This window comes from Bufo bufo, chromosome 5 (genome assembly GCF_905171765.1).
Source record: "Bufo bufo chromosome 5, aBufBuf1.1, whole genome shotgun sequence".
NCBI lineage: Eukaryota > Metazoa > Chordata > Amphibia > Anura > Bufonidae > Bufo > Bufo bufo.
This window is the reverse complement of record NC_053393.1, coordinates 2,132,500-2,420,857: the sequence shown is the minus strand read 5'-3', so window position 1 is coordinate 2,420,857 and position 288,358 is coordinate 2,132,500. Positions and strand designations below refer to the sequence as shown.

The 288,358-nt window shown below is 51.4% G+C and overlaps 3 protein-coding genes across 6 annotated transcripts; 2 read left to right on the top strand and 1 right to left on the bottom strand.

Annotated features, from left to right (window-relative positions):
• Window positions 1-49,494: 49,494 nt before the first annotated feature.
• SLC52A2 (solute carrier family 52 member 2) lies at window positions 49,495-178,934 on the bottom strand. Of its 4 annotated transcripts, none has more exons than XM_040433728.1 (7): window positions 178,901-178,934; window positions 158,287-158,380; window positions 119,427-119,491; window positions 88,374-88,507; window positions 85,758-86,616; window positions 54,486-54,609; window positions 49,495-49,803 (listed from the first exon to the last, which is right to left on the bottom strand). In XM_040433728.1, exons 4-7 carry the CDS (start codon window positions 88,495-88,497, stop codon window positions 49,597-49,599), a joined length of 1,314 nt encoding a protein of 437 aa, XP_040289662.1. In that variant the 5' UTR covers window positions 88,498-88,507; window positions 119,427-119,491; window positions 158,287-158,380; window positions 178,901-178,934; the 3' UTR covers window positions 49,495-49,596. The 4 variants fall into 4 exon arrangements, with proteins under 4 accessions (XP_040289662.1, XP_040289659.1, XP_040289661.1 ...); XM_040433725.1 differs by lacking the exons at window positions 158,287-158,380; window positions 178,901-178,934 and adding exons at window positions 124,019-124,072; window positions 127,431-127,471; XM_040433727.1 differs by lacking the exons at window positions 158,287-158,380; window positions 178,901-178,934 and adding an exon at window positions 178,833-178,884 and having other exon boundaries at window positions 119,427-119,529.
• A 72-nt stretch (window positions 178,935-179,006) lies between these two features.
• On the top strand, window positions 179,007-219,945 carry FBXL6 (F-box and leucine rich repeat protein 6). Its single transcript, XM_040433724.1, has 10 exons — window positions 179,007-179,053; window positions 192,547-192,845; window positions 207,917-208,075; window positions 214,109-214,172; window positions 218,319-218,450; window positions 218,514-218,621; window positions 218,708-218,821; window positions 218,908-219,139; window positions 219,211-219,451; window positions 219,524-219,945. The coding sequence occupies exons 2-10, from the start codon at window positions 192,547-192,549 to the stop codon at window positions 219,675-219,677; spliced, it is 1,503 nt and encodes a 500-aa protein (XP_040289658.1). The 5' UTR covers window positions 179,007-179,053; the 3' UTR covers window positions 219,678-219,945.
• A 28,479-nt stretch (window positions 219,946-248,424) lies between these two features.
• SCRT1 (scratch family transcriptional repressor 1) lies at window positions 248,425-274,161 on the top strand. The gene is made up of 2 exons (XM_040433028.1): window positions 248,425-248,536; window positions 273,437-274,161. Exons 1-2 carry the CDS (start codon window positions 248,425-248,427, stop codon window positions 274,159-274,161), a joined length of 837 nt encoding a protein of 278 aa, XP_040288962.1.
• Window positions 274,162-288,358: the final 14,197 nt, after the last annotated feature.

Below are 288,358 nucleotides of genomic sequence, written 5' to 3'. Positions count from 1 at the left end.
AGTCCGCTACGTGTGTGGTGATGTACCCGCTCATGTAGTCCGCTACGTGTGTAGTGATGTACCCGCTCATGTAGTCCGGTATGTGTGTAGTGATGTGCTGCTCATGTAGTCCGGTATGTGTGTAGTGATGTGCTGCTCATGTAGTCCGGTATGTGTGTAGTGATGTACCCGCTCATGTAGTCCGGTATGTGTGTAGTGATGTACCCGCTCATGTAGTCCGGTATGTGTGTAGTGATGTACTGCTCATGTAGTCCGGTATGTGTGTAGTGATGTGCCCACTCATGTAGTCCGCTACGTGTGTAGTGATGTACCCGCTCATGTAGTCCGCTACGTGTGTAGTGATGTACCCCCTCATGTAGTCCGCTACGTGTGTAGTGATGTACCCGCTCATGTAGTCCGGTATGTGTGTAGTGATGTGCCCACTCATGTAGTCCGGTACGTGTGTAGTGATGTACCCGCTCATGTAGTCCGCTACGTGTGTAGTGATGTACCCCCTCATGTAGTCCGCTACGTGTGTAGTGATGTACCCGCTCATGTAGTCCGGTATGTGTGTAGTGATGTGCTGCTCATGTAGTCCGGTACGTGTGTAGTGATGTACCCGCTCATGTAGTCCGCTACGTGTGTAGTGATGTACCCCCTCATGTAGTCCGCTACGTGTGTAGTGATGTACCCGCTCATGTAGTCCGGTATGTGTGTAGTGATGTGCTGCTCATGTAGTCCGCTACGTGTGTAGTGATGTACCCGCTCATGTAGTCTGGTACGTGTGTAGTGATGTACCCGCTCATGTAGTCCGGTACGTGTGTAGTGATGTGCTGCTCATGTAGTCCAGTACGTGTGTAGTGATGTACCCGCTCATGTAGTCCGGTATGTGTGTAGTGATGTCCTGCTCATGTAGTCCGGTGCGTGTGTAGTGATGTGCTGCTCATGTAGTCCGGTACATGTGTAGTGATGTACCCGCTCATGTAGTCCGGTACGTGTGTAGTGATGTACCCGCTCATGTAGTCCGGTACGTGTGTAGTGATGTGCTGCTCATGTAGTCCAGTACGTGTGTAGTGATGTACCCGCTCATGTAGTCCGGTATGTGTGTAGTGATGTCCTGCTCATGTAGTCCGGTGCGTGTGTAGTGATGTGCTGCTCATGTAGTCCGGTACATGTGTAGTGATGTACCCGCTCATGTAGTCCGGTACGTGTGTAGTGATGTACCCGCTCATGTAGTCCGGTACGTGTGTAGTGATGTGCTGCTCATGTAGTCCGGAAAAATGTGTAGTGATGTACTGCTCATGTAGTCCGGTACGTGTGTAGTGATGTGCTGCTCATGTAGTCCGGTACATGTGTAGTGATGTACCCGCTCATGTAGTCCGGTACGTGTGTAGTGATGTACCCGCTCATGTAGTCCGGTACGTGTGTAGTGATGTGCTGCTCATGTAGTCCGGAAAAATGTGTAGTGATGTGCTGCTCATGTAGTCCGGTACGTGTGTAGTGATGTGCTGCTCATGTAGTCCGGTATGTGTGTAGTGATGTGCTGCTCATGTAGTCCGGTATGTGTGTAGTGATGTACCCGCTCATGTAGTCCGGTACGTGTGTAGTGATGTGCTGCTCATGTAGTCCGGTATGTGTGTAGTGATGTACCCGCTCATGTAGTCCGGTACGTGTGTAGTGATGTACTGCTCATGTAGTCCGGTATGTGTGTAGTGATGTACTACTCATGTAGTCCGGTACGTGTGTAGTGATGTACCTGCTCATGTAGTCCGGTACGTGTGTAGTGATGTGCTGCTCATGTAGTCCGGTACGTGTGTAGTGATGTGCTGCTCATGTAGTCCGGTATGTGTGTAGTGATGTGCCCGCTCATGTAGTCCGGTACGTGTGTAGTGATGTGCTGCTCATGTAGTCCGGTACGTGTGTAGTGATGTGCTGCTCATGTAGTCCGGTACGTGTGTAGTGATGTGCCCGCTCATGTAGTCCGGTACGTGTGTAGTGATGTGCTGCTCATGTAGTCCGGTATGTGTGTAGTGATGTACCCGCTCATGTAGTCCGGTACGTGTGTAGTGATGTACTGCTCATGTAGTCCGGTATGTGTGTAGTGATGTACCCGCTCATGTAGTCCGGTACGTGTGTAGTGATGTGCTGCTCATGTAGTCCGGTACGTGTGTAGTGATGTGCTGCTCATGTAGTCCGGTATGTGTGTAGTGATGTGCCCGCTCATGTAGTCCGGTACGTGTGTAGTGATGTGCTGCTCATGTAGTCCGGTACTTGTGTAGTGATGTGCCCGCTCATGTAGTCCGGTATGTGTGTAGTGATGTGCCCGCTCATGTAGTCCGGTACGTGTGTAGTGATGTGCCCGCTCATGTAGTCCGGTACGTGTGTAGTGATGTGCTGCTCATGTAGTCCGGTACTTGTGTAGTGATGTGCCCGCTCATGTAGTCCGGTATGTGTGTAGTGATGTGCCCGCTCATGTAGTCCGGTACGTGTGTAGTGATGTGCTGCTCATGTAGTCCGGTACGTGTGTAGTGATGTGCTGCTCATGTAGTCCGGTACGTGTGTAGTGATGTGCCTACTCATGTAGTCCGGTATGTGTGTAGTGATGTACTACTCATGTAGTCCGGTACGTGTGTAGTGATGTGCCCGCTCATGTAGTCCGGTACGTGTGTAGTGATGTACTACTCATGTAGTCCGGTATGTGTGTAGTGATGTGCTGCTCATGTAGTCCGGTATGTGTGTAGTGATGTGCCTGCTCATGTAGTCCGGTATGTGTGTAGTGATGTACTACTCATGTAGTCCGGTATGTGTGTAGTGATGTACTACTCATGTAGTCCGGTACGTGTGTAGTGATGTGCCCGCTCATGTAGTCCGGTACGTGTGTAGTGATGTACCCGCTCATGTAGTTTCTGTTTTTCTGGTTTCAACAAACTTTTGGGTTGCAATGTGACCCAATTAGTTTTCACTCACAGCAGCATAGCATTGTGTTGCTGTAAACCTTGGTTGCATAACACATCACGGACTGAAATCACTGTGTAGCCTTAAAGGGGTTATCCAATGTCTAAAACATGTCCCCAAATGCCCGGGCCCCTCATAAAGATTATACTTACCCCGCTTCCCGGCACCCGGGACGCTTCTAATACCCACAAGGCCACTGCATCTCCTCGCTGGTGACGTTAGGGAGCCTCGTACCTGTCGCGGCCTGCTATTGGCTGCTCCCCTCCCCCCCATCACCGGATGTTTTGATCCGCGTGACGGGGAGATGCAGCAGCTGCCATTCGGGGATCAGGAGCGACGCGGGTGACGGGAGCAGGGTAAGTATAGTCTATATGAGGGGCCCGGGCATTTGGGGACATGTTGTAGACATTGGATAACCTCTATTTTTTTCATGTTCATCCATTTAGAGTAACAACTTTGTGTGAGGCAGTGACAGGCCTCATATATGAAGGACGGTATGTATCTCCGAGAGTGGTGCAGGAAACCTATTAAGGAGATGTATGTTGTGGTTTGCTGTGGTGCACCTGAGACGTGCCACCAAGGTACCAGGCCATGGTGGAGTGAGAGCCGTTAGCTTGTGCGTCCACTAGGCTAGACAGTGGGCGCTCTTATTAACTAGCATAGCTGGTTTCAGCTAATCCGGGCCTGGCTTTTACTGGGAGTAAGCAAAGAGCTGGGTGGGTGCTTACTCCCCACGATCCACACCGGGTTTTACATGTGGCCCATGTCCACGATTGTATTTAAAAGTCAGCAGTATGAAGCAGGGTGTCAGTGAGAGACCACAGATCACAGTGTCATGAGGGTGTCAAGAGCCACGTCTGACTCCGTTATACCCGGGGTCAGGAAGTCGCAGCGGTTGGCTGCGCGCTCTATGTCTAAAGATAGTGCTGTTTCTTAATGATAGCTTTCTGGGTTTGCCTTGCAACCCTTTTTGTCTCACTCAGAGATCCGTAGCTCCTTCTCCTCAGCTGTTCCTTGTCCAGCACTCCCAACCTCCTTATATTCCCCTCTCACACTTCTCTGGTTGCCAGATATAGAGCTTCCTGCCTGGACATCTATTCTGACCCACTGGAGCTGTGTAGCTGCGTTCTCTGGTAGTTGGTCCAGAACGTTACCCTCCGGATCCCTGTTGGACCTTTGTGGTCTGCTGTGGTCGCCCACCTGGGTGTATGTGTTTGTCTGTTTTGTCTGTCCTCTCCCTGGTGTTTCCCTCTTAGTGTCAGTGGTGCGGACTAGTGATCCCACCGGCCCGTTCACTATCTAGGGCTCATCTTAGGGAAAGCCAGGGTTTAGGCACGTGATTGGCGCACGGGTGAGGAACCCGTCTAGGGACGTCAGGGCAATCAGGTGCCAGCCGCAAGGTGAGTCAGGGGTCACCACCTTTCCCTCTCCCTTGGACAGGGCCTTCCCATTTCCCTCCCTTTGCGTCACGTATGTGATCGGCACGCCGGTCATGACATTATATCTGGCCCTTATTTTGCGTAGGTAGAAAGAAAAAAAAAGAAAAAAATTCTTTCTGCCTACTTAGTATCCAGTATGGATCCAATTGCTGCTTTGACAAAGCAATTTCATGGCCTGTCTTTGGAGGTGGCAGGATTGAAGGCGTCGGTCCTCCAGCAACAGCAGCAATTACAACTGACTGCAAGCCCAGCGGTTCCTACTGGTAACCAGGTTGTTGCGGAACCCAAGGTTTTTCTTCCTGACAGATTTTCTGGGGAAAGGGACAAATTTGTGACGTTCCGTGAGGCCTGTAAATTATATTTTAAGCTGCGCCCTCACTCCTCTGGTAATGAAGATCAGCGGGTGGGGGTTGTTATTTCCCTGCTGCAGGGGGACCCGCAGTCCTGGGCGTTCTGTTTACCCACTGATTCCCAGGCTCTCCGGTCAGTGGATGAATTTTTCGGGGCCTTGGGTCTCATATATGATGACCCTGACCGAGTCGCCCTGGCTGAGTCGAAGTTACGGAGACTCCTACAGGGAGATCGGTCAGCAGAGGAATATTGCTCAGAGTTCCGTAGGTGGGCTACGGATACTCAGTGGAACGACCCGGCTCTCAGGAGTCAGTTCTGCTCTGGGTTATCCGAAAGGGTTAAGGATGCGCTTGCATTATATGAGACCCCCTTTTTCCTTGATGCTGTTATGTCCCTTTCTATCAGAATAGATAGACGCCTTAGGGACAGGTTGAAAAAACCGGAGCAATTGGTAACCCCTCCCAAGCAGCAGTTAGTCTGTACGGACTTAGACGAGCCTATGCAGCTAGGAGGAACTACTCGTCAGGTCCGTCCTCCTGAGGCTCGCCGTAGGGGGGGGGGCTTGTTTTTTTTGTGGGGAGAGGGGTCATTTCATTAATGTCTGTCCTTCTTTCCTCAGAAACAAAAGACCGTCGGAAAACTACTAACCCCGGGCTGTGTGGAGGATGTCAGCCGGGGGGTATACGTTTCCTCCATACGAACATCGCAATTTGTGTTGCCAGCGGTTGTTGTTTTTGGCGTTTAGACGGAGACTATTTCTTTTTTTCTAGACAGTGGAGCAGGGGTAAATTTGATAGATGCCCATTTTGCCCGCACTATGGGTTTGTCTCTCTGTACGCTGCAGAGACCTATTCCCGTATTCGCTATAGATTCGGCTCCTCTGTCTCAGAGAAACCTCACCCACATTGTTCATAATTTACCCCTTCGGGTAGGGGACCACCATAACGAGATGCTTTCATGTTATGTTCTGGAGGGGCTTGCCACTCCGGTGGTGTTGGGTCTTCCCTGGTTGGTCTACAATTTCTGTACTTCCCCTTTAAGAGCAGGGATATGGTGTGTTAATCAACATACACTACTACTAATGTCCATTTGGACTGAATACCACCAATTTTCCTGCACCTACCTACTTAACTAAGACTTAACTTTTATTTCATATTAATTAATATTACTGGTGTGAATAGCAATTTTAGATTAAAAATTTCAGTGATCACTGGCCTTTATATGTCTGGTAGACCACCTTGTCAGGACTGTCACCTGACTAGGTAGTGAGGGTTAATGCACACTTATGCCACCAGGTCGCGCACTGCCTGTGTATTCAATATGCACTGTGCAATTCATTTCTTTAATAATACTAGGTCTCAGTGATTAGCTGTCATAAAACTTAGAGCTTCACGCTGCCCCCCGACATGTTTCGCCGTAACACGGCGTCTTCAGGGGTTAGGGCAGAGTGTGAGCGTGTCCTCCTCGCGGCTAGCTTATATAAGCTTCGTTTGTGACGTAGTTGCTAGGGGCCTCACTAGGGGGCGTGATCGAGAACCATAATTTAGAAGCTGATTGGATATACTGTGAGGTTCGGTCTGCTTGCGTCATAGGCACCGCCCCCCGACGTCATCTAGCTCCTATCTTCTTCCTTCACATTGGTCCGTGTCGTCGGGAAGCGCCTACTTTCGTCATAGCTCCGCCCACCAGACGTCAGCTACCTCCTTCTAATTGGTCCTCATCGACAAATAATGCGGCGCATGTCCAGTAGGCTTGGATGTTTTCCGGTGCCTATGTCCGTGCGCATGCCCTCCGACTTAGTTCCCAGTCTCTTTCATACTCTAGATCCTATACTTAGGCTACGGCGCATGCTCACAGACTCAGGCTCCGGCTGTGGCGATATATCTGTCCATGTCCTTCCCACTGCAAGTTCTCTTCTGGTGATATTTCTTCATATCATTTGTTATTCTTTATTTTACTTTCTGCCTTGCCTTTGCCATAGTTTTTATTGATGATCATCCACTTAGTTGGGCATATTATTTCTTTGTATATTCCTCCTACTTTTACTCAGTCATAACTAGCTCTGGTATTAGTTTTTCGTCTTGAGATATCTCTCAACATCTCAATTTTTCCCTGCTAGTGACTGCCCCTAGATCTTACTTCTAGAATGATCCCCTATTCGGCCTAGTGTGTCTACCCTCTGTCTTCTCCATTACTCCTCATGTTTATTATTAGTGAATACTATTATACTTTTACAGTACCTCCCTCTATTTAACTTAAAATTGGGAGAGAAGAGTGGGGGGGGGGGTAAGGGGGAGACTCTCAATACTAGGGACAGCATAATTGATGAGACCTAGGGGAAGGGGGGGGCAGACACTCCATTTATCTAGTCCCATTTCTTAGGGTTGGCAGAATGTATATCTATGGGTACTCCTGTACTCCAGAGACGGAAGCTAAGATGACCTTCCGTTATCTACCCTTTATACACTTCTACCTTCTGGTCTCAAAATGCCCCAGGCCTGATTAGTCCCATTCTATTACTTTATTTTTCTATTTCTATGATATCTCTCACTTTTATCCCCTAGTATAGTGTAATTCGTATATATATGCCTTACCTTGTATATTCACTATACAAGTTGTAAATGAGGTTTCCTAAAGTGGCCATTTTTCTCCAATAGGGTGTCCTTTGCTTTATTTTCATTTTGTCTTTTTCCAATAGATCTTCCCATAAAGGGGGGTTGCTCTATTTTTTGTATACAAGATTATGTATTTTGCTATTTTAGTTATTAATAGTACTATTTTGTTTTTATTCTCTTTTTTCCTAGACGGGGATAATGATACCTACAGGAAGGACGAGTACGTGAACCCTTCGTTTAGTCCTCTCGGGGCTAGACTATTTAATAGGTAAATCCATTTGGTTTCTTCTTGTTGGAGTCTTTTGTCTATATCTCCTTTCCGCGGTCCTGATTTAATTTTCATCAGTCCCCAGAATTTAAAATCGGTGTCATGGTCCTTATGTTTTTCTCTCATATGTCTGGCCAGGCTGGTGTCCTCTCCTGTATTAATACTACTCAGATGTTTTGATATCCTTCTTTTCAACTCCTGGATAGTCTTCCCTACATATAATTTGGGGCATTCGCAACTGATGACATATACGACCCCCTTTGTCTTACAATTAATGTAATCCCTGACTTCATAGTTTTTCCCATCCACTGGATTTGTGAAGGTTTTGGTAATTTTCATCTTGCTACAAAAGGTACAGTCTCCACAGGGGTATGATCCATTGTGGGACAGCCATGTAGTTTTTTTAGCTGTTTGATGGGATTGATAATGGCTATGAACCAGCTCCCTGGTTGGTAGCGCACAATCCAGTGGTGGATTGGCAGGCCAGGGAGATATTGGAGTGGAGTGAGCAGTGCAGAGAAAATTGCTTAAATAGCAATTGCTTAATCGCCTCCATAGCTTCCCTACCTACATTTGTCTCTGACTTTGAGGACGTTTTTTCTGAAAAGGGTTGTCAGAAGTTACCACCTCACCGTCCTTATTATTGCCCGGTTAACCTGATTCCCGGGGCAAAATTACCCAAGACCAGGTTATATAATCTTTCGGGTCCGGAGAGACAAGCCATGAAAGATTATATCTCCGAGAGTCTGGCTAAGGGACACATCAGACCCTCTTCTTCACCCGTGGCTGCAGGGTTTTTCTTCGTTAAAAAGAAAGATGGGGGCCTGCGTCCTTGCCTAGATTTCTGCAAACTAAACCGGGTAACCATCCGAGACCCATACCCTCTTCCTCTCATTCCTGACCTGTTTAATCAGATTGCGGGTGCTAGGTGGTTCTCCAAACTTAATCTTAGGGGGGCCTACAATCTGATTCGTATAAAGGAGGGGGATGAGTGGAAGACAGCTTTTAACACCCCTGAGGGGCATTATGAAAATCTAGTTATGCCTTTCGGTCTGACCAATGCTCCTGCCGTCTTCCAACATTTCGTTAATGACATTTTTAGTCATCTTATCGGCAGGTTTGTGGTGATATACCTAGATGATATTTTAATTTATTCGTCTGATCTGAGATCATCTGAGATCATCTGAGGTGCATGTCAGACAAGTACTGCAGGTCCTACGGACGAATAAATTATATGCTAAAATTGAAAAATGTGTCTTCGCCGTTCAGGAGATACAATTCCTAGGTTATTTATTATCTGCTTCAGGTTTCCGTATGGATCCTAGGAAGGTCCAGGCAATTTTAGATTGGGATCTTCCTGAGAAACTCAAAGCACTGCAACGGTTCTTGGGTTTCGCAAATTTCTATAGAAAGTTCGTTAAAAATGATTCGGTGATTGTAAAACCCGTTACTGACATGACTAGGAAGGGGACTGATTTTTCTAAATGGTCTGACGCCGCTAAAGTTGTTATTTCCTCTCTAAAAGAGAGGTTTACCTCAGCACCTGTACTAATCCAACCTGATGTCTCTCAGCCTTTTATTGTTGAAGTCGATGCGTCAGAGGTGGGAGTGGGGGCTGTGCTGTCTCAGGGTCCGTCTCCTGGCAAATGGCGTCCTTGTGCTTTCTTTTCTAAAAAACTATCTGCAGCAGAGAAGAACTACGATATTGGCAATAGGGAACTATTAGCTATTAAACTAGCGTTTGAAGAATGGCGTCACTTTTTAGAGGGGGCAATCCACCCCGTCACGGTGATTACGGACCACAAAAACCTTCTGTACCTCGAATCAGCTAAGTGTCTCACCCCTAGACAAGCTAGGTGGTCGCTATTTTTTACCAGGTTTAACTTTTTCATCACCTATCGTCCTGGGGCAAAAAATACCAAGGCAGATGCACTATCTCGTAGTTTCCCTGGAGGGGGTAATGCTAGTGATCCGGTGCCCATTCTTCAAAGAGGAGTGGTTGTCTCTGCGGTACACTCTGTTCTGGAGGGGAAGGTGTTAGAGGCTCAGGGGGACGCCCCGGCCTCTTGCCCCTCAGAGAAATTGTTTGTACCATTAAACCTGCGTCTCGAATTATTAAAGGAACATCATAATTCGGCACTTGCTGGGCACCCGGGTAGTAAAGCAACCTTGGAGCTATTGTCTCGTCGTTTTTGGTGGCCAAGGTTGCGTCAGGATGTAATGGATTTTGTGTCTTCCTGCTCTACTTGTGCGCGTGAGCGAAAGTCTCTCATACACGTCCTGCAGGGTCTCTATTACCACTTGTCATTCCCAATAGGCCATGGACACATCTGTCAATGGATTTCATCACTGACTTACCGTTGTCGGCGGGTAAAACAGTTATCTTGGTAGTAGTAGACAGGTTTAGCAAAATGGTACACTTCATTGCGTTACCCGCACTTCCTAATGCTAAAACTCTTGCTCAGGTATTCATCAGTGAAATCGTGAAGCTTCACGGGGTCCCTTCCGATGTGGTTTCGGATCGGGGAACCCAGTTTATTTCTAAGTTTTGGAAAGCTTTTTGTTCCCGTTTGGGGGTACACTCGTCCTTTTCCTCAGCTTTCCATCCTCAGTCGAATGGACAGACTGAGCGTACCAACCAAAACCTGGAGACATATCTAAGATGTTTTGTGTCTGAAAACCAAGAGTTGTGGTCATCATATTTACCGTTAGCTGAGTTTGCCATAAATAATCGCCGTCAGGAGTCCACTGGCAAGTCACCATTTCTTGGTGCATATGGTTTTCATCCCCAATTCTGTACTTTCAAAGAGGGGGGGTCTTCTGGGGTTCCCGAAGAGGAACGGTTTTTGTCATCTCTTTCATCGGTATGGCAGAAGGTGCAAGCTAACTTGAAAAATATGGGAGGTAAATACAAATGCATGGCTGATAAGAGACGGTCGCCAGGTCCGGACCTAGGAGTGAATGACTATGTGTGGTTGTCTACTAGGAATATAAAATTAAAGGTTCCCTCTTGGAAACTGGGTCCTAGGTTTATTGGTCCTTACAAAATAGTAGCCATCATTAACCCCGTGGCTTTTCGCCTGGAGTTACCTCAGACTTTTAAAATCCATAACGTCTTCCATAAGTCGTTACTCAAGAAATATGTTCCACCTCTAGAACCGTCACCGCTGCCACCCCCTCCTGTTATTGTGAATGGTAATCTAGAGTTTCAAATATCCAAAATTGTTGATTCTCGCCGGGTCCGCCGCTCTCTTCAATATCTGGTGCATTGGAGGGGTTACGGTCCCGAGGAAAGAATGTGGGTTCCTGCGTCTGAGGTAAACGCCGACAGGTTAGTTCGGGCTTTTCATGCCTCTCATCCTGAGAGACCTGGTCCTGAGTGTCCGGAGGCCCCTCGTAGAGAGGGGGGTACTGTCACGAGGGTATCGAAAACCACGTCTGACTCCGTTATACCCGGGGTCAGGAAGTCGCAGCGGTTGGCTGCACGCTCTATGTAAGATAGGGCTGTTTCCTTATGGTAGCTTTCTGGGTTTGCCTTGCAATCCTTTTTGGCTCACTCAGGGATCCGTAGCTCCTTCCCCTCAGCTGTTTCTTGTCCAGCACTCCCAGACCTCCTTATATTCCTCTCTCACACTTCTCTGGTTGCCAGAGATAGAGCTTCCTGCCTGGACATCTATTCTGACCCTCTGGAGCTGTGTAGCTGTGTTCCCTGGTTGTTGTTCCAGAACGTTACCCTCCGGATCCCTGTTGGACCTTGGTGGTCTGCTGTGGTCGCCCACCAGGGTGTATGTGTTTGTCTGTGTTGTCTGTCCTCTCCCTGGTGTTTCCCTCTTACTGTCAGTGGTGCGGACTAGTGATCCCACCGGCCCGTTCACTACATAGGGCTCATCTTAGGGAAAGCCAGGGTTTAGGCACGTGATCGGCGTACGGGTGAGGAACCCGTCTAGGGACGTCAGGGCAGTCAGGTGCCAGCCGCAAGGTGAGTCAGGGGTCACCACCTTTCCCTCTCCCTTGGACAGGGCCTTCCCTTTTCCCTCCCTTTGCGTCACGTATGTGATCGGCACGCCGGTCATGACAGACAGAGTGCAAGGCGCCTGTGGACGGATCTAGAGGAGACCCGAGCCGGCACTACTTTATTCTGGATGTCATGGACCGTTTACCTGACCCGGCTGTTACTGAACTGTAAGTTTGCTGGAACCCACAATAAACCGTGTTGAAGTGACTTTGTTGTGTCCCTGCTTAACACTGGTCATAGGAGCCCACGGCATTACTATAGGCACTTATTAAATGTGGCTTACTGGGCCAGCGCGGCACCCCCTGTGCTTATCTGCTGCGTGCACTCCCTGGATCATGTCCGGTGCACTCCCTGGATCATGTCCGGTGCACTCCCTGGATCATGTCCGGTGCACTCCCTGGATCATGTCCGGTGCACTCCCTGGATCATGTCCGATGCACTCCCTGGATCATGTCCGGTGCACTCCCTGGATCATGTCCGGTGCACTCCCTGGATCATGTCCGGTGCACTCCCTGGATCATGTCCGGTGCACTCCCTGGATCATGTCCGGTGCACTCCCTGGATCATGTTCGGTGCACTCCCTGGATCATGTTCCGTGCACCCAACGCCTGACCCCAGCCGGGTCACCACCCACAGCGCATCAAGACTGAGGCGAGACATTCATTCTCATGCATGCGCTGTGGGTGGTGACCCGGCTGGGGTCCGGTGTATAGTGTACGGAACATGATCCAGGGAGTCCACGGAGCAGAAACGGACCTGCAATTCGGAATTCCAAAATCCACAGCAAGTAAAAAATGTCGTTCTGACTGCGGATTTCAACACTTTCAACAGTTCTGGTTCTGTATCTATACACAGAGCTCGGTTCTGGTACTGTCTCTATACACAGAGCTCGGTTCTGGTACTGTCTCTATACACAGAGCTCGGTTCTGGTACTGTATCTATACACAGAGCTCGGTTCTGGTACTGTCTCTATACACAGAGCTCGGTTCTGGTACTGTCTCTATACACAGAGCTCGGTTCTGGTACTGTCTCTATACGCAGAGCTCGGTTCTGTTACTGTATCTATACACAGAGCTCGGTTCTGGTACTGTCTCTAAACACAGAGCTCGGTTCTGGTTCTGTCTCTATACACAGGGCTCGGTTCTGGTACTGTCTCTATACACAGAGCTCGGTTCTGGTTCTGTCTCTATACGCAGAGCTCGGTTCTGGTTCTGTCTCTATACGCAGAGCTCGGTTCTGGTACTGTATCTATACGCAGAGCTCGGTTCTGGTTCTGTCTCTATACGCAGAGCTCGGTTCTGGTACTGTCTCTATACGCAGAGCTCGGTTCTGGTTCTGTCTCTATACACAGAGCTCGGTTCTGGTACTGTCTCTATAGACAGAGCTCGGTTCTGGTACTGTCTCTATACACAGAGCTCGGTTCTGGTACTGTATCTATACGCAGAGCTCGGTTCTGTTACTGTCTCTATACGCAGAGCTCGGTTCTGGTACTGTCTCTATTCACAGAGCTCGGTTCTGGTACTGTATCTATACACAGAGCTCGGTTCTGTTACTGTATCTATACACAGAGCTCGGTTCTGGTACTGTCTCTATAGACAGAGCTCGGTTCTGGTACTGTCTCTATTCACAGAGCTCGGTTCTGGTTCTGTCTCTATACACAGGGCTCGGTTCTGGTACTGTCTCTATACACAGAGCTCGGTTCTGGTACTGTATCTATACACAGAGCTCGGTTCTGGTACTGTCTCTATAGACAGAGCTCGGTTCTGGTACTGTCTCTATAGACAGAGCTCGGTTCTGGTACTGTCTCTATAGACAGAGCTCGGTTCTGGTACTGTCTCTATACACAGAGCTCGGTTCTGGTTCTGTCTCTATACGCAGAGCTCGGTTCTGGTACTGTCTCTATACGCAGAGCTCGGTTCTGGTACTGTCTCTATACACAGAGCTCGGTTCTGGTTCTGTCTCTATACACAGAGCTCGGTTCTGTTACTGTATCTATACACAGAGCTCGGTTCTGGTACTGTCTCTATAGACAGAGCTCGGTTCTGGTACTGTCTCTATTCACAGAGCTCGGTTTTGGTTCTGTCTCTATACACAGGGCTCGGTTCTGGTACTGTCTCTATACACAGGGCTCGGTTCTGGTACTGTCTCTATACACAGAGCTCGGTTCTGGTACTGTCTCTATACACAGAGCTCGGTTCTGGTACTGTCTCTATACGCAGAGCTCGGTTCTGGTTCTGTATCTATACGCAGGGCTCGGTTCTGGTACTGTCTCTATACGCAGAGCTCGGTTCTGGTACTGTCTCTATACGCAGAGCTCGGTTCTGGTACTGTCTCTATACACAGAGCTCGGTTCTGGTACTGTCTCTATACACAGAGCTCAGTTCTGTTACTGTATCTATACACAGAGCTCGGTTCTGGTACTGTCTCTATACACAGAGCTCGGTTCTGGTACTGTCTCTATAGACAGAGCTCGGTTCTGGTACTGTCTCTATAGACAGAGCTCGGTTCTGGTACTGTCTCTATACGCAGAGCTCGGTTCTGGTACTGTCTCTATAGACAGAGCTCGGTTCTGGTTCTGTCTCTATACACAGAGCTCGGTTCTGGTACTGTATCTATACACAGAGCTCGGTTCTGGTACTGTCTCTATAGACAGAGCTCGGTTCTGGTACTGTCTCTATAGACAGAGCTCGGTTCTGGTACTGTCTCTATACGCAGAGCTCGGTTCTGGTACTGTCTCTATACACAGAGCTCGGTTCTGGTACTGTCTCTATAGACAGAGCTCGGTTCTGGTACTGTCTCTATAGACAGAGCTCGGTTCTGGTTCTGTATCTATACGCAGGGCTCGGTTCTGGTACTGTCTCTATACACAGAGCTCGGTTCTGGTACTGTCTCTATAGACAGAGCTCGGTTCTGGTACTGTCTCTATAGACAGAGCTCGGTTCTGGTTCTGTATCTATACGCAGGGCTCGGTTCTGGTACTGTATCTATACACAGAGCTCGGTTCTGGTACTGTCTCTATACACAGAGCTCGGTTCTGGTACTGTCTCTATACACAGAGCTCGGTTCTGGTTCTGTCTCTATACACAGAGCTCGGTTCTGGTTCTGTCTCTATACACAGAGCTCGGTTCTGGTACTGTCTCTATAGACAGAGCTCAGTTCTGGTACTGTCTCTATTCACAGAGCTCGGTTCTGGTTCTGTCTCTATACACAGGGCTCGGTTCTGGTACTGTCTCTATACACAGGGCTCGGTTCTGGTACTGTCTCTATACACAGAGCTCGGTTCTGGTACTGTCTCTATACACAGAGCTCGGTTCTGGTACTGTCTCTATAGACAGAGCTCGGTTCTGGTACTGTCTCTATAGACAGAGCTCGGTTCTGGTACTGTCTCTATACACAGAGCTCGGTTCTGGTTCTGTCTCTATACGCAGAGCTCGGTTCTGGTACTGTCTCTATACGCAGAGCTCGGTTCTGGTACTGTCTCTATACACAGAGCTCGGTTCTGGTTCTGTCTCTATACACAGAGCTCGGTTCTGGTACTGTCTCTATAGACAGAGCTCGGTTCTGGTACTGTCTCTATTCACAGAGCTCGGTTCTGGTTCTGTCTCTATACACAGGGCTCGGTTCTGGTACTGTCTCTATACACAGGGCTCGGTTCTGGTACTGTCTCTATACACAGAGCTCGGTTCTGGTACTGTCTCTATACACAGAGCTCGGTTCTGGTACTGTCTCTATACGCAGAGCTCGGTTCTGGTTCTGTATCTATACGCAGGGCTCGGTTCTGGTACTGTCTCTATACGCAGAGCTCGGTTCTGGTACTGTCTCTATTCACAGAGCTCGGTTCTGGTACTGTATCTATACACAGAGCTCGGTTCTGGTACTGTCTCTATAGACAGAGCTCGGTTCTGGTTCTGTATCTATACGCAGAGCTCGGTTCTGGTTCTGTCTCTATACACAGAGCTCAGTTCTGGTACTGTCTCTATACACAGAGCTCGGTTCTGGTACTGTCTCTATACACAGAGCTCGGTTCTGGTACTGTCTCTATACGCAGAGCTCGGTTCTGTTACTGTCTCTATACACAGAGCTCGGTTCTGGTTCTGTCTCTATACGCAGAGCTCGGTTCTGGTACTGTCTCTATACGCAGAGCTCGGTTCTGGTACTGTCTCTATACACAGAGCTCGGTTCTGGTACTGTCTCTATACGCAGAGCTCGGTTCTGGTACTGTCTCTATACACAGAGCTCGGTTCTGGTACTGTCTCTATACGCAGAGCTCGGTTCTGGTACTGTCTCTATACACAGAGCTCGGTTCTGGTACTGTCTCTATACGCAGAGCTCGGTTCTGTTACTGTCTCTATACGCAGAGCTCGGTTCTGGTACTGTCTCTATACACAGAGCTCGGTTCTGGTACTGTCTCTATACACAGAGCTCGGTTCTGGTACTGTCTCTATACGCAGAGCTCGGTTCTGGTACTGTCTCTATACGCAGAGCTCGGTTCTGGTACTGTCTCTATACGCAGAGCTCGGTTCTGGTACTGTCTCTATACGCAGAGCTCGGTTCTGGTACTGTCTCTATACGCAGAGCTCGGTTCTGGTTCTGTCTCTATACGCAGAGCTCGGTTCTGGTTCTGTCTCTATACACAGGGCTCGGTTCTGGTACTGTCTCTATACACAGGGCTCGGTTCTGGTACTGTCTCTATACACAGAGCTCGGTTCTGTTACTGTATCTATACACAGGGCTCGGTTCTGGTACTGTATCTATACACAGAGCTCGGTTCTGGTACTGTCTCTATAGACAGAGCTCGGTTCTGGTACTGTCTCTATAGACAGAGCTCGGTTCTGGTTCTGTATCTATACGCAGGGCTCGGTTCTGGTACTGTATCTATACACAGAGCTCGGTTCTGGTACTGTCTCTATACACAGAGCTCGGTTCTGGTACTGTCTCTATACACAGAGCTCGGTTCTGGTTCTGTCTCTATACACAGAGCTCGGTTCTGGTTCTGTCTCTATACACAGAGCTCGGTTCTGGTACTGTCTCTATAGACAGAGCTCAGTTCTGGTACTGTCTCTATTCACAGAGCTCGGTTCTGGTTCTGTCTCTATACACAGGGCTCGGTTCTGGTACTGTCTCTATACACAGGGCTCGGTTCTGGTACTGTCTCTATACACAGAGCTCGGTTCTGGTACTGTCTCTATACACAGAGCTCGGTTCTGGTACTGTCTCTATAGACAGAGCTCGGTTCTGGTACTGTCTCTATAGACAGAGCTCGGTTCTGGTACTGTCTCTATACACAGAGCTCGGTTCTGGTTCTGTCTCTATACGCAGAGCTCGGTTCTGGTACTGTCTCTATACGCAGAGCTCGGTTCTGGTACTGTCTCTATACACAGAGCTCGGTTCTGGTTCTGTCTCTATACACAGAGCTCGGTTCTGGTACTGTCTCTATAGACAGAGCTCGGTTCTGGTACTGTCTCTATTCACAGAGCTCGGTTCTGGTTCTGTCTCTATACACAGGGCTCGGTTCTGGTACTGTCTCTATACACAGGGCTCGGTTCTGGTACTGTCTCTATACACAGAGCTCGGTTCTGGTACTGTCTCTATACACAGAGCTCGGTTCTGGTACTGTCTCTATACGCAGAGCTCGGTTCTGGTTCTGTATCTATACGCAGGGCTCGGTTCTGGTACTGTCTCTATACGCAGAGCTCGGTTCTGGTACTGTCTCTATTCACAGAGCTCGGTTCTGGTACTGTATCTATACACAGAGCTCGGTTCTGGTACTGTCTCTATAGACAGAGCTCGGTTCTGGTTCTGTATCTATACGCAGAGCTCGGTTCTGGTTCTGTCTCTATACACAGAGCTCAGTTCTGGTACTGTCTCTATACACAGAGCTCGGTTCTGGTACTGTCTCTATACACAGAGCTCGGTTCTGGTACTGTCTCTATACGCAGAGCTCGGTTCTGTTACTGTCTCTATACACAGAGCTCGGTTCTGGTTCTGTCTCTATACGCAGAGCTCGGTTCTGGTACTGTCTCTATACGCAGAGCTCGGTTCTGGTACTGTCTCTATACACAGAGCTCGGTTCTGGTACTGTCTCTATACGCAGAGCTCGATTCTGGTACTGTCTCTATACACAGAGCTCGGTTCTGGTACTGTCTCTATACGCAGAGCTCGGTTCTGGTACTGTCTCTATACACAGGGCTCGGTTCTGGTACTGTCTCTATACACAGAGCTCGGTTCTGGTACTGTCTCTATACGCAGAGCTCGGTTCTGTTACTGTCTCTATACGCAGAGCTCGGTTCTGGTACTGTCTCTATACACAGAGCTCGGTTCTGGTACTGTCTCTATACGCAGAGCTCGGTTCTGGTACTGTCTCTATACGCAGAGCTCGGTTCTGGTACTGTCTCTATACGCAGAGCTCGGTTCTGGTACTGTCTCTATACGCAGAGCTCGGTTCTGGTTCTGTCTCTATACGCAGAGCTCGGTTCTGGTTCTGTCTCTATACACAGGGCTCGGTTCTGGTACTGTCTCTATACACAGGGCTCGGTTCTGGTACTGTCTCTATACACAGAGCTCGGTTCTGTTACTGTATCTATACACAGGGCTCGGTTCTGGTACTGTATCTATACACAGAGCTCGGTTCTGGTACTGTCTCTATACACAGAGCTCGGTTCTGGTACTGTCTCTATACACAGGGCTCGGTTCTGGTACTGTCTCTATACGCAGGGCTCGGTTCTGGTTCTGTCTCTATACACAGGGCTCAGTTCTGGTACTGTCTCTATACGCAGGGCTCGGTTCTGGTACTGTCTCTATACGCAGGGCTCGGTTCTGGTTCTGTCTCTATACACAGGGCTCGGTTCTGGTACTGTCTCTATACGCAGGGCTCGGTTCTGGTACTGTCTCTATACGCAGGGCTCGGTTCTGGTACTGTCTCTATACACAGAGCTCGGTTCTGGTACTGTCTCTATACACAGAGCTCGGTTCTGGTACTGTATCTATACACAGAGCTCGGTTCTGGTACTGTCTCTATACGCAGAGCTCGGTTCTGGTACTGTCTCTATAGACAGAGCTCGGTTCTGGTACTGTCTCTATACGCAGAGCTCGGTTCTGGTACTGTCTCTATACACAGAGCTCGGTTCTGGTACTGTCTCTATACACTGAGCTCGGTTCTGGTTCTGTCTCTATACGCAGAGCTCGGTTCTGGTACTGTCTCTATACACAGAGCTCGGTTCTGGTACTGTCTCTATACACTGAGCTCGGTTCTGGTACTGTATCTATACACAGAGCTCGGTTCTGGTACTGTATCTATACACAGAGCTCGGTTCTGGTACTGTCTCTATAGACAGAGCTCGGTTCTGGTACTGTCTCTATACACAGAGCTCGGTTCTGGTACTGTCTCTATACACAGAGCTCAGTTCTGGTACTGTCTCTATACGCAGAGCTCGGTTCTGTTACTGTCTCTATACGCAGAGCTCGGTTCTGTTACTGTCTCTATACACAGGGCTCGGTTCTGGTACTGTCTCTATAGACAGAGCTCGGTTCTGGTACTGTCTCTATACACAGAGCTCGGTTCTGTTACTGTATCTATACACAGAGCTCGGTTCTGGTACTGTCTCTAAACACAGAGCTCGGTTCTGGTACTGTCTCTATACACAGAGCTCGGTTCTGGTACTGTCTCTATACGCAGAGCTCGGTTCTGTTACTGTCTCTATACGCAGAGCTCGGTTCTGGTACTGTCTCTATACACAGAGCTCGGTTCTGGTACTGTCTCTATACGCAGAGCTCGGTTCTGGTACTGTCTCTATACGCAGAGCTCGGTTCTGGTTCTGTCTCTATACACAGAGCTCGGTTCTGGTACTGTCTCTATACACAGAGCTCGGTTCTGGTACTGTCTCTATACACAGAGCTCGGTTCTGGTACTGTCTGTATACGCAGAGCTCGGTTCTGGTACTGTCTCTATACGCAGAGCTCGGTTCTGGTACTGTCTCTATACGCAGAGCTCGGTTCTGGTACTGTCTCTATACACAGAGCTCGGTTCTGGTACTGTCTCTATACACAGAGCTCGGTTCTGGTTCTGTCTCTATACACAGAGCTCGGTTCTGGTACTGTCTCTATACACAGAGCTCGGTTCTGGTACTGTCTCTATACGCAGAGCTCGGTTCTGGTACTGTCTCTATACACAGAGCTCGGTTCTGGTACTGTCTCTATACGCAGAGCTCGGTTCTGGTACTGTATCTATACACAGAGCTCGGTTCTGGTACTGTCTCTATACACAGAGCTCGGTTCTGTTACTGTATCTATACACAGAGCTCGGTTCTGGTACTGTCTCTAAACACAGAGCTCGGTTCTGGTACTGTCTCTATACACAGAGCTCGGTTCTGGTACTGTCTCTATACGCAGAGCTCGGTTCTGGTACTGTATCTATACGCAGAGCTCGGTTCTGGTACTGTCTCTATAGACAGAGCTCGGTTCTGGTACTGTCTCTAAACACAGAGCTCGGTTCTGGTACTGTCTCTATAGACAGAGCTCGGTTCTGGTACTGTCTCTATACACAGAGCTCGGTTCTGGTACTGTCTCTATACACAGAGCTCGGTTCTGGTACTGTCTCTATACGCAGAGCTCGGTTCTGGTACTGTATCTATACGCAGAGCTCGGTTCTGGTACTGTCTCTATAGACAGAGCTCGGTTCTGGTACTGTCTCTATACACAGAGCTCGGTTCTGGTACTGTCTCTATAGACAGAGCTCGGTTCTGGTACTGTCTCTATACGCAGAGCTCGGTTCTGGTACTGTCTCTATAGACAGAGCTCGGTTCTGGTACTGTCTCTATACACAGAGCTCGGTTCTGGTACTGTCTCTATACGCAGAGCTCGGTTCTGGTACTGTATCTATACACAGAGCTCGGTTCTGGTACTGTATCTATACACAGAGCTCGGTTCTGGTACTGTCTCTATAGACAGAGCTCGGTTCTGGTTCTGTATCTATACGCAGGGCTCGGTTCTGGTACTGTCTCTATACACAGGGCTCGGTTCTGGTACTGTATCTATACACAGAGCTCGGTTCTGGTACTGTCTCTATACACAGAGCTCGGTTCTGGTACTGTATCTATACACAGAGCTCGGTTCTGGTACTGTCTCTATACGCAGAGCTCGGTTCTGGTTCTGTCTCTATAGACAGAGCTCGGTTCTGGTACTGTCTCTATACACAGAGCTCGGTTCTGGTACTGTCTCTATACACAGAGCTCGGTTCTGGTACTGTCTCTATACACAGAGCTCGGTTCTGGTACTGTCTCTATAGACAGAGCTCGGTTCTGGTTCTGTCTCTATACACAGAGCTCAGTTCTGGTACTGTCTCTATACACAGAGCTCGGTTCTGGTACTGTCTCTATACACAGAGCTCGGTTCTGGTTCTGTCTCTATACACAGAGCTCGGTTCTGGTACTGTATCTATACACAGAGCTCGGTTCTGGTACTGTCTCTATACACAGAGCTCGGTTCTGGTACTGTATCTATACACAGAGCTCGGTTCTGGTACTGTCTCTATACGCAGAGCTCGGTTCTGTTACTGTCTCTATACACAGGGCTCGGTTCTGGTACTGTCTCTATACACAGAGCTCGGTTCTGGTTCTGTCTCTATAGACAGAGCTCGGTTCTGGTACTGTCTCTATACACAGAGCTCGGTTCTGGTTCTGTCTCTATACACAGAGCTCGGTTCTGGTACTGTCTCTATACACAGAGCTCGGTTCTGGTACTGTATCTATACACAGAGCTCGGTTCTGGTACTGTCTCTATAGACAGAGCTCGGTTCTGGTACTGTCTCTATACGCAGAGCTCGGTTCTGGTACTGTCTCTATACACAGAGCTCGGTTCTGGTACTGTATCTGTAGACAGAGCTCGGTTCTGGTACTGTCTCTATACGCAGAGCTCGGTTCTGGTACTGTCTCTATACGCAGAGCTCGGTTCTGGTACTGTATCTATACGCAGAGCTCGGTTCTAGTACTGTCTCTATACGCAGAGCTCGGTTCTGGTACTGTCTCTATACACAGAGCTCGGTTCTGGTACTGTCTCTATACACAGAGCTCGGTTCTGGTTCTGTCTCTATACACAGAGCTCGGTTCTGGTTCTGTCTCTATACACAGAGCTCGGTTCTGGTACTGTCTCTATAGACAGAGCTCAGTTCTGGTACTGTCTCTATTCACAGAGCTCGGTTCTGGTTCTGTCTCTATACACAGGGCTCGGTTCTGGTACTGTCTCTATACACAGGGCTCGGTTCTGGTACTGTCTCTATACACAGAGCTCGGTTCTGGTACTGTCTCTATACACAGAGCTCGGTTCTGGTACTGTCTCTATAGACAGAGCTCGGTTCTGGTACTGTCTCTATAGACAGAGCTCGGTTCTGGTACTGTCTCTATACACAGAGCTCGGTTCTGGTTCTGTCTCTATACGCAGAGCTCGGTTCTGGTACTGTCTCTATACGCAGAGCTCGGTTCTGGTACTGTCTCTATACACAGAGCTCGGTTCTGGTTCTGTCTCTATACACAGAGCTCGGTTCTGGTACTGTCTCTATAGACAGAGCTCGGTTCTGGTACTGTCTCTATTCACAGAGCTCGGTTCTGGTTCTGTCTCTATACACAGGGCTCGGTTCTGGTACTGTCTCTATACACAGGGCTCGGTTCTGGTACTGTCTCTATACACAGAGCTCGGTTCTGGTACTGTCTCTATACACAGAGCTCGGTTCTGGTACTGTCTCTATACGCAGAGCTCGGTTCTGGTTCTGTATCTATACGCAGGGCTCGGTTCTGGTACTGTCTCTATACGCAGAGCTCGGTTCTGGTACTGTCTCTATTCACAGAGCTCGGTTCTGGTACTGTATCTATACACAGAGCTCGGTTCTGGTACTGTCTCTATAGACAGAGCTCGGTTCTGGTTCTGTATCTATACGCAGAGCTCGGTTCTGGTTCTGTCTCTATACACAGAGCTCAGTTCTGGTTCTGTATCTATACACAGAGCTCGGTTCTGTTACTGTATCTATACACAGAGCTCGGTTCTGGTACTGTCTCTATACACAGAGCTCGGTTCTGGTACTGTCTCTATACACAGAGCTCGGTTCTGGTACTGTCTCTATACGCAGAGCTCGGTTCTGTTACTGTCTCTATACACAGAGCTCGGTTCTGGTTCTGTCTCTATACGCAGAGCTCGGTTCTGGTACTGTCTCTATACACAGAGCTCGGTTCTGGTACTGTCTCTATACGCAGAGCTCGGTTCTGGTACTGTATCTATACGCAGAGCTCGGTTCTGGTACTGTCTCTATAGACAGAGCTCGGTTCTGGTACTGTCTCTATACACAGAGCTCGGTTCTGGTACTGTCTCTATAGACAGAGCTCGGTTCTGGTACTGTCTCTATACGCAGAGCTCGGTTCTGGTACTGTCTCTATAGACAGAGCTCGGTTCTGGTACTGTCTCTATACACAGAGCTCGGTTCTGGTACTGTCTCTATACGCAGAGCTCGGTTCTGGTACTGTCTCTATACACAGAGCTCGGTTCTGGTACTGTCTCTATAGACAGAGCTCGGTTCTGGTTCTGTATCTATACGCAGGGCTCGGTTCTGGTACTGTCTCTATACACAGGGCTCGGTTCTGGTACTGTATCTATACACAGAGCTCGGTTCTGGTACTGTCTCTATACACAGAGCTCGGTTCTGGTACTGTCTCTATACGCAGAGCTCGGTTCTGGTTCTGTCTCTATAGACAGAGCTCGGTTCTGGTACTGTCTCTATACACAGAGCTCGGTTCTGGTACTGTCTCTATACACAGAGCTCGGTTCTGGTACTGTCTCTATACACAGAGCTCGGTTCTGGTACTGTCTCTATAGACAGAGCTCGGTTCTGGTTCTGTCTCTATACACAGAGCTCAGTTCTGGTACTGTCTCTATACACAGAGCTCGGTTCTGGTACTGTCTCTATACACAGAGCTCAGTTCTGGTTCTGTCTCTATACACAGAGCTCGGTTCTGGTACTGTATCTATACACAGAGCTCGGTTCTGGTACTGTCTCTATACACAGAGCTCGGTTCTGGTACTGTATCTATACACAGAGCTCGGTTCTGGTACTGTCTCTATACGCAGAGCTCGGTTCTGTTACTGTCTCTATACACAGGGCTCGGTTCTGGTACTGTCTCTATACACAGAGCTCGGTTCTGGTTCTGTCTCTATAGACAGAGCTCGGTTCTGGTACTGTCTCTATACACAGAGCTCGGTTCTGGTTCTGTCTCTATACACAGAGCTCGGTTCTGGTACTGTCTCTATACACAGAGCTCGGTTCTGGTACTGTATCTATACACAGAGCTCGGTTCTGGTACTGTCTCTATACGCAGAGCTCGGTTCTGGTACTGTCTCTATACACAGAGCTCGGTTCTGGTTCTGTCTCTATACACAGAGCTCGGTTCTGGTACTGTCTCTATAGACAGAGCTCGGTTCTGGTTCTGTATCTATACGCAGGGCTCGGTTCTGGTACTGTATCTATACACAGAGCTCGGTTCTGGTACTGTCTCTATACACAGAGCTCGGTTCTGGTACTGTCTCTATACACAGAGCTCGGTTCTGGTTCTGTCTCTATACACAGAGCTCGGTTCTGGTTCTGTCTCTATACACAGAGCTCGGTTCTGGTACTGTCTCTATTCACAGAGCTCGGTTCTAGTACTGTCTCTATACGCAGAGCTCGGTTCTGGTACTGTCTCTATACGCAGAGCTCGGTTCTGGTACTGTCTCTATAGACAGAGCTCGGTTCTGGTACTGTCTCTATACACAGAGCTCGGTTCTGGTACTGTATCTATACACAGAGCTCGGTTCTGGTACTGTCTCTATAGACAGAGCTCGGTTCTGGTTCTGTATCTATACGCAGGGCTCGGTTCTGGTACTGTCTCTATACACAGGGCTCGGTTCTGGTACTGTATCTATACACAGAGCTCGGTTCTGGTACTGTCTCTATACACAGAGCTCGGTTCTGGTACTGTCTCTATACGCAGAGCTCGGTTCTGGTACTGTATCTATACGCAGAGCTCGGTTCTGGTACTGTCTCTATACGCAGAGCTCGGTTCTGGTTCTGTCTCTATACACAGGGCTCGGTTCTGGTACTGTCTCTATACACAGAGCTCGGTTCTGGTTCTGTATCTATACACAGAGCTCGGTTCTGGTACTGTATCTATACACAGAGCTCGGTTCTGGTACTGTCTCTATACACAGAGCTCGGTTCTGGTACTGTCTCTATACGCAGAGCTCAGTTCTGGTACTGTCTCTATACGCAGGGCTCGGTTCTGGTACTGTCTCTATACGCAGAGCTCGGTTCTGGTTCTGTCTCTATACACAGAGCTCGGTTCTGGTACTGTCTCTATACGCAGAGCTCGGTTCTGGTACTGTCTCTATACGCAGAGCTCGGTTCTGGTACTGTCTCTATACGCAGAGCTCGGTTCTGGTACTGTCTCTATACGCAGAGCTCGGTTCTGTTACTGTCTCTATACACAGAGCTCGGTTCTGGTTCTGTCTCTATACACAGAGCTCGGTTCTGGTACTGTCTCTATACACAGAGCTCGGTTCTGGTACTGTCTCTATACACAGAGCTCGGTTCTGGTACTGTCTCTATACGCAGAGCTCGGTTCTGGTACTGTCTCTATAGACAGAGCTCGGTTCTGGTACTGTATCTATACACAGAGCTCGGTTCTGGTACTGTCTCTATACACAGAGCTCGGTTCTGGTACTGTCTCTATAGACAGAGCTCGGTTCTGGTACTGTCTCTATACGCAGGGCTCGGTTCTGGTACTGTCTCTATACACAGGGCTCGGTTCTGGTACTGTCTCTATACGCAGAGCTCGGTTCTATTACTGTCTCTATACGCAGAGCTCGGTTCTGGTACTGTCTCTATACACAGAGCTCGGTTCTGGTACTGTATCTATACGCAGAGCTCGGTTCTGGTACTGTCTCTATACGCAGGGCTCGGTTCTGGTACTGTCTCTATACGCAGAGCTCGGTTCTGTTACTGGCTCTATACGCAGAGCTCGGTTCTGGTACTGTCTCTATACACAGAGCTCGGTTCTGGTACTGTCTCTATACACAGAGCTCGGTTCTGGTACTGTCTCTATACACAGAGCTCGGTTCTGGTACTGTCTCTATAGACAGAGCTCGGTTCTGTTACTGTATCTATAGACAGAGCTCGGTTCTGGTACTGTCTCTATACACAGAGCTCGGTTCTGGTACTGTCTCTATACGCAGAGCTCGGTTCTGGTACTGTATCTATACACAGAGCTCGGTTCTGGTACTGTATCTATACACAGGGCTCGGTTCTGGTACTGTCTCTATACACAGGGCTCGGTTCTGGTACTGTCTCTATACGCAGAGCTCGGTTCTGGTACTGTCTCTATACGCAGAGCTCAGTTCTGGTACTGTCTCTATACACAGAGCTCGGTTCTGGTACTGTCTCTATACACAGAGCTCGGTTCTGGTTCTGTCTCTATACACAGAGCTCGGTTCTGGTACTGTCTCTATAGACAGAGCTCGGTTCTGGTACTGTCTCTATACACAGAGCTCGGTTCTGGTACTGTCTCTATAGACAGAGCTCGGTTCTGGTACTGTCTCTATAGACAGAGCTCGGTTCTGGTACTGTCTCTATACACAGAGCTCGGTTCTGTTACTGTCTCTATACGCAGAGCTCGGTTCTGGTACTGTCTCTATACACAGAGCTCGGTTCTGGTACTGTATCTATACACAGAGCTCGGTTCTGGTACTGTCTCTATACACAGAGCTCGGTTCTGGTACTGTCTCTATACGCAGAGCTCGGTTCTGGTACTGTCTCTATACACAGAGCTCGGTTCTGGTACTGTCTCTATACACAGAGCTCGGTTCTGGTACTGTCTCTATACACAGAGCTCGGTTCTGGTTCTGTCTCTATACACAGGGCTCGGTTCTGGTACTGTCTCTATACACAGAGCTCGGTTCTGGTTCTGTCTCTATACGCAGAGCTCGGTTCTGGTTCTGTCTCTATACACAGAGCTCGGTTCTGGTTCTGTCTCTATACGCAGAGCTCGGTTCTGGTACTGTCTCTATACGCAGAGCTCGGTTCTGGTACTGTCTCTATACGCAGAGCTCGGTTCTGGTACTGTCTCTATACGCAGAGCTCGGTTCTGGTACTGTCTCTATAGACAGAGCTCGGTTCTGGTACTGTCTCTATACACAGAGCTCGGTTCTGGTACTGTATCTATACACAGAGCTCGGTTCTGGTACTGTCTCTATAGACAGAGCTCGGTTCTGGTTCTGTATCTATACGCAGGGCTCGGTTCTGGTACTGTCTCTATACACAGGGCTCGGTTCTGGTACTGTATCTATACACAGAGCTCGGTTCTGGTACTGTCTCTATACACAGAGCTCGGTTCTGGTACTGTCTCTATACGCAGAGCTCGGTTCTGGTACTGTATCTATACGCAGAGCTCGGTTCTGGTACTGTCTCTATACGCAGAGCTCGGTTCTGGTTCTGTCTCTATACACAGGGCTCGGTTCTGGTACTGTCTCTATACACAGAGCTCGGTTCTGTTACTGTCTCTATACACAGGGCTTGGTTCTGGTACTGTATCTATACACAGAGCTCGGTTCTGGTTCTGTCTCTATAGACAGAGCTCGGTTCTGGTACTGTCTCTATACACAGAGCTCGGTTCTGGTTCTGTCTCTATACACAGAGCTCGGTTCTGGTACTGTCTCTATACACAGAGCTCGGTTCTGGTACTGTATCTATACACAGAGCTCGGTTCTGGTACTGTCTCTATAGACAGAGCTCGGTTCTGGTACTGTCTCTATACGCAGAGCTCGGTTCTGGTACTGTCTCTATACACAGAGCTCGGTTCTGGTACTGTATCTGTAGACAGAGCTCGGTTCTGGTACTGTCTCTATACGCAGAGCTCGGTTCTGGTACTGTCTCTATACGCAAAGCTCGGTTCTGGTACTGTATCTATACGCAGAGCTCGGTTCTGGTACTGTCTCTATACACAGAGCTCGGTTCTGGTACTGTCTCTATACACAGGGCTCGGTTCTGGTACTGTCTCTATAGACAGAGCTCGGTTCTGGTACTGTCTCTATAGACAGAGCTCGGTTCTGGTACTGTCTCTATACACAGAGCTCGGTTCTGGTTCTGTCTCTATACACAGAGCTCGGTTCTGGTACTGTCTCTATAGACAGAGCTCGGTTCTGGTTCTGTATCTATACGCAGAGCTCGGTTCTGGTTCTGTCTCTATACACAGAGCTCGGTTCTGGTACTGTCTCTATACACAGAGCTCGGTTCTGGTACTGTCTCTATACACAGAGCTCGGTTCTGGTACTGTCTCTATACACAGAGCTCGGTTCTGTTACTGTCTCTATACGCAGAGCTCGGTTCTGGTACTGTCTCTATTCACAGAGCTCGGTTCTGGTACTGTCTCTATAGACAGAGCTCGGTTCTGGTTCTGTATCTATACGCAGAGCTCGGTTCTGGTTCTGTCTCTATACACAGAGCTCGGTTCTGGTACTGTCTCTATACACAGAGCTCGGTTCTGGTACTGTCTCTATACACAGAGCTCGGTTCTGGTACTGTCTCTATACGCAGAGCTCGGTTCTGTTACTGTCTCTATACACAGAGCTCGGTTCTGGTACTGTCTCTATACGCAGAGCTCGGTTCTGTTACTGTCTCTATACGCAGAGCTCGGTTCTGGTACTGTCTCTATACACAGAGCTCGGTTCTGGTACTGTCTCTATACGCAGAGCTCGGTTCTGGTACTGTCTCTATACACAGAGCTCGGTTCTGGTACTGTCTCTATACGCAGAGCTCGGTTCTGGTACTGTCTCTATACACAGAGCTCGGTTCTGGTACTGTCTCTATACGCAGAGCTCGGTTCTGTTACTGTCTCTATACGCAGAGCTCGGTTCTGGTACTGTCTCTATACGCAGAGCTCGGTTCTGGTACTGTCTCTATACGCAGAGCTCGGTTCTGGTACTGTCTCTATACGCAGAGCTCGGTTCTGGTACTGTCTCTATACGCAGAGCTCGGTTCTGGTACTGTCTCTATACGCAGAGCTCGGTTCTGGTACTGTCTCTATACGCAGAGCTCGGTTCTGGTACTGTCTCTATACACAGAGCTCGGTTCTGGTTCTGTCTCTATACACAGAGCTCGGTTCTGGTACTGTCTCTATACGCAGAGCTCGGTTCTGGTTCTGTCTCTATACACAGGGCTCGGTTCTGGTACTGTCTCTATACACAGGGCTCGGTTCTGGTACTGTCTCTATACGCAGAGCTCGGTTCTGGTTCTGTCTCTATACACAGAGCTCGGTTCTGGTACTGTATCTATACACAGAGCTCGGTTCTGGTACTGTCTCTATACGCAGGGCTCGGTTCTGGTTCTGTCTCTATACACAGGGCTCGGTTCTGGTACTGTCTCTATACGCAGGGCTCGGTTCTGGTACTGTCTCTATACGCAGGGCTCGGTTCTGGTACTGTCTCTATACACAGAGCTCGGTTCTGGTACTGTCTCTATAGACAGAGATCGGTTCTGGTACTGTCTCTATACACAGAGCTCGGTTCTGGTACTGTCTCTATAGACAGAGCTCGGTTCTGGTTCTGTCTCTATACACAGACAGAGCTCGGTTCTGGTACTGTCTCTATACGCAGAGCTCGGTTCTGGTACTGTCTCTATACGCAGAGCTCGGTTCTGTTACTGTATCTATACGCAGAGCTCGGTTCTGGTACTGTCTCTATACACAGGGCTCGGTTCTGGTACTGTCTCTATACACAGGGCTCGGTTCTGGTACTGTCTCTATACGCAGAGCTCGGTTCTGGTTCTGTCTCTATACACAGAGCTCGGTTCTGTTACTGTATCTATACACAGAGCTCGGTTCTGGTACTGTCTCTATACGCAGGGCTCGGTTCTGGTTCTGTCTCTATACACAGGGCTCGGTTCTGGTACTGTCTCTATACGCAGGGCTCGGTTCTGGTACTGTCTCTATACGCAGGGCTCGGTTCTGGTACTGTCTCTATACACAGAGCTCGGTTCTGGTACTGTCTCTATAGACAGAGATCGGTTCTGGTACTGTCTCTATACACAGAGCTCGGTTCTGGTACTGTCTCTATAGACAGAGCTCGGTTCTGGTTCTGTCTCTATACACAGACAGAGCTCGGTTCTGGTACTGTCTCTATACGCAGAGCTCGGTTCTGGTACTGTCTCTATACGCAGAGCTCGGTTCTGTTACTGTATCTATACGCAGAGCTCGGTTCTGGTACTGTCTCTATACACAGGGCTCGGTTCTGGTACTGTCTCTATACGCAGAGCTCGGTTCTGGTACTGTCTCTATACACAGAGCTCGGTTCTGGTACTGTCTCTATACACAGAGCTCGGTTCTGGTTCTGTCTCTATACACAGAGCTCGGTTCTGGTACTGTCTCTATAGACAGAGCTCGGTTCTGGTACTGTCTCTATACACAGAGCTCGGTTCTGGTACTGTCTCTATACGCAGAGCTCGGTTCTGGTACTGTCTCTATACGCAGAGCTCGGTTCTGGTACTGTCTCTATACGCAGAGCTCGGTTCTGGTACTGTCTCTATACGCAGAGCTCGGTTCTGGTTCTGTCTCTATACGCAGAGCTCGGTTCTGGTACTGTCTCTATACACAGAGCTCGGTTCTGGTACTGTCTCTATACGCAGAGCTCGGTTCTGGTACTGTCTCTATACACAGAGCTCGGTTCTGGTACTGTCTCTATACGCAGAGCTCGGTTCTGGTACTGTCTCTATACACAGAGCTCGGTTCTGGTACTGTCTCTATACGCAGAGCTCGGTTCTGTTACTGTCTCTATACGCAGAGCTCGGTTCTGGTACTGTCTCTATACGCAGAGCTCGGTTCTGGTACTGTCTCTATACGCAGAGCTCGGTTCTGGTACTGTCTCTATACGCAGAGCTCGGTTCTGGTACTGTCTCTATACGCAGAGCTCGGTTCTGGTACTGTCTCTATACGCAGAGCTCGGTTCTGGTACTGTCTCTATACGCAGAGCTCGGTTCTGGTACTGTCTCTATACACAGAGCTCGGTTCTGGTTCTGTCTCTATACACAGAGCTCGGTTCTGGTACTGTCTCTATACGCAGAGCTCGGTTCTGGTTCTGTCTCTATACACAGGGCTCGGTTCTGGTACTGTCTCTATACACAGGGCTCGGTTCTGGTACTGTCTCTATACGCAGAGCTCGGTTCTGGTTCTGTCTCTATACACAGAGCTCGGTTCTGTTACTGTATCTATACACAGAGCTCGGTTCTGGTACTGTCTCTATACGCAGGGCTCGGTTCTGGTTCTGTCTCTATACACAGGGCTCGGTTCTGGTACTGTCTCTATACACAGGGCTCGGTTCTGGTACTGTCTCTATACGCAGGGCTCGGTTCTGGTACTGTCTCTATACACAGAGCTCGGTTCTGGTACTGTCTCTATAGACAGAGATCGGTTCTGGTACTGTCTCTATACACAGAGCTCGGTTCTGGTACTGTCTCTATAGACAGAGCTCGGTTCTGGTTCTGTCTCTATACACAGACAGAGCTCGGTTCTGGTACTGTCTCTATACGCAGAGCTCGGTTCTGGTACTGTCTCTATACGCAGAGCTCGGTTCTGTTACTGTATCTATACGCAGAGCTCGGTTCTGGTACTGTCTCTATACACAGGGCTCGGTTCTGGTACTGTCTCTATACGCAGAGCTCGGTTCTGGTACTGTCTCTATACACAGAGCTCGGTTCTGGTACTGTCTCTATACACAGAGCTCGGTTCTGGTTCTGTCTCTATACACAGAGCTCGGTTCTGGTACTGTCTCTATAGACAGAGCTCGGTTCTGGTACTGTCTCTATACACAGAGCTCGGTTCTGGTACTGTCTCTATACGCAGAGCTCGGTTCTGGTACTGTCTCTATACGCAGAGCTCGGTTCTGGTACTGTCTCTATACGCAGAGCTCGGTTCTGGTTCTGTCTCTATACACAGAGCTCGGTTCTGGTACTGTCTCTATACACAGAGCTCGGTTCTGGTACTGTCTCTATACACAGAGCTCGGTTCTGGTACTGTCTCTATACACAGGGCTCGGTTCTGGTACTGTCTCTATACACAGAGCTCGGTTCTGGTTCTGTCTCTATACGCAGAGCTCGGTTCTGGTTCTGTATCTATACACAGAGCTCGGTTCTGGTACTGTCTCTATACGCAGAGCTCGGTTCTGGTTCTGTCTCTATACGCAGAGCTCGGTTCTGGTACTGTCTCTATACGCAGAGCTCGGTTCTGGTTCTGTCTCTATACACAGAGCTCGGTTCTGGTACTGTCTCTATAGACAGAGCTCGGTTCTGGTACTGTCTCTATACACAGAGCTCGGTTCTGGTACTGTCTCTATACACAGAGCTCGGTTCTGGTACTGTCTTTATAGACAGAGCTCGGTTCTGGTACTGTATCTATACACAGAGCTCGGTTCTGGTACTGTCTCTATAGACAGAGCTCGGTTCTGGTTCTGTATCTATACGCAGAGCTCGGTTCTGGTTCTGTCTCTATACACAGAGCTCAGTTCTGGTACTGTCTCTATACACAGAGCTCGGTTCTGGTACTGTCTCTATACACAGAGCTCGGTTCTGGTACTGTCTCTATACGCAGAGCTCGGTTCTGTTACTGTCTCTATACGCAGAGCTCGGTTCTGGTACTGTCTCTATACACAGAGCTCGGTTCTGGTACTGTCTCTATACGCAGAGCTCGGTTCTGTTACTGTCTCTATACGCAGAGCTCGGTTCTGGTACTGTCTCTTTACACAGAGCTCGGTTCTGGTACTGTCTCTATACGCAGAGCTCGGTTCTGGTACTGTCTCTATACACAGAGCTCGGTTCTGGTACTGTCTCTATACGCAGAGCTCGGTTCTGGTTCTGTCTCTATACACAGAGCTCGGTTCTGGTACTGTCTCTATACGCAGAGCTCGGTTCTGGTTCTGTCTCTATACACAGGGCTCGGTTCTGGTACTGTCTCTATACACAGGGCTCGGTTCTGGTACTGTCTCTATACGCAGAGCTCGGTTCTGGTACTGTCTCTATACACAGAGCTCGGTTCTGTTACTGTATCTATACACAGGGCTCGGTTCTGGTACTGTCTCTATACGCAGAGCTCGGTTCTGGTACTGTCTCTATAGACAGAGCTCGGTTCTGGTACTGTCTCTATACGCAGGGCTCGGTTCTGGTTCTGTCTCTATACACAGGGCTCGGTTCTGGTACTGTCTCTATACACAGGGCTCGGTTCTGGTACTGTCTCTATACGCAGAGCTCGGTTCTGGTACTGTCTCTATACGCAGGGCTCGGTTCTGGTACTGTCTCTATACGCAGGGCTCGGTTCTGGTACTGTCTCTATACACAGAGCTCGGTTCTGGTACTGTCTCTATAGACAGAGCTCGGTTCTGGTACTGTCTCTATACGCAGAGCTCGGTTCTGGTACTGTCTCTATACACAGAGCTCGGTTCTGGTACTGTCTCTATACGCAGAGCTCGGTTCTGGTACTGTCTCTATACACAGAGCTCGGTTCTGGTACTGTCTCTATACACAGAGCTCGGTTCTGGTACTGTCTCTATACGCAGAGCTCGGTTCTGGTACTGTCTCTATACACAGAGCTCGGTTCTGGTACTGTCTCTATACACAGAGCTCGGTTCTGGTTCTGTCTCTATACACAGAGCTCGGTTCTGGTACTGTCTCTATAGACAGAGCTCGGTTCTGGTACTGTCTCTATACACAGAGCTCGGTTCTGGTACTGTCTCTATACACAGAGCTCGGTTCTGGTACTGTCTCTATACACAGAGCTCGGTTCTGGTTCTGTCTCTATACGCAGAGCTCGGTTCTGGTACTGTCTCTATACACAGAGCTCGGTTCTGGTACTGTCTCTATACACAGGGCTCGGTTCTGGTACTGTCTCTATACACAGAGCTCGGTTCTGGTTCTGTCTCTATACACAGAGCTCGGTTCTGGTACTGTATCTATACGCAGAGCTCGGTTCTGGTACTGTCTCTATACACAGAGCTCGGTTCTGGTTCTGTCTCTATAGACAGAGCTCGGTTCTGGTACTGTCTCTATACACAGAGCTCGGTTCTGGTACTGTCTCTATACACAGAGCTCGGTTCTGGTACTGTCTCTATACACAGAGCTCGGTTCTGGTTCTGTCTCTATACACAGGGCTCGGTTCTGGTACTGTCTCTATACACAGAGCTCGGTTCTGGTTCTGTCTCTATACGCAGAGCTCGGTTCTGGTTCTGTCTCTATACGCAGAGCTCGGTTCTGGTACTGTATCTATACGCAGAGCTCGGTTCTGGTTCTGTCTCTATACGCAGAGCTCGGTTCTGGTACTGTCTCTATACGCAGAGCTCGGTTCTGGTTCTGTCTCTATACACAGAGCTCGGTTCTGGTTCTGTCTCTATACACAGAGCTCGGTTCTGGTACTGTCTCTATACGCAGAGCTCGGTTCTGGTACTGTCTCTATACGCAGAGCTCGGTTCTGGTACTGTCTCTATACGCAGAGCTCGGTTCTGGTACTGTCTCTATACGCAGAGCTCGGTTCTGGTACTGTCTCTATACGCAGAGCTCGGTTCTGGTACTGTCTCTATACACAGAGCTCGGTTCTGGTTCTGTCTCTATACACAGAGCTCGGTTCTGGTACTGTCTCTATACGCAGAGCTCGGTTCTGGTTCTGTCTCTATACACAGGGCTCGGTTCTGGTACTGTCTCTATACACAGGGCTCGGTTCTGGTACTGTCTCTATACGCAGAGCTCGGTTCTGGTTCTGTCTCTATACACAGAGCTCGGTTCTGTTACTGTATCTATACACAGAGCTCGGTTCTGGTACTGTCTCTATACGCAGGGCTCGGTTCTGGTTCTGTCTCTATACACAGGGCTCGGTTCTGGTACTGTCTCTATACGCAGGGCTCGGTTCTGGTACTGTCTCTATACGCAGGGCTCGGTTCTGGTACTGTCTCTATACACAGAGCTCGGTTCTGGTACTGTCTCTATAGACAGAGATCGGTTCTGGTACTGTCTCTATACACAGAGCTCGGTTCTGGTACTGTCTCTATAGACAGAGCTCGGTTCTGGTTCTGTCTCTATACACAGACAGAGCTCGGTTCTGGTACTGTCTCTATACGCAGAGCTCGGTTCTGGTACTGTCTCTATACGCAGAGCTCGGTTCTGTTACTGTATCTATACGCAGAGCTCGGTTCTGGTACTGTCTCTATACACAGGGCTCGGTTCTGGTACTGTCTCTATACGCAGAGCTCGGTTCTGGTACTGTCTCTATACACAGAGCTCGGTTCTGGTACTGTCTCTATACACAGAGCTCGGTTCTGGTACTGTCTCTATACACAGAGCTCGGTTCTGGTACTGTCTCTATAGACAGAGCTCGGTTCTGGTACTGTCTCTATACACAGAGCTCGGTTCTGGTACTGTCTCTATACGCAGAGCTCGGTTCTGGTACTGTCTCTATACGCAGAGCTCGGTTCTGGTACTGTCTCTATACGCAGAGCTCGGTTCTGGTTCTGTCTCTATACACAGAGCTCGGTTCTGGTACTGTCTCTATACACAGAGCTCGGTTCTGGTACTGTCTCTATACACAGAGCTCGGTTCTGGTACTGTCTCTATACACAGGGCTCGGTTCTAGTACTGTCTCTATACACAGAGCTCGGTTCTGGTTCTGTCTCTATACGCAGAGCTCGGTTCTGGTTCTGTATCTATACACAGAGCTCGGTTCTGGTACTGTCTCTATACGCAGAGCTCGGTTCTGGTTCTGTCTCTATACGCAGAGCTCGGTTCTGGTACTGTCTCTATACGCAGAGCTCGGTTCTGGTTCTGTCTCTATACACAGAGCTCGGTTCTGGTACTGTCTCTATAGACAGAGCTCGGTTCTGGTACTGTCTCTATAGACAGAGCTCGGTTCTGGTACTGTCTCTATACGCAGAGCTCGGTTCTGGTACTGTCTCTATACACAGAGCTCGGTTCTGGTACTGTCTCTATACACAGAGCTCGGTTCTGGTACTGTCTTTATAGACAGAGCTCGGTTCTGGTACTGTATCTATACACAGAGCTCGGTTCTGGTACTGTCTCTATAGACAGAGCTCGGTTCTGGTTCTGTATCTATACGCAGAGCTCGGTTCTGGTTCTGTCTCTATACACAGAGCTCAGTTCTGGTACTGTCTCTATACACAGAGCTCGGTTCTGGTACTGTCTCTATACACAGAGCTCGGTTCTGGTACTGTCTCTATACGCAGAGCTCGGTTCTGTTACTGTCTCTATACGCAGAGCTCGGTTCTGGTACTGTCTCTATACACAGAGCTCGGTTCTGGTACTGTCTCTATACGCAGAGCTCGGTTCTGTTACTGTCTCTATACGCAGAGCTCGGTTCTGGTACTGTCTCTTTACACAGAGCTCGGTTCTGGTACTGTCTCTATACGCAGAGCTCGGTTCTGGTACTGTCTCTATACACAGAGCTCGGTTCTGGTACTGTCTCTATACGCAGAGCTCGGTTCTGGTTCTGTCTCTATACACAGAGCTCGGTTCTGGTACTGTCTCTATACGCAGAGCTCGGTTCTGGTTCTGTCTCTATACACAGGGCTCGGTTCTGGTACTGTCTCTATACACAGGGCTCGGTTCTGGTACTGTCTCTATACGCAGAGCTCGGTTCTGGTACTGTCTCTATACACAGAGCTCGGTTCTGTTACTGTATCTATACACAGGGCTCGGTTCTGGTACTGTCTCTATACGCAGAGCTCGGTTCTGGTACTGTCTCTATAGACAGAGCTCGGTTCTGGTACTGTCTCTATACGCAGGGCTCGGTTCTGGTTCTGTCTCTATACACAGGGCTCGGTTCTGGTACTGTCTCTATACACAGGGCTCGGTTCTGGTACTGTCTCTATACGCAGAGCTCGGTTCTGGTACTGTCTCTATACGCAGGGCTCGGTTCTGGTACTGTCTCTATACGCAGGGCTCGGTTCTGGTACTGTCTCTATACACAGAGCTCGGTTCTGGTACTGTCTCTATAGACAGAGCTCGGTTCTGGTACTGTCTCTATACGCAGAGCTCGGTTCTGGTACTGTCTCTATACGCAGAGCTCGGTTCTGGTACTGTCTCTATACGCAGAGCTCGGTTCTGGTACTGTCTCTATACACAGAGCTCGGTTCTGGTACTGTCTCTATACACAGAGCTCGGTTCTGGTACTGTCTCTATACGCAGAGCTCGGTTCTGGTACTGTCTCTATACACAGAGCTCGGTTCTGGTACTGTCTCTATACACAGAGCTCGGTTCTGGTTCTGTCTCTATACACAGAGCTCGGTTCTGGTACTGTCTCTATAGACAGAGCTCGGTTCTGGTACTGTCTCTATACACAGAGCTCGGTTCTGGTACTGTCTCTATACACAGAGCTCGGTTCTGGTACTGTCTCTATACACAGAGCTCGGTTCTGGTTCTGTCTCTATACGCAGAGCTCGGTTCTGGTACTGTCTCTATACACAGAGCTCGGTTCTGGTACTGTCTCTATACACAGGGCTCGGTTCTGGTACTGTCTCTATACACAGAGCTCGGTTCTGGTTCTGTCTCTATACACAGAGCTCGGTTCTGGTACTGTATCTATACGCAGAGCTCGGTTCTGGTACTGTCTCTATACACAGAGCTCGGTTCTGGTTCTGTCTCTATAGACAGAGCTCGGTTCTGGTACTGTCTCTATACACAGAGCTCGGTTCTGGTACTGTCTCTATACACAGAGCTCGGTTCTGGTACTGTCTCTATACACAGAGCTCGGTTCTGGTTCTGTCTCTATACACAGAGCTCGGTTCTGGTACTGTCTCTATACACAGAGCTCGGTTCTGGTTCTGTCTCTATACGCAGAGCTCGGTTCTGGTTCTGTCTCTATACGCAGAGCTCGGTTCTGGTACTGTATCTATACGCAGAGCTCGGTTCTGGTTCTGTCTCTATACGCAGAGCTCGGTTCTGGTACTGTCTCTATACGCAGAGCTCGGTTCTGGTTCTGTCTCTATACACAGAGCTCGGTTCTGGTACTGTCTCTATAGACAGAGCTCGGTTCTGGTACTGTCTCTATAGACAGAGCTCGGTTCTGGTACTGTCTCTATACACAGAGCTCGGTTCTGGTACTGTATCTATACGCAGAGCTCGGTTCTGTTACTGTCTCTATACGCAGAGCTCGGTTCTGGTACTGTCTCTATTCACAGAGCTCGGTTCTGGTACTGTATCTATACACAGAGCTCGGTTCTGGTACTGTATCTATACACAGAGCTCGGTTCTGGTACTGTCTCTATAGACAGAGCTCGGTTCTGGTACTGTCTCTATAGACAGAGCTCGGTTCTGGTTCTGTATCTATACGCAGAGCTCGGTTCTGGTTCTGTCTCTATACACAGAGCTCAGTTCTGGTACTGTCTCTATACACAGAGCTCGGTTCTGGTACTGTCTCTATACACAGAGCTCGGTTCTGGTACTGTCTCTATACGCAGAGCTCGGTTCTGTTACTGTCTCTATACGCAGAGCTCGGTTCTGGTACTGTCTCTATACACAGAGCTCGGTTCTGGTACTGTCTCTATACACAGAGCTCGGTTCTGGTACTGTCTCTATACGCAGAGCTCGGTTCTGGTACTGTCTCTATACACAGAGCTCGGTTCTGGTACTGTCTCTATACGCAGAGCTCGGTTCTGGTACTGTCTCTATACGCAGAGCTCGGTTCTGGTACTGTCTCTATACGCAGAGCTCGGTTCTGGTACTGTCTCTATAGACAGAGCTCGGTTCTGGTACTGTCTCTATACGCAGAGCTCGGTTCTGGTACTGTCTCTATAGACAGAGCTCGGTTCTGGTACTGTCTCTATACGCAGAGCTCGGTTCTGGTACTGTCTCTATACACAGAGCTCGGTTCTGGTACTGTCTCTATACACAGAGCTCGGTTCTGGTACTGTCTCTATACACAGAGCTCGGTTCTGGTTCTGTCTCTATACACAGAGCTCGGTTCTGGTACTGTCTCTATACGCAGAGCTCGGTTCTGGTTCTGTCTCTATACACAGAGCTCGGTTCTGGTACTGTCTCTATACGCAGAGCTCGGTTCTGGTTCTGTCTCTATACACAGGGCTCGGTTCTGGTACTGTCTCTATACACAGGGCTCGGTTCTGGTACTGTCTCTATACGCATAGCTCGGTTCTGGTACTGTCTCTATACACAGAGCTCGGTTCTGTTACTGTATCTATACGCAGAGCTCGGTTCTGGTACTGTCTCTATACGCAGGGCTCGGTTCTGGTTCTGTCTCTATACACAGGGCTCGGTTCTGGTACTGTCTCTATACGCAGGGCTCGGTTCTGGTACTGTCTCTATACGCAGAGCTCGGTTCTGGTACTGTCTCTATACGCAGAGCTCGGTTCTGTTACTGTATCTATACGCAGAGCTCGGTTCTGGTACTGTATCTATACACAGGGCTCGGTTCTGGTACTGTCTCTATACACAGGGCTCGGTTCTGGTACTGTCTCTATACGCAGAGCTCGGTTCTGGTACTGTCTCTATACACAGAGCTCGGTTCTGGTACTGTCTCTATACGCAGAGCTCGGTTTTGGTTCTGTCTCTATACACAGAGCTCGGTTCTGGTACTGTCTCTATAGACAGAGCTCGGTTCTGGTACTGTCTCTATACACAGAGCTCGGTTCTGGTACTGTCTCTATACACAGAGCTCGGTTCTGGTACTGTCTCTATACACAGAGCTCGGTTCTGTTACTGTCTCTATACGCAGAGCTCGGTTCTGGTACTGTCTCTATACACAGAGCTCGGTTCTGGTACTGTATCTATACGCAGAGCTCGGTTATGGTACTGTCTCTATACGCAGAGCTCGGTTCTGGTACTGTCTCTATACGCAGAGCTCGGTTCTGGTACTGTATCTATACGCAGAGCTCGGTTCTGGTACTGTCTCTATACGCAGAGCTCGGTTCTGGTTCTGTCTCTATAGACAGAGCTCGGTTCTGGTACTGTCTCTATACACAGAGCTCGGTTCTGGTACTGTCTCTATACACAGAGCTCGGTTCTGGTACTGTCTCTATACACAGAGCTCGGTTCTGGTACTGTCTCTATACACAGGGCTCGGTTCTGGTACTGTCTCTATACACAGAGCTCGGTTCTGGTTCTGTCTCTATACGCAGAGCTCGGTTCTGGTTCTGTATCTATACACAGAGCTCGGTTCTGGTACTGTCTCTATACGCAGAGCTCGGTTCTGGTACTGTCTCTATACGCAGAGCTCGGTTCTGGTACTGTATCTATACGCAGAGCTCGGTTCTGGTTCTGTCTCTATACGCAGAGCTCGGTTCTGGTACTGTCTCTATACGCAGAGCTCGGTTCTGGTTCTGTCTCTATACACAGAGCTCGGTTCTGGTACTGTCTCTATAGACAGAGCTCGGTTCTGGTACTGTCTCTATAGACAGAGCTCGGTTCTGGTACTGTCTCTATACGCAGAGCTCGGTTCTGGTACTGTCTCTATACACAGAGCTCGGTTCTGGTACTGTCTCTATACACAGAGCTCGGTTCTGGTACTGTATCTATACACAGAGCTCGGTTCTGGTACTGTCTCTATAGACAGAGCTCGGTTCTGGTTCTGTATCTATACGCAGAGCTCGGTTCTGGTTCTGTCTCTATACACAGAGCTCAGTTCTGGTACTGTCTCTATACACAGAGCTCGGTTCTGGTACTGTCTCTATACACAGAGCTCGGTTCTGGTACTGTCTCTATACGCAGAGCTCGGTTCTGTTACTGTCTCTATACACAGAGCTCGGTTCTGGTACTGTCTCTATACGCAGAGCTCGGTTCTGGTACTGTCTCTATACGCAGAGCTCGGTTCTGTTACTGTCTCTATACGCAGAGCTCGGTTCTGGTACTGTCTCTATACACAGAGCTCGGTTCTGGTACTGTCTCTATACGCAGAGCTCGGTTCTGGTACTGTCTCTATACACAGAGCTCGGTTCTGGTACTGTCTCTATACGCAGAGCTCGGTTCTGGTACTGTCTCTATACGCAGAGCTCGGTTCTGGTACTGTCTCTATACACAGAGCTCGGTTCTGGTTCTGTCTCTATACACAGAGCTCGGTTCTGGTACTGTCTCTATACGCAGAGCTCGGTTATGGTTCTGTCTCTATACACAGGGCTCGGTTCTGGTACTGTCTCTATACACAGGGCTCGGTTCTGGTACTGTCTCTATACGCAGAGCTCGGTTCTGGTACTGTCTCTATACACAGAGCTCGGTTCTGTTACTATATCTATACACAGAGCTCGGTTCTGGTACTGTCTCTATACGCAGGGCTCGGTTCTGGTTCTGTCTCTATACACAGGGCTCGGTTCTGGTACTGTCTCTATACGCAGGGCTCGGTTCTGGTACTGTCTCTATACGCAGGGCTCGGTTCTGGTACTGTCTCTATACACAGAGCTCGGTTCTGGTACTGTCTCTATAGACAGAGCTCGGTTCTGGTACTGTCTCTATACGCAGAGCTCGGTTCTGGTACTGTCTCTATACGCAGAGCTCGGTTCTGTTACTGTATCTATACACAGAGCTCGGTTCTGGTACTGTATCTATACACAGGGCTCGGTTCTGGTACTGTCTCTATACACAGGGCTCGGTTCTGGTACTGTCTCTATACGCAGAGCTCGGTTCTGGTACTGTCTCTATACACAGAGCTCGGTTCTGGTACTGTCTCTATACACAGAGCTCGGTTCTGGTTCTGTCTCTATACACAGAGCTCGGTTCTGGTACTGTCTCTATAGACAGAGCTCGGTTCTGGTACTGTCTCTATACACAGAGCTCGGTTCTGGTACTGTCTCTATACACAGAGCTCGGTTCTGGTACTGTCTCTATACACAGAGCTCGGTTCTGGTTCTGTCTCTATACGCAGAGCTCGGTTCTGGTACTGTCTCTATACACAGAGCTCGGTTCTGGTACTGTCTCTATACGCAGGGCTCGGTTCTGGTACTGTCTCTATACACAGAGCTCGGTTCTGGTTCTGTCTCTATACACAGAGCTCGGTTCTGGTACTGTATCTATACGCAGAGCTCGGTTCTGGTACTGTCTCTATACGCAGAGCTCGGTTCTGGTTCTGTCTCTATAGACAGAGCTCGGTTCTGGTACTGTCTCTATACACAGAGCTCGGTTCTGGTACTGTCTCTATACACAGAGCTCGGTTCTGGTACTGTCTCTATACACAGAGCTCGGTTCTGGTTCTGTCTCTATACACAGGGCTCGGTTCTGGTACTGTCTCTATACACAGAGCTCGGTTCTGGTTCTGTCTCTATACGCAGAGCTCGGTTCTGGTTCTGTCTCTATACGCAGAGCTCGGTTCTGGTACTGTATCTATACGCAGAGCTCGGTTCTGGTTCTGTCTCTATACGCAGAGCTCGGTTCTGGTACTGTCTCTATACGCAGAGCTCGGTTCTGGTTCTGTCTCTATACGCAGAGCTCGGTTCTGGTACTGTCTCTATAGACAGAGCTCGGTTCTGGTACTGTCTCTATAGGCAGAGCTCGGTTCTGGTACTGTCTCTATACACAGAGCTCGGTTCTGGTACTGTATCTATACGCAGAGCTCGGTTCTGTTACTGTCTCTATACGCAGAGCTCGGTTCTGGTACTGTCTCTATACACATAGCTCGGTTCTGGTACTGTCTCTATACGCAGAGCTCGGTTCTGGTACTGTCTCTATACGCAGAGCTCGGTTCTGGTACTGTCTCTATACACAGAGCTCGGTTCTGGTACTGTCTCTATACGCAGAGCTCGGTTCTGGTACTGTCTCTATACGCAGAGCTCGGTTCTGGTACTGTCTCTATAGCCAGAGCTCGGTTCTGGTACTGTCTCTATAGACAGAGCTCGGTTCTGGTACTGTCTCTATAGACAGAGCTCGGTTCTGGTACTGTCTCTATACGCAGAGCTCGGTTCTGGTACTGTCTCTATACGCAGAGCTCGGTTCTGGTACTGTCTCTATACACAGAGCTCGGTTCTGGTACTGTCTCTATAGACAGAGCTCGGTTCTGGTACTGTCTCTATACACAGAGCTCGGTTCTGGTACTGTCTCTATACACAGAGCTCGGTTCTGGTACTGTCTCTATACACAGAGCTCGGTTCTGGTTCTGTCTCTATACGCAGAGCTCGGTTCTGGTACTGTCTCTATACGCAGAGCTCGGTTCTGGTTCTGTCTCTATACACAGGGCTCGGTTCTGGTACTGTCTCTATACACAGGGCTCGGTTCTGGTACTGTCTCTATACGCAGAGCTCGGTTCTGGTACTGTCTCTATACACAGAGCTCGGTTCTGTTACTGTATCTATACACAGAGCTCGGTTCTGGTACTGTCTCTATACGCAGGGCTCGGTTCTGGTTCTGTCTCTATACACAGGGCTCGGTTCTGGTACTGTCTCTATACGCAGGGCTCGGTTCTGGTACTGTCTCTATACGCAGGGCTCGGTTCTGGTACTGTCTCTATACGCAGAGCTCGGTTCTGGTACTGTCTCTATAGACAGAGCTCGGTTCTGGTACTGTCTCTATACGCAGAGCTCGGTTCTGGTACTGTCTCTATACGCAGAGCTCGGTTCTGTTACTGTATCTATACACAGAGCTCGGTTCTGGTACTGTCTCTATACACAGAGCTCGGTTCTGGTACTGTCTCTATACACAGAGCTCGGTTCTGGTACTGTCTCTATACACAGAGCTCGGTTCTGGTACTGTCTCTATACACAGAGCTCGGTTCTGGTACTGTCTCTATACACAGAGCTCGGTTCTGGTTCTGTCTCTATACACAGGGCTCGGTTCTGGTACTGTCTCTATACACAGAGCTCGGTTCTGGTTCTGTCTCTATACGCAGAGCTCGGTTCTGGTTCTGTCTCTATACGCAGAGCTCGGTTCTGGTACTGTATCTATACGCAGAGCTCGGTTCTGGTTCTGTCTCTATACGCAGAGCTCGGTTCTGGTACTGTCTCTATACGCAGAGCTCGGTTCTGGTTCTGTCTCTATACACAGAGCTCGGTTCTGGTACTGTCTCTATAGACAGAGCTCGGTTCTGGTACTGTCTCTATAGACAGAGCTCGGTTCTGGTACTGTCTCTATACACAGAGCTCGGTTCTGGTACTGTCTCTATACACAGAGCTCGGTTCTGGTACTGTCTCTATACACAGAGCTCGGTTCTGGTACTGTCTCTATAGACAGAGCTCGGTTCTGGTACTGTCTCTATACACAGAGCTCGGTTCTGGTACTGTCTCTATACACAGAGCTCGGTTCTGGTACTGTCTCTATACACAGAGCTCGGTTCTGGTACTGTCTCTATACACAGAGCTCGGTTCTGGTACTGTCTCTATACACAGGGCTCGGTTCTGGTACTGTCTCTATACGCAGAGCTCGGTTCTGTTACTGTCTCTATACACAGGGCTCGGTTCTGGTACTGTCTCTATACACAGAGCTCGGTTCTGGTTCTGTCTCTATAGACAGAGCTCGGTTCTGGTACTGTATCTATACACAGAGCTCGGTTCTGGTACTGTCTCTATAGACAGAGCTCGGTTCTGGTACTGTCTCTATACACAGAGCTCGGTTCTGGTTCTGTCTCTATACACAGAGCTCGGTTCTGGTACTGTATCTATACACAGAGCTCGGTTCTGGTACTGTCTCTATAGACAGAGCTCGGTTCTGGTACTGTCTCTATAGACAGAGCTCGGTTCTGGTACTGTCTCTATACGCAGAGCTCGGTTCTGGTACTGTCTCTATACACAGAGCTCGGTTCTGGTACTGTCTCTATACGCAGAGCTCGGTTCTGGTTCTGTCTCTATACGCAGAGCTCGGTTCTGGTACTGTCTCTATACGCAGAGCTCGGTTCTGGTACTGTCTCTATACACAGAGCTCGGTTCTGGTACTGTCTCTATACGCAGAGCTCGGTTCTGGTACTGTCTCTATACACAGAGCTCGGTTCTGGTTCTGTCTCTATACACAGAGCTCGGTTCTGGTACTGTCTCTATACGCAGGGCTCGGTTCTGGTTCTGTCTCTATACGCAGAGCTCGGTTCTGGTACTGTATCTATACGCAGAGCTCGGTTCTGGTACTGTATCTATACACAGAGCTCGGTTCTGGTACTGTATCTATACACAGAGCTCGGTTCTGGTACTGTCTCTATACACAGAGCTCGGTTCTGGTACTGTCTCTATACGCAGAGCTCGGTTCTGGTACTGTCTCTATACACAGAGCTCGGTTCTGGTTCTGTCTCTATACACAGGGCTCGGTTCTGGTACTGTCTCTATACACAGAGCTCGGTTCTGGTTCTGTCTCTATACACAGGGCTCGGTTCTGGTACTGTCTCTATACACAGAGCTCGGTTCTGGTACTGTATCTATACACAGTATTCCGACTGATAAGTAAAGCTTTGCTGATCTTCTTGTATCCTTCTTTTCTTTCTTAGGTCTGGTGACATTTCTCTTCCATGTGGGGTCCTGTCTGCTGGACACCAGCTCAATGAAGACTTGGACTCACCTGGGGTTGAATTTTTGTGAATTAGAATTATGTACTCTAAACTTTAACATCGCTCCCAAGACTTTCATTGGGGTGTACTCTTTCTGCAACATGGTCTTGATTTAATTTGTTAGAAAAATTACTTTTTTTGTGTGTGCAAATTAACAAATCTTGTTTGCAATCAATGGCTGACATTTGTGGGAGTATTAAGTAGTATAGTGTCCCACAGAAAATGCAACTAAGGCCCCTTTCAAACGAGCAAGTCTCACGCATCGGACTCACAGCGTGAGTCCTGCCCTCCCAGCACAACAGGTGTTTGATCCATGAATCACCCAATAAATGTAATATTAAACAGTGCTCCTCATCATGCTGCTCACATTTTAACATCATGAGGCCAAGACGACACCTAACAATTGATGAACGGTACCTCGCCATTGCAAGGCTTCAAGCAGGATGTTCTCAGACAGAAGTGGCCCCTGAGCTTAGAGTGTTACTGAGTGTCATCAGCAGGTTGTATCAGAGATACAGAGACTGGAAGAGCCACAGAAAGGCAGAGAAGTGGACATCTTTTGGCCACATCCCTCACTGATGACCGCTACATTGAGAACAATGCCCTGCGGAACCGGATGATGAATGCCACACAATTCCAGGCACATTTAAGGGAGGTGAGAGGCATCCAAGTGTCACGTCAGACCATTGGAAACCATTTACATCAGTGTGGTCTGCGTGCTAGACGACCTGCAAGGTACCTGGTCGTAGGTTTCATCATCTTGTCATCGGCTGGATGAGGGACCAGTGGCTCTCAGTGCTGTTCACTGATGAAAGTATATTGACGCTGAGCAGAGATGATGGCCACCGACGATGTTGGAGACGTCAAGGATAGCGCTCTGCATCAGCCACTGTGGTCACCAGACGAGCCTGTGGTGGTGGTGTCACAGTGTGGTCCGGTGTCTAGTCCATACAGAACTTCCCTACACTGTGTGACTGGTCCAGTGACAGCCCAGACTACCTGAAGAACATCATTACTCCAGTCATTGTACCTCTGCAGGAACAACACCGGCCTAATGTCATCTTCATGGACGACAATTCTCCAGCTCATTGAGGTCACATCATTAGGGAACGGCTGCTAGAGAATGAGGGACCTCAGATGTAGTGGCCTGCACTTTCTCCAGACTTGAATCCCATAGAAAACCCCTGGGATCAGCCAAGTCGCCATGTAGAGGCTCGTAACTCTGTACCCCAGATCCTCGAAGACCTGAGAGCCACCCTTCAATAAGAGTGGGATGCCATGCCTCAGCAGACGATAAGGCGACTTGTGAACAGCAGGAGACGTCGTTGTCAAGCTGGAATTGATGCTGAAGGCCACAGGACAAGTTCCTGAGACACGGACATTTTGTGGCAGTATACCCAGCACTGGGGTCGGCTATTGAGATGAGGAAATCACCATCGCTGCTTCTACTTAATGCCTGACTTTCATGATATAATATCGCTGGAACGGGAACTTCTTATGTTTTCACCCGAAAGCCAAATATCCCTAACCACACCACAGCACCAAAACTGCTACACACATCACCACCAGTAATTAACCATAATATTCCAAAACAAAACTACAATCACGCCAGCGACAACCATAGTACACCAACAGCATCACCACTACACAACCACACACAACCTCAAGAGTACACAGCGGTAATATATCACAGCATCACCACTACGTCACAGTAATACACTACAACACTAACGCTACAGACCATCACCCCAGCAGAGCATCAACACACCAAAACAGCTACACCCAACATCCACCAGTACAGTTATTATACATTACCAGTACCCAACCACAATACACAACACCAAAAACTACACGCAACCCTAGCTACAACCAGCTCAAACAGTACACAACCTTACAACACCACAGCATCCCCGGTACACGACAGTAATGCGCCACAGCATCCCCGGTACACGACAGTAATGCACCACAGCATCCTCGGTACACGACCATATTGCACCACAGCATCCCCGGTACACGACAGTAATGCACCACAGCATCCCCGGTACACGACAGTAATGCGCCACGACAGTAATGCGCCACAGCATCCCCGGTACACGACAGTAATGCACCACAGCATCCCCGGTACACGACAGTAATGCACCACAGCATCCCCGGTACACCACAGTAATGCGCCACAGCATCCCCGGTACACCACAGTAATGCGCCACAGCATCCCCGGTACACCACAGTAATGCACCACAGCATCCCCGGTACACCACAGTAATGCGCCACAGCATCTCCGATACACGACCGTAATGCGCCACAGCATCCCCGGTACACGACAGTAATGCGCCACAGCATCCCCGGTACACGACAGTAATGCACCACAGCATCCCCGGTACACGACAGTAATGCACCACAGCATCCCCGGTACACGACAGTAATGCACCACAGCATCCCCGGTACACCACAGTAATGCACCACAGCATCCCCGGTACACCACAGTAATGCACCACAGCATCCCCGGTACACCACAGTAATGCACCACAGCATCCCCGGTACACCACAGTAATGCGCCACAGCATCCCCGGTACACTACAGTAATGCGCCACAGCATCCCCGGTACACGACAGTAATGCGCCACAGCATCCCCGGTACACGACAGTAATGCACCACAGCATCACCGGTACAACACAGTAATGCACCACAGCATCACCGGTACACCACAGTAATGCACCACAGCATCCCCGGTACACGACAGTAATGCGCCACAGCATCCCCGGTACACCACAGTAATGCACCACAGCATCCCCGGTACACAGCAGTAATGCACCACAGCATCACCGGTACACCACAGTAATGCACCACAGCATCCCCGGTACACCACAGTAATGCACCACAGTATCCCCAGTACATGACAGTAATGCGCCACAGCATCCCCGGTACACGACAGTAATGCACCACAGCATCCCCGGTACACGACAGTAATGCACCACAGCATCCCCGGTACACCACAGTAATGCGCCACAGCATCTCCGATACACGACAGTAATGCACCACAGCATCCCCGGTACACGACAGTAATGCACCACAGCATCCCCGGTACACCACAGTAATGCGCCACAGCATCTCCGATACACGACAGTAATGCGCCACAGCATCCCCGGTACACCACAGTAATGCACCACAGCATCCCCGGTACACCACAGTAATGCGCCACAGCATCCCCGGTACACGACAGTAATGCGCCACAGCATCCCCGGTACACGACAGTAATGCACCACAGCATCCCCAGTACACAGCAGTAATGCACCACAGCATCACCGGTACACCACAGTAATGCACCACAGCATCCCCGGTACACCACAGTAATGCGCCACAGCATCCCCGGTACACCACAGTAATGCGCCACAGCATCCCCGGTACACCACAGTAATGCGCCACAGCATCCCCGGTACACGACAGTAATGCGCCACAGCATCCCCGGTACACGACAGTAATGCACCACAGCATCCCCAGTACACAGCAGTAATGCACCACAGCATCACCGGTACACAGCAGTAATGCACCACAGTATCCCCAGTACATGACAGTAATGCGCCACAGCATCCCCGGTACACGACAGTAATGCGCCACAGCATCCCCGGTACACGACAGTAATGCCCCACAGCATCCCCGGTACACCACAGTAATGCGCCACAGCATCCCCGGTACACCACAGTAATGCACCACAGCATCCCCGGTACACGACCGTAATGCACCACAGCATCCCCGGTACACCACAGTAATGCGCCACAGCATCCCCGGTACACAACAGTAATGCACCACTGCATCCCCGGTACACCACAGTAATGCACCACAGCATCCCCGGTACACCACAGTAATGCACCACAGCATCCCCGGTACACGACAGTAATGCACCACTGCATCCCCGGTACACAACAGTAATGCACCACTGCATCCCCGGTACACGACAGTAATGCGCCACAGCATCCCCGGTACACGACAGTAATGCACCACAGCATCCCCGGTACACGACCGTAATGCACCACAGCATCCCCGGTACACGACAGTAATGCGCCACAGCATCCTCGGTACACCACAGTAATGCGCCACAGCATCCCCGGTACACCACAGCATCCCCGGTACACCACAGTAATGCACCACAGCATCCCCGGTACACCACAGTAATGCGCCACAGCATCACACAATGATTTGTGCTGCATAAACTATGTGTGCCTGCGGTCAGAACTGGATGGACAGCTTGCTGAAGAGTCAGAACGTTTATCTACTGATATTCTGAGTTCCCAGTTACAGGAACACGCAGAGATCAGACGTGAGGGGCTCATCCACACAATGACTTACACAGACAGCACTTTGTGGAAAAACATTTAATTTCTATAAAAAGATCCTGAGATGAAAGGCATGACATGGTGCAACCAGACATGGTGCAACCTCCTCACAGGGCAGGCACGGCACAACCTCCTCAGCAGCTGTCTTCACAATCTCTGCCACTCTGGAACAGGTGATAGACGCTGACCATGGGAAACATCACCAGTGCACCCACCAAGGAGCCGGCCTGGATGACTGCACCACACCACAGGAGGGCGCTGTGCCCAGCTTCATGGAGCAGGCTGCCAATCACAACCTTCAGGTACGACAAGAGACCCAAGAAGAGGGACCAAGACATGACCTGTGTAAACACATCGGAAAAAGGATGATGAGAGTAATGTACTGTGGGAAATAGGGAGATTAGATTGTAAGTTCCTGGGGATAGAGATGATCAGGGTTATACATTGTGTGAGATATGAAGATTGGATTGTGATCTCCTAGGGACATCGAATAGAAGAACTCAGCTGTGCTGAGCCCTGATCTCACCCGACTTCTCTCCCAGTATTACTGACCTGTTTCTGAATGGTCCTGAGCCCTGATCTCACCCGACTTCTCTCCCAGTATTACTGACCTGTTTCTGAATGGCCCCGGAGCCCTGATCTCACCCTGACTTCTCTCCCAGTACTACTGACCCGTTTATGAATGGTCCCCGAGCCCTGATCTCACCCTGACTTCTCTCCCAGTATTACTGACCTGTTTCTGAATGGTCCCCGAGCCCTGATCTCACCCCGACTTCTCTCCCAGTATTACTGACCTGTTTATGAATGGTCCTGAGCCCTGATCTCACCCTGACTTCTCTCCCAGTATTACTGACCTGTTTCTGAATGGTCCCCGAGCCCTGATCTCACCCCGACTTCTCTCCCAGTATTACTGACCTGTTTATGAATGGTCCTGAGCCCTGATCTCACCCTGACTTCTCTCCCAGTATTACTGACCTGTTTCTGAATGGTCCCCGAGCCCTGATCTCACCCTGACTTCTCTCCCAGTATTACTGACCCGTTTATGAATGGCCCCCGAGCCCTGATCTCACCCTGACTTCTCTCCCAGTATTACTGACCTGTTTCTGAATGGTCCCCGAGCCCTGATCTCACCCTGACTTCTCTCCCAGTATTACTGACCTGTTTCTGAATGGTCCCCGAGCCCTGATCTCACCCTGACTTCTCTCCCAGTATTACTGACCTGTTTCTGAATGGTCCCCGAGCCCTGATCTCACCCCGACTTCTCTCCCAGTATTACTGACCTGTTTCTGAATGGTCCCCGAGCCCTGATCTCACCCCGACTTCTCTCCCAGTATTACTGACCTGTTTCTGAATGGTCCCCGAGCCCTGATCTCACCCTGACTTCTCTCCCAGTATTACTGACCTGTTTCTGAATGGCCCCCGAGCCCTGATCTCACCCTGACTTCTCTCCCAGTATTACTGACCCGTTTATGAATGGCCCCCGAGCCCTGATCTCACCCTGACTTCTCTCCCAGTATTACTGACCTGTTTCTGAATGGTCCCCGAGCCCTCATCTCACCCTGACTTCTCTCCCAGTATTACTGACCTGTTTCTGAATGGCCCCCGAGCCCTGATCTCACCGACTTCTCTCCCAGTATTACTGACCCGTTTATGAATGGCCCCCGAGCCCTGATCTCACCCTGACTTCTCTCCCAGTATTACTGACCTGTTTCTGAATGGTCCTGAGCCCTGATCTCACCCCGACTTCTCTCCCAGTATTACTGACCTGTTTCTGAATGGTCCCCGAGCCCTGATCTCACCCTGACTTCTCTCCCAGTATTACTGACCTGTTTCTGAATGGCCCCGGAGCCCTGATCTCACCCTGACTTCTCTCCCAGTATTACTGACCTGTTTCTGAATGGCCCCCGAGCCCTGATCTCACCCTGACTTCTCTCCCAGTATTACTGACCTGTTTCTGAATGGCCCCTGAGCCCTGATCTCACCCCGACTTCTCTCCTAGTATTACTGACCTGTTTCTGAATGGCCCCCGAGCCCTGATCTCACCCCGACTTCTCTCCCAGTATTACTGACCTGTTTCTGAATGGCCCCCGAGCCCTGATCTCACCCTGACTTCTCTCCCAGTATTACTGACCTGTTTCTGAATGGCCCCCGAGCCCTGATCTCACCCTGACTTCTCTCCCAGTATTACTGACCTGTTTCTGAATGGCCCCCGAGCCCTGATCTCACCCCGACTTCTCTCCCAGTATTACTGACCTGTTTCTGAATGGCCCCCGAGCCCTGATCTCACCCTGACTTCTCTCCCAGTATTACTGACCTGTTTCTGAATGGCCCCCGAGCCCTGATCTCACCCTGACTTCTCTCCCAGTATTACTGACCTGTTTCTGAATGGTCCTGAGCCCTGATCTCACCCCGACTTCTCTCCCAGTATTACTGACCTGTTTCTGAATGGTCCTGAGCCCTGATCTCACCCCGACTTCTCTCCCAGTATTACTGACCTGTTTCTGAATGGTCCCCGAGCCCTGATCTCACCCTGACTTCTCTCCCAGTACTACTGACCCGTTTATGAATGGTCCTGAGCCCTGATCTCACCCTGACTTCTCTCCCAGTATTACTGACCTGTTTCTGAATGGCCCCCGAGCCCTGATCTCACCCTGACTTCTCTCCCAGTATTACTGACCTGTTTCTGAATGGTCCCCGAGCCCTGATCTCACCCGACTTCTCTCCCAGTATTACTGACCTGTTTCTGAATGGCCCCCGAGCCTTGATCTCGTCCTGACTTCTCTCCCAGTATTACTGACCTGTTTCTGAATGGCCCCCGAGCCCTGATCTCACCCCGACTTCTCTCCCAGTATTACTGACCCGTTTCTGAATGGTCCCCGAGCCCTGATCTCACCCTGACTTCTCTCCCAGTATTACTGACCTGTTTCTGAATGGTCCTGAGTCCTGATCTCACCCTGACTTCTCTCCCAGTATTACTGACCTGTTTCTGAATGGTCCCCGAGCCCTCATCTCACCCCGACTTCTCTCCCAGTATTACTGACCTGTTTCTGAATGGCCCCCGAGCCCTGATCTCACCCCGACTTCTCTCCCAGTATTACTGACCCGTTTCTGAATGGTCCCGAGCCCTGATCTCACCCCGACTTCTCTCCCAGTATTACTGACCCGTTTCTGAATGGTCCTGAGCCCTGATCTCACCCTGACTTCTCTCCCAGTATTACTGACCTGTTTCTGAATGGTCCCCGAGCCCTGATCTCACCCTGACTTCTCTCCCAGTATTACTGACCTGTTTCTGAATGGCCCCCGAGCCCTGATCTCACCCTGACTTCTCTCCCAGTATTACTGACCTGTTTCTGAATGGCCCCCGAGCCCTGATCTCACCCTGACTTCTCTCCCAGTATTACTGACCTGTTTCTGAATGGTCCCCGAGCCCTCATCTCACCCCGACTTCTCTCCCAGTATTACTGACCTGTTTCTGAATGGTCCTGAGCCCTGATCTCACCCTGACTTCTCTCCCAGTATTACTGACCTGTTTCTGAATGGTCCCCGAGCCCTGATCTCACCCTGACTTCTCTCCCAGTATTACTGACCAGTTTCTGAATGGTCCCCGAGCCCTGATCTCACCCTGACTTCTCTCCCAGTATTACTGACCCGTTTCTGAATGGTCCCCGAGCCCTGATCTCACCCTGACTTCTCTCCCAGTATTACTGACCCGTTTCTGAATGGTCCTGAGCCTTGATCTCACCCTGACTTCTCTCCCAGTATTACTGACCTGTTTCTGAATGGCCCCCGAGCCCTGATCTCACCCCGACTTCTCTCCCAGTATTACTGACCTGTTTCTGAATGGCCCCCGAGCCCTGATCTCACCCTCACTTCTCTCCCAGTACTACTGACCTGTTTCTGAATGGCCCCCGAGCCCTGATCTCATCCTGACTTCTCTCCCAATATTACTGACCTGTTTCTGAATGGTCCCCGAGCCCTGATCTCATCCTGACTTCTCTCCCAGTATTACTGACCTGTTTCTGAATGGCCCCCGAGCCCTGATCTCACCCTGACTTCTCTCCCAGTATTACTGACCTGTTTCTGAATGGTCCCCGAGCCCTGATCTCACCGACTTCTCTCCCAGTATTACTGACCCGTTTATGAATGGCCCCCGAGCCCTGATCTCACCCTGACTTCTCTCCCAGTACTACTGACCTGTTTCTGAATGGTCCCCGAGCCCTGATCTCACCGACTTCTCTCCCAGTATTACTGACCCGTTTATGAATGGCCCCCGAGCCCTGATCTCACCCCGACTTCTCTCCCAGTATTACTGACCTGTTTCTGAATGGCCCCCGAGCCCTGATCTCACCCTGACTTCTCTCCCAGTATTACTGACCTGTTTCTGAATGGTCCCTGAGCCCTGATCTCACCCCGACTTCTCTCCCAGTATTACTGACCTGTTTCTGAATGGTCCCTGATCTCACCCCGACTTCTCTCCCAGTATTACTGACCTGTTTCTGAATGGTCCCTGATCTCATCCTGACTTCTCGCCCAGTATTACTGACCTGTTTCTGAATGGCTCCGAGTCCTGCAGTAACACTGATGTGGTGCCATTAATGGGACCCTCACCATTGTATCATGTGATGGCTAGATGATCACCTAGGGTCTGTATACCAGCCTCATGGGGGTATTCAACACTGACTGCAGCTTTTAATCACCCAGGTCCAAATGGAAGACATTTAATTGGAGCCTCCAGCATCTTACAGGAAGACCTGTAGCCAAACAAGTCTGCAGTCTCTCCATCCCCTGCTGGAAGCCGTGGATGAAATGTCCACAGCTATGGAGAAATCAGGAGGCTCCATCTCCCCATTACCCCCTGTGCATCTTCTGTCTGCAGATCCCTCCAGGTTCCTGTTCCCTGCCCCCACCTCACTGACTACATTTACCTGTGGCTGGTGGAGCAAGGAACATGGTGGAGCTAGTACTATTACTGGGGAGCTCATGGAGGGTAGATACTGCACTGCTGATATGGGGCAATACTTACCACCAAGACTACGCCTGCTGTGCTGCCCAACAAGGGAGGGCAAGGACTGAGGGCAGCCAGGGCCATCAGGTACCCCCCAAATATGACTCCTAACACCATGATCACACCGAGGCCCAGAGAAGACCTGAAAGGAAAGAAAAGCCATTAACCACTGATGGCTCACTGCAGATCATCTCTACCTAACCTATCGCACCAAGCGGCTTGGCACGCATGTGACGGTCACAAGGTTTACTCACTGCCAAATATCTCTGGAATGTACAAAAACAGTCACCCACGGAGCTGGTGCGGGATCGGCAGAGGCGTCATCACTGCCCGCTGTTAATAAAGTACCCTTTATTCTGTGCATCAGCAACTCATGTGCCAATCATAGGGAGGGCGGAAAAACAAGGAGCCTGCTGGTATACAACACACACGGAGAAGAGCTCTCCTTACATCCTCTGTGCTGCTGGGAGGACCCTGCTCCTTCCACTATGTATTTCTCACCCTGTGACCTCCTACCAGATCAGCACACTGCTCTCCTTAAATCCTCTGTGCTGCTGGGAGCCTGCTCCTTCCACTATGTAACTCTCATCCTGTGACCTCCACAAGATCAGCACACTGCTTTCCTTAAATCCTCTGTGCTGCTGGGAGGACCCTGCTCCTTCCACTATGTAACTCTCATCCTGTGACCTCCACAAGATCAGCACACTGCTCTCCTTAAATCCTCTGTGCTGCTGGGACCCTGCTCCTTCCACTATGTAACTCTCAGCCTGTGACCTCCACAAGATCAGCACACGCCTCTCCTTAAATCCTCTGTGCTGCTGGGAGGACCCTGCTCCTTCCACTATGTAACTCTCATCCTGTGACCTCCACAAGATCAGCACACTGCTCTCCTTAAATCCTCTGTGCTGCTGGGACCCTGCTCCTTCCACTATGTAACTCTCAGCCTGTGACCTCCACAAGATCAGCACAAACCTCTCCTTAAATCCTCTGTGCTGCTGGGAGGACCCTGCTGCTTCCACTATGTAACTCTCATCCTGTGACCTCCACAAGATTAGCACACTCCTCTCCTGACATCCTCTGTGCTGCTGGGACCCTGCTCCTTCCACTATGTAACTCTCATCCTGTGACCTCCACAAGATCAGCACACTGCTCTCCTTAAATCCTCTGTGCTGCTGGGAGGACCCTGCTCCTTCCACTATGTAACTCTCATCCTGTGACCTCCACAAGATCAGCACACTGCTCTCCTTAAATCCTCTGTGCTGCTGGGAGGACCCTGCTCCTTCCACTATGTAACTCTCATCCTGTGACCTCCACAAGATCAGCACACTCCTCTCCTTAAATCCTCTGTGCTGCTGGGAGGACCCTGCTCCTTCCACTATGTAACGCTCATCCTGTGACCTCCACAAGATCAGCACACTCCTTTCCTGAATTCCTCTGTGCTGCTGGGAACCCTACTCCTTTCACTATGTAACTCTCATCCTGTGACCTCCACAAGATCAGCAAACTGCTCTCCTTAAATCCTCTGTGCTGCTGTGAGGACCCTGCTGCTTCCACTATGTAACTCTCATCCTGTGACCTCCACAAGATCAGCACACTCCTCTCCTGAAATCCTCTGTGCTGCTGGGAACCCTGCTCCTTCCACTATGTAACTCTCATCCTGTGACCTCCACAAGATCAGCACACTGCTCTCCTTAAATCCTCTGTGCTGCTGTGAGGACCCTGCTACTTCCACTATGTAACTCTCATCCTGTGACCTCCACAAGATCAGCACACTCCTCTCCTGAAATCCTCTGTGCTGCTGGGAACCCTGCTGCTTCCACTATGTAACTCTCATCCTGTGACCTCCACAAGATCAGCACACTGCTCTCCTTAAATCCTCTGTGCTGCTGTGAGGACCCTGCTGCTTCCACTATGTAACTCTCATCCTGTGACCTCCACAAGATCAGCACACTCCCCTCCTGAAATCCTCTGTGCTGCTGGGACCCTGTTCCTTCCACTATGTAACTCCCAGCCTGTGACCTCCACAAGATCAGCACACTTCCCTCCTGAAATCCTCTGTGCTGCTGGGACCCTGCTCCTCCACTATGTAACCCCCAGCCTGTAACCTCCATAAGATCAGCACACTCCTCTCCTTAAATCCTCTGTGCTGCTGGGAGGACCCTGCTCCTTCCACTATGTAACTTTCATCCTGTGACCTCCACAAGATCAGCACACTCCTTTCCTGAAATCCTCTGTGCTGCTGGGAACCCTACTCCTTTCACTATGTAACTCTTATCCTGTGACCTCCACAAGATCAGCACACTGCTCTCCTTAAATCCTCTGTGCTGCTGTGAGGACCCTGCTGCTTCCACTATGTAACTCTCATCCTGTGACTTCCACAAGATCAGCACACTCCCCTCCTGAAATCCTCTGTGCTGCTGGGACCCTGCTCCTTCCACTATGTAACTCCCAGCCTGTGACCTCCACAAGATCAGCACACTTCCCTCCTGAAATCCTCTGTGCTGCTGGGACCCTGCTCCTCCACTATGTAACCCCCAGCCTGTAACCTCCATAAGATCAGCACACTCCTCTCCTTAAATCCTCTGTGCTGCTGGGACCCTGCTCCTTCCACTATATAACCCTCAGCCTGTGAATTCAGAAGACCAGCATACTGCTCTCCTGAAATCCTCTGTGCTGCTGGGAGGACCCTGCTCCTTCCACTATGTAACTCTCATCCTGTGACCTCCACAAGATCAGCACATTCCTCTCCTGAAATCCTCTGTGCTGCTGGGACCCTGCTCCTTCCACTATGTAACTCTCATCCTGTGACCTCCACAAGATCAGCACACTCTTCTCCTGAAATCCTCTGTGCTGCTGGGAGGACCCTGCTCCTTCCACTATGTAACTCTCATCCTGTGACCTCCACAAGAGCATCACACTCCTCTCCTGACATCCTCTGTGCTGCTGGGACCCTGCTCCTTCCACTATGTAACTCTCATCCTGTGACCTCCACAAGATCAGCAAACTCCTCTCCTGAAATCCTCTGTGCTGCTGGGACCCTGCTCCTTCCACTATGTAACTCTCAGCCTGTGACCTCCACAAGATCAGCGCACTCCTCTCCTGAAATCCTCTGTGCTGCTGGGACCCTGCTCCTTCCACTATGTAACTCTCATCCTGTGACCTCCACAAGATCAGCACACTGCTCTCCTTAAATCCTCTGTGCTGCTGTGAGGACCCTGCTGCTTCCACTATGTAACTCTCATCCTGTGACCTCCACAAGATCAGCACACTTCCCTCCTGAAATCCTCTGTGCTGCTGGGACCCTGCTCCTCCACTATGTAACCCCCAGCCTGTAACCTCCATAAGATCAGCACACTCCTCTCCTTAAATCCTCTGTGCTGCTGGGACCCTGCTCCTTCCACTATATAACCCTCAGCCTGTGAATTCAGAAGACCAGCATACTGCTCTCCTGAAATCCTCTGTGCTGCTGGGAGGACCCTGCTCCTTCCACTATGTAACTCTCATCCTGTGACCTCCACAAGATCAGCACATTCCTCTCCTGAAATCCTCTGTGCTGCTGGAACCCTGGTCCTTCCTTTATGTAACTCCTGCCTGTGACCTCCTAGGTGTATCTATCAGAGTTAGAAATCTCTAACCAGTCCTTAAGGGGTTCACATACTTTACTGAGCGCTGTAGAGTAGACATGGACACCCTGTGATACCTTATTACACTCATTGGCAAGAAATATGGCGCCCCAGATGGAAATGTCGGATTTGGACTTGTCCTGCAGTTCTGTCTGTCAGCGGTGGTCTAATTAGTTACTGGGTCTTTCCACAAGATGGGGTAAAAGTGCTTTCACTGATGTCCTATAAAAAAGATCTCAGAGGCTACTTTTGGGCAGTGAACCTCTTGCTGAGAGATAGGTGACTGGTAGACATGCCTCTGACGCACTGGAAGACGTAGGACTGAGAAGCACGATGGTCGTTTCGATGACTTTCTGCCATCTAGTCCGTTCTGACCTCGCACAGTTTTGTTGACCACCATCCAGACACAGGCGGCCCCTCCATTACACCCCTACCTCTGCCCGGACCATATCCAGGTGCTTGGCAGAAGGACATTTGGTGTCGCTGCACCCATTATGTGTCCTGCCATTTCCTGCCACCATCGGCTTCGTTTGCAGTGATGTCATGAATGAGAAACCTGGACCTCTACCGACTGGACCTGTATCGTCTTCAGCGATGAACCCAGGTTCTGTTTGGGATCCCACGACAATCGGGTTGGAGTACGGAGTCTGGTGGTGATCTCTTTAGTCCTGCCTTTTCTGTGGAGCAACACACTGTGCCAACTGCTGGTGTGATGATCGGGGAAGCCATCACATATGACAGTCGTCACCCCTAGTAGTGATACGAGGACACTAACAGCTCAGTGATATGTGCAGGACATCCTGACACCACATGTGTCCCTCTCATGGCAGGGCTGACAACTGCTGGTGTGATGATCGGGGAAGCCATCACATATGACAGTCGGTCACCCCTAGTAGTGATATGAGGACACTAACAGCTCAGTGATATCTGCAGGACATCCTGACACCACATGTGTCCTCTCATGGCAGGGCTGACAACTGCTGGTGTGATGATCGGTGAAGCCATCACATATGACAGTCGGTCACCCCTAGTAGAGATACGAGGACACTGACAGCTCAGTGATATCTGCAGGACATCCTGACACCACATGTGTCCCTCTTATGGCAGAGCTGACAACTGCTGGTGTGATGATCGGGGAAGCCATCACATATGACAGTCGGTCACCCCTAGTAGTGATACGAGGACACTGACAGCTCAGTGATATCTGCAGGACATCCTGACACCACATGTGTCCTCTCATGGCAGAGCTGACAACTGCTGGTGTGATGATCGGGGAAGCCATCACATATGACAGTCGTCACCCCTAGTAGTGATACGAGGACACTAACAGCTCAGTGATATGTGCAGGACATCCTGACACCACATGTGTCCCTCTCATGGCAGGGCTGACAACTGCTGGTGTGATGATCGGGGAAGCCATCACATATGACAGTCGCTCATCCCTAGTAGAGATACGAGGACACTAACAGCTCAGTGATATCTGCAGGACATCCTGCCGCCACATGTGTCCTCTCATGGCAGAGCTGACAACTGCTGGTGTGATGATCGGGGAAGCCATCACATATGACAGTCGGTCACCCCTAGTAGTGATACGAGGACACTAACAGCTCAGTGATATCTGAAGGACATCCTGACACCACATGTGTCCTCTCATGGCAGGGCTGACAACTGCTGGTGTGATGATCGGGGAAGCCATCACATATGACAGTCGGTCACCCCTAGTAGTGATACGAGGACACTAACAGCTCAGTGATATCTGAAGGACATCCTGACACCACATGTGTCCTCTCATGGCAGGGCTGACAACTGCTGGTGTGATGATCGGGGAAGCCATCACATATGACAGTCGGTCACCCCTAGTAGAGATACGAGGACACTAACAGCTCAGTGATATCTGAAGGACATCCTGACACCACATGTGTCCTCTCATGGCAGAGCTGACAACTGCTGGTGTGATGATCGGGGAAGCCATCACATACTACAGTCAGTCACCCCTAGTAGTGATACGAGGACACTGACAGCTCAGTGATATCTGCAGGACATCCTGACACCACATGTGGTCCTCTCATGGCAGGGCTGACAACTACTGGTGTGATGATCGGGGAAGCCATCACATATGACAGTCGGTCACCCCTAGTAGTGATACGAGGACACTAACAGCTCAGTGATATCTGTAGGACATCCTGACACCACATGTGGTCTTCTCATGGCAGGGCTGACAACTGCTGGTGTGATGATCGGGGAAGCCATCACATATAACAGTCGGTCACCCCTAGTAGTGATACGAGGACACTGACAGCTCAGTGATATCTGCAGGACATCCTGCTGCCACATGTGCTCCTCTCATGGCAGGGCTGACAACTGCTGGTGTGATGATCGGGGAAGCCATCACATATGACAGTCGTCACCCCTAGTAGTGATACGAGGACACTAACAGCTCAGTGATATCTGCAGGACATCCTGCCACCACATGTGTCCTCTCATAGCAGGGCTGACAACTGCTGGTGTGATGATCGGGGGAGCCATCACATATGACAGTCGGTCACCCCTAGTAGTGATACGAGGGGCACTAACAGCTCAGTGATATCTGCAGGACATCCTGCCACCACGTGTCCCTCTCATGGCAGGGCTGACAACTGCTGGTGTGATGATCGGGGAAGCCATCACATATGACAGTCGGTCACCCCTAGTAGTGATACGAGGACACTAACAGCTCAGTGATATCTGCAGGACATCCTGACACCACATGTGTCCCTCTCATGGCAGAGCTGACAACTGCTGGTGTGATGATCGGGGAAGCCATCACATATGACAGTCGGTCACCCCTAGTAGTGATACGAGGACACTAACAGCTCAGTGATATCTGCAGGACATCCTGACACCACATGTGTCCCTCTCATGGCAGGGCTTCCATTTTTCACCGGATTTACCACCAATCCAGCATTTATCGGACCAGCTGGGACACCGGCTTCACCAACCTATGAGTGTGCAGGATCTACAGGCCGAGCTGTGGGCAAATGTGGCTCAAGATACCATACAGAACCTGTATATCTCCATATCCAACCGTATCTCATCCTGTATCCAGGCTAGAGGCCGTATCTCATCTTGTATTCAGGCTAGAGGCCAACTTTCATCTTGTGTCCAGGCTAGAGGTCGTATCTTATCTTGTATCCAGACTAGAGGTCGTATCTCATCCTGTATCCAGGCTAGAGGCAGTATCTCATCTTGTATCCAGGCTAGAGGCCGTATCTCATCTTGTATCCGGGCTAGAGGTCGTATCTCATCCTGTATCCGGGCTAGAGGTCGTATCTCATCCTGTATCCGGGCTAGAGGCTGTATCTCATCTTGTATCCAGGCTAGAGGCCGTATCTCATCTTGTATCCGGGCTAGAGGCCGTATCTCATCCTGTATCCGGGATAGAGGTCGTATCTCATCCTGTATCCGGGCTAGAGGTCGTATCTCATCCTGTATCCGGGCTAGAGGCCGTATCTCATCTTGTATCCAGGCTAGAGGCCGTATCTCATCTTGTATCCAGGCTAGAGGCCGTATCTCATCCTGTATCCGGGCTAGAGGCCGTATCTCATCTTGTATCCAGGCTAGAGGCCGTATCTCATCTTGTATCCAGGCTAGAGGCCGTATCTCATCTTGTATCCAGGCTAGAGGCCGTATCTCATCCTGTATCCGGGCTAGAGGTCGTATCTCATCCTGTATCCGGGCTAGAGGTCGTATCTCATCCTGTATCCGGGCTAGAGGTCGTATATCATCCTGTATCCGGGCTAGAGGCCGTATCTCATCTTGTATCCGGGCTAGAGGCCGTATCTCATCTTGTATCCAGGCTAGAGGCCGTATCTCATCTTGTATCCAGGCTAGAGGCCGTATCTCATCCTGTATCCGGGTTAGAGGCCGTATCTCATCTTGTATCCAGGCTAGAGGCCGTATCTCATCTTGTATCCAGGCTAGAGGCCGTATCTCATCTTGTATCCAGGCTAGAGGCCGTATCTCATCCTGTATCCGGGCTAGAGGCCGTATCTCATCTTGAATCCAGGCTAGAGGCCGTATCTCATCTTGTATCCAGGCTAGAGGCCGTATCTCATCCTGTATCCAGGCTAGAGGCCGTATCTCATCCTGTATCCGGGCTAGAGGCCGTATCTCATCCTGTATCCGGGCTAGAGGCCGTATCTCATCCTGTATCCGGGCTAGAGCCCTTGCTCTCGCGGTGGATCTGCTGCAGGTATAAGGAAGCGCCGGCCCCTCCATAACTGCGGCGGATCCAGCGCCGATTCTCAATGTCAGGCGGATTCCGAGCTTTCTTACATTTAGAAAATTTTCTACATTTGAAACAGGAGAATAAAATGGTGAATGAGACCGGCCGGCCCCGCCCCTCGCCATGCCACACCCACTTATTTACATCTGATGTGAGCGGGGAGAAGTCGCAGAAAAACGAGGCCAAAAAATGACCCCCGAAGACGGATCAGAAGAACGGAAAACAAAACGGTGATGTGAACGAGGCCTAGTGCAAACTGAAAGACAGAGGTAGTCACAGCCCCGCCCCCTGCTGATGACATCACTGATATACTGACATGTGATCAGACATGAGATCACACACCTTATACTACAGGAACATCTATTACTGCTGACAACCTGCCTGTATATCCTGTGTGAGAGGTAGTCACAGCCCCGCCTCCTGCTGATGACATCACTGATATAATGACATGTGATCAGACATGAGATCACACACCTTATACTACAGGAACATCTATTACTGCTGACAACCTGCCTGTATATCCTGTCTGAGAGGTAGTCACAGCCCCGCCTCCTGCTGATGACATCACTGATATAATGACATGTGATCAGACATGAGATCACACACCTTATACTACAGGAACATCTATTACTGCTGACAACCTGCCTGTATATCATGTCTGAGAGGTAGTCACAGCCCCGCCCCCTGCTGATGACATCACTGATATACTGACATGTGATCAGACATGAGATCACACCCCTTATACTACAGGAACATCTATTACTGCTGACAACCTGCCTGTATATCCTGTCTGAGAGGTAGTCACAGCCCCGCCCCCTGCTGATGACATCACTGATATACTGACATGTGATCAGACATGAGATCACACCCCTTATACTACAGGAACATCTATTACTGCTGACAACCTGCCTGTATATCCTGTCTGAGAGGTTGTCACAGCCCCGCCCCCTGCTGATGACATCACTGATATAATGACCTGTGATCTGACATGAGATCACACACCTTATACTACAGGAACATCTATTACTGCTGACAACCTGCCTGTATATCCTGTCTGAGAGGTAGTCACAGCCCCGCCCCCTGCTGATGACATCACTGATATACTGACATGTGATCAGACATGAGATCACACACCTTATACTACAGGAACATCTATTACTGCTGACAACCTGCCTGTATATCCTGTCTGAGAGGTAGTCACAGCCCCGCCCCCTGCTGATGACATCACTGATATAATGACATGTGATCAGACATGAGATCACACCCCTTATACTACAGGAACATCTATTACTGCTGACAACCTGCCTGTATATCCTGTCTGAGAGGTTGTCACAGCCCCGCCCCCTGCTGATGACATCACTGATATAATGACCTGTGATCTGACATGAGATCACACCCCTTATACTACAGGAACATCTATTACTGCTGACAACCTGCCTGCATATCCTGTCTGAGAGGTTGTCACAGCCCCGCCCCCTGCTGATGACATCACTGATATAATGACATGTGATCAGACATGAGATCCACACACCTTATACTACAGGAACATCTATTACTGCTGACAACCTGCCTGTATATCCTGTCTGAGAGGTAGTCACAGCCCCGCCCCCTGCTGATGACATCACTGATATAATGACATGTGATCAGACATGAGATCACACACCTTATACTACAGGAACATCTATTACTGCTGACAACCTGCCTGTATATCCTGTCTGAGAGGTTGTCACAGCCCCGCCCCCTGCTGATGACATCACTGATATAATGACATGTGATCAGACATGAGATCACACACCTTATCCTACAGGAACATCTATTACTGCTGACAACCTGCCTGTATATCCTGTCTGAGAGGTAGTCACAGCCCCGCCCCCTGCTGATGACATCACTGATATAATGACATGTGATCAGACATGAGATCACACACCTTATACTACAGGAACATCTATTACTGCTGACAACCTGCCTGTATATCCTGTGTGAGAGGTAGTCACAGCCCCGCCCCCTGCTGATGACATCACTGATATAATGACATGTGATCAGACATAAGATCACACCCCTTATACTACAGGAACATCTATTACTGCTGACAACCTGCCTGTATATCCTGTCTGAGAGGTTGTCACAGCCCCGCCCCCTGCTGATGACATCACTGATATAATGACATGTGATCAGACATGAGATCACACACCTTATACTACAGGAACATCTATTACTGCTGACAACCTGCCTTTATATCCTGTCTGAGAGGTAGTCACAGCCCCGCCCCCTGCTGATGACATCACTGATATAATGACATGTGATCAGACATGAGATCCTCACACCTTATACTACAGGAACATCTATTACTGCTGACAACCTGCCTGTATATCCTGTCTGAGAGGTTGTCACAGCCCCGCCCCCTGCTAATGACATCACTGATATAATGACATGTGATCAGACATGAGATCCACACACCTTATACTACAGGAACATCTATTACTGCTGACAACCTGCCTGTATATCCTGTCTGAGAGGTAGTCACAGCCCCGCCCCCCGCTGATGACATCACTGATATAATGACATGTGATCAGACATGAGATCACACACCTTATACTACAGGAACATCTATTACTGCTGACAACCTGCCTGTGTATCCTGTCTGAGAGGTAGTCACAGCCCCGCCTCCTTCTGATGACATCACTGATATAATGACATGTGATCAGACATGAGATCACACACCTTATACTACAGGAACATCTATTACTGCTGACAACCTGCCTGTATATCCTGTCTGAGAGGTTGTCACAGCCCCGCCCCCTGCTGATGACATCACTGATATAATGACATGTGATCAGACATGAGATCCACACACCTTATACTACAGGAACATCTATTACTGCTGACAACCTGCCTGTGTATACTGTCTGAGAGGTAGTCACAGCCCCGCCCCCTGCTGATGACATCACCGATATAATGACATGTGATCAGACATGAGATCCACACCTTATACTACAGGAACATCTATTACTGCTGACAACCTGCCTGTATATCCTGTCTGAGAGGTAGTCACAGCCCCGCCCCCTGCTGATGACATCACTGATATAATGACATGTGATCAGACATGAGATCACACACCTTATACTACAGGAACATCTATTAGTGCTGACAACCTGCCTGTACATTATGTCTGAGAGGTAGTCACAGCCCCGCCCCCTGCTGATGACATCACCGATATAATGACATGTGATCAGACATGAGATCACACACCTTATACTACAGGAACATCTATTACTGCTGACAACCTGCCTGTATATCATGTCTGAGAGGTAGTCACAGCCCCGCCCCCTGCTGATGACATCACTGATATAATGACATGTGATCAGACATGAGATCACACACCTTATACTACAGGAACATCTATTACTGCTGACAACCTGCCTGTACATCCTGTCTGAGAGGTAGTCACAGCCCCGCCCCCTGCTGATGACATCACTGATATACTGACATGTGATCAGACATGAGATCACACACCTTATACTACAGGAACATCTATTACTGCTGACAACCTGCCTGTATATCCTGTCTGAGAGGTTGTCACAGCCCCGCCCCCTGCTGATGACATCACTGATATAATGACATGTGATCAGACATGAGATCACACACCTTATACTACAGGAACATCTATTACTGCTGACAACCTGCCTGTACATCCTGTCTGAGAGGTAGTCACAGCCCCGCCACCTGCTGATGACATCACTGATATACTGACATGTGATCAGACATGAGATCACACACCTTATACTACAGGAACATCTATTACTGCTGACAACCTGCCTGTACATCCTGTCTGAGAGGTAGTCACAGCCCCGCCCCCTGCTGATGACATCACTGATATAATGACATGTGATCAGACATGAGATCCACACCTTATACTACAGGAACATCTATTACTGCTGACAACCTGCTTGTATATCCTGTCTGAGAGGTAGTCACAGCCCCGCCCCCTGCTGATGACATCACTGATATAATGACATGTGATCAGACATGAGATCACACACCTTATACTACAGGAACATCTATTACTGCTGACAACCTGCCTGTACATCCTGTCTGAGAGGTAGTCACAGCCCCGCCCCCTGCTGATGACATCACTGATATAATGACATGTGATCAGACATGAGATCCACACCTTATACTACAGGAACATCTATTACTGCTGACAACCTGTCTGTATATCCTGTCTGAGAGGTAGTCACAGCCCCGCCCCCTGCTGATGACATCACTGATATACTGACATGTGATCAGACATGAGATCACACACCTTATACTACAGGAACATCTATTACTGCTGACAACCTGCCTGTATATCCTGTCTGAGAGGTTGTCACAGCCCCGCCCCCTGCTGATGACATCACTGATATAATGACATGTGATCAGACATGAGATCACACACCTTATACTACAGGAACATCTATTACTGCTGACAACCTGCCTGTACATCCTGTCTGAGAGGTAGTCACAGCCCCGCCCCCTGCTGATGACATCACTGATATAATGACATGTGATCAGACATGAGATCCACACCTTATACTACAGGAACATCTATTACTGCTGACAACCTGCCTGTATATCCTGTCTGAGAGGTAGTCACAGCCCCGCCCCCCTGCTGATGACATCACTGATATAATGACATGTGATCAGACATGAGATCCACACCTTATACTACAGGAACATCTATTACTGCTGACAACCTGCTTGTATATCCTGTCTGAGAGGTAGTCACAGCCCCGCCCCCTGCTGATGACATCACTGATATAATGACATGTGATCAGACATGAGATCACACACCTTATACTACAGGAACATCTATTACTGCTGACAACCTGCCTGTATATCCTGTCTGAGAGGTAGTCACAGCCCCGCCCCCTGCTGATGACATCACTGATATAATGACATGTGATCAGACATGTGATTACACACCTTATACTACAGGAACATCTATTACTGCTGACAACCTGCCTGTATATCCTGTCTGAGAGGTAGTCACAGCCCCGCCCCCTGCTGATGACATCACTGATATACTGACATGTGATCAGACATGAGATCACACACCTTATACTACAGGAACATCTATTACTGCTGACAACCTGCCTGTATATCCTGTCTGAGAGGTAGTCACAGCCCCGCCCCCTGCTGATGACATCACTGATATAATGACATGTGATCAGACAGGAGATCACACACCTTATACTACAGGAACATCTATTACTGCTGACAACCTGCCTGCATATCCTGTCTGAGAGGTTGTCACAGCCCCGCCCCCTGCTGATGACATCACTGATATAATGACATGTGATCAGACATGAGATCACACACCTTATACTACAGGAACATCTATTACTGCTGACAACCTGCCTGTATATCATGTCTGAGAGGTAGTCACAGCCCCGCCCCCTGCTGACGACATCACTGATATAATGACATGTGATCAGACATGAGATCACACACCTTATACTACAGGAACATCTATTACTGCTGACAACCTGCCTGTATATCCTGTCTGAGAGGTAGTCACAGCCCCGCCCCCTGCTGATGACATCACTGATATAATGACATGTGATCAGACATGAGATCACACCCCTTATACTACAGGAACATCTATTACTGCTGACAACCTGCCTGTATATCCTGTCTGAGAGGTTGTCACAGCCCCGCCTCCTGCTGATGTCATCACTGATATAATGACATGTGATCAGACATGAGATCACACCCCTTATACTACAGGAACATCTATTACTGCTGACAACCTGCCTGTATATCATGTCTGAGAGGTAGTCACAGCCCCGCCCCCTGCTGATGACATCACTGATATAATGACATGTGATCAGACATGAGATCACAAACCTTATACTACAGGAACATCTATTACTGCTGACAACCTGCCTGTATATCCTGTCTGAGAGGTAGTCACAGCCCCGCCCCCTGCTGATGACATCACTGATATACTGACATGTGATCAGACATGAGATCACACACCTTATACTACAGGAACATCTATTACTGCTGACAACCTGCCTGTATATCCTGTCTGAGAGGTAGTCACAGCCCCGCCCCCTGCTGATGACATCACTGATATAATGACATGTGATCAGACATGAGATCACACACCTTATACTACAGGAACATCTATTACTGCTGAAAACCTGCCTGTATATCCTGTCTGAGAGGTAGTCACAGCCCCGCCCCCTGCTGATGACATCACTGATATAATGACATGTGATCAGACATGAGATCACACCCCTTATACTACAGGAACATCTATTACTGCTGACAACCTGCCTGTATATCCTGTCTGAGAGGTAGTCACAGCCCCGCCCCCTGCTGATGACATCACTGATATAATGACATGTGATCAGACAGGAGATCACACACCTTATACTACAGGAACATCTATTACTGCTGACAACCTGCCTGTATATCCTGTCTGAGAGGTAGTCACAGCCCCGCCTCCTGCTGATGACATCACTGATATAATGACATGTGATCAGACATGAGATCACACACTTTATACTACAGGAACATCTATTACTGCTGACAACCTGCCTGTATATCCTGTCTGAGAGGTTGTCACAGCCCCGCCCCCTGCTGATGACATCACTGATATAATGACATGTGATCAGACATGAGATCACACACCTTATACTACAGGAACATCTATTACTGCTGACAACCTGCCTGTATATCCTGTCTGAGAGGTAGTCACAGCCCCGCCCCCTGCTGATGACATCACTGATATAATGACATGTGATCAGACAGGAGATCACACACCTTATACTACAGGAACATCTATTACTGCTGACAACCTGCCTGTATATCCTGTCTGAGAGGTAGTCACAGCCCCGCCCCCTGCTGATGACATCACTGATATAATGACATGTGATCAGACAGGAGATCACACACCTTATACTACAGGAACATCTATTACTGCTGACAACCTGCCTGTATATCCTGTCTGAGAGGTAGTCACAGCCCCGCCTCCTGCTGATGACATCACTGATATAATGACATGTGATCAGACATGAGATCCACACCTTATACTACAGGAACATCTATTACTGCTGACAACCTGCCTGTATATCCTGTCTGAGAGGTAGTCACAGCCCCGGCCCCTGCTGATGACATCACTGATATAATGACATGTGATCAGACATGAGATCACACACCTTATACTACAGGAACATCTATTACTGCTGACAACCTGCCTATATATCCTGTCTGAGAGGTAGTCACAGCCCCGCCCCCTGCTGATGACATCACTGATATAATGACATGTGATCAGACATGAGATCACACACCTTATACTACAGGAACATCTATTACTGCTGACAACCTGCCTGTATATCCTGTCTGAGAGGTTGTCACAGCCCCGCCCCCTGCTGATGACATCACTGATATAATGACATGTGATCAGCCATGAGATCACACACCTTATACTACAGGAACATCTATTACTGCTGACAACCTGCCTGTGTATCCTGTCTGAGAGGTTGTCACAGCCCCGCCCCCTGCTGATGACATCACTGATATAATGACATGTGATCAGACATGAGATCACACACCTTATACTACAGGAACATCTATTACTGCTGACAACCTGCCTGTATATCCTGTCTGAGAGGTAGTCACAGCCCCGCCCCCTGCTGATGACATCACTGATATAATGACATGTGATCAGACATGAGATCACACACCTTATGCTACAGGAACATCTATTACTGCTGACAACCTGCCTGTATATCCTGTCTGAGAGGTTGTCACAGCCCCGCCTCCTTCTGATGACATCACTGATATAATGACATGTGATCAGACATGAGATCCACACCTTATACTACAGGAACATCTATTACTGCTGACAACCTGCCTGTATATCCTGTCTGAGAGGTAGTCACAGCCCCGCCCCCTGCTGATGACATCACTGATATAATGACATGTGATCAGACATGTGATCACACACCTTATACTACAGGAACATCTATTACTGCTGACAACCTGCCTGTATATCCTGTCTGAGAGGTAGTCACAGCCCCGCCCCCTGCTGATGACATCACTGATATAATGACATGTGATCAGACATGAGATCACACACCTTATACTACAGGAACATCTATTACTGCTGACAACCTGCCTGTATATCCTGTCTGAGAGGTAGTCACAGCCCCGCCTCCTGCTGATGACATCACTGATATAATGACATGTGATCAGACATGAGATCACACCCCTTATACTACAGGAACATCTATTACTGCTGACAACCTGCCTGTATATCATGTCTGAGAGGTTGTCACAGCCCCGCCCCCTGCTGATGACATCACTGATATAATGACATGTGATCAGACATGAGATCACACACCTTATACTACAGGAACATCTATTACTGCTGACAACCTGCCTGCATATCCTGTCTGAGAGGTAGTCACAGCCCCGCCCCCTGCTGATGACATCACTGATATAATGACATGTGATCAGACATGAGATCACACACCTTATACTACAGGAACATCTATTACTGCTGACAACCTGCCTGTATATCCTGTCTGAGAGGTAGTCACAGCCCCGCCCCCTGCTGATGACATCACTGATATAATGACATGTGATCAGACATGAGATCACACACCTTATACTACAGGAACATCTATTACTGCTGACAACCTGCCTGTATATCCTGTCTGAGAGGTAGTCACAGCCCCGCCCCCTGCTGATGACATCACTGATATAATGACATGTGATCAGACATGAGATCACACACCTTATACTACAGGAACATCTATTACTGCTGACAACCTGCCTGTATATCCTGTCTGAGAGGTAGTCACAGCCCCGCCCCCTGCTGATGACATCACTGATATAATGACATGTGATCAGACATGTGATCACACACCTTATACTACAGGAACATCTATTACTGCTGACAACCTGCCTGTATATCCTGTCTGAGAGGTAGTCACAGCCCCGCCCCCTGCTGATGACATCACTGATATAATGACATGTGATCAGACATGTGATTACACACCTTATACTACAGGAACATCTATTACTGCTGACAACCTGCCTGTATATCCTGTCTGAGAGGTAGTCACAGCCCCGCCCCCTGCTGATGACATCACTGATATAATGACATGTGATCAGACATGAGATCCACACCTTATACTACAGGAACATCTATTACTGCTGACAACCTGCCTGTATATCCTGTCTGAGAGGTAGTCACAGCCCCGCCCCCTGCTGATGACATCACTGATATAATGACATGTGATCAGACATGAGATCACACACCTTATACTACAGGAACATCTATTACTGCTGACAACCTGCCTGTATATCCTGTCTGAGAGGTAGTCACAGCCCCGCCCCCTGCTGATGACATCACTGATATAATGACATGTGATCAGACATGAGATCACACCCCTTATACTACAGGAACATCTATTACTGCTGACAACCTGCCTGTATATCCTGTCTGAGAGGTAGTCACAGCCCCGCCACCTGCTGATGACATCACTGATATAATGACATGTGATCAGACATGAGATCACACACCTTATACTACAGGAACATCTATTACTGCTGACAACCTGCCTGTATATCCTGTCTGAGAGGTAGTCACAGCCCCGCCTCCTGCTGATGACATCACTGATATAATGACATGTGATCAGACATGAGATCACACACCTTATACTACAGGAACATCTATTACTGCTGACAACCTGCCTGTATATCCTGTCTGAGAGGTAGTCACAGCCCCGCCACCTGCTGATGACATCACTGATATAATGACATGTGATCAGACATGAGATCACACACCTTATACTACAGGAACATCTATTACTGCTGACAACCTGCCTGTATATCCTGTCTGAGAGGTAGTCACAGCCCCGCCCCCTGCTGATGACATCACTGATATAATGACATGTGATCAGACATGAGATCACACACCTTATACTACAGGAACATCTATTACTGCTGACAACCTGCCTGTATATCCTGTCTGAGAGGTAGTCACAGCCCCGCCTCCTGCTGATGACATCACTGATATAATGACATGTGATCAGACATGAGATCACACCCCTTATACTACAGGAACATCTATTACTGCTGACAACCTGCCTGTATATCCTGTCTGAGAGGTTGTCACAGCCCCGCCCCCTGCTGATGACATCACTGATATAATGACATGTGATCAGACATGAGATCACACACCTTATACTACAGGAACATCTACTACTGCTGACAACCTGCCTGTATATCCTGTCTGAGAGGTTGTCACAGCCCCGCCCCCTGCTGATGACATCACTGATATAATGACATGTGATCAGACATGAGATCACACACCTTATACTACAGGAACATCTATTACTGCTGACAACCTGCCTGTATATCCTGTCTGAGAGGTAGTCACAGCCCCGCCCCCTGCTGATGACATCACTGATATAATGACATGTGATCAGACATGAGATCACACACCTTATACTACAGGAACATCTATTACTGCTGACAACCTGCCTGTATATCCTGTCTGAGAGGTAGTCACAGCCCCGCCCCCTGCTGATGACATCACTGATATAATGACATGTGATCAGACATGAGATCACACACCTTATACTACAGGAACATCTATTACTGCTGACAACCTGCCTGTATATCCTGTCTGAGAGGTAGTCACAGCCCCGCCCCCTGCTGATGACATCACTGATATAATGACATGTGATCAGACATGAGATCACACACCTTATACTACAGGAACATCTATTACTGCTGACAACCTGCCTGTATATCCTGTCTGAGAGGTAGTCACAGCCCCGCCCCCTGCTGATGACATCACTGATATAATGACATGTGATCAGACATGAGATCACACACCTTATACTACAGGAACATCTATTACTGCTGACAACCTGCCTGTATATCCTGTCTGAGAGGTAGTCACAGCCCCGCCCCCTGCTGATGACATCACTGATATAATGACATGTGATCAGACATGAGATCACACACCTTATACTACAGGAACATCTATTACTGCTGACAACCTGCCTGTATATCCTGTCTGAGAGGTAGTCACAGCCCCGCCCCCTGCTGATTACATCACTGATATAATGACATGTGATCAGACATGAGATCCACACCTTATACTACAGGAACATCTATTACTGCTGACAACATGCCTGTATATCCTGTCTGAGAGGTAGTCACAGCCCCGCCCCCTGCTGATGACATCACTGATATAATGACATGTGATCAGACATGAGATCACACACCTTATACTACAGGAACATCTATTACTGCTGACAACCTGCCTGTATATCCTGTCTGAGAGGTAGTCACAGCCCCGCCCCCTGCTGATGACATCACTGATATAATGACATGTGATCAGACATGTGATCACACACCTTATACTACAGGAACATCTATTACTGCTGACAACCTGCCTGTATATCCTGTCTGAGAGGTAGTCACAGCCCCGCCCCCTGCTGATGACATCACTGATATAATGACATGTGATCAGACATGAGATCACACACCTTATACTACAGGAACATCTATTACTGCTGACAACCTGCCTGTATATCCTGTCTGAGAGGTAGTCACAGCCCCGCCCCCTGCTGATGACATCACTGATATAATGACATGTGATCAGACATGAGATCCACACCTTATACTACAGGAACATCTATTACTGCTGACAACATGCCTGTATATCCTGTCTGAGAGGTAGTCACAGCCCCGCCCCCTGCTGATGACATCACTGATATAATGACATGTGATCAGACATGAGATCACACACCTTATACTACAGGAACATCTATTACTGCTGACAACCTGCCTGTATATCCTGTCTGAGAGGTAGTCACAGCCCCGCCCCCTGCTGATGACATCACTGATATAATGACATGTGATCAGACATGTGATCACACACCTTATACTACAGGAACATCTATTACTGCTGACAACCTGCCTGTATATCCTGTCTGAGAGGTAGTCACAGCCCCGCCCCCTGCTGATGACATCACTGATATAATGACATGTGATCAGACATGAGATCACACACCTTATACTACAGGATCATCTATTACTACTGACAACCTGCCTGTATATCCTGTCTGAGAGGTAGTCACAGCCCCGCCCCCTGCTGATGACATCACTGATATAATGACATGTGATCAGACATGAGATCCACACCTTATACTACAGGAACATCTATTACTGCTGACAACATGCCTGTATATCCTGTCTGAGAGGTAGTCACAGCCCCGCCCCCTGCTGATGACATCACTGATATACTGACATGTGATCAGACATGAGATCACACACCTTATACTACAGGAACATCTATTACTGCTGACAACCTGCCTGTATATCCTGTCTGAGAGGTTGTCACAGCCCCGCCCCCTGCTGATGACATCACTGATATAATGACATGTGATCAGACATGTGATCACACACCTTATACTACAGGAACATCTATTACTGCTGACAACCTGCCTGTATATCCTGTCTGAGAGGTAGTTACAGCCCCGCCCCCTGCTGATGACATCACTGATATAATGACATGTGATCAGACATGAGATCACACACCTTATACTACAGGAACATCTATTACTGCTGACAACCTGCCTGTATATCCTGTCTGAGAGGTAGTCACAGCCCCGCCCCCTGCTGATGACATCACTGATATAATGACATGTGATCAGACATGAGATCACACACCTTATACTACAGGAACATCTATTACTGCTGACAACCTGCCTGTATATCCTGTCTGAGAGGTAGTCACAGCCCCGCCCCCTGCTGATGACATCACTGATATAATGACATGTGATCAGACATGAGATCACACCCCTTATACTACAGGAACATCTATTACTGCTGACAACCTGCCTGTATATCCTGTCTGAGAGGTAGTCACAGCCCCGCCCCCTGCTGATGACATCACTGATATAATGACATGTGATCAGACATGAGATCCACACCTTATACTACAGGAACATCTATTACTGCTGACAACCTGCCTGTATATCCTGTCTGAGAGGTTGTCACAGCCCCGCCCCCTGCTGATGACATCACTGATATAATGACATGTGATCAGACATGAGATCACACACCTTATACTACAGGAACATCTATTACTGCTGACAACCTGCCTGTATATCCTGTCTGAGAGGTTGTCACAGCCCCGCCCCCTGCTGATGACATCACTGATATAATGACATGTGATCAGACATGAGATCCACACACCTTATACTACAGGAACATCTATTACTGCTGACAACCTGCCTGTATATCCTGTCTGAGAGGTAGTCACAGCCCCGCCCCCTGCTGATGACATCACTGATATAATGACATGTGATCAGACATGAGATCACACACCTTATACTACAGGAACATCTATTACTGCTGACAACCTGCCTGTATATCCTGTCTGAGAGGTAGTCACAGCCCCGCCCCCTGCTGATGACATCACTGATATAATGACATGTGATCAGACATGAGATCACACACCTTATACTACAGGAACATCTATTACTGCTGACAACCTGCCTGTATATCCTGTCTGAGAGGTAGTCACAGCCCCGCCTCCTGCTGATGACATCACTGATATAATCACATGTGATCAGACATGAGATCACACACCTTATACTACAGGAACATCTATTACTGCTGACAACCTGCCTGTATATCCTGTCTGAGAGGTTGTCACAGCCCCGCCCCCTGCTGATGACATCACTGATATGACATGTGATCAGACATGAGATCACACACCTTATACTACAGGAACATCTATTACTGCTGACAACCTGCCTGTATATCCTGTCTGAGAGGTAGTCACAGCCCCGCCCCCTGCTGATGACATCACTGATATACTGACATGTGATCAGACATGAGATCACACACCTTATACTACAGGAACATCTATTACTGCTGACAACCTGCCTGTATATCCTGTCTGAGAGGTAGTCACAGCCCCGCCCCCTGCTGATGACATCACTGATATAATGACATGTGATCAGACATGAGATCACACACCTTATACTACAGGAACATCTATTACTGCTGACAACCTGCCTGTATATCCTGTCTGAGAGGTAGTCACAGCCCCGCCCCCTGCTGATGACATCACTGATATAATGACATGTGATCAGACATGTGATTACACACCTTATACTACAGGAACATCTATTACTGCTGACAACCTGCCTGTATATCCTGTCTGAGAGGTAGTCACAGCCCCGCCCCCCGCTGATGACATCACTGATATACTGACATGTGATCAGACATGATACCACACACCTTATACTACAGGAACATCTATTACTGCTGACAACCTGCCTGTATATCCTGTCTGAGAGGTTGTCACAGCCCCGCCCCCTGCTGATGACATCACTGATATAATGACATGTGATCAGACATGAGATCACACACCTTATACTACAGGAACATCTATTACTGCTGACAACCTGCCTGTATATCCTGTCTGAGAGGTAGTCACAGCCCCGCCCCCTTCTGATGACATCACTGATATAATGACATGTGATCAGACATGAGAAAACACACCTTATACTACAGGAACATCTATTACTGCTGACAACCTGCCTGTATATCCTGTCTGAGAGGTAGTCACAGCCCCGCCCCCCGCTGATGACATCACTGATATACTGACATGTGATCAGACATGAGACCACACACCTTATACTACAGGAACATCTATTACTGCTGACAACCTGCCTGTATATCCTGTCTGAGAGGTAGTCACAGCCCCGCCCCCTGCTGATGACATCACTGATATAATGACATGTGATCAGACATGAGATCCACACCTTATACTACAGGAACATCTATTACTGCTGACAACCTGCCTGTATATCCTGTCTGAGAGGTAGTCACAGCCCCGCCCCCTGCTGATGACATCACTGATATAATGACATGTGATCAGACATGAGATCACACACCTTATACTACAGGAACATCTATTACTGCTGACAACCTGCCTGTATATCCTGTCTGAGAGGTAGTCACAGCCCCGCCCCCTGCTGATGACATCACTGATATAATGACATGTGATCAGACATGAGATCACACACTTTATACTACAGGAACATCTATTACTGCTGACAACCTGCCTGTATATCCTGTCTGAGAGGTTGTCACAGCCCCGCCCCCTGCTGATGACATCACTGATATACTGACATGTGATCAGACATGAGATCCACACCTTATACTACAGGAACATCTATTACTGCTGACAACCTGCCTGTATATCCTGTCTGAGAGGTAGTCACAGCCCCGCCCCCCGCTGATGACATCACTGATATAATGACATGTGATCAGACATGAGATCACACACCTTATACTACAGGAACATCTATTACTGCTGACAACCTGCCTGTATATCCTGTCTGAGAGGTTGTCACAGCCCCGCCCCCTGCTGATGACATCACCGATATAATGACATGTGATCAGACATGAGATCACACACCTTATACTACAGGAACATCTATTACTGCTGACAACCTGCCTGTATATCCTGTCTGAGAGGTTGTCACAGCCCCGCCCCCTGCTGATGACATCACCGATATAATGACATGTGATCAGACATGAGATCACACACCTTATACTACAGGAACATCTATTACTGCTGACAACCTGCCTGTATATCCTGTCTGAGAGGTAGTCACAGCCCCGCCCCCTGCTGATGACATCACTGATATAATGACATGTGATCAGACATGAGATCACACACCTTATACTACAGGAACATCTATTACTGCTGACAACCTGCCTGTATATCCTGTCTGAGAGGTTGTCACAGCCCCGCCCCCTGCTGATGACATCACCGATATAATGACATGTGATCAGACATGAGATCACACACCTTATACTACAGGAACATCTATTACTGCTGACAACCTGCCTGTATATCCTGTCTGAGAGGTAGTCACAGCCCCGCCCCCTGCTGATGACATCACTGATATACTGACATGTGATCAGACATGAGATCACACACCTTATACTACAGGAACATCTATTACTGCTGACAACCTGCCTGTATATCCTGTCTGAGAGGTTGTCACAGCCCCGCCCCCTGCTGATGACATCACTGATATAATGACATGTGATCAGACATGAGATCACACCCCTTATACTACAGGAACATCTATTACTGCTGACAACCTGCCTGTATATCCTGTCTGAGAGGTAGTCACAGCCCCGCCCACTGCTGATGACATCACTGATATAATGACATGTGATCAGACATGAGATCACACACCTTATACTACAGGAACATCTATTACTGCTGACAACCTGCCTGTATATCCTGTCTGAGAGGTAGTCACAGCCCCGCCCCCTGCTGATGACATCACTGATATAATGACATGTGATCAGACATGAGAAAACACACCTTATACTACAGGAACATCTATTACTGCTGACAACCTGCCTGTATATCCTGTCTGAGAGGTTGTCACAGCCCCGCCCCCTGCTGATGACATCACTGATATAATGACATGTGATCAGACATGAGATCACACACCTTATACTACAGGAACATCTATTACTGCTGACAACCTGCCTGTATATCCTGTCTGAGAGGTAGTCACAGCCCCGCCTCCTGCTGATGACATCACTGATATAATGACATGTGATCAGACATGAGGTCCACACCTTATACTACAGGAGCATCTATTACTGCTGACAACTTGCCTGTATATCATGTCTGAGAGGTAGTCACCGCCCCGCCCCCTGCTGATGACATCACTGATATAATGACATGTGATCAGACATGAGATCACACACCTTATACTACAGGAACATCTATTACTGCTGACAACCTGCCTGTATATCCTGTCTGAGAGGTAGTCACAGCCCCGCCCCCTGCTGATGACATCACTGATATAATGACATGTGATCAGACATGAGATCACACACCTTATACTACAGGAACATCTATTACTGCTGACAACCTGCCTGTATATCCTGTCTGAGAGGTTGTCACAGCCCCGCCCCCTGCTGATGACATCACTGATATAATGACATGTGATCAGACATGAGATCACACTCCTTATACTACAGGAACATCTATTACTGCTGACAACCTGCCTGTATATCCTGTCTGAGAGGTATTCACAGCCCCGCCCCCTGCTGATGACATCACTGATATAATGACATGTGATCAGACATGAGATCACACACCTTATACTACAGGAACATCTATTACTGCTGACAACCTGCCTGTATATCCTGTCTGAGAGGTAGTCACAGCCCCGCCCCCTGCTGATGACATCACTGATATAATGACATGTGATCAGACATGATATCACACACCTTATATTACAGGAACATCTATTACTGCTGACAACCTGCCTGCATATCCTGTCTGAGAGGTAGTCACAGCCCCGCCTCCTGCTGATGACATCACTGATATAATGACATGTGATCAGACATGAGATCACACACCTTATACTACAAGAACATCTATTACTGCTGACAACCTGCCTGTATATCCTGTCTGAGAGGTAGTCACAGCCCCGCCTCCTGCTGATGACATCACTGATATAATGACATGTGATCAGACATGAGATCACACTCCTTATACTACAGGAACATCTATTACTGCTGACAACCTGCCTGTATATCCTGTCTGAGAGGTAGTCACAGCCCCGCCTCCTGCTGATGACATCACTGATATACTGACATGTGATCAGACATGAGATCACACACCTTATACTACAGGAACATCTATTACTGCTGACAACCTGCCTGTATATCCTGTCTGAGAGGTTGTCACAGCCCCGCCCCCTGCTGATGACATCACTGATATACTGACATGTGATCAGACATGAGATCACACTCCTTATACTACAGGAACATCTATTACTGCTGACAACCTGCCTGTATATCCTGTCTGAGAGGTAGTCACAGCCCCGCCCCCTGCTGATGACATCACTGATATAATGACATGTGATCAGACATGAGATCACACACCTTATACTACAGGAACATCTATTACTGCTGACAACCTGCCTGTATATCCTGTCTGAGAGGTTGTCACAGCCCCGCCCCCTGCTGATGACATCACTGATATACTGACATGTGATCAGACATGAGATCACACACCTTATACTACAGGAACATCTATTACTGCTGACAACCTGCCTGTATATCCTGTCTGAGAGGTAGTCACAGCCCCGCCCCCTGCTGATGACATCACTGATATAATGACATGTGATCAGACATGAGATCCACACCTTATACTACAGGAACATCTATTACTGCTGACAACCTGCCTGTATATCATGTCTGAGAGGTAGTCACAGCCCCGCCCCCTGCTGATGACATCACTGATATAATGACATGTGATCAGACATGAGATCCACACCTTATACTACAGGAACATCTATTACTGCTGACAACCTGCCTGTATATCCTGTCTGAGAGGTAGTCACAGCCCCGCCCCCTGCTGATGACATCACTGATATAATGACATGTGATCAGACATGAGATCACACACCTTATACTACAGGAACATCTATTACTGCTGACAACCTGCCTGTATATCCTGTCTGAGAGGTAGTCACAGCCCCGCCCCCTGCTGATGACATCACTGATATACTGACATGTGATCAGACATGAGATCCACACCTTATACTACAGGAACATCTATTACTGCTGACAACCTGCCTGTATATCCTGTCTGAGAGGTAGTCACAGCCCCGCCCCCTGCTGATGACATCACTGATATAATGACATGTGATCAGACATGAGATCACACCCCTTATACTACAGGAACATCTATTACTGCTGACAACCTGCCTGTATATCCTGTCTGAGAGGTAGTCACAGCCCCGCCCACTGCTGATGACATCACTGATATAATGACATGTGATCAGACATGAGATCACACACCTTATACTACAGGAACATCTATTACTGCTGACAACCTGCCTGTGTATCCTGTCTGAGAGGTAGTCACAGCCCCGCCTCCTGCTGATGACATCACTGATATAATGACATGTGATCAGACATGAGGTCCACACCTTATATTACAGGAGCATCTATTACTGCTGACAACCTGCCTGTATATCCTGTCTGAGAGGTAGTCACAGCCCCGCCCCCTGCTGATGACATCACTGATATAATGACATGTGATCAGACATGAGATCACACCCCTTATACTACAGGAACATCTATTACTGCTGACAACCTGCCTGTATATCCTGTCTGAGAGGTAGTCACAGCCCCGCCCCCTGCTGATGACATCACTGATATAATGACATGTGATCAGACATGAGATCACACACCTTATACTACAGGAACATCTATTACTGCTGACAACCTGCCTATATATCCTGTCTGAGAGGTTGTCACAGCCCCGCCCCCTGCTGATGACATCACTGATATAATGACATGTGATCAGACATGAGATCACACACCTTATACTACAGGAACATCTATTACTGCTGACAACCTGCCTGTATATCCTGTCTGAGAGGTAGTCACAGCCCCGCCCCCTGCTGATGACATCACTGATATAATGACATGTGATCAGACATGAGATCACACACCTTATACTACAGGAACATCTATTACTGCTGACAACCTGCCTGTATATCCTGTCTGAGAGGTAGTCACAGCCCCGCCTCCTGCTGATGACATCACTGATATAATGACATGTGATCAGACATGAGATCACACACCTTATACTACAGGAACATCTATTACTGCTGACAACCTGCCTGTATATCCTGTCTGAGAGGTTGTCACAGCCCCGCCCCCTGCTGATGACATCACTGATATGACATGTGATCAGACATGAGATCACACACCTTATACTACAGGAACATCTATTACTGCTGACAACCTGCCTGTATATCCTGTCTGAGAGGTAGTCACAGCCCCGCCCCCTGCTGATGACATCACCGATATAATGACATGTGATCAGACATGAGATCACACACCTTATACTACAGGAACATCTATTACTGCTGACAACCTGCCTGTATATACTGTCTGAGAGGTAGTCACAGCCCCGCCCCCTGCTGATGACATCACCGATATAATGACATGTGATCAGACATGAGATCACACACCTTATACTACAGGAACATCTATTACTGCTGACAACCTGCCTGTATATCATGTCTGAGAGGTAGTCACAGCCCCGCCCCCTGCTGATGACATCACTGATATACTGACATGTGATCAGACAGGAGATCACACACCTTATACTACAGGAACATCTATTACTGCTGACAACCTGCCTGTATATCCTGTCTGAGAGGTAGTCACAGCCCCGCCCCCTGCTGATGACATCACTGATATAATGACATGTGATCAGACATGAGATCACACACCTTATACTACAGGAACATCTATTACTGCTGACAACCTGCCTGTATATCCTGTCTGAGAGGTAGTCACAGCCCCGCCCCCTGCTGATGACATCACTGATATAATGACATGTGATCAGACATGAGATCACACACCTTATACTACAGGAACATCTATTACTGCTGACAACCTGCCTGCATATCCTGTCTGAGAGGTTGTCACAGCCCCGCCCCCTGCTGATGACGTCACTGATATGACATGTGATCAGACATGAGATCACACACCTTATACTACAGGAACATCTATTACTGCTGACAACCTGCCTGTATATCCTGTCTGAGAGGTAGTCACAGCCCCGCCCCCTGCTGATGACATCACCGATATAATGACATGTGATCAGACATGAGATCACACACCTTATACTACAGGAACATCTATTACTGCTGACAACCTGCCTGTATATCCTGTCTGAGAGGTAGTCACAGCCCCGCCCACTGCTGATGACATCACTGATATAATGACATGTGATCAGACATGAGATCACACACCTTATACTACAGGAACATCTATTACTGCTGACAACCTGTCTGTATATCCTGTCTGAGAGGTAGTCACAGCCCCGCCCCCTGCTGATGACATCACTGATATAATGACATGTGATCAGACATGAGATCACACACCTTATACTACAGGAACATCTATTACTGCTGACAACCTGCCTGTATATCCTGTCTGAGAGGTAGTCACAGCCCCGCCCCCTGCTGATGACATCACTGATATAATGACATGTGATCAGACATGAGATCACACACCTTATACTACAGGAACATCTATTACTGCTGACAACCTGCCTGTATATCCTGTCTGAGAGGTAGTCACAGCCCCGCCCCCTGCTGATGACATCACTGATATAATGACATGTGATCAGACATGAGATCACACACCTTATACTACAGGAACATCTATTACTGCTGACAACCTGCCTGTATATCCTGTCTGAGAGGTAGTCACAGCCCCGCCCCCTGCTGATGACATCACTGATATAATGACATGTGATCAGACATGAGATCACACACCTTATACTACAGGAACATCTATTACTGCTGACAACCTGCCTGCATATCCTGTCTGAGAGGTAGTCACAGCCCCGCCCCCTGCTGATGACATCACTGATATAATGACATGTGATCAGACATGAGATCCACACCTTATACTACAGGAACATCTATTACTGCTGACAACCTGCCTGTATATCCTGTCTGAGAGGTAGTCACAGCCCCACCCCCTGCTGATGACATCACTGATATAATGACATGTGATCAGACATGAGATCACACCCCTTATACTACAGGAACATCTATTACTGCTGACAACCTGCCTGTATATCCTGTCTGAGAGGTAGTCACAGCCCCGCCCCCTGCTGATGACATCACTGATATACTGACATGTGATCAGACATGAGATCCACACCTTATACTACAGGAACATCTATTACTGCTGACAACCTGCCTGTATATCCTGTCTGAGAGGTAGTCACAGCCCCGCCCCCTGCTGATGACATCACTGATATAATGACATGTGATCAGACATGAGATCACACACCTTATACTACAGGAACATCTATTACTGCTGACAACCTGCCTGTATATCCTGTCTGAGAGGTAGTCACAGCCCCGCCCCCTGCTGATGACATCACTGATATAATGACATGTGATCAGACATGAGATCACACACCTTATACTACAGGAACATCTATTACTGCTGACAACCTGCCTGTATATCCTGTCTGAGAGGTAGTCACAGCCCCGCCCCCTGCTGATGACATCACTGATATAATGACATGTGATCAGACATGAGATCACACACCTTATACTACAGGAACATCTATTACTGCTGACAACCTGCCTGTATATCCTGTCTGAGAGGTAGTCACAGCCCCGCCCCCTGCTGATGACATCACTGATATAATGACATGTGATCAGACATGAGATCACACACCTTATACTACAGGAACATCTATTACTGCTGACAACCTGCCTGCATATCCTGTCTGAGAGGTTGTCACAGCCCCGCCCCCTGCTGATGACATCACTGATATAATGACATGTGATCAGACATGAGATCACACCCCTTATACTACAGGAACATCTATTACTGCTGACAACCTGCCTGTATATCCTGTCTGAGAGGTAGTCACAGCCCCGCCCCCTGCTGATGACATCACTGATATAATGACATGTGATCAGACATGAGATCACACACCTTATACTACAGGAACATCTATTACTGCTGACAACCTGCCTGTATATCCTGTCTGAGAGGTAGTCACAGCCCCGCCCCCTGCTGATGACATCACTGATATAATGACATGTGATCAGACTTGAGATCACACTCCTTATACTACAGGAACATCTATTACTGCTGACAACCTGTATATTATGTGTGAGAGGTTGTCACAGCCCCGCCCCCTGCTGATGACATCACTGATATAATGACATGTGATCAGACATGAGATCACACACCTTATACTACAGGAACATCTATTACTGCTGACAACCTGCCTGTGTATCCTGTCTGAGAGGTAGTCACAGCCCCGCCCCCTGCTGATGACATCACTGATATAATGACATGTGATCAGACATGAGATCACACCCCTTATACTACAGGAACATCTATTACTGCTGACAACCTGCCTGTATATCATGTCTGAGAGGTAGTCACAGCCCCGCCCCCTGCTGATGACATCACTGATATAATGACATGTGATCAGACATGAGATCCACACCTTATACTACAGGAACATCTATTACTGCTGACAACCTGCCTGTATATCATGTCTGAGAGGTAGTCACAGCCCCGCCCCCTGCTGATGACATCACTGATATAATGACATGTGATCAGACATGAGATCACACACCTTATACTACAGGAACATCTATTACTGCTGACAACCTGCCTGTGTATACTGTCTGAGAGGTAGTCACAGCCCCGCCCCCTGCTGATGACATCACACACATTACACCCCTCTCCTGGTCTCACCTGCATAGAGCAGCCATGGCGATGAAGCAGGCGACCGGGTTGGCGATGTTGCTGAGGACCACGGACAGGTGGTAGGCGTCCGCCCCGTAGGGCAGGCAGCTGTACGTCTGTACGGAGGGGAGGACGCCATTAGTCAGAGCATTGGACAGTCCCAGCAGGAGCAGCAGGTAGATGTTCCTGGAGGTCCAGAACGTTGGCCCCACAACCATGGTGGTGTCTTGTGGCTTCTCCTGCTCTGGTGACCTCAGGGGGTACGAGTCCTCGGAGCCATTACCATCCTGAGGAACACTGGAGCCCCCGAGTTCCTGCTCCGGCTCCTTCTTGACTCGTCGTCTCCAGAATATGAGGATGGAGAATGAGAGTGCAGAGACCACGAGGAGGGCGAAGAGACCCCAGAAGTAGGAGGAGGCGCTGAAGTTCTCCTGCATGTAGTGGGGGGCCGTGCCGTTCCCAAAGGTGTTGTTCCTGCACTCCAGCCGCCCCACGCCCTGGCCCAGCGCCATCACGCAGGGGAAGAGGGCGCTGAGGCCCTGGCCGATGAAGAAGCTGCGCACGTACTGCCCCGGGAAGCTGTACATGAAGGGCAGGAAGGTGACATTGGAGGTGCAGCAGCCGAGCGCCAGGAGGTACGCCAGCAGCAGGTACGGCACCGAGTGCAGCTCGCCCGCCACAACCACCTGCCGCTCCCAGAAGAGCGCCAGGAAGGCTGCAGACAGCAGGCTCAGGAGGTAGACCGAGCGGATCAGCCACGGCTCCGACAGACCACCAGGAGGACAGAAGCGGTGCGCCAGGGTGACGGCCAGGGGCCCGATGTTCCCGAAGGCGATGAGCACGGTGAGGTACGCCGGGAGGTTCCAGCCTGCGGGAGACAAGACAGAGAGAGTAACCCTGCAGAAAAGGGGCCACAGCGGTCCTTAGGCTCCAATTCACACGTCCGCAAATGGGTCCGCGGAACGGGTGCGGACCCATTCATTTTCTGTGGGGACGGAATGGATGCGGACAGTCGCCTCTCTTCGGGTCCGCAGCTCCACAAAAGATAGAACATGTCCTATTCTTGTCCGCAGCTGCCGGGCGGGTGTGTTGCGGATCTGCAATTTGCGGGTCCGCAACACACCACGGACGTGTGAATGGAGCCTTAATGTCAGGCCCTCAGAGAGTACACCGTGGCCGTACTGAGAGCAGCACCCTGACAACTGGGAGCGCAGCTCTGGAGGTGACTGGAGTATAAGACATGATGGAGATGGAGAAGTGTGACTGCAGCTCTGGAAGTGATTGGGGTATAAGACATGATGGAGAAGTGTGACTGCAGCTCTGGAGGTGACTGAAGTATGAGGCATGATTGAGACGTGTGAGTGCAGCTCTGGAGGTGACTGGAGTATAAGACATGATTTAGATGGAGAAGTGTGACTGCAGCTCCAAAGGTGATAGGAGTATGAGGCATGATGGAGACGTGTGACTGCAGCTATGGAGGTGACTGGAGTATAAGACATGATGGAGACGTGTGTCCGCAGCTCTAGAGGTGACTGGAGTATAAGACATGATGGAGATGTGTGACTGCAGCTCTGGAGGCGACTGGAGTATAAGAGATGATAGAGATGGAGACGTGTGACCGCAGATCTGGAAGTGACTGGAGACTAGGACATGATGGAGACGTGTGAATGCAGCTCTAGAGGTGATTGGAGAATAAGACATGATGTAGATGGAGAAGTGTGACTGCAGATCTGGAGGTGATTGGAGTATAAGACATGATGGAGACGTGTGACTGCAGCTCTGGAAATAACTGGAGTATAAGATATGATGTAGATGGAGATGTGTGACCGCAGATCTGGAAGTGACTGGAGTATAAGAGATGATGTAGATGGAGACGTGTGACTGCAGATCTGGAAGTGACTGGAGACTAGGACATGATGGAGACGTGTGACTGGAGGTGATTGGAGTATAAGACATGATGGAGACGTGTGACTGCAGCTCTGCAGGTGACTGGAGTACAAGACATGATGGAGACGTGTGACTGCAGCTCTGCAGGTGACTGGAGTACAAGACATGATGGAGACGTGTGACCGCAGTTGAGCGCTGTACGCTGCTGTCTCCTGAACTCCCATAGAAATAAATGGAGCGACCACGCACATGCCTGACCTGCCGCTCCGTCCATTTCAGGGGCCCCGTTCTTGTGATCTGTGGGGGTCTCAGAAGTAGGACCCCCACCAGTCTAATAGTTATCTCCTATCCACAGGGTAACGTGACTGTAATACTGATGTAGGCGGCTCATCCTGAGTCGCCATCTAGAGGCCCCGGGCAGAACAGCAGCTCCAGACCAGGATGTGAACTGCTGTTATAGTTCGGTATTTGCTGCGGCTGCAGAGACCCCCAATATTCCCCACCCCAACATAACACTGACAACAAGCAGGAAGCTGAGATATTGGGGGCTGTCTGCTAGGCCAACACGCTGTGTCAGATGAAGGGACATCGTGGTCCTTACCCCCGGAAATCTGCAGAATGACATCACCTGGGGGTCGATTTCCAAACCAGCCCTCAGCCAGCACCCCCCACACGACGGTCCATACAGGGACAATGGAGGACACCGCGGGGGAGGGGCTCGCAGATCCCTGTGCTCACCTTCTGGAAGATTTTTCACAACAACAGGAAGTTCCACCCACAAGGAGTTTACAGACACCCAGGAACCCATCCCGAAGAGGGCGACCAGGACATGGGTGAGAATCGAGTGGCCGGACACCTCCATGTTCTCTGCTCTGGAAGAGAAGACAGCAAGAGGACATCTATAGAGAGCAACTCCTGAAAAATGACCCCCCAATCTAAGCTGTGCCCCAGACCCTCAGCTCTAGAGACCCCCCAATCTAAGCTGTGCCCCAGACCCTCAGCTCTAGAGACCCCCCAATCTAAGCTGTGCCCCAGACCCTCAGCTCTAGAGACCCCCCACTCTAAGCTGTGCCCCAGACCCTCAGCTCTAGAGACCCCCCAATCTAAGCTGTGCCCCAGACCCTCAGCTCTAGAGACCCCCCAATCTAAGCTGTGCCCCAGACCCTCAGCTCTAGAGACCCCCCAATCTAAGCTGTGCCCCAGACCCTCAGCTCTAGAGACCCCCCAATCTAAGCTGTGCCCCAGACCCTCAGCTCTAGAGACCCCCCAATCTAAGCTGTGCCCCAGACCCTCAGCTCTAGAGACCCCCAATCTAAGCTGTGCCCCAGACCCTCAGCTCTAAAGACCCCCCAATCTAAGCTGTGCCCCAGACCCTCAGCTCTAGAGACCCCCCAATCTAAGCTGTGCCCCAGACCCTCAGCTCTAGAGACCCCCCAATCTAAGCTGTGCCCCAGACCCTCAGCTCTAGAGACCCCCAATCTAAGCTGTGCCCCAGACCCTCAGCTCTAGAGACCCCCCAATCTAAGCTGTGCCCCAGACCCTCAGCTCTAAAGACCCCCCAATCTAAGCTGAGCCCCAGACACTCAGCTCTAGAGACCCCCCAATCTAAGCTGTGCCCCAGACCCTCAGCTCTAGAGACCCCCCAATCTAAGCTGTGCCCCAGACCCTCAGCTCTAGAGAACCCCCAATCTAAGCTGTGCCCCAGACCCTCAGCTCTAGAGACCCCCCAATCTAAGCTGTGCCCCAGACCCTCACCTCCACAGAGCCCCCAATGTCAGCTGTGCCCCAGACCCTCAGCTCTAGACACCCCCCAATCTAAGCTGTGCCTCAGACCCTCAGCTCTAGAGACCCCGCAATCTAAGCTGTGCCCCAGACCCTCAGCTCTAGAGACTCCCCAATCTAAGCTGGGCCCCAGACCCTCAGCTCTAGAGACCCCCCAATCTAAGCTGTGCCCCAGACCCTCAGCTCTAGAGACCCCCCAATCTAAGCTGTGCCCCAGACCCTCAGCTCTAGAGACCCCCCAATCTAAGCTGTGCCCCAGACCCTCAGCTCTAGAGACCCCCCAATCTAAGCTGTGCCCCAGACCCTCAGCTCTAGAGACCCCCCAATCTAAGCTGTGCCCCAGACCCTCAGCTCTAGAGACCCCCCAATCTAAGCTGTGCCCCAGACCCTCAATCTAAGCTGTGCCCCAGACCCTCAGCTCTAAAGACCCCCCAATCTAAGCTGTGCCCCAGACCCTCAGCTCTAGAGACCCCCCAATCTAAGCTGTGCCCCAGACACTCAGCTCTAGACACCCCCCAATCTAAGCTGTGCCCCAGACCCTCATCTCTAGACACCCCCCAATCTAAGCTGTGCCCCAAACCCTCAGCTCTAGAGACCCCCCAATCTAAGCTGAGCCCCACACCCTCAGCTCTAAAGACACCCCAATCTAAGCTGTGCCCCAGACCCTCAGCTCTAGAGACCCCCCAATCTAAGCTGTGCCCCAGACCCTCACCTCCACAGAGCCCCCAATGTCAGCTGTGCCCCAGACCCTCAGCTCTAGAGACCCCCCAATCTAAGCTGTGCCCCAGACCACCAGCTCTAGAGACCCCCCAATCTAAGCTGTGCCCCAGACACTCAGCTCTAGACACCCCCCAATCTAAGCTGTGCCCCAGACCCTCAGCTCTAGAGACCCCCCAATCTAAGCTGTACCCCAGACCCTCACCTCCACAGAGCCCCCAATGTCAGCTGTGCCCCAGACCCTCAGCTCTAGACACCCCCCCAATCTAAGCTGTGCCCCAGACCCTCAGCTCTAGAGACCCACCAATCTAAGCTGTGCCCCAGACCCTCAGCTCTAGAGACCCACCTATCTAAGCTGTGCCCCAGATCCTCAGCTCTAGAGACCCCCCAATCTAAGCTGTGCCCCAGACCCTCAGCTCTAGAGACCCCCCAATCTAAGCTGTGCCCCAGATCCTCAGCTCTAGAGACCCCCCAATCTAAGCTGTGCCCCAGACCCTCAGCTCTAGAGACCCCCCAATCTAAGCTGAGCCCCAGACCCTCAGCTCTAGAGACCCCCCAATCTAAGCTGTGCCCCAGACCCTGAATCTAAGCTGTGCCCCAGACCCTCAGCTCTAAAGACCTCCCAATCTAAGCTGTGCCCTAGACCCTCAGCTCTAGAGACCCCCCAATCTAAGCTGTGCCCCAGACCCTCACCTCCACAGAGCCCCAAATGTCAGCTGTGCCCCAGACCCTCAGCTCTAGAGACCCCCCAATCTAAGCTGTGCCCCAGACCGTCAACTCTAGAGACCCCCAATCTAAGCTGTGCCCCAGACCCTCAGCTCTAGAGACCCCCCAATCTAAGCTGTACCCCAGACCCTCAGCTCTAGAGACCCCCCAATCTAAGATGTGCCCCAGACACTCAGCTCTAGAGACCCCCCAATCTAAGCTGTGCCCCAGACCCTCAGCTCTAGAGACCCCCCAATCTAAGCTGTGCCCCAGACCCTCAGCTCTAGAGACCCCCCAATCTAAGCTGTGCCCCAGACCCTCAGCTCTAGAGACCCCCCAATCTAAGCTGTGCCCCAGACCCTCAGCTCTAGAGACCCCCCAATCTAAGCTGTGCCCCAGACCCTCAGCTCTAGAGACCCCCCAATCTAAGCTGTGCCCCAGACCCTCCGCTCTAGAGACCTCCCAATCTAAGCTGTGCCCCAGACCCTCAGCTCTAGAGACCCCCCAATCTAAGCTGTGCCCCAGACCCTCAGCTCTAGAGACCCCCCAATCTAAGCTGTGCCCCAGACCCTCAGCTCTATAGACCCCCCAATCTAAGATGTGCCCCAGACCCTCACCTCCACAGAGCCCCCAATGTCAGCTGTGCCCCAGACCCTCAGCTCTAGAGACCCCCCAATCTAAGCTGTGCCCCAGACCCTCAGCTCTAGAGACCCCCCAATCTAAGCTGTGCCCCAGACCCTCAGCTCTAGAGACCCCCCAATCTAAGCTGTGCCCCAGACCCTCAGCTCTAGAGACCCCCCAATCTAAGCTGTGCCCCAGACCCTCAGCTCTAGAGACCCCCCAATCTAAGCTGTGCCCCAGACCCTTAGCTCTAGAGACCCCTTATTATAAGCTGTGCCCCAGACCCTCAGCTCTAGAGACCCCCCAATCTAAGCTGTGCCCCAGACCCTAAGCTCTAGAGACCCCCCAATCTAAGCTGTGCCCCAGACCGTCAACTCTAGAGACCCCCAATCTAAGTTGTGCCCCAGACCCTCAGCTCTAGAGACCCCCCAATCTAAGCTGTGCCCCAGACCCTCAGCTCTAGAGACCCCCCACTATAAGCTGTGCCCCAGACCCTCAGCTCTAGAGACCCCCCAATCTAAGCTGTGCCCCAGACCCTCACCTCCACAGAGCCCCCAATGTCAGCTGTGCCCCAGACACTCAGCTCTAGACACCCCCCAATCTAAGCTGTGCCCCAGACCCTCATCTCTAGACACCCCCCAATCTAAGCAGTGCCCCAAACCCTCAGCTCTAGAGACCCCCCAATCTAAGCTGAGCCCCACACCCTCAGCTCTAAACACCCCCCAATCTAAGCTGTGCCCCAGACCCTCAGCTCTAGAGACACCCCAATCTAAGCTGTGCCCCAGACCCTCAGCTCTAGACACCTCCCAATTTAAGCTGTGCCCCAGACCCTCACCTCCACAGAGCTCCCAATGTCAGCTGTGCCCCAGACACTCAGCTCTAGACACCCCCCAATCTAAGCTGTGCCCCAGACCCTCATCTCTAGACACCCCCCAATCTAAGCTGTGCCCCAGACCCTCAGCTCTAGAGACCTCCCAATATAAGCTGTGCCCCAGACCCTCAGCTCTAGAGACCCCCCAATCTAAGCTGTGCCCCAGACCCTCAGCTCTAGAGACCCCCCAATCTAAGCTGTGCCCCAGAACCTCAATCTAAGCTGTGCCCCAGACCCTCAGCTCTAAAGACCCCCCAATCTTAGCTGTGCCCCAGACCCTCAGCTCTAGAGACCCCCCAATCTAAGCTGTGCCCCAGACCCTCACCTCCACAGAGCCCCCAATGTCAGCTGGGCCCCAGACCCTCAGCTCTAGAGACCCCCCAATCTAAGCTGTGCCCCAGACCCTCAGCTCTAGAGACCCCCCAATCTAAGCTGTGCCCCAGACCCTCAGCTCTAGAGACCCCCCAATCTAAGCTGTGCCCCAGACCCTCAGCTCTAGAGACCCCCCAATCTAAGCTGTGCCCCAGACCCTCAGCTCTAGAGACCTCCCAATCTAAGCTGTGCCCCAGACCCTCAGCTCTAGAGACCCCCCAATCTAAGCTGTGCCCCAGACCCTCAGCTCTAGAGACCCCCCAATCTAAGCTGTGCCCCAGAACCTCAATCTAAGCTGTGCCCCAGACCCTCAGCTCTAAAGACCCCCCAATCTAAGCTGTGCCCCAGACCCTCAGCTCTAGAGACCCCCCAATCTAAGCTGTGCCCCAGACCCTCACCTCCACAGAGCCCCCAATGTCAGCTGTGCCCCAGACACTCAGCTCTAGACACCCCCCAATCTAAGCTGTGCCCCAGACCCTCAGCTCTAGAGACCCCCCAATCTAAGCTGAGCCCCAGACCCTCAGCTCTAGAGACCCCCCAATCTAAGCTGTGCCCCAGACCCTCACCTCCACAGAGCCCCCATTGTCAGCTGTGCACCAGACCCTCAGCTCTAGACACCCCCCAATCTAAGCTGTGCCCCAGACCCTCAGCTCTAGAGACCCCCCAATCTAAGCTGTACCCCAGACCCTCACCTCCACAGAGCCCCCAATGTCAGCTGTGCCCCAGACCCTCAGCTCTAGACACCCCCCCAATCTAATCTGTGCCCCAGACCCTCAGCTCTAGAGACCCACCAATCTAAGCTGTGCCCCAGACCCTCAGCTCTAGAGACCCCCCAATCTAAGCTGTGCCCCAGACCCTCAGCTCTAGAGACCCCCGAATCTAAGCTGTGCCCCAGACCCTCAGCTCTAGAGACCCCCCAATCTAATCTGTGCCCCAGATCCTCGGCTCTAGAGACCCCCCAATCTAAGCTGTGCCCCAGACCCTCAGCTCTAGAGACCCCCCAATCTAAGCTGTGCCCCAGACCCTCAGCTCTAAAGACCCCCCAATCTAAGCTGTTCCCCAGACCCTCAGCTCTAAAGACCCCCCAATCTAAGCTGTGCCCCAGACCACCAGCTCTAGAGACCCCCCAATCTAAGCTGAGCCCCAGACCCTCAGCTCTAAAGACCCCCCAATCTAAGCTGTGCCCCAGACCCTCAGCTCTAGAGACCCCCCAATCTAAGCTGTGCCCCAGACCCTCACCTCCACAGAGCCCCCAATGTCAGCTGTGCCCCAGACCCTCAGCTCTAGACACCCCCCAATCTAAGCTGTGCCCCAGACCCTCAGCTCTAGAGACCGCCCAATCTAAGCTGTGCCCCAGACCCTCAATCTAAGCTGTGCCCCAGACCCTCAGCTCTAAAGACCCCCCAATCTAAGCTGTGCCCCAGACCCTCAGCTCTAGAGACCCCCCAATCTAAGCTGTGCCCCAGACCCTCACCTCCACAGAGCCCCCAATGTCAGCTGTGCCCCAGACCCTCAGCTCTAGAGACCCCCCAATCTAAGCTGTGCCCCAGACCCTCAGCTCTAGAGACCCCTCAATCGAAGCTGTGCCCCAGACCCTCAGCTCTAGAGACCCCCCAATCTAAGCTGTGCCCCAGACCCTCAGCTCTAGAGACCCCCCAATCTAAGCTGAGCCCCAGACCCTCAGCTCTAGAGACCCCCCATTCTAAGCTGTGCCCCAGACCCTCAGCTCTAGAGACCCCCCAATCTAAGCTGTGCCCCAGACCCTAAGCTCTAGAGACCCCCCAATCTAAGCTGTGCCCCAGACCGTCAACTCTAGAGACCCCCAATCTAAGTTGTGCCCCAGACCCTCAGCTCTAGAGACCCCCCAATCTAAGCTGTGCCCCAGACCCTCAGCTCTAGAGACCCCCCACTATAAGCTGTGCCCCAGACCCTCAGCTCTAGAGACCCCCCAATCTAAGCTGTGCCCCAGACCCTCACCTCCACAGAGCCCCCAATGTCAGCTGTGCCCCAGACACTCAGCTCTAGACACCCCCCAATCTAAGCTGTGCCCCAGACCCTCATCTCTAGACACCCCCCAATCTAAGCTGTGCCCCAAACCCTCAGCTCTAGAGACCCCCCAATCTAAGCTGAGCCCCACACCCTCAGCTCTAAACACCCCCCAATCTAAGCTGTGCCCCAGACCCTCAGCTCTAGAGACCCCCCAATCTAAGCTGTGCCCCAGACCCTCAGCTCTAGAGACCCCCCAATCTAAGCTGAGCCCCAGACCCTCAGCTCTAGAGACACCCCAATCTAAGCTGTGCCCCAGACCCTCAGCTCTAGAGACCCCCCAATCTAAGCTGTGCCCCAGACCCTCACCTCCACAGAGCCCCCAATGTCAGCTGTGCCCCAGACCCTCACCTCCACAGAGCCCCCATTGTCAGCTGTGCACCAGACCCTCAGCTCTAGACACCTCCCAATTTAAGCTGTGCCCCAGACCCTCACCTCCACAGAGCCCCCAATGTCAGCTGTGCCCCAGACCCTCAGCTCTAGAGACCCCCCAATCTAAGCTGTGCCCCAGACCCTCAGCTCTAGAGACCCCCCAATCTAAGCTGTGCCCTAGACCCTCAGCTCTAGAGACCCCCCAATCTAAGCTGTGCCCCAGACCCTCAGCTCTAAAGACCCCCCAATCTAAGCTGTGCCCCAGACCCTCAGCTCTAAAGACCCCCCAATCTAAGCTGTGCCCCAGACCCCCAGCTCTAGAGACCCCCCAATCTAAGCTGAGCCCCAGACCCTCAGCTCTAGAGACCGCCCAATCTAAGCTGTGCCCCAGACCCTCAGCTCTAAAGAACCCCAATCTAAGCTGTTCCCCAGACCCTCAGCTCTAGAGACCCCCCAATCTAAGCTGTGCCCCAGACCCTCACCTCCACAGAGCCCCCAATGTCAGCTGTGCCCCAGACCCTCAGCTCTAGAGACCCCCCAATCTAAGCTGTGCCCCAGACCCTCAGCTCTAGAGACCCCTCAATCGAAGCTGTGCCCCAGACCCTCAGCTCTAGAGACCCCCCAATCTAAGCTGTGCCCCAGACCCTCAGCTCTAGAGACCCCCCAATCTAAGCTGAGCCCCAGACCCTCAGCTCTAGAGACCCCCCATTCTAAGCTGTGCCCCAGACCCTCAGCTCTAGAGACCCCCCAATCTAAGCTGTGCCCCAGACCCTAAGCTCTAGAGACCCCCCAATCTAAGCTGTGCCCCAGACCGTCAACTCTAGAGACCCCCAATCTAAGCTGTGCCCCAGACACTCAGCTCTAGAGACCCCCCAATCTAAGCTGTACCCCAGACCCTCAGCTCTAGAGACCCCCCAATCTAAGCTGTGCCCCAGACCCTCAGCTCTAGAGACCCCCCAATCTAAGCTGTGCCCCAGACCCTCAGCTCTAGAGACCCCCCAATCTAAGCTGTGCCCCAGACCCTCAGCTCTAGAGACCCCCCAATCTAAGCTGTGCCCCAGACCCTCAGCTCTAGAGACCCCCCAATCTAAGCTGTGCCCCAGACCCTCAGCTCTAGAGACCCCCCCATCTAAGCTGTGCCCCAGACCCTCAGCTCTAGAGACCCCCCAATCTAAGCTGTGCCCCAGACCCTCAGCTCTAGAGACCCCCCAATCTAAGCTGTGCCCCAGACCCTCAGCTCTAGAGACCCCCCAATTTAAGATGTGCCCCAGACCCTCAGCTCTAGAGACCCCCCAATCTAAGCTGTGCCCCAGACCCTCAGCTCTAGAGACCCCCCCAATCTAAGCTGTGCCCCAGACCCTCAGCTCTAGAGACCCCCCCAATCTAAGCTGTGCCCCAGACCCTCAGCTCTAGAGACCCCCCAATCTAAGCTGTGACCCAGACCCTCAGCTCTAGAGACCCCCCAATCTAAGCTGTGCCCCAGACCCTCAGCTCTAGAGACCCCCCAATCTAAGCTGTGCCCCAGACCCTCAGCTCTAGAGACCCCCCAATCTAAGCTGTGCCCCAGACCCTCAGCTCTAGAGACCCCCCAATCTAAGCTGTGCCCCAGACCCTCAGCTCTAGAGACCCCCCAATCTAAGCTGTGCCCCAGACCCTCAGCTCTAAAGACCCACCAATCTAAGCTGTGCCCCAGACCCTCAGCTCTAGAGACCCCCCAATCTAAGCTGTGCCCCAGACCCTCAGCTCTAGAGACCCCCCAATCTAAGCTGTGCCCAGGACCCTCAGCTCTAAAGAACCCCCAATCTAAGCTGTGCCCGAGACCCTCAGCTCTAGAGACCTCCCAATCTAAGCTGTGCCCCAGACCCTCAGCTCTAGAGACCCTTCAATCTAAGCTGTGCCCCAGACGCTCAGCTCTAGAGACCCCTCAATCTAAGCTGTGCCCCAGACCCAAAGCTCTAGAGACCCCCAATCTAAGCTGTGCCCCAGACCCTCAGCTCTAGAGACCCCCCAATCTAAGCTGTGCCCCAGACCCTCACCTCCACAGAGCCCCCAATGTCAGCTGTGCCCCAGACCCTCAGCTCTAGACACCCCCGAATCTAAGCTGTGCCCCAAACCCTCAGCTCTAGAGACCCCCCAATCTAAGCTGTGCCCCAGAGCCTCAGCTCTAGAGACCCCCCAATCTAAGCTGTGCCCCAGACCCTCAGCTCTAGAGACCCCCCCAATCTAAGCTGTGCCCCAGACCCTCAGCTCTAAAGACTCCCCAATCTAAGCTGTGCCCCAGACCCTCAGCTCTAGAGACCCCCCAATCTAAGCTGTGCCCCAGACCCTCAGCTCTAGAGACCCCCCAATCTAAGCTGTGCCCCAGACCCTCAGCTCTAGAGACCCCCCAATCTAAGCTGTGCCCCAGACCCTCAGCTCTAGAGACCCCCCAATCTAAGCTGTGCCCCAGACCCTCAGCTCTAGAGACCCCCCAATCTAAGCTGTGCCCCAGACCCTCAGCTCTAGAGACCCCCCAATCTAAGCTGTGCCCCAGACCCTCAGCTCTAGAGACCCCCCAATCTAAGCTGTGCCCCAGACCCTCAGCTCTAGAGACCCCCCAATCTAAGCTGTGCCCCAGACCCTCACCTCCACAGAGCCCCCAATGTCAGCTGTGCCCCAGACCCTCAGCTCTAGACACCCCCCAATCTAAGCTGTGCCCCAGACCCTCAGCTCTAGAGACCCTGCAATCTAAGCTGTGCCCCAGACCCTCAGCTCTAGAGACCCCCCAATCTAAGCTGGGCCCCAGACCCTCAGCTCTAGAGACCCCCCAATCTAAGCTGTGCCCCAGACCCTCAATCTAAGCTGTGCCCCAGACCCTCAGCTCTAAAGACCCCCCAATCTAAGCTGTGCCCCAGACCCTCAGCTCTAGAGACCCCCCAATCTAAGCTGTGCCCCAGACCCTCACCTCCACAGAGCCCCCAATGTCAGCTGGGCCCCAGACCCTCAGCTCTAGAGACCCCCCAATCTAAGCTGTGCCCCAGACCCTCAGCTCTAGAGACCCCCCAATCTAAGCTGTGCCCCAGACCCTCAGCTCTAGAGACCCCCCAATCTAAGCTGTGCCCCAGACCCTCAGCTCTAGAGACCCCCCAATCTAAGCTGTGCCCCAGACCCTCAGCTCTAGAGACCTCCCAATCTAAGCTGTGCCCCAGACCCTCAGCTCTAGAGACCCCCCAATCTAAGCTGTGCCCCAGACCCTCAGCTCTAGAGACCCCCCAATCTAAGCTGTGCCCCAGAACCTCAATCTAAGCTGTGCCCCAGACCCTTAGCTCTAAAGACCCCCCAATCTAAGCTGTGCCCCAGACCCTCAGCTCTAGAGACCCCCCAATCTAAGCTGTGCCCCAGACCCTCACCTCCACAGAGCCCCCAATGTCAGCTGTGCCCCAGACCCTCAGCTCTAGACACCCCCCAATCTAAGCTGTGCCCCAGACCCTCAGCTCTAGAGACCCCCCAATCTAAGCTGTGCCCCAGACCCTCAGCTCTAGAGACCCCCCAATCTAAGCTGTGCCCCAGACCCTCACCTCCACAGAGCCCCCATTGTCAGCTGTGCACCAGACCCTCAGCTCTAGACACCCCCCAATCTAAGCTGTGCCCCAGACCCTCAGCTCTAGAGACCCCCCAATCTAAGCTGTACCCCAGACCCTCACCTCCACAGAGCCCCCAATGTCAGCTGTGCCCCAGACCCTCAGCTCTAGACACCCCCCCAATCTAAGCTGTGCCCCAGACCCTCAGCTCTAGAGACCCACCAATCTAAGCTGTGCCCCAGACCCTCAGCTCTAGAGACCCACCTATCTAAGCTGTGCCCCAGACCCTCAGCTCTAGAGACCCCCCAATCTAAGCTGTGCCCCAGACCCTCAGCTCTAGAGACCCCCGAATCTAAGCTGTGCCCCAGACCCTCGGCTCTAGAGACCCCCCAATCTAATCTGTGCCCCAGATCCTCGGCTCTAGAGACCCCCCAATCTAAGCTGTGCCCCAGACCCTCAGCTCTAGAGACCCCCCAATCTAAGCTGTGCTCCAGACCCTCAGCTCTAAAGACCCCCCAATCTAAGCTGTTCCCCAGACCATCAGCTCTAAAGACCCCCCAATCTAAGCTGTGCCCCAGACCACCAGCTCTAGAGACCCCCCAATCTAAGCTGAGCCCCAGACCCTCAGCTCTAGAGACCCCCCAATCTAAGCTGTGCCCCAGACCCTCAGCTCTAGAGACCCCCCAATCTAAGCTGTGCCCCAGACCCTCACCTCCACAGAGCCCCCAATGTCAGCTGTGCCCCAGACCCTCAGCTCTAGACACCCCCCAATCTAAGCTGTGCCCCAGACCCTCAGCTCTAGAGACCCCCCAATCTAAGCTGTGCCCCAGACCCTCAATCTAAGCTGTGCCCCAGACCCTCAGCTCTAAAGACCCCCCAATCTAAGCTGTGCCCCAGACCCTCAGCTCTAGAGACCCCCCAATCTAAGCTGTGCCCCAGACCCTCACCTCCACAGAGCCCCCAATGTCAGCTGTGCCCCAGACCCTCAGCTCTAGAGACCCCCCAATCTAAGCTGTGCCCCAGACCCTCAGCTCTAGAGACCCCTCAATCTAAGCTGTGCCCCAGACCCTCAGCTCTAGAGACCCCCCAATCTAAGCTGTGCCCCAGACCCTCAGCTCTAGAGACCCCCCAATCTAAGCTGAGCCCCAGACCCTCAGCTCTAGAGACCCCCCATTCTAAGCTGTGCCCCAGACCCTCAGCTCTAGAGACCCCCCAATCTAAGCTGTGCCCCAGACCCTAAGCTCTAGAGACCCACCAATCTAAGCTGTGCCCCAGACCCTCAGCTCTAGAGACCCACCTATCTAAGCTGTGCCCCAGACCCTCAGCTCTAGAGACCCCCCAATCTAAGCTGTGCCCCAGACCCTCAGCTCTAGAGACCCCCGAATCTAAGCTGTGCCCCAGACCCTCAGCTCTAGAGACCCCCCAATCTAATCTGTGCCCCAGATCCTCGGCTCTAGAGACCCCCCAATCTAAGCTGTGCCCCAGACCCTCAGCTCTAGAGACCCCCCAATCTAAGCTGTGCCCCAGACCCTCAGCTCTAAAGACCCCCCAATCTAAGCTGTTCCCCAGACCCTCAGCTCTAGAGACCCCCCAATCTAAGCTGTGCCCCAGACCACCAGCTCTAGAGACCCCCCAATCTAAGCTGAGCCCCAGACCCTCAGCTCTAAAGACCCCCCAATCTAAGCTGTGCCCCAGACCCTCAGCTCTAGAGACCCCCCAATCTAAGCTGTGCCCCAGACCCTCACCTCCACAGAGCCCCCAATGTCAGCTGTGCCCCAGACCCTCAGCTCTAGAGACCCCCCAATCTAAGCTGTGCCCCAGACCCTCAGCTCTAGAGACCGCCCAATCTAAGCTGTGCCCCAGACCCTCAATCTAAGCTGTGCCCCAGACCCTCAGCTCTAAAGACCCCCCAATCTAAGCTGTGCCCCAGACCCTCAGCTCTAGAGACCCCCCAATCTAAGCTGTGCCCCAGACCCTCACCTCCACAGAGCCCCCAATCTCAGCTGTGCCCCAGACCCTCAGCTCTAGAGACCCCCCAATCTAAGCTGTGCCCCAGACCCTCAGCTCTAGAGACCCCTCAATCGAAGCTGTGCCCCAGACCCTCAGCTCTAGAGACCCCCCAATCTAAGCTGTGCCCCAGACCCTCAGCTCTAGAGACCCCCCAATCTAAGCTGTGCCCCAGACCCTCAGCTCTAGAGACCCCCCATTCTAAGCTGTGCCCCAGACCCTCAGCTCTAGAGACCCCCCAATCTAAGCTGTGCCCCAGACCCTAAGCTCTAGAGACCCCCCAATCTAAGCTGTGCCCCAGACCGTCAACTCTAGAGACCCCCAATCTAAGTTGTGCCCCAGACCCTCAGCTCTAGAGACCCCCCAATCTAAGCTGTGCCCCAGACCCTCAGCTCTAGAGACCCCCCACTCTAAGCTGTGCCCCAGACCCTCAGCTCTAGAGACCCCCCAATCTAAGCTGTGCCCCAGACCCTCACCTCCACAGAGCCCCCAATGTCAGCTGTGCCCCAGACACTCAGCTCTAGACACCCCCCAATCTAAGCTGTGCCCCAGACCCTCATCTCTAGACACCCCCCAATCTAAGCTGTGCCCCAAACCCTCAGCTCTAGAGACCCCCCAATCTAAGCTGAGCCCCACACCCTCAGCTCTAAACACCCCCCAATCTAAGCTGTGCCCCAGACCCTCAGCTCTAGAGACCCCCCAATCTAAGCTGTGCCCCAGACCCTCAGCTCTAGAGACCCCCCAATCTAAGCTGAGCCCCAGACCCTCAGCTCTAGAGACCCCCCAATCTAAGCTGTGCCCCAGACCCTCAGCTCTAGAGACCCCCCAATCTAAGCTGTGCCCCAGACCCTCACCTCCACAGAGCCCCCAATGTCAGCTGTGCCCCAGACCCTCACCTCCACAGAGCCCCCATTGTCAGCTGTGCACCAGACCCTCAGCTCTAGACACCTCCCAATTTAAGCTGTGCCCCAGACCCTCACCTCCACAGAGCCCCCAATGTCAGCTGTGCCCCAGACCCTCAGCTCTAGAGACCCCCCAATCTAAGCTGTGCCCCAGACCCTCAGCTCTAGAGACCCCCCAATCTAAGCTGTGCCCCAGACCCTCAGCTCTAGAGACCCCCCAATCTAAGCTGTGCCCCAGACCCTCAGCTCTAAAGACCCCCCAATCTAAGCTGTGCCCCAGACCCTCAGCTCTAAAGACCCCCCAATCTAAGCTGTGCCCCAGACCACCAGCTCTAGAGACCCCCCAATCTAAGCTGAGCCCCAGACCCTCAGCTCTAGAGACCGCCCAATCTAAGCTGTGCCCCAGACCCTCAGCTCTAAAGAACCCCAATCTAAGCTGTTCCCCAGACCCTCAGCTCTAGAGACCCCCCAATCTAAGCTGTGCCCCAGACCCTCACCTCCACAGAGCCCCCAATGTCAGCTGTGCCCCAGACCCTCAGCTCTAGAGACCCCCCAATCTAAGCTGTGCCCCAGACCCTCAGCTCTAGAGACCCCTCAATCGAAGCTGTGCCCCAGACCCTCAGCTCTAGAGACCCCCCAATCTAAGCTGTGCCCCAGACCCTCAGCTCTAGAGACCCCCCAATCTAAGCTGAGCCCCAGACCCTCAGCTCTAGAGACCCCCCATTCTAAGCTGTGCCCCAGACCCTCAGCTCTAGAGACCCCCCAATCTAAGCTGTGCCCCAGACCCTAAGCTCTAGAGACCCCCCAATCTAAGCTGTGCCCCAGACCGTCAACTCTAGAGACCCCCAATCTAAGCTGTGCCCCAGACACTCAGCTCTAGAGACCCCCCAATCTAAGCTGTACCCCAGACCCTCAGCTCTAGAGACCCCCCAATCTAAGCTGTGCCCCAGACCCTCAGCTCTAGAGACCCCCCAATCTAAGCTGTGCCCCAGACCCTCAGCTCTAGAGACCCCCCAAACTAAGCTGTGCCCCAGACCCTCAGCTCTAGAGACCCCCCAATCTAAGCTGTGCCCCAGACCCTCAGCTCTAGAGACCCCCCAATCTAAGCTGTGCCCCAGACCCTCAGCTCTAGAGACCCCCCAATCTAAGCTGTGCCCCAGACCCTCAGCTCTAGAGACCCCCCAATCTAAGCTGTGCCCCAGACCCTCAGCTCTAGAGACCCCCCAATCTAAGCTGTGCCCCAGACCCTCAGCTCTAGAGACCCCCCAATCTAAGATGTGCCCCAGACCCTCAGCTCTAGAGACCCCCCAATCTAAGCTGTGCCCCAGACCCTCAGCTCTAGAGACCCCCCCAATCTAAGCTGTGCCCCAGACCCTCAGCTCTAGAGACCCCCCCAATCTAAGCTGTGCCCCAGACCCTCAGCTCTAGAGACCCCCCAATCTAAGCTGTGACCCAGACCCTCAGCTCTAGAGACCCCCCAATCTAAGCTGTGCCCCAGACCCTCAGCTCTAGAGACCCCCCAATCTAAGCTGTGCCCCAGACCCTCAGCTCTAGAGACCCCCCAATCTAAGCTGTGCCCCAGACCCTCAGCTCTAGAGACCTCCCAATCTAAGCTGTGCCCCAGACCCTCAGCTCTAAAGACCCACCAATCTAAGCTGTGCCCCAGACCCTCAGCTCTAGAGACCCCCCAATCTAAGCTGTGCCCCAGACCCTCAGCTCTAGAGACCCCCCAATCTAAGCTGTGCCCAGGACCCTCAGCTCTAAAGACCCCCCAATCTAAGCTGTGCCCGAGACCCTCAGCTCTAGAGACCTCCCAATCTAAGCTGTGCCCCAGACCCTCAGCTCTAGAGACCCTTCAATCTAAGCTGTGCCCCAGACGCTCAGCTCTAGAGACCCCTCAATCTAAGCTGTGCCCCAGACCCAAAGCTCTAGAGACCCCTAATCTAAGCTGTGCCCCAGACCCTCAGCTCTAGAGACCCCCCAATCTAAGCTGTGCCCCAGACCCTCACCTCCACAGAGCCCCCAATGTCAGCTGTGCCCCAGACCCTCAGCTCTAGACACCCCCGAATCTAAGCTGTGCCCCAAACCCTCAGCTCTAGAGACCCCCCAATCTAAGCTGTGCCCCAGAGCCTCAGCTCTAGAGACCCCCCAATCTAAGCTGTGCCCCAGACCCTCAGCTCTAGAGACCCCCCCAATCTAAGCTGTGCCCCAGACCCTCAGCTCTAAAGACTCCCCAATCTAAGCTGTGCCCCAGACCCTCAGCTCTAGAGACCCCCCAATCTAAGCTGTGCCCCAGACCCTCAGCTCTAGAGACCCCCCAATCTAAGCTGTGCCCCAGACCCTCAGCTCTAGAGACCCCCCAATCTAAGCTGTGCCCCAGACCCTCAGCTCTAGAGACCCCCCAATCTAAGCTGTGCCCCAGACCCTCAGCTCTAGAGACCCCCCAATCTAAGCTGTGCCCCAGACCCTCAGCTCTAGAGACCCCCCAATCTAAGCTGTGCCCCAGACCCTCAGCTCTAGAGACCCCCCAATCTAAGCTGTGCCCCAGACCCTCAGCTCTAGAGACCCCCCAATCTAAGCTGTGCCCCAGACCCTCACCTCCACAGAGCCCCCAATGTCAGCTGTGCCCCAGACCCTCAGCTCTAGACACCCCCCAATCTAAGCTGTGCCCCAGACCCTCAGCTCTAGAGACCCCGCAATCTAAGCTGTGCCCCAGACCCTCAGCTCTAGAGACCCCCCAATCTAAGCTGGGCCCCAGACCCTCAGCTCTAGAGACCCCCCAATCTAAGCTGTGCCCCAGAATCTAAGCTGTGCCCCAGACCCTCAGCTCTAAAGACCCCCCAATCTAAGCTGTGCCCCAGACCCTCAGCTCTAGAGACCCCCCAATCTAAGCTGTGCCCCAGACCCTCACCTCCACAGAGCCCCCAATGTCAGCTGGGCCCCAGACCCTCAGCTCTAGAGACCCCCCAATCTAAGCTGTGCCCCAGACCCTCAGCTCTAGAGACCCCCCAATCTAAGCTGTGCCCCAGACCCTCAGCTCTAGAGACCCCCCAATCTAAGCTGTGCCCCAGACCCTCAGCTCTAGAGACCCCCCAATCTAAGCTGTGCCCCAGACCCTCAGCTCTAGAGACCCCCCAATCTAAGCTGTGCCCCAGACCCTCAGCTCTAGAGACCCCCCAATTTAAGATGTGCCCCAGACCCTCAGCTCTAGAGACCCCCCAATCTAAGCTGTGCCCCAGACCCTCAGCTCTAGAGACCCCCCCAATCTAAGCTGTGCCCCAGACCCTCAGCTCTAGAGACCCCCCCAATCTAAGCTGTGCCCCAGACCCTCAGCTCTAGAGACCCCCCAATCTAAGCTGTGACCCAGACCCTCAGCTCTAGAGACCCCCCAATCTAAGCTGTGCCCCAGACCCTCAGCTCTAGAGACCCCCCAATCTAAGCTGTGCCCCAGACCCTCAGCTCTAGAGACCCCCCAATCTAAGCTGTGCCCCAGACCCTCAGCTCTAGAGACCCCCCAATCTAAGCTGTGCCCCAGACCCTCAGCTCTAAAGACCCACCAATCTAAGCTGTGCCCCAGACCCTCAGCTCTAGAGACCCCCCAATCTAAGCTGTGCCCCAGACCCTCAGCTCTAGAGACCCCCCAATCTAAGCTGTGCCCAGGACCCTCAGCTCTAAAGACCCCCCAATCTAAGCTGTGCCCGAGACCCTCAGCTCTAGAGACCTCCCAATCTAAGCTGTGCCCCAGACCCTCAGCTCTAGAGACCCTTCAATCTAAGCTGTGCCCCAGACGCTCAGCTCTAGAGACCCCTCAATCTAAGCTGTGCCCCAGACCCAAAGCTCTAGAGACCCCCAATCTAAGCTGTGCCCCAGACCCTCAGCTCTAGAGACCCCCCAATCTAAGCTGTGCCCCAGACCCTCACCTCCACAGAGCCCCCAATGTCAGCTGTGCCCCAGACCCTCAGCTCTAGACACCCCCGAATCTAAGCTGTGCCCCAGACCCTCAGCTCTAGAGACCCCCCAATCTAAGCTGTGCCCCAGACCCTCAGCTCTAGAGACCCCCCAATCTAAGCTGTGCCCCAGACCCTCAGCTCTAGAGACCCCCCCAATCTAAGCTGTGCCCCAGACCCTCAGCTCTAAAGACCCCCCAATCTAAGCTGTGCCCCAGACCCTCAGCTCTAGAGGCCCCCCAATCTAAGCTGTGCCCCAGACCCTCAGCTCTAGAGACCCCCCAATCTAAGCTGTGCCCCAGACCCTCAGCTCTAGAGACCCCCCAATCTAAGCTGTGCCCCAGACCCTCAGCTCTAGAGACCCCCCAATCTAAGCTGTGCCCCAGACCCTCAGCTCTAGAGACCCCCCAATCTAAGCTGTGCCCCAGACCCTCAGCTCTAGAGACCCCCCAATCTAAGCTGTGCCCCAGACCCTCAGCTCTAGAGACCCCCCAATCTAAGCTGTGCCCCAGACCCTCAGCTCTAGAGACCCCCCAATCTAAGCTGTGCCCCAGACCCTCACCTCCACAGAGCCCCCAATGTCAGCTGTGCCCCAGACCCTCAGCTCTAGACACCCCCCAATCTAAGCTGTGCCCCAGACCCTCAGCTCTAGAGACCCCCCAATCTAAGCTGTGCCCCAGACCCTCAGCTCTAGAGACCCCCCAATCTAAGCTGGGCCCCAGACCCTCAGCTCTAGAGACCCCCCAATCTAAGCTGTGCCCCAGAACCTCAATCTAAGCTGTGCCCCAGACCCTCAGCTCTAAAGACCCCCCAATCTAAGCTGTGCCCCAGACCCTCAGCTCTAGAGACCCCCCAATCTAAGCTGTGCCCCAGACCCTCACCTCCACAGAGCCCCCAATGTCAGCTGTGCCCCAGACCCTCAGCTCTAGAGACCCCCCAATCTAAGCTGTGCCCCAGACCCTCAGCTCTAGAGACCCCCCAATCTAAGCTGTGCCCCAGACCCTCAGCTCTAGAGACCCCCCAATCTAAGCTGTGCCCCAGACCCTCAGCTCTAGAGACCCCCCAATCTAAGCTGTGCCCCAGACCCTCAGCTCTAGAGACCTCCCAATCTAAGCTGTGCCCCAGACCCTCAGCTCTAGAGACCCCCCAATCTAAGCTGTGCCCCAGACCCTCAGCTCTAGAGACCCCCCAATCTAAGCTGTGCCCCAGAACCTCAATCTAAGCTGTGCCCCAGACCCTTAGCTCTAAAGACCCCCCAATCTAAGCTGTGCCCCAGACCCTCAGCTCTAGAGACCCCCCAATCTAAGCTGTGCCCCAGACCCTCACCTCCACAGAGCCCCCAATGTCAGCTGTGCCCCAGACACTCAGCTCTAGACACCCCCCAATCTAAGCTGTGCCCCAGACCCTCAGCTCTAGAGACCCCCCAATCTAAGCTGTGCCCCAGACCCTCAGCTCTAGAGACCCCCCAATCTAAGCTGTGCCCCAGACCCTCACCTCCACAGAGCCCGCATTGTCAGCTGTGCACCAGACCCTCAGCTCTAGACACCCCCCAATCTAAGCTGTGCCCCAGACCCTCAGCTCTAGAGACCCCCCAATCTAAGCTGTACCCCAGACCCTCACCTCCACAGAGCCCCCAATGTCAGCTGTGCCCCAGACCCTCAGCTCTAGACACCCCCCCAATCTAATCTGTGCCCCAGACCCTCAGCTCTAGAGACCCACCAATCTAAGCTGTGCCCCAGACCCTCAGCTCTAGAGACCCACCTATCTAAGCTGTGCCCCAGACCCTCAGCTCTAGAGACCCCCCAATCTAAGCTGTGCCCCAGACCCTCAGCTCTAGAGACCCCCGAATCTAAGCTGTGCCCCAGACCCTCGGCTCTAGAGACCCCCCAATCTAATCTGTGCCCCAGATCCTCGGCTCTAGAGACCCCCCAATCTAAGCTGTGCCCCAGACCCTCAGCTCTAGAGACCCCCCAATCTAAGCTGTGCCCCAGACCCTCAGCTCTAAAGACCCCCCAATCTAAGCTGTTCCCCAGACCATCAGCTCTAAAGACCCCCCAATCTAAGCTGTGCCCCAGACCACCAGCTCTAGAGACCCCCCAATCTAAGCTGAGCCCCAGACCCTCAGCTCTAAAGACCCCCCAATCTAAGCTGTGCCCCAGACCCTCAGCTCTAGAGACCCCCCAATCTAAGCTGTGCCCCAGACCCTCACCTCCACAGAGCCCCCAATGTCAGCTGTGCCCCAGACCCTCAGCTCTAGACACCCCCCAATCTAAGCTGTGCCCCAGACCCTCAGCTCTAGAGACCGCCCAATCTAAGCTGTGCCCCAGACCCTCAATCTAAGCTGTGCCCCAGACCCTCAGCTCTAAAGACCCCCCAATCTAAGCTGTGCCCCAGACCCTCAGCTCTAGAGACCCCCCAATCTAAGCTGTGCCCCAGACCCTCACCTCCACAGAGCCCCCAATGTCAGCTGTGCCCCAGACCCTCAGCTCTAGAGACCCCCCAATCTAAGCTGTGCCCCAGACCCTCAGCTCTAGAGACCCCTCAATCGAAGCTGTGCCCCAGACCCTCAGCTCTAGAGACCCCCCAATCTAAGCTGTGCCCCAGACCCTCAGCTCTAGAGACCCCCCAATCTAAGCTGTGCCCCAGACCCTCAGCTCTAGAGACCTCCCAATCTAAGCTGTGCCCCAGACCCTCAGCTCTAAAGACCCACCAATCTAAGCTGTGCCCCAGACCCTCAGCTCTAGAGACCCCCCAATCTAAGCTGTGCCCCAGACCCTCAGCTCTAGAGACCCCCCAATCTAAGCTGTGCCCCAGACCCTCAGCTCTAGAGACCCCCCATTCTAAGCTGTTCCCCTGACCCTCAGCTCTAAAGACCCCCCAATCTAAGCTGAGCCCCAGACCCTCAGCTCTAGAGACCCCCCAATCTAAGCTGTGCCCCAGACCCTCAGCTCTAAAGACCCCCCCAATCTAAGCTGTGCCCCAGACCCTCAGCTCTAGAGACCTCCCAATCTAAGCTGTGCCCCAGACCCTCAGCTCTAGAGACCCCCCAATCTAAGCTGTGCCCCAGACGCTCAGCTCTAGAGACCCCTCAATCTAAGCTGTGCCCCAGACCCAAAGCTCTAGAGACCCCCAATCTAAGCTGAGCCCCAGACCCTCAGCTCTAGAGACCCCCCAATCTAAGCTGTGCTCCAGACCCTCACCTCCACAGAGCCCCCAATGGCAGCTGTGCCCCAGACCCTCAGCTCTAGACACCCCCCAATCTAAGCTGTGCCCCAAACCCTCAGCTCTAGAGACCCCCCAATCTAAGCTGTGCCCCAGAGCCTCAGCTCTAGAGACCCCCCAATCTAAGCTGTGCCCCAGACCCTCAGCTCTAGAGACCCCCCAGTCTAAGCTGTGCCCCAGACCCTCAGCTCTAGAGACCCCCCAATCTAAGCTGTGCCCCAGACCCTCAGCTCTAAAGACCCCCCAATCTAAGCTGTGCCCCAGACCCTCAGCTCTAGAGACCGCCCAATCTAAGCTGTGCCCCAGACCCTCAGCTCTAGAGACCCCCCAATCTAAGCTGTTCCCCAGACCCTCAGCTCTAGAGACCCCCCAATCTAAGCTGTGCCCCAGACGCTTAGCTCTAGAGACCCCCCAATCTAAGCTGTGCCCCAGACCCTCAGCTCTAGAGACCCCCCAATCTAAGCTGTGCCCCAGACCCTCAGCTCTAGAGACCCTCCAATCTAAGCTGTGCCCCAGACCCTCAGCTTTAGAGACCCCCCAATCTAAGCTGTGCCCCAGACCCTCAGCTCTAGAGACCCCCCAATCTAAGCTGTGCCCCAGACCCTCAGCTCTAGAGACCTCCCAATCTAAGCTGTGCCCCAGACCCTCAGCTCTAGAGACCCCCCAATCTAAGCTGTGCCCCAGACCCTCAGCTCTAGAGACCCCCCAATCTAAGCTGTGCCCCAGACCCTCAGCTCTATAGACCCCCCAATCTAAGCTGTGCCCCAGACACTCACCTCCACAGAGCCCCCAATGTCAGCTGTGCCCCAGACTCTCAGCTCTAGAGACCCCCCAATCTAAGCTGTGCCCCAGACCCTCAGCTCTAGAGACCCCCCAATCTAAGCTGTGCCCTAGACCCTCAGCTCTAGAGACCCCCCAATCTAAGCTGTGCCCCAGACCCTGAGCTCTAGAGACCCCCCAATCTAAGCTGTGCCCCAGACCCTCAGCTCTAGAGACCCCCCAATCTAAGCTGTGCCCCAGACCCTCAGCTCTAGAGACCCCCCATTCTAAGCTGTGCCCCAGACCCTCAGCTCTAGAGACCCCCCAATCTAAGCTGTGCCCCAGACCCTAAGCTCTAGAGACCCCCCAATCTAAGCTGTGCCCCAGACCGTCAACTCTAGAGACCCCCAATCTAAGCTGTGCCCCAGACCCTCAGCTCTAGAGACCCCCCAATCTAAGCTGTGCCCCAGACCCTCAGCTCTAGAGACCCCCCAATCTAAGCTGTGCCCCAGACCCTCAGCTCTAGAGACCCCCCAATCTAAGCTGTGCCCCAGACCCTCAGCTCTAGAGACCCCCCAATCTAAGCTGTGCCCCAGACCCTCAGCTCTAGAGACCCCCCAATCTAAGCTGTGCCCCAGACCCTCAGCTCTAGAGACCCCCCAATCTAAGCTGTGCCCCAGAACCTCAGCTCTAGAGATCCCCCAATCTAAGCTGTGCCCCAGACCCTCAGCTCTAGAGACCCCCCAATCTAAGCTGTGCCCCAGACCCTCAGCTCTAGAGACCCCCCAATCTAAGCTGTGCCCCAGACCCTCAGCTCTAGAGACCCCCCAATCTAAGCTGTGCCCCAGACCCTCAGCTCTAGAGACCCCCCAATCTAAGCTGTGCCCCAGACCCTCAGCTCTAGAGACCCCCCAATCTAAGCTGTGCCCCAGACCCTCAGCTCTAGAGACCCCCCATTCTAAGCTGTGCCCCAGACCCTCAGCTCTAAAGACCCCCCAATCGAAGCTGAGCCCCAGACCCTCAGCTCTAGAGACCCCCCAATCTAAGCTGTGCCCAGACCCTCAGCTCTAAAGACCCCCCAATCTAAGCTGTGCCCCAGACCCTCAGCTCTAGAGACCTCCCAATCTAATCTGTGCCCCAGACCCTCAGCTCTAGAGACCCCCCAATCTAAGCTGTGCCCCAGACGCTCAGCTCTAGAGACCCCTCAATCTAAGCTGTGCCCCAGACCCTCAGCTCTAGAGACCCCCCAATCTAAGCTGAGCCCAGACCCTAAGCTCTAGAGACCCCCCAATCTAAGCTGTGCCCCAGACCCTCACCTCCACAGAACCCCCAATGTCAGCTGTGCCCCAGACCCTCAGCTCTAGAGACCCCCCAATCTAAGCTGTGCCCCAGACCCTCAGCTCTAGAGACCCCCCAATCTAAGCTGTGCCCCAGACCCTCAGCTCTAGAGACCCCCCAATCTAAGCTGTGCCCCAGACCCTCAGCTCTAGAGACCCCCCAATCTAAGCTGTGCCCCAGACCCTCAATCTAAGCTGTGCCCCAGACCCTCAGCTCTAAAGACCCCCCAATCTAAGCTGTGCCCCAGACCCTCAGCTCTAGAGACCCCCCAATCTAAGCTGTGCCCCAGACCCTCAGCTCTAGAGACCCCCCAATCTAAGCTGTGCCCTAGACCCTCAGCTCTAGAGACCCCCCAATCTAAGCTGTGCCCCAGACCCTCAGCTCTAAAGACCCCCCAATCTAAGCTGTGCCCCAGACCCTCAGCTCTAAAGACCCCCCAATCTAAGCTGTGCCCCAGACCACCAGCTCTAGAGACCCCCCAATCTAAGCTGAGCCCCAGACCCTCAGCTCTAGAGACCGCCCAATCTAAGCTGTGCCCCAGACCCTCAGCTCTAAAGAACCCCAATCTAAGCTGTTCCCCAGACCCTCAGCTCTAGAGACCCCCCAATCTAAGCTGTGCCCCAGACCCTCACCTCTACAGAGCCCCCAATGTCAGCTGTGCCCCAGACCCTCAGCTCTAGAGACCCCCCAATCTAAGCTGTGCCCCAGACCCTCAGCTCTAGAGACCCCTCAATCGAAGCTGTGCCCCAGACCCTCAGCTCTAGAGACCCCCCAATCTAAGCTGTGCCCCAGACCCTCAGCTCTAGAGACCCCCCAATCTAAGCTGAGCCCCAGACCCTCAGCTCTAGAGACCCCCCATTCTAAGCTGTGCCCCAGACCCTCAGCTCTAGAGACCCCCCAATCTAAGCTGTGCCCCAGACCCTAAGCTCTAGAGACCCCCCAATCTAAGCTGTGCCCCAGACCGTCAACTCTAGAGACCCCCAATCTAAGCTGTGCCCCAGACACTCAGCTCTAGAGACCCCCCAATCTAAGCTGTACCCCAGACCCTCAGCTCTAGAGACCCCCCAATCTAAGCTGTGCCCCAGACCCTCAGCTCTAGAGACCCCCCAATCTAAGCTGTGCCCCAGACCCTCAGCTCTAGAGACCCCCCAATCTAAGCTGTGCCCCAGACCCTCAGCTCTAGAGACCCCCCAATCTAAGCTGTGCCCCAGACCCTCAGCTCTAGAGACCCCCCAATCTAAGCTGTGCCCCAGACCCTCAGCTCTAGAGACCCCCCAATCTAAGCTGTGCCCCAGACCCTCAGCTCTAGAGACCCCCCAATCTAAGCTGTGCCCCAGACCCTCAGCTCTAGAGACCCCCCAATCTAAGCTGTGCCCCAGACCCTCAGCTCTAGAGACCCCCCAATTTAAGCTGTGCCCCAGACCCTCAGCTCTAGAGACCCCCCAATCTAAGCTGTGCCCCAGACCCTCAGCTCTAGAGACCCCCCCAATCTAAGCTGTGCCCCAGACCCTCAGCTCTAGAGACCCCCCCAATCTAAGCTGTGCCCCAGACCCTCAGCTCTAGAGACCCCCCAATCTAAGCTGTGCCCCAGACCCTCAGCTCTAGAGACCCCCCAATCTAAGCTGTGCCCCAGACCCCCAGCTCTAGAGACCCCCCAATCTAAGCTGTGCCCCAGACCCTCAGCTCTAGAGACCCCCCAATCTAAGCTGTGCCCCAGACCCTCAGCTCTAGAGACCCCCCAATCTAAGCTGTGCCCCAGACCCTCAGCTCTAGAGACCTCCCAATCTAAGCTGTGCCCCAGACCCTCAGCTCTAAAGACCCACCAATCTAAGCTGTGCCCCAGACCCTCAGCTCTAGAGACCCCCCAATCTAAGCTGTGCCCCAGACCCTCAGCTCTAGAGACCCCCCAATCTAAGCTGTGCCCAGGACCCTCAGCTCTAAAGACCCCCCAATCTAAGCTGTGCCCGAGACCCTCAGCTCTAGAGACCTCCCAATCTAAGCTGTGCCCCAGACCCTCAGCTCTAGAGACCCTTCAATCTAAGCTGTGCCCCAGACGCTCAGCTCTAGAGACCCCTCAATCTAAGCTGTGCCCCAGACCCAAAGCTCTAGAGACCCCCAATCTAAGCTGTGCCCCAGACCCTCAGCTCTAGAGACCCCCCAATCTAAGCTGTGCCCCAGACCCTCACCTCCACAGAGCCCCCAATGTCAGCTGTGCCCCAGACCCTCAGCTCTAGACACCCCCGAATCTAAGCTGTGCCCCAAACCCTCAGCTCTAGAGACCCCCCAATCTAAGCTGTGCCCCAGAGCCTCAGCTCTAGAGACCCCCCAATCTAAGCTGTGCCCCAGAGCCTCAGCTCTAGAGACCCCCCCAATCTAAGCTGTGCCCCAGACCCTCAGCTCTAAAGACTCCCCAATCTAAGCTGTGCCCCAGACCCTCAGCTCTAGAGACCCCCCAATCTAAGCTGTGCCCCAGACCCTCAGCTCTAGAGACCCCCCAATCTAAGCTGTGCCCCAGACCCTCAGCTCTAGAGACCCCCCAATCTAAGCTGTGCCCCAGACCCTCAGCTCTAGAGACCCCCCAATCTAAGCTGTGCCCCAGACCCTCAGCTCTAGAGACCCCCCAATCTAAACTGTGCCCCAGACCCTCAGCTCTAGAGACCCCCCAATCTAAGCTGTGCCCCAGACCCTCAGCTCTAGAGACCCCCCAATCTAAGCTGTGCCCCAGACCCTCAGCTCTAGAGACCCCCCAATCTAAGCTGTGCCCCAGACCCTCAGCTCTAGAGACCCCCCAATCTAAGCTGTGCCCCAGACCCTCACCTCCACAGAGCCCCCAATGTCAGCTGTGCCCCAGACCCTCAGCTCTAGACACCCCCCAATCTAAGCTGTGCCCCAGACCCTCAGCTCTAGAGACCCTGCAATCTAAGCTGTGCCCCAGACCCTCAGCTCTAGAGACCCCCCAATCTAAGCTGTGCCCCAGACCCTCAGCTCTAGAGACCCCCCAATCTCAGCTGTGCCCCAGAACCCCAATCTAAGCTGTGCCCCAGACCCTCAGCTCTAAAGACCCCCCAATCTAAGCTGTGCCCCAGACCCTCAGCTCTAGAGACCCCCCAATCTAAGCTGTGCCCCAGACCCTCACCTCCACAGAGCCCCCAATGTCAGCTGGGCCCCAGACCCTCAGCTCTAGAGACCCCCCAATCTAAGCTGTGCCCCAGACCCTCAGCTCTAGAGACCCCCCAATCTAAGCTGTGCCCCAGACCCTCAGCTCTAGAGACCCCCCAATCTAAGCTGTGCCCCAGACCCTCAGCTCTAGAGACCCCCCAATCTAAGCTGTGCCCCAGACCCTCAGCTCTAGAGACCTCCCAATCTAAGCTGTGCCCCAGACCCTCAGCTCTAGAGACCCCCCAATCTAAGCTGTGCCCCAGACCCTCAGCTCTAGAGACCCCCCAATCTAAGCTGTGCCCCAGAACCTCAATCTAAGCTGTGCCCCAGACCCTTAGCTCTAAAGACCCCCCAATCTAAGCTGTGCCCCAGACCCTCAGCTCTAGAGACCCCCCAATCTAAGCTGTGCCCCAGACCCTCACCTGCACAGAGCCCCCAATGTCAGCTGTGCCCCAGACACTCAGCTCTAGACACCCCCCAATCTAAGCTGTGCCCCAGACCCTCAGCTCTAGAGACCCCCCAATCTAAGCTGAGCCCCAGACCCTCAGCTCTAGAGACCCCCCAATCTAAGCTGTGCCCCAGACCCTCACCTCCACAGAGCCCCCATTGTCAGCTGTGCACCAGACCCTCAGCTCTAGACACCCCCCAATCTAAGCTGTGCCCCAGACCCTCAGCTCTAGAGACCCCCCAATCTAAGCTGTACCCCAGACCCTCACCTCCACAGAGCCCCCAATGTCAGCTGTGCCCCAGACCCTCAGCTCTAGACACCCCCCCAATCTAAGCTGTGCCCCAGACCCTCAGCTCTAGAGACCCACCAATCTAAGCTGTGCCCCAGACCCTCAGCTCTAGAGACCCACCTATCTAAGCTGTGCCCCAGACCCTCAGCTCTAGAGACCCCCCAATCTAAGCTGTGCCCCAGACCCTCAGCTCTAGAGACCCCCGAATCTAAGCTGTGCCCCAGACCCTCAGCTCTAGAGACCCCCCAATCTAAGCTGTGCCCCAGATCCTCGGCTCTAGAGACCCCCCAATCTAAGCTGTGCCCCAGACCCTCAGCTCTAGAGACCCCCCAATCTAAGCTGTGCTCCAGACCCTCAGCTCTAAAGACCCCCCAATCTAAGCTGTTCCCCAGACCATCAGCTCTAAAGACCCCCCAATCTAAGCTGTGCCCCAGACCAACAGCTCTAGAGTCCCCCCAATCTAAGCTGAGCCCCAGACCCTCAGCTCTAAAGACCCCCCAATCTAAGCTGTGCCCCAGACCCTCAGCTCTAGAGACCCCCCAATCTAAGCTGTGCCCCAGACCCTCACCTCCACAGAGCCCCCAATGTCAGCTGTGCCCCAGACCCTCAGCTCTAGACACCCCCCAATCTAAGCTGTGCCCCAGACCCTCAGCTCTAGAGACCGCCCAATCTAAGCTGTGCCCCAGACCCTCAATCTAAGCTGTGCCCCAGACCCTCAGCTCTAAAGACCCCCCAATCTAAGCTGTGCCCCAGACCCTCAGCTCTAGAGACCCCCCAATCTAAGCTGTGCCCCAGACCCTCACCTCCACAGAGCCCCCAATGTCAGCTGTGCCCCAGACCCTCAGCTCTAGAGACCCCCCAATCTAAGCTGTGCCCCAGACCCTCAGCTCTAGAGACCCCTCAATCGAAGCTGTGCCCCAGACCCTCAGCTCTAGAGACCCCCCAATCTAAGCTGTGCCCCAGACCCTCAGCTCTAGAGACCCCCCAATCTAAGCTGTGCCCCAGACCCTCAGCTCTAGAGACCCCCCATTCTAAGCTGTGCCCCAGACCCTCAGCTCTAGAGACCCCCCAATCTAAGCTGTGCCCCAGACCCTAAGCTCTAGAGACCCCCCAATCTAAGCTGTGCCCCAGACCGTCAACTCTAGAGACCCCCAATCTAAGCTGTGCCCCAGACCCTCAGCTCTAGAGACCCCCCAATCTAAGCTGTGCCCCAGACCCTCAGCTCTAGAGACCCCCCAATCTAAGCTGTGCCCCAGACCCTCAGCTCTAGAGACCCCCCAATCTAAGCTGTGCCCCAGACCCTCAGCTCTAGAGACCCCCCAATCTAAGCTGTGCCCCAGACCCTCAGCTCTAGAGACCCCCCAATCTAAGCTGTGCCCTAGACCCTCAGCTCTAGAGACCCCCCAATCTAAGCTGTGCCCCAGACCCTTAGCTCTAGAGACCCCCCAATCTAAGCTGTGCCCCAGACCCTCAGCTCTAGAGACCCCCCAATCTAAGCTGTGCCCCAGACCCTCAGCTCTAGAGACCCCCCAATCTAAGCTGTGCCCCAGACCCTCAGCTCTAGAGACCTCCCAATCTAAGCTGTGCCCCAGACCCTCAGCTCTAAAGACCCACCAATCTAAGCTGTGCCCCAGACCCTCAGCTCTAGAGACCCCCCAATCTAAGCTGTGCCCCAGACCCTCAGCTCTAGAGACCCCCCAATCTAAGCTGTGCCCCAGACCCTCAGCTCTAGAGACCCCCCATTCTAAGCTGTGCCCCTGACCCTCAGCTCTAAAGACCCCCCAATCTAAGCTGAGCCCCAGACCCTCAGCTCTAGAGACCCCCCAATCTAAGCTGTGCCCCAGACCCTCAGCTCTAAAGACCCCCCCAATCTAAGCTGTGCCCCAGACCCTCAGCTCTAGAGACCTCCCAATCTAAGCTGTGCCCCAGACCCTCAGCTCTAGAGACCCCCCAATCTAAGCTGTGCCCCAGACGCTCAGCTCTAGAGACCCCTCAATCTAAGCTGTGCCCCAGACCCAAAGCTCTAAAGACCCCCCAATCTAAGCTGTGCCCCAGACCCTCAGCTCTAGAGACCCCCCAATCTAAGCCCCAGACCCTCAGCTCTAAAGACCCCCCAATCTAAGCTGTGCCCCAGACCCTCAGCTCTAGAGACCCCCCAATCTAAGCTGTGCCCCAGACCCTCACCTCCACAGAGCCCCCAATGTCAGCTGTGCCCCAGACCCTCAGCTCTAGACACCCCCCAATCTAAGCTGTGCCCCGGACCCTCAGCTCTAGAGACCCCCCAATCTAAGCTGAGCCCCAGACCCTCAGCTCTAGAGACCCCCCAATCTAAGCTGTGCCCCAGACCCTCACCTCCACAGAGCCCCCAATGTCAGCTGTGCCCCAGACCCTCAGCTCTAGACACCCCCCAATCTAAGCTGTGCCCCGGACCCTCAGCTCTAGAGACCCCCCAATCTAAGCTGAGCCCCAGACCCTCAGCTCTAGAGACCCCCCAATCTAAGCTGTGCCCCAGACCCTCAGTTCTAAAGACCCCCCAATCTAAGCTGTGCCCCAGACCCTCAGCTCTAGAGACCCCCTAATCTAAGCCCCAGACCCTCAGCTCTAAAGACCCCCCAATCTAAGCTGTGCCCCAGACCCTCAGCTCTAGAGACCCCCCAATCTAAGCTGTGCCCCAGACCCTCACCTCCACAGAGCCCCCAATGTCAGCTGTGCCCCAGACCCTCAGCTCTAAAGACCCCCCAATCTAAGCTGTGCCCCAGACCCTCAGCTCTAAAGACCCCCCAATCTAAGCTGTGCCCCAGACCCTCAGCTCTAAAGACCCCCAAATCTAAGCTGTGCCCCAGACCCTCAGCTCTAGAGACCCCCCAATCTAAGCCCCAGACCCTCAGCTCTAAAGACCCCCCAATCTAAGCTGTGCCCCAGACCCTCAGCTCTAGAGACCCCCCAATCTAAGCTGTGCCCCAGACCCTCACCTCCACAGAGCCCCCAATGTCAGCTGTGCCCCAGACCCTCAGCTCTAGACACCCCCCAATCTAAGCTGTGCCCCGGACCCTCAGCTCTAGAGACCCCCCAATCTAAGCTGAGCCCCAGACCCTCAGCTCTAGAGACCCCCCAATCTAAGCTGTGCCCCAGACCCTCAGCTCTAAAGACCCCCCAATCTAAGCTGTGCCCCAGACCCTCAGCTCTAGAGACCCCCCAATCTAAGCTGTGCCCCAGACCCTCACCTCCACAGAGCCCCCAATGTCAGCTGTGCCCCAGACCCTCAGCTCTAAAGACCCCCCAATCTAAGCTGTGCCCCAGACCCTCAGCTCTAAAGACCCCCCAATCTAAGCTGTGCCCCAGACCCTGAGCTCTAAAGACCCCCCAATCTAAGCTGTGCCCCAGACCCTCAGCTCTAGAGACCCCCCAATCTAAGCCCCAGACCCTCAGCTCTAAAGACCCCCCAATCTAAGCTGTGCCCCAGACCCTCAGCTCTAGAGACCCCCCAATCTAAGCTGTGCCCCAGACCCTCACCTCCACAGAGCCCCCAATGTCAGCTGTGCCCCAGACCCTCAGCTCTAGACACCCCCCAATCTAAGCTGTGCCCCGGACCCTCAGCTCTAGAGACCCCCCAATCTAAGCTGAGCCCCAGACCCTCAGCTCTAGAGACCCCCCAATCTAAGCTGTGCCCCAGACCCTCACCTCCACAGAGCCCCCAATGTCAGCTGTGCCCCAGACCCTCAGCTCTAGACACCCCCCAATCTAAGCTGTGCCCCAGACCCTCAGCTCTAGAGACCCCCCCAATCTAAGCTGAGCCCCAGACCCTCAGCTCTAAAGACCCCCCAATCTAAGCTGTGCCCCAGACCCTCAGCTCTAAAGACCCCCCAATCTAAGCTGTGCCCCAGACCCTCAGCTCTAAAGACCCCCCAATCTAAGCTGTGCCCCAGACCCTCAGCTCTAGAGACCCCCCAATCTAAGCCCCAGACCCTCAGCTCTAAAGACCCCCCAATCTAAGCTGTGCCCCAGACCCTCAGCTCTAGAGACCCCCCAATCTAAGCTGTGCCCCAGACCCTCACCTCCACAGAGCCCCCAATGTCAGCTGTGCCCCAGACCCTCAGCTCTAGACACCCCCCAATCTAAGCTGTGCCCCGGACCCTCAGCTCTAGAGACCCCCCAATCTAAGCTGAGCCCCAGACCCTCAGCTCTAGAGACCCCCCAATCTAAGCTGTGCCCCAGACCCTCACCTCCACAGAGCCCCCAATGTCAGCTGTGCCCCAGACCCTCAGCTCTAGACACCCCCCAATCTAAGCTGTGCCCCAGACCCTCAGCTCTAGAGACCCCCCCAATCTAAGCTGAGCCCCAGACCCTCAGCTCTAAAGACCCCCCAATCTAAGCTGTGCCCCAGACCCTCAGCTCTAGAGACCCCCCAGTCTACCTCTACAGAGTCCTCAATCTAAGCTGTGACCCGGCCTTCACCTCTACAGACCGCTCAAACTAAGCTGTGGCCCCTCCTGAATCCTCCTCCATGTAAGTGGTGCCTCTTCTGAGGCCTCCCTCTACTCGCGCTGCAGCCTTTACCTCCAGATTTAACTGTATAAAGTATGTGGAGACCCCTCCACCTCTGCCCTTGGCCCCCGCCACCTGTTCTGCATTCGGGATATCAGGTCACAGACACACATTCCGAGTGCTCATTACCTGTTCTGTGATCGTCCAGGAATGAGGGGAACGCGCTCGTCCTTCCGGATTTCCTCCAGCTTTTTCTGTGAAGATTCCGGCACAGGAAGCCGTCAGAAGTTGTCTACAGAAGGAAAGAACAGACAAAAAACAGGACGCTAGTCACCCATAGGAGATGAGGGTGAAGGGTTGGGCCCCTGGGACCCCAAATCTATAATCTGCTCCTGAGACAGAAGATGCAGCTGCTCTCCCTGTCCACACTCCTGTAATCTGCAGGTTCTGCGTCTGAGGCGACATCTCGGTGTTACCACGTGGAAGGAGGGATGGAAGAAGAGAAAGAGCAATGGAAGAGCGGAGGGATGGAAAACGGGATGGTGGGAAGGGGATAAAAGGAATGAGGGAAGGTGTGTGATTACCTGTAGACTCCCAGGAAATATCTGGAGGAATATGCAGAACAGGATCCCACATCAGAATACAATTGGTCTTACTGAATTCTCCACTTTCATGCAGAATCAAACTGAAGCCCAGAGATGCCCTGTCAGGAGAGCAGGAACCGTCACGTGGAATCTCTCAGGAGCTCTAAGGACACAGGCCCCAAACTGCTGAAAACATCTATTAAAACATCTCATGTGCTCTCTCGTAGGACAAATAATGAGGTCCTGTTCTCTGCCCGGAGGCAAATTCTCTCTCTCGGGACGTCTGCTGTGAGTCGCAGTCATTGTCTCATCACTTCCTGACCTTTCAGAAGCTCCTCATGACCTTCAGATCATCGACGTTCTCTGGACATCTCATATCCCAGGTACACGAGGTACCATAAGACATATCTGCTTTCCTAAGACTGAAGCAAGTAATCTCCAGATCTGAAGAACAAGTCTGATCACATCCCCATCAGGACGCATTTCACGCCTGGATTACACCACAATTAAAGCGTGTCTATAGCTGCTCATATCAGATTGGATCTTGTTCTTCCTCACTTCTTGGTTGTTGCAGACAAAATGCCGGAGCGTATTTCACCTTCACATTCCGATCTATAACAACGAGGTCTAGTAACAGAGCCATGTCCATCCAGAGGGGCACGACAACTGACCAACAAATGGACCAAAGTCCTGAACCCCACCCTAGAGGGACCTCTGGAGGTATCACAAGGAACCAGAGTCTCTATTACCATTCCATAAATTGGAGTCAATCACTCAGCGCCCTGGCAGTCCTGAGAGAGCACCATCAACATCTCGTCTTATGGATGACACAATAAAGAAAGATCTCGATAGATATTCTTGTTGGAACATCTGTATCTGTCATCCTATTGTAATTATCCCGGTGATGCCAGTATTCTCTGGATCACTCCCTCATTACGTCACCGATCCCAAATCCCTTGAGACCCGCCACATTAGTCCACTATTAGAACTTGATATCACAGTTCAGTTTTTATCTTGAAGGGGACTGCGATGGGCACGACATTCGCCCCACGCTATGTGAACCTTTGTACCGGTGAATGACAGATCAAACATAATACACAGCAAGCAGTGTATGGATGACATCAGATGATATGGCGAGGTTCTCTTACTGAAGTCTGAAATAATAAGCTCTGGGGTCCACATTTCTCATCTCACAGAAGCAAAGGCCTTTTGAGCTGCGTTCACGGATTCTGTCAGGATTTGGGAACAGACTCCATGACACAGTGTTGACTGCTTGCAGCTTACCGGCAATACGCCTCAATCAGATGCTCCAGTGTAGATCCGAGCAGGATCATGCACACGCTGCAGATCTGCTGACCGATCCACTAGATGCAGGTTTCACGTGTGGATTTCTGCTGCAGATTATATACAAGATTATATTCATGGCAGATTCGCCCTAGGAGCACCATATGAACATTCACTAATTACATCTAAATGGTTACAATGGAGACGTTTTGTAACCTCTGGATCCAACCTATTACAATAGGTCATCGTTTTAAGCCTCTACATCCCGTACTTCAGAAGAAACGCAGACCTCGGAAATTCTTCTAAGCAATAATAAAATTATCAGAAATCTCGTGGTGGTCTGTGGAGATGGCGTCCACCATATATGATATACCACCATCTACTAGAGGAACTGCTCCACCACAAATGTCCAGAAAATCAGCAGAAAAAAGACCGAAATGCAGATAAAAACCCTCAAATGATCCTGCCCCTCGCAACCTTAGAGAAAAAGCCTAAATCGGACAGATCTGTAGGATATCCTCCCACGTATCTGACCAGACATCGGGGAATGTGACGGGGGCCTCAGCATCTGATCCCACACCTTGAAGCAGAGTTTATGCCATCAGAACATAAAAGTCCAGCCCTGCTCCACCTTACTGAAGGGCGGACACCTACCTGCCTCCTACTACTTACAGCCATCCATCACCGTGGTCTGTCTGCCGGACTCCACGTGGGATCAGCCCTGAGGCTGAATCGTCCACAACCAAGGTGAAGGACGGCAGACTGGTGAAGGCGTGTCTGGGAAGCAGAAGGGGAAATGGGGCAGACAGGGGCCCAAAAAGGAGACAGGGGCCCCATGATCAGCCACCAGAAGCTGAGCAGCTGGAGTGCGAGGCCTCCCCCAATATGATCACAGCCATGTCTACAGTCTCCTGCTGCTTAAAGGATGGGGCAGCCAGGTGTCAGAAGACATGGGACACAGATGGAAGGTCTGTGAGGTACAGAGGTGGCTCCACCCACTAAAGGGTGAGACTGATGGATGGGCTTTGAGGTACATAGATGGTGCCGCCCACTATAGGGTGAGATAGATGAAAGGTCTGTGAGGTACAGGGATGGCTCCTCCCACTAAAGGGTGAGATTGATGGATGGGCTGCAAGGTATAGAGATGGCTCCTCCCACTACAGGGTGAAACTGATGGATGGGCTGCAAGGTATAGAGATGGTAACACCCACTATAGGGTGAGACAGATGAAAGGTTTGTGAAGTACAGAGATGGCTCCTCCCACTATAAGGTGAGACAGGTGAAAGGTCTATGAGGTAGAGAGATGGCTCCTCCCACTATAGGGTGAGACAGGTGAAAGGTCTGTGATGTACAGAGATGGCTCCTACCACGATAGGGTGAGACAGGTGAAAGGTCTGTGAGGTAGAGAGATGGCTCCTCCCACTATAAGGTGAGACAGGTGAAAGGTCTGGGAGGTAGAGAGATGGCTCCTACCACGATAGGGTGAGAGAGGTGAAAGGTCTGTGAGGTAGAGAGATGGCTCCTCCCACTATAAGGTGAGACAGGTGAAAGGTCTGTGAGGTAGAGAGATGGCTCCTCCCACTATAAGGTGAGACAGGTGAAAGGTCTGTGAGGCACAGTGATGGCTTCTCCCATTATCGGGTGAGACAGGTGAAAGGTCTGAGGTAGAGAGATGGCTCCTCCCACTATAAGGTGAGACAGGTGAAAGGTCTGTGAGGTGCAGAGATGGCTCCTCCCACTATAAGGTGAGACAGGTGAAAGGTCTGTCAGATAGAGAGATGGCTCCTCCCACTATAAGGTGAGACAGGTGAAAGGTCTGGGAGGTAGAGAGATGGCTCCTCCCACTAAAGGGTGAGACTGATGGATGGGCTTTGAGGTACATAGATGGTGCCACCCACTATAAGGTGAGACAGGTGAAAGGTCTGGGAGGTAGAGAGATGGCTCCTCCCACTATAAAGTGAGACAGGTGAAAGGTCTGGGAGGTAGAGAGATGGCTCCTCCCACTATAAGGTGAGACAGGTGAAAGGTCTGTGAGGTACAGAGATGGTGCCGCCCACTATAGGGTGAGACAGGTGAAAAGGTCTGTGAGGTACAGAGATGGCTCCTCCCCCTATATGGCGTGACAGGCGAAATGTCTGTGAGGTAGAGAGATGGCTCCTCCCACTAAGGTGAGACAGGTGAAAGGTCTGTGAGGTACAGAGATGGCTCCTCCCACTAAGGTGAGGCAGGCGAAAGGTCTGTGAGGTACAGAGATGGCTCCTACCACTAAGGTGAGACAGGTGAAAAGTCTGTGAGGTACAGAGATGGCTCCTCCCACTATAAGGTGAGACAGGTGAAAAGTCTGTGAGGTACAGAGATGGCTCCTCCCACTATAAGGTGAGACAGGTGAAAGGTCTGGGAGGTACAGATATGGCTCCTCCCACTATAAGGTGAGACAGGTGAAAGGTCTGTGAGGCACAGAGATGGCTCCTCCCACTAAGTTGAGACAGGTGAAAGGTCTGTGAGGTACAGAGATGGCTCCTCCCACTATAGGGTGAGACAGGTGAAAGGTCTGTGAGGTACAGAGATGGCTCCTCCCACTAGGGTGAGACAGGGAAAAGGTCTGTGAGGTACAGAGATGGCTCCTCCCACTATAGGGTGAGACAGGTAAAAGGTCTGTGAGGTAGAGAGATGGCACCTCCCATTATCGGGTGAGAGAGGTGAAAGGTCTGTGAGGTAGAGAGATGGCACCTCCCATTATCGGGTGAGAGAGGTGAAAGGTCTATGAGGTAGAGAGATGGCTTCTCCTATTATCGGGTGAGACAGGTGAAAGGTCTGTGAGGTACAGAGATGGCTCCTCCCACTATAGGGTGAGAAAGGTGAAAGGTCTGTGAGGTACAGAGATGGCTCCTCCCACTACAAGGCGACACTCACCTCCTCACTGCTGTGGGGGGATGCTGCTCGTTCCGCTCATCGTTGCTCTTCACCCTTGGTCGGCAGAAAGACACAAAGTACACGCATAAACGATATCATAAAGGCATTACGCAAATCAGACTCATTAACCCCACAGGTGCTGGATAATAAAAGATGGTGACAGAAAAAGTGAACTCCATGATATAACAGAGAGTGCCGAGACCTCCAGAACACAAATAGGAAGAGCAGAGACCTCCAGACAACATATAGGAGGAGCAGAGACCTCCAGACCACATATAGGAGGAGCAGAGACCTCCAGATCACATATAGGAGGAGCAGAGACCTCCAGACCTCATATAGGGGGAGTAGTGACCTCCAGACCACATAGAGGGGGAGCAGAGACCTCCAGACAACATATAGGAAGAGCAGCGACCTCAAGACCACACATGGGGAGCAGAGCGCTCCAGAACACATATAGGAGGAACAGAGACCTCTAGACCACACATAGGAGGGGCTAAGGCCTCCAGAACCACACATAGGAGGAGCTGAGACCTCCAGGACCACACATAGGAGGGGCTAAGACCTCCAGGACCACACATAGGAGGGGCTAAGACCTCCAGGACCACACATAGGAGGGGCTAAGACCTCCAGGACCACACATAGGAGGGGCTAAGACCTCCAGGACCACACATAGGAGGGGCTAAGACCTCCAGGACCACACATAGGAGGGGCTAAGACCTCCAGGACCACACATAGGAGGGGCTAAGACCTCCAGGACCACACATAGGAGGGGCTAAGACCTCCAGGACCACACATAGGAGGGGCTAAGACCTCCAGGACCACACATAGGAGGGGCTAAGACCTACAGACCACACATAGGAGTAAAGAAAGACCTCCAGCACCACCCATACCATAGGACGACCATAGACCTCCAGACCACATATAGGAGGACAAGAAACATCCAGGATCACATATCAGAGGACCAGAAAGATCCAGGACTACATACAGGAGGACTGGAGACCTCCACACTACATAGAGGAGGAGCAGAGACCTCCAAACCACATATAAGAGGACCAGAGGCCTCCATGATACCAGAGAGAGTGCAGAGACCTCCAGGACCACACAAAAGAGGAGCAGAGACCTTAAGACCACACTAACTATAGGAGGAGCAGAGGCCTCCAAACTACTTATAGGAGAAGCAGAGACCTCCAGACCACATAAGATGACCAGAGACCTCCAGGACACCATATTGGAGGAGCAGAGACATCCAGGACCACATATAGGAGGACTAGAAACATACAGGATCACATATCAGAGGACCAGAAAGATCCAGGATGCTACATACAGGAGGACTGGAGACCTCCACACTACATATAGGAGGAGCAGAGACCTTCAGATCACATATAAGGAACACACACCTCCACACTACATATAGGAGCAGAGACCTCCAGACCACAAATAAGAGAAATAGAGACCTCTGTATTACACATAGGAGGAGCAGAGACTTCCATAGCCACACATAGGAGAAGCAGAAACCTTCAGACCACATATAGGAGGAGCAGAGACATCAACACTACATATAGAAGGAGAGACCTCCATGATACCACAGAGAGAGAGTGCTGAGACCTCCAGAACCACATATAAGTGAACCATAAACCTCCAGACCACATATAGGAGGACCAGAGACCTCCAGACCACATATAGGAGGACTAGAAACATACAGCATCACATATCAGAGGACCAGAAAGATCCAGGACTACATACAGGAGGACTGGAGACCTCCACACTACATAGAGGAGGAGCAGAGACCTCCAAACCACATATAAGAGGACCAGAGGCCTCCATGATACCAGAGAGAGTGCAGAGACCTCCAGGACCACACAAAAGAGGAGCAGAGACCTTAAGACCACACTAACTATAGGAGGAGCAGAGGCCTCCAAACTACTTATAGGAGAAGCAGAGACCTCCAGACCACATAAGATGACCAGAGACCTCCAGGACACCATATTGGAGGAGCAGAGACATCCAGGACCACATATAGGAGGACTAGAAACATACAGGATCACATATCAGAGGACCAGAAAGATCCAGGATGCTACATACAGGAGGACTGGAGACCTCCACACTACATATAGGAGGAGCAGAGACCTTCAGATCACATATAAGGAACACACACCTCCACACTACATATAGGAGCAGAGACCTCCAGACCACAAATAAGAGAAATAGAGACCTCTGTATTACACATAGGAGGAGCAGAGACTTCCATAGCCACACATAGGAGAAGCAGAAACCTTCAGACCACATATAGGAGGAGCAGAGACATCAACACTACATATAGAAGGAGAGACCTCCATGATACCACAGAGAGAGAGTGCTGAGACCTCCAGAACCACATATAAGTGAACCATAAACCTCCAGACCACATATAGGAGGACCAAAGACCTCCAGACCACATAATAGGACCAGAGATCTCCAAACTACATACTGTATATGAGAACCAGAGACATCCAGGAACACCTATAGGAGGACCAGAAACATCCAGGAACACCTATAGGAGGACCAGAAACATCCAGGACCACATACAGGAGGACCAGAAACATCCAGGACCACATACAGGAGGACCAGAAACATCCAGGACCACATACAGGAGGACCAGAAACATCCAGGACCAGAGACCTCCAAGCTACATTTAGGAGGACCAAAGACATCCAGGAACACATACAGGAGGACTGGAAACATCCAGAACCACATATAGGAGGACCAGAGACCTCCACACTACATATAGGAGGAGCAGAGATCTCCAGACCACATACAGGAGGACCAGAGACCTATACACTACCTATAGGAGAAGCAGAGACCTCTAGGGCAACATATAGGAGAAGTAGAGACCTCCTTCCTACATATAATAGGACCAGAGACCTTCGGTACCACAGAAACAAAGTGCTGAGACCTCTAGGACCACACATAGGAGGAACAGAGACCTCCATACCACAAAAAGGGGCTCAGAGACCTCCACACTACATAAAGGAGAAGGAGACATCATGTTACCACAGAGAGTGCTGAGACATCCAGGTCCACACATAGTAGGAAAAGAAACCTCCATACCACACATAGGGAGAGCAGAGACATTCAGATTCCAGACCATGCACATGGAGAGCAGAGACCTCCAGGACCACATGTAACAAGAGCTTAGACATCTAGACCACATACCGGCAGTGTAGAGACCTCCAAAGCACATATATGAACAGCAGAGATCTACAGACCACAACTAAGAAAGGTCTCCAGACAACACAAAGGTAGTGCAGTGACCTTCCCACGCCACACATAAGCAGAGCAGAGGCCTCCAGGACCACAAATAGGTGGTGGAAGGACTTCTAAGTTTAGTGCTCTCATTAAGAGAAACAAAATAAGAGTATTGCAGGTTTGATACCTTTTAATGGCTAACAAAGATAGAAGTAATGAGGTTACATAGCGAGCTTTCGAGACATCACCAGTCCCTTCATCAGGCGGACTACAAGAATATATGAAGAAACAGTAATATATACAATAAGAACAGAGACATGGGGGAATGAATGGACATTTGAAGAACAGAATATCAAAGATCTTGAGACGGAGTCCTTAATTATCTCACAGATGAGGGGTGTGAAAGTTTTATGGTCTCTAAATTGATGTTCTCTCAGAGACCTGGTGCCCCGACTATGTGTATAGAAGACTCTTTAGATCTTGTAGTGTGTCAAAAATACCGGGGACAAATTCAGTCCAGTATTCTAAGTGTCAAACAGTGTTATAAATTTGTATTCCCAAATTCTTCTAGCTCTTTGGGATTTGAAGTTACCTTATGAGAACTTTCATGTGTTCTTCATCGTGTCCTGGTCTACAGAAATGCTTAGCCACAGGAAAGTGCAGCTTCTTCTCTTTAATTGTGTGGTGGTGGGACCTCATCGTTGCATTGAGTTTCTGTCCTGTTTCTACAACGTAGAGGACTCCAAAGGCTTCCAAAACACATATAGGCAGGGCAGAGCAAAGGTCTCCAGACCACGCACAGGACGAGCAGAGACCTCCCTAGACCACACACAGACAGAGCAGAGACCTCCAGACCACACACAGGCAGAGCAGAGACCTCCAGACCACACACAGGCAGAGCAGAGACCTCCAGACCACACACAGGCAGAGCAGATATTTCCAAGACCATAAACTGGCAGAGCAGAGACCCCAGGGCCACACACAGGAGAAGAAGAGACCTCCATGACAGAGCAGAGACAAATGTGACGGTCTAACATACAGGATCCCCCACATTACCGGATTACAGAAGATGAGCGGGGTAGTGACCACAATATGACATGCGGTGATCAGTGAGAAAGGTGGATGTTAGGAGTTGTGGGCAGATGTTAGGAGTTGTGTAAGGATTTATGTTGTAGCTGGGGGAGGGGAGCGACTCTCATATAAAACTATAAAAGTAGTGAAAAGCTGACCGAGCGAAGAGGAACGTGACTGTAAAACCTGTGTGACCTCGGCAGAGCACGTCATGGCAATTATCACTAGACGAGCAGAGCTCCATACCGGGGGGCCGCCGCAACACCCCATTATACTGACCCCGTCACCGGAGCTCCATTACCAGGGGGCCACGGCAACACCCCATTATACTGACCCCGTCACCGGAGCTCCATTACCGGGGGGCCACGGCAACACCCCATTATACTGACCCCGTCACCGGAGCTCCATTACCAGGGGGCCACGGCAACACCCCATTATACTGACCCCGTCACCGGAGCTCCATTACCGGGGGGCCACGGCAACACCCCATTATACTGAACCCCGTCACCGGAGCTCCATTACCGGGGGGCCACGGCAACACCCCATTATACTGACCCCGTCACCGGAGCTCCATTACCGGGGGGCCGCCGCAACACCCCATTATACTGACCCCGTCACCGGAGCTCCATTACCGGGGGGCCACGGCAACACCCCATTATACTGACCCCGTCACCGGAGCTCCATTACCAGGGGGCCACGGCAACACCCCATTATACTGACCCCGTCACCGGAGCTCCATTACCGGGGGGCCACGGCAACACCCCATTATACTGAACCCCGTCACCGGAGCTCCATTACCGGGGGGCCACAGCAACACCCCATTATACTGACCCTGTCACAGGAGCTCCATTACCAGGGGGCCACAGCAACACCCCATTATACTGACCCCGTCACCGGAGCTCCATTACCAGGGGGCCACAGCAACACCCCATTATACTGACCCCGTCACCGGAGCTCCATTACCGGGGGGGCCGCAGCAACACCCCATTATACTGACCCCGTCACCGGAGCTCCATTACCGGGGGGCCGCCGCAGCACCCCATTATACTGACCCCGTCACCGGAGCTCCATTACCAGGGGGCCACAGCAACACCCCATTATACTGACCCCGTCACCGGAGCTCCATTACCGGGGGGCCACGGCAACACCCCATTATACTGAACCCCGTCACCGGAGCTCCATTACCGGGGGGCCACAGCAACACCCCATTATACTGACCCTGTCACAGGAGCTCCATTACCAGGGGGCCACAGCAACACCCCATTATACTGACCCCGTCACCGGAGCTCCATTACCAGGGGGCCACGGCAACACCCCATTATACTGACCCTGTCACCGGAGCTCCATTACCAGGGGGCCACGGCAACACCCCATTATACTGACCCCGTCACCAGAGCTCCATTACCAGGGGGCCACACCAACACCCCATTATACTGACCCCGTCACCGGAGCTCCATTACCGGGGGGCCGCAGCAACACCCCATTATACTGACCCCGTCACCGGAGCTCCATTACCGGGGGGCCTCAGCAACACCCCATTATACTGACCCCGTCACCGGAGCTCCATTACCGGGGGGCCACAGCAACACACCATTATACTGACCCCGTCACCGGAGCTCCATTACCGGGGGGCCTCAGCAACACCCCATTATACTGACCCTGTCACCGGAGCTCCATTACCGGGGGCCGCAGCAACACCCCATTATACTGACCCCGTCACCGGAGCTCCATTACCGGGGGGCCACGGCAACACCCCATTATACTGACCCCGTCAACGGAGCTCCATTACCGGGGGGCACAGCAACACCCCATTATACTGACCCCGTCAACGGAGCTCCATTACCGGGGGGCACAGCAACACCCCATTATACTGAGCCAGTCACCGGAGCTCCATTACCGGGGGGCCTCAGCAACACCCCATTATACTGACCCCGTCACCGGAGCTCCATTACCAGGGGGCCACACCAACACCCCATTATACTGACCCCGTCACCAGAGCTCCATTACCGGGGGGCCACAGCAACACCCCATTATACTGACCCCGTCACTGGAGCTCCATTACCAGGGTGCCACAGCAACACCCCATTATACTGACCCCGTCACCAGAGCTCCATTACCAGGGGGCCACACCAACACCCCATTATACTGACCCTGTCACCGGAGCTCCATTACCGGGGGGCCACAGCAACACCTCATTATACTGACCCAGTCACCGGAGCTCCATTACCGGGGGGCCTCAGCAACACCCCATTATACTGACCCCATCACCGGAGCTCCATTACCGGAGGGCCACAGCAACACCCCATTATACTGACCCCGTCACCGGAGCTCCATTATCGGAGGGCCCCAGCACCACCCCATTATACTGAACCCCGTCACCGGAGCTCCATTACCGGGGGGCCACAGCAACACCCCATTATACTGACCCTGTCACCGGAGCTCCATTACCAGGGGGCCACAGCAACACCCCATTATACTGACCCCGTCACCGGAGCTCCATTACCAGGGGGCCACAGCAACACCCCATTATACTGACCCCGTCACCGGAGCTCCATTACCGGGGGGCCACAGCAACACCCCATTATACTGACCCCGTCACCGGAGCTCCATTACCGGGGGGCCACAGCAACACCCCATTATACTGACCCCGTCACCGGAGCTCCATTACCAGGGGGCCACAGCAACACCCCATTATACTGACCCCGTCACCGGAGCTCCATTACCGGGGGGCCACAGCAACACCCCATTATACTGACCCTGTCACCGAAGCTCCATTACCGGGGGGCCACAGCAACACCCCATTATACTGACCCCGTCACCGGAGCTCCATTACAAGGGGGCCACAGCAACACCCCATTATACTGACCCCGTCACCGGAGCTCCATTACCGGGGGGCCACAGCAACACCCCATTATACTGTCCCCGTCACCGGAGCTCCATTACCGGGGGGCCACACCAACACCCCATTATACTGACCCCGTCACCAGAGCTCCATTACCGGGGGGGCCACAGCAATACACCCCATTATACTGACCCCGTCACCGGAGCTCCATTACCGGGGGGCCACAGCAACACCCCCATTATACTGACCCTGTCACCGGAGCTCCATTACCGGAGGGCCACAGCAACACCCCATTATACTGACCCCGTCACCGGAGCTCCATTACCAGAGGGCCACAGCAACACCCCATTATACTGACCCCGTCACCGGAGCTCCATTACCGGGGGGCCACAGCAACACACCATTATACTGACCCCGTCACCGGAGCTCCATTAGGGGGGGGGGGCACAGCAACACCCCATTATACTGACCCCGTCACCAGAGCTCCATTACCGGGGGGCCACAGCAACACCCCATTATACTGACCCCGTCACCAGAGCTCCATTACCGGGGGGCCACAGCAACACCCTATTATACTGACCCTGTCACCGGAGCTCCATTACCAGGGGGCCACAGCAACACCCCATTATACTGACCCCGTCACCGGAGCTCCATTACCAGGGGGCCACAGCAACACCCCATTATACTGACCCCGTCACCGGAGCTCCATTACCGGGGGGCCACAGCAACACCCCATTATACTGACTCTGTCACCGGAGCTCCATTACCGGGGGGCCACAGCAACACCCCCTTATACTGACCCCGTCTCCGGAGCTCCATTACCAGGGGGCCACAGCAACACCCCATTATACTGACCCCGTCACCGGAGCTCCATTACCGGGGGGCCACAACAACACCCAACCACCGCGGCCGATCACATACTGGGACCACGGCGCAGGCTGGTGGGATGCAGTGACATCACCATATCAACCTGACAAGGCAGGGGAGGAATGCCGCCTGATTCATCTCAAGAAGAGGGTTAGGAGCTTACTGTATGGAGGGCACCACATGTGCACTTATGTAGGGGGCACTATTACTGTATGGAGGGCACCACATGTGCACTTATGTAGGGGGCACTATTACTGTATGGAGGGCACCACATGTGCACTTATGTAGGGGGCACTATTACTGTATGGAGGGCACCACATGTGCACCTATGTAGGGGGCACTATTACTGTATGGAGGGCACCACATGTGCACCTATGTAGGGGGCACTATTACTGTATGGAGGGCACCACATGTGCACTTATGTAGGGGGCACTATTACTGTATGGAGGGCACCACATGTGCACTTATGTAGGGGGCACTATTACTGTATGGAGGGCACCACATGTGCACTTATGTAGGGGGCACTATTACTGTATGGAGGGCACCACATGTGCACCTATGTAGGGGGCACTATTACTGTATGGAGGGCACCACATGTGCACCTATGTAGGGGGCACTATTACTGTATGGAGGGCACCACATGTGCACCTATGTAGGGGGCACTATTACTGTATGGAGGGCACCACATGTGCACTTATGTAGGGGGCACTATAACTGTATGGAGGGCACCACATGTGCACTTATGTAGGGGGCACTATTACTGTATGGAGGGCACCACATGTGCACCTATGTAGGGGGCACTATTACTGTATGGAGGGCACCACATGTGCACTTATGTAGGGGGCACTATTACTGTATGGAGGGCACCACATGTGCACTTATGTAGGGGGCACTATTACTGTATGGAGGGCACCACATGTGCACCTATGTAGGGGGCACTATTACTGTATGGAGGGCACCACATGTGCACTCATGTAGGGGGCACTATTACTGTATGGAGGGCACCACATGTGCACCTATGTAGGGGGCACTATTACTGTATGGAGGGCACCACATGTGCACTTATGTAGGGGGCACTATTACTGTATGGAGGGCACCACATGTGCACCTATGTAGGGGGCACTATTACTGTATGGAGGGCACCACATGTGCACTTATGTAGGGGGCACTATTACTGTATGGAGGGCACCACATGTGCACCTATGTAGGGGGCACTATTACTGTATGGAGGGCACCACATGTGCACCTATGTAGGGGGCACTATTACTGTATGGAGGGCACCACATGTGCACCTATGTAGGGGGCACTATTACTGTATGGAGGGCACCACATGTGCACTTATGTAGGGGGCACTATTACTGTATGGAGGGCACCACATGTGCACCTATGTAGGGGGCACTATTACTGTATGGAGGGCACCGCATGTGCACTTATGTAGGGGCACTATTACTGTATGGAGGGCACCACATGTGCACTTATGTAGGGGGCACTATTACTGTATGGAGGGCACCACATGTGCACTTATGTAGGGGGCACTATTACTGTATGGAGGGCACCACATGTGCACCTATGTAGGGGGCACTATTACTGTATGGAGGGCACCACATGTGCACCTATGTAGGGGGCACTATTACTGTATGGAGGGCACCACATGTGCACCTATGTAGGGGGCACTATTACTGTATGGAGGGCACCACATGTGCACTTATGTAGGGGCACTATTACTGTATGGAGGGCACCACATGTGCACCTATGTAGGGGGCACTATTACTGTATGGAGGGCACCACATGTGCACCTATGTAGGGGGCACTATTACTGTATGGAGGGCACCACATGTGCACTTATGTAGGGGGCACTATTACTATATGGAGGGCACCACATGTGCACCTATGTAGGGGGCACTATTACTGTATGGAGGGCACCACATGTGCACTTATGTAGGGGGCACTATTACTGTATGGAGGGCACCACATGTGCACTTATGTAGGGGGCACTATTACTGTATGGAGGGCACCACATGTGCACCTATGTAGGGGGCACTATTACTGTATGGAGGGCACCACATGTGCACTTATGTAGGGGGCACTATTACTGTATGGAGGGCACCACATGTGCACCTATGTAGGGGGCACTATTACTGTATGGAGGGCACCACATGTGCACCTATGTAGGGGGCACTATTACTGTATGGAGGGCACCACATGTGCACCTATGTAGGGGGCACTATTACTGTATGGAGGGCACCACATGTGCACCTATGTAGGGGGCACTATTACTGTATGGAGGGCACCACATGTGCACTTATGTAGGGGGCACTATAAGTGTATGGAGGGCACCACATGTGCACTTATGTAGGGGGCACTATTACTGTATGGAGGGCACCACATGTGCACCTATGTAGGGGGCACTATTACTGTATGGAGGGCACCACATGTGCACTTATGTAGGGGGCACTATTACTGTATGGAGGGCACCACATGTGCACTTATGTAGGGGGCACTATTACTGTATGGAGGGCACCACATGTGCACCTATGTAGGGGGCACTATTACTGTATGGAGGGCACCACATGTGCACTCATGTAGGGGGCACTATTACTGCAAGGAGGGCACCACATGTGCACTTATGTAGGGGGCACTATTACTGTATGGAGGGCACCACATGTGCACCTATGTAGGGGGCACTATTACTGTATGGAGGGCACCACATGTGCACTTATGTAGGGGGCACTATTACTGTATGGAGGGCACCACATGTGCACTTATGTAGGGGGCACTATTACTGTATGGAGGGCACCACATGTGCACTTATGTAGGGGGCACTATTACTGTATGGAGGGCACCACATGTGCACTTATGTAGGGGGCACTATTACTGCATGGAGGGCACCACATGTGCACTTATGTAGGGGGCACTATTACTGTATGGAGGGCACCACATGTGCACCTATGTAGGGGGCACTATTACTGTATGGAGGGCACCACATGTGCACCTATGTAGGGGGCACTATTACTGTATGGAGGGCACCACATGTGCACTTATGTAGGGGGCACTATAACTGTATGGAGGGCACCACATGTGCACCTATGTAGGGGGCACTATTACTGTATGGAGGGCACCACATGTGCACTTATGTAGGGGGCACTATTACTGTATGGAGGGCACCACATGTGCACTTATGTAGGGGGCACTATAACTGTATGGAGGGCACCACATGTGCACCTATGTAGGGGGCACTATTACTGTATGGAGGGCACCACATGTGCACCTATGTAGGGGGCACTATTACTGTATGGAGGGCACCACATGTGCACTTATGTAGGGGCACTATTACTGTATGGAGGGCACCACATGTGCACCTATGTAGGGGGCACTATTACTGTATGGAGGGCACCACATGTGCACCTATGTAGGGGGCACTATTACTGTATGGAGGGCACCACATGTGCACTTATGTAGGGGGCACTATTACTATATGGAGGGCACCACATGTGCACCTATGTAGGGGGCACTATTACTGTATGGAGGGCACCACATGTGCACTTATGTAGGGGGCACTATTACTGTATGGAGGGCACCACATGTGCACTTATGTAGGGGGCACTATTACTGTATGGAGGGCACCACATGTGCACCTATGTAGGGGGCACTATTACTGTATGGAGGGCACCACATGTGCACCTATGTAGGGGGCACTATTACTGTATGGAGGGCACCACATGTGCACTTATGTAGGGGGCACTATAAGTGTATGGAGGGCACCACATGTGCACTTATGTAGGGGGCACTATTACTGTATGGAGGGCACCACATGTGCACCTATGTAGGGGGCACTATTACTGTATGGAGGGCACCACATGTGCACTTATGTAGGGGGCACTATTACTGTATGGAGGGCACCACATGTGCACTTATGTAGGGGGCACTATTACTGTATGGAGGGCACCACATGTGCACCTATGTAGGGGGCACTATTACTGTATGGAGGGCACCACATGTGCACTCATGTAGGGGGCACTATTACTGCAAGGAGGGCACCACATGTGCACTTATGTAGGGGGCACTATTACTGTATGGAGGGCACCACATGTGCACCTATGTAGGGGGCACTATTACTGTATGGAGGGCACCACATGTGCACTTATGTAGGGGGCACTATTACTGTATGGAGGGCACCACATGTGCACTTATGTAGGGGGCACTATTACTGCATGGAGGGCACCACATGTGCACTTATGTAGGGGGCACTATTACTGTATGGAGGGCACCACATGTGCACCTATGTAGGGGGCACTATTACTGTATGGAGGGCACCACATGTGCACCTATGTAGGGGGCACTATTACTGTATGGAGGGCACCACATGTGCACTTATGTAGGGGGCACTATAACTGTATGGAGGGCACCACATGTGCACCTATGTAGGGGGCACTATTACTGTATGGAGGGCACCACATGTGCACCTATGTAGGGGGCACTATTACTGTATGGAGGGCACCACATGTGCACTTATGTAGGGGGCACTATTACTGTATGGAGGGCACCACATGTGCACTTATGTAGGGGGCACTATTACTGTATGGAGGGCACCACATGTGCACCTATGTAGGGGGCACTATTACTGTATGGAGGGCACCACATGTGCACTTATGTAGGGGGCACTATTACTGTATGGAGGGCACCACATGTGCACCTATGTAGGGGGCACTATTACTGTATGGAGGGCACCACATGTGCACCTATGTAGGGGGCACTATTACTGTATGGAGGGCACCACATGTGCACTTATGTAGGGGGCACTATAACTGTATGGAGGGCACCACATGTGCACCTATGTAGGGGGCACTATTACTGTATGGAGGGCACCACATGTGCACCTATGTAGGGGGCACTATTACTGTATGGAGGGCACCACATGTGCACTTATGTAGGGGGCACTATTACTGTATGGAGGGCACCACATGTGCACTTATGTAGGGGGCACTATTACTGTATGGAGGGCACCACATGTGCACCTATGTAGGGGGCACTATTACTGTATGGAGGGCACCACATGTGCACCTATGTAAGGGGCACTATTACTGTATGGAGGGCACCACATGTGCACCTATGTAGGGGGCACTATTACTGTATGGAGGGCACCACATGTGCACCTATGTAGGGGGCACTATTACTGTATGGAGGGCACCACATGTGCACTCATGTAGGGGGCACTATTACTGTATGGAGGGCACCACATGTGCACCTATGTAGGGGGCACTATTACTGTATGGAGGGCACCACATGTGCACTTATGTAGGGGGCACTATTACTGTATGGAGGGCACCACATGTGCACTTATGTAGGGGGCACTATTACTGTATGGAGGGCACCACATGTGCACTTATGTAGGGGGCACTATTACTGTATGGAGGGCACCACATGTGCACCTATGTAGGGGGCACTATTACTGTATGGAGGGCACCACATGTGCACTTATGTAGGGGGCACTATTACTGTATGGAGGGCACCACATGTGCACTTATGTAGGGGGCACTATTACTGTATGGAGGGCACCACATGTGCACCTATGTAGGGGGCACTATTACTGTATGGAGGGCACCACATGTGCACCTATGTAGGGGGCACTATTACTGTATGGAGGGCACCACATGTGCACCTATGTAGGGGGCACTATTACTGTATGGAGGGCACCACATGTGCACTTATGTAGGGGGCACTATTACTGTATGGAGGGCACCACATGTGCACTTATGTAGGGGGCACTATTACTGTATGGAGGGCACCACATGTGCACCTATGTAGGGGGCACTATTACTGTATGGAGGGCACCACATGTGCACCTATGTAGGGGGCACTATTACTGTATGGAGGGCACCACATGTGCACCTATGTAGGGGGCACTATTACTGTATGGAGGGCACCACATGTGCACTTATGTAGGGGGCACTATTACTGTATGGAGGGCACCACATGTGCACCTATGTAGGGGGCACTATTACTGTATGGAGGGCACCACATGTGCACTTATGTAGGGGCACTATTACTGTATGGAGGGCACCACATGTGCACTTATGTAGGGGGCACTATTACTGTATGGAGGGCACCACATGTGCACCTATGTAGGGGGCACTATTACTGTATGGAGGGCACCACATGTGCACTTATGTAGGGGCACTATTACTGTATGGAGGGCACCACATGTGCACCTATGTAGGGGGCACTATTACTGTATGGAGGGCACCACATGTGCACCTATGTAGGGGGCACTATTACTGTATGGAGGGCACCACATGTGCACTTATGTAGGGGGCACTATTACTGTATGGAGGGCACCACATGTGCACTTATGTAGGGGGCACTATTACTGTATGGAGGGCACCACATGTGCACTTATGTAGGGGGCACTATTACTGTATGGAGGGCACCACATGTGCACCTATGTAGGGGGCACTATTACTGTATGGAGGGCACCACATGTGCACCTATGTAGGGGGCACTATTACTGTATGGAGGGCACCACATGTGCACCTATGTAGGGGGCACTATTACTGTATGGAGGGCACCACATGTGCACTCATGTAGGGGGCACTATTACTGTATGGAGGGCACCACATGTGCACCTATGTAGGGGGCACTATTACTGTATGGAGGGCACCACATGTGCACCTATGTAGGGGGCACTATTACTGTATGGAGGGCACCACATGTGCACCTATGTAGGGGGCACTATTACTGTATGGAGGGCACCACATGTGCACTTATGTAGGGGGCACTATTACTGTATGGAGGGCACCACATGTGCACCTATGTAGGGGGCACTATTACTGTATGGAGGGCACCACATGTGCACTTATGTAGGGGGCACTATTACTGTATGGAGGGCACCACATGTGCACCTATGTAGGGGGCACTATTACTGTATGGAGGGCACCACATGTGCACTTATGTAGGGGGCACTATTACTGCATGGAGGGCACCACATGTGCACTTATGTAGGGGGCACTATTACTGTATGGAGGGCACCACATGTGCACCTATGTAGGGGGCACTATTACTGTATGGAGGGCACCACATGTGCACTTATGTAGGGGGCACTATTACTGTATGGAGGGCACCACATGTGCACCTATGTAGGGGGCACTATTACTGTATGGAGGGCACCACATGTGCACCTATGTAGGGGGCACTATTACTGTATGGAGGGCACCACATGTGCACCTATGTAAGGGGCACTATTACTGTATGGAGGGCACCACATGTGCACTTATGTAGGGGGCACTATTACTGCAAGGAGGGCACCACATGTGCACTTATGTAGGGGGCACTATTACTGTATGGAGGGCACCACATGTGCACCTATGTAGGGGGCACTATTACTGTATGGAGGGCACCACATGTGCACCTATGTAGGGGGCACTATTACTGTATGGAGGGCACCACATGTGCACCTATGTAGGGGGCACTATTACTGTATGGAGGGCACCACATGTGCACTTATGTAGGGGGCACTATTACTGTATGGAGGGCACCACATGTGCACTTATGTAGGGGGCACTATTACTGTATGGAGGGCACCACATGTGCACCTATGTAGGGGGCACTATTACTGTATGGAGGGCACCACATGTGCACCTATGTAGGGGGCACTATTACTGTATGGAGGGCACCACATGTGCACTTATGTAGGGGGCACTATTACTGTATGGAGGGCACCACATGTGCACTTATGTAGGGGGCACTATTACTGTATGGAGGGCACCACATGTGCACCTATGTAGGGGGCACTATTACTGTATGGAGGGTACCACATGTGCACTTATGTAGGGGGCACTATTACTGTATGGAGGGCACCACATGTGCACTTATGTAGGGGGCACTATCACTGCATGGAGGGCACCACATGTGCACTTATGTAGGGGGCACTATTACTGCATGGAGGGCACCACATGTGCACCTATGTAGGGGGCACTATTACTGTATGGAGGGCACCACATGTGCACCTATGTAGGGGGCACTATTACTGTATGGAGGGCACCAAATGTGCACCTATGTAGGGGGCACTATTACTGTATGGAGGGCACCACATGTGCACTTATGTAGGGGGCACTATTACTGTATGGAGGGCACCACATGTGCACTTATGTAGGGGGCACTATTACTGTATGGAGGGCACCACATGTGCACCTATGTAGGGGGCACTATTACTGTATGGAGGGCACCACATGTGCACCTATGTAAGGGGCACTATTACTATATGGAGGGCACCACATGTGCACCTATGTAGGGGGCACTATTACTGTATGGAGGGCACCACATGTGCACTTATGTAAGGGGCACTATTACTGTTTGGAGGGCACCACATGTGCACTTATGTAGGGGGCACTATTACTGTATGGAGGGCACCACATGTGCACCTATGTAGGGGGCACTATTACTATATGGAGGGCACCACATGTGCACCTATGTAGGGGGCACTATTACTGTATGGAGGGCACCACATGTGCACCTATGTAGGGGGCACTATTACTGTATGGAGGGCACCACATGTGCACTTATGTAAGGGGCACTATTACTGTATGGAGGGCACCACATGTGCACTTATGTAGGGGGCACTATTACTGTATGGAGGGCACCACATGTGCACTTATGTAGGGGGCACTATTACTGTATGGAGGGCACCACATGTGCACTTATGTAGGGGGCACTATTACTGTATGGAGGGCACCACATGTGCACCTATGTATGGGGCACTATTACTATATGGAGGGCACCACATGTGCACCTATGTAGGGGGCACTATTACTGTATGGAGGGCACCACATGTGCACCTATGTAGGGGGCACTATTACTGTATGGAGGGCACCACATGTGCACCTATGTAGGGGGCACTATTACTGTATGGAGGGCACCACATGTGCACCTATGTAGGGGGCACTATTACTGTATGGAGGGCACCACATGTGCACCTATGTAGGGGGCACTATTACTGTATGGAGGGCACCACATGTGCACCTATGTAGGGGGCACTATTACTGTATGGAGGGCACCACATGTGCACCTATGTAGGAGGCACTATTACTGTATGGAGGGCACCACATGTGCACCTATGTAGGGGGCACTATTACTGTATGGAGGGCACCACATGTGCACTCATGTAGGGGGCACTATTACTGTATGGAGGGCACCACATGTGCACCTATGTAGGGGGCACTATTACTGTATGGAGGGCACCACATGTGCACCTATGTAGGGGGCACTATTAGTGTATGGAGGGCACCACATGTGCACCTATGTAGGGGGCACTATTACTGTATGGAGGGCACCACCACATGTGCACCTATGTAGGGGGCACTATTACTGCATGGAGGGCACCACATGTGCACTTATGTAGGGGGCACTATTACTGTATGGAGGGCACCACATGTGCACCTATGTAGGGGGCACTATTACTGTATGGAGGGCACCACATGTGCACTTATGTAGGGGGCACTATTACTGCATGGAGGGCACCACATGTGCACTTATGTAGGGGGCACTATTACTGTATGGAGGGCACCACATGTGCACTTATGTAGGGGGCACTATTACTGCAAGGAGGGCACCACATGTGCACTTATGTAGGGGGCACTATTACTGTATGGAGGGCACCACATGTGCACTTATGTAGGGGGCACTATTACTGCATGGAGGGCACCACATGTGCACTTATGTAGGGGCACTATTACTGTATGGAGGGCACCACATGTGCACTTATGTAGGGGGCACTATTACTGTATGGAGGGCACCACATGTGCACTTATGTAGGGGGCACTATTACTGCAAGGAGGGCACCACATGTGCACTTATGTAGGGGGCACTATTACTGTATGGAGGGCACCACATGTGCACTTATGTAGGGGGCACTATTACTGCATGGAGGGCACCACATGTGCACTTATGTAGGGGCACTATTACTGTATGGAGGGCACCACATGTGCACTTTTACTATGTGGGGGCAGACAGCACAGGGTCAATACAGTGATCAGGCACAGGTCAAAATCCGAGAATTAGGCAGAAGTCAGTGCACAGGCAGACAAGCAGATCATTGGAGCTTTGCAGGATCCACCAAGCTTGTAAACCTATTGCTCAGGCGGTGAGTGGGACAAGTAGCACGGTGAACATAGCAGAAGCTAATTAACGGCTGAGCAGCTGCAAAGAACCAAGGGACCGTTAACCTTTGAAATACTGTAGAGTGAGGCGAGGGTCAATAAAGAGTATCCCCAAAAGACACTGACAGACACAGGGTCAGTAGAGCAGTGCCCATGCCCGTCTGAACAGCAGGCGAGGTGAGGTTATGGGCCACTGGCATAACACTTCAAAGGCCCGTGGCCATGGAAACAAATGCCATGAAGCTCCCGGAACAGCACCGTTTTTGTGCTGCTGTTATTGGCAGAGGAAATCAGGAAGCTCCTAACAATTAGCCATTCTGTCACCAGTGTTTGTGAACGACTGCATGGCCGGGGCTGGACATTGCACAATGTGGTAATGGTAGACTGTATGGCTAGAGGCTGGACATTGCACAATGTGATAATGACAGACTGCATGGCTAGAGGCTGGATGTTATACACTGTGGTAATGGTAGACTGTATGGCTAGAGGCTGGATGTTATACACTGTGGTAATGGTAGACTGCACGGCTAGAGGCTGGATGTTATACACTGTGGTAATGGTAGACTGTATGGCTAGAGGCTGGATGTTATACACTGTGGTAATGGTAGACTGTATGGCTAGAGGCTGGATGTTATACACTGTGGTAATGGTAGACTGTATGGCTAGAGGCTGGATGTTATACACTGTGGTAATGGTAGACTGTATGGCTAGAGGCTGGATGTTATACACTGTGGTAATGGTAGACTGCATGGGTAGAGGCTGGATGTTATACACTGTGGTAATGGTAGACTGCATGGGTAGAGGCTGGATGTTATACACTGTGGTAATGGTAGACTGCATGGGTAGAGGCTGGATGTTATACAATGTGATAATGACAGACCGCATGGCTGGATGTTATACACCTGTGTTAATGGTAGACTGCATGGCTAGAGGCTGGATGTTATACACTGTGGTAATGGTAGACTGCCTGGCTAGAGGCTGGATGTTATACACTGTGGTAATGGTAGATTGCCTGGCTAGAGGCTGGATGTTATACACTGTGGTAATGGTAGACTGCCTGGCTAGAGGCTGGATGTTATACACTGTGGTAATGGTAGACTGCCTGGCTAGAGGCTGGATGTTATACACTGTGGTAATGGTAGACTGCCTGGCTAGAGGCTGGATGTTATACACTGTGGTAATGGTAGACTGCCTGGCTAGGGGCTGGATGTTATACACTGTGGTAATAGTAGACTGCATGGCTGGAGGTTATACACCTGTGGTAATGGTAGACTGCCTGGCTAGAGGCTGGATGTTATACACTGTGGTAATGGCAGACTGCATGGCTAGAGGCTGGATGTTATACACTGTGGTAATGGTAGACTGTATGGCTAGAGGCTGGATGTTATACACTGTAGTAATGGTAGACTGCATGGCTAGAGGCTGGATGTTATACACTGTGGTAATGGTAGACTGCATGGCTAGAGACTGGATGTTATACACCTGTGATAATAGCAGACTGCATGCTTGGGTCTGGATGTTATACACCTGTGATAATGGCAGACTGCATGGCTAGAGGCTGGATGTTATACACTGTGGTAATGGCAGACTGCAGGGCTAGAGGATGGATGTTATACACCTGTGGTAATGGTAGACTGCATGGCTAGAGGCTGGATGTTATACACCTGTGGTAATGGTAGACTGCCTGGCTAGAGGCTGGATGTTATACACTGTGGTAATAGTAGACTGCACGGCTAGAGGCTGGATGTTATACACTGTGGTAATAGTAGACTGCATGGCTAGAGGCTGGATGTTATACACTGTGGTAATGGTAGACTGCCTGGCTAGAGGCTGGATGTTATACACTGTGATAATGGCAGACTGCATGGCTAGAGGCTGGATGTTATACACTGTGGTAATAGCAGACTGCATGGCTAGAGGCTGGATGTTATACACTGTGGTAATGGCAGACTGCATGGCTAGAGGCTGGATGTTATGCACTGTGGTAATGGTAGACTGCCTGGCTAGAGGCTGGATGTTATACACTGTGGTAATAGTAGACTGCCTGGCTAGAGGCTGGATGTTATACACTGTGGTAATAGTAGACTGCATGGCTGGGTCTGGTTGTTATAAACCTGTGGTAATGGAGCTAAATGACACATCTGAAGTCAATGATCAAGATGTGGGGCCCAATACTGTTCTCCATATAGTGTACTCCTTAGGTTTCAGATAATACAGAACTATTTTAGGATAACATCCCTGAAGCTAATTGCTCATTGTTTTGTAGTCCTGCTTACACAGCTGAGGGTTTGCTACAATGTATCAGTGCAGACAATACTCTGCAAGGTTAACAAATCTCTCTCCTGTCTTGGACTCCAGGCTAATGTTTAACTGCCCCATGGGCTCGCCCAATAACCCCCACAATGCCCCCAGCCTGGGGTATAAGTGTATAAGGAGCACTGCATGTATAACGTGATCATCGGCCAGCCGTCCTAGGACCAGATACACAGAGGACAACTCAAGGACACAGTGGCCAGGAGCTGCAGTCCTGAGACCGCGCACCCCCTGCTGCTGCAGATACAATGCACACGGGTGTGGACACTAAATATGCAGCACACATGTAAGACAAAAGGTGGAAGAGCTGCAGTCCTGAGACCGCGCACCCCCTGCTGCTGCAGATACAATGCACACGGGTGTGGACACTAAATATGCAGCACACATGTAAGACAAAAGGTGGAAGAGCTGCAGTCCTGAGACCGCGCACCCCCTGCTGCTGCAGATACAATGCACACGGGTGTGGACACTAAATATGCAGCACACATGTAAGACAAAAGGTGGAAGAGCTGCAGTCCTGAGACCGCGCACCCCCTGCCGCTACAGGAAGAGAACACTAAATATGTGCCCCCCTGATATCCTACACAGTACACATACTATAAAACATATTCAAGATCCAGCCATATCATCAGTATGGGCGCAGAGTGCAGACCCTCAGCTCTAATTGGAGGAAGGGTTTAGGAATAATACAGAGCTGCCTATTTCTCAAGGGAACAAAGGCAATTGGACAATGATCTCAAAAGCCATGTAATGGGCTGCATGGAGGACTGAATCGAGGAATTCAACACAAAAAAATCCTCCATGCAAATTTTTTGCATTGAGGATTCGTTTGTGTCATGTGACCACGGAGCGGGGGTGAAGCACTTGCTATTACTTACCGCTCCTTGGTCACCCGCCGGCCCGTACCGCGCTGCACTGGTTCCTGACACATAGTCAGTGCACGTAAGCGCGCACTATGACCCGACGCTGTGTGACGTCAGGATCCAGTGCAGCGCGCGGAGAAGAAGAGGAAGGAGCTGTGGAGCGGCACCCCCTACTGGAAAGTAGGGATCGACCGATTATCGGTTTGGCCGATATTATCGGCCGATATTGAGGATTTTGAACGTTATCGGTATCGGCATCTATTTTGCCGATATACCGATAACGTATGGGGAACACAGAACGCGCTGCTGTCAGCGCTCTCTGTGTTCCCTCCGCAGCACAGGGGAGAAGGAAGCAGTGTCTCCTCCCCCTGTGCTGCTGCTGCCGCTGCCGCCAATGAGGGGATAGAACATAAGAGGAGGGGAGGGGCTGTGGCCGCTGCGCCACCAATGAAGATAAGCCTTTCATTCATTCATATATACAGGAGGCGGGAGCTGGCTGCAGAATCACATAGCCGGCTCCCGACCTCTATGAGCAATAGCTGCGGTCCGCGGTAGTTAACTCCTCAGGTGCCGCGGATCGCAGCTACCGCTGATAGAGGTCGGGAGCCGGCTATGTGATTCTGCAGCCAGCTCCCGCCTCCTGTATATGAATGAGAGACTTATCTTCATTGGTGGTGCAGTGCGCCCCCCCCCCCCCCCCCCAGTATTAATCATTGGTGGCGCAGTGCGCCCCCCACCCCCATCCCGGCCAATAGTAAAAACATTGGTGGCGCAGTGCGCCCCCCCACCCAGTATTACTCATTGGTGGCAGTGGCCACAGGGTCCCCTCTCCCCTGCTCCTCCGATCGGAGCCCCAGCTGTGTAAGCCTGGGGCTCCGATCGGTTACCATGGCAGCCAGGACGCTATTGAAGCCCTGGTTGCCATGTTCAGCTCCATGCTGCTGTGTGCACAAAGCACAGAGCAGCAGGGACAGTGTGAGCTCCTATTCACCCTGATAGAGATCTATCAGGGTGAATAGGACAAAGGTTCTAGTCCCTAAGGGGGTTAAAAGTTAGTAAAAAAAAAACACAAAAATATTAAGTATAAATGAAAAAGATTTATAAAAAAAAAAATACACATTAACAATAAACAAAAAAAAATACACATTAACAATAAACATATTAATTTTCAGCAGATTTGTGTAGGAATTTTTTTTTTTCTCAAAAATGAAAATTCCCAGAATATCGGTATAAATTATCGGCTATCGGCCTGAAAGTTCACAAATTATCGGTATCGGTATCGGCCCTAAAAAATCAATATCGGTCGATCCCTACTGGAAAGGTAAGTATTTTATTTCACTGGGGCTGGGGACATGGCACTGAAGGGGGACGGCCGGCAATGGATGGCATGGAGGGGCAGATCTGATGGCACTGGGGAGTGGGGGACATGGAGGGGCTGATCTGATGGCACTGAAGGGGGACAGCCGGCAATGGATGGCATGGAGGGGCAGATGGGAGTGGGGGACATGGAGGGGCTGATCTGATGGCACTGGAGGAGTGGGGGACATGAAGGGGATAATCTGATGTCACTGGGGGACATGGAGGGGCTGATCTGATGGCGCTGGAGGAGTGGGGGACATGGAGGGGCTGATCTGATGGCACTGAAGGGGGACAGCCGGCAATGGATGGCATGGAGGGGCAGATGGGAGTGGGGGACATGGAGGGGCTGATCTGATGGCACTGGGGAGTGGGGGACATGGAGGGGCTGATCTGATGGCACTGAAGGGGGACAGCCGGCAATGAATGGCATGGAGGGGCAGATGGGAGTGGGGGACATGGAGGGGCTGATCTGATGGCGCTGGAGGAGTGGGGGACATGAAGGGGATAATCTGATGTCACTGGGGGACATGGAGGGGCTGATCTGATGGCACTGGGGGACATGGAGGGGCTGATCTGATGGCGCTGGAGGAGTGGGGGACATGGAGGGGATAATCTGATGGCACTGGGGAGTGGGGGACATGGAGGGGCTGATCTGATGGCACTGAAGGGGGACAGCCGGCAATGGATGGCATGGAGGGGCAGATGGGAGTGGGGGACATGGAGGGGCTGATCTGATGGCACTGGGGGACATGGAGGGGCTGATCTGATGGCACTGGGGGAGTGGGGGACATGGAGGAGCTGATATGATGGCACTGGGGGAGTGGGGGACACGGAGGGGCTGATCTGATGGCACTGGGGGACATGGAGGGGCTGATCTGATGGCACTGGGGGACATGGAGGGGCTGATCTGATGGCACTGGGGGAGTGGGGGACATGGAGGGGCTGATCTGATGGCACTGGGGGAGTGGGGGACATGGAGGGGCTGATCTGATGTCACTGGGGGACATGGAGGGGCTGATCTGATGTCACTGGGGGACATGGAGGGGCTGATCTGATGGCACTGGGGGAGTGGGGGACATGGAGGGGCTGATCTGATGGCACTGGGGGAGTGGGGGACATGGAGGGGCTGATCTGATGTCACTGGGGGACATGGAGGGGCTGATCTGATGGCACTGGGGGAGTGGGGGACATGGAGGGGCTGATCTGATGTCACTGGGGGACATGGAGGGGCTGATCTGATGTCACTGGGGGACATGGAGGGGCTGATCTGATGGCACTGGGGGAGTGGGGGACATGGAGGGGCTGATCTGATGGCACTGGGGGAGTGGGGGACATGGAGGGGCTGATCTGATGGCACTGGGGGAGTGGGGGACATGGAGGGGCTGATCTGATGGCACTGGGGGAGTGGGGGACATGGAGGGGCTGATCTGATGGCACTGGGGGACCTGGCAATAGATGGCATGGAGGGGCTGATAACACTGGGGGAGTGGACCTGAAGGCACCAGGGTGGGGTAGAGCTGAAGGCACTGGGAGAACGGAGCTGATGGCACTGGGGGAACTGATGCACTTGGGCTGATCACACAGGGGGGAACGAAGGGTGTTGGGGACTGATGGTAGGGGGTCCGATGAGTTTTTATAAAGGAAAACAGTCTATTAATTCATTTTTTCTTATTAAATTACTCGATTAATTGTAAAAAATAAAATCGATAGAAAACTCGATTACTGAAATAATGGTTTACTGCAGCCATAGCTGCATGGGCTATTCCCTCGTTAATCCATCATCAATTAAGCAGGTAAAAGGTCTGGAGCGGATTCCAGGTGTGGCATTTAGAAGCTGTTGCTGTGAACCCACAACATGTGGTCAAAGCAGGTCTCAATGGAAGTGAAACAGACCATCATCAAAAAAAGAAGAAATGGTGGATCCTGTCTTATCTATACACAGAGGTGTTATCATTACAGGCAGGATTAGAATGGCAGATAACTGCAGGAAAGAGATCTGTACAGACCAAAAAGTGGCGCCAATTATTACACCTCGTGCAAAAACTGCAGGATTTCTGGTTTTAGTCTAAATATAAAAAGTGACATGAAAAATAAAATAAATAATTATTAAAAAATATGTTAAACATAAAAAAGTGAATTAAACAGCAGGTCATGCGCTGATGACACATTCGCTTTAATTGGTCCAATTACTTCTGAGCCCCTGAAACGAGGAGGTTTGTAGAAAAATGGCCGCAATTCCTGAACGTTCCACAGGACTAAACCTGGAGGTCTACACTTCAATGTGGTGGCCACAGAGATTTCTGGACCTGACTGTATAAGACAAAAAGTGGAGACAGTGCGCCCCCTGCTGCTGCAGATACAATGCTGCAGGAAGTGACCCGTAAATATGTGACCCCCTCGTAACCCATCTTATATACAGAACACCGATGACAAAGGAGGACACCCGACTGAGCATGGCTTTATTACTACTGGAGGCTGAGTAGGTGGGAAGTAATGCTACTATGGGCACTAGTACTAAAAAGGGCACTTACTATTACTACTGGGGACACTCAGGGCAGCATTATTACTTATGTTGTCTAGCACAGTATCAGCTTGGCACAATTATTATTGGGGGAAATATTGAAAGGGGCACCATTTGCGAGGTGCTAGTATTTTCAGGAGGACAATGTATAGTATTTGGCAGCTTTGGGGATCACAGCAAGCACAGTATTGGAGGGGCACAAGGGTGGGGAGTTTGTGTTGAGAAGATGTGGTGGATGATGGAAAAGTAAGGAACCAAAGATGAGGCAAGCTCTGCAGATATGAAATGCGACTGGGAGAAGTCATCATGGTGGTGTGGGCCTCTAGCCTAGATACACGACGAGATACGGCCTCTAGCCTGGATACACGACGAGATACGGCCTCTAGCCTGGATACACGATGAGATACGGCCTCTAGCCTGGATACACGATGAGATACGGCCTCTAGCCTGGATACACGATGAGATACGGCCTCTAGCCTAGATACACGACGAGATACGGCCTCTAGCCTGGATACAAGATGAGATACGGCCCCTAGCCTGGCTACAAGATGAGATACGGCCCCTAGCCTGGATACAAGATGAGATACGGCCCCTAGCCTGGATAGAAGATGAGATACGGCCCCTAGCCTGGATACAAGACGAGATACGGCCCCTAGCCTGGATACAAGACGAGATACGGCCCCTAGCCTGGATACAAGACGAGATACGGCCTCTAACCTGGACACAATATGAGATACGGCCCCAAGCCTGGATACAAGATGAGATACGGTCCCTAGCCTGGATACAAGATGAGATACGGCCTCTAACCTGGATACACGACGAGATACGGCCTCTAGCCTGGATACACGATGAGATACGGCCTCTAGCCTGGATACACAATGAGATACGGCCTCTAGCCTAGATACACGACGAGATACGGCCTCTAGCCTGGATACAAGATGAGATACGGCCCCTAGCCTGGATACAAGATGAGATACGGCCCCTAGCCTGGCTACAAGATGAGATACGGCCCCTAGCCTGGATACAAGATGAGATACGGCCCCTAGCCTGGATAGAAGATGAGATACGGCCCCTAGCCTGGATACAAGACGAGATACGGCCCCTAGCCTGGATACAAGACGAGATACGGCCCCTAGCCTGGATACAAGACGAGATACGGCCTCTAACCTGGACACAATATGAGATACAGCCTCTAACCTGGACACAATATGAGATACGGCCTCTAACCTGGACACAATATGAGATACGGCCCCAAGCCTGGATACAAGATGAGATACGGCCTCTAACCTGGACACAAGATGAAAGTCGGCCTCAGACCCAGATACAATATGAGATATGGCCTCTAGCCTGGATACACGACGAGATACGGCCCCTAGCCTGGATACACGACGAGATACGGCCCCTAGCCTGGATACAAGATGAGATACGGCCCCTAGCCTGGATACAAGATGAGATACTGCCTCAAGCCTGGATACACGTCGAGATACGGCCTCTAACCTGGACACAAGATGAAAGTTGGCCTCTGACCCAGATACAATATGAGATACGGCCTCTAGCCTGGATAGAGGATGAGATACGACTGGGCCTGGATACAAGATGAGATACGGCCTCTAGCCTGGATACAAGATGAGATACGGCCTCTAGCTTGGATACAAGATGAGATACGGCCTCTAACCTGGACACAAGATGAAAGTTGGCCTCTGACCCAGATACAATATGAGATACGGCCTCTAGCCTGGATAGAGGATGAGATACTGCCCCTAGCCTGGATACACGACGAGATACGGCCCCTAGCCTGGATACAAGATGAGATACGGCCCCTAGCCTGGATACAAGATGAGATACTGCCCCAAGCCTGGATACACGTCGAGATACGGCCTCTAGCCTGGATACAAGATGAGATACGGCCTCTAGCTTGGATACAAGATGAGATACGGCCTCTAGCCTGGACACAAGATGAAAGTCGGCCTCTGACCCAGATACAATATGAGATACGGCCTCTAGCCTGGATAGATGATGAGATACGACTGGGCATGGAGGCACAGAGGTTCTATAAGGTATCTGGCGGCACATTTGCCCACAGATGTCACAGCTGGACCTGTAGATCCTGCACACTCATAGGTTGGTGAAGCCGGTGTCCCAGCTGGTCCCATAAATGCTGGATTGGCAATAAATCTGGGGACCAGGCGGCTAAGAAAGTGCAATCTGGGGGAGACATTTCTGGGAAACTTATGTGTGAGGGGTGACCGACTATTGTATACAATGGCTTCCCCAATCATCACACCAGCAGTTGGGGCAGTTTGTCGCTCCACGGCAAAGGCAGGAGCGAAGAGCTCAGCAAGAGGCCTACTATTGGAACTCAACTGTCATGGGAGCAAAACATAGCCTGGATTCATCACTAAAGACGATACGGGCCAAGTCCTTAGAGCTCCAGGTTTCTCATTCATGTCACCACTGCAGACAATAGGTCACGGTGGCTGGCTGTCAAAGGCAGGACACAGAATGGGTGCAGAGATACCAAATGTTCTTCTGCTAAGCACCTGGAAACAGTCCAGGCAGAGACAGGGGTGTAATGAGAAGGGCCGCCTGGGTCTGGATTTTGGACAATGAAACTGTGGGAGCTGCTTGTGATTGTCCGAGGATCAATGATTCTCTCTACTGGTGTCTGTCTGCAACATCTGTACCCTATTCACCGTGGGTGCGGGCACTTCTGCAACCACTACTCCTAACATCTAACAGCAAGGTCAAAACAGACGAGATGATGGGCAATTCATCATCGATCCTCTCAATGTCTGACAACAGAAGGTCTTCCAGTATGTCATAGAGGAATCTTCAGCAAAGGGGGGGCTAGCACCTTTACACCATCTTGTGGCAAGACTAATCAGACCAACGCTGTCATCATTTACATATCTCACAGGAAAAATAGTCGGCACTCACTCAGTTTGCACGTTGCACGGGATAGGACTGAAATCCACGTATATTCAAGGAAAATCCCAGCAGTCGTGTCTTCAATCAATAGGATATTTATTTCATCAAATTAGAAATGTCCACAATCCTGGACGCGTTGCGGCTAGCATGCCTTCATCAGCAGATACAGGTATACAAAATGACCTGGTTTATATAGAGGGATATACGCCTCCCCTCATGACAACATCTCCCATTACCTACACAGGTGGTGGGAGGGGTGTATAATTAGCAAAGAAAAAACGCCCATTAGTAAATCACAAAAAATGGGTCTGTGTCTCAGATTATACTTCACAATCACATGTATGCAAAAAAATGATACTAAATCATATCCACATTTATATATATATATCTCATACATTGCCAGGTATATAAGGCCCATCACCGAATATTAGAAGTCTGAAAAATAGAACATAAGCATAGTATTAGCTTGTTAGATATGCCTAATCTCATAGTCCCTATTAAAGCCTCTGGGATGTAAAGTATCCAACGTGTGGATCCAATACGCCTCTCTGCGCAGTAACAGCTTCTTCAGATCACCTCCTCTCCTAGGTCTTATAACCTGTTCCAAAACTTGAAATCTCAACTGAGCAATCCCATGTTTGCACTGTTCAAAATGAGATGGAATAGGTAACAATAAATTTTTTGTACGAATGGTTGATTTATGTTTCCCAATGCGATCCCTAATCGTTTGTGTAGTCTCCCCAATATATAATAGGCCACACGGGCACTTTATTAAGTATATCACATTATGTGATTTACTAATGGGCGTTTTTTCTTTGCTAATTATACACCCCTCCCATAACCTGTGTAGGTAATGGGAGTGGGAGATGTTGTCATGAGGGGAGGCGTATATCCCTCTATATAAACCAGGTCATTTTGTATACCTGTATCTGCTGATGAAGGCATGCTAGCCGCAACGCGTCCAGGATTGTGGACATTTCTAATTTGATGAAATAAATATCCTATTGATTGAAGACACGACTGCTGGGATTTTCCTTGAATCATTTACATATCTGGCAGACAGTAGGACGACCATACCATCTGGGGCCTGATATTTGTCAGTGTATGTTAGGATTTATTACTTTATAACTTTTGGGAATTCGGCTGGAACCTCTTGTCACTAGGGGTACTTGGTGTGAATCTCGGCCGTATACTATATAAAGTCCATATATCACGGAGAGAGTACACGGGAGGAGCACAGAGTATGGTATATACAAGGTATAGGTGTGTACAGTACAACAGTGATATCAGAGACATGTATAGAAGGTATCACAGAGGGTATACGGGGTACATAGGATAGAATACAGAGGTGTACACCGATCTACAGGGGAAACTCAAAATATTAAAATATCCTGCAAAAGTTCATTTATTTCAGTAATGCAACTTAAAGGGAGTCTGTCACCTCCATATGGCCATATACAGCGCTTACATTGCCCTATCGCACACCTACACATGAATGTTAGGTCTTTGTCTTTAGACTTGCAGAAGCTGGAAAAACGAACTTTGATTGATATGCAAACGAGCGCTCGCAAGTGCCCAGGGGCGGCGTTAACTGTGTTGGTGCCCAGGCTGCCCTGCCTTTTTTCATTGTTCCCCCGCCCCAGCCTCTGCCCGCCCTCCTATTCCCTTGTGTCATCCTAAGGTCCGGCCGAGATCCCGCGACCGTGCACTGCCTCGCCGGAGCATGCGCACTGCGATGCCCATTGTTGGCACGGCATCGCTTTAACTACTGCGCATGCTCCGGTGAACGACACAAAATCAGCCGTTCGCCGGAGCATGCACAGTAGTTAAAGCGATGCTGTGCCAACAATGGGCATCGCAGTGCGCATGCTCCGGCCCGGCGAGGCAGTGCACGGTCGCGGGATCTCGGCCGGACCTTAGGATGACACAAGGGAATAGGAGGGCGGGCAGAGGCAGAGGCTAGGGCGGGGGAACAATGAAAAAAGGCAGGGCAGCCTGGGCACCAACACAGTGAACGCCGCCCCTGGGCACTTGCGAGCGCTCATTTGCATATCAATCAAAGTTCGTTTTTCCGGCTTCTGCAAGTCTAAAGACAAAGACAAAGGTACCATAACATTCATGTGTAGGTGTGCGATAGGGCAATGTAAGCGCTGTATATGGCCATATGGAGGTGACAGACTCCCTTTAAAAAGGTTAAACTAATATAGGAGATAAAATGTGGGGGGTTGAGTCGGCACAACCTGTATGTGGTGCACATCACTATGGCGAAATACATATACAAACGGAAAATACAAATGTGATCGCACTCTGCATCCAGCATTCTGCCCTGCCTCCATGCTGGATGAGGCATTGGTGGACATTTTGGCCAAAGCGTAATAAGCCACTCACCACGTCAAGGTCGCCTCATTTGAGTGGTCCCTAACACTAGTTCCTACCTGCTTATGGGCGCCTACCAGTAGCCATTTGGCTCCAGGAGAAAGCTGTAATGGCACCGGACGGGGTTAAAAGCAGAGTGTGCTTGGCGTGCATGCTGTGCCTGCGCTCCCTGGACTTTGTGTGGCTGTCATGGCCCATAAACAGGTAGGAACTAGTGTTAGGGACCACTCAAATGAGGCGACCTTGACGTGGTGAGGGGCTTATTACGCTTTGGCCAAAATGTACACCAATGTCTCATCCAGCATGGAGGCAGGGCAGAATGCTGGATGCAGAGTGCGATCACATTTGCATTTTCCGTTTGTATATGTATTTCGCCATAGTGATGTGCACCACATACAGGGTTGTGCTGACTCAATCCCCCACATTTTTTCTTTGTAGTATATATTGGAGGCGTGGCGATCTCCTTGGAGTCATTGCACACCTGACCAGTCAATCTGTCCTGGAGGCTGGTTTTAAAGTCAGTATAAAACTGAGTCTGCTTATATAGAACCTACCAGTAGCCATTTGGCTCCAGGAGAAGTATATAGTGCGCTCAGCGTGCATGTTGGTACTTGCATCCCTGGATCCGATGAAAGCTGTAATGGCACCGGACGGGGTTACAAGCAAAGTGTACTTGGCTTGCATGCTGACCTGCGCTCCCTGGACTTTGTGTGGCTGTCATGGCCCATAAACAGGTAGGAACTAGTGTTAGGGACCACTCCATAGAGGCGACCTTGACGTGGTGAGTGGCTTATTACGCTTTGGCCAAAATGTACACCAATGTCTCATCCAGCATGGAGGCAGGGCAGAATGCTGGATGTAGAGTGCTATCGCATTTGCATTTTCCGTTAATATAGGAGATAGACTTATTACAGGCAGAGCGAGATATTCCAGGCTTTTATTTGGTATAATTTGGAGGATTTTGGCTTACAGCTTATGAAACCCCAAAGTCACAATCTCAGAAAATGAGAATATTACATGAAATCAATAAAAAAAGGATGTTAAATAGAAAAATGTAGGACCTCTGAAAAGTATAATCATACATATGTACTCAGTACTTGGTTCGGGCCCCTCAATGCGGCATGGCATGGATGCTAATAGCCTATGGCACTGCTGAGGTGTGATGGAAGACCAGGACGCTTCCAACCTATGGCACTGCTGAGGTGTTATGGAAGACCAGGACGCTTCCAGCCTATGGCACTGCTGAGGTGTTATGGAAGACCAGGACGCTTCCAGCCTATGGCACTGCTGAGGTGTTATGGAAGACCAGGACGCTTCCAGCCTATGGCACTGCTGAGGTGTTATGGAAGACCAGGACGCTTCCAGCCTATGGCACTGCTGAGGTGTTATGGAAGACCAAGACGCTTCCAGCCTATGGCACTGCTGAGGTGTTATGGAAGACCAGGACGCTTCCAACCTATGGCACTGCTGAGGTGTTATGGAAGACCAGGACGCTTCCAGCCTATGGCACTGCTAAGGTGTTATGGAAGACCAGGACGCTTCCAGCCTATGGCACTGCTAAGGTGTTATGGAAGACCAGGACGCTTCCAGCCTATGGCACTGCTGAGGTGTTATGGAAGACCAGGACGCTTCCAACTTATGGCACTGCTGAGGTGTTATGGAAGACCAGGACGCTTCCAACCTATGGCACTGCTGAGGTGTTATGGAAGACAAGGACGCTATCAGCCTATGGCACTGCTCAGGTGGTATGGAAGACCAGGACGCTTCCAACCTATGGCACTGCTGAGGTGTTATGGAAGACCAGGACGCTTCCAGCCTATGGCACTGCTGAGGTGTTATGGAAGACCAGGACGCTTCCAGCCTATGGCACTGCTGAGGTGTTATGGAAGACCAGGACGCTTCCAGCCTATGGCACTGCTGAGGTGTTATGGAAGACCAGGACGCTTCCAACTTATGGCACTGCTGAGGTGTTATGGAAGACCAGGACGCTTCCAGCCTATGGCACTGCTGAGGTGTTATGGAAGACGAGGACGCTATCAGCCTATGGCACTGCTGAGGTGTTATGGAAGACCAGGACGCTTCCAACCTATCGCACTGCTGAGGTGTGATGGAAGACCAGGACGCTTCCAACCTATGGCACTGCTGAGGTGTTATGGAAGACGAGGATGCTATCAGCCTATGGCACTGCTGAGGTGTTATGGAAGACCAGGACGCTTCCAACCTATGGCACTGCTGAGGTGTTATGGAAGACCAGGACGCTTCCAACCTATGGCACTGCTGAGGTGTTATAGAAGACCAGGACGCTTCCAGCCTATGGCACTGCTGATGTGTTATGGAAGACCAGGACGCTTCCAACCTATGGCACTGCTGAGGTGTTATGGAAGACCAGGACGCTTCCAGCCTATGGCACTGCTAAGGTGTTATGGAAGACCAGGACGCTTCCAGCCTATGGCACTGCTGAGGTGTTATGGAAGACCAGGACGCTTCCAGCCTATGGCACTGCTGAGGTGTTATGGAAGACCAGGACGCTTCCAGCCTATGGCACTGCTGAGGTGTTATGGAAGACCAGGACGCTTCCAGCCTTCAGCTCTTCTGCATTGTTCGGTCTCATGTCCCTCATTTTTCTCTTGGCAATGCTCCATAGATTCTCTATGGAGTTCAGGTCAGGCAGTTTGCTGGCCAATCAAGCACAGTAATCCCATGTTCATTTAACCAGGTTTTGGTACTTTTAGCAGTGTGGGCAGGTACCAAGTCCTGCAGGAAAATGAAGTCACCATCTCCATAAAGCTTGTCTGCGGAAGGAAGCATGAAGTGCTCCAAAATCTCCTGGTAGACGGCTGTGTTGACTCTGGACTTAATGAAGCACAGTGGACCAACACCAGCAGATGACATGGCTCCTCAAATCAACACAGACTGTGGAAACTTCACACTGGACTTCAAGCATCTTGCATTGTGTACCTCTCGATTCTTCCTCCAGACTGGGTCCTTGGTTTCCAAATGAGATGCAAAAGTTGCTTTCATCAGAAAAGAGGACTTTGGAGCACTTTTTCTTTAGCCCAGGCAAGACGCTTCTGATGCTGTTTGTTGTTCAGGAGAGGCTTGACCAGAGGAAGACGACATCTGAAGCCCATGTCCAGGATCCGTCTGTGTGTGGTGGCTCGTGATGCACTAACTCCAGCCTCGGTCCTCTCCTTGTGAAAGTCCCCAACACATTTGAATGGCCTTTTCCTGACAATCCTCTCCAGGCTGCGGTCATCCCTGCTGCTTGTGCACCTTTGTCTTCCACACTTGTCTCTTCCACATAACTTTCTATGAATGTGCTTTGACACAGCACTTTGGGAAGATCCAGCTTCGTTTGCAATTACCTTTTGAGGCTTTCCCTCCTTATGGACGGTGTCAATGATGGTTTTCTGCACAACTGTCAGCAGTCTGTCCCATGATTGTGATTCCTACTGAACCAGACTGAGAGACAATGTAAAGACTCAGGAACCCTTTGCTCAGGTGTTAGGGATTAATGACTAGAGGAGACACTGAGCCGAGAATATTCAACCTTTTCACAATATTCAAATTTTCTAAGATTGTGACTTTGGGGTTTCATAAGCTGTAAGCCATAATCATCCAAATTATAGCAAATAAAGGCCTGAGATATCTCGCTGCGCATGTAATGAGTCTCATATGTTAGCTTCACCTTTTAAGTTGCATTACTGAAATAAATGAACTTTTGCACAATATTCTAATTTTTCGAGTCTCACCTGTATATACGGAGATATACGCTCCTCAACATTGAAATTGCTGCACCCAGAAGAAGGCGTAAGGAATTGAGGAAGTAGCAGGAGTCGCTGAGATCTGCAGATGATAAAAAAATTTTTAGCACCTAGCTCCAATCAGTGGCATGTGGGAGGGGCAAAAAGCCAGACTGAAAGCAACACTTTCTATCCACATGAAACCTTAGAAACCTGAGCAGGTCGTGAGATGATTATGTGATGCCTCCTGTTCATCGCCAGTGATCACCACTTGTCACACACTGAAAGGGGCAGAATCCTTGAGCTGAGAGGCCTCGGTTTATCACTCCAGCAGATCACTACGCTCCTAGGACGAGATGTCAGCACTGTTCTACACTTCAGCTGAGAGGCCTCGGTTTATCACTCCAGCAGATCACTACGCTCCTAGGATGAGATGTCGGCACTGTTCTACACTTCAGCTGAGAGGCCTCGGTTGATCACTCCGGCAGATCACTACGCTCCTAGGATGAGATGTCGGCACTGTTCTACACTTCAGCTGAGAGGCCTCGGTTTATCACTTCAGCAGATCACTACGCTCCTAGGACGAGATGTCAGCACTGTTCTACACTTCAGCTGAGAGGCCTCGGTTTATCACCCCGGCAGATCACTACGCTCCTAGGAGGAGATGTCGGCACTGTTCGACACTTCAGCTGAAAAGGCCTCGGTTGATCACTCCGGCAGATCACTACGCTCCTAGGACGAGATGTCAGCACTGTTCTACACTTCAGCTGAGAGGCCTCGGTTTATCACTCCAGCAGATCACTACGCTCCTAGGACGAGATGTCAGCACTGGTCAACAATAAGCTCACTGATGGCCGCCAAGGCGTGGAACTGAACGTGGCATTCATACTCGACACTGAATACATCGAGAGGTTTCAAAAATTTTGTATCCATTTTTTATCATTAACATGTCTACCGATCCTGTGATTTCCAGAATCCCATGACGTTTCCTTAGTTTTAATGTTGAGGAGAGCAGATACACTGAACAGTATAAAGAATATACAGATCAGGGAGAAGAAAATTTTGCTCCTCAGGACACACACATTGTGAGCGCAGCTCCGGGGAAAGGTGAATGCTGAACATGCAGATTCCAGCTGCACACAGGGTCCTGTTAAAACTTCACTTTTATTGGATCCAACATTAAAATCTCAGTTGAAATGTCAGGGTTAACGCGTTTCAGCCGTAGTCATAAGTCATAAACCTTGAAAGACCTGCTCTTATCTGAGACTTCAATGCTGGAACCAATAAACATTGCGATTTAACAGAAAATCGGGGGTGGCGGCAATCGGCACATACAGGTGTATACAGGGTGCACTACAGGAGTGTATATGAGCGGTGTATACAGGGTGCACTACAGGAGTGTATATGAGCGGTGTATACAGGGTGCACTACAGGAGTGTATATGAGAGGGGTGTATACAGGGTGCACTACAGGGGTGTATATGAGAGAGGTGTATACAGGGTGCACTACAGGGGTGTATATGAGCGGTGTATACAGGGTGCACTACAGGGGTGTATATGAGAGAGGTGTATACAGGGTGCACTACAGGGGTGTATATGAGCGGTGTATACAGGGTGCACTACAGGAGTGTATATGAGAGGGGTGTATACAGGGTGCACTACAGGGGTGTATATGAGAGAGGTGTATACAGGGTGCACTACAGGGGTGTATATGAGCGGTGTATACAGGGTGCACTACAGGGGTGTATATGAGAGAGGTGTATACAGGGTGCACTACAGGAGTGTATATGAGCGGTGTATACAGGGTGCACTACAGGGGTGTATATGAGAGAGGTGTATACAGGGTGCACTACAGGGGTGTATATGAGCGGTGTATACAGGGTGCACTACAGGGGTGTATATGAGAGAGGTGTATACAGGGTGCACTACAGGGGTGTATATGAGCGGTGTATACAGGGTGCACTACAGGAGTGTATATGAGAGGGGTGTATACAGGGTGCACTACAGGGGTGTATATGAGAGAGGTGTATACAGGGTGCACTACAGGGGTGTATATGAGCGGTGTATACAGGGTGCACTACAGGGGTGTATATGAGAGAGGTGTATACAGGGTGCACTACAGGAGTGTATATGAGCGGTGTATACAGGGTGCACTACAGGAGTGTATATGAGCGGTGTATACAGGGTGCACTACAGGGGTGTATATGAGCGGTGTATACAGGGTGCACTACAGGGGTGTATATGAGCGGTGTATACAGGGTGCACTACAGGGGTGTATATGAGCGGTGTATACAGGGTGTACTACAGGGGTGTATATGAGCGGTGTATACAGGGTGCACTACAGGAGTGTATATGAGCGGTGTATACAGGGTGCACTACAGGGGTGTATATGAGCGGTGTATACAGGGTGCACTACAGGGATGTATATGAGCGGTGTATACAGGGTGCACTACAGGGGTGTATATGAGCAGTGTATACAGGGTGCACTACAGGGGTGTACTACAGGGGTGTATATGAGAGAGGTGTATACAGGGGTGTATATGAGAGGTGTATACAGGGTGTACTACAGGGGTGTATATGAGAGAGGTGTATGAGAGGTGTATACAGGGGTGTATATGAGAGGTGTATACAGGGTGCACTACAGGAGTGTATATGAGCGGTGTATACAGGGTGCACTACAGGGGTGTATATGAGCGGTGTATACAGGGTGCACTACAGGGGTGTATATGAGCGGTGTATACAGGGTGCACTACAGGGATGTATATGAGCGGTGTATACAGGGTGCACTACAGGGGTGTATATGAGCGGTGTATACAGGGTGCACTACAGGGGTGTACTACAGGGGTGTATATGAGAGAGGTGTATACAGGGGTGTATATGAGAGGTGTATACAGGGTGTACTACAGGGGTGTATATGAGAGAGGTGTATGAGAGGTGTATACAGGGGTGTATATGAGCGGTGTATGAGAGGTGTATACAGGGGTGTATATGAGCGGTGTATACAGGGTGCACTACAGGGGTGTATATGAGCGGTGTATACAGGGTGCACTACAGGGGTGTATATGAGCGGTGTATACAGGGTGCACTACAGGGGTGTATATGAGAGGTGTATACAGGGTGCACTACAGGAGTGTATATGAGCGGTGTATACAGGGTGCACTACAGGGGTGTATATGAGCGGTGTATACAGGGTGCACTACAGGGGTGTATACAGGGTGTACTACAGGGGTGTATATGAGAGAGGTGTATGAGAGGTGTATACAGGGGTGTACTACAGGGGTGTATATGAGAGAGGTGTATACAGGGTGCACTACAGGGGTGTATATGAGCGGTGTATACAGGGTGCACTACAGGGGTGTATATGAGCGGTGTATACAGGGTGCACTACAGGAGTGTATATGAGCGGTGTATACAGGGTGCACTACAGGGGTGTATATGAGCGGTGTATACAGGGTGCACTACAGGAGTGTATATGAGCGGTGTATACAGGGTGCACTACAGGGGTGTATATGAGAGAGGTGTATGAGAGGTGTATACAGGGGTGTATATGAGAGGTGTATACAGGGTGCACTACAGGAGTGTATATGAGCGGTGTATACAGGGTGCACTACAGGGGTGTATATGAGCGGTGTATACAGGGTGCACTACAGGAGTGTATATGAGCGGTGTATACAGGGTGCACTACAGGGGTGTATATGAGCGGTGTATACAGGGTGCACTACAGGGGTGTATATGAGCGGTGTATACAGGGTGCACTACAGGGGTGTATATGAGCAGTGTATACAGGGTGCACTACAGGAGTGTATATGAGCGGTGTATACAGGGTGCACTACAGGGGTGTATATGAGCGGTGTATACAGGGTGCACTACAGGGGTGTATATGAGCGGTGTATACAGGGTGCACTACAGGGGTGTATATGAGTGGTGTATACAGGGTGCACTACAGGGGTGTATACAGGGTGTACTACAGGGGTGTATATGAGAGAGGTGTATGAGAGGTGTATACAGGGGTGTATATGAGAGGTGTATACAGGGTGCACTACAGGGGTGTATATGAGCGGTGTATACAGGGTGCACTACAGGGGTGTATATGAGCGGTGTATACAGGGTGCACTACAGGGGTGTATATGAGCGGTGTATACAGGGTGCACTACAGGGGTGTACTACAGGGGTGTATATGAGAGAGGTGTATACAGGGGTGTATATGAGCGGTGTATACAGGGTGCACTACAGGAGTGTATATGAGCGGTGTATACAGGGTGCACTACAGGGGTGTATATGAGCGGTGTATACAGGGTGCACTACAGGGGTGTATACAGGGTGTACTACAGGGGTGTATATGAGAGAGGTGTATGAGAGGTGTATATGAGAGAGGTGTATGAGAGGTGTATACAGGGGTGTATATGAGAGGTGTATACAGGGTGCACTACAGGGGTGTATACAGGGTGTACTACAGGGGTGTATATGAGAGGTGTATACAGGGTAGAGTGTTTCATTTTGTAATGGAAAAAATAATAGTTTTTGCAGACTTTGCTCACGCCCCAGGTCTCGGTGATGTAAAAGATATACATGCCTAATTTCAAGAAGATTGGATAATATTTAGAGGTTGCACACTTTGATCAGTTTTGTAAAAGTAGGCAAAAAAAATAAGATTTGTAATGTCAATTACTTTTATTGGGAAAACTAGAAATCACAAACTTAAAATAATATTAAAACTGGACACTAAGATTAATGGGTAGTATGATAGGCAAACAGGTGTTCTATTAACCCCTTAACGACCAGCGCCATACATGTACACGGCGAGGCTCTGGGGGGGCACCATGCCTGCTCTTACCGGCAGACTGACATGCCGGGTATGGGCCGCATGACGCTGCACCGTCCCCTGCAGCTCCAATGAGACCGGCACATGGCAGCGCAGGAAGCTGTCAGAGGCATCGGGGCGAGGTCAGGTGCTGAACCGGTCAGCAGCGGTCACCTCCGAGGTCAGGCAGGGACACCAGTGTTTGGGTCCCTATTGGATGGAACAACGCTCCGGCCAATGTCAGCGCTACAGCTGCACAGGAAGAGGCAGAACGTCCCTGCAGGCAGCCATTCTAGCTGGTGACTGCGGCCAGAGAGGTTCTGTGCTTCTCGGCTTGCTGGGACTTGTGGTGCACACCACAGCGATTTAACCCCTTTTCTGCTGAAAAGAAGAAGATCTGGAATAGCTGCACAGAATTTTTCATTCCATTTGCAGCTGTTCCAGATCCCTAAACCACCCTCCGTCCCTCACGATTCCCGCCCCCCCTGCCCTTTTTTTTTACGGACGCCATTTGGTCTGTGCACTTTTTTTGGTCTTTTTATTTTATTTTTTACCCTTTTCCAGCTCTGCACCACTTTTTGTGCGTGCAAGCTGTGAGCGCCAAGTGCTGTTCAGTGCGTACCTGCCTGATCAGCACCTGCAGATTGTGCTGATTGTTTGGATTTTTTGGCAATTTTTTCATTTTTTTTTGTTAAAAAAGAAACAAGTACTCAGGGCTTTATATAAATATATATAGAGTTCTAATATATTATATATATCTCAATCTACTCAAGAGCCCTCATAGAGACCCTCGGATCACTGGTTAGTGCATTTATATATATGACATTTTTAGCCAGCGTTCACTGTAGTGAATTTTTATACTACAGTTTTTGCAAGCACATTTTTATATATTTTTTTTTTTACAACTTTTCTTCTAAATTTAATTTCAAATTTATTACAAGCCCCTTCACGTGTGAAAACACGATATACACCCCACACACACTAAATAAAGGTTTACACATTTCACACCCCAATAAAATAAAAATGGCCGGTCCGTCCCAACGTGTATACTGAAGAGGCACGCGCCATGCTCACCTCCGATACGGAGTCTGCCAGTGAGGGAGAAGAGGAGGCCACTTTCCTCTCCCCCCTCATCATCATCATCCGCTGATGAGGGACCCTCTAGAAGGCCCCCCAGGGTAGCAGAGGAGGCAGCCCCCCAGAGTGACCCCATATGGACCCCACCCCCTGACGATTATCAGCCCCAAATTCCTGAGTTTGTGGAAAACTCTGGAATCCAAACTGACTGCACGGGATTCACAGAAATAGATTTTTTCTAAATCCCTTTCTCAGAAGATTTTATACATTTGATGGTGACCCAAACCAATTTATACGCCCGGCCATTTATTTCCCAGAACCCCACTTCGCCATATGCTGGACCCCAGTAAGTGCAGCAGAGGTCATGACGTTTTGGGGACTCGTGCTGCATATGAACCTTGTAAAAAAACACCATTAGGCAATATTGGAGTTCGGACATTTTCTACAGTCAGACCACGACCCGGAATCAATTTGAAAATCCCTACACTACAACGTCAATGCACAGCGCCCACCCCAAAATGACCCGACATTGGACCGACTGTTCAAGGTTAGGCCCGTCCTCGACCACTAACACCAGGTTTGCTGAGGTGGACACCCCCGATAAAAATGTCAGTGTAGATGAGCCCCTATTACTGTTTAAAGGGAGGGTTAGATTCCGCCAGTACCTGCCTAGCAAACGGGCGAGGTATGGCAGAAAGATGTACAAACTCTGAGAGAGTAGCTCATTAAAGTGAATGGGTCCACAATCCGCTGCTGCTGCCCCACGGTTGATGTTCGTGCAAATTGCGGGCCGCAGCACAGCCACGGGGTGCACATGTTCGTGTGCAAGAGGCCTAAGGACAAGAGGGACGTCCTTGTACTGACCACCATTCACACTAACGCCAGCTCCCCTGCCCTGTACGAGGTACCACAACCACTGAGAATGGGTGAAAGCAGGGCTCTCCTCCATGAGAACATGGACAAGAGGGACGTCCTTGTACTGACCACCATTCACACTAACGCCAGCTCCCCTGCCCTGTACGAGGTACCACAACCACTGAGAATGGGTGAAAGCAGGGCTCTCCTCCATGAGAACATGGACAAGAGGGACGTCCTTGTACTGACCACCATTCACACTAACACCAGCTCCCCTGCCCTGTACGAGGTAGCACAACTACTGAGAATGGGTGAAAGCAGGGCTCTCCTCCATGAGAACATGGACAAGAGGGACGTCCTTGTACTGACCACCATTCACACTAACACCAGCTCCCCTGCCCTGTACGAGGTACCACAACCACTGAGAATGGGTGAAAGCAGGGCTCTCCTCCATGGGAACATAGACAAGAGGGACGTCCTTGTACTGACCACCATTCACACTAACGCCAGCTCTCCTGCCCTGTACGAGGTACCACAACCACTGAGAATGGGTGAAAGCAGGGCTCTCCTCCATGGGAACATAGACAAGAGGGACGTCCTTGTACTGACCACCATTCACACTAACACCAGCTCCCCTGCCCTGTACGAGGTACCACAACCACTGAGAATGGGTGAAAGCAGGGCTCTCCTCCATGGGAACATAGACAAGAGGGACGTCCTTGTACTGACCACCATTCACACTAACACCAGCTCCCCTGCCCTGTACGAGGTACCACAACCACTGAGAATGGGTGAAAGCAGGGCTCTCCTCCATGGGAACATAGACAAGAGGGACGTCCTTGTACTGACCACCATTCACACTAACGCCAGCTCTCCTGCCCTGTACGAGGTACCACAACCACTGAGAATGGGTGAAAGCAGGGCTCTCCTCCATGAGAACATGGACAAGAGGGACGTCCTTGTACTGACCACCATTCACACTAACGCCAGCTCCCCTGCCCTGTACGAGGTACCACAACCACTGAGAATGGGTGAAAGCAGGGCTCTCCTCCATGGGAACATAGACAAGAGGGACGTCCTTGTACTGACCACCATTCACACTAACGCCAGCTCTCCTGCCCTGTACGAGGTACCACAACCACTGAGAATGGGTGAAAGCAGGGCTCTCCTCCATGAGAACATGGACAAGAGGGACGTCCTTGTACTGACCACCATTCACACTAACGCCAGCTCCCCTGCCCTGTACGAGGTACCACAACCACTGAGAATGGGTGAAAGCAGGGCTCTCCTCCATGAGAACATGGACAAGAGGGACGTCCTTGTACTGACCACCATTCACACTAACGCCAGCTCCCCTGCCCTGTACGAGGTACCACAACCACTGAGAATGGGTGAAAGCAGGGCTCTCCTCCATGAGAACATGGACAAGAGGGACGTCCTTGTACTGACCACCATTCACACTAACACCAGCTCCCCTGCCCTGTACGAGGTACCACAACCACTGAGAATGGGTGAAAGCAGGGCTCTCCTCCATGGGAACATGGACAAGAGGCACGTCCTTGTACTGACCACCATTCACACTAACACCAGCTCCCCTGCCCTGTACGAGGTACCACAACCACTGAGAATGGGTGAAAGCAGGGCTCTCCTCCATGAGAACATGGACAAGAGGGACGTCCTTGTACTGACCACCATTCACACTAACGCCAGCTCCCCTGCCCTGTACGAGGTACCACAACCACTGAGAATGGGTGAAAGCAGGGCTCTCCTCCATGAGAACATGGACAAGAGGGACGTCCTTGTACTGACCACCATTCACACTAACGCCAGCTCCCCTGCCCTGTACGAAGTACCACAACCACTGAGAATGGGTGAAAGCAGGGCTCTCCTCCATGAGAACATGCTGGTGACAAGAGGGACGTCCATGTACTGACCACCATTCACACTAACGCCAGCTCCCCTGCCCTGTAGGTACCACCACCGTCCCCAAACCAGTTTGTATCCTGGACTACAACAGGCACATGGGAGGGGTGGATCTTTCAGATCAAGTTCTGAAGCCCTACAGTGCCTCGCGAAAAACGGAAGTGTGGTACAAAAAGCTGGCCGTGCACCTCGTACAGGTGGCAATATGCAATGTGTACGCGCTATTTCAGTCTGCAGGCCACACAGGAAACTTTCCTTCAGTTCCAAGAGGTGGTTATCAAGGCCCTAATTTTATAAACTCAGGCTGGGAAGGGTCCCAGTACTTCTGGAAGTCATGGTGCCCGTGTTGTACCAGGGCAACATTTTCCAGGTCAAGTCCCCCAGACAGCAAGGAAGGGACGGACCCAAAAAAGATGCAGGGTGTGTTCCAAAAGAGGGATAAGGAAAGACACCATATACCACTGCGAAACCTCAGGAGTGCCTCAGAATCTACCGCTCATCCATGGAGTATTAATTTAATTCCACTTTATATCTCTGATTTAGTCCACCTCGCTTGTCTATCCACTTTCCAACAATCACTACATACTTTTTTCTGTGAGACAACCGTGCCCTTTACACCCCTTAAAATGTTCGTACGGGGGTGCACTTTCCAAAATGGGGTCACTTATTGGGGTTTTTTCATTTCTGGGGACCTCAGGAATTTTTTTAATGCGACATGGCAGCTAAAATCCATGTTTGTTTATTCAGGCCTGCAAAAACCTATTTTTGCACTTTGCCTGTAGAGCCCTGCTGTGCCCCAATACAGCAGGCTACGAGCACATATGGGGTGTTTGAAAAAAGGGGAGAAAATGGGGAACATATACTGGGGTGCATTTTCATCTTGAACCTCTTGTGAAAGTGAAAAATTAGGGTCTGCTAGTAATTTTTCATTTTTACAAATGTGTGCTTTGAAATCCTCTCTCTAGTATTTCTGCCTTCTGTGAAACACCCGTTTGCTGAAAAGTACCCTTTCCACCACTTAAAATGTTCGTACGGGGGTGCTCTTTCCAAAATGGGGTCACTTATTGGGGTTTTTCATTTCTGGGGACCTCAGAAATTTCTCTCCTAACGCCATTGTCACGGCTTGGTGGTAGTTTGCCATGAAACTTTTAGCCGCGGATGCTAGTTGCCAGCGGCGACGTGTTGTTGTATTGCATACGAGTGCATTTCCCCTTTAGGGCTGTCTTCCTTCCCATTCAGGTGATCACGGGGTTAAGGTGTGCGCTAGGTGAAGCTGGATGTGGCCTCTCGGCTCTTAGGCTGGGTTCACACTTGAGCGTTTTACAGCGCGTTCAAACGCGCTGTAAAACGCTCAACACATGAAAACCAATGCTTCCCTATGGCCCTGGTTCTCACTTGAGCGTTTTACAGCGCGTTTGAACGCGCTGAAAAACGCCCTACGCTCAAACAAGTTCTTGAGCTTCTTTGGGGCGTTTTGACGCGCGCTTGTGGCCATAGGACACTGCAGTCAATCACACAAACGCGCGTCAAACGCGCGTTTACTATTGCAAAAAACGTGCATAAAAACGCGCGACAAAAACGCGCGTTAAACACGCATATCAAATACGCTCAGGTCTGAACCCAGCCTTATAGTCTTGGTGTTGAGAGCCGGAGGTCAGATTCACTTCAGCCTTTATTGGGGCTGGATGCAATGCTCCTTTCTGGGCATTTCCAGCTTCCCTGTCCTTGAGGGCCACCTTGTGGGACATCAAGGTCCTTGCCTTTGTCTACCCTTCCCCATTGTTATGTTTGGCGCTGCACTTATGGGTTGATGTTTGTCTAGTTGTTTGTTCCATGTGTGGTTTTGTCTATGGTGTGGATGATACCGCATGGTTTCTAGACATGTCCTGTTTGTTGTACCTCCGGAAGGGGGTCCCTGGGGTTCCCCGGAGGGGGAACTACAAGACAGCAAGCTGTGGCTTCCGTTAAGTGATCTTGTTCTGTTGTCTGTGGTCATTTGGCCCCAGGACACTTGCCTGCCGTTCTGTTGTTGCTTGCTGTCTTCTTCTTGTTACTAGGCCTGTGGGAAACTCCAATTTATCTGTGTTGTGGATGAATCGGCCGTCTCTTATTCCTTACTTCCATATAGCAGAGACTGATAGGGTCAGTAGGGCCCAGGTTTCGGTGCATGAGCCCTCCTACCATCTGGGTCCGCTCATGCGGTTAGGAGGTCAGGGACAGGATGAGGGTGGCGATAGGAGGAGACCTTCTCCCTTATCCTGACTTTCAGGACTAGTGGCTTTCCTTAATTTCAGTTTCCCCCACTCCCCATCGTGACAGCCATATGGTGCTCCTTTCACTCTGAAGCCTGCTGTGCGCACAATCATAATTTTTTTAGCACATATTGGGTGTTGGCGTATTCGGGGGGAAATGGGGAACAAAATGTGGGGTTCATTTTGTCCTGTTACCCCTTCTGAAAGTGAAAAATGTGGGTGTAAAGCAACATTTTCTGGAAAAAAAAATATATTTTTCATTTTCACAGCCAAGCGTATCCTAATTCTGTGAAACGTGCTCACTACACACCTTGAAATATTCCTTAAGGGGTGTAGTTTCCTGAATGGGGTCACTTTTTGGGGGTTTCCACTCTAGGGTTCAATTGCAAGATGGCGGCTGCCATTATTCTAGTGAAATCTGCCTTCCAGAAGCCATTTGGTGCTCCTTTCCTTCTGACCCCTGTGGTACGCCCATATCGCAGTATACAAGCACATATGGGGCATTGCTGTAATCAGGAGAAAATTAGCAATACATTAGCGGGTGCATTTTCTCCAGTTCCCCCTTGTGAAAGTGAAAAATTTGGGCCTAAAGTCCATTTTTCTGAGAAAAAAAATTCATTTTTCATTTTCACAGCCAATTCCATGAATCACTGTTGAGGACAAAGTTCTCACTACACATCTTGAAATATTCCTTGAGGAGTGTAGATTCCAGAAAGGGTTAACAACGTTTGTAAAATCCGTTTTGAATAGCTTGAGGGGTGTAGTTTCTAAAATGGGGTGATTTATGGGTGGTTTCTGTGGCAAACCTCGCCACTTCTGGACTATAATGTAAGAAAGGTTGTCTGTAGGTTGTGCTGTATGCTATATGTGTTTTGCTATGTATATTGGGCTGTAACAGATGGACTCTTTTATAGTATTTTAGGTTCGGCTGTCCATACACCCCCCCCAACCTCCCATCAGCCCTTGCTATTGTCTGCCCCACCTTTCCTTGTATTATAGTAATCTATTCACCCTATTGTATGTAAATGAGGCTGTTGAGGGGTTTGTAACATGTGTGCTGTGCCTAGTAAAGTCAGTGACTCCCAGACTGTGTCTCGTCCGGTTATTGGGAGGATTGGGAACATTGCCTTACTGTTCAGCGCGGACTGTGGATTTACCTGTTATACCAGCGGAGATCGTGGATTCTAATATTGCACTCCGCTACAATTGGTGGCAGCAGTGGGATCCAACCTTACAGCCGAAAAGCGGTGTTCGTGTAAATTGAAACTACCGAACAAGGAAAGTGAAGGGCAATTCGTATGGAACAAAGGAACGAACAACGAGGTGAATGGAGATTGATTATGCTGCTTTGAAACGGCGGACATTGAAAGAGCTATTGGAAGCCAGGGGTAAAGTAGCCAGCAACAAACCCAAGGACGTACTAATTGCCGAGCTGATAGAGGGAGACAGAGCCCGCAGCGCTACACCCCCAGCAGCCATGGAGGAGACACTCTACCAGAGGGAAATGAGAACCAGGCTGGAATTTCTGCCACAGCCTATATCAGAGGCCATGATGCAAATGGTAATGGCCAATGTGCAGGAGTACGTGATGGCACACAGCCCACAGCATGCACCGTCCCGAGCGGAATCCACCCCTGGGTCACTCTACAGCCAGGTAAAACCCGAAATTCCCTATCATGCCTTTAAAGTATTTTGCGAGGAGAAGGATGAGATTGATGGGTTTTTACAGGATTTTGAAAGGCTGTGTGATTTACATGACTTGGAACGGGCAGTATGGGTCCCCTTGCTGGCAGGCAAGCTAGCAGGGCGGGCAGCGGAAGCATATCGCGCTGTACCCAGCGAGGACAGCAGAGATTATGAAAAAGTAAAGCGAGCGATATTAGAGAGGTATGCCATTACCCCAGAAGCATACCGGCGGAAATTTAGAAACCTGTGAAAACCAGAGAAAGATTCTCATGCTGAGTGGGCACACAAGCTGGACCAGGCATCACAAGGGTGGATACAAGCCAGCCAAGCCACTACTATGGAAGAATTGCGGCAGTTAATGCTGTTGGAGCAATTCTTCAACGGTTTGTCTCCAGAGACACAAGAATGGGTGCGGGACAGGAAGCCTCTCACCCTAACAGAAGCGGCACGCTTAGCCGATCAGCATTTTGATGCGAGAAGGCATCAGGTAACCCTCCCCAAAAGTTACCCGCGACCCGCGGGGTCACCCGGCATTCCACCACCCTCCAGGTATAATGGACGTGCCAATATCCAGTGCCACACCTGCAAACAGTGGGGGCATATGGCCCGTGAGTGCACCCAAAATCGAGGCAGACCCGCCTGGAACCAAGCTCGACCGAATCCGGCACCAAGGGCTGCTGCCCACCATTATCAGCGGGAGCCAGCTGCCCAAGAGATGTGGAGTGTGCAAGCCGAGGAACCTCTAGGGGTATTACACGAGGTGATGTCCGTTCGAGCCACCGACAACAGACAGCATCATCGCCAGCTGGTGACCCTGGAAGGGAAGGAAGTACAAGGGCTCCGAGATTCCGGAGCCACGCTCACCTTGATCGCACCCCATCTGGTTCCAGGTTCCGCTCACACTGGCGGATCAGTGGCCGTAAGGGTGGCAGGGGGAGCAGTGTACCGACTACCCACTGCTAAAGTGCATTTGGATTGGGGTGTGGGAGAGGGGGTTGTGGAAGTGGGCCTCATGCAAAATCTACCAGCAGATGTTGTACTGGGGAATGACTTGGGCCAGATGACCTCTGCTTTTGTGCCCGAGGCTCCACACCAGGAAGCTCATCCAGTGACCACACGGCAGCAGGCTCGCATCACGGCTCCACTAGCACACTGAGGCTCAGGTACGAGACCATGACCCCCACACGACCCGTATGTCCTGGGATACCCCAACTACATTTGAGGCAGAGGTAAAGTCAGACCCCACGCTACAGATATAGGGACAGAGTACACACCGACCAGGCTGGGTTAGAGGGGGAGCGGTACACGTGGGAGAAGGGGCTACTGTACCGGATTGCTGAAAGAGGAGTGGGGGGTCAGTCACAGTGACCACCAAACAGTTAGTGGTTCCCCAGAAATATCGGCAAGAGCTACTAAGGATTGCGCACGATATTCCCTTGTCTGGGCATCTAGGGATGACCCGTACCCGATATAGGTTAACCCATGCATTTTTCTGGCCAGGGATTTCTAAAGATGTGAGGCAGTACTGCACCTCCCGTGATATATGCCAGCGAGTAGGCAAGCGAGGTGACCGCCACAAAGCTAAATTATGTCCCCTCCCCATTATTTCAGAACCTTTCAGTAGGGTGGCCGTCGACATAGTGGGGCCCTTACCCAAACCCAGTCCCTCTGGGAAAAGGTTTATCTTAACAGTAGTGGACTATGCCACACGATACCCTGAGGCCGTAGCCCTCACTAATATCCATGCTGAAACTGTGGCCGAGGCTTTAATAAAGATATTTTCCCGGGTAGGATTTCCCCAAGAAATAATATCCGATAGGGGCACCCAATTCACTGCCGAGGTCACCCAACAACTGTGGAGGATATGTGGCATTAAGCCAATAATAAATTCGGCCTACCACCCCCAGTCCAATGGCCTATGCGAAAGATTTAACGGTACGCTGAAACAAATGCTCCGTACGTTTGGAGAAGCGCACAAAGACTGGGAGCGGTTTTTACCCCACCTGCTCTTCGCATACAGGGAGGTACCCCAAGAATCGACAGGGTTTTCTCCGTTTGAATTACTGTTTGGAAGGAGGGTACGAGGGCCGTTAGACCTAATTAGGGAGCATTGGGAGGGTGAGAGTAGCCCAGATGGAACCCCTATCGTATCTTACGTACTGGAGTTCCGGGACCGTCTGGAGGCGCTGACTCAGACTGTGCGCACCAACCTCCGGGCGGCCCAGCAGCGCCAGCGCCGCTGGTACGATAGGGGAGCCAGAGACCGCAGCTTTCAAGTGGGGCAGAAGGTTTTGATTCTAAAACCCGTCCGCACCGACAAGCTGCAGGCCATCTGGCAAGGCCCATACCAGGTGGTGGAGCAGAGATGTGACACCACCTATGTGATTGGCCCCTGCTCAGGGGTAGGGAAGAGACGCATGCTCCATATAAACATGCTCAAACCCTACCATGAGAGGATAGAGGACGTGGCGGCGATATGCGCCTCAGCCTCTGAGGATCAGGAGAATCTGCCCCTACCTGACCTATTAGAACAGGAAGAACAGACAGAGCCGTCCAAGGGGGTTCAGCTGGGGGAGCGGCTAAGCCCTCAGGAGCGTGCCCAGGTACAAGAGCTGATTATAGCTAAAGGGGCTACCTTCTCCAATGTGCCTGGGTACACTCCGCTAGCCACCCACCGAGTCGAAACCCCGGGACAGCTACCTATGCGGCAGACTCCATATCGCGTCCCTGAAGCAGTCAGGACACATATGAAAACTGAAATTGACGAGATGTTGCAGCTAGGGGTTATCGAACCTTCCGATAGCCCCTGGGCATCGCCGGTAGTGCTGGTACCCAAGAAGGACGGCACGACACGTTTCTGTGTCGACTACCGGAGGCTAAATGACAAAACGGTGTCTGATGCCTATCCGATGCCTCGGATAGACGAGCTGCTGGATAAGATGGCACGGGGCCAGTATCTCACTACCATAGATTTATGTAAGGGATACTGGCAGATTCCACTAGCCGAAGATGCCATCCCCAAGTCAGCGTTTGTCACCCCGTTTGGCCTGTATCAATTTCGGGTCATGCCATTCGGGATGAAAAACGCTCCGGCAACTTTTCAGCGGATGGTAGATCGGTTACTGGACGGATTCCAGGAATACGCCTGTGCCTACTTAGATGACATCGCTATATTCAGCCAGACCTGGGCAGAGCACCTACAACACATAGGGGCCATCCTAGATCGTATTGGAGAGGCAGGGTTAACGCTGAAACCCAGCAAGTGTCATATAGGGATGGCCGAAGTGCAGTACTTGGGCCACCGGGTGGGAAGCGGGCAACAGAAACCGGAACCAGCTAAAGTGGAAGCTGTAGCTAAATGGCCCACCCCTAGGACAAAAACCCAAGTGCTAGCGTTTCTGGGTACCGCAGGGTACTATAGAAAATTCGTGCCCAATTATAGCGCCCTGGCCAAACCCCTGACTGACTTGACACGTAAGAATCTGCCTCGACAGGTGGTCTGGGCCCCAGAGTGTGATCAGGCCTTCCAACAACTGAAGACTGCTCTAACTAATGCTCCCGTACTTGCTGCTCCGGATCCAACTAAAAGGTTTCTGGTTCACACAGACGCTTCAATGTTTGGATTGGGAGCAGTGCTGAGCCAGGTTGGAGCCGATGGCGGAGAACACCCCGTAGCTTACTTGAGCCGAAAGTTATTGCCACGAGAAGTAAGCTATGCCGCCATTGAGAAGGAGTGCCTGGCCGTGGTGTGGGCCCTCAAAAAGTTACAGCCGTACTTGTATGGACAACCTTTTTCCTTACTCACAGATCACAACCCGTTGGTGCGGCTAAACCGTGTGGCTGGAGACAATGCCAGGCTGCTGCGCTGGAGTTTGGCGCTGCAGCCGTTTGACTTTACCATCCACTACCGCCCAGGGAAACAAAACGGTAACGCCGACGGGTTATCCAGACAAACTGAACTTGAAAAGTGATCTGTGAGTACTCACCGGACATCCCCAAGCCGATCCGTTGGGATCAGACTGTGTATGCCGGCTTGGTTCTGGGGGAGCATTGTGGCAAACCTCGCCACTTCTGGACTATAATGTAAGAAAGGTTGTCTGTAGGGGGTGCTGTATGCTATATCTGTTTTGCTATGTATATTGGGCTGTAACAGATGGACTCTTTTATATTATTTTAGGTTCGGCTGTCCATACACCCCCCTCAACCTCCCATCAGCCCTTGCTATTGTCTGCCCCACCTTTCCTTGTATTATAGTAATCTATTCACCCTATTGTATGTAAATGAGGCTGTTGAGGGGTTTGTAACATGTGTGCTGTGCCTAGTAAAGTCAGTTGACTCCCAGACTGTGTCTCGTCCGGTTATTGGGAGCATTGGGAACATTGCCTTACTGTTCAGCGCGGACTGTGGATTTACCGGTTATACCAGCGGAGATCGTGGATTCTAATATCGCACTCCGCTACAGTTTCTAATATGTAAGACCCAAAAAGTGACTTCATAACTGAACTGGTCCTGAAAAAAATAGTTTTTTGGAAATGTTCTTAAAAATAAACATTTGCTTCTAAAGTTCTAACGTCCCCAAAAAATAAAATGTAATTTTCAAAAAGATCCAAACATGAAGTAGACATATGGGGAATGTAAAGTACTAACTATTTTTGGAGGTATTACTATCTATTATAGAAGTAGAGAAATTGAAATTTGCAAATTTTTGGTATTCTTTTATAAATTAAATTTTTGGACTTAATTTTACCAGTGTCATGAAGTACAATATGTGACGAGAATCTCAGAACGGCCGGGATAAGTCAAAGCGTTTTACAGTTATCACCACATAAAGGGACACTGGTCAGATTTGCTAAAAATGGCCTGGGCAGAAAGGTGAAAACTGGCCCTGTCCTGAAAGGGTTAACCCCCTTTGACCGATGCAGCCCCTTCTTTCGTTAGCTCGGTGACGCTCGACCCTCAACAAGAATTGTTTTTGCTGTTTGTCCCTGAGCGGCTCGTTAGACTTCTTTATCAGAGCAAAATGAAACACCCTAATACAGGGTGCACTACAGGGTGTATACTGGGGTGTATACTGGGGTGTACTACTGGGGTGTACTACTGGGGTGTATTACTGGGGTGTATTACTGCGGTGTATACTGGGGTGTACTACTGGGGTGTACTACTGGGGTGTACTACTGGGGTGTATACTGCGGTGCACACAGGGGTGTATACTGGGGTGTACTACTGGGGTGTACTACTGGGGTGTACTACTGGGGTGTATACTGGGGTGTACTACTGGGGTGTATACTGGGGTGTACTACTGGGGTGTACTACTGGGGTGTACTACTGCGGTGTACTACTGGGGTGTACTACTGGGGTGTACTACTGGGGTGTACTACTGGGGTGTACTACTGGGGTGTACTACTGCGGTGCACACAGGGGTGTATACTGGGGTGTACTACTGGGGTGTACTACTGGGGTGTACTACTGGGGTGTACTACTGGGGTGTACACTGGGGTGTATACTGGGGTGTACTACTGCGGTGTACTACTGGGGTGTACTACTGGGGTGTACTACTGGGGTGTACTACTGGGGTGTACTACTGGGGTGTACTACTGGGGTGCACACAGGGGTGTATACTGGGGTGCACACAGGGGTGTATACTGGGGTGTATACTGGGGTGTATACTGGGGTGTATACTGGGGTGTATACTGCGGTGTACTACTGGGGTGTACTACTGGGGTGCACACAGGGGTGTATACAGGGTTCACTACTGGGGTGTACTACTGGGGTGTTTACTGGGGTGTATACTGGGGTGTACTACTGGGGTGTACTACTCGGGTGTACTACTCGGGTGTACTACAGGGGTGCACTACAGGGTGCACTACTGGGGTGTACATGTATGTAGTGTGTGTGCGGTGTGCCCTCTGTACAGATACCTGTGTGCGGTGTGCCCTGTGTACAGATACCTGTGTGCGGTGTGCCCTGTGTACAGATACCTGTGTGCGGTGTGCCCTCTGTACAGATACCTGTGTGCGGTGTGCCCTGTGTACAGATACCTGTGTGCGGTGTGCCCTCTGTACAGATACCTGTGTGCGGTGTGCCCTGTGTGCGGTGTGCCCTGTGTGCGGTGTGCCCTGTGTACAGATACCTGTGTGCGGTGTGCCCTCTGTACAGATACCTGTGTGCGGTGTGCCCTGTGTACAGATACCTGTGTGCGGTGTGCCCTCTGTACAGATACCTGTGTGCGGTGTGCCCTGTGTGCGGTGTGCCCTGTGTGCGGTGTGCCCTCTGTACAGATACCTGTGCGCGGTGTGCCCTGTGTACAGATACCTGTGTGCGGTGTGCCCTCTGTACAGATACCTGTGTGCGGTGTGCCCTCTGTACAGATACCTGTGTGCGGTGTGCCCTGTGTACAGATACCTGTGTGCGGTGTGCCCTGTGTACAGATACCTGTGTGCGGTGTGCCCTGTGTACAGATACCTGTGTGCGGTGTGCCCTGTGTACAGATACCTGTGTGCGGTGTGCCCTGTGTACAGATACCTGTGTGCGGTGTGCCCTCTGTACAGATACCTGTGTGCGGTGTGCCCTGTGTACAGATACCTGTGTGCGGTGTGCCCTGTGTACAGATACCTGTGTGCGGTGTGCCCTCTGTACAGATACCTGTGTGCGGTGTGCCCTGTGTACAGATACCTGTGTGCGGTGTGCCCTGTGTACAGATACCTGTGTGCGGTGTGCCCTGTGTACAGATACCTGTGTGCGGTGTGCCCTGTGTACAGATACCTGTGTGCGGTGTTCCCTGTGTACAGATACCTGTGTGCGGTGTGCCCTGTGTACAGATACCTGTGTGCGGTGTGCCCTGTGTACAGATACCTGTGTGCGGTGTGCCCTGTGTACAGATACCTGTGTGCGGTGTGCCCTGTGTACAGATACCTGTGTGCGGTGTGCCCTGTGTACAGATACCTGTGTGCGGTGTGCCCTGTGTACAGATACCTGTGTGCGGTGTGCCCTGTGTACAGATACCTGTGTGCGGTGTGCCCTGTGTACAGATACCTGTGTGCGGTGTGCCCTGTGTACAGATACCTGTGTGCGGTGTGCCCTGTGTACAGATACCTGTGTGCGGTGTGCCCTGTGTACAGATACCTGTGTGCGGTGTGCCCTGTGTACAGATACCTGTGTGCGGTGTGCCCTGTGTACAGATACCTGTGTGCGGTGTGCCCTGTGTACAGATACCTGTGTGCGGTGTGCCCTGTGTACAGATACCTGTGTGCGGTGTGCCCTGTGTACAGATACCTGTGTGCGGTGTGCCCTGTGTACAGATACCTGTGTGCGGTGTGCCCTCTGTACAGATACCTGTGTGCGGTGTGCCCTGTGTACAGATACCTGTGTGCGGTGTGCCCTGTGTACAGATACCTGTGTGCGGTGTGCCCTGTGTACAGATACCTGTGTGCGGTGTGCCCTGTGTACAGATACCTGTGTGCGGTGTGCCCTGTGTACAGATACCTGTGTGCGGTGTGCCCTCTGTACAGATACCTGTGTGCGGTGTGCCCTGTGTACAGATACCTGTGTGCGGTGTGCCCTGTGTACAGATACCTGTGTGCGGTGTGCCCTGTGTACAGATACCTGTGTGCGGTGTGCCCTCTGTACAGATACCTGTGTGCGGTGTGCCCTCTGTACAGATACCTGTGTGCGGTGTGCCCCGTGTACAGATACCTGTGTGCGGTGTGCCCTGTGTACAGATACCTGTGTGCGGTGTGCCCTGTGTACAGATACCTGTGTGCGGTGTGCCCTGTGTACAGATACCTGTGTGCGGTGTGCCCTGTGTACAGATACCTGTGTGCGGTGTGCCCTGTGTACAGATACCTGTGTGCGGTGTGCCCTGTGTACAGATACCTGTGTGCGGTGTGCCCTGTGTACAGATACCTGTGTGCGGTGTGCCCTGTGTACAGATACCTGTGTGCGGTGTGCCCTGTGTACAGATACCTGTGTGCGGTGTACACCCTCGCTGTATACACAGGCCGCCTGTATCGGCTGCAGTCACGTGATCTCGCCCCAGTCCGCCCGCCGCGCTCTCTCTCAGCACCGGGGTCCAGCGGTCCGCACGTGCTTCCGGTATCACGTGACAATAGCCCGGCTGCTGATTGGTTGGCTCCGCCCCTTCCACTGTTTATTGTCCCAGCAGCAGTGAGGCGGCCGTCTCTGAGGTAAGTGTCTCAGCCTGGAGAGTGCGGCTGTGAGAGGGCAGGAGCCGCAGGGCCCGCAAACCCCGCACACCCGCCGGAAGGAGCTGCGCCCTTTGTTTGAGTTTAGACTCAGTCCTCTAATCAGCGGCGACCTATGACCCCGCCCACACTGAGGGGGAGAGTGTGTCCTGACCTGTCACCTCCTCACAGCAGCACAGAGGATGTCATGTCCTTACCTCTCGTCTCCTCTCCACAGGAGGCACCTGATGCCCTGCAGTGATGGCGCTGCCCTGCTGCCTGTGTCCTGTAGGGGGCAGGTGTCCTCACCTCTCGTCTCCTCTCCACAGGGGGCACCTGATACCCTGCAGTGATGGCGCTGCCCTGCTGCCTGTGTCCTGTAGGGGGCAGGTGTCCTCTCCTCTCGTCTCCTCTCCACAGGAGGCACCTGATACCCTGCAGTGATGGAGCTGCCCTGCAGCCTGTGACCTGTAGGGGGCAGGTGTCCTCTCCTCTCGTCTCCTCTCCACAGGGGGCACCTGATACCCTGCAGTGATGGAGCTGCCCTGCAGCCTGTGACCTGTAGGGGGCAGGTGTCCTCACCTCTCGTCTCCTCTCCACAGGGGGCACCTGATACCCTGCAGTGATGGAGCTGCCCTGCAGCCTGTGTCCTGTAGGGGGCAGGTGTCCTCTCGTCTCCTCTCCACAGGGGGCACCTGATGCCCTGCAGTGATGGAGCTGCCCTGCAGCCTGTGACCTGTAGGGGGCAGGTGTCCTCTCCTCTCGTCTCCTCTCCACAGGGGGCACCTGATGCCCTGCAGTGATGGAGCTGCCCTGCAGCCTGTGACCTGTAGGGGGCAGGTGTCCTCTCCTCTCGTCTCCTCTCCACAGGGGGCACCTGATGCCCTGCAGTGATGGCGCTGCCCTGCAGCCTGTGTCCTGTAGGGGGCAGGTGTCCTCTCCTCTCGTCTCCTCTCCACAGGAGGCACCTGATACCCTGCAGTGATGGAGCTGCCCTGCAGCCTGTGACCTGTAGGGGGCAGGTGTCCTCTCCTCTCCACAGGGGGCACCTGATGCCCTGCAGTGATGGAGCTGCCCTGCAGCCTGTGTCCTGTAGGGGGCAGGTGTCCTCACCTCTCGTCTCCTCTCCACAGGGGGCACCTGATGCCCTGCAGTGATGGAGCTGCCCTGCAGCCTGTGTCCTGTAGGGGGCAGGTGTCCTCACCTCTCGTCTCCTCTCCACAGGGGGCACCTGATGCCCTGCAGTGATGGAGCTGCCCTGCAGCCTGTGTCCTGTAGGGGGCAGGTGTCCTCACCTCTCGTCTCCTCTCCACAGGGGGCACCTGATACCCTGCAGTGATGGCGCTGCCCTGCAGCCTGTGTCCTGTAGGGGGCAGGTGTCCTCTCGTCTCCTCTCCACAGGAGGCACCTGATGCCCTGCAGTGATGGAGCTGCCCTGCAGCCTGTGACCTGTAGGGGGCAGGTGTCCTCTCCTCTCGTCTCCTCTCCACAGGGGGCACCTGATACCCTGCAGTGATGGAGCTGCCCTGCAGCCTGTGTCCTGTAGGGGGCAGGTGTCCTCACCTCTCGTCTCCTCTCCACAGGGGGCACCTGATGCCCTGCAGTGATGGAGCTGCCCTGCAGCCTGTGTCCTGTAGGGGGCAGGTGTCCTCACCTCTCGTCTCCTCTCCACAGGGGGCACCTGATGCCCTGCAGTGATGGAGCTGCCCTGCAGCCTGTGTCCTGTAGGGGGCAGGTGTCCTCACCTCTCGTCTCCTCTCCACAGGGGGCACCTGATACCCTGCAGTGATGGCGCTGCCCTGCAGCCTGTGTCCTGTAGGGGGCAGGTGTCCTCTCGTCTCCTCTCCACAGGAGGCACCTGATGCCCTGCAGTGATGGAGCTGCCCTGCAGCCTGTGTCCTGTAGGGGGCAGGTGTCCTCTCCTCTCGTCTCCTCTCCACAGGAGGCACCTGATGCCCTGCAGTGATGGCGCTGCCCTGCAGCCTGTGTCCTGTAGGGGGCAGGTGTCCTCTCGTCTCCTCTCCACAGGAGGCACCTGATGCCCTGCAGTGATGGAGCTGCCCTGCAGCCTGTGTCCTGTAGGGGGCAGGTGTCCTCTCGTCTCCTCTCCACAGGAGGCACCTGATGCCCTGCAGTGATGGAGCTGCCCTGCAGCCTGTGACCTGTAGGGGGCAGGTGTCCTCTCCTCTCCACAGGGGGCACCTGATACCCTGCAGTGATGGAGCTGCCCTGCAGCCTGTGACCTGTAGGGGGCAGGTGTCCTCACCTCTTGTCTCCTCTCCACAGGAGGCACCTGATGCCCTGCAGTGATGGAGCTGCCCTGCAGCCTGTGACCTGTAGGGGGCAGGTGTCCTCACCTCTCGTCTCCTCTCCACAGGGGGCACCTGATGCCCTGCAGTGATGGAGCTGCCCTGCAGCCTGTGACCTGTAGGGGGCAGGTGTCCTCTCCTCTCGTCTCCTCTCCACAGGAGGCACCTGATACCCTGCAGTGATGGCGCTGCCCTGCAGCCTGTGTCCTGTAGGGGGCAGGTGTCCTCACCTCTCGTCTCCTCTCCACAGGAGGCACCTGATACCCTGCAGTGATGGAGCTGCCCTGCAGCCTGTGTCCTGTAGGGGGCAGGTGTCCTCACCTCTCGTCTCCTCTCCACAGGGGGCACCTGATACCCTGCAGTGATGGAGCTGCCCTGCAGCCTGTGTCCTGTAGGGGGCAGGTGTCCTCACCTCTCGTCTCCTCTCCACAGGGGGCACCTGATACCCTGCAGTGATGGCGCTGCCCTGCAGCCTGTGACCTGTAGGGGGCAGGTGTCCTCTCCTCTCGTCTCCTCTCCACAGGAGGCACCTGATACCCTGCAGTGATGGAGCTGCCCTGCAGCCTGTGTCCTGTAGGGGGCAGGTGTCCTCTCCTCTCGTCTCCTCTCCACAGGGGGCACCTGATACCCTGCAGTGATGGCGCTGCCCTGCAGCCTGTGTCCTGTAGGGGGCAGGTGTCCTCACCTCTCGTCTTCTCTCCACAGGGGGCACCTGATAACCTGCAGTGATGGAGCTGCCCTGCAGCCTGTGTCCTGTAGGGGGCAGGTGTCCTCACCTCTCGTCTCCTCTCCACAGGGGGCACCTGATGCCCTGCAGTGATGGAGCTGCCCTGCAGCCTGTGTCCTGTAGGGGGCAGGTGTCCTCTCCTCTCGTCTCCTCTCCACAGGGGGCACCTGATGCCCTGCAGTGATGAAGCTGCCCTGCAGCCTGTGTCCTGTAGGGGGCAGGTGTCCTCTCGTCTCCTCTCCACAGGGGGCACCTGATGCCCTGCAGTGATGGAGCTGCCCTGCAGCCTGTGTCCTGTAGGGGGCAGGTGTCCTCTCCTCTCGTCTCCTCTCCTCTTGTCTCCTCTCCACAGGAGGCACCTGATACCCTGCAGTGATGGAGCTGCCCTGCAGCCTGTGACCTGTAGGGGGCAGGTGTCCTCTCGTCTCCTCTCCACAGGAGGCACCTGATACCCTGCAGTGATGGAGCTGCCCTGCAGCCTGTGTCCTGTAGGGGGCAGGTGTCCTCTCCTCTCGTCTCCTCTCCACAGGGGGCACCTGATGCCCTGCAGTGATGGAGCTGCCCTGCAGCCTGTGACCTGTAGGGGGCAGGTGTCCTCACCTCTCGTCTCCTCTCCACAGGAGGCACCTGATACCCTGCAGTGATGGAGCTGCCCTGCAGCCTGTGACCTGTAGGGGGCAGGTGTCCTCTCCTCTCCACAGGAGGCACCTGATGCCCTGCAGTGATGGAGCTGCCCTGCAGCCTGTGTCCTGTAGGGGGCAGGTGTCCTCTCCTCTCGTCTCCTCTCCACAGGGGGCACCTGATACCCTGCAGTGATGGAGCTGCCCTGCAGCCTGTGTCCTGTAGGGGGCAGGTGTCCTCACCTCTCGTCTCCTCTCCACAGGGGGCACCTGATGCCCTGCAGTGATGGAGCTGCCCTGCAGCCTGTGTCCTGTAGGGGGCAGGTGTCCTCACCTCTCGTCTCCTCTCCACAGGGGGCACCTGATACCCTGCAGTGATGGAGCTGCCCTGCAGCCTGTGACCTGTAGGGGGCAGGTGTCCTCTCCTCTCCACAGGAGGCACCTGATGCCCTGCAGTGATGGAGCTGCCCTGCAGCCTGTGTCCTGTAGGGGGCAGGTGTCCTCTCGTCTCCTCTCCACAGGGGGCACCTGATGCCCTGCAGTGATGGAGCTGCCCTGCAGCCTGTGTCCTGTAGGGGGCAGGTGTCCTCACCTCTCGTCTCCTCTCCTCTTGTCTCCTCTCCACAGGAGGCACCTGATACCCTGCAGTGATGGAGCTGCCCTGCAGCCTGTGACCTGTAGGGGGCAGGTGTCCTCTCGTCTCCTCTCCACAGGAGGCACCTGATACCCTGCAGTGATGGAGCTGCCCTGCAGCCTGTGTCCTGTAGGGGGCAGGTGTCCTCTCCTCTCGTCTCCTCTCCACAGGGGGCACCTGATGCCCTGCAGTGATGGAGCTGCCCTGCAGCCTGTGACCTGTAGGGGGCAGGTGTCCTCACCTCTCGTCTCCTCTCCACAGGAGGCACCTGATACCCTGCAGTGATGGAGCTGCCCTGCAGCCTGTGACCTGTAGGGGGCAGGTGTCCTCTCCTCTCCACAGGAGGCACCTGATGCCCTGCAGTGATGGAGCTGCCCTGCAGCCTGTGTCCTGTAGGGGGCAGGTGTCCTCACCTCTTGTCTCCTCTCCACAGGAGGCACCTGATACCCTGCAGTGATGGCGCTGCCCTGCAGCCTGTGTCCTGTAGGGGGCAGGTGTCCTCACCTCTTGTCTCCTCTCCACAGGAGGCACCTGATACCCTGCAGTGATGGCGCTGCCCTGCAGCCTGTGACCTGTAGGGGGCAGGTGTCCTCACCTCTCGTCTCCTCTCCACAGGGGGCACCTGATGCCCTGCAGTGATGGAGCTGCCCTGCAGCCTGTGACCTGTAGGGGGCAGGTGTCCTCACCTCTCGTCTCCTCTCCACAGGGGGCACCTGATGCCCTGCAGTGATGGAGCTGCCCTGCAGCCTGTGACCTGTAGGGGGCAGGTGTCCTCTCCTCTCGTCTCCTCTCCACAGGAGGCACCTGATACCCTGCAGTGATGGCGCTGCCCTGCAGCCTGTGACCTGTAGGGGGCAGGTGTCCTCACCTCTCGTCTCCTCTCCACAGGAGGCACCTGATACCCTGCAGTGATGGAGCTGCCCTGCGGCCTGTGACCTGTAGGGGGCAGGTGTCCTCTCCTCTCGTCTCCTCTCCACAGGAGGCACCTGATACCCTGCAGTGATGGCGCTGCCCTGCAGCCTGTGACCTGTAGGGGGCAGGTGTCCTCACCTCTCGTCTCCTCTCCACAGGGGGCACCTGATACCTTGCAGTGATGGAGCTGCCCTGCAGCCTGTGACCTGTAGGGGGCAGGTGTCCTCACCTCTCGTCTCCTCTCCACAGGAGGCACCTGATACCCTGCAGTGATGGAGCTGCCCTGCGGCCTGTGTCCTGTAGGGGGCAGGTGTCCTCTCCTCTCGTCTCCTCTCCACAGGAGGCACCTGATACCCTGCAGTGATGGCGCTGCCCTGCAGCCTGTGACCTGTAGGGGGCAGGTGTCCTCACCTCTCGTCTCCTCTCCACAGGGGGCACCTGATGCCCTGCAGTGATGGAGCTGCCCTGCAGCCTGTGACCTGTAGGGGGCAGGTGTCCTCTCCTCTCGTCTCCTCTCCACATGGGGCACCTGATGCCCTGCAGTGATGGAGCTGCCCTGCAGCCTGTGTCCTGTAGGGGGCAGGTGTCCTCACCTCTCGTCTCCTCTCCACAGGGGGCACCTGATGCCCTGCAGTGATGGAGCTGCCCTGCAGCCTGTGTCCTGTAGGGGGCAGGTGTCCTCACCTCTCGTCTCCTCTCCACAGGGGGCACCTGATGCCCTGCAGTGATGGCGCTGCCCTGCAGCCTGTGTCCTGTAGGGGGCAGGTGTCCTCACCTCTCGTCTCCTCTCCACAGGAGGCACCTGATGCCCTGCAGTGATGGAGCTGCCCTGCAGCCTGTGTCCTGTAGGGGGCAGGTGTCCTCACCTCTTGTCTCCTCTCCACAGGAGGCACCTGATGCCCTGCAGTGATGGAGCTGCCCTGCGGCCTGTGTCCTGTAGGGGGCAGGTGTCCTCTCCTCTCGTCTCCTCTCCACAGGGGGCACCTGATACCCTGCAGTGATGGCGCTGCCCTGCAGCCTGTGTCCTGTAGGGGGCAGGTGTCCTCACCTCTCGTCTCCTCTCCACAGGGGGCACCTGATACCCTGCAGTGATGGCGCTGCCCTGCAGCCTGTGACCTGTAGGGGGCAGGTGTCCTCACCTCTCGTCTCCTTTCCACAGGGGGCACCTGATACCCTGCAGTGATGGAGCTGCCCTGCAGCCTGTGACCTGTAGGGGGCAGGTGTCCTCACCTCTCGTCTCCTCTCCACAGGGGGCACCTGATGCCCTGCAGTGATGGAGCTGCCCTGCAGCCTGTGTCCTGTAGGGGGCAGGTGTCCTCACCTCTCGTCTCCTCTCCACAGGGGGCACCTGATACCCTGCAGTGATGGAGCTGCCCTGCAGCCTGTGTCCTGTAGGGGGCAGGTGTCCTCACCTCTCGTCTCCTCTCCACAGGGGGCACCTGATACCCTGCAGTGATGGCGCTGCCCTGCAGCCTGTGACCTGTAGGGGGCAGGTGTCCTCTCCTCTCCACAGGGGGCACCTGATGCCCTGCAGTGATGGAGCTGCCCTGCAGCCTGTGACCTGTAGGGGGCAGGTGTCCTCTCCTCTCGTCTCCTCTCCACAGGAGGCACCTGATACCCTGCAGTGATGGCGCTGCCCTGCAGCCTGTGACCTGTAGGGGGCAGGTGTCCTCACCTCTCGTCTCCTCTCCACAGGGGGCACCTGATACCCTGCAGTGATGGAGCTGCCCTGCAGCCTGTGACCTGTAGGGGGCAGGTGTCCTCTCCTCTCGTCTCCTCTCCACAGGAGGCACCTGATACCCTGCAGTGATGGAGCTGCCCTGCAGCCTGTGTCCTGTAGGGGGCAGGTGTCCTCACCTCTCGTCTCCTCTCCACAGGGGGCACCTGATACCCTGCAGTGATAGAGCTGCCCTGCAGCCTGTGTCCTGTAGGGGGCAGGTGTCCTCTCCTCTCGTCTCCTCTCCACAGGAGGCACCTGATACCCTGCAGTGATGGAGCTGCCCTGCAGCCTGTGACCTGTAGGGGGCAGGTGTCCTCTCCTCTCGTCTCCTCTCCACAGGAGGCACCTGATACCCTGCAGTGATGGAGCTGCCCTGCAGCCTGTGTCCTGTAGGGGGCAGGTGTCCTCACCTCTCGTCTCCTCTCCACAGGAGGCACCTGATACCCTGCAGTGATGGCGCTGCCCTGCAGCCTGTGACCTGTAGGGGGCAGGTGTCCTCTCCTCTCGTCTCCTCTCCACAGGGGGCACCTGATACCCTGCAGTGATGGAGCTGCCCTGCAGCCTGTGTCCTGTAGGGGGCAGGTGTCCTCACCTCTCGTCTCCTCTCCACAGGGGGCACCTGATACCCTGCAGTGATGGAGCTGCCCTGCAGCCTGTGTCCTGTAGGGGGCAGGTGTCCTCTCGTCTCCTCTCCACAGGGGGCACCTGATACCCTGCAGTGATGGAGCTGCCCTGCAGCCTGTGTCCTGTAGGGGGCAGGTGTCCTCACCTCTCCTCTCCACAGGAGGCACCTGATACCCTGCAGTGATGGAGCTGCCCTGCAGCCTGTGTCCTGTAGGGGGCAGGTGTCCTCTCGTCTCCTCTCCACAGGGGGCACCTGATACCCTGCAGTGATGGAGCTGCCCTGCAGCCTGTGTCCTGTAGGGGGCAGGTGTCCTCTCCTCTCGTCTCCTCTCCACAGGGGGCACCTGATGCCCTGCAGTGATGGAGCTGCCCTGCAGCCTGTGACCTGTAGGGGGCAGGTGTCCTCACCTCTCGTCTCCTCTCCACAGGGGGCACCTGATACCCTGCAGTGATGGAGCTGCCCTGCAGCCTGTGTCCTGTAGGGGGCAGGTGTCCTCTCCTCTCGTCTCCTCTCCACAGGGGGCACCTGATGCCCTGCAGTGATGGAGCTGCCCTGCAGCCTGTGACCTGTAGGGGGCAGGTGTCCTCACCTCTTGTCTCCTCTCCACAGGGGGCACCTGATGCCCTGCAGTGATGGAGCTGCCCTGCAGCCTGTGACCTGTAGGGGGCAGGTGTCCTCACCTCTCGTCTCCTCTCCACAGGAGGCACCTGATACCCTGCAGTGATGGAGCTGCCCTGCAGCCTGTGACCTGTAGGGGGCAGGTGTCCTCACCTCTCGTCTCCTCTCCACAGGAGGCACCTGATGCCCTGCAGTGATGGAGCTGCCCTGCAGCCTGTGTCCTGTAGGGGGCAGGTGTCCTCTCCTCTCGTCTCCTCTCCACAGGAGGCACCTGATGCCCTGCAGTGATGGAGCTGCCCTGCAGCCTGTGTCCTGTAGGGGGCAGGTGTCCTTTCGTCTCCTCTCCACAGGGGGCACCTGATACCCTGCAGTGATGGCGCTGCCCTGCAGCCTGTGTCCTGTAGGGGGCAGGTGTCCTCACCTCTTGTCTCCTCTCCACAGGAGGCACCTGATACCCTGCAGTGATGGCGCTGCCCTGCAGCCTGTGACCTGTAGGGGGCAGGTGTCCTCACCTCTCGTCTCCTCTCCACAGGGGGCACCTGATGCCCTGCAGTGATGGAGCTGCCCTGCAGCCTGTGACCTGTAGGGGGCAGGTGTCCTCTCCTCTCGTCTCCTCTCCACAGGAGGCACCTGATACCCTGCAGTGATGGCGCTGCCCTGCAGCCTGTGACCTGTAGGGGGCAGGTGTCCTCACCTCTCGTCTCCTCTCCACAGGGGGCACCTGATGCCCTGCAGTGATGGAGCTGCCCTGCAGCCTGTGTCCTGTAGGGGGCAGGTGTCCTCACCTCTCGTCTCCTCTCCACAGGAGGCACCTGATGCCCTGCAGTGATGGAGCTGCCCTGCAGCCTGTGTCCTGTAGGGGGCAGGTGTCCTCACCTCTCGTCTCCTCTCCACAGGGGGCACCTGATGCCCTGCAGTGATGGCGCTGCCCTGCAGCCTGTGTCCTGTAGGGGGCAGGTGTCCTCACCTCTCGTCTCTTCTCCACAGGGGGCACCTGATACCCTGCAGTGATGGAGCTGCCCTGCAGCCTGTGTCCTGTAGGGGGCAGGTGTCCTCACCTCTCGTCTCCTCTCCACAGGAGGCACCTGATGCCCTGCAGTGATGGAGCTGCCCTGCAGCCTGTGTCCTGTAGGGGGCAGGTGTCCTCACCTCTTGTCTCCTCTCCACAGGAGGCACCTGATGCCCTGCAGTGATGGAGCTGCCCTGCGGCCTGTGTCCTGTAGGGGGCAGGTGTCCTCTCCTCTCGTCTCCTCTCCACAGGGGGCACCTGATACCCTGCAGTGATGGCGCTGCCCTGCAGCCTGTGTCCTGTAGGGGGCAGGTGTCCTCACCTCTCGTCTCCTCTCCACAGGGGGCACCTGATACCCTGCAGTGATGGCGCTGCCCTGCAGCCTGTGACCTGTAGGGGGCAGGTGTCCTCACCTCTCGTCTCCTCTCCACAGGGGGCACCTGATACCCTGCAGTGATGGAGCTGCCCTGCAGCCTGTGACCTGTAGGGGGCAGGTGTCCTCACCTCTCGTCTCCTCTCCACAGGGGGCACCTGATGCCCTGCAGTGATGGAGCTGCCCTGCAGCCTGTGTCCTGTAGGGGGCAGGTGTCCTCACCTCTCGTCTCCTCTCCACAGGGGGCACCTGATACCCTGCAGTGATGGAGCTGCCCTGCAGCCTGTGTCCTGTAGGGGGCAGGTGTCCTCACCTCTCGTCTCCTCTCCACAGGGGGCACCTGATACCCTGCAGTGATGGCGCTGCCCTGCAGCCTGTGACCTGTAGGGGGCAGGTGTCCTCTCCTCTCGTCTCCTCTCCACAGGAGGCACCTGATACCCTGCAGTGATGGCGCTGCCCTGCAGCCTGTGACCTGTAGGGGGCAGGTGTCCTCACCTCTCGTCTCCTCTCCACAGGGGGCACCTGATACCCTGCAGTGATGGAGCTGCCCTGCAGCCTGTGACCTGTAGGGGGCAGGTGTCCACTCCTCTCGTCTCCTCTCCACAGGAGGCACCTGATACCCTGCAGTGATGGAGCTGCCCTGCAGCCTGTGACCTGTAGGGGGCAGGTGTCCTCTCCTCTCGTCTCCTCTCCACAGGAGGCACCTGATACCCTGCAGTGATGGAGCTGCCCTGCAGCCTGTGACCTGTAGGGGGCAGGTGTCCTCTCCTCTCGTCTCCTCTCCACAGGAGGCACCTGATACCCTGCAGTGATGGAGCTGCCCTGCAGCCTGTGTCCTGTAGGGGGCAGGTGTCCTCACCTCTCGTCTCCTCTCCACAGGAGGCACCTGATACCCTGCAGTGATGGCGCTGCCCTGCAGCCTGTGACCTGTAGGGGGCAGGTGTCCTCACCTCTCGTCTCCTCTCCACAGGGGGCACCTGATACCCTGCAGTGATGGAGCTGCCCTGCAGCCTGTGACCTGTAGGGGGCAGGTGTCCTCTCCTCTCGTCTCCTCTCCACAGGAGGCACCTGATGCCCTGCAGTGATGGCGCTGCCCTGCAGCCTGTGACCTGTAGGGGGCAGGTGTCCTCACCTCTCGTCTCCTCTCCACAGGAGGCACCTGATACCCTGCAGTGATGGAGCTGCCCTGCAGCCTGTGTCCTGTAGGGGGCAGGTGTCCTCTCGTCTCCTCTCCACAGGGGGCACCTGATACCCTGCAGTGATGGAGCTGCCCTGCAGCCTGTGACCTGTAGGGGGCAGGTGTCCTCACCTCTTGTCTCCTCTCCACAGGGGGCACCTGATACCCTGCAGTGATGGAGCTGCCCTGCGGCCTGTGTCCTGTAGGGGGCAGGTGTCCTCTCGTCTCCTCTCCACAGGAGGCACCTGATACCCTGCAGTGATGGAGCTGCCCTGCAGCCTGTGACCTGTAGGGGGCAGGTGTCCTCTCCTCTCGTCTCCTCTCCACAGGGGGCACCTGATGCCCTGCAGTGATGGCGCTGCCCTGCAGCCTGTGACCTGTAGGGGGCAGGTGTCCTCACCTCTCGTCTCCTCTCCACAGGAGGCACCTGATGCCCTGCAGTGATGGAGCTGCCCTGCAGCCTGTGTCCTGTAGGGGGCAGGTGTCCTCACCTCTCGTCTCCTCTCCACAGGGGGCACCTGATGCCCTGCAGTGATGGAGCTGCCCTGCAGCCTGTGTCCTGTAGGGGGCAGGTGTCCTCACCTCTCGTCTCCTCTCCACAGGAGGCACCTGATGCCCTGCAGTGATGGAGCTGCCCTGCAGCCTGTGTCCTGTAGGGGGCAGGTGTCCTCTCGTCTCCTCTCCACAGGGGGCACCTGATACCCTGCAGTGATGGAGCTGCCCTGCAGCCTGTGTCCTGTAGGGGGCAGGTGTCCTCACCTCTCCTCTCCTCTCCACAGGAGGCACCTGATACCCTGCAGTGATGGCGCTGCCCTGCAGCCTGTGACCTGTAGGGGGCAGGTGTCCTCACCTCTTGTCTCCTCTCCACAGGGGGCACCTGATACCCTGCAGTGATGGAGCTGCCCTGCGGCCTGTGTCCTGTAGGGGGCAGGTGTCCTCTCGTCTCCTCTCCACAGGAGGCACCTGATACCCTGCAGTGATGGAGCTGCCCTGCAGCCTGTGACCTGTAGGGGGCAGGTGTCCTCTCCTCTCGTCTCCTCTCCACAGGGGGCACCTGATGCCCTGCAGTGATGGCGCTGCCCTGCAGCCTGTGACCTGTAGGGGGCAGGTGTCCTCACCTCTCGTCTCCTCTCCACAGGAGGCACCTGATGCCCTGCAGTGATGGAGCTGCCCTGCAGCCTGTGTCCTGTAGGGGGCAGGTGTCCTCACCTCTCGTCTCCTCTCCACAGGGGGCACCTGATGCCCTGCAGTGATGGAGCTGCCCTGCAGCCTGTGTCCTGTAGGGGGCAGGTGTCCTCACCTCTCGTCTCCTCTCCACAGGAGGCACCTGATGCCCTGCAGTGATGGAGCTGCCCTGCAGCCTGTGTCCTGTAGGGGGCAGGTGTCCTCACCTCTTGTCTCCTCTCCACAGGGGGCACCTGATGCCCTGCAGTGATGGAGCTGCCCTGCAGCCTGTGTCCTGTAGGGGGCAGGTGTCCTCTCCTCTCGTCTCCTCTCCACAGGGGGCACCTGATGCCCTGCAGTGATGGCGCTGCCCTGCAGCCTGTGTCCTGTAGGGGGCAGGTGTCCTCTCGTCTCCTCTCCACAGGGGGCACCTGATGCCCTGCAGTGATGGCGCTGCCCTGCAGCCTGTGTCCTGTAGGGGGCAGGTGTCCTCACCTCTCGTCTCCTCTCCACAGGAGGCACCTGATGCCCTGCAGTGATGGCGCTGCCCTGCAGCCTGTGACCTGTAGGGGGCAGCTGTCCTCTCCTCTCCACAGGGGGCACCTGATACCCTCCACAGGGGGCACCTGATACCCTGCAGTGATGGAGCTGCCCTGCAGCCTGTGTCCTGTAGGGGGCAGGTGTCCTCTCCTCTCGTCTCCTCTCCACAGGGGGCACCTGATACCCTGCAGTGATGGAGCTGCCCTGCAGCCTGTGTCCTGTAGGGGGCAGGTGTCCTCTCCTCTCGTCTCCTCTCCACAGGGGGCACCTGATACCCTGCAGTGATGGCGCTGCCCTGCAGCCTGTGACCTGTAGGGGGCAGGTGTCCTCACCTCTCGTCTCCTCTCCACAGGAGGCACCTGATACCCTGCAGTGATGGCGCTGCCCTGCAGCCTGTGTCCTGTAGGGGGCAGGTGTCCTCTCGTCTCCTCTCCACAGGGGGCACCTGATACCCTGCAGTGATGGAGCTGCCCTGCAGCCTGTGTCCTGTAGGGGGCAGGTGTCCTCTCCTCTCGTCTCCTCTCCACAGGGGGCACCTGATACCCTGCAGTGATGGAGCTGCCCTGCAGCCTGTGACCTGTAGGGGGCAGGTGTCCTCTCGTCTCCTCTCCACAGGAGGCACCTGATACCCTGCAGTGATGGAGCTGCCCTGCAGCCTGTGTCCTGTAGGGGGCAGGTGTCCTCTCGTCTCCTCTCCACAGGGGGCACCTGATACCCTGCAGTGATGGAGCTGCCCTGCGGCCTGTGTCCTGTAGGGGGCAGGTGTCCTCTCCTCTCGTCTCCTCTCCACAGGGGGCACCTGATACCCTGCAGTGATGGCGCTGCCCTGCAGCCTGTGTCCTGTAGGGGGCAGGTGTCCTCACCTCTCGTCTCCTCTCCACAGGGGGCACCTGATGCCCTGCAGTGATGGAGCTCCCCTGCAGCCTGTGACCTGTAGGGGGCAGGTGTCCTCACCTCTCGTCTCCTCTCCACAGGGGGCACCTGATGCCCTGCAGTGATGGAGCTGCCCTGCAGCCTGTGACCTGTAGGGGGCAGGTGTCCTCACCTCTCGTCTCCTCTCCTCCACAGATGGCATCACGCAGAACTCGGGGACCTCATCCAGGAAAGAGAGTAAAGCAAAGAGGCAAGAAGCGCCGCCCGCCCGCTCCGGACTATTACGTCCATCACACAGATAGGGACATGCTGCTCCTCATCCCCAGTGAAATGGAGGAAACCGTCACGGTGGTGAAGAGGGTCCGCAGAGCGGAGGACGCCAGCCCCCCAGTCACCACAGACAGCGGGTGGGGCAGCGTGGTGCCGCACGAGATCATCCACAGGGTCTTTCGGCTGGTGGCAGATAGTGAGGGGGCCGTACCCGCCCTGTGCAGGTGAGTGACAGGCACTGATGGTGGGGTCCTACGTCTCAGGGCTCCCAGGATCCCTCCAGGAGGTAGGTGACTCCAGGACTCGCACAGCCCGGAAAAATCAGTGGTGGGCAGTATACTGTTGATAAACTCCTTATAAAGGCAAGAGTCAATTATGGGAGGGAGAAAAGCTTCAGTATAAAGTAACATATGGAATGGAGTGGATTCTTTGTATCCTTGTTATGATTATTAACACTCCGTCCTTTGGTCAAGGTTCAGCCAAGTCCATATGTCACATATTAAAATATATGTGTTTCCATCAGCATTATAAATAGGATTGACGTTCAGAATTACAAGATATTGAAATGAATAAAAAAGAAAAAGATAAAGGGTAAAAAAAACAAGGGATCCACAATAAAAACACAGTTGCGTTTTTTGTGCGTCTGTGATGCGTTAATAAAACCTTTACATCAGGAATAGTTAATGGGACTTCTAATGTCGTACACGTACCTTTACAATGTTGTTTTAATAGTACATATGAGAAATGAATAAATATCAAAAAAAGTATGTATGAGGTGTTAAAAATGTGGAAAAAATAGTGATGGTCATTCCTCATGGGTTGGACCTACCCCGATCCAGCTTTTTTAAAAGGAGTTTTTTATATTTTTTTTGCGTTTTATGGATGTATTTTTATTGGTAAAAATATATTTTTTTAGTGATGGATTATGTCGATTTGATAGAATATAAATGTTTTGATAAACTATGTAAATTTGGTAAAAAATATATATTTTTTGGGGGTGCTATCCCAGATTTCACACCACCTGGGTGTTGCCCTCGGACAGAGCACCATTTCTATTGGTGAGCCACTGGTACCAAACTGTATTGCTGTGTGATATGTGCAGGGAGGGGGAGGAGAAGAGCTGTGTACATCACTTGTAATCTTCTATAGCAGAGGAGTGTAGTGGGCATGCCCTGTGCCATGTGCAGGGAGGGGGAGGAGAGGAGCTGTGTACATCACTTGTAATCTTCTATAGTAGTGTAGTGGGCATGCCCTGTGCCATGTGCAGGGAGGGGGAGGAGAGGAGCTGTGTACATCACTTGTAATCTTCTATAGTAGAGTGTAGTGGGCATGCCCTGTGATATGTGCAGGGAGGGGGAGGAGAGGAGCTGTGTACATCACTTGTAATCTTCTATAGTAGTGTAGTGGGCATGCTCTGTGATATGTGCAGGGAGGGGGAGGAGAGGAGCTGTGTACATCACTTGTAATCTTCTATAGTAGTGTAGTGGGCATGCCCTGTGATATGTGCAGGGAGGGGGAGGAGAGGAGCTGTGTACATCACTTGTAATCTTCTATAGTAGTGTAGTGGGCATGCCCTGTGATATGTGCAGGGAGGGGGAGGTGAAGAGCTGTGTACATCACTTGTAATCTTCTATAGTAGTGTAATGGGCATGCCCTGTGATATGTGCGGGGAGGGGGAGGAGGGGAGCTGTGTACATCACTTGTAATCTTCTATAGTAGTGTAGTGGGCATGCCCTGTGATATGTGCAGGGAGGGGGAGGAGAGGAGCTGTGTACATCACTTGTAATCTTCTATAGTAGAGTGTAGTGGGCATGCCCTGTGATATGTGCAGGGAGGGGGAGGAGAGGAGCTGTGTACATCACTTGTAATCTTCTATAGTAGTGTAGTGGGCATGCCCTGTGATATGTGCAGGGAGGGGGAGGAGAGGAGCTGTGTACATCACTTGTAATCTTCTATAGTAGAGTGTAGTGGGCATGCTCTGTGATATGTGCAGGGAGGGGGAGGAGAGGAGCTGTGTACATCACTTGTAATCTTCTATAGTAGTGTAGTGGGCATGCCCTGTGATATGTGCAGGGAGGGGGAGGAGAGGAGCTGTGTACATCACTTGTAATCTTCTATAGTAGAGTGTAGTGGGCATGCCCTGTGATATGTGCAGGGAGGGGGAGGAGAGGAGCTGTGTACATCACTTGTAATCTTCTATAGTAGAGTGTAGTGGGCATGCTCTGTGATATGTGCAGGGAGGGGGAGGAGAGGAGCTGTGTACATCACTTGTAATCTTCTATAGTAGAGTGTAGTGGGCATGCCCTGTGATATGTGCAGGGAGGGGGAGGAGAGGAGCTGTGTACATCACTTGTAATCTTCTATAGTAGAGTGTAGTGGGCATGCTCTGTGATATGTGCAGGGAGGGGGAGGAGAGGAGCTGTGTACATCACTTGTAATCTTCTATAGTAGTGTAGTGGGCATGCCCTGTGATATGTGCAGGGAGGGGGAGGAGAGGAGCTGTGTACATCACTTGTAATCTTCTATAGTAGAGTGTAGTGGGCATGCCCTGTGATATGTGCAGGGAGGGGGAGGTGAAGAGCTGTGTACATCACTTGTAATCTTCTATAGTAGAGTGTAGTGGGCATGCCCTGTGATATGTGCAGGGAGGGGGAGGTGAAGAGCTGTGTACATCACTTGTAATCTTCTATAGCAGAGTGTAGTGGGCATGCCCTGTGATATGTGCAGGGAGGGGGAGGAGAGGAGCTGTGTACATCACTTGTAATCTTCTATAGCAGAGTGTAGTGGGCATGCTCTGTGATATGTGCAGGGAGGGGGAGGTGAAGAGCTGTGTACATCACTTGTAATCTTCTATAGTAGTGTAGTGGGCATGCTCTGTGATATGTGCAGGAGGGGGAGGAGAGGAGCTGTGTACATCACTTGTAATCTTCTATAGTAGAGTGTAGTGGGCATGCCCTGTGATATGTGCAGGGAGGGGGAGGAGAGGAGCTGTGTACATCACTTGTAATCTTCTATAGTAGTGTAGTGGGCATGCCCTGTGATATGTGCAGGGAGGGGGAGGAGAGGAGTTGTGTACATTACTTGTAATCTTCTATAGCAGAGTGTAGTGGGCATGCCCTGTGCCATGTGCAGGGAGGGGGAGGAGAGGAGCTGTGTACATCACTTGTAATCTTCTATAGTAGTGTAGTGGGCATGCCCTGTGATGTGTGCAGGGAGGGGGAGGAGAGGAGCTGTGTACATCACTTGTAATCTTCTATAGTAGAGTGTAGTGGGCATGCCCTGTGATATGTGCAGGGAGGGGGAGGAGAAGAGCTGTGTACATCACTTGTAATCTTCTATAGTAGTGTAGTGGGCATGCCCTGTGATATGTGCAGGGAGGGGGAGGAGAGGAGCTGTGTACATTACTTGTAATCTTCTATAGTAGAGTGTAGTGGGCATGCTCTGTGCCATGTGCAGGGAGGGGGAGGAGAGGAGCTGTGTACATCACTTGTAATCTTCTATAGTAGTGTAGTGGGCATGCCCTGTGATATGTGCAGGGAGGGGGAGGAGAGGTGCTGTGTACATCACTTGTAATCTTCTATAGTAGAGTGTAGTGGGCATGCCCTGTGCCATGTGCAGGGAGGGGGAGGAGAGGAGCTGTGTACATCACTTGTAATCTTCTATAGTAGTGTAGTGGGCATGCCCTGTGATATGTGCAGGGAGGGGGAGGAGAGGAGCTGTGTACATTACTTGTAATCTTCTATAGCAGAGTGTAGTGGGCATGCTCTGTGATATGTGCAGGGAGGGGGAGGTGAAGAGCTGTGTACATCACTTGTAATCTTCTATAGTAGTGTAGTGGGCATGCCCTGTGATATGTGCAGGGAGGGCGAGGTGAAGAGCTGTGTACATCACTTGTAATCTTCTATAGTAGAGTGTAGTGGGCATGCTCTGTGATATGTGCAGGGAGGGGGAGGTGAAGAGCTGTGTACATCACTTGTAATCTTCTATAGTAGAGTGTAGTGGGCATGCCCTGTGCCATGTACAGGGAGGGGGAGGAGAGGAGCTGTGTACATCACTTGTAATCTTCTATAGCAGAGTGTAGTGGGCATGCCCTGTGCCATGTGCAGGGAGGGGGAGGAGAGGAGCTGTGTACATCACTTGTAATCTTCTATAGTAGTGTAGTGGGCATGCCCTGTGATATGTGCAGGGAGGGGGAGGAGAGGAGCTGTGTACATTACTTGTAATCTTCTATAGCAGAGTGTAGTGGGCATGCTCTGTGATATGTGCAGGGAGGGGGAGGTGAAGAGCTGTGTACATCACTTGTAATCTTCTATAGTAGTGTAGTGGGCATGCCCTGTGATATGTGCAGGGAGGGCGAGGTGAAGAGCTGTGTACATCACTTGTAATCTTCTATAGTAGAGTGTAGTGGGCATGCCCTGTGATATGTGCAGGGAGGGGGAGGAGAAGAGCTGTGTACATCACTTGTAATCTTCTATAGCAGAGTGTAGTGGGCATGCCCTGTGATATGTGCAGGGAGGAGAGGAGCTGTGTACATCACTTGTAATCTTCTATAGTAGAGTGTAGTGGGCATGCCCTGTGATATGTGCAGGGAGGGGGAGGAGAGGAGCTGTGTACATCACTTGTAATCTTCTATAGCAGAGTGTAGTGGGCATGCCCTGTGCCATGTGCAGGGAGGGGGAGGAGAAGAGCTGTATACATTACTTGTAATCTTCTATAGCAGAGTGTAGTGGGCATGCCCTGTGATATGTGCAGGGAGGGGGAGGAGAAGAGCTGTGTACATCACTTGTAATCTTCTATAGCAGAGTGTAGTGGGCATGCCCTGTGATATGTGCAGGGAGGGGGAGGAGAGGAGCTGTGTACATCACTTGTAATCTTCTATAGTAGTGTAGTGGGCATGCCCTGTGATATGTGCAGGGAGGGGGAGGAGAGGAGCTGTGTACATTACTAGTAATCTTCTATAGTAGAGTGTAGTGGGCATGCCCTGTGATATGTGCAGGGAGGGGGAGGTGAAGAGCTGTGTACATCACTTGTAATCTTCTATAGTAGAGTGTAGTGGGCATGCCCTGTGATATGTGCAGGGAGGGGGAGGAGAGGAGCTGTGTACATCACTTGTAATCTTCTATAGTAGAGTGTAGTGGGCATGCCCTGTGCCATGTGCAGGGAGGGGGAGGTGAAGAGCTGTGTACATTACTTGTAATCTTCTATAGTAGTGTAGTGGGCATGCCCTGTGATATGTGCAGGGAGGGGGAGGAGAAGAGCTGTGTACATCACTTGTAATCTTCTATAGTAGTGTAGTGGGCATGCCCTGTGATATGTGCAGGGAGGGGGAGGAGAAGAGCTGTGTACATTACTTGTAATCTTCTATAGTAGAGTGTAGTGGGCATGCTCTGTGATATGTGCAGGGAGGGGGAGGAGAAGAGCTGTGTACATTACTTGTAATCTTCTATAGTAGTGTAGTGGGCATGCCCTGTGATATGTGCAGGGAGGGGGAGGAGAGGAGCTGTGTACATCACTTGTAATCTTCTATAGTAGTGTAGTGGGCATGCCCTGTGCCATGTGCAGGGAGGGGGAGGAGAGGAGCTGTGTACATCACTTGTAATCTTCTATAGCAGAGTGTAGTGGGCATGCCCTGTGATATGTGCAGGGAGGGGGAGGAGAGGAGCTGTGTACATCACTTGTAATCTTCTATAGTAGAGTGTAGTGGGCATGCCCTGTGATATGTGCAGGGAGGGGGAGGAGAGGAGCTGTGTACATCACTTGTAATCTTCTATAGTAGAGTGTAGTGGGCATGCCCTGTGCCATGTGCAGGGAGGGGGAGGAGAAGAGCTGTGTACATCACTTGTAATCTTCTATAGTAGAGTGTAGTGGGCATGCTCTGTGATATGTGCAGGGAGGGGGAGGAGAGGAGCTGTGTACATCACTTGTAATCTTCTATAGTAGTGTAGTGGGCATGCTCTGTGCCATGTGCAGGGAGGGGGAGGTGAAGAGCTGTGTACATCACTTGTAATCTTCTATAGCAGAGTGTAGTGGGCATGCCCTGTGCCATGTGCAGGGAGGGGGAGGAGAAGAGCTGTGTACATCACTTGTAATCTTCTATAGTAGAGTGTAGTGGGCATGCTCTGTGATATGTGCAGGGAGGGGGAGGTGAAGAGCTGTGTACATTACTTGTAATCTTCTATAGTATAGTGTAGTGGGCATGCCCTGTGATATGTGCAGGGAGGGGGAGGTGAAGAGCTGTGTACATCACTTGTAATCTTCTATAGTAGAGTGTAGTGGGCATGCCCTGTGATATGTGCAGGGAGGGGGAGGAGAGGAGCTGTGTACATCACTTGTAATCTTCTATAGTAGAGGAGTGTAGTGGGCATGCCCTGTGATATGTGCAGGGAGGGGGAGGAGAGGAGCTGTGTACATCACTTGTAATCTTCTATAGCAGAGTGTAGTGGGCATGCTCTGTGATATGTGCAGGGAGGGGGAGGTGAAGAGCTGTGTACATCACTTGTAATCTTCTATAGTAGTGTAGTGGGCATGCTCTGTGATATGTGCAGGGAGGGGGAGGAGAGGAGCTGTGTACATCACTTGTAATCTTCTATAGTAGAGGAGTGTAGTGGGCATGCCCTGTGATATGTGCAGGGAGGGGGAGGAGAGGAGCTGTGTACATCACTTGTAATCTTCTATAGCAGAGTGTAGTGGGCATGCTCTGTGATATGTGCAGGGAGGGGGAGGTGAAGAGCTGTGTACATCACTTGTAATCTTCTATAGTAGTGTAGTGGGCATGCTCTGTGATATGTGCAGGGAGGGGGAGGAGAGGAGCTGTGTACATCACTTGTAATCTTCTATAGTAGTGTAGTGGGCATGCTCTGTGATATGTGCAGGGAGGGGGAGGAGAAGAGCTGTGTACATCACTTGTAATCTTCTATAGTAGAGTGTAGTGGGCATGCTCTGTGATATGTGCAGGGAGGGGGAGGTGAAGAGCTGTGTACATCACTTGTAATCTTCTATAGTAGTGTAGTGGGCATGCTCTGTGATATGTGCAGGGAGGGGGAGGAGAGGAGCTGTGTACATCACTTGTAATCTTCTATAGTAGTGTAGTGGGCATGCCCTGTGATATGTGCAGGGAGGGGGAGGAGAGGAGCTGTGTACATCACTTGTAATCTTCTATAGCAGAGTGTAGTGGGCATGCCCTGTGATATGTGCAGGGAGGGGGAGGAGAGGAGCTGTGTACATCACCTGTAATCTTCTATAGTAGAGTGTAGTGGGCATGCCCTGTGATGTGTGCAGGGAGGGGGAGGAGAGGAGCTGTGTACATCACTTGTAATCTTCTATAGTAGTGTAGTGGGCATGCCCTGTGATATGTGCAGGGAGGGGGAGGAGAGGAGCTGTGTACATCACTTGTAATCTTCTATAGCAGAGTGTAGTGGGCATGCCCTGTGCCATGTGCAGGGAGGGGGAGGAGAGGAGCTGTGTACATCACTTGTAATCTTCTATAGTAGAGTGTAGTGGGCATGCTCTGTGCCCTGTGCAGGGAGGGGGAGGAGAGGTGCTGTGTACATCACCTGTAATCTTCTATAGTAGAGTGTAGTGGGCATGCTCTGTGCCCTGTGCAGGGAGGGGGAGGAGAGGTGCTGTGTACATCACTTGTAATCTTCTATAGTAGAGTGTAGTGGGCATGCTCTGTGATATGTGCAGGGAGGGGGAGGAGAGGAGCTGTGTACATCACTTGTAATCTTCTATAACAGTGTAGTGGGCATGCCCTGTGATATGTGCAGGGAGGGGGAGGAGAGGAGCTGTGTACATTACTTGTAATCTTCTATAGTAGTGTAGTGGGCATGCCCTGTGATATGTGCAGGGAGGGGGAGGAGAGGAGCTGTGTACATTACTTGTAATCTTCTATAGTAGTGTAGTGGGCATGCCCTGTGATATGTGCAGGGAGGGGGAGGAGAAGAGCTGTGTACATCACTTGTAATCTTCTATAGTAGAGAGTAGTGGGCATGCCCTGTGATATGTGCAGGGAGGGGGAGGAGAGGAGCTGTGTACATCACTTGTAATCTTCTATAGTAGTGTAGTGGGCATGCTCTGTGATATGTGCAGGGAGGGGGAGGAGAGGAGCTGTGTACATCACTTGTAATCTTCTATAGCAGAGTGTAGTGGGCATGCTCTGTGATATGTGCAGGGAGGGGGAGGAGAGGAGCTGTGTACATCACTTGTATCTTCTATAGTAGAGTGTAGTGGGCATGCCCTGTGATATGTGCAGGGAGGGGGAGGAGAGGAGCTGTGTACATCACTTGTAATCTTCTATAGTAGTGTAGTGGGCATGCCCTGTGATATGTGCAGGGAGGGGGAGGAGAGGAGCTGTGTACATTACTTGTAATCTTCTATAGTAGAGTGTAGTGGGCATGCTCTGTGATATGTGCAGGGAGGGGGAGGAGAAGAGCTGTGTACATCACTTGTATCTTCTATAGTAGAGTGTAGTGGGCATGCCCTGTGATATGTGCAGGGAGGGGGAGGAGAGGAGCTGTGTACATCACTTGTAATCTTCTATAGTAGAGTGTAGTGGGCATGCTCTGTGATATGTGCAGGGAGGGGGAGGAGAGGAGCTGTGTACATCACTTGTAATCTTCTATAGCAGAGAGTAGTGGGCATGCTCTGTGATATGTGCAGGGAGGAGAGGAGCTGTGTACATTACTAGTAATCTTCTATAGTAGAGTGTAGTGGGCATGCCCTGTGATATGTGCAGGGAGGGGGAGGAGAGGAGCTGTGTACATCACTTGTAATCTTCTATAGTAGTGTAGTGGGCATGCTCTGTGATATGTGCAGGGAGGGGGAGGAGAGGAGCTGTGTACATTACTAGTAATCTTCTATAGTAGTGTAGTGGGCATGCTCTGTGATATGTGCAGGGAGGGGGAGGAGAGGAGCTGTGTACATCACTTGTAATCTTCTATAGTAGTGTAGTGGGCATGCCCTGTGATATGTGCAGGGAGGAGAGGAGCTGTGTACATTACTTGTAATCTTCTATAGTAGTGTAGTGGGCATGCCCTGTGATATGTGCAGGGAGGGGGAGGAGAGGAGCTGTGTACATTACTTGTAATCTTCTATAGTAGTGTAGTGGGCATGCCCTGTGATATGTGCAGGGAGGGGGAGGAGAGGAGCTGTGTACATCACTTGTAATCTTCTATAGTAGAGTGTAGTGGGCATGCCCTGTGATATGTGCAGGGAGGGGGAGGAGAGGAGCTGTGTACATCACTTGTAATCTTCTATAGTAGAGTGTAGTGGGCATGCTCTGTGATATGTGCAGGGAGGGGGAGGAGAGGAGCTGTGTACATCACTTGTAATCTTCTATAGCAGAGTGTAGTGGGCATGCCCTGTGATATGTGCAGGGAGGGGGAGGAGAGGAGCTGTGTACATCACTTGTAATCTTCTATAGTAGTGTAGTGGGCATGCCCTGTGATATGTGCAGGGAGGGGGAGGAGAGGAGCTGTGTACATCACTTGTAATCTTCTATAGTAGTGTAGTGGGCATGCCCTGTGATATGTGCAGGGAGGGGGAGGAGAGGAGCTGTGTACATCACTTGTAATCTTCTATAGTAGAGTGTAGTGGGCATGCCCTGTGATATGTGCAGGGAGGGGGAGGAGAGGAGCTGTGTACATCACTTGTAATCTTCTATAGTATAGTGTAGTGGGCATGCCCTGTGATATGTGCAGGGAGGGGGAGGAGAGGAGCTGTGTACATCACTTGTAATCTTCTATAGTAGTGTAGTGGGCATGCCCTGTGATATGTGCAGGGAGGGGGAGGAGAGGAGCTGTGTACATCACTTGTAATCTTCTATAGTAGAGTGTAGTGGGCATGCCCTGTGATATGTGCGGGGAGGGGGAGGAGAAGAGCTGTGTACATCACTTGTAATCTTCTATAGTATAGTGTAGTGGGCATGCCCTGTGATATGTGCAGGGAGGGGGAGGAGGGGAGCTGTGTACATTACTTGTAATCTTCTATAGTAGAGTGTAGTGGGCATGCCCTGTGATATGTGCAGGGAGGGGGAGGAGAGGAGCTGTGTACATCACTTGTAATCTTCTATAGTAGTGTAGTGGGCATGCTCTGTGATATGTGCAGGGAGGGGGAGGAGAGGAGCTGTGTACATCACTTGTAATCTTCTATAGTAGAGTGTAGTGGGCATGCCCTGTGATATGTGCAGGGAGGGGGAGGAGAGGAGCTGTGTACATTACTTGTAATCTTCTATAGTAGTGTAGTGGGCATGCCCTGTGATATGTGCAGGGAGGGGGAGGAGAGGAGCTGTGTACATCACTTGTAATCTTCTATAGTAGTGTAGTGGGCATGCCCTGTGATATGTGCAGGGAGGGGGAGGAGAGGAGCTGTGTACATCACTTGTAATCTTCTATAGTAGTGTAGTGGGCATGCCCTGTGATATGTGCAGGGAGGGGGAGGAGAGGAGCTGTGTACATCACTTGTAATCTTCTATAGTAGAGTGTAGTGGGCATGCTCTGTGATATGTGCAGGGAGGGGGAGGAGAAGAGCTGTGTACATTACTTGTAATCTTCTATAGTAGTGTAGTGGGCATGCCCTGTGATATGTGCAGGGAGGGGGAGGAGAGGAGCTGTGTACATCACTTGTAATCTTCTATAGTAGAGTGTAGTGGGCATGCCCTGTGATATGTGCAGGGAGGGGGAGGAGAAGAGCTGTGTACATCACTTGTAATCTTCTATAGTAGTGTAGTGGGCATGCCCTGTGATATGTAGGGGGAGGGGGAGGAGAAGAGCTGTGTACATTACTTGTAATCTTCTATAGTAGAGTGTAGTGGGCATGCTCTGTGATGTGTGCAGGGAGGGGGAGGAGAAGAGCTGTGTACATCACTTGTAATCTTCTATAGTAGTGTAGTGGGCATGCTCTGTGATATGTAGGGGGAGGGGGAGGAGAAGAGCTGTGTACATTACTTGTAATCTTCTATAGTAGTGTAGTGGGCATGCCCTGTGATATGTGCAGGGAGGGGGAGGAGAAGAGCTGTGTACATCACTTGTAATCTTCTATAGCAGAGTGTAGTGGGCATGCCCTGTGATATGTGCGGGGAGGGGGAGGAGAGGAGCTGTGTACATCACTTGTAATCTTCTATAGTAGTGTAGTGGGCATGCCCTGTGATATGTGCAGGGAGGGGGAGGAGAGGAGCTGTGTACATCACTTGTAATCTTCTATAGTAGTGTAGTGGGCATGCCCTGTGATATGTGCAGGGAGGGGGAGGAGAGGAGCTGTGTACATTACTTGTAATCTTCTATAGCAGAGTGTAGTGGGCATGCCCTGTGATATGTGCAGGGAGGAGAGGAGCTGTGTACATCACTTGTAATCTTCTATAGCAGAGTGTAGTGGGCATGCCCTGTGATATGTGCAGGGAGGGGGAGGTGAAGAGCTGTGTACATCACTTGTAATCTTCTATAGTAGAGTGTAGTGGGCATGCCCTGTGATATGTGCAGGGAGGGGGAGGAGAGGAGCTGTGTACATCACTTGTAATCTTCTATAGTAGAGTGTAGTGGGCATGCCCTGTGATATGTGCAGGGAGGGGGAGGAGAGGAGCTGTGTACATCACTTGTAATCTTCTATAGTAGTGTAGTGGGCATGCCCTGTGATATGTGCAGGGAGGGGGAGGAGAGGAGCTGTGTACATTACTTGTAATCTTCTATAGCAGAGTGTAGTGGGCATGCCCTGTGATATGTGCAGGGAGGAGAGGAGCTGTGTACATTACTTGTAATCTTCTATAGTAGTGTAGTGGGCATGCCCTGTGATATGTGCAGGGAGGGGGAGGAGAGGAGCTGTGTACATCACTTGTAATCTTCTATAGCAGAGTGTAGTGGGCATGCCCTGTGCCATGTGCAGGGAGGGGGAGGAGAGGAGCTGTGTACATCACTTGTAATCTTCTATAGTAGAGTGTAGTGGGCATGCCCTGTGATATGTGCAGGGAGGGGGAGGAGAGGAGCTGTGTACATCACTTGTAATCTTCTATAGTAGAGTGTAGTGGGCATGCTCTGTGATATGTGCAGGGAGGGGGAGGAGAGGAGCTGTGTACATCACTTGTAATCTTCTATAGTAGTGTAGTGGGCATGCTCTGTGATATGTGCAGGGAGGGGGAGGAGAGGAGCTGTGTACATCACTTGTAATCTTCTATAGTAGAGTGTAGTGGGCATGCCCTGTGATATGTGCAGGGAGGGGGAGGAGAGGAGCTGTGTACATCACTTGTAATCTTCTATAGTAGAGTGTAGTGGGCATGCCCTGTGATATGTGCAGGGAGGGGGAGGAGAGGAGCTGTGTACATCACTTGTAATCTTCTATAGTAGAGTGTAGTGGGCATGCCCTGTGCCATGTGCAGGGAGGGGGAGGAGAGGAGCTGTGTACATCACTTGTAATCTTCTATAGTAGTGTAGTGGGCATGCCCTGTGATATGTAGGGGGAGGAGGAGGAGAGGAGCTGTGTACATCACTTGTAATCTTCTATAGCAGAGTGTAGTGGGCATGCCCTGTGATATGTGCAGGGAGGGGGAGGAGAGGAGCTGTGTACATTACTTGTAATCTTCTATAGTAGAGTGTAGTGGGCATGCTCTGTGATATGTGCAGGGAGGGGAGGAGAAGAGCTGTGTACATCACTTGTAATCTTCTATAGCAGAGTGTAGTGGGCATGCCCTGTGCCATGTGCAGGGAGGGGGAGGAGAAGAGCTGTGTACATCACTTGTAATCTTCTATAGTAGAGTGTAGTGGGCATGCCCTGTGATATGTGCAGGGAGGGGGAGGTGAAGAGCTGTGTACATCACTTGTAATCTTCTATAGTAGAGTGTAGTGGGCATGCCCTGTGCCATGTGCAGGGAGGGGGAGGAGAAGAGCTGTGTACATCACTTGTAATCTTCTATAGCAGAGTGTAGTGGGCATGCCCTGTGCCATGTGCAGGGAGGGGGAGGAGAAGAGCTGTGTACATCACTTGTAATCTTCTATAGTAGAGTGTAGTGGGCATGCCCTGTGATATGTGCAGGGAGGGGGAGGAGAAGAGCTGTGTACATCACTTGTAATCTTCTATAGTAGTGTAGTGGGCATGCCCTGTGATATGTGCAGGGAGGGGGAGGAGAGGAGCTGTGTACATCACTTGTAATCTTCTATAGTAGAGTGTAGTGGGCATGCCCTGTGATATGTGCAGGGAGGGGGAGGAGAGGAGCTGTGTACATCACTTGTAATCTTCTATAGTAGAGTGTAGTGGGCATGCTCTGTGATATACTAGGAAACATCAATATGGCGATGTCGCTGTTTCCTAATAACTGCAGTATTTTGTGACTGACCTCTTCAAAATCCGCGGCCGCCCACCCCTGCATGATTGCATTGCATCAGTACAATTCCTGCCTGCAGCGGCTGCCCCCGGCTCCTCCTCCTTCCCATATTTAAGTCTCCTCCCACCAACATTGGAATTAGACGACGAGCGAGGCCGCCGCGCAGGACAGGAGCGCGTGGCGGGAAAGTCTCTCAAGTTACTCCGAGACCAAGTCCGACCCCCACAGAGAACACAACTTCGCCTGCGAGTGGAGAGAGACCTTAATATATATTACAGCCGGGCGGAGTGGATAAAGGTGTAATGTCTGTCCATGACGGTGACCATGGATGTCTGCTACTGCGGTCCTGCCTTACTCTGCCTACTCCTGCCTGACTCTGGCTACTCCTGCCTGACTCTGGCTACTCCTGCCTGACTCTGGCTACTCGTGCCTCACTCTGGCTACTCGTGCCTCACTCTGGCTACTCGTGCCTCACTCTGGCTACTCGTGCCTCACTCTGCCTACTCGTGCCTGACTCTGGCTACTCGTGCCTGACTCTGGCTACTCGTGCCTGACTCTGGCTACTCGTGCCTGACTCTGGCTACTCGTGCCTGACTCTGGCTACTCGTGCCTGACTCTGGCTACTCGTGCCTGACTCTGGCTACTCGTGCCTGACTCTGGCTACTCGTGCCTGACTCTGGCTACTCGTGCCCGACTCTGGCTACTCGTGCCCGACTCTGGCTACTCGTGCCCGACTCTGCCTACTCGTGCCCGACTCTGGCTACTCGTGCCCGACTCTGGCTACTCGTGCCCGACTCTGGCTACTCGTGCCCGACTCTGGCTACTCGTGCCCGACTCTGGCTACTCGTGCCCGACTCTGGCTACTCGTGCCCGACTCTGCCTACTCGTGCCCGACTCTGGCTACTCGTGCCCGACTCTGGCTACTCGTGCCTGACTCTGGCTACTCGTGCCTGACTCTGGCTACTCGTGCCTGACTCTGGCTACTCGTGCCTGACTCTGGCTACTCGTGCCTGACTCTGGCTACTCGTGCCTGACTCTGGCTACTCGTGCCTGACTCTGGCTACTCGTGCCTGACTCTGGCTACTCGTGCCTGACTCTGCCTACTCGTGCCTGACTCTGGCTACTCGTGCCTGACTCTGGCTACTCGTGCCTGACTCTGGCTACTCGTGCCTGCAAGCTGCACCGCACTGCTGCACATTGAAATAGCAGCCAGCAGGCCGGGAGTCATGAGCCCTTCCCTCATACAAGACACGACCAACAAGAAGATATTACTGTATGGTGGCCACAAGACATTGTTATATTGGGGGCCCCATACAGTATAACGTCTCCTTGTGGCCCCCATACAGTATACCGTCTGCTTGTGGCCCCCAGTGTTTTTTTTTCTTTTAAGTGGGTATTTATCGAGATATATATCGTTATCGTGGAAATAGTTTTGATATCGCTCAACCCTAGGCTCATGTAGCGTGCCATGAATCACGGGGTGCGGAGGGGCCCCTCATGGTCCTGTTACCCTGGCAGATGCTGGAGCTTTGAGTTACAGCCAATCCCAGGTCACCACTACATGATGGGAGGTGTACAGGCCCGCCCACTGACGTTAAAGGGATTGTCCCATCTGAAATATTAGTGGCATTTCCACAGGACCCGCTCCAGTCTCAAGAATGGGGCCCTGCGGGAATGGAGAGGTGGCCATGCATGCACAGCTCTCTCCACTTCAGTAGCGTCACCTCTCCTTTCCCAGCTGAATGTGATGAGGCCCCGTTCTTGCGGTCTTAGACGTGGATGAGTCTCATGGAACACCATGATCGGAAAGTTCATATTCCAGCCCTCTAAATAGGCCACACCCCTGAGGATCCTTTCACTGAGACCATCTCCGTCCCCAGCAGCTGGCGTTGTGTTTGGTGTGGTACTAGTGCTATACATATCTCTGGTGTGGCGCCCCCTGTCCGAGCCATTGTCGGGGATTTATATATGGTTTCTTGTCATATCCAGGCTGGGGCGGGTCTGTCGTCTCTGGCACCAGGTGGCCTCCAGTCCAGATCTGTGGCAGCGGGTGTCAGTGAGCCGATGCTGGATCATCCCAAGCAAGAAGGATCCACCCAGAATCAGGAACAAGGTGAAGAACACCATAGAGGCGGTAATCCAGCAGAGGTGGGTGTGTGTACGCTGTATGCTGTGTTTGTGTGTACGCTGTGTGTGTGTGGGTGCGCTGTATGCTGTGTGTGTGTGTGTGTGTGTGTGTACGCTGTGTGTGTGTGGGTGCGCTGTATGCTGTGTGTGTGTGTGTGTGTGTGTGTACGCTCTGTATATGTGTGTGTGCGCTGTATGCTGTGTGTGTGTGTGTGTGCGCTGTATGCTGTGTTTGTGTGTAAGCTGTATGTGTGTGTGTGTGTGTGTGTAAGCTGTATGTGTGTGGGTGCACGCTGTATGTGTATGTGTGTGCGTGTATGCTGTGGGTGCGTGTATGCTTTTTGTGTGTACGCTGTATATGTGTGCGTGTACGCTGTGTGTGCGTGTACGCTGTATGTGTGCGCTGTGTGTGCGTGTACGCTGTATGTGTGCGTGTACGCTGTATGTTGTGTTTGTGTACGCTGTCTGTGTGTGCGTGTACTCTGTATGTGTGTGCACGCTGGATGCTGTGTTTGTGTGTACGCTGTATGTGTGTGCGCTGTATGCTCTCTACGCTGTGTGTGTGTGTGCGTGTACGCTGTATGTGTGCGTTGTATGCTGTGTGTGTGCGCTCTATACTGTGTGCGTTGTATGTGTGCGCTGTATGTATGCGTGTGTGTGTACCTTCTATGTGTGTGTGTGTGCGCTGTATGAGTGTGTGTATGCTGTGTGTGTGTGTGTACCTTCTATGTGTGTGTGTGCGTGTACCTTCTATGTGTGTGCGCTGTATATGTGCACTGTGTGTGTGTAGGCTGTGTGTGCTGTATGTTTGTGTTTGCACGCTCTGTGTGTGTGTGTGCGCTGTGTGTATGCTCTGTGTGTGTACGCTGTATGTGTGCGTGCGTGTACGCTCTGTATGTGTGTGTAAGCGTGCTCTGTGTGCGTGTGCGCACTGTGTGTGTGCGCACTGTGTGTGTGCGCACTGTGTGTGTGCGCACTGTGTGTGCGCGCACTGTGTGTGCGCGCACTGTGTGTGCGCGCACTGTGTGTGCGCGCACTGTGTGTGCGCGCACTGTGTGTGCGCGCACTGTGTGTGCGCGCACTGTGTGTGCGCGCACTGTGTGCGCGCACTGTGTGTGCGCGCACTGTGTGTGCGCGCACTGTGTGTGTGCGCGCACTGTGTGTGCGCGCACTGTGTGTGCGCGCACTGTGTGTGTGTGCGCACTGTGTGTGTGCGCACTGTGTGTGTGCGCACTGTGTGTGTGCGCACTGTGTGTGTGCGCACTGTGTGTGTGCGCACTGTGTGTGTGCGCACTGTGTGTGTGCGCACTGTGTGTGTGCGCACTGTGTGTGTGCGCACTGTGTGTGCGCGCACTGTGTGTGTGTGCGCACTGTATGTGTGCACTGTGTGTGTGTGCGCACTGTATGTGTGCACTGTGTGTGTGTGTGCACTGTGTGTGTGTGCACTGTGTGTGTGCACTGTATGTGTGCACTGTGTGTGTGTGTGCACTGTGTGTGTGTGCACTGTGTGTGCGTGCGCACTGTGTGTGCGTGCGCACTGTATGTGTGCACTGTATGTGCGCGCCCACTGTGTGTGTGTGTGCGCACTGTATGTGCGCGCCCACTGTGTGTGTGCGCTGTATGTGTGTGTGTGTGCGCACTGTATGTGGGTGTGCGCTGTATGTGTACGCTCTGTATGTGGGTGTGCGCTGTATGTGTACGCTCTGTATGTGGGTGTGCGCTGTATGTGTGTGTGTGTGTGTACGCTGTGTGTGTACACTGTATGGCGGCACCTACACGTTCCAGCTCAGCAGCTGGTCCCTCCTGAGGTTTTTCTGTAGTGATTGTGGGACTTTTCCTTTATCCCGGAGAACCTTTGTGAGGTCTGCAGGACGGGGCCAGCTCAAGGTCTCCGCTCTGGGGTTGGATGGGTTGACGTTGCGTGGCCGGTCAGGTTCTTCCAGACTCCCCCAGCCATGTCCTTATGGAGTGTGTGCACTGGGGCGCGTGCGCAGTCATGGAGGAGCAGAGAAGAGCGCTCCCCAAACTGTTTGCACAGAGTTGTCATCGTACAACTATCTACAACGTCTTGTCTGCGGAAGCTTTAAACGGGTTTTCCGCTTACATTTCCTTCCTCTGATCTCGCCCGTAGCGGCCAGTCTTACTAGAATGTCATGTTGATAATTTTTCTATCCTTACCAGCGAGCGCTGCGCCCCCAGTGATTGTGACCGGTGTGAGCCCACAATGCTTGTGCACTGATTGGTCCCTGCACAGACGGTGTAGCGCTTTCCACTGCGCCATTCGATGCTTGGTGACCGGCAGGTAGCGGCCACGAAGCTCCGGGCCCAGAATTCTGCAGTAATATGGAGTCAGCCAGGCGGTGGTGACTTTTATGCTCTACGCCCCTCCGCACTCCGCTCTGTAGCTACGTGGTCTCCACTTCGTGGCTTCCTTTCTGGATAGTAACTACACCCTGATTAGGGACACGGCTAGTTTGACTAGTCACCCTTCCTCCCCACTGTACCTTTACATGAGGCGATGACCCTTTAGATGCGCCGATTATCCCGATGGCAAATCCATCGTTGGTGACGCAGTGAACGAGTCCTGGTTACACGGATGAAATCGTTCACATCCAGCCATGATTTTTCTGCCCACACAAATGATTAAACCAGCGAGAAATTTAACGGTTGTCGCCCTGTCGATCAGTTGTCGGTTGTCGCCCTGTCGATCAGTTGTCGGTTGTCTCCCTGTCGATCAGTTGTCGGTTGTCTCCCTGTCGATCAGTTGTCGGTTGTCTCCCTGTCGATCAGTTGTCGGTTGTCTCCCTGTCGATCAGTTGTCGGTTGTCTCCCTGTCGATCAGTTGTCGGTTGTCTCCCTGTCGATCAGTTGTCGGTTGTCTCCCTGTCGATCAGTTGTCGGTTGTCTCCCTGTCGATCAGTTGTCGGTTGTCTCCCTGTCGATCAGTTGTCGGTTGTCTCCCTGTCGATCAGTTGTCGGTTGTCTCCCTGTCGATCAGTTGTCGGTTGTCTCCCTGTCGATCAGTTGTCGGTTGTCTCCCTGTCGATCAGTTGTCGGTTGTCTCCCTGTCGATCAGTTGTCGGTTGTCTCCCTGTCGATCAGTTGTCGGTTGTCTCCCTGTCGATCAGTTGTCGGTTGTCTCCCTGTCGATCAGTTGTCGGTTGTCTCCCTGTCGATCAGTTGTCGGTTGTCTCCCTGTCGATCAGTTGTCGGTTGTCTCCCTGTCGATCAGTTGTCGGTTGTCTCCCTGTCGATCATTTGTCGGTTGTCTCCCTGTCGATCATTTGTCGGTTGTCTCCCTGTCGATCATTTGTCGGTTGTCGCCCTGTCGATCAGTTGTCGGTTGTCTCCCTGTCGATCAGTTGTCGGTTGTCTCCCTGTCGATCAGTTGTCGGTTGTCTCCCTGTCGATCAGTTGTCGGTTGTCTCCCTGTCGATCAGTTGTCGGTTGTCTCCCTGTCGATCAGTTGTCGGTTGTCTCCCTGTCGATCAGTTGTCGGTTGTCTCCCTGTCGATCAGTTGTCGGTTGTCTCCCTGTCGATCAGTTGTCGGTTGTCTCCCTGTCGATCAGTTGTCGGTTGTCTCCCTGTCGATCAGTTGTCGGTTGTCTCCCTGTCGATCAGTTGTCGGTTGTCTCCCTGTCGATCAGTTGTCGGTTGTCTCCCTGTCGATCAGTTGTCGGTTGTCTCCCTGTCGATCAGTTGTCGGTTGTCTCCCTGTCGATCATTTGTCGGTTGTCTCCCTGTCGATCAGTTGTCGGTTGTCTCCCTGTCGATCAGTTGTCGGTTGTCTCCCTGTCGATCAGTTGTCGGTTGTCTCCCTGTCGATCAGTTGTCGGTTGTCTCCCTGTCGATCATTTGTCGGTTGTCTCCCTGTCGATCATTTGTCGGTTGTCTCCCTGTCGATCATTTGTCGGTTGTCTCCCTGTCGATCATTTGTCGGTTGTCGCCCTGTCGATCATTTGTCGGTTGTCGCCCTGTCGATCATTTGTCGGTTGTCGCCCTGTCGATCATTTGTCGGTTGTCGCCCTGTCGATCATTTGTCGGTTGTCGATCATTTGTCGGTTGTCGCCCTGTCGATCATTTGTCGGTTGTCGCCCTGTCGATCATTTGTCGCCCTGTCGATCATTTGTCGGTTGTCGCCCTGTCGATCATTTGTCGGTTGTCGCCCTGTCGATCATTTGTCGGTTGTCGCCCTGTCGATCATTTGTCGGTTGTCGCCCTGTCGATCATTTGTCGGTTGTCGCCCTGTCGATCATTTGTCGGTTGTCTCCCTGTCGATCATTTGTCGGTTGTCTCCCTGTCGATCATTTGTCGGTTGTCTCCCTGTCGATCATTTGTCGGTTGTCGCCCTGTCGATCATTTGTCGGTTGTCGCCCTGTCGATCATTTGTCGGTTGTCGCCCTGTCGATCATTTGTCGGTTGTCGCCCTGTCGATCATTTGTCGGTTGTCGCCCTGTCGATCATTTGTCGGTTGTCGATCATTTGTCGGTTGTCGCCCTGTCGATCATTTGTCGGTTGTCGCCCTGTCGATCATTTGTCGCCCTGTCGATCATTTGTCGGTTGTCGCCCTGTCGATCATTTGTCGGTTGTCGCCCTGTCGATCATTTGTCGGTTGTCGCCCTGTCGATCATTTGTCGGTTGTCGCCCTGTCGATCATTTGTCGGTTGTCGCCCTGTCGATCATTTGTCGGTTGTCTCCCTGTCGATCATTTGTCGGTTGTCTCCCTGTCGATCATTTGTCGGTTGTCTCCCTGTCGATCATTTGTCGGTTGTCGCCCTGTCGATCATTTGTCGGTTGTCGCCCTGTCGATCATTTGTCGGTTGTCGCCCTGTCGATCATTTGTCGGTTGTCGCCCTGTCGATCATTTGTCGGTTGTCGCCCTGTCGATCATTTGTCGGTTGTCGATCATTTGTCGGTTGTCGCCCTGTCGATCATTTGTCGGTTGTCGCCCTGTCGATCATTTGTCGCCCTGTCGATCATTTGTCGGTTGTCGCCCTGTCGATCATTTGTCGGTTGTCGCCCTGTCGATCATTTGTCGGTTGTCGCCCTGTCGATCATTTGTCGGTTGTCGCCCTGTCGATCATTTGTCGGTTGTCGCCCTGTCGATCATTTGTCGGTTGTCTCCCTGTCGATCATTTGTCGGTTGTCTCCCTGTCGATCATTTGTCGGTTGTCTCCCTGTCGATCATTTGTCGGTTGTCGCCCTGTCGATCATTTGTCGGTTGTCGCCCTGTCGATCATTTGTCGGTTGTCGCCCTGTCGATCATTTGTCGGTTGTCGCCCTGTCGATCATTTGTCGGTTGTCGATCATTTGTCGGTTGTCGCCCTGTCGATCATTTGTCGGTTGTCGCCCTGTCGATCATTTGTCGCCCTGTCGATCATTTGTCGGTTGTCGCCCTGTCGATCATTTGTCGGTTGTCGCCCTGTCGATCATTTGTCGGTTGTCGCCCTGTCGATCATTTGTCGGTTGTCGCCCTGTCGATCATTTGTCGGTTGTCGCCCTGTCGATCATTTGTCGGTTGTCGCCCTGTCAATAATTGCTTTTACACTGTCGATATTTGGCGCAGTTTCACTGGATTTATAGATAATTTACACGATAATCGCCTCGTCTGAAGGTACCGTGCAGCTCAGGAGCCGACTACTGTACAGTCATCAGTGGATGGCTCTGGTCGGCCCCTGCGAGTCCCTCTGAAAACCCGTAGGGCAACTCTGAAGATATAAAAGAACCTGAATCCATTCAGGACTAGATGTTCCCGGGTCTAGGAGAAAGTAAGATACATAAAGATGTGAGGAAGCTGATGTCTAAGGAACGGAGGGACCCAGAACGGCGGCCCCGCATCTCTAAAGTATTTAAATATGGATACCTGAAGCCCCCAAGAATTGGCGCACCTGTATCTCAACAAAGTCTTTCTTAGCCCTTGAAGATATGGGGCCCCTAAGATACCCTATGGATAAGAAACGTGAGAGACTTCTGAAGCACTCCTGGAAAACATGATGTAATGTTATGGTTGTCACAGCAGCACAGAGGATATAATGCTGGCTCCTTTCTTTCAGATTCTCTCAGGTCTGTGACTTCACCCTGCAGCACTGGACTTATCACAGTTCTGTAGTGCTTCAGGTAATGCGCTGCAGCCTCCTTCCTCCTGCAAGCCCCAGCACATGCTCCTGTCCACCTCCTGCAAGCCCCAGCACATGTCCTGTCCACCTCCTGCAAGCCCCAGCACATGCCCCTGTCCACCTCCTGCAAGCCCCAGCACATGCCCCTGTCCACCTCCTGCAAGCCCCAGCACATGTCCTGTCCACCTCCTGCAAGCCCCAGCACATGCCCCTCTCCTCCTCCTGCAAGCCCCAGCACATGCTTCTGTCCACATCCTGCAAGCCCCAGCACATGCCCCTGTCCACCTCCTGCAAGCCCCAGCACATGCCCCTGTCCACCTCCTGCAAGCCCCAGCACATGTCCTCTCCTCCTCCTGCAAGCCCCAGCACATGTCCTCTCCTCCTCCTGCAAGCCCCAGCACATGCCCTCTCCTCCTCCTGCAAGCCCCAGCACATGCCCTCTCCTCCTCCTCCTGCAAGCCCCAGCACATGTCCTCTCCTCCTCCTGCAAGCCCCGGCACATGTCCTCTCCTCCTCCTGCAAGCCCCAGCACATGCCCTCTCCTCCTCCTGCAAGCCCCAGCACATGCCCTGTCCTCCTCCTCCTGCAAGCCCCAGCACATGCCCTGTCCTCCTCCTCCTGCAAGCCCCAGCACATGCCCTGTCCTCCTCCTCCTGCAAGCCCCAGCACATGCCCTCTCCTCCTCCTCCTCCTCCAAGCCCCAGCACATGCCCTCTCCTCCTCCTCCTCCTGCAAGCCCCAGCACATGCCCTCTCCTCCTCCTCCTCCTCCTGCAAGCCCCAGCACATGCCTCCTCCTCCTCCTGCAAGCCCCAGCACATGCCCTCTCCTCCTCCTCCTGCAAGCCCCAGCACATGTCCTCTCCTCCTCCTGCAAGCCCCGGCACATGTCCTCTCCTCCTCCTGCAAGCCCCAGCACATGCCCTGTCCTCCTCCTCCTGCAAGCCCCAGCACATGCCCTGTCCTCCTCCTCCTGCAAGCCCCAGCACATGCCCTGTCCTCCTCCTCCTGCAAGCCCCAGCACATGCCCTGTCCTCCTCCTCCTGCAAGCCCCAGCACATGCCCTCTCCTCCTCCTCCTCCTGCAAGCCCCAGCACATGCCCTCTCCTCCTCCTCCTCCTGCAAGCCCCAGCACATGCCCTCTCCTCCTCCTCCTCCTCCTGCAAGCCCCAGCACATGCCTCCTCCTCCTCCTGCAAGCCCCAGCACATGCCCTCTCCTCCTCCTCCTGCAAGCCCCAGCACATGTCCTCTCCTCCTCCTGCAAGCCCCAGCACATGCCCTCTCCTCCTCCTCCTGCAAGCCCCAGCACATGTCCTCTCCTCCTCCTGCAAGCCCCAGCACATGTCCTCTCCTCCTCCTGCAAGCCCCAGCACATGTCCTCTCCTCCTCCTGCAAGCCCCAGCACATGTCCTCTCCTCCTCCTGCAAGCCCCAGCACATGCCCCTGTCCACCTCCTGCAAGCCCCAGCACATGCCCCTGTCCACCTCCTGCAAGCCCCAGCACATGCCCCTCTCCTCCTCCTGCAAGCCCCAGCACATGCCCTCTCCTCCTCCTCCTGCAAGCCCCAGCACATGCCCCTGTCCACCTCCTGCAAGCCCCAGCACATGCCCCTCTCCTCCTCCTTCAAGCCCCAGCACATGCCCCTGTCCACCTCCTGCAAGCCCCAGCACATGTCCTCTCCTCCTCCTGCAAGCCCCAGCACATGCCCTCTCCTCCTCCTGCAAGCCCCAGCACATGTCCTCTCCTCCTCCTCCTGCAAGCCCCAGCACATGTCCTCTCCTCTTCCTCCTGCAAGCCCCAGCACATGCCCTCTCCTCCTCCTCCTCCTCCTGCAAGCCCCAGCACATGCCCTCTCCTCCTCCTCCTGCAAGCCCCAGCACATGCCCTCTCCTCCTCCTCCTGCAAGCCCCAGCACATGCCCTCTCCTCCTCCTCCTGCAAGCCCCAGCACATGCCCTCTCCTCCTCCTCCTGCAAGCCCCAGCACATGCCCTCTCCTCCTCCTCCTGCAAGCCCCTGCACATGGGCTGTAATACCCAGTCCCCATAGCTCTGTGTGCTTTTATTGTGTAAAAAACAAAACAATTTTATATACCGTATTTTTTGTTTTATAAGACGCACTCCCCCCCCCCCCCCCCCCCCAAAAAAAAAGTGGGGGGGAAATGTCCGTGCGTCTTATAAAACGAATACTAGTGAGCGCTTCCATTATGGAAGCCCTCACTAGTATGTATTAGGAGCGGGGAGCGAAGCGCTGCAAGCACAGGTAATACTTACCCTCCCTGCGCCGCGGCTCCTCTTCAGCTGTCGCGCTCCCATCTTCCTGGCCTGTGCTGCACTGTCCTGACCCCGTACTGCGGCAGGACGCAGTGCGCACACTATGACCTGACGCTGCATGCAGTCATGTGACAGTGCGGGAAGATGGGAGCGCGACAGCTGAAGAGGAGCCGTGGCGCAGGACAGGTAAGATGAATTTTCATTTTAGTCTGATGGGGGTACTGATGGGCTGATCTGAGGTCTGGGGGTACTGATGGGCTGATCTGAGGTCTGGGGGTACTGATGGGCTATTCTGAGGTCTGGGGGTACTGATGGGCTGATCTGAGGTCTGGGGGTACTGATGGGCTGATCTGAGGTCTGGGGGTACTGATGGGCTGATCTGAGGTCTGGGGGTACTGATGGGCTGATCTGAGGGCTGGGGGTACTGATGGGCTGATCTGGGGGTAGTGATGGGCTGATCTGAGGGCTGGGGGTAGTGATGGGCTAATCTGAGGTCTGATAATGCTCTGAGTGGGCTGATATGAGGTCTGATGGGGGTCTGAGTGGGCTGATATGAGGTCTGATGGGGGTCTGAGTGGGCTGATATGAGGTCTGATGGGGGTCTGAGTGGGCTGATATGAGGTCTGATGGGGGTCTGAGTGGGCTGATATGAGGTCTGATGGGGGTCTGAGTGGGCTGATATGAGGTCTGATGAAATTTTTTTTTTCTTATTTTCCTACTCTAAAATCTGGGGTGCGTCTTATCATCGGGTGCGTCTTATAAAGTGAAAAATACAGTATATGTAAATGAGGCTACTAATGTTTCCGGAGCCCAGCCACGCCCACTGCGAAGGAGCCCAGCACCACCCCGCATCCGCCGAATCCCCTCCTTGCTCCCCGACCTCACAAAGCTAAAGCGCCGTAATCTCGTGATGCGCGAACTAGCGCATGTGCAGTTTCTGCATAGTGTTCCTTCCCTGTGCTGGCATCAGCCTCAGGGAACGAACTGCGCATGCGCTAGCTCGCGCATCGCGAGATTACGGCGCTCTAGCTTTGTGACGTCTAGGATCACGGAGGAGATTTGGGGGATGTGGGGCGTGGCTGGGCTCCTTCGCAGTGGGCGTGGCTGGGCTCCTTCGCAGTGGGCGTGGCTGGGCTCCTTCGCAGTGGGCGTGGCTGGGCTCCTTCGCAGTGGGCGTGGCTGGGCTCCTTCGCAGTGGGCGGTGCTGGGCTCCTTCGCAGTGGGCGGTGCTGGGCTCCTTCGCAGTGGGCGGTGCTGGGCTCCTTCGCAGTGGGCGGTGCTGGTCTCCTTCGCAGTGGGCGGTGCTGGTCTCCTTCGCAGTGGGCGGTGCTGGTCTCCTTCGCAGTGGGCGGGGCTGGTCTCCTTCGCAGTGGGCGGGGCTGGTCTCCTTCGCAGTGGGCGGGGCTGGTCTCCTTCGCAGTGGGCGGGGCTGGTCTCCTTCGCAGTGGGCGGGGCTGGTCTCCTTCGCAGTGGGCGGGGCTGGTCTCCTTCGCAGTGGGCGGGGCTGGTCTCCTTCGCAGTGGGCGGGGCTGGTCTCCTTGGCAGTGGGCGGGGCTAGGCTCAGAGTCAGAGAACGCTGGACTCCTCTCAAGCATGGAGGACACAGGACTCATCTCAGGTTAATTTACATTTGTATCAAATCGTTTTTTTTGACACAATAAAAGCACACAGAGCTATGGGGACTGGGTATTGCGGATGTGCTGGCGGCCGTCTAGCAGCCCATGTCCTCAGCTCTACACACAATCCCGGGGACAGGTTCCCTTTAAACCCATTAGATGTTATTGATGATGTAGAAGTTTGGTCATGAGAGTAAGTTCTGTTGGGCCCAGTCCAACCCTGTGTGTCTCTCACTCCTTCTCGGCGTCTGTCTGTTGCAGAGTCTATCCTCCTCCTGCCCTCTTCTGACCTCTCTGACGCTGTCACACTGCAGTAACGTGACAGTGGACGGTCTGGTGTCGGTGGGGGAGCGCTGCCCTCATCTGACCTCCCTCAACCTGCAGGACTCCCAGGTAGGTGCCGTGTGTAGCGGGACGTTCTGCCCCGAGTGGATGTGACTGTGACTCTCTCCCCAGGTGGACAGTCATGCCGTGGCTCGCTTTCTGGGGGTGCGTGGCGCCACCCTCCGCTGCTTGTATCTGCCCTTCAGCTGCCAAACCAATAACATCCTAAACCTGCTGGCGGTGAGACCCTAGAGGATCATCACTCTCATTCTCCTCTCATATCCTCCAGTATTACTGACGGCCTCTCTGTGTCTTCTATGTGTCAGAGCGGCTCCTGCCCTGAGCTGCGCCTCCTGGAGGTGAACAGAGGGATGAAGGAGACCATGTCGGAGGTGCATGTCTATGCTGAGGGGCTCCAGGCATCATGTCCAAAGCTGGAGGTGAGAAGGGGATCTGTCTACCCCCAAAATCATAACTCCTCTCCCGTTCTGGAGTCTCCTCACCTCTGTATTCTCTGTATTCTCAGGTCCTGCGGCTGCTAAATTTCATCTTCTCTCTGAAGTCCAGGCCGTCTTCATCTGTAAAGGGTCCTGGGTTCAGCCATCTTCAGGAGATATGTCTGGCCACCTCCACCTACTCCATCATCACTGACAGCACCTGCAGCACACTGCTCAGAGACTGCACCAAGCTGAGGGTGCTGGACCTGCGCGGCTGCTACCGAGTCTCCCCAGAAAGCATCTGTGAGCTGCCGTGTACAGGTGAGCGGCCTACATACCATGAGTTCAGGCACGTGGAGGGTACAGTGTCCTCAGCCGTTCTGTCCTTGCAGATCTCCAGCACCTTTACCTGGGTATGTACCTGTCCGCTGTCAACCGCACACTGCCCTCTGCTGGCTGCAGCTTACTGACCAGACGATGGCGCCACAGTCTGCAGGAACTGGACCTGACCGGGCTAAACTTCAGTGACAGTGACCTGAGCCAAGCCTTGGGCATCCTCTCGGAAGGTGGCGTCAATGACATGCTGCAGTCTCTCAACCTCACTGGAACTAAAGTCCCGGCCGCTGCCGTCAGGTGATGACCGCTGTGTTGTGTACTGCACCGCCATATCTTGTGTCCTGCGCTCACACTGTGTTCTCTGTGCAGAGATGTGCTGTCCAGCTGCCAGACCCTCACACACCTGGACCTCACCTCATGCCGGAACATCCCCCGGGGCATGAGGTGCGTTTACCGAGGCCGTGAGGACATCCTCCAGTGTCTGAAGACATTATGCACCAGAATGCAGGAGACTGGGATATAACTCGCCTCACACGTGCGTCGGCTCGTCTAGTCTCTACTGGTACTCGGCGCAGAGCGCTCCTGCCACAGTGAGTGAGATCCGGGACGACTCCGACCCTCAGATGCTGTGACACTATGACAGGAGACGGATCACCCAGAGCGCACCTCCCACCGGGTGCTGAGGGCCTACCCTGTATTATACCAGCGATCAAACACCTGTTCAGCTCTAAAGAAAAAAAATCTGAAAAAGTTTCCAAATCTAAAAAAAAATCACCTTTTATCCTTTATTAACCCCTTAAGGACTCAGCCCTATTTCACCTTAAGGACTTGGCCATTTTTTGCAAATCTGACCAGTGTCACTTTAAGTGCTCATAACTTTAAAACACTTTGACTTACCCAGGCCGTTCTGAGATTGTTTTTTCGTCACATATTGTACTTCATGACACTGCTAAAATTGGGTCAAAAAAGTTAATTTTTTTGCATTAAAAAAATACAATTTTTACCAAAAATTTTGAAAAATTAGCAAATTTCAAAGTTTGTTTCTCTACTTCTGTAATACATAGTAATACCCCCAAAAATTGTGATGACTTTACATTCCCCATATGTCTACTTCATGTTTGTAGCATTTTGGGAATGATATTTTATTTTTTGGGGATGTTACAAGGCTTAGAAGTTTAGATGCAAATTTTGAAATTTTTCAGACCAGTTCAGGTTTGAAGTCACTTTGTGAGGCTTAGATAATAGAAACCTCCCAAAAATGACCCTATTCTAGAAACTACTCCCCTCAAGGTATTCAAAACTGTTTTTTCAAACTGTATTAACCCTTTAGGTCTTCCACGAGAGTTAATGGCAGATTGAGAAACAATTTTGAAATTTCTATTTTTTGGAAAATTTTCCAATATAATCAATTTTTTCCAGGAGTAAAACAAGGGTTAACAGCCAAACAACACTCAAAATGGGTTGCCCTGATTCTGTAGTTTGCAGAAACACCCCATATGTGGTCGTAAACTACTGTTTGGCCAAACGGGAGCACATAGAAGAAGGGGAACACCATATGGGTTTTGGAAGGCAGATTTGGCAGGACTGGTTTTGTTTATACCATGTCCCATTTGAAGCCCCCTGTTGCACCCCTAGAATAGAAATTTCAAAAAAGTGACTCAATCTAAGAAAGTACACCCCTCAAGGTATTCAACACTGGGTTTACAAACTTTGTTAACCCTTTAGGTGTTCCACAAGAGTTAATGGCAAATGGAGAAACAATTTTGAAATTTAAATTTTTTGGAAAATTTTCCATTTTAACCCTTACTTTATTACTGGAAAAAATGGGTTAACAGCCAAACAAAACTCAAAATGGGTTGCCCTGATTCTGTAGTTTGCAGAATATGTGGTCGTAAACTACTATTTGGCTAAACGGCAGGACATAGAAGAAGGGGAACGCCATATGGTTTTTGGAAGGCAGATTTTGCTGGACTGGTTTATTTACACCATGTACCCTTTCAAGCCCCCCTTGCACCCCTAGAGTAGAAACTCCATAAAAGTGACCCCATCTAGGAAACTACGGGATAAGGTGGTTGTTGTTTTGGGACTATTTTAGGGTAAATATGATTTTTGGTTGCTCTATATTACTCTTTTTTGAGGCAATGTAACAAAAAAAAAAATTCTAAAATTGTTTCTACATTCTCCATTTAGTTTTGTGGAACACCTAAAGGGTTAACATAGTTTGTAAAGTAACTTTTGAATACCTTGAGGGGTGTAGTTTCTTAGATGGGGTCACTTTTTTGGAGTTTCTAGTCTAGGCTACATCAGGGGGGGCTTCTAATGGGACATGGTGTCAAAAAAAAACTGTCCATCAAAATCTGCCTTCCAGAAACCGTATGGAGTTCCCTTCGTTCTACGCCCTGCCGTGCGGCTATATAGCCATTTACGACCACATATGGGGTGTTTCTGCAAACTACAGAATCAGGGCCATAAATATTGAGTTTTGTTTGGCTGTTAACCCTTGCTTTATTACCGGCAAAAAGGATTCAAATGGAAATTTTGCCCAAAAATGGGTGTTTTGGCACAGTTTTTATTTTATATTTTTAACACCGTTCATCCGAGGCTTTTGGTCAAAAGTTATTTTTATAGCGACGATGCCCAATATGTATGTCTCTCAGTCTTTGGAGACACTAAGCAGGCATTCTAAAACTGCGGCCCTCCAGATGTTGTAAAACTACAACTCCCACCATGCCCTGCTGATGGCTGTAGGTTGTCTGGGCATGCTGGGAGTTATAGTTTTACAACATCTGGAGGGCCGCAGTTTGAGGATGCCTGCTCTAAAACTAATATTTTTTTGGGGGAAAAAAATTGTTTCCATGTCTCCAAAGTCTGAGAGCCATAGTGTTTTATGTTCTCTAGTGGACTGTTGGGGATTATATAAATGTAGTACTCCATGGAAGTGTGATACTCCCTGAAGCAATCGATAACGCAGAGGCCCGGATGATCGGGGCACGTGTCACATTGAGTGGTGGTGTCCTTCCGTATCCCCCTCCTGTGACACACTCTGCACCTTTTTTGGGTTCGTCCCATGGGTGGATTCCTATGGATGAGGGGGGTTATAGTCATATTTAATATAAACACATGCCAATTACAGAACAGTCCCTGGACAGTGTTTATATTAAATACTATAACTCCCTCATCCATAGCAATCCACTCATAAACTGCAGTACACAGTGTCGGACTGGGGTACCTAGGGCCCACCAGTAAAATTTATTTTGGGGGCCCACCGTACCGTACAGTCGAATATAATAAATAATTTAACAAGTTTTTTATATGAACACCGGCTGGTGGAGGTGCTGTACATTGAATATATGTATGTAGTACAGTAAATCTAATGTGTTATGTGCCACTTGTGCAGGGGGTGGGAGACTAGGGGCCCACCTTGCTCAGGGGCCCACCGGGGGATTCACCTGTACCCCTGTGGGCCAGTCCGAGCCTGGCAGTACATGGGGGATGTATGAGCAGAGAGAAGCAGGGCTGGCAGGCACAATAACAGAGGCGCTGGAGCGCACAGTGTGACAGGCATCCAGCACACAGACGAGAAGACCGGGACCCTGGAGCTCAGGTCAGTGCCCCCGGCAGCAGCTGGAGGGGACAGGGGGGAGAAGATAATACTTACTGGAGCTGCAGGCTCCGGTCCCGGGTGCGCACCAGACGTGCGGGCTGGCGGCCGAAGAAGGGGAAAGGGGAAAAATGTTCACTTACAGGATCTGAGGACTCCGGTGCCGCGTGCGGGCTGGCTGCTGGAGGAGGGGACAGGGGGAAAACACTTTTACTTACTGGAGCTGCGGGCTCCCGTCGCGGGCGCTGGCGGCAGCGGAGCATAATAAGTGAAGCCGCCAGCCTGCCCATCCCTGGTGCGGTCTTGGTAAGGAAGCGCGGGCTGGAGGTTGAAAACTTCAGTGAAGCCGCCAGCCCACCCAACAGTTTAATGGCCACCTAATTTGCATCGCATTCGTTTTATAAGGCGCAGTGACTTTTTCCCTCCACTTTGGAGGGGAAAAAAGTGCGTCTTATAAAACGAAAAATACGATATTTGTTTACTTATATATTACTTTTTTATTCTCTTCCCTTCTCCTTATTTCCTTTTGAGGGGTGCTGGGGGAGGCGGGGGTGGACGCATCTCGCAGGGTGGGGGGGGGGGATAATGGGGTTAAGGGGAAAAATGTTATAAAATGTATAATAAGCTTGAATTGTATTTTGTGAATTTGCTTTTTATAGTAATAGGTTTTCCACCTATAGAAGCCAATCAGGGCCAAAATCCTAATACACTATAATACAGAAGTGCTGCATGCATCAGGTAAGTAATGAAGGGTCGTAAAACCCCTAAAAAAGACTGGGAAACTACAGTGGCATGCAAAAGTCTGAGCACCCCTGGTGACAATGACAGGGAACAGAGGTCGAAGATGAAAGTCTCCAAAAGGCGTAAGCTTGACACACTCCCTTTCTATTTTAAGCAAAAGCTATTTTATATTTTAATGTTTTACATTTTCAAAATAACAAAAAAGGAAGAGGTCCCAAAGTAAAACTTTGGGCCCCCTGCCTGGTCATAACCTAGTAGCGCCCCCATTGGCAAGTATCAAAGCTTGTAAATGCTTTGTGTAGCAGCCATAAGTCTTTCAGTTCTTGTTTGAGAGATTTTCGTCCATTCTTCCTTGCAGACGTCTTCCAGTTCTGTGAGATTCCCGGGCCATCTTGCATGCTGTGCTCTTTTGAGGTCTATCCACAGATTTTCAGATCAGGGGACTGTGAGGGTCATGGTAAAACCTTCAGCAGATCAGGGACTGTGAGGGTCATGGTAAAACCTTCAGCAGATCAGGGGACTGTGAGGGCCATGGTAAAACCTTCAGCAGATCAGGGAACTGTGAGGGCCATGGTAAAACCTTCAGCAGATCAGGGAACTGTGAGGGCCATGGTAAAACCTTCAGCAGATCAGGGAACTGTGAGGGCCATGGTAAAACCTTCAGCAGATCAGGGAACTGTGAGGGCCATGGTAAAACCTTCAGCAGATCAGGGAACTGTGAGGGCCATGGTAAAACCTTCAGCAGATCAGGGAACTGTGAGGGCCATGGTAAAACCTTCAGCAGATCAGGGAACTGTGAGGGCCATGGTAAAACCTTCAGCAGATCAGGGAACTGTGAGGGCCATGGTAAAACCTTCAGCTGATCAGGGAACTGTGAGGGCCATGGTAAAACCTTCAGCTTGGGCCTTTTGAGGTTGTCTATTGTGGATTTTGAGGTGTGTTTAGGATCATTATCTGTTTGTAGAAGCCATCCTCTTTTCAGCTTCAGCTTTTGTACAGTTGGTGTTTGCTTCCAGAATTTTCCAGAATTTCATTGAATCCATTCTTCCCTCTACCCGTCAAATGTTCCCTGCACCATTCGCTGCAACACAACCTCAAAGCATAATTGATCCCCCCCCCCCATGCTTAAATGCTTAAGGGTTAGAGAGGAGTTCTGCCCATGAAATTCTGGGCCTTTTTTTTTTTTTCAAACATAACTTTTCTCATTGTGGCCAAAGAGTTCTGTTTTATCCTCATAGGTCCACGGGACTTGTTTCCAAAATACATCAGGATTCTTTAGATGTTCCTTTACACCCTTTACCCTTTTGACGCTGAATTTTGTGGTGAGGACACAGGAGAGGTTTTCTTCTGATGACTATGCCAAGCAGGGTTATTTGTGCAGGTGTCGCTGAACAGTAGAACAATGTACCAAAACTCCAGGTTCTGCTAAATCTTTCTGACGGTCTTTTGCTGTCAAGCAAGGGTTCTGATTTGCCTTTCCAGCAATCGTACGAGTAGGGACCTTCTCTGGCCTCCACTGTTCCTGGTAACTGCCATTTCTTAATTACATTTAAAACGGCAACATGAAGACACTTTGCTATCTTCTTTTAGCCTTCTGCTTTGTAGGCCTCAACCATTTTCATTTTCACAGTGTTAAGCAGCTGCTTATAAGAACCCATGGATGCTATTTTTTGGGAAAAGGTTAGAGGAGTCTGGGGATTTATAAAACTTTGTGACCTTTCCTAACGATGATTGTGAACAAGACATAAGCCTAACAGGCCATTTAAAGTCTGCGACCTCGGTCAGTTATCAGAGCCCTCAAATCGTCTTGGGTTCACACACGTTTGTAAGCTGCTCCTTGCCTTTTTTAACTCCAAAACTATACAAAACCCTAATAATCCACTGATCTACACAGTGATCTCTCATATATTCTATAGATCATTATACACAGTGATCTCTCATATATTCTATAGATCATTATACACAGAGATCTCTCATATATTCTATAGATCCATTATACACAGTGATCTCTCATATATTCTATAGATCCATTATACACAGAGATCTCTCATATATTCTATAGATACATTATACACAGTGATCTCTCATATATTCTATAGATCATTATACACAGTGATCTCTCATATATTCTATAGATCATTATACACAGAGATCTCTCATATATTCTATAGATACATTATACACAGTGATCTCTCATATATTCTATAGATACATTATACACAGTGATCTCTCATATATTCTATAGATCCATTATACACAGTGATCTCTCATATATTCTATAGATCCATTATACACAGTGATCTCTCATATATTCTATAGATCCATTATACACAGTGATCTCTCATATATTCTATAGATCCATTATACACAGTGATCTCTCATATATTCTATAGATACATTATACACAGAGGGATCTCTCATATATTCTATAGATCCATTATACACAGTGATCTCTCATATATTCTATAGATCCATTATACACAGTGATCTCTCATATATTCTATAGATCCATTATACACAGTGATCTCTCATATATTCTATAGATCCATTATACACAGTGATCTCTTATATATTCTATAGATACATTATACACAGAGGGATCTCTCATATATTCTATAGATACATTATACACAGTGATCTCTCATATATTCTATAGATCCATTATACACAGTGATCTCTCATATATTCTATAGATACATTATATACACAGTGATCTCTCATATATTCTATAGATACATTATACGGTCGTGCCGCAAAAAACGGCACGACCGTGTGCATGAGGCCTAACTCCATATAACCAGTATACCTCCATAACCTATAGAAGGATCAGCAATCCGCGGCACTCCAACTGCTCTGAAACCACAACTCCCCGAGAGCTCCATTCACTTCTGTGAGAGTTAGCACAGCCAAGCATGTTTGCACGCTGGGAGTTCTAGTTTCACAGCACAGTTGCTGATCCCTGATCTATAGAATATATGAGAGATCACTGTGTATAATGTATCTATAGAATATATGAGAGATCTCTGTGTATAATGTATCTATAGAATATATGAGAGATCACTGTGTATAATGGATCTATAGAATATATGAGAGATCCCTCTGTGTATAATGTATCTATAGAATATATGAGAGATCCCTCTGTGTATAATGTATCTATAGAATATATGAGAGATCACTGTGTATAATGATCTATAGAATATATAAGAGATCACTGTGTATAATGTATCTATAGAATATATGAGAGATCACTGTGTATAATGGATCTATAGAATATATGAGAGATCACTGTGTATAATGGATCTATAGAATATATGAGAGATTACTGTGTATAATGTATCTATAGAATATATGAGAGATCACTGTGTATAATGGATCTATAGAATATATGAGAGATCACTGTGTATAATGGATTTATAGAATATATGAGAGGTCACTGTGTATAATGTATCTATAGAATATATGAGAGATCACTGTGTATAATGTATCTATAGAATATATGAGAGATCACTGTGTATAACGGATCTATAGAATATATGAGATCACTGTGTATAATGATCTATAGAATATATGAGAGATCACTGTGTATAATGTATCTATAGGATATATGAGAGATCGCTGTGTATAATGATCTATAGAATATATGAGAGATCACTGTGTATAATGTATCTATAGAATATATGAGAGATCACTGTGTATAATGTATCTATAGAATATATGAGAGATCACTGTGTATAATGTATCTATAGAATATATGAGAGATCACTGTGTATAATGTATCTATAGAATATATGAGAGATCACTGTGTATAATGTATCTATAGAATATATGAGATCACTGTGTATAATGTATCTATAGAATATATGAGAGATCACTGTGTATAATGGATCTATAGAATATAGATCCATTATACACAGTGATCTCTCATATATTCTATAGATTCATTATACACAGTGATCTCTCATATATTCTATAGATCCATTATACACAGTGATCTCTCCTATATTCTATACATACATTATACACAGTGATCTCTCATATATTCTATAGATACATTATACACAGAGGGATCTCTCATATATTCTATAGATACATTATACACAGAGGGATCTCTCATATATTCTATAGATCCATTATACACAGTGATCTCTCATATATTCTATAGATACATTATACACAGAGATCTCTCATATATTCTATAGATCAGGGATCAGCAACTGTGCTGTGAAACTAGAACTCCCAGCGTGCAAACATGCTTGGCTGTGCTAACTCTCACAGAAGTGAATGGAGCTCTCGGGGAGTTGTGGTTTCAGAGCAGTTGGAGTGCCGCGGATTGCTGATCCTTCTATAGGTTATGGAGGTATACTGGTTATATGGAGTTAGGCCTCATGCACACGGTCGTGCCGTTTTTTGCGGTCCTCAAACCTCGGATTCGCAAAAAATTGAAGTCGCCCGTGTTGCCTTCCGCAATTTGCGGAACGGAATGGGCGCTGGCAATACACACTCACCTAAAGAATTATTAGTGCCACCTGTTCTATTTCTCATTAATGCAATTCTCTAGCCAACCAATCACATGGCAGTTGCTTCGATGCATTTAGGGGGGGCTCCTGGTCAAGACAATCTCCTGAACTCCAAACTGAATGTCAGAATGGGAAAGAAAGGGGATTTAAGCCATTTTGAGCGTGGCATGGTTGTTGGTGCCAGACGGGCCGGTCTGAGTATTTCACAATCTGCTCAGTTACTGGGATTTTCACGCACAACCATTTCTAGGGTTTACAAAGAATGGTGTGAAAAGGGAAAAACATCCAGTATGCGGCCGTCCTGTGGGCGAAAATGCCTTGTGGATGCTAGAGGTCAGAGGAGAATGGGCCGACTGATTCAAGCTGATAGAAGAGCAACGTTGGCTGAAATAACCACCTGTTACAACCGAGGTATGCAGCAAAGCATTTGTGAAGCCACAACACGCACAACCTTGAGGCGGATGGGCTACAACAGCAGAAGACCCCACCGGGTACCACTCATCTCCACTACAAATAGGAAAAAGAGGCTACAATCTGCACGAGCTCACCAAAACTGGACTGTTGAAGACTGGAAAAATGTTGCCTGGTCTGATGAGTCTCGATTTCTGTTGAGACATTCAAATGGTAGAGTCCGAATTTGGCGTAAACAGAATGAGAACATGTCTCCATCCTCTGATGGCTACTTCCAGCAGGATAATGCACCATGTCAAAAAGCTCCAATCATCTCACATTGGTTTCTTGAACATGACAATGAGTTCACTGCACTAAAATGGCCCCACAGTCACCAGATCTCAACCCAATAGAGCATCTTTGGGATGTGGTGGAACGGGAGCTTCGTGCCCTGGATGAGCATCCCTCAAATGTCCATCAACTGCAAGATGCTATCCTATCAATATGGGCCAACATTTCTAAAGAATGCTATCAGCACCTTGTGGAATCAATGCCACGTAGAATTAAGGCAAAAGGGGGTCCAACACCGTATTAGTATGGGGGCACTAAGAATTCTTTAGGTGAGTGTATATACCTATCCTTGTCCTGCAAAGCGCGGACAAGAATAGGACATGTTATATTTTTTAGCGGGGCCGCGGAACGGACACACTGATGCAGACAGCACACGGAGTGCTGTCTGCATTTTTTGCAGCCCCATTGAAGTGACTGGATCCTCATCAGAGCCGCCAAAACGTCGGCTCGGATGTGGACCCAAACAACGGTCATGTGCATGAGGCCTTATACTGGTTATATGGGGACATACTGGTTATATGGAGGAATACTTTTTATATGGAGGTATACTGGTGATATGGAGGCATACTGGTGATATGGAGGTATACTGGTGATATGGGGGTATACTGGTGATATGGAGGTATACTGGTGATATGGGGGTATACTGGTGATATGGGGGTATACTGGTTATATGGAGGTATACTGGTTATATGGAGGTATACTGGTTATATGGAGGTGTACTTTTTATATGGAGGTATACTGGTGATATGGGAGTATACTGGTTATATGCAGTTATACTGGTTATATGGAGGTGTACTTTTTATATGGAGGCATACTGGTGATATGGGGGTATACTGGTGATATGGAGGTATACTGGTGATATGGGGGTATACTGGTTATATGGAGGTATACTGGTGATATGGAGGTATACTGGTTATATGGAGGTATACTGGTTATATGGAGGTATACTGGTGATATGGGGGTATACTGGTTATATGGAGGTATACTGGTTGTATGGAGGTATACTGGTGATATGGAGGTATACTGGTGATATGGGGGTATACTGGTTGTATGGAGGTATACTGGTTATATGGAGGTTTACTGGTGATATGGAGGTTTACTGGTGATATGGAGGTATACTGGTGATATGGAGGTTTACTGGTGATATGGAGGTTTACTGGTGATATGGAGGTATACTGGTGATATGGGGGTATACTGGTGATATGAGGGTATACTGGTTATATGGAGGTGTATGGGGTTATATGGAGGTATTGGGAAAATTGGTTACCTGGAATTTTGCTTTCCTTGTGTCCAAAGGCAGCACATGAAGGGTTAATCTTGCCTCATTCTCCCCACTAGGACCGCCCCCCCCTAGATTAAACATACTGGTAGTATAATGACTTATTATATAAACTCGCCCCCAACAGCCATACTCTGTGTTTTAAAAATAGATTCAGACAATAGATGTAGTAAGAAATTTATTTTTTTTTTTTGGGGGGGGGGGGGGTATATATGTGCGGCCTTCGGACTCAAGAAAATCAAGATTCCAGGTAACCAATTTTCCCTTTCCCTTTTCGTCCTCAGCAGCACATGAAGGGATTTGGATAGATAGCGAAGGGAGTACTTCAACATAGAACTGCACTTAGTACACCCGTGCCGAAGGCAGAGCTCTTGGCAGCGATGTCCAGCCGATAATGCTTCACGGACGTTGATGGCGTGGACCAGGACGCGGCGTTACAAATATCCGCTACTGAGGCTTGTGCTTGCTCTGCCCATGATGCTGCTGTGGATCTTGTCGAATGGCCTCTAAGCGGAAACGGAGAGGCTCCACCCTCTAAGGAATAAGATTCCATAATTATGGATTTAATCCATCTCGCGAGTCTTTAGATGCTTTCTGCCCTTTTCTTGGTCCAGCAAACAAAAGAAATAGATTTTCAACATCTCTGAATCCTTCTGTTCTCTGAAGATAGATTTCAGTAGCTCTCTGGACATCTAAGGTGTGAGAGAGCCTGGTCTTCATTGGAAGGTTCTGAAAAGAATAGCGGAAGGAAAGATTCCCCGTTCACATTAGAAGAAGATGGTACTTTGGGTATGAAGGATGGCACGGTCCGCAATAGTACTCCATCTGGCAGAAATCTCAGATACGAATATTTAGAGGACAGAGCCTGTCGTTCTCCAAGCCTTTTTGCAGATGTAATGGCGACCAGGAATAATACTTTACAGGAGAGCTGTTTTAGTTCAGCTTGTGCCAATGGTTCAGAAGGAGGACCTGTCGGAGATAAGTTCCAGACAGGTAGCGGGTCTCTAATTACTGGTTTTAACCTTTTTACTGCTTTAAAGAATCTGAATATTAACGGATGATGTACAAACTTGTTCTCAGTCATCGCACTGATTGCTGTCCTATGGACTCTCAATGTATTTGGTTTGAGACCTTTCTGGAAGCCGTCTTGAAGGAATTGGAGAATGGAAGAATCACTGATGTCTGCACCATTAGCCTCCGACAGACAGGATGCACATCTTTTCCATATCTTTGCACATTTAATATTTGTAGAGTCTTTACAGGCAGAGAGTAAAGTATTAATCACTGACTCAGAGAGACCTTTTTCTTCTAATCTGGACCTTTCAGTCTCCAAGCTGTAAAATGAAGTCTGTCCAGGTTTCTGGTGATATAGTCCGTTCTGTAATAACAGATGGGGAACAAGCGGACGTTTCCAATACTCTCCCTTGGACAAATGGAGTAGAAGAGGGAACCAAGCCCTGCGGGGCCACAACGGGGCTATTAGTATAGCCTAAGGCTTCTCCACTACAATCTTCTGTAGAACCATCAGGATGAGAGGGACTGGAGGTAATATGTAAACAGACAGGCCTTTCCATCTGTCCGACAATGCCTCCACTATCGTAGGTCTGTCGGACTTGTTTAGGGAACAAAATTTTAGTAGTTTTCTGTTCCATCTGGATCCCATCAAATCCCATACTGGCATGCCCCACTTGGCTGCAATCTGTTGGAAGTAATGTGGGTTTAGCTCCCAATCCGCCGGATTGATCTTCCTCCGACTCAGATGATCCACTTGAATATTGCAACAGCCTCTGATATGCATTGCTCTGTTCAAGTCTAGAGCAGGCATGCTCAACCTGCGGCCCTCCAGCTGTTGCAAAACTAAAAAATCCCAGCATGTTTCAAACAGCCTACAGCTATCAGCCTACAGCAGGGCATTGTGGTAGTTGTAGCTTTACAACAGCTGGAGGGCCGCAGGTTGAGCGTGCCTGGTCTAGAAGATACAATTCCGCCCAGACAAAGATCTCCTTGCTTAAGCTCAGAAGGGATTGACTTCTTGTCCCTCCTTGTTTGTTCAGGTAAAATACCGAAGGAAGATTGTCCGACTGAATCACAGATTTTCCCATCAGATCTGCTTGAAAATGACGTAGAGCAAGTTTGACTGCTTTTAGTTCTCTGAAATATGACGATTGTCGCTTCTCCAGAGAGGACCACCAACCCTGGATCCACCGGTCTCGAAGAAGAGCTCCCCAGCCCAGGGCAGAAGCATCTGTGGTAACTTCTACAGGCGAAGAGAGCCGGAACATCTTCCCCCGGGATACATTTCTGTCCTGTAACCACCATTTGAGATTTTGAACTGTGGATGCTCTTAATTTGACCCGGGCTCCCAAGTTGTGATGACTGTAATGCCAGACATGTCTTGTTTGAGATCTCTCATATGAATTCTTGGACAAGGAACAGCATCTAGCACTGCAGTTAGGTGACCCAGAGTCTTCATCACTCTGCGGACTGAAGGTGTCGGAGAAGAGATTAGAGCTTTTACTTCTTTCTTTAGAGAATAGATTTTCGGTAGCGGTAAGTCCAGGGTCATGGCACGTGTCTCTATCTGGAATCCCAGAAACAGCTTGGAAGTGGTAGGGAGGATGTCAGATTTTTCCCAGTTGATCAGGAATCCTAATGATTGGAGAAGGTTGGTGACCGCTTGAAGCTGAGACTTAAACCCCTTAAGGACACAGGCATTTTTCACCTTAAGGACCAGGCCATTTATTGCAAATCTGACCAGTGTCACTTTATGTGGTGATAATTTTAAAACGCTTTGACTTATCCAGGCCATTCTGAGACAGTTTTTTTATCACATGTTGTACTTCATGACACTGGTAAAATGGAGTCCAAAAAATTCATTTTTATTTATAAAACAAAATACAAAATTTACCCAAAATTTTGAAAAATTAGCAAAAGTTTCAATTTCTCTACTTCTATAATACATAGTGATACCTCCAAAAATAGTTATTACTTTACATTCCCCATATGTCTACTTCATGTTTGGATCATTTTGGAATGCCATTTTATTTTTTGGGGACGTTACAAGGCTTAGAAGTTTAGGAGCAAATCTTGAAATTTTTCAGAAAATTTCTAAAACCCACTTTTTCAGGACCAGTTCAGGTCTGAAGTCACTTTGTACTCTGCAGGTCCATCCCCAGGACCATTATAGGGTGGCAGACTTACTTTTTCCTTTCTCTGTGGGAGGTGGTCTAACATTATCTTGATAACATTCATAATAATACTTCCCACTTTCTCTCTCCACCTCCTCAGACATCTGGCTGTTCGGTGAGCGGGTTATCTTTCAGCCACCCTTTATTTCCCTACGTGCTTTTTCTCACTACTCTGGATTCAGTTTACCATCGGGGGGAGGGATGTCTACTGCTTTCATTGACTTGCTGATGTCCTTCACTGCCTGTCTACATTCTTTCTTACTTACTACTTCTGCAGAATCTTATCTAAAGGTTAGTGTTCTTCAGCAACATTATAAGAAAGAACAGAACAGAATCTGTCCGGCCTTAAAGCTACAGTTTACAACAGTTGAGACCATTTCCATCCCAATCCCCTCCTTCTGTGATTTTAGCAGATGGGCAGGACCCCCAGGGCCAAGTACTTCACTTGACCTGGAGTCCTGGACATCTGCACCAACGACAACAAACTGTTATGAATCGAGATGAAGTTGCCTCCAAGTGCTGACTTAATCCTAGTCAAGGAAACAAAAACATAGAAGTTAAAGGGGTTGTCCGGGTTAAGAGCTGAACCCGGACATCCCTCCATTTTCACCCCGGCAGCCCCCCTGACTTGAACATCGGAGAAGTTCATGCTCCGATGCTCTCTTTTGTCCTGCGCTAAATTGCGCAGGGCAAAGGCATTTTCAGGAGTTCTGGTGATGAACCGGGCTCAGATGCTCTGATGCTAACATCAGAGGGGCTGCCTGGGTGAAAATATGGGTATGTCCGGGTTAAGCTCTGAACCCGGACAACCCCTTTAAGGCATTTCATCAAATTAAACAATACTACAAGTAATAACAAATTGCAGGTATATGTATATCCTGCACTTACTGAATTCAGTACTCTATGTGGTGCTACTTAGATCTATGTGTGCTTTCTCATGCTTGTAGCTGTATCAGGAAAAAATTCCAGTAACTAAGATTGTAGTGTCCCACTACGTAAGGATGGGCACTACTCAAGGGTCAATTGGGTCACGTTGTTCTCCACCTCCAGTGGAACATGGTTATGGTATTTTATATTGCATTGTAATGTATAATTTAATGTTATTTCCTGTGTACCAGGCCTGTTAGGGGTGTAGTTCCTCCTCCTAGGCAGTAGAGGGAGCTAGGGAACCCCCTAGTATATATAGTCAGGTCCAGTCCAGAGAGAGAGGGGTGGTCAGAAGCCAAGTGAGCACTTTAACCAGAAGATAGCTGGGGAGCAGCTTCTGACATGCAGCTAGATAGCCCACGTTCCTAGCTTGCACCCAGGAGAAGAAGTTGCCTCCTGAAGATATCTAGCACCTTGAAAAGTACAGTGCAGAGCCACTTTTATCCAGCTAAGTAGAAAGCTGAAGGGCAGAAGGATATTTACAGCAAGAGGATTAACACCAGAGGAAGGTTTCCCTACCCAAGGATAAAGCCAGCTATAGGGCATACGGGCCTTGGAGAAAGCCAGACAGGATCTGAGGAAAATACAGCCTGATCTGTAAGTGTTATTCCCTCTGAGTATCTTGCAAAGACTTTGCCTGCCACTTATGTGAAGCCTGCCTGTGACCAACATTGTACATGTGGAACTAACTGAAACCTGTAAATAGTTGAACTGTTCAGAAAAAAGAAGTTCTGGTTCACTGCAACTGTGTGTACCTCAATTATTCCTACAACAAATCGGTGTGCCACCGTTATCGGCACTGGCGTCATGAACTATAAGGGATCTTGCCACCGGCACATTAAACTTCCAACACCCAGGGCACCTCACCTACCACCTGGCCAGGTCCCTATACACAGAGAGTGCCCCAGAGGATCCATGTTCCAGCCTCTCCATCACTGCTGTACGCCTGCCCAGGGTAAATAAAACTGTGAGTACCAAGAGCAACCCTCGTTCTGCCTATTAACCATGACCTCACATTCGCTCACCCTGCAGGACTGGCGTCCTGCATATTTTGGCGTCACGAACAGGATACGAAATATTCCTACGCCATAGTGGAATCTGAACTGTGTGCCATAATTGCCTATTAAGTGATAAATGCCCTATCCGTTTATTTGAAAAAGTTGGGCCAAAGAACTGTGGACAATCGCGGTGTGAAAAACTGTATATTGTGGACTGTTTGCTGCTTTTTGAGTCACTGCTTGCTGTCAGTGAATTGACAGCCTTATGCTTAAAGATGGCCGCCTAAGCTGACTGGAATTATTGCTGCGTCATCGCTGTGTTTTGTTGGCGGGAAGAATTTGGCGCCTTCTACTGAAAGAGCGGGTAGGACTATATTTTCGCGCCACCGCCTTTAATTTGCATATTCTGCCAATATGGACTCCACCTCCCCATGTTGGATTACCTAGGGGGCGGCCTCCCAGAGCAGTGGGAGGTCTTGGGTGAAGTCCTACGTGCCGCCCAGATGTGTGCAGTAGAGGGATCGGAGAGGCCACCTTGCCGGAGAGGCCAACGGGACCGGAGAGGCCACCTTGCTTCCCACTGCGGTCGCAGCCTGAGCCGTGCCCTGGCTTGCGGGGTGGATTTGTCAAGCCCTCTGCGCAATGGCTTTTGCTGATGGCCGAGATACGCGCCGCGGCAATACAAAAGACTACCAAAAAAAAGATCTACTTCGAGGAGCTCGCGAAGACGGTATATGAGCACCACGCGAATACTCAACCCTGTCTGGAGAGAAGGATGGGAGTGGTGGTAACTTTTGATAAAAGCCAGGGTTTCGGGTTCATCAAGGACTTCTCCACAGGCCGAGACCTTTTTGTGAATCGGAGGTCTGTAAAACGCAGTTACTTACCCGAACATTTGCATAACCTCCGCGAAGGAGAAGAAGTGGAATTTACCTCCGCCGAGGGCCCGAGGGGTCCTTATGCCACGGCAATAACCTGTCCCAAGCCGGGACCAGAGGATTGGGAAGAGCCTGAGGAGCCCACCAGTCCAGAATGCGAGCCAGAGTCCGGCGGAACCTGCTCGCAATACTTACCAGGAGAGAGGTTCCTTCACCGGCCCCAATATCTTCTGGCAGCCTACTGTGCTAGAGAAACGGGTGAGTCCCTATCCCTCACCTGAATTGCCCCACAGGGAGAAGACACAAGTGGAGATGGAAAACCATGCAGAAATTCCATGAGACCCTTGATGTCCTGCGGCGAGGGAAGATTTGTGACTCAGCACCTGAACCTGCTGCGACAGTACCAGATCTCTGCAGCGGAGCACCACATGAGAATCCGGAGGACCAGATCGCCAGGCGAGAAATCCATCTTGATGGCCTGCGTCAAATTGCTGCGTCCAGAGTGGCACCAATACCACCGGACAATAGCGATTCGTCCAAGAACTCTGATGTCCCCGGGCCTGCAGTGAAAGATCCCGTCACCACCAGCTCGGCGACCACCATCCCTGTGCCCAAGAAACTTTGTTATACCAGGAGTCGGGTCCATCGCATAAAGCCGGCGACACCCAGACCTATGAAGCCTCCTGCATCGTTAACCCACAGGCTTGCGGATCCTGTGCAATTGACAGGCCCATTTGTTCTTCAGTTGCCTGTTAATGCTATTTTGTGGGCCCAGCCAAAGCGTGGATTCCCGTTCCAGGCCAAGACTCAGAGCGGAACCAGGATGCACCACGTCGGACGATCAGTATGAACTGGACACGTACCTGTGAGTAGGCCTGCTAGGCCATGATTGCTGAGGGACCCCAACAGTAAATTTAACTGTTTCAGGACAGGAGTCCTATGTTTTGGCCCAATGAGCTGCTGCCAGTTACCCACGGCCCGGTGGTAGTTGAAAATCCACTGAGAATACCAATAGCTCTTCTGCCATGTTTGTTTTTCAGGACATCCCACCTGCTTTAAGTGCCTGTTGTTTTGCACCTTACCCTTTTTAACCCCCTTTTCAGGTTGAATAGGGATATTACAACACCACTTTTATCTACCAGGACTTGCCAGGGGAAAGTATCACTGAAATGTAGAGTTCTGTGCTGTGACTTTTATATGCAATCTTAAATCAAGAACTGTACCCAGAGATGACCACGACGCCCCTTTTCACCGCACTTGTTCCTTTGCCAGCGGAACTGCCTGATATTTTCCTTGCAAATGTAGTGATTGTTGTATATGCCTACTTGGCATTTTTGTCTTTCAGGTCACAGTGTCCAGCTGGGCGGGCCCCCTATGTTGCACCGAGGTCGGGCAACCTCAAAATAGCGGGGTATGTAGTGTCCCACTACGTAAGGGTGGGCACTACTCAAGGGGCAATTGGGTCACGTTGTTCTCCACCTCCTGTGGAACATGGTTATGGTATTTTATATTGCATTGTAATATATAATTTAATGTTATTTCCTGTGTACCAGGCCTGTTAGGGGTGTAGTTCCTCCTCCTAGGCAGTAGAGGGAGCTAGGGAACCCCCTAGTATATATAGTCAGGTCCAGTCCAGAGAGAGAGGGGTGGTCAGAAGCCAAGTGAGCACTTTAACCAGAGGTTAGCTGAAGAGCAGCTTCTGACATGCAGCTAGATAGCCCACGTTCCTAGCTTGCACCCAGGAGAAGAAGTTGCCTCCTGAAGATATCTAGCACCTTGAAAAGTACAGTGCAGAGCCACTTTTATCCAGCTAAGTAGAAAGCTGAAGGGCAGAAGGATATTTACAGCAAGAGGATTAACACCAGAGGAAGGTTTCCCTACCCAAGGATAAAGCCAGCTATAGGGCATACGGGCCTTGGAGAAAGCCAGACAGGATCTGAGGAAAATACAGCCTGATCTGTAAGTGTTATTCCCTCTGAGTATCTTGCAAAGACTTTGCCTGCCACTTATGTGAAGCCTGCCTGTGACCAACATTGTACATGTGGAACTAACTGAAACCCGTAAATAGTTGAACTGTTCAGAAAAAAGAAGTTCTGGTTCACTGCAACTTTGTGTACCTCAATTATTCCTACAACAAATCGGTGTGCCACTGTTACCGGCACTGGCGTCACGAACTATAAGGGATCTTGCCACCGGCACATTAAACTTCCAACACCCAGGGCACCTCACCTACCACCTGGCCAGGTCCCTATACACAGAGAGTGCCCCAGAAGATTCATGTGCCAGCCTCTCCATCACTGCTGTACGCCTGCCCAGGCTAAATAAAACTGTGAGTACCAAGAGCAACCCTCGTTCTGCCTATTAACCGGGACCTCACATTCGCTCACCTTGCAGGACTGGCGTACTGCAAGATGGCTGCCGGGCAGGGAGTAATGTTCCCTCAGTTAAGATGGCAGCCAGGCCGGAAATTGGATTAGTTAAGATGGCCGCTGGTGTAGAAGTTACCTTAGTTAAGATGGCTGCTGGGGGTGTGGTAGGGTCTCTCAGCGCCATCTTGTGTGATAACCAGATACAAAGAGTTGGGCCTAGGTTGTGGTTTTGGCACTGACATACTTCACAGGTCCACCCCTCTGGAGACTGAGGGGCTGGTGATATGGAGGAGGATGTGTCTGCTGGAGCGTGGCAGGGTCCCCCTACGCCATTTTAAGGGGTTGTGTTGGTGGCATGTAAAAGTAATCATTTGTCTTTTCATCATACATTTCTGTCCAGCCTAATTTCTTATACTTAATTATTTTCCTGCTGATGCTTGCACTGTTTTTCATAATATCTAGAATAGAATGCTCTAAATTCAAGGTCAAATGTGTTGTGTTCACTCCTTTTTGGCCTAAAGCCAGAGGACACACACCTCCCTATGTCTCTGACGATTCATTTTTTTATTTTATTTTTTTCGATTTTACTCTTAACCACCTCCGGACCGCCTAACGCAGGATCGCGTTCCGGAGGTGGCAGCCCTGCGCAGAGTCACGCATATATGCGTCATCTCGCGATGGCCGAGATTTCCTGTGAACGCGCGCACACAGGCGCGCGCGCTCACAGGAACGGAAGGTAAGAGAGTTGATCTCCAGCCTGCCAGCGGCGATCGTTCGCTGGCAGGCTGGAGATGTGTTTTTTTTAACCCCTAACAGGTATATTAGACGCTGTTTTGATAACAGCGTCTAATATACCTGCTACCTGGTCCTCTGGTGGTCCCCTTTGTTTGGATCGACCACCAGAGGACACAGGTAGCTCAGTAAAGTAGCACCAAGCACCACTACACTACACTACACCCCCCCCCCGTCACTTATTAACCCCTTATTAGCCCCTGATCACCCCATATAGACTCCCTGATCACCCCCCTGTCATTGATCACCCCCCTGTAAAGCTCCATTCAGATGTCCGCATGATTTTTACGGATCCACTGATAGATGGATCGGATCCGCAAAACGCATCCGGACGTCTGAATAAAGCCTTACAGGGGCGTGATCAATGACTGTGGTTATCACCCCATATAGACTCCCTGATCACCCCCCCTGTCATTGATCAACCCCCTGTAAAGCTCCATTCAGACGTCCGCATGATTTTTACGGATGCACTGATAGATGGATCCGCAAAACGCATCCGGACGTCTGAATGAAGCCTTACAGGGGCGTGATCAATGACTGTGGTGATCACCCCATATAGACTCCCTGATCACCCCCCTGTCATTGATCACCCCCCCTGTCATTGATCACCCCCCCTGTCATTGATCACCCCCCTGTCATTGATCACCCCCCCTGTCATTGATCACCCCCCCTGTCATTGATCACCCCCCCTGTCATTGATCACCCCCCCTGTCATTGATCACCCCCCCTGTCATTGATCACCCCCCCTGTCATTGATCACCCCCCCTGTCATTGATCACCCCCCTGTCATTGATCACCCCCCTGTCATTGATCACCCCCCTGTCATTGATCACCCCCCCTGTCATTGATCACCCCCCTGTCATTGATCACCCCCCCTTTCATTGATCACCCCCCCTGTCATTGATCACCCCCCCTGTCATTGATCACCCCCCCTGTCATTGATCACCCCCCCTGTCATTGATCACCCCCCCTGTCATTGATCAACCCCCCTGTCATTGATCACCCCCCTGTCATTGATCACCCCCCTGTCATTGATCACCCCCCTGTCATTGATCACCCTCTGTAAGGCTCCATTCAGATATTTTTTTGGCCCAAGTTAGCAGAATTTTTTTTTTTTTTTCTTACAAAGTCTCATATTCCACTAACTTGTGTCAAAAAATAAAATCTCACATGAACTCCCCATACCCCTCACGGAATCCAAATGCGTAAAATTTTTTAGACATTTATATTCCAGACTTCTTCTCACGCTTTAGGGCCCCTAGAATGCCAGGGCAGTATAAATACCCCACATGTGACCCCATTTCGGAAAGAAGACACCCCCAGGTATTCCGTGAGGGGCATATTGAGTCCATGAAAGATTGAAATTTTTGTCCCAAGTTAGCGGAACGGGAGACTTTGTGAGAAAAAAATTAAAAATATCAATTTCCGCTAACTTGTGCCAAAAAAAAAAATTTCTATGAACTCGCCATGCCCCTCATTGAATACCTTGGGGTGTCTTCTTTCCAAAATGGGGTCACATGTGGGGTATTTATACTGCCCTGGCATTCTAGGGGCCCCAAAGCGTGAGAAGAAGTCTGGTATCCAAATGTCTAAAAATGCCCTCCTAAAAGGAATTTGGGCACCTTTGCGCATCTAGGCTGCAAAAAAGTGTCACACATCTGGTATCGCCGTACTCAGGAGAAGTTGGGCAATGTGTTTTGTGGTGTCATTTTACATATACCCATGCTGGGTGAGAGAAATATCTTGGTCAAATGCCAACTTTGTATAAAAAAATGGGAAAAGTTGTCTTTTGCCAAGATATTTCTCTCACCCAGCATGGGTATATGTAAAATGACACCCCAAAACACATTCCCCAACTTCTCCCGATTACGGAGATACCAGATGTGTGACACTTTTTTGCAGCCTAGGTGGGCAAAGGGGCCCATATTCCAAAGAGCACCTTTCGGATTTCACAGGTCATTTACCTACTTACCACACATTAGGGCCCCTGGAAAATGCCAGGGCAGTATAACTACCCCACAAGTGACCCCATTTTGGAAAGAAGACACCCCAAGGTATTCCGTGAGGGGCATGGCGAGTTCCTACAATTTTTTATTTTTTGTCACAAGTTAGTGGAAAATGCTTATTTTTTTTTTTTTTTTTTTTTTCATACAAAGTCTCATATTCCACTAACTTGTGACAAAAAATAAAAAGTTCCATGAACTCACTATGCCCATCAGCGAATACCTTGGGGTCTCTTCTTTCCAAAATGGGGTCACTTGTGGGGTAGTTATACTGCCCTGGCATTCTAGGGGCCCAAATGTGTGGTAAGGAGTTTGAAATCAAATTCTGTAAAAAATGACCTGTGAAATCCGAAAGGTGCTCTTTTGAATATGGGCCCCTTTGCCCACCTAGGCTGCAAAAAAGTGTCACACATCTGGTATCTCCGTAATCGGGAGAAGTTGGGGAATGTGTTTTGGGGTGTCATTTTACATATACCCATGCTGGGTGAGAGAAATATCTTGGCAAAAGACAACTTTTCCCATTTTTTTATACAAAGTTGGCATTTGACCAAGATATTTATCTCACCCAGCATGGGTATATGTAAAAAGACACCCCAAAACACATTCCTCAACTTCTCCTGAATACAGAGATACCAGATGTGTGACACTTTTTTGCAGCCTAGGTGGGCAAAGGGGCCCACATTCCAAAGAGCACCTTTCGGATTTCACAGGTCATTTACCTACTTACCACACATTTGGGCCCCTAGAATGCCAGGGCAGTATAACTACCCCACAAGTGACCCCATTTTGGAAAGAAGAGACCCCAAGGTATTCGCTGATGGGCATAGTGAGTTCATGGAAGTTTTTATTTTTTGTCACAAGTTTGTGGAATATGAGACTTTGTATGAAAAAAAAAATAAAAAAAAAAATCATCATTTTCCACTAACTTGTGACAAAAAATAAAAAATTCTAGGAACTCGCCATGCCCCTCACGGAATACCTTGGGGTGTCTTCTTTCCAAAATGGGGTCACTTGTGGGGTAGTTATACTGCCCTGGTATTCTAGGGGCCCAAATGTGTGGTAAGGAGTTTGAAATCAAATTCAGGAAAAAATGAGGAGTGAAATCCGAAAGGTGCTCTTTGGAATATGGGCCCCTTTGCCCACCTAGGCTGCAAAAAAGCGTCACACATCTGGTATCCCCGTACTCAGGAGAAGTTGAGGAATGTGTTTTGGGGTGTCTTTTTACATATACCCATGCTGGGTGAGATAAATATCTTGGTCAAATGACAACTTTGTATAAAAAAATGGGAAAAGTTGTCTTTTGCCAAGATATTTCTCTCACCCAGCATGGGTATATATAAAATGACACCCCAAAACACATTCCCCACCTTCTCCTGAGTACGGAGATACCAGATGTGTGACACTTTTTTGCAGCCTAGGTGGGCAAAGGGGCCCATATTCCAAAGAGCACCTTTCGGATTTCACAGGTCATTTTTTACAGAATTTGATTTCAAACTCCTTACCACACATTTGGGCCCCTAGAATGCCAGGGCAGTATAACTACCCCACAAGTGACCCCATTTTGGAAAGAAGAGACCCCAAGGTATTCGCTGATGGGCATAGTGAGTTCATAGAACTTTTTATTTTTTGTCACAAGTTAGTGGAATATGAGACTTTGTAAGAAAAAAAAAAAAAAAAAATCATAATTTTCCGCTAACTTGTGACAAAAAATAAAAAGTTCTATGAACTCACTATGCCCATCAGCGAATACCTTAGGGTGTGTACTTTCAGAAATGGGGTCATTTGTGGGGTGTTTGTACTGTCTGGGCATTGTAGAACCTCAGGAAACATGACAGGTGCTCAGAAAGTCAGAGCTGCTTCAAAAAGCGGAAATTCACATTTTTGTACCATAGTTTGTAAACGCTATAACTTTTACCCAAACATTTTTTTTTTATCAAAGACATGTAGAACTATAAATTTAGAGCAAAATTTCTATATGGATGTCGTTTTTTTTGCAAAATTTTACAACTGAAAGTGAAAAATGTAATTTTTTTGCAAAAAAATCGTTAAATTTCGATTAATAACAAAAAAAGTAAAAATGTCAGCAGCAATGAAATACCACCAAATGAAAGCTCTATTAGTGAGAAGAAAAGGAGGTAAAATTCATTTGGGTGGTAAGTTGCATGACCGAGCAATAAACGGTGAAAGTAGTGTAGGTCAGAAGTGTAAAAAGTGGCCTGGTCTTTCAGGGTGTTTAAGCACTGGGGGCTGAAGTGGTTAATTTGGCCTCATCATCACATCAGTAGAGGTGATTTCGCTCACAGTAAACTTGGCTGTGTTACACAAGGTCAGATTCCTGGTCTACACAGACATAACATTCAACATAGAACAGAAAGAAACAGACGGACATAAAGAAACATTTCCGATACATTAACACACACAAGTCTTTGTTATAAGTTCAAACAGAATTTTCTGGAGTTTCATACACGCGCACTCAGTACCTCACACACATTCCCTTGTTAGTATTGCAGACATTGTACTCGCTATCACACATTCCAATATTGTGACGTCACTCCCCTCACAGCTGCGGACCCCGCTGTCTCCCCTCATACACCTCAGCCACCACCAGGCAACAGAGACACGGCACCTTCCATGGTACACAGACAGACAAGACACGACACTCCCTGGGATGGCAGTCACAACTGGACTCGACTCTTAATAGCTCTTCCTCTCATGGGAGATGCACAATCAGAGCGCCAGCTTACGTCCCTCTTCTTGGGCTACCAACTGAGGGGCAGTATACTCGCCCTCAGGCAAGGACGGGGACTGTCCCATGAGCTTAACCACTCAATCACAAACAAGACAAAAAACTGGCACCTTCCCCTTTTTACCACCAAGCAAAGCTTACCACTGTGCAGAATATTTTTATTTTTTCCCTGGCTCCCACGTCTGGACTGCCAGCCCGGGACTAACCCCTCTGCCACCGCAGGCAGAAATATATTATAGTCCCCCGGAGCTCCCCAGGACTACTCCATCCACCACCAAAGGCAGGAAATGCCACCGAAGGCAAGAATTTATTGTAGCCCCTGTCCTTGAGCTCCCCCCTGCCAGGGGAATTCTCTTGCTCCACTTAATTGCTAACTGTGAAGGTGCCTGCCATCAAAACACAGAAAAGAACTACCCACAGCAGAGCAAACCTTCTTTCTCTTTCAATCTATGGTTCTAGGGACTCAGGATTTCAACATCAGCAGAAGCTGCTACTCACAGTGTAATGTAACAGCAACTAGCAGAACAGGTCACCACAGCACGTGGGGTACAAGAAGCAGGTAAGATAATCACTTTTCTTACCTTGTCTCTGGGGCTGCAGTCCCCGTCCCCAAGTGTCATCCACCGTGCTCTGGGAACCAAGACCTTCGGCTACTGATGCTACCTTCTCCCGAGGCCCCATGTTGGGCGCCAAACTATTAAAGCTGCCCTCAATCGGGGCTAATTATGTTTGCTCTACTGCTCCAAATTGTTCTGATCCTAGGATTTTACATGCATGGAAGAACCCACACTGACACCAGGCAAGGGTCAAAGCAGTTCTCTTTTATTACAGGACGTTAAGCAGTTTATAAGTACATCAGAGGGGCATCCCTCCTGGGGCTCGCGGCATTGTTCCATTGGCTAAAATACAAAAATAAGAAAAGAGATAACACTTGGCATCTGCGCATTCTAGAGTGTTTTACTAACTCTGGTCTGTAAACTATGTAAAAATATAAATGCAAGAGCCAATTTAAAATGGCTTGACACTAGCAGCAGTACAGCATACGTCATATATGACACATCAGGGAGGAGGGTCCTCTTGGAACTTATGTAAATAAGACGTTAGCTGAGAGCTGGAGCATATGGAGGCCATCCAACTTAATCAAGAATGATATCGACATCTCTATCAGAGGTATGCTGATTATATGGCGGTATACGGAGGTGTACTGAGGTCTGAGATGTTCTGACCCGGGGTCGGTGGCTGTACATCTGTCCGTCTGCTCCTCAGAGCACCCTCTACTGCTCCCAGGTCCTGGGGTCTCGATAGTATGAAGAACCCCAGCGGAATATTTTGACAGTAATGCCACATGCGGATGATGAGGCTGATGATCCACAGAGTTGTGGCTCCAGTCATCTGTGAGCTCTTTGAAGGAAATTCTTACAAGTCCTTGTGTTCTTGAGAAGTGGAGATTGGGGGTATTTGTCAGCTCTAGTGGCAGAAGTAGTCAAGGGATACAATGGTGTAAAATTAACCCTTAACATTTTGATTTCTATGTAATTACCTTACACATGATCTCTTCCTTCAGTCCTCTATGCTACCAAGTCTACTCCACCTGCAGGAGCACATGGGGTTAACCCAGAGGGGGGAAAGTCTACTCCACCTGCAGGAGTACATGGGGTTAACCCAGAGGGGGAAAAAAGTCTACTCCACCTGCAGGAGCACATGGGGGTAACCCAGAGGGGGGAAAAAGTCTACTCCACCTGCAGGAGTACATGGGGTTAACCCAGAGGGGAAAAAAATCTACTCCACCTCCAGGAGTACATGGGGTTAACCCAGAGGGGGAAAAAAAGGCTACTCCACCTGCAGGAGCACATGGGGTTAACCCAGAGGGGGGAAAAAGTCTACTCCACCTGCAGGAGTACATGGGGTTAACTCAGAGGGGAAAAAAAAGTCTACTCCACCTGCAGGAGTACATGGGGTTAACCCAGAGGGGGGGAAAGTCTACTCCACCTGCAGGAGTACATGGGGTTAACCCAGAGGGGGAAAAAAGGCTACTCCACCTGCAGGAGCACATGGGGTTAACTCAGAGGGGAAAAAAAAGTCTACTCCACCTGCAGGAGTACATGGGGTTAACCCAGAGGGGGGAAAAAGTCTACTCCACCTGCAGGAGTACATGGGGTTAACTCAGAGAGGGAAAAAAAAGTCTACTCCACCTGCAGAAGTACATGGGGTTAACTCAGAGGGGGGAAAAAGTCTACTCCACCTGCAGGAGTACATGGGGTTAACTCAGAGGGGGGGAAAGTCTACTCCACCTGCAGGAGTAAATGGGGTTAACTCAGAGGGGGAAAAAAAGTCTACTCCCTCCACCTGCAGGAGTACATGGGGTTAACTCAGAGGGGGGGGGGGGAAGTCTACTCCACCTGCAGGAGTACATGGGGTTAACCCAGAGGGGGAAAAAAGGCTACTCCACCTGCAGGAGCACATGGGGTTAACTCAGAGGGGAAAAAAAAGTCTACTCCACCTGCAGGAGTACATGGGGTTAACCCAGAGGGGGGGGGGGGGAAATGTCTACTCCACCTGCAGGAGCACATGGGGTTAACCTTCAGTGTGACGGTCCCAGGGTGAGTCCTGTAGAATCTGCTTATCTGGTCCCGTGGCCGGATGTCTCTGACCCAAGGGTGGAGAGCCCCGAGGGGTGGTAACGACTACGACTGCAGAGACGAGGGAAGCGCAGTGATGAAGACCTGCCGCTCTCCGGGGCATTGTGGGTACGACACCCGCCGCCCCTCACATCGAGCAGCTGCAGCCCGGGGCCCGGAGGTAGATGAGAGCGCTGGGAGGGAGGAGCTGACGGAGACCGAGACTGCTGAGGATACAGAGATAACCAGAGACTGCTGAGACTACAGAGAGAGGGCAAAGCATGCAGACATAACCAGAGACTGCTGAGGATACAGAGATAACCAGAGACTGCTGAGGATACAGAGATAACCAGAGACTGCTGAGGATACAGAGATAACCAGAGACTGCTGAGACTACAGAGATAACCAGAGACTGCTGAGACTACAGAGAGAGGGCAAAGCATGCAGACATAACCAGAGACTGCTGAGGATACAGAGATAACCAGAGACTGCTGAGGATACAGAGATAACCAGAGACTGCTGAGACTACAGAGAGAGGGCAAAGCATGCAGACATAACCAGAGACTGCTGAGGATACAGAGATAACCAGAGACTGCTGAGGATACAGAGATAACCAGAGACTGATGAGGATACAGAGATAACCAGAGACTGCTGAGACTACAGAGAGAGGGCAAAGCATGCAGAGATAACCAGAGACTGATGAGGATACAGAGATAACCCGAGACTGATGAGGATACAGAGATAACCCGAGACTGCTAAGGGTACAGGGAGAAGGCGATGCATGCAGAGATAACCAGAGACTGCTGAGGATACAGAGAGAGTGCGAAGCATGCAGAGATAACCAGATACTGGTGAGGATACAGAGCAGCCTGGAAGAGACAGCCCAGATCCTCAGAGAGACAGCTGGGACAAAGGCACACCACGGATAAAACTAAGCTCTATGAGACCGAACAGAGGAAGTGAGACCTTTATAGCAGAGACCAGAGTGAATGAGACCCCCCATCAGGGTGTGAGGGGGATGCAGCCTCTGTGAGCTGTCCGGTGCTGAAGTCCGGAGGCTCCGCTGTCCGGCGCTGAAGTCCGGAGGCTCCGCTGTCCGGCGCTGAAGTCCGGAGGCTCCGCTGTCCGGCGCTGAAGTCCGGAGGCTCCGCTGTCCGGCGCTGAAGTCCGGAGGCTCCGCTGTCCGGCGCTGAAGTCCGGAGGCTCCGCTGTCCGGCGCTGAAGTCCGGAGGCTCCGCTGTCCGGCGCTGAAGTCCGGAGGCTCCGCTGTCCGGCGCTGAAGTCCGGAGGCTCCGCTGTCCGGCGCTGAAGTCCGGAGGCTCCGCTGTCCGGCGCTGAAGTCCGGAGGCTCCGCTGTCCGGCGCTGAAGTCCGGAGGCTCCGCTGTCCGGCGCTGAAGTCCGGAGGCTCCGCTGTCCGGCGCTGAAGTCCGGAGGCTCCGCTGTCCGGCGCTGAAGTCCGGAGGCTCCGCTGTCCGGCGCTGAAGTCCGGAGGCTCCGCTGTCCGGCGCTGAAGTCCGGAGGCTCCGCTGTCCGGCGCTGAAGTCCGGAGGCTCCGCTGTCCGGCGCTGAAGTCCGGAGGCTCCGCTGTCCGGCGCTGAAGTCCGGAGGCTCCGCTGTCCGGGGCTGAAGTCCGGAGGCGTCGCTGTCCGGTGCTGAAGTCCTGAAGCGTCGCTGTCCGGTGCTGAACCTCCGACCTCATGGTGCCCAGCAGAGGCTGCGCTTCCTCTGAGGGCTGGGGCTGTGCCCAGTGCCCCCCTCACTGCCTCTGACCCCATTGTGCCCCCTACTGGAGGAGGGTGGAGGGGACCTGCAGGTGGATAGCCCCCTCCTCCTCCTGACCCTGCTCTGACCTTTCACCTCTGGAGGGCACGATGCCAAGGTCCTTTCTGGTCAAGAAGGTGAAGGACGGCTTCTGCTCCACAGACGGCGACAATGCGTACATCCGGCACCGCGCCGACCTCCCTGTGCACCTCTCTGAGAAAGGTAAGTGCAGTGTGGGACGTTTATACACTGTGTGCATATGTAGCAGAGCCGAGTGTATACAGAGGGAGCAGAGCCGAGAGCTGAGTGCTTACAGGTGTAGCAGGGCTCAGTGTATACAGAGGGAGCAGAGCTGAGTGCTTTCAGGTGTAGCAGGGCTCAGTGTATACAGAGGGAGCAGAGCTGAGAGCTGAGTGCTTACAGGTGTAGCAGGGCTCAGTGTATGCAGAGGGAGCAGAGCCGAGAGCTGAGTGCGCACAGGTCTCAGTGTATACAGAGGGAGCAGAGCCAAGAGCTGAGTGCTTACAGGTGTAGCAGGGCTCAGTGTATGCAGAGGGAGCAGAGCTGAGTGCTTACAGGTGTAGCAGGGCTCAGTGTATACAGAGGGATGAGAGCTGAGTGCTTACAGGTGTAGCAGGGCTCAGTGTATACAGAGGGAGCAGAGCTGAGTGCTTTCAGGTGTAGCAGGGCTCAGTGTATACAGAGGGAGCAGAGCTGAGAGCTGAGTGCTTACAGGTGTAGCAGGGCTCAGTGTATACAGAGGGAGCAGAGCTGAGAGCTGAGTGCTTACAGGTGTAGCAGGGCTCAGTGTATGCAGAGGGAGCAGAGCCGAGAGCTGAGTGCGCACAGGTGTAACAGGGCTCAGTGTATACAAAGGGAGCAGAGCCAAGAGCTGAGTGCTTACAGGTGTAGCAGGGCTCAGTGTATGCAGAGCCGAGAGCTGAGTGCTTACAGGTGTAGCAGGGCTCAGTGTATGCAGAGGGAGCAGAGCCGAGAGCTGAGTGCGCACAGGTGTAGCAGGGCTCAGTGTATGCAGAGGGAGCAGAGCCGAGAGCTGAGTGCGCACAGGTGTAGCAGGGCTCAGTGTATGCAGAGGGAGCAGAGCCGAGAGCTGAGTGCTTACAGGTGTAGCAGGGCTCAGTGTATGCAGAGGGAGCAGAGCCGAGAGCTGAGTGCGCACAGGTGTAGCAGGGCTCAGTGTATGCAGAGGGAGCAGAGCCGAGAGCTGAGTGCTTACAGGTGTAGCAGGGCTCAGTGTATGCAGAGGGAGCAGAGCCGAGAGCTGAGTGCGCACAGGTGTAGCAGGGCTCAGTGTATGCAGAGGGAGCAGAGCCGAGAGCTGAGTGCTTACAGGTGTAGCAGGGCTCAGTGTATGCAGAGGGAGCAGAGCCGAGAGCTGAGTGCGCACAGGTGTAGCAGGGCTCAGTGTATGCAGAGGGAGCAGAGCCGAGAGCTGAGTGCTTACAGGTGTAGCAGGGCTCAGTGTATGCAGAGGGAGCAGAGCCGAGAGCTGAGTGCGCACAGGTGTAGCAGGGCTCAGTGTATGCAGTTGTAGCTGGGTCGGTCATTTGCTCCTGATGTCACTCGTTGACTGCTGATCCAGGGTTGTATACGGTTCTATACACCGTTGCACGGCAGCACAACCCCCACCATCCGCCACATGCACATAACTTCACACGAGATCCACACCAGCAACCCCAAAGTATCCAAAGGATGACAAAGACTGCGCCGCAATTCACTAAAAGGTGCGATGGTGCAGCACTTCCTGAGAGCAGCCAATCACAGGGCTTGTAGCAGGGCCACCGACTGCTGATTGGTCAGTCCAGGGGCCCGCAGTGAGCACAGTGTTAGTAAATAACCTCCTCAGCAGCTCACGTGTCTCTCCCCAGTATACACATGGCACTGCAGAGCCCCCGACCCTGCTGACACCCATACACAATGCTCTGCAGCCGCTGACCCCCATACATAATGCTCTGCAGCCGCTGACCCCCATACACAATGCTCTGCAGCCGCTGACCCCCATACATAATGCTCTGCAGCCGCTGACCCCCATACACAATGCTCTGCAGCCGCTGACCCCCATACATAATGCTCTGCAGACGCTGACCCCCATACATAATGCTCTGCAGACGCTGACCCCCATACATAATGCTCTGCAGCCGCTGACACCCATACACAATGCTCTGCAGCCGCTGACCCCCATACACAATGCTCTGCAGCCGCTGACCCCCATACACAATGCTCTGCAGCCGCTGACCCCCATACACAATGCTCTGCAGCCGCTGACCCCCATACACAATGCTCTGCAGCCGCTGACCCCCATACACAATGCTCTGCAGCTGCTGACTCCCATACACAATGCTCTGCAGCTGCTGACTCCCATACACAATGCTCTGCAGCCTCTGACCCCCATACACAATGCTCTGCAGCCGCTGACCCCCATACACAATGCTCTGCAGCCGCTGACACCCATACACAATGCTCTGCAGCCGCTGACCCCATACACAATGCTCTGCAGCCGCTGACCCCCATACACAATGCTCTGCAGCCGCTGACCCCCATACACAATGCTCTGCAGCCGCTGACACCCATACACAATGCTCTGCAGCCGCTGACACCTATACACAATGCTCTGCAGCCACTGACACCCATACACAATGCTCTGCAGCCTCTGACACCCATACATAGTGCTCTGCAGCCGCTGACCCCCATACACAATGCTCTGCAGCCGCTGACCCCCATACATAATGCTCTGCAGCCGCTGACCCCCATACATAATGCTCTGCAGACGCTGACCCCCATACATAATGCTCTGCAGACGCTGACCCCCATACATAATGCTCTGCAGCCGCTGACACCCATACACAATGCTCTGCAGCCGCTGACCCCCATACACAATGCTCTGCAGCCGCTGACCCCCATACACAATGCTCTGCAGCCGCTGACCCCCATACACAATGCTCTGCAGCCGCTGACCCCCATACACAATGCTCTGCAGCCGCTGACCCCCATACACAATGCTCTGCAGCTGCTGACTCCCATACACAATGCTCTGCAGCTGCTGACTCCCATACACAATGCTCTGCAGCCTCTGACCCCCATACACAATGCTCTGCAGCCGCTGACCCCCATACACAATGCTCTGCAGCCGCTGACACCCATACACAATGCTCTGCAGCCGCTGACCCCATACACAATGCTCTGCAGCCGCTGACCCCCATACACAATGCTCTGCAGCCGCTGACCCCCATACACAATGCTCTGCAGCCGCTGACACCCATACACAATGCTCTGCAGCCGCTGACACCTATACACAATGCTCTGCAGCCACTGACACCCATACACAATGCTCTGCAGCCTCTGACACCCATACATAGTGCTCTGCAGCCGCTGACCCCCATACACAATGCTCTGCAGCCTCTGACACCCATACATAATGATCTGCAGCCGCTGACACCCATACATAATGCTCTGCAGTCGCTGACACCTATACATAATGCTCTGCAGTCGCTGACACCCATACATAATGCTCTGCAGCCTCTGACACCCATACATAATGATCTGCAGCCTCTGACACCCATACATAATGATCTGCAGTCGCTGACACCTATACATAATGCTCTGCAGCCGCTGACACCTATACATAATGCTCTGCAGCCGCTGACACCCATACATAATGCTCTGCAGCCGCTGACACCCATACATAATGATCTGCAGCCTCTGACACCCATACATATTGAGCTGCAGCCTCTGACACCCATACATAATGATCTGCAGCCTCTGACACCTATACATAATGCTCTGCAGTCGCTGACACCTATACATAATGCTCTGCAGCCGCTGACACCTATACATAATGCTCTGCAGCCGCTGACACCCATACACAATGCTCTGCAGCCTCTGACACCCATACACAATGCTCTGCAGTCGCTGACACCCATACACAATGCTCTGCAGCCGCTGACCCCCATACACAATGCTCTGCAGCCGCTGACCCCCATACACAATGCTCTGCAGCCGCTGACCCCCATACACAATGCTCTGCAGCCGCTGACCCCCATACATAATGCTCTGCAGCCGCTGACCCCCATACACAATGCTCTGCAGCCGCTGACTCCCATACACAATGCTCTGCAGCCGCTGACCCCCATACACAATGCTCTGCAGCCGCTGACCCCCATACACAATGCTCTGCAGCCGCTGACCCCCATACACAATGCTCTGCAGCCGCTGACACCCATACACAATGCTCTGCAGCCACTGACACCCATACACAATGCTCTGCAGCCTCTGACACCCATACATAGTGCTCTGCAGCCGCTGACCCCCATACACAATGCTCTGCAGCCTCTGACACCCATACATAATGATCTGCAGCCGCTGACACCCATACATAATGCTCTGCAGTCAGTGACACCTATACATAATGCTCTGCAGTCGCTGACACCCATACATAATGCTCTGCAGCCTCTGACACCCATACATAATGCTCTGCAGCCTCTGACACCCATACATAATGATCTGCAGTCGCTGACACCTATACATAATGCTCTGCAGCCGCTGACACCTATACATAATGCTCTGCAGCCGCTGACACCTATACATAATGCTCTGCAGCCGCTGACACCTATACATAATGCTCTGCAGCCGCTGACACCTATACATAATGCTCTGCAGCCGCTGACACCCATACACAATGCTCTGCAGCCGCTGACACCTATACATAATGCTCTGCAGCCGCTGACACCCATACACAATGCTCTGCAGCCGCTGACACCCATACATAATGATCTGCAGCCTCTGACACCCATACATAATGATCTGCAGCCTCTGACACCCATACATAATGATCTGCAGCCTCTGACACCTATACATAATGCTCTGCAGTCGCTGACACCTATACATAATGCTCTGCAGCCGCTGACACCTATACATAATGCTCTGCAGCCGCTGACACCTATACATAATGCTCTGCAGCCGCTGACACCCATACACAATGATCTGCAGCCTCTGACCCCCATACACAATGCTCTGCAGCCGCTGACACCTATACATAATGCTCTGCAGCCGCTGACACCTATACATAATGCTCTGCAGTCGCTGACACCTATACATAATGCTCTGCAGTCGCTGACCCCCATACACAATGCTCTGCAGCCGCTGACACCTATACATAATGATCTGCAGCCTCTGACACCCATACATAATGATCTGCAGCCTCTGACACCCATACATAATGATCTGCAGCCTCTGACACCCATACATAATGATCTGCAGCCTCTGACACCTATACATAATGCTCTGCAGTCGCTGACACCTATACATAATGCTCTGCAGCCGCTGACACCCATACATAATGCTCTGCAGCCGCTGACACCCATACACAATGCTCTGCAGCCGCTGACACCCATACACAATGCTCTGCAGCCTCTGACACCCATACACAATGCTCTGCAGCCTCTGACACCCATACACAATGCTCTGTAGCCGCTGACACCTATACATAATGCTCTGCAGCCGCTGACACCTATACATAATGCTCTGCAGCCGCTGACACCCATACACAATGCTCTGCAGCCTCTGACACCCATACACAATGCTCTGCAGTCGCTGACACCCATACATAATGCTCTGCAGCCGCTGACACCCATACACAATGCTCTGCAGCCGCTGACACCCATACATAATGCTCTGCAGCCGCTGACACCCATACACAATGCTCTGCAGCTGCTGACACCCATACACAATGCTCTGCAGCCGCTGACACCTATACACAATGCTCTGCAGCCGCTGACACCTATACACAATGCTCTGCAGCTGCTGACACCCATACATAATGCTCTGCAGCCGCTGACACCCATACACAATGCTCTGCAGCCTCTGACACCCATACAAAATGCTCTGCAGCCGCTGACACCCATACATAATGCTCTGCAGTCGCTGACACCCATACATAATGCTATGCAGCCTCTGACACCCATACATAATGATCTGCAGCCTCTGACACCCATACATAATGCTCTGCAGCTTCTGACACCCATACATAATGCTCTGCAGCCGCTGACACCCATACACAATGCTCTGCAGCTTCAAACACACATACAACCCTCTACAGTTAGAATCACACAGGTGCCATGATCTGCAGCCCCTGACATGCACAATGTTCTGCAGCTACTGACACCTATGCACAATGTTCTTCATCTTGAAACAGACATACAGCCCTCTACAGTTAGCATCACACAGGCGCAATGCTCTGCAGCTGCTATAAGGCGTCTGGTTTCCACACAGAACTATATTTAGAGTGGGGGAGTGGGGGAGTGGGGGGAGGTTGTTCTCTGCGGCTCCTGCCATTGCTGCATCCATTCAAGGGCACGGTGCCGGGGGGGCTGGTGGTCCAGCGGGGACAGGACACAGCCTCCCCTGGACAATGATGGGGATAATCACAGACCCCCATCCCTCCCCCACTGGTGCCCCCCACAGCCGGGACTCCTGAATCCCAGCTGCTGACCTTGAGAGGTTCCAGGCAGGGGAGGAGGATGCAGGAGGGGCGAGGGGCTCACCACTGCTGGAATCTCATTGTTTTGGATGGAAATAAGAAGTCGGATTCTATTCTGGGAAATCCGCTGAATGCGCAGCTCGGGATATTGCAGACTAAGAATTAACCCTAGAGGGGCCGCTTCTGCAGAGGGTCGCGCTGACATGGGAGAAAAGCTCTGCTGAGGATGACTGGGGATTACATTCATACCTGCCAGGCGAGCAACAGGGTGTCCAACAGCAGAGCGCAGACTGCCAGGAATAACACGCCCTGCATCACCCCAAATATGCCAGGGACACCAAGACACCCTGAATATAAGGTCCACCCCCAAGACACCCTGAGCATAGCGTCACCCCCAAGACACCCTGAGTACAGCGTCACCCACAAGACACCCTAAATACAGCGTCACCCATAAGACACCATGAATACAGCGTCACCCACAAGACACCCTAAATACATCGCCACCCATAAGACATCCTGAATACAGCGTCACCCACAAGAAACCCTGAATATAGCGTCACCCCCAAGACACCCTGAATATTGCGTCACCCCCAAGACACCCTGAATACAGCATCACCCACAAGAAATCCTGAATATAGCATCACTCCAAGACACCCTGCATACAGCATCACCCCCAAGACACCCTTAATATATCATCACCCCCAAGACACCCTGAATACAGCGTCACTTCCAAGACACCCTGAATACAGCGTATTCCCCAAGACACCCTGAATACAGCATCACCCCCAAGACACCCTGAATACAGCGTCACCCACAAGACACCCTGAATACAGCATCACCCACAAGACACCCTGAATACAGCGTCACCCCAAGACACCCTGAATACAGCGTCACAAAGACACCATGAATACAGCATCACCCCCAAGACACCCTGAATACAGCGTCACCCCCAAGCCATCCTGAATATAGCATTACCCCCAAGACACCCTGAATACAGCGTCACCCCCAAGACACCCTGAATACAGCGTCACCCCCAAGACACCCTATATATAGCATAACCCACAAGACACCCTGAATACAGCGTCACCCCAAGACACTCTGAATACAGCGTCACCCCCAAGACACCCTGAATACAGCATAACCCACAAGACACCCTGAATACAGCATCACCCCCAAGACACCCTGAATACAGCATAACCCCCATGACACACTGAATACAGCGTCACCCCCAAGACACCCTGAATACAGCATCACCCCAAGACACCCTGAATAAAGCATAGCCCACAAGACACCCTGAATACAGCATAACCCACAAAACACCCTGAATACAGCGTCACCACCAAGACACCCTGAATACAGCGTCACCCCCAAGACATCCTGAATACAGCACTAACCCCAAGACACCCTGAATACAGCATCACCCCCAAGACACCCTGAATACAGCATCACCAACAAGACACCCTGAATACAGCATCACCCCCAAGACACCCTGAATACAGCATCACCCCAAGACACCCTGAATACAGCATCACCCCCAAGACACCCTGAATACAGCATAACCCACAAGACACCCTGAATACAGCATCACCCCCAAGACACCCTGATCACAGCACCACCCCCAAGACACCCTGAATACAGCGTCACCCCTAAGACACCCTGAATACAGCGTCACCCCCAAGACACCCTGAATACAGCGTATTCCCCAAGACACCCTGAATACAGCATCACCCCAAGACACCCTGAATACAGCGTCACCCCCAAGACACCCTGAATACAGCATCACCCTCAAGACACCCTGAATACAGCGTCACCCCCAAGACACCCTGAATACAGCGTCACCCCAAGACACCCTGAATACAGCGTCACCCCCAAGACACCCTGAATACAGCGTATTCCCCAAGACACCCTGAATACAGCATCACCCCAAGACACCCTGAATACAGCGTCACCCCCAAGACACCCTGAATACAGCATCACCCTCAAGACACCCTGAATACAGCGTCACCCACAAGACACCCTGAATACAGCGTCACCCACAAGACACCCTGAATACAGCGTCACCCACAAGACACCCTGAATACAGCGTCACCCACAAGACAACCTGAATACAGCGTCACCCACAAGACAACCTGAATACAGCGTCACCAAGATACCATGAATACAGTATCACCCCAAGACACCCTGAATACAGCGTCACCCCCAAGCCATCCTGAATATAGCATCACCCTCAAGACACCCTGAATACAGCGTCACCCACAAGACACCCTGAATACAGCATCACCCACAAGACACCCTGAATACAGCGTCACCCACAAAACACCCTGAATACAGCGTCACCCACAAGACAACCTGAATACAGCATCACCCACAAGACACCCTGAATACAGCGTATTCCCCAAGACACCCTGAATACAGCATCACCCCAAGACACCCTGAATACAGCGTCACCCCCAAGACACCCTGAATACAGCATCACCCTTAAGACACCCTGAATACAGCGTCACCCACAAGACACCCTGAATACAGCGTCACCCACAAGACACCCTGAATACAGCGTCACCCACAAGACACCCTGAATACAGCATCACCCACAAGACACCCTGAATACAGCGTCACCCACAAGACAACCTGAATACAGCGTCACCCACAAGACACCCTGAATGCAGCGTCACCAAGATACCATGAATACAGTATCACCCCAAGACACCCTGTATACAGCGTCACCCCCAAGCCATCCTGAATATAGCATTATTCCCAAGACACCCTGAATACAGTGTCACCCCCAAGACACCCTGAATACAGCGTCACCCCCAAGACACCCTAAATACAGCATAACCCACAAGACACCCTGAATACAGCGTCACCCCCAAGACACCCTGAATACAGCGTCACCCCCAAGACACCCTGAATACAGCGTCACCCCCAAGACACCCTGAATACAGTGTCACCCCCAAGACACCCTGAATACAGCGTCACCCCCAAGACACCCTAAATACAGCATAACCCACAAGACACCCTGAAACAGCGTCACCCCCAAGACACCCTGAATACAGCGTCACCCCAAGACACCCTGAATACAGCTTCACCCCCAAGACACCCTGAATACATCATCACCTCCAAGACACCCTGAATACAGCATCACCAAGACACTCTGAATACAGCGTCACCCCCAAGATACAGCATCAACCCAAGACACCCTGAATACAGCGTCACCCACAAGACACCCTGAATACAGCGTCACCCCCCAAGACACCCTGAATACAGCGTCACCCCCAAGACACCCTAAATACAGCATCACCCCCAAGACACCCTGAACATAGCGTACTCCCCAAGACACCCTGAATACAGCGTCACCCCCAAGCCATCCTGAATATAGCATTATTCCCAAGACACCCTGAATACAGTGTCACCCCCAAGACACCCTGAATACAGCGTCACCCCCAAGACACCCTAAATACAGCATAACCCACAAGACACCCTGAATACAGCGTCACCCCCAAGACACCCTGAATACAGCGTCACCCCCAAGACACCCTGAATACAGCGTCACCCCCAAGACACCCTGAATACAGTGTCACCCCCAAGACACCCTGAATACAGCGTCACCCCCAAGACACCCTAAATACAGCATAACCCACAAGACACCCTGAATACAGCGTCACCCCCAAGACACCCTGAATACAGCGTCACCCCCAAGACACCCTGAATACAGCTTCACCCCCAAGACACCCTGAATACATCATCACCTCCAAGACACCCTGAATACAGCATCACCAAGACACTCTGAATACAGCGTCACCCCCAAGATACAGCATCAACCCAAGACACCCTGAATACAGCGTCACCCACAAGACACCCTGAATACAGCGTCACCCCCCAAGACACCCTGAATACAGCGTCACCCCCAAGACACCCTAAATACAGCATCACCCCCAAGACACCCTGAACATAGCGTACTCCCCAAGACACCCTGAATACAGCGTCATCCCCAAGCCATCCTGAATTAAGCATTACCCCTAAGACACCCTGAATACAGCGTCACCCCAAGACACCCTGAATACAGCGTCACCCACAAGACACCCTGAATACAGCGTCACCCCAAGACACCCTGAATACAGCGTCACCCACAAGACAACCTGAATACAGCGTCACCCACAAGACACCCTGAATACAGCGTATTCCCCAAGACACCCTGAATACAGCATCACCCCAAGACACCCTGAATACAGCGTCACCCCCAAGACACCCTGAATACAGCATCACCCTCAAGACACCCTGAATACAGCGTCACCCACAAGACACCCTGAATACAGCATCACCCACAAGACACCCTGAATACAGCATCACCCACAAGACACCCTGAATACAGCGTCACCCACAAGACAACCTGAATACAGCGTCACCCACAAGACACCCTGAATACAGCGTCACCAAGATACCATGAATACAGTATCACCCCAAGACACCCTGAATACAGCATCACCCCCAAGCCATCCTGAATATAGCATTACCCCCAAGACACCCTGAATACAGTGTCACCCCCAAGACACCCTGAATACAGCGTCACCCCCAAGACACCCTAAATACAGCATAACCCACAAGACACCCTGAATACAGCGTCACCCCCAAGACACCCTGAATACAGCGTCACCCCCAAGACACCCTGAATACAGCGTCACCCCCAAGACACCCTGAATACAGTGTCACCCCCAAGACACCCTGAATACAGCGTCACCCCCAAGACACCCTAAATACAGCATAACCCACAAGACACCCTGATTACAGCGTCACCCCCAAGACACCCTGAATACAGCGTTTCCCCCAAGACACCCTGAATACAGCGTCACCCCCAAGACACCCTGAATACATCATCACCTCCAAGACACCCTGAATACAGCATCACCCCCAAGACACCCTGAATACAGCATCACCAAGACACTCTGAATACAGCGTCACCCCCAAGATACAGCATCAACCCAAGACACCCTGAATATAGCATCACCCACAAGACACCCTAAATACAGCATCACCCCCAAGACACCCTGAATACAGCGTCACCCCCAAGACACCCTGAATACAGCGTCACCCCCAAGACACCCTAAATACAGCATAACCCACAAGACACCCTGAATACAGCGTCACCCCAAGACACCCTAAATACAGCATAACCCACAAGACACCCTGAATACAGCGTCACCCCAAGACACCCTGAATACAGCGTCACCCCCAAGACACCCTGAATACAGCATAACCCACAAGACACCCTGAATACAGCATCACCCCCAAGACACCCTGAATACAGCGTCACCTACAAGACACCCTGAATACAGCGTCACCCCCAAGACACCCTAAATACAGCATCACCCCAAGACTCCCTGAATACAGCATAGCCCATAAGACACCCTGAATACAGCATAACCCACAAGACACCCTGAATACAGCGTCACCCCCAAGACACCCTGAATACAGCGTCACCCCCAAGACATCCTGAATACAGCACTACCCCAAGACACCCTGAATACAGCATCACCCCCAAGACACCCTGAATACATCGTCACCCCCAAGACACCCTGAATACAGCATCACCCACAAGACACCCTGAATACAGCGTCACCCACAAGATGCCCTGAATACAGCGTCACCCCCCAAGACACCCTGAATACAGCATCACCCCCAAGACACCCTAAATACAGCATCACCCCCAAGACACCCTGAATATAGCGTATTCCCCAAGACACCTTTAATATAGCGTCACCCCCAAGACACCTTGAATACAGCACTACCCCCAAGACAAACTAAATATAGCGTCACCCCAAAGACACCCTGAATACTTAGGTCACCTATTTCTTTCCAGTGTTCCTCTGATAATGGAGTCATCCTCTGCTTGTCTCAGCCCAATATCCCCCTGATGTTGGGGTCACAATCTCCATATCTCATCAAATGTCTCCCTAATACTGGGGTTATCGTTACCTTGTCTCCACCAGTGTTCCACTGATACTGGGGTCACCTGCTCTTAATATTGGGTCCAACCTCCTGCTGATCATACAGGAGACACCAGGATTAGAGGGGTTCCTAGGGCAGGATCTGGGGGTGACTTTTGCATAGGGAGAATCAGAACTGGGTCACAAGGAAGCTCCATGTAGTTGGCAGTAACTGGAGGAGGAGATACTGACAGCCCCTGGATATGGGCAGGGGAAGAAAACACTGAGGTGTGGGAAATTAGGACGGGGGACTCTGCGAAGATGAGGAAATCCAGAAGGGGGCAGCACTGAGCCAAGCACAGGAAGACTTGTAGTTTTCATTGTTACCATCACATATGATGTTTTGATTGTTTTTTAGTCCGTTGTTTAGTGGTGGATAAGCAGAAACCAGCAATTCTACCTTTATTTTTACGGCGTTTACGATGCAGGATAAATTAAGTGATAATGGGATACTGCAGGTCGTTATGGATGCAGCAATACCCAATATGTGGAGGGAATTTTATTTCAATCTTTAACACTTATTAGTCCCACAAGGTGATTTTGATGTGCGATTCTTTGATCTATTCCATAATACACTGTAGTGCAGTATGACACTGACAGGCATTTTATCAGACTGCGCCTCAGGCCTAATAGTCATTCACTGAAGGCAGACCTGGGGGCATTCAAAAGGCCCTCAGCTGCCCTGTGAAGACATTGTCACCCCCGCAACCTCATTTGCAGCAGTGCCAATGGCTGACAGTGGAAGCCCGTTCCCTCTGAAACTACTTACATGCAGCGAACAGTATTGACTACAGCAAAGAAGTATGGAGGAGGACAGAGGAGTCTGGAGGGAAAAAGGGAAGTCTGGAGGAAGACAAAGAGATCTGGAGGGGGACAAAGGGGTCTGGAGAGGAACAGAGGACCGAGGGGTCTGGAGCAGGAACGAGGGGTCTGGAGGAGGAGGACAGGGTGGTCTGCAGGAGGACAGAGGAGTCTGGAGGAGGACAAAGGGGTCTGGAGGAGGACAGATGGGTCTGGAGGGACACAGAGGGGTCTGGAGGAGGACAGAGGGGTCTGGAAGGGGACAGAGGAGTCTGGAGGAGGACAGAGGGGTCTGGAGGGGGATAGAGAAGTCTGGAAGAGGACAGAGGGATCTGGAGGAGGACAGAGGGGTCTGGAGGAGGACAGATGGGTCTGGAGGGGGACAGAGGGGCCTGGAGGAGGACAGAGGGGTCTGGAAGGGGACAGAGGAGTCTGGCGGGGAACCGAGGGGTCTGGAGGAGAACAGAGGGGTCTGGAGGAGGAGGACAGAGCGGTCTGGAGGAGGACAGAGGGGTCTGGAGGAGGACAGAGGGGTTTGGAGGAGAATGGACGGTTCAGTCTGGAGGAGGACAGAGGGGTCTGGAAGGGGACAGAGGAGTCTAGAGGAGGACAGAGGGGTCTTGAGTGGGACAGAAGGGTCTGGAGGAGGACAGAGGGGCCTGGAGGGGAACAGAGGTGTCTGGAGGAGGACAGAGGAGTCTGGAGGAAAACAGAGGGGTCTGAAAGAGGAGGACCGAGGGGTCTGGAGGAGGACAAAGGGGTCTGGAGGAGGACAAAGGGGTCTGGAGGAGGACAGAGGGGTCTGGAGGAGGACAGAGGAGTCTGGAGGAGACTAGAGGGGTCAGTCTGGAGGAGGACAGAGGGATCTGGAAGGGGACAGAGGAGTCTAGAGGAGGACAGAGGGTCTGGAGTGGGACAGAAGGGTCTGGAGGAGGACAGATGAGTCTGGAGGAAAACAGAGGGGTCTGGAAGAGGAGGACCGAGGGGTCTGGAGGAGGACAAAGGGGTCTGGAGGAGGACAGAGGGGTCTGGAGGAGGACAGAGGGGTCTGGAGGAGGACAGAGGAGTCTGGAGGAGAATAGAGGGGTCAGTCTGGAGGAGGACAGAGGGATCTGGAAGGGGACAGAGGAGTCTGGAGGAAGACAGAGGGGTCTGGAGGGGGACAGAGGGGTCTGGAGAAGGACAGAGGGGTCTGGAGGGGAAAAGAGGGGTCTGGAGGAGGACAAAGGAGTCTGGAGGTGGACAGAGGAGTCTGGAGGAGGACAGAGGGGTCTGGAGGAGGACAGAGGGTCTGGAGAAGGATATAGGGGTCTGGAGGAGAATAAAGGGGTCTGGAGGAGAATAAAGGGGTCTGGAGGAGAATAGAAGGGTCAGTCTGGAGGAGAATAGAGGGGTCAGTCTGGAGGAGGACAGAGGGGTTTGGAAGGGGACAGAGGAGTCTGGAAGAGTACAGAGGTATCTGGAGGAGGATAAAAGGGCTCTGGAGGGAGACAAAAGGTTTTGAAGGAGGACAGAGGGGTCTGGAGGGGGACTAAGGGGTCTGGAGGAGGACAGATGGATCTGGAGGAGGACAAAGGCATCTGGAGGAGGACAGAGGGGTCTGGAGCAGACCGAGGGGTCTGGAGGAGGACAGAGGGGTCTAGAGGAGTCTGGAGGAGGGCAGAGGAGTCTGGAGGAGGACAGGGGGGTCTGGAGGAGGAGGAAAGAGGGGTCAGGAGGAGGACCAAGAGGTCTAGAGGGGGACAAAGGGGTCTGGAGAGGGACAGAGGGGTCTGGAGGAGATAGACAGAGGGGTCTGGAGGAGGACAGAGGTGTCTGGAGGAGGACAGAGGTGTCTAGAAGGGGACAGAAGTGTGTCTGGAGGAGGAAAGAGCGGTCTGGAGGAGGAGGACAGAGGGGTCTGGAGGAGGAGGACAGAGGGGTCTGGAGGAGGAGGAGAGAGGGGTCTGGAGGGGGACAGAGGGGTCTGGAGGAGGACAGAGGGGTCTGGAGGGGAACAGAGGGGTCTGGAGGGGAACAGAGGGGTCTGGAGGAGGACAAAGGAGTCTGGAGGAGGACAGAGGGGTCTAGAGGAGGACAGGAGGTCTGGAGGAAAACAGAGGGGTCTGAAAGAGGAGGACCGAGGGGTCTGGAGGAGGACAAAGGGGTCTGGAGGAGGACAAAGGGGTCTGGAGGAGGACAGAGGGGTCTGGAGGAGGACAGAGGAGTCTGGAGGAGACTAGAGGGGTCAGTCTGGAGGAGGACAGAGGGATCTGGAAGGGGACAGAGGAGTCTAGAGGAGGACAGAGGGTCTGGAGTGGGACAGAAGGGTCTGGAGGAGGACAGATGAGTCTGGAGGAAAACAGAGGGGTCTGGAAGAGGAGGACCGAGGGGTCTGGAGGAGGACAAAGGGGTCTGGAGGAGGACAGAGGGGTCTGGAGGAGGACAGAGGAGTCTGGAGGAGAATAGAGGGGTCAGTCTGGAGGAGGACAAAGGGATCTGGAAGGGGACAGAGGAGTCTGGAGGAAGACAGTGGGGTCTGGAGGGGGACAGAGGGGTCTGGAGAAGGACAGAGGGGTCTGGAGGGGAAAAGAGGGGTCTGGAGGAGGACAAAGGAGTCTGGAGGTGGACAGAGGAGTCTGGAGGAGGACAGAGGGGTCTGGAGGAGGACCGAGGGGTCTGGAGGAGGATATAGGGGTCTGGAGGAGAATAAAGGGGTCTGGAGGAGAATAAAGGGGTCTGGAGGAGAATAGAAGGGTCAGTCTGGAGGAGAATAGAGGGGTCAGTCTGGAGGAGGACAGAGGGGTTTGGAAGGGGACAGAGGAGTCTGGAAGAGTACAGAGGTGTCTGGAGGAGGATAAAAGGGCTCTGGAGGGAGACAAAAGGTTTTGAAGGAGGAAAGAGGGGTCTGGAGGGGGACTAAGGGGTCTGGAGGAGGACAGATGGATCTGGAGGGGGACAAAGGCATCTGGAGGAGGACAGAGGGGTCTGGAGCAGACCGAGGGGTCTGGAGGAGGACAGAGGTGTCTAGAGGAGTCTGGAGGAGGGCAGAGGAGTCTGGAGGAGGACAGGGGGGTCTGGAGGAGGAGAAAAAAGGGGTCAGGAGGAGGACCAAGAGGTCTAGAGGGGAACAAAGGGGTCTAGAGGGGGACAGAGGGGTCTGGAGGAGATGGACAGAGGTGTCTGGAGGAGGACAGAGGTGTCTGGAGGAGGACAGAGGTGTCTAGAAGGGGACAGAAGTGGGTCTGGAGGAGGAGGACAGGGGGGTCTGGAGGGGGACAGAGGGGTCTGGAGGAGGACAGAGGGGTCTGGAGGAGGACATAGGGGTCTGGAGGGGAACAGAGGGGTCTGGAGGAGGACAAAGGAGTCTGGAGGAGGACAGAGGGATCTGGAAGGGGACAGAGGAGTCTAGAGGAGGACAGAGGGTCTGGAGTGGGACAGAAGGGTCTGGAGGAGGACAGATGAGTCTGGAGGAAAACAGAGGGGTCTGGAAGAGGAGGACCGAGGGGTCTGGAGGAGGACAAAGGGGTCTGGAGGAGGACAGAGGGGTCTGGAGGAGGACAGAGGAGTCTGGAGGAGAATAGAGGGGTCAGTCTGGAGGAGGACAAAGGGATCTGGAAGGGGACAGAGGAGTCTGGAGGAAGACAGTGGGGTCTGGAGGGGGGCAGAGGGGTCTGGAGAAGGACAGAGGGGTCTGGAGGGGAAAAGAGGGGTCTGGAGGAGGACAAAGGAGTCTGGAGGTGGACAGAGGAGTCTGGAGGAGGACAGAGGGGTCTGGAGGAGGACCGAGGGGTCTGGAGGAGGATATAGGGGTCTGGAGGAGAATAAAGGGGTCTGGAGGAGAATAAAGGGGTCTGGAGGAGAATAGAAGGGTCAGTCTGGAGGAGAATAGAGGGGTCAGTCTGGAGGAGGACAGAGGGGTTTGGAAGGGGTCAGAGGAGTCTGGAAGAGTACAGAGGTGTCTGGAGGAGGATAAAAGGGCTCTGGAGGGAGACAAAAGGTTTTGAAGGAGGAAAGAGGGGTCTGGAGGGGGACTAAGGGGTCTGGAGGAGGACAGATGGATCTGGAGGGGGACAAAGGCATCTGGAGGAGGACAGAGGGGTCTGGAGCAGACCGAGGGGTCTGGAGGAGGACAGAGGTGTCTAGAGGAGTCTGGAGGAGGGCAGAGGAGTCTGGAGGAGGACAGGGGGGTCTGGAGGAGGAGAAAAGAGGGGTCAGGAGGAGGACCAAGAGGTCTAGAGGGGGACAAAGGGGTCTAGAGGGGGACAGAGGGGTCTGGAGGAGATGGACAGAGGGGTCTGGAGGAGGACAGAGGTGTCTGGAGGAGAACAGAGGTGTCTAGAAGGGGACAGAAGTGGGTCTGGAGGAGGAGGACAGAGGGGTCTGGAGGAGGAGGACAGGGGGTCTGGAGGGGGACAGAGGGGTCTGGAAGAGGACAGAGGGGTCTGGAGGAGGACAGAGGGGTCTGGAGGGGAACAGAGGGGTCTGGAGGAGGACAAAGGAGTCTGGAGGAGGACAGAGGGGTCTGGAGGAGGACAGAGGGGTCTGGAGGAGGACCGAGGGGTCTGGAGGAGGATATAGGGGTCTGGAGGAGAATAAAGGGGTCTGGAGGAGGACAGAGGAGTCTGGAGGAGAATAGAAGGGTCAGTCTGGAGGAGAATAGAGGGGTCAGTCTGGAGGAGTACAGAGGGGTCTGGAAGTGGACAGAGGAGTCTGGAAGAGGACAGAGGTGTCTGGAGGAGGATAAAAGGGCTCTGGAGAAAGACAAAAGGTTTTGAAGGAGGACAGAGGGGTCTGGAGGGGGACAAAGGGGTCTGGAGGAGGACAGATGGATCTGGAGGGGGACAAAGGCGTCTGGTGGAGGACAGAGGGGTCTGGAGCAGACCGAGGGGTCTGGAGGAGGACAGAGGGGTCTAGAGGAGTCTGGAGGAGGACAGGGGGTCTGGAGGAGGAGGAAAGAGGGGTCAGGAGGAGGACCAAGAGGTCTAGAGGGGGACAAATGGGGTCTGGAGGGGGACAGAGAAGTCTGGAGGAGGACAAAGGGTCCTAGAGGAGGACAAAGGGCTCTGGAGGGAGACAAAGAAGTATGAAGGAGGACAGAGGAGTCTGGAGGGGACATTGGGGTCTGGAGGAGGACAGATGGGTCTGGAGGAGGACAGAGGGGTCTGGAGGAGGAGGACAGAGGGGTCTGGAGGAGGAGGACAGAGGGGTCTGGAGGAGGAGGACAGAGCGGTCTGGAGGGGGACCGAGGGATATGGAGGAGGACCGAGGGGTTTGGAGGGGGACAGATGGGTATGATGGAGGACAGAGGGGTCTGGAGGAGGACAGAGGGGTCTAGGGGGAGGACAGACAGTTTTAGAGGGGGACAAAGGGGTCTGGAGGAGGACAAAGAGCTATGGAGGGAGACAGAGGAGTATGAAGGAGGACAGATGGGTCTGGAGGAGGAAAAATGGGTCTGGAGGAAAATAGAGGGGTCTGGAGGAGGAGGACAGAGGGGTCTGGAGGGGGACATAGGGGTCTGGAGGAGGAGGACAGAGGGGTCTGGAGGAGGAGGACAGAGGGATCTGGAGGAGCAGGACAGAGGGGTCTGGAGGGGGACCAAGGGGTCTGGAGGAGGACAGAGGGGCCTGTAGGAGGAAAGAGGAGTGTGGAAAGGGAACAGAGGAGCCTGGAGGAGGAAAGAGGGGTCTAGAGGAGGAAGACAGAGGGGTCTGGAGGAGGACAGAGCAGTCTGGAAGGGGACAGTGGAGTCTGGAGGAAAACAGAGGGGTCTGGAGGAGGAGGACAGAGGGGTCTGGAGGAGGAGGACAGAGAGGTCTGGAGGGGAACCAAGGGGTATGGAGGAGACAGAGGGGTCTGGAGGAGGAGGACAGAGGGGTCTGGAGGAGGAGGACAGAGAGGTCTGGAGGGGAACCAAGGGGTATGGAGGAGACAGAGGGGTCTGGGGGGAGAACAGACAGCTCTGGAGGGGGACAAAGGGGTCTGGAGGAGGACAAAGGACTCTGGAGGGAGACAGAGGAGTATGAAGGAGGACAGAGGGGTCTGGAGGAGGACAGGGGTCTAATGCAGGACAGCGGGGTCTGGAGGAGAATAGAGGGGTCTTGAGGAGGAGAACAGAGGGGTCTGGAGGGGGACATAGCGGTCTGGAGATGGAGGACAGAGGGGTCTGGTGGTGGACAGAGGAGTCTGGAGGGGGACAGATTGGTCTGGAGGAGGACAGAGGGGTCTGAAGAAGGAGGACAGAGAGGTCTGGAGGGGGACAAAGGGGTTTGGAAGGGGACAGAGGGGTCTGGAGGAGGACAGAGGGGTCTGGAGGGAGGACAGAGAGCTCTGGAAGGGGACAAAGGGGTCTGGAGGAGAAGGAAAGAGGGGTCTGGAGGAGAACAGAGGGGTCTTGAGGAGGAGGAAGACCGAGGGTCTGGAGGAGGACAGAGGGGTCTGGAGGAGGACAGAGGGGTCTGGAGGAGAACAGAGGAGTCTGGAGGGGGACAGAGGAGTCTGGAGGGGGACAGAGGAGTCTGGAGGGGGACAGAGGAGTCGGGAGGAGGACAGAGGAGTCTGGAGGAGGACAGAGGGGTCTGGAGGAGGAGGACAGAAGGGTCTGGAGGGGGGCCGAGGGGTCTGGAGGAGGACAGAGGGGTTTGGAGACGGACAGAGGAGTATGAATGGGGGACAGAGGGGTCTGGGGGAGGACAGCTGGAGGGAGACAGAGGAATATGAAAGATGACAGAGGAGTCTGGAGCAGGACCGAGGGGTCTGGAGGAGGAAAGAGGGGTCTGTAGGAGGAGGACAGAGGGGTCTGGAGGGGGACCGAGGGGTCTGGGGGGAGGACAGACAGCTCTGAAAGGGGGACAAAGGAGCCTGGAGGGAGACAGAGGAGTATGAAGGAGGACAGAGGGGTCTGGCAGAAGCTTCCTCCCCCTATTCCTACTGAGAACACATGCCTGCCTAGCCGAAAAAGTTTGAGTTTGAGGGGATCAGGAGTGATAGCTGAACGCTCTTTCAGACAACAGTTAACAGCTGCGTTTTGTGAACTGCCAGTCTTACAGTTCAGGATGGTCTGAGATTATACTCTATGTATCATGAAGAACAGTATGAAGGAAGTGTGTAGTATGAAGAAAGTTATAAAGGGCCTGTGTGTAGTATAAAGAGCTGTATAAAAGGACCTGCGTGTAGTATAAAGAGCTGTATAAAAGGACCTGCGTGTAGTATGAAGAGCTGTATAAAAGGACCTGCGTGTAGTATGAAGAGTAGCATAAAAGGACCTGTGTGTAGTATGAAGAGCTGTATAAAGGACCTGTGTATAGTATGAAGAGCAGTATAAAAGGACCTGCGTGTAGTATGAAGAGCTGTATAAAAGGACCTGTGTGTAGTATGATGAGTGGTATAAAAGGACCTCTGTGTAGTATGAAGATCAGTATAAAAGGACCTGTGTGTAGTATGAAAAGCGGTTTAAAAGGACCTGTGTGTAGTATGAAGAGCGGTATAAAAGGGCCTGTGTGTAGTATGAAGAAAGTTATAAAGGGCCTGTGTGTAGTATAAAGAGCAGTATAAAAGGACCTGCGTGTAGTACGAAGAGTAGCATAAAAGGACCTGTGTGTAGTATGAAGAGCTGTATAAAAGGACCTGTGTGTAGTATGAAGAGCGGTATAAAAGGACCTGTGTGTAGTATGAAGAGCGGTATAAAAGGACCTGTGTGTAGTATGAAGAGCAGTATAAAAGAACCTGTGTGTAGCATGAAGAGCGTTATAAAAGGACCTGTGTGTAGTATGAAGAGCAGTATAAAAGGACCTGTGTGTAGTATGAAGAGCGGTATAAAAGGGCCTGTGTGTAGTATGATGAGCGGTATAAAAGGACCTGTGTGTAGTATGAAGAGCAGTATAAAAGGACCTGTGTGTAGTATGAAGAGCGGTATAAAAGGGCCTGTGTGTAGTATGATGAGCGGTATAAAAGGACCTGTGTGTAGTATGAAGAGCGGTATAAAAGGACCTTTGTGTAGTATGAAGAGCGGTATAAATGGGCCTGTGTGTAGTATGAAGAGCGGTATCAAAGGACTTCTGTGTAGTATGAAGAGCAGTATAAAAGGACCTGTGTGTAGTATGAAGAGCGGTATAAAAGGACCTGTGTGTAGTATGAAGAGCGGTATAAAAGGGCCTGTGTGTAGTATTATGAGCGGTATAAAATGATTTTTGTGTAGTATGAGGAGCAGTATAAAAGGACCTGTGTGTAGTATGAAGAGCGGTATAAAAGGGCCTGTGTGTAGTATTATGAGCGGTATAAAATGATTTTTGTGTAGTATGAAGAGCAGTATAAAAGGACCTGTGTGTAGTATGAAGAGTGGTATAAAAGGACCTGTGTGTAGTATGAAGAGCGGTATAAAAGGGCCTGTGTGTAGTATGAAGAGTGGTATAAAATTATTTCTGTGTAGTATGAAGAGCAGTATAAAAGGACCTGTGTGTAGTATGAAGAGTGGTATAAAAGGACCTGTGTGTAGTATGAAGAGTGGTATAAAAGGACCTTTGTGTAGTATGAAGAGCTGTATAAAAAGACCTGTGTGTAGTATGAAGAGCTGTATAAAAAGACCTGTGTGTAGTATGAAGAGTGGTATAAAAGGACCTGTGTGTAGTATGAAGAGCGGTATAAAAGGACCTGTGTGTAGTATGAAGAGTGGTATAAAAGGACCTGTGTGTAGTATGAAGAGCGGTATAAAAGGACTTGTGTGTAGTATGAAGAGCGGTATAAAAGGACCTGTGTGTAGTATGAAGAGCGGTATAAAAGGACCTGTGTGTAGTATTATGAGCGTTATAAAATGATTTCTGTGTAGTATGAAGAGCAGTATAAAAGGACCTGTGTGTAGTATGAAGAGCGGTATAAAAGGACCTGTGTGTAGTATGAAGAGCGGTATAAAAGGACCTGTGTGTAGTATGAAGAGCAGTATAAAAGAACCTGTGTGTAGCATGAAGAGCGTTATAAAAGGACCTGTGTGTAGTATGAAGAGCAGTATAAAAGGACCTGTGTGTAGTATGAAGAGCGGTATAAAAGGGCCTGTGTGTAGTATGAAGAGCAGTATAAAAGGACCTGTGTGTAGTATGAAGAGCGGTATAAAAGGACCTGTGTGTAGTATGAAGAGCAGTATAAAAGGACCTGTGTGTAGTATGAAGAGCGGTATAAAAGGGCCTGTGTGTAGTATGATGAGCGGTATAAAAGGACCTGTGTGTAGTATGAAGAGCGGTATAAAAGGACCTTTGTGTAGTATGAAGAGCGGTATAAAAGGGCCTGTGTGTAGTATGAAGAGCGGTATAAAAGAACTTCTGTGTAGTATGAAGAGCAGTATAAAAGGACCTGTGTGTAGTATGAAGAGCAGTATAAAAGGACCTGTGTGTAGTATGAAGAGTGGTATAAAAGGGCCTGTGTGTAGTATTATGAGCGGTAAAAATGATTTCTGTGTAGTATGAAGAGCAGTATAAAAGGACCTGTGTGTAGTATGAAGAGTGGTATAAAAGGACCTGTGTGTAGTATGAAGAGCGGTATAAAAGGGCCTGTGTGTAGTATGAAGAGTGGTATAAAATGATTTCTGTGTAGTATGAAGAGCAGTATAAAAGGAACTGTGTGTAGTATGAAGAGCTGTATAAAAAGACCTGTGTGTAGTATGAAGAGCTGTATAAAAAGACCTGTGTGTAGTATGAAGAGTGGTATAAAAGGACCTGTGTGTAGTATGAAGAGTGGTATAAAAGGACCTGTGTGTAGTATGAAGAGCGGTATAAAAGGACCTGTGTGTAGTATGAAGAGTGGTATAAAAGGACCTGTGTGTAGTATGAAGAGCGGTATAAAAGGACCTGTGTGTAGTATGAAGAGCAGTATAAAAGGACCTGTGTGTAGTATGAAGAGCGGTATAAAAGGACCTGTGTGTAGTATTATGAGTGGTATAAAAGGACCTGTGTGTAGTATGTAGAGTGGTATAAAAGGACCTGTGTGTAGTATGAAGAGCGGTATAAAAGGACTTGTGTGTAGTATGAAGAGCAGTATAAAAGGACCTGTGTGTAGTATGAAGAGTGGTATAAAAGGGCCTGTGTGTAGTATTATGAGCGGTATAAAAGGACCTGTGTGTAGTATGAAGAGTGGTATAAAAGGACCTGTGTGTAGTATGAAGAGCGGTATGAAAGGACCTGTGTGTAGTATGAAGAGTGGTATATAAGGACCTGTGTGTAGTATGAAGAGTGGTATAAAAGGACCTGTGTGTAGTATGAAGAGCGGTATAAAAGGACCTGTGTGTAGTATGAAGAGTGGTATAAAAGGACCTGTGTGTAGTATGAAGAGTGGTATAAAAGGACCTGTGTGTAGTATGAAGAGTGGTATAAAAGGACCTGTGTGTAGTATTATGAGCGTTATAAAATGATTTCTGTGTAGTATGAAGAGCAGTATAAAAGGACCTGTGTGTAGTATGAAGAGCGGTATAAAAGGACCTGTGTGTAGTATGAAGAGCGGTATAAAAGGACCTGTGTGTAGTATGAAGAGCGGTATAAAAGGACCTGTGTGTAGTATGAAGAGTGGTATAAAAGGACCTGTGTGTAGTATGAAGAGCGGTATAAAAGGACCTGTGTGTAGTATGAAGAGCGGTATAAAAGGACCTGTGTGTAGTATGAAGAGTGGTATAAAAGGACCTGTGTGTAGTATGAAGAGTGGTATAAAAGGACCTGTGTGTAGTATGAAGAGCGGTATAAAAGGACCTGTGTGTAGTATTATGAGCGTTATAAAATGATTTCTGTGTAGTATGAAGTGCAGTATAAAAGGACCTGTGTGTAGTATGAAGAGCGGTATAAAAGGACCTGTGTGTAGTATGAAGAGCGGTATAAAAGGACCTGTGTGTAGTATGAAGAGTGGTATAAAAGGACCTGTGTGTAGTATGAAGAGCAGTATAAAAGGACCTGTGTGGAGTATGAAGAGCGGTATAAAAGGACCTGTATGTAGTATTATGAGTGGTATAAAAGGACCTGTGTGTAGTATGAAGAGTGGTATAAAAGGACCTGTGTGTAGTATGAAGAGCGGTATAAAAGGACTTGTGTGTAGTATGAAGAGCAGTATAAAAGGACCTGTGTGTAGTATGAAGAGTGGTATAAAAGGACCTGTGTGTAGTATTATGAGCAGTATAAAAGGGCCTGTGTGTAGTATTATGAGCGGTATAAAATGATTTCTGTGTAGTATGAAGAGCGGTATAAAAGGACCTGTGTGTAGTATGAAGAGTGGTATAAAAGGACCTGTGTCTAGTATGAAGAGCGGTATAAAAGGACCTGTGTGTAGTATGAAGAGCGGTATAAAAGGACCTGTGTGTAGTATGAAGAGCGGTATAAAAGGACCTGTGTGTAGTATGAAGAGCGGTATAAAAGGACCTGTGTGTAGTATGAAGAGCGGTATAAAAGGACCTGTGTGTAGTATGAAGAGCGGTATAAAAGGACCTGTGTGTAGTATGAAGAGCGGTATAAAAGGACCTGTGTGTAGTATGAAGAGCGGTATAAAAGGACCTGTGTGTAGTATGAAGAGCGGTATAAAAGGACCTGTGTGTAGTATGAAGAGCGGTATAAAAGGACCTGTGTGTAGTATGAAGAGCGGTATAAAAGGACCTGTGTGTAGTATGAAGAGCGGTATAAAAGGACCTGTGTGTAGTATGAAGGATTTGTCAACCTCTGGGACATGAAGCTGACTGGTTACCAGCTGCTCCACTTGCACTGCCCCGCACCACCCAGGCCACCAACATAAATACAGAGAATGTGAATGTAGTCAGGGAGCTGAGGTGTCGGTATACGCGGGTTGAGTGTCTCGCATTGTTGTTGCGCTGCTCACAGTGACCCCGTGTACCTCTCTTTTCAGGTTACATCGGTGAATATATCACCCCTTCTGTATACAATGGGGACAGCAATGGAGCCATCAAAGTCCCCTCTCCAGATGCCCTTTACACAGCGGTGCACAGCGAGTATGGGGCCCCTGATTCTGAACCACCTGACAGCCCACAGTCAGAGATCACAGGTGGCTACATTAATGGGGACACAGCAGTCAGCGAGGGTTACTCAGTGGATGCCTTCTTCATCACAGATGGGCGCTCCCGACGTAAGGTGGTAACTGGAGGGCGTTCCATTCAGCGGCACAGCTGCAGTGAGTGCGGAAAGAGCTATGCCACATCTTCAAACTTAAGTCGACACAAGCAAACTCATCGCAGCCTGGATAGCAAGCTAGCCAAGAAGTGCTCAACCTGTGGCAAGGTATATGTGTCCATGCCGGCCATGGCCATGCATCTACTCACACATGACCTCAAGCACAAGTGTGAAACCTGTGGGAAAGCCTTCAGCCGACCATGGCTTCTGCAGGGCCATATGAGGTCCCACACTGGTGAAAAGCCCTTTGGCTGTGCCCACTGTGGCAAAGCTTTTGCTGACCGCTCCAACCTCCGTGCCCACATGCAGACGCACTCTGCCTTCAAACACTACAAGTGCAAACGTTGCAGCAAGACCTTCGCTCTCAAATCATATCTGAACAAACACTATGAGTCGGCCTGCTTCAAGGGCGCTGTGCCTCCACTCAGCCCAATGGAGGACTGAAATTGCATCTTCCATGGAGAGGAGGACATCATAATCTCCTGCATCTTCGTACCTTACTCCATGGCTGCCTGCTTGAACTGCTCTAGGCACTCCAGTGCTGCTGCCTATCTGATGCAGATGATGTTTCTTCTTTTCCACATAGTTTATTGCTCTTCTGAAGGTTGTCACTGCTCACATGAGATGCAGATAACCCAGAGGCACTTCCTCTTTATTACAGTGTTATATTGACCCTCGGGTTGTACTATTTGCATTTAAAGCATCTACTTTACAATTTTAGTTGTAGACATAACTATCTGGGACCCCAGAAGGAAGAAAGTCTGAGATTGTAGCCATAACACGAAGACACAGATTGAGGAAGACTTGGTTGTCCTTCTAGAGAACATCATGTTTTTCCTTCTTTCATTCCTTCCTTTTTCTTATTGTTGATGCTCCATTTTTGAAGGACTCAAGGGTAGCACAACCCTCAGACAAGTTCATCAATTCACAGTCTCCAATGATGGTACTGGGGGTTATCCTCCAATTCTGTAGCATTGGGAAGAAGGAAATGTATTTGGATCAGTAGCAATTTACTATAAGGAGCAATAAAAGGAGACCTGGAGGGGGATTAGAGGCTTCATCCTGCGATGTTCTGTAATGTGTCCATAAGGTCGCTGCCATCAGGATTAGACCTCATTGCTGGAAGCATAACTAGATGTCCTTTCTACAAAACCTTGAGAATTTTATGACTTTTTTCAGACTATTTTCATTGATATCTGCAGTTGTGAGTGGATCGGGACAATAATCAGAGAGGTGTAACCCTTTACTGCTGCTGGAGTCTAACCACATAATCACATCTTCATTTGTTCCTGGATATATATCGCTCAGGTGGTTCTAGGTATTAAGTCCCACCTCCAGAGTCCTTGGGGGATGTCTTCCAGTCTCATACATATTATGGTCTCTGCAGGACCATGCAATAAGCAGTTTTGAAGAAGGATTGTAGTTTCTTCTGCGCCCACTCATAATGATGTGACCACTTCATGTGAGAAGATCTCTTTGGTGAAGTCTGTGATCTTGGACCACCACTGATTTCTGAGTGCCCCTTGTACTGAATGTTGTATTAGAGTGCAGTAACCGAGGTGCTCTTCTCCTCATTGGTGGTGGAGATAACAGACTTCACCCTTGTGGTCTTCTCACAGTAACTTCTTGCAGTCCTTCCATGTTCTTGGTCCTGCAGTATTAAGGTCCTGGTGGATTGTGAAGTCTAGGAGATGGCTCCCATTGTCTTCTGTCCATAGTCTTCCTCTGTGGTGCCTTGTCATCATGTTGTCTTCCATATTTTCTTATCTCATTAGTGGTCATGACTTCTTTGTCACTTCAGCATTGTCTCAGGAGCTCCCGCTCTAGCACCTCATCACATTCATACCAGGATATGAGAATCTTGGATCCTTTTCATTTATGTTCATTTGTAGGAATTGGTGGACATTTGAGGGCAGGTTAGGTTCTTCTCCAGGTTGTAGAACATCTTATGGTCCTTTGTGGATATACTCCTGTCAGACAAATTCTGTTCCTCTTGTACAAGTGGAAAAATTAGGATGTCCTACATGACAATAAGTCTGTATCATCAGGGTCACTAATCCTTCCCTCTAACCTATAATGCAACTGGAAACCTCACAGGCCCAACATTGAGCCACTTGTCATGTTCTGTGGTCTTCCTATCACCATTTGTGTCGTCTACTTCCATGTTGACAACACACCACCCTGTTTACCTTCCACTCTGATAATCCACCACCCTCACAACCCAACAGCCTGACAACCCTTCATATTCACAACGTGCCACCCTGACAACACACCACTTTCTTCATATTGAATTAATGAGTACCCTTCATCCAGACAATCCACACCCTCACAACCCTGCATTCTGACAACCCTCCATCTTCCATACTGACAATGTGCCACCCAAACATCCCACCACCCTGACAGTACTATACCTTAATAACCCTCCATTGTGACAATGGACCACCCTGACAACTCTCCAATCTGACAACCCACTATCTCCATTGAAGTTTTCATGGGATTTATACAACCTGCAATAATGAGACGGCAGCCCTGAAAGGGCCGTGCTTCCTTTGTGGTTGGTTCCTTGATTCCTTCATGGGCCATCATAGTGCCACTTAAAGAGAAGAAGGACATTGAGAGCCTCATCTGACTGGCCGCATGTTACATAGCTAGCAATAAGTGCTGGAGACTGGCAGCTCCTGGTTATCTCTACATGTGCTGCTTGCCCTGGGAGTCTGACCAGCTCTGGCCATGGGTGGTGGTTGACCATAGGTGAACATTATATTAGATGTCCTATGGCTACCTGAGAAGCTGACGAGCCTTGACCAGCATTCTACGAGTGGGTGTCCTGGACTCTACAGTCTGGCCAGTGTTACTGGTGGTCAAGGGCCATTGAGGGGTCAGGGTTTTTTTTTTGTCACAGACCAGTATTATAGGTCTGGGGAGATTTCTCCAGTTTTCTATAACTATGCCAAAGCATAAGTCACTTTTATGTTAAAAAAAAACCAAGATTTCGGCAAAAAAGCCACCTGGTCACACGGTAAAGCAGAGATGATGTAATAACCGTTGCACAATCTTAGGGAGAGGCGTGGACCGCGGACTGGTCCGTGCCACCTTATTTTCTGGGGTTCTGCATGCCAGAGTTTGGAATCTATGCCAATTTTGTAGGGTTTATGGGGGAGGGGAGGGGGTAGCGCTTAGTTGCAATATGTTCCTGTGAGGAATCTATACTGAAGATGAAGCAATAATAACCACAGTTACTGCATGCTGGTTCGGGGAGTGCGGGGATTCTGAGCAATCAGGTTCTGCCTCAATTATTCTTCTATCAGGGATTTATTGAATGATCTTGTATTTTGGGGATTCTGCTTTAGACCAGCGCTGCATGGGTCATAGAAAAGGGATCAGCTGCAGGGTGCACTACAACACCCAGCATGTCCCGTTCACTGGACTGACTCTACTATACAGGGACAACCCAACTAGTTATTTGGTCTGTTATTTCCACCAGTTATTGTGAGCCAAAGCCAGTAGTGAAGCCTCCACAGACTGGGTGTAATGGAAAGACCTGCTCCTGTTCTGGGTTTAGAGCAGCACCTGCTACTGGCTCCCAATAACTGATGGAAATAACTGAAGTGGGAACTCGGCCTAAAAGAGACACTTACTCCAGCTGCTGAGTGAGAGGGACAAAACCTCACCTGTTCCATAGAAACCCTGCTGCCAACTACACTACATCCCCCACATACTGGATGTCAGCTGCAGTCCCATGTAACACCACAGATCACACAGTGATAGGTCTCTGAGTACAGATAATGTAGTAAATGTCACCTGCAGTCCCATGTAACACCACAGATCACACAGTGATAACTCTCTGAGTAGAGATAATTTAGATGTCACCTGCAGTCCCATGTAACACCACAGATCACACAGTGATAACTCTCTGAGTACAGATAATGGAGGAGATGTCACCTGCAGTCCCATGTAACACCACAGATCACACAGTGATAACTCTCTGAGTACAGATAATGTAGTAGATGTCACCTGCAGTCCTATGTAACACCACAGATCACACAGTGATAACTCTCTGAGTACAGATAATGGAGGAGATGTCACCTGCAGTCCCATGTAACACCACAGATCACACAGTGATAACTCTCTGAGTACAGATAATGGAGATGTCACCTGCAGTCCCATGTAACACCACAGATCACACAGTGATAACTCTCTGAGTACAGATAATGGAGGAGATGTCACCTGCAGTCCCATGTAACACCACAGATCACACAGTGATAACTCTTTGAGTACAGATAATGGAGGAGATGTCACCTGCAGTCCCATGTAACACCACTGATCACACAGTGATAACTCTCTGAGTACAGATAATGGAGGAGATGTCACCTGCAGTCCCATGTAACACCACAGATCACACAGTGATAACTCTCTGAGTACAAATAATGTAGTAGATATCACCTGCAGTCCTATGTAACAGCACAGAAAACACAGTAATAGGTCTCCGAGTACAGATAATGTAGTAGATGTCACCTGCAGTCCCATGTAACACCACAGATCACACAGTGATAACTCTCTGAGTACAAATAATGTAGTAGCTATCACCTGCAGTCCTATGTAAAACCACAGATAACACAGTGATAACTCTCTGAGTACAGATAATTTAATAGATGTCACCTGCAGTCCTATGTAACACCACAGATAACGCAGTGATAACTCTCTGAGTACAAATAATGTAGTAGATGTCACCTGCAGTCCTATGTAACACCACAGATAACACAGTGATAACTCTCTGAGTACAGATAATGTAGTAGATGTCACCTGCAGTCCTATGTAACACCACAGATAACAGTGATAACTCTCTGAGTACAAATAATGTAGTAGATATCACCTGCAGTCCTATGTAACACCACAGATAACACAGTGAGGAAACTACAGAACCAGCTCTGCTACATCTGTGGTAGAGAACAGCCCACTGTGCAGTGTGGGAGCAGAATCCAGAGGCCCCGCCCCCTTGGAGCCCCTGATACAGCAGTGCAGTGAACTCCTGGGGCCCCTGCGGTTTATCCTGGTGATCATGCAGCGCTGTTGACCCTTTCTCTGCCGGCGCGCAGGGAGCAGGGAGTGCGTTTTCTTTTCTCTTCCATGTAATGCATTGCCTGCAGATTAGTGCAATTTAGTTGTAGGAACCTAGAAGAATTTCGGACTTTCTGGAGGGCGGAGCCAACGCCACCCGAGATTTGTTATTTAAAAATGGCGGCGTTGGCGTCAGATAAGCCATCTGAGGACTTTCTACAGTAGCACTTGCTTTAGTGATGACAATATTCATGACAATGTGAAATCAGCACAAGAACGATTTATAAATCACCTCCTCCCTCCCAGCTCTGAGGCTCCTCCCCTGAGGATCCAGAAGTGAAGCACAGGATCGGGTGGAGCTTAGGCCGGGAGGGGGCGGGGAATCTTTCAGGTATTTCTGCACTTGTTTAGTTAGTTAAAAAATAAAGTTAAATTTTTTTTTATATTTGGACGCTGCGGATCGTGTCTGGAGATTGGAGGAGGCCGTGGCCTATCGTGTACCTCGCCCTGTGGTCACAGCCTGTACATCGCCCTGTGGTCACAGCCTGTACCTCGCCCTGTGGTCACAGCCTGTACATCGCCCTGTGGTCACAGCCTGTACCTCGCCCTGTGGTCACGGCCTGTACCTCGCCCTGTGGTCACGGCCTGTACCTCGCCCTGTGGTCACGGCCTGTACATCGCCCTGTGGTCACGGCCTGTACATCGCCCTGTGGTCACGGCCTGTACCTCGCCCTGTGGTCACGGCCTGTACCTCGCCCTGTGGTCACGGCCTGTACATCGCCCTGTGGTCACGGCCTGTACTTCGCCCTGTGGTCACGGCCTGTACCTCGCCCTGTGGTCACAGCCTGTACATGGCCCTGTGGTCACAGCCTGTACATCGCCCTGTGGTCACAGCCTGTACCTCGCCCTGTGGTCACAACCTGTACCTCGCCCTGTGGTCACAGCCTGTACATGGCCCTGTGGTCACAGCCTGTACATGGCCCTGTGGTCACAGCCTGTACATGGCCCTGTGGTCACAGCCTGTACCTCGCCCTGTGGTCACAGCCAGTACATCGCCCTGTGGTCACAGCCTGTACATCGCCCTGTGGTCACAGCCTGTACCTCGCCCTGTGGTCACAGCCTGTACCTCGCCCTGTGGTCACAGCCTGTACCTCGCCCTGTGGTCACGGCCTGTACATCGCCCTGTGGTCACGGCCTGTACCTCGCCCTGTGGTCACGGCCTGTACCTCGCCCTGTGGTCACGGCCTGTACATCGCCCTGTGGTCACGGCCTGTACTTCGCCCTGTGGTCACGGCCTGTACCTCGCCCTGTGGTCACAGCCTGTACATGGCCCTGTGGTCACAGCCTGTACATCGCCCTGTGGTCACAGCCTGTACCTCGCCCTGTGGTCACAACCTGTACCTGGCCCTGTGGTCACAGCCTGTACATGGCCCTGTGGTCACAGCCTGTACATCGCCCTGTGGTCACAGCCTGTACATCGCCCTGTGGTCACAGCCTGTACCTCGCCCTGTGGTCACAACCTGTACCTCGCCCTGTGGTCACAGCCTGTACATGGCCCTGTGGTCACAGCCTGTACATGGCCCTGTGGTCACAGCCTGTACATGGCCCTGTGGTCACAGCCTGTACCTCGCCCTGTGGTCACAGCCAGTACATCGCCCTGTGGTCACAGCCCGTACATCGCCCTGTGGTCACAGCCTGTACATCGCCCTGTGGTCACAGCCTGTACCTCGCCCTGTGGTCACAGCCTGTACCTCGCCCTGTGGTCACGGCCTGTACCTCGCCCTGTGGTCACGGCCTGTACATCGCCCTGTGGTCACGGCCTGTACCTCGCCCTGTGGTCACGGCCTGTACCTCGCCCTGTGGTCACGGCCTGTACATCGCCCTGTGGTCACGGCCTGTACTTCGCCCTGTGGTCACAGCCTGTACCTCGCCCTGTGGTCACAGCCTGTACATGGCCCTGTGGTCACAGCCTGTACATCGCCCTGTGGTCACAGCTTGTACCTCGCCCTGTGGTCACAACCTGTACCTGGCCCTGTGGTCACAGCCTGTACATGGCCCTGTGGTCACAGCCTGTACATGGCCATGTGGTCACAGCCTGTACATGGCCCTGTGGTCACAGCCTGTACATCGCCCTGTGGTCACAGCCTGTACATCGCCCTGTGGTCACAGCCTGTACCTCGCCCTGTGGTCACAGCCTGTACCTCGCCCTGTGGTCACAGCCTGTACATCGCCCTGTGGTCACAGCCTGTACCTCGCCCTGTGGTCACAGCCTGTACCTCGCCCTGTGGTCACAGCCTGTACATCGCCCTGTGGTCACAGCCCGTACCTCGCCCTGTGGTCACAGCCCGTACCTCGCCCTGTGGTCACAGCCTGTACATGGCCCTGTGGTCACAGCCTGTACATCGCCCTGTGGTCACAGCCTGTACATCGCCCTGTGGTCACAGCCTGTACCTCGCCCTGTGGTCACAGCCTGTACATGTGGCCCTTCCTCCAGCCGAGTGTGCAGCGATTTTTCACTAGGGATGTTCTGGACTCCACCCCCATCCCCCGGGGGAGGTGTTGTTTTTATCCGTGGACTGAGGGGGCGCTCTTAGTAGAATGAAAGCACAATGTACTATTTATTATAGGCCTTTACTGCACCTCAATAAAGCAATCAAGAAAATCCATCGCCTCTTATTTCTTAATCGAGGGAGGGGCAGAGAGTGTTGCAAAACACATTGCCCAACTTCTCCTGAGTACGGAGATACCAGATGTGTGACACTTTTTTGCAGCCTAGGTGGGCAAAGGGGCCCATATTCCAAAGAGCACCTTTCGGATTTCACCGGCCATTTTTTACAGATTTTGATTTCAAACTACTTACCACACATTTGGGCCCCTAGAATGCCAGGGCAGTATAACTACCCCACAAGTGACCCCATTTTGGAAAGAAGACACCCCAAGGTATTCGCTGATGGGCATAGTGAGTTCATAGAAGTTTTTTTTTTTTGTCACAAGTTAGTGGAATATGAGACTTTGTAAGAAAAAAAGAAAAAAAAATCAGCATTTTCCACTAACTTGTGACAAAAAATAAAAAATTCTAGGAACTCGCCATGCCCCTCACGGAATACCTTGGGGTGTCTTCTTTCCAAAATGGGGTCACTTGTGGGGTAGTTATACTGCCCTGGCATTTTCTAGGGGCTCTAATGTGTGGTAAGTAGGTAAATGACCTGTGAAATCCTAAAGGTGCTCTTTGGAATGTGGGCATCTATGCCCACCTAGGCTGCAAAAAAGTGTCACACATCTGGTATCCCCGTACTCAGGAGAAGTTGGGCAATGTGTTTTGGGGTGTCTTTTTACATATACTCATGCTGGGTGAGAGAAATATCTTGGCAAAAGACAACTTTTCCCATTTTTTTATACAAAGTTGGCATTTGACCAAGATATTTATCTCACCCAGCATTGGTATATGTAAAATGACACCCCAAAACACATTGCTCAACTTCTCCTGAGTACGGCGATACCATATGTGTGGCACTTTTTTGCAGCCTAGGTGGGCAAAGGGGCCCATATTCCAAAGAGCACCTTTCGGATTTCACCGGCCATTTTTTACAGATTTTGATTTCAAACTACTTACCACACATTTGGGCCCCTAGAATGCCAGGGCAGTATAACTACCCCACAAGTGACCCCATTTTGGAAAGAAGACACCCCAAGGTATTCGCTGATGGGCATAGTGAGTTCATAGAAGTTTTTATTTTTTGTCACAAGTTAGTGGAATATGAGACTTTGTAAGAAAAAAAGAAAAAAAAAATCAGCATTTTCCACTAACTTGTGACAAAAAAAAAAAAATTCGAGGAACTCGCCATGCCCCTCACGGAATACCTTGGGGTGTCTTCTTTCCAAGGTATTCTGTGAGGGGCATGCTGGGTGAGAGAAATATCTTGGCAAAAGACAACTTTTCCCAGATCAGGGAGTCTATATGGGGTGATCACCCCCCTGTCATTGATCACCCCCCTATAAGGCTCCATTCAGACGTCCGTATGTGTTTTGCGGATCCGATTCATGTATCCGTGGATCCGTAAAAAACATACAGACATCTGAATGCAGCCTTACAGGGGGGTGATCAATGACAGGGGGGTGATCAATGACAGGGAGATGATCAGGGAGTCTATATGGGGTGATCACCCCCTGTCATTGATCACCCCCCTGTAAGACTCCATTCAGACGTCCGTATGTGTTTTGCGGATCCGATCCATGTATCAGTGGATCCGTAAAAATCATACGGACGTCCGAATGGAGCCTTACAGGGGGGTGATCAATGACAGGGGGGTGATCAAGGACAGGGGGTGATCAGGGAGTGTATATGACGTGATCACCCCCGTCATTGATCACCCCCCTGTAAGGCTCCATTCAGATGTCCGTATGTGTTTTGCGGATCCGATCCATGTATCAGTGGATCCGTAAAAAATCATACGGACGTCCGAATGGAGCCTTACAGGGGGGTGATCAATGACAGGGGGGTGATCAATGACAGGGGGGGTGATCAGGGAGTCTATATGGGGTGATCGGGGGTGATCAGGGGTTCATAAGGGGTTAATAAGTGACGGGGGGGGTGTAGTGTAGTGTAGTGGTGCTTGGTGCTACTTATTACAGAGCTGCCTGTGTCCTTTGGTGGTCGATCCAAGCAAAAGGGACCACCAGAGGAGCAGGTAGCAGGTATATTAGACGCGGTTATCAAAACAGCGTCTAATATACCTGTTAGGGGTTAAAAAAATCGCATCTCCAGCCTGCCAGCGAACGATCGCCGCTGGCAGGCTGGAGATCCACTCTCTTACCTTCCGATCCTGTGAACGCGCGCGCCTGTGTGCGCGCGTTCACAGGAAATCCCGGCTCACGCGAGATGACGCGTATATGCGTCGCTGAGCGCAGGGCTGCCGCCTCCGGACCGCAATCCTGCGTTAGGCGGTCCGGAGGCGGTTAAGTATACAAGTAGCTCTGCCATTTACACCGCCACCTGCTGGTGAACCAGGCATATTACATGAACATAACAGTCGCATAACAATAATAGAAATGCACAGTGTATAGGACCTGAAAATAAATACACAGATGGCCTTAAAGGGGTTCTGCACTTTGTTTAAACTGATGATCTATCCTCTGGATCAGCATCTGATCGGCGAGGGTTCGACACCCAGGACTCCCACCGATCAGCGGTTTGAGAAGGCAGCAGCGCCGCAGCCTTCTCGCTGTTTACCGCAGGCCCACTGACGTCACGACTTGTATCAACTGGCCTTTGCGGGGCTAAGCTCCATTCAAGTGAACAGAGCTTAGCCCTGCCCAGGCAAGTTGATACTAGTCGTGACATCACTGGGCCGGCGGTAAACAGCGAGAAGGCCGCGGCACTGCTGGAGCGCCGCTGCCCTCTCAAACAGCTGATCGGTGGGGGTCTCGGAGGTCGGACCCCCGCCAGTCAGATGCTGATGATCTATCCAGAAAGGGAACCCCCCCCCATGCCAAATTCTTGACCTAACCCCTTCCCTCCAGCCGGAGGGGTAACCTGTAAGGCTCCGGGACCCGGTAGCGATTGCTTCCTTTGTACCCCTTATAGCTACGCCCCTGACTGGTTCACCGCAGACGCTCCAGAAGGATTAATACTGCTGGTGCCATGGAGGACTGGTAGAGGCTGTAATCCTGGTAAGACTGATGCTACTTGTCCCCCTCCATGACAGTCCCACTGCAGGACACTAAGTAGAGTCTTAGAGAGGGAGGATCACCTGGAGGACACTTCATTAGCACGTAGATCCAGGCAGTGCGTGGTGAACACATGGAGACTTGTCCATGTGCCAGCCCAGCCGATCTGCTCAATACTTGCCCACCGAAAATACAAACATAGATCTTGTAGAATGGGCCTTCAGGTGACAGGAGGGCTCCATCCCCTGGATTGTGATGGCTTCTCAGTTAGCATTTTCTTACCTATCTTGAAATTGTGCTTTTGGATCTTTTTTTGCCCTCGCGGACGCGGTTCAGAGGCCTGATGGGCTGCAGCACAGATCTCCTTGCATCCAGAGAACATAAACGGCTTTCTTACTCCAATTCAGGATTTTTACAGAAGGGCAGGAGAATTACGTACATCATGGGACCTATGTAATTTGGAGAACACCTATAGTAAAAAAAGATGGTCAAACATGATCTTCCCGAATACATAAGTAAGCTCCCACTTAAAGCCTGAAGCTCACTAACTCGTCTAGCTGAGGACATATCGACTACAAAAGTGGCCTTCCAAGACCTACTTGAAGAAACTCTAACATTTTAGGTATGTTCATTTTTAGAGAATCTGGAACATTCTGTATGCACCAGGAAACAACATTTTCCATATTTTACAGTAAATAGCTAAAATTACATTTTACAGCTTATCTTGAGGGTCTCGATTAAATTGACAGGTAGAACTTTTCAGGATCCAAGCTGACAAATAAATGTTCAGGTTCAGGACACCTGGAGAAAATATCAGGCCCTGATACAGAAGGTCCCTGGATCAGGGCAGGATCATAGGAACTTCTATGGAAAGTTCCTTTATTAGGCCAAACCTGCAACAATGGAGCAATCTCCTACATTGGAGCTGCTGTAGAGGGACCTGACTGATGGGCGGGGATTATCTCCTACATTGGATCTGCTACAGAGGGACCTGACTGGTTGGCGGCGCTTCTCTCCTACATCAGAGCTGCAGTAGAGGGACCTGACTGATGGGTGGGGCGTCTAATCTACATCAGAGCTGCAGTAGAGGGACCTGACTGATGGGTGGGGCGTCTAATCTACATCAGAGCTGCAGTAGAGGGACCTGACTGGTGGTTGGGGCTTCTCTCCTACATTGAAGCTGCTGTAGAGGGTCCTGACTGATGGGCGGGGCTTCTCTCCTACATCAGAGCTGCAGTAGAGGGTCCTGACTGATGGGCGGGGCTTCTCTCCTACATCAGAGCTGCAGTAGAGGGACCTGACTGGTGGATGGGGCTTCTCTCCTACATTGAAGCTGCTGTAGAGGGTCCTGACTGATGGGCGGGGCTTATCTCCTACATTGGATCTGCTACAGAGGGACCTGACTGGTCGGCAGGGCTTCTCTCCTACATCAGAGCTGCAGTAGAGGGACCTGACTGGTGGATGGGGCTTCTCTCATACATTGAAGCTGCTATAGAGGGACTTGACTAGTGGGTGGGGCTTCTTTCTTACATCGAAATTGCTATAGAGGGACCTGACTGATGGGCGGGGCTTATCTTCTACATCAGAGCAGATATAGAGGGACCTGACTGATCGGTGGGGCTTCTCTCTTACCTGAAGGCGCCAGTCCAAGCAATAAACAGTTAATCAGAAACTCAAATTATATAATTCAAGTTTAAAATAATTAAATAGTGAACATCACTCACTTCACGGGGAGGATTTCCTGTTGGGATAAAACTCAAGAATAAAGATATAAAAAATAAAAAATAAAAATAAAGAAAATGAAAATGAAAACAAAAATGAAAACAAAGATATGAATAAGAACCATCAAAATCTTAAACCTCGAGAGAGAAAAGCCTTGAAAAACCTACGCGAGAACGAGGAAATAATCATTAAAAATGCTGATAAAGGTGGGGGTGTTGTGATTATGGACCGAGAGTACTATGTCAATGAGTCAAATAGGATCCTGTTAGACCCCGAATACTAAAGAGTCCTAAATGAAGATCCCACAACAATCTTTAAGAAAGCATTAGTCGAATTAATAGACTCTGTGCTCCATTCCAATTTACTAGACAAAAAAGAAAAGCAATTTCTCTCACCTCCTCACCCTTCTTTGGCCAAGTTTTACTTTCTTCCGAAGATCCATAAATCCATCACCCATCCACAGGCAGGCCTATCATTGCAGGCATAGATTCACTCACTTCCAACCTCTCAGCTTATGTTGATCATTTTCTACAGAAATATGTACAAACACTTCCCTCATATTTGAGAGACACAGCTCATCTCATCAATCTTCTCTGGACTCCACCATGCCAGATTCACAAAAAGAGTTCCTAACTAGATCCGTAGATTTTATTCTACGGCACAATTATTTAATTTTCAATTAAATTTTTTATCTCCCGGACAAAGGGACTGCGATGGGGACTAAGTTTGCCCCATCGTATGCCAACCTTTTTATGGGCCTCTTTGAAGAAAGACATGGCCTGCTCGCCCACCACAAAATCAAATTCTATCGCCGTTATATAGATGATCTCATTTTCATCTGGGAGGGCACGGAAGAACTCCATCTTTTTTCTGGCGAGCTCAATGGGAACAAGTAGGGATTATCCTTCAGTTTAGATTATCACATCAATAAGGCAACTTTCTTAGACATCCATCTCAAAACAGAATCCAATGAGATAATTATAGAGACATACTTTAAGAAGGTGGATGCCAATAGCTATTTAGAATACACCGGTTGTCACCACGCTAAATGGAAGAAAAATATCCCCTTTAGCCAAATGAAGCGTATTAGGAGAAATTGCTCTAACGAAATAACCCTGAAAACTGAGCTATCTATCCTCCAAAAGCGGTTCAAAGATAAAGGCTATCCAAAAACCTTGATCAAAGGATCCATGGAGAAAACCCAGAGATTAGTAACATAGTAACATAGTACATAAGGCCGAAAAAAGACATTTGTCCATCCAGTTCGGCCTGTCATCCTGCAAGTTGATCCAGAGGAAGGCAAAAAAAAAACCTGTGAGGTAGAAGCCAATTTTCCTCACTTTAGGGGAATAAAAAATTCCTTCCCGACTCCAATCAGGCATCAGAATAACTCCCTGGATAATCGACTTCTCTCTAGTAGCTATAGCCTGTAATATTATTACGCTCCAGAAATACATCCAGGACCCTTCAGAATTCCTTTATTGTACTCACCTTCACCACCTCCTCAGGCAGAGAGTTCCATAGTCTCACTGCTCTTACAGTAAAGAATCCATAGTCTCACTGCTCTTACAGTAGAGTCCATAGTCTCACTGCTCTTACAGTAAAGAGTCCATAGTCTCACTGCTCTTACAGTAAAGAGTCCATAGTCTCACTGCTCTTACAGTAAAAAGTCCATAGTCTCACCGCCCTTATAGTAAAGAGTCCATAGTCTCACTGCTCTTACAGTAAAGAGTCCATAGTCTCACTGCTCTTACAGTAAAAAGTCCATAGTCTCACTGCTCTTACAGTAAAGAGTCCATAGTGTCACTGCTCTTACAGTATAGAGTCCATAGTCTCACTGCTCTTACTGTATACAGTCCATAGTCTCACTGCTCTTACCGTAAAGAGTCCATAGTCTCACTGCTCTTACAGTAAAGAGTCCATAGTCTCACTGCTCTTACAGTATAGAGTCCATAGTCTCACTGCTCTTACAGTAAAGAGTCCATAGTCTCACTGCTCTTACAGTAAAGAGTCCATAGTCTCACTGCTCTTACAGTAAAAAGTCCATAGTCTCACTGCTCTTACAGTAAAGAGTCCATAGTCTCACTGCTCTTACAGTAAAGAGTTCCATAGTCTCACTGCTCTTACAGTAAAGAGTCCATAGTCTCACTGCTCTTACTGTAAAGAGTCCATAGTCTCACTGCTCTTACAGTAA

Bases quoted from the DNA above. Each gene is read 5' to 3' on its own strand.
- SLC52A2 (XM_040433728.1), bottom strand. From the start codon at position 88,497: ATGGAGGTGTCCGGCCACTCGATTCTCACCCATGTCCTGGTCGCCCTC. The intron at 86,617-88,373 runs GTGAGCACAGGG...TGTCTCCCGCAG, and splicing joins TGTGAAAAATCTTCCAGAAG to GCTGGAACCTCCCGGCGTAC. The intron at 49,804-54,485 runs GTAAGTATTGCC...GTGTTTACACAG, and splicing joins CAGCAGGCGTAGTCTTGGTG to GTCATGTCTTGGTCCCTCTT.
- FBXL6 (XM_040433724.1), top strand. From the start codon at position 192,547: ATGGCATCACGCAGAACTCGGGGACCTCATCCAGGAAAGAGAGTAAAG. The intron at 192,846-207,916 runs GTGAGTGACAGG...TGTCATATCCAG, and splicing joins GCCGTACCCGCCCTGTGCAG to GCTGGGGCGGGTCTGTCGTC. The intron at 208,076-214,108 runs GTGGGTGTGTGT...CCTTTCTTTCAG, and splicing joins GAGGCGGTAATCCAGCAGAG to ATTCTCTCAGGTCTGTGACT.
- SCRT1 (XM_040433028.1), top strand. From the start codon at position 248,425: ATGCCAAGGTCCTTTCTGGTCAAGAAGGTGAAGGACGGCTTCTGCTCC. The intron at 248,537-273,436 runs GTAAGTGCAGTG...CTCTCTTTTCAG, and splicing joins TGTGCACCTCTCTGAGAAAG to GTTACATCGGTGAATATATC.